This window comes from Nannobrachium achirus (genome assembly GCF_963921795.1).
Source record: "Nannobrachium achirus genome assembly, chromosome: 20".
Taxonomy (NCBI): domain Eukaryota; kingdom Metazoa; phylum Chordata; class Actinopteri; order Myctophiformes; family Myctophidae; genus Nannobrachium; species Nannobrachium achirus.
Window position 1 is genome coordinate 15,264,273 of NC_137827.1, and position 279,950 is coordinate 15,544,222.

Below are 279,950 nucleotides of genomic sequence, written 5' to 3' on the forward strand. Positions count from 1 at the left end.
CAATTAAGGAGTCTTACTGGTAAATATATTCTGTGTACAATATATTGCACACTAGCACAATTATGCCATGGGTGTCTGTTCACTTATTTTTTGCATGTGTAGCACCCACAGTTAGTACAGCCAAGACCCAGCGCACAACAGCCCTGCTAATCGGGCTCAGCCCTATTGGCTTGATTAGCCCCGTTTATAGTTTAGCCCAACAGAATAGCAAACATTACGTTATTAGTTTTCAGTACAAACATTTCTAAGTCAAAAGTCAAAAGAAGAGTTATTTCATATTATATTCATACTTTCTTCTTTTTTTTCTTCTTGATGATGATGCTATAATTCTGTATTTAGCCTGAGGTTCAAAGGCTCATCATGCTTACAAAGTATAGGCCTATTTTCCTGTGGGTAACTTTAATCATTGTGATGTGTGTGTGTGTGTGTGTGTGTGTGTGTGTGTGTGTGTGTGTGTGTGTGTGTGTGTGTGTGTGTGTGTGTGTGTGTGTGTGTGTGTGTGTGTGTGTCAGACAGTGTGAGAGGGACAGACACAGACAGAGAAACAGAAAACGAGAAAGGAGAATAGGCTGCAGAGAAGTTGACAAAGTTCTCACGTGAATGTTCCTATCGACTGTCTATTCAGGAAGCTGGTGGGTTTGGTTCACTGGTGTCTGCTCACGTATAAATCACCTCATTACAACGGTGTGTGTCAGGTGCAGCCGCAGCCAGTCTTTATGTGTAAGGCGAGGAAAATGCAAGATAGGCAACCCACGGCAGGGGGGGGGGGGGGGACTTGCAAAATGATGTGCGATTGAAAGACAAGACAGTTAGGGAGAGTTTACAGTTTACAGTTTAGGCATTTAGCAGACGCTTTTAATCCAAAGCGACTTACAATAAGCAGATAACATCACAATAATAAACAAGATAATATGTCAAAAACATCAACAATATAACAAATGCAAATGGATATCTATCTAGAAAAAAGCACAGTATAATCAAAGTTCTAAAAGCCTAGACAAAAAACTAATGCTAACTAGCTTCATGTATGGTCACTGACTTTTCTGTAGTGCTAAGGGTTTAGGTGGAGTCTGAAAAGGTGAGTCTTCAGTCCACGGCGAAAGCTAGCGAGTGAGTCCGTTGTTCTAAGTGCGACAGGGAGTTTATTCCACAACTTGGGGGCCAGGAGGGCAAACTGTCTCGGACGAGTGGATTTTTGCCCTGGAGTTTTTAGCGAGGGTTCTGTCAGCATCCCTGTGTTGGCTGATCTAAGTGAGCGGGTGGGGTTGTAGTGGTTGATCAGGTTTTGGAGGTATGGAGGAGCCATACCTTTGGCTGCTTTGAAGGTCAGCATCAGTGTTTTGTATTCAGTGCGGGCCGCAACCGGGAGCCAGTGGAGGCTGCGGAGAAGGGGAGAGACATGTGAGAACTTAGGCTGGTTGAAGACCAGTCGTGCCGCGGCATTTTGGATCAGTTGGAGAGGTTTAAGTGCACATGCCGGGAGACCAGTGAGGAGAGAGTTACAATAGTCAAGCTTTGATATGACAGATGTCTGAATGAGGAGCTGGGCTGCCTCCTGGGTGAGGAAGGGTCTGACCTTACGGATGTTATAGAGTGTGAACCTACAGGACCGGGTGACTGCTGCAATGTGTGCCTTGAATGATAGCTGGCTGTCCAGGACCACACCAAGGTTTCTAGCAGTAGGAACTGAAGTCACCAATGCATTATCTATGGAAATAGTGAGATCTTGCATGGGGCAAGACTTAGCTGGGAAGAAGAGTAGCTCCGTCTTGTCCGGGTTCAGCTTAAGGTGATGGGCTGACATCCACTGTGAGATGTCGGCCAGACATGCAGCAATGCGCTCTTCCACCTGGGTGGCAGAAGGGGGGAAGGACAAAAACAGTTGATTGAATAACCTCAAGAAGTAACCTGAAATAATTGCTACCGAAGGTCACAGTATACCATGAGAAATGTTGCAGCTTGAATGTCTCTGTCTGTGTCAGTGTGTGTGTCTGTCAGTCAGTCAGTCAGTCAGTACACATTTTTACAATCTATGGTTCTATGGGTTTGTGTATGCTTCTATGGGTTTGTCTCTGACATCATGCTCTGATGTCACTGATATCATTGGAACCATCCTTAAATTGAATGCCCATGAGATGGCACCAGAGCCCCAGCTAAGTGCCCAAATCCACCTCCATTGTGTTCTAAAGGGCCCTGTTGCGTCAATGCATGCGTCATGACGTCACTTGGTCACATGACCGTAGTCAGGATGTTGTTGTCTTCCACCCTGTATGGGCCAGTGTAGCATTTAGCTGTTGTTTGCCGATCATAATTTGGTCATTTTGCCACAGTTTTAGCCTAAAACAAATACATCAGAGATAAAGGGCTTTAAAGATGGGGAAATGCATTGGATTATTGCGACCGTAGGTCGCATTTACTATCAAAAGCTCCACGGGCTGTCTGTCAGTCAGTCAGTCAGTCAGTCAGTCAGTCAGTCACACTTTTGCCCTGCTCATATCTCCACAACCGTTGCCCCGATCCATGCCAAAATTTCCACACAAACTCCTTGCCTGCCAAACTACAACCTCCAAGGACCCCCGGAGTTCCAGGGACCCCCAGGTCCCTGGGGGACCCCCAGGTGTAAAAACATTACCACATACACGTCACACTTTCCCCCTACTCATATCTCGGCCACCGTTGGCCCGATCCATGCCAAAATGTCCACACAAACTCCTTGCCTGCCAAACTACAACCTCCAAGGACCCCCGGAGTTCCAGGGGGACCCCCAGGTCCTTGGGGGACCCCCAGGTGTAAAAAAAATACCAAATGTGCAAAAATGACCAAATGACCCCCCCCCCCACGGGGCTGCTCACGGGGAATTCCCGGGGACCACCCACTCCTGGTACTCCAGAACGGATGCAAAAGTGGTGGCGCCCCCAGTGGAGGACCCCCTCCACTGCAGCTCACATAAAATGCCCTAACTCGGCCTAGGAGCGTCCGGGAGAGCCGGGGCCGGTACCTATTCGTCCGCCAAGGCAACGCGGAGACCCCACCCCTCATTTCTCACATGGCCCTCTTCTAGCCAGACCTACGGTCGCTTATCTCCCGATTAGGGAGTCTTACTGGTATAGTGTGTGCCAGCGGCTACGTCATTGTAGTCCTTAGCGGCCATTTCTTGGGACAAAACACAGGTGTTTCAATTGTTTGATTGCATAGAACTAACGCTATAGTCTAATCAGAACACCTGTGTAAGGCTGTGTTGTCCCAAGAAATGGCCGCTCTTAGAACTACATTTGGCACACCCTATGGAGAAAAACGGCCGCGCGATGCTCTCAGAGTCCAATGGAAACAACCCGCGGTGATTGGGCAATATCCACGGGTCGGCCCGACCTTACGGTAAGATTTAATATTACTAGTAATATAATACTAGTAATAGGCAGTCTAGATATTTATTTATTTAATTAATTACACCTTTAACTTTAGATATTACAATAGGCTTTGCGATAAATAAATGGCCGTATCTGTGTCACCCTACACCTACTTTGATGAGGCTAATGAGATCAATCATAACAGGCAATAGAAATTACACAGGGCAACACAAGACAAAACACTAAGAACTAATACCAGTAAGACTCCCTAATCGGGAGATAAGCGACCACCAAGTCACATGTATACACCACTTTGCGTGATTTTGGGACAAAATCTGTACGAGCAGTGTCCAAAAAAGTATTTGAAAAAATCGGCCTGATGGTGGCGCTAAATGGGACAGATCCATGTTGATGACAGGACTCTAGACATATTGTGTACCGCTTTGCGTGATTTTAGGGCAAAATCTGTAGGAGCAGTGTCCAAAAATGTGTTTTGCAAGAATCGGCCTCATCATGGCGCTAGAAGAGGGCCATGTGAGAAATGAGGTTGGTTGAGGTTGTGGTTTGGCTGCCAAGGAGTGTGTGTGCAAAGTTTGGCATGAATAGGGGCAACGGTGGTGGAGATATGAGTAGGGAAAAAGTGTGACGTGTGACGTGACTGACAGACAGACAGACAGACTGACAGCCGGTGGACGTTTTGATAGTAACCCTAACCCCTGATAATGTCATAGTTATCCAAATAGTGTCTGTCTATAGTTTTTTTGTTTTTGTTTTTTTTTTTCAAAGAAGGCCTATCAAGTTCAAGCAACCAGTCAAGGTGACCTCATTCTCTGGCGCGTTCATTCTGTATTCTGTTTGTTGCAGAGAAACATCTCTCCACACAGCAGAATGTTATAAGATGGTTAGTGGCGCATTTGGAAAAATATTCACAGGACAGTTGTCCTGTCCAGTTGCATAGGCGATTATAGTGGGGAGTTCATTAAGCTGTTCTCTCTGATGTTATCGATGAACCAAGCATGTTGTTACATTTCTGCAATTACAATCCCATCCCATACAATTCAAATCAAGGGGAGCACCTTTTAAAAGTTATTTCATGCCAAAAGTGTCAGATCCAGGTAACCAACTTCACCACTATGAAAAAGGCAGACGCGAAGCAATGCCTCTTCTATCTCCCTGATATAGCATACTGCTTGATGCATTGTCCTTCCACCTGGACAGCAGAGCTGTGGGCATTGCTGTGTTGTTTCAAGAATCAAAAATCAAGGATGAGGGAGCTTGTTGTTGTGTGCTGTTTTTACTGTGTGTCATGACGTCGCAGACAGACAGACACCTTCACGCCTAATCACAAAAGGATCTCAATACACATTGACACTGACAAAAGACCAGAGCAGTTGGGGCAGAAGCATCTCTTATCTCCAGCACTGTTGCGGCACTGTTGCTGCCCCTATCATGCCAAACTTTGCACACACACTCCTTGGCTGGCAAACCACAATCTCCGCCCCTGATTTCTCACATGCCCCTCTTCTAGCGCCACCATGAGGTTGCTAACCTGACGGTCACTTATCTCCCGATTAAGGAGTATTACTGGTAAATATATTCTGTGTACAATATATTGCCCACTAGCACAATTATGCCATGGGTGTCTGTTCACTTATTTTTTGCATGTGTAGCACCCACAGTTAGTACAGCTAAGACCCAGCGCACAACAGCCCTGCCAATCAGGCTCAGCCCTATTGGCTTGATTAGCCCCGGGTTCAATCCCAACTTCTGCGGATCACTACACATGGATTTCAAAACAATTCAAAAATACTTTTGTTGTTTATAGTTTAGCCCACCAGTGTCCAAAAATGTGTTTTGCAAGAATCGGCCTCATGGTGGCGCTAGAAGAGGGCCATGTGAGAATTGATGAGTTGTGGTTTGGCAGGCAAGGAGTGTGTGTGCAAAATTTGGCATGGATTGGGGCAACGGTTGCGGAGATATGAGCAGGGCAAAAGTGTGACGTGTGACGTGTGACTGACAGACGGACTGACGGACTGACAGCCGGTGGAGGTTTGGATAGTATAGGAGTGCAAGTAACTGTCACTGTCACTTAAACAGAATAGCAAACATCACGTATTATTATTAGTTTTCAGTACAAACATTTCTAAGTCAAAAGAAGTCAAAAGAAGAGTTATTGCGACCGTAGGTCGCACTTACTATCACAGCCTGCACAAACTGTCTGTCTGTCTGTCTGTCTGTCCCTCTGTCTGTCACACCTCACACGTCACACTATTGCCCTGCTCATATCTCCGCAACCGTTGCCCCGATCCATGCCAAATTGTGCACACACGCTCCTTGCCTGCCAAACTACAACCTCCAAGGACCCCCGGAGCTCCAGGGACCCCCAGGTCCCTGGGGGACCCCCAGATGTAAAAAATGACCAAATGTGCAAAAATGACCAAATGACCACCCCAACGGGGCTGCTCACGGGGAATTCCCGGGGACCACCGACTCCTGGTGCTCCAGAACGGATGCCAAAGTGGTGGCGCCCCCACTGGAGGACCCCCTCCACTGCAGCTCACATAAAATGCCGTAACTCGGGCTAGGAGCGTCCGGGAGAGCCGGGGCCGGTACCTATTCGTCCGCCAAGGCAACGCGTAGACCCCACCCCTCATTTCTCACATGGCCCTCTTCTAGCGCCACCATGAGGCCGATTCTTGCAAAACACATTTTTGGACACTGCTCCTACAGATTTTGCCCTAAAATCACGCTCATCGGTACACAGTATGTCTACACATTGCCCACACAACTAGGAACCAATGGCAGTTACAGCCCTCTTTGTGTATACATGTGACCTACGGTCGCTTATCTCCCGATTAGGGAGTCTTACTGGTTTAATATTATATTCATACTTTCTTTTCTTTTTTTTCTTGATGATGCTATAATACGCTCATACTGTAGTTACAGTATTTGTCCTGCTATCATTTAGCCTGAGGTTCAAAGGCTCATTTTAAGTCCTACAGTATGCTTACAAATGATCCTGTGGGTAACTTTAATCATTGTGATGTCTTTGTGTGTGTGTGTGTGTGTGTGTGTGTGTGTGTGTGTGTGTGTGTGTGTGTGTGTGTGTGTGTGTGTGTGTGTGTGTGTGTGTGTGTGAGACAGTGTGAGAGAGACAGACACAGACAGAGAAACAGAAAACGACAAAGGAGAAGAGGCTGCTGAGAAGTTGACAAAGTTCTCATGTGAATGTTCCTATCGACTGTCTATTCAGGAAGCTGGTGGGTTTGGTTCGCTGGTGTCTGCTCACGTATAAATCACCTCATTACAACGGTGTGTGTGTGCGCGTGCGTGCGTGCGTGCGAGGAAAATGCGAGATAGGCAACCCGCACGGGGGAGGGGGGGACTTTCAAAATTACGTGCGATTGAAAGACAAGACAGTTAGGGAGAGTTGATTGAATAACCTCACGAATTAACCTGAAATAATAATAGGCAGTCTAGATATTTGTGGGCTCGCCAGTACCTGGCGAGCACACTTTAGATATTGTCATTATTTATCTATCAGGCAGGCAGGCAGTCATATCAAGTATCAAAAAACTTCGGTTCCTTTCTACTCCTACATACTTAGTGAGAAAATGAAAATAAAAACATCAATGTGTTCAGTTTACAGTGGCGAAGTGTGCTATTACTTTTTACAGCAATCGGCCAAATGGTGGCGCTGTAGGAAGCCTTCGAAAGTGCGAACTTTGAACAGGTATAGCTCATGCTGTGTTTGAGGTACAGGCATGAAACCTGTATACACGTATGCGTCTCCTCATGCCGAACAACTTTTAGCCTCTGACTTTTGACCTCTGACCTTTAGATCTCCCACAATTCGGAATTATATGAAAAACAGTAAAAATCTATCTCCTCCTGGGTTTTTTTCGATACGCGCACAAAACTTTTTTCACATGAACTTTGGACCAATACGGTCAAACTAATCTCGGCGGATTTCTTTTAAAGTGAAATATAATTTTTTAATAATTCAATAAATATTGCAGTTTTATAAAAATTATTCTTCGGCCTCTAAATCATACATGCAAAGTTACACGTTCATGGCATTTGGCAAAGATGTAGAGGGTTAGTCAAGGTATCACTGAAACCAATTTTATTCCAATCGGCCAAAGGGGGGCGCTATACGAAGCGTCTGAAAATTCAAACTTCAAACGGGCATAAGTCATGACTCGTTTCGTTTGAAGACATGCAACTTGTTACACGCGTGCTTTGACTCAAGCGGAAGACATCTGTGTCGTTGTTAAGTAAGCTCCGCCCTTCGATTTTCCGCCACTTTGAGCAGTTTGTAAAACGCGTAAACCCGCTTTTATTCTGGAATTTTCGCGTCACGTGCACAAAACTTTTTTTACGTGAACTTTGGACCGATATCTAAAGATCTGTCAGATCGGATTTCTTTAACATTGAAACATGCTTTTTTAAATAATTCAAACAATATTGCATTTTTATGCAAATTATTCTTCTGCCTCTAAAACATACAAGCAAAGTCACATTTTCATGACAAAATAGTGTAGAGGGTTAGTTCAAATATCACTGAAACCAATCTTACCCCAAATGGCCAAAGGGGGGCGCTATATAATTTTGAGCAGTTTGTAAAACGCTTAAACCCGTTTTTATTCTAGGATTTTTTTTGCAATTTGCATGAAACATTCTACACGCAATCTAAGGACCTTTATCTAACATGCCTATGAAGTGCACACAAAAAAATTATAAAATATTAATAATAAATATAGCTGCAAGCAGCGATAAAGTGTCCAAAGCCAAAAACACCTCAAATCATGAACACAGCCTGGGATGTGCGTGAAATCTTGCAAGCACATTCCCAATAGGTCAAGGAACAGATACCAACCTTCTCACATTGGCCTGTTATAGCGCCACCAGCGGGTCAACTTTTGCACAACACATTTTTGGAACAAAATGGACCAATCTTTGACGTCAGTAACGTCAAAGAGAGCACTGCCTGCGATCTTGACATTTTGTGCTTTTATAGCCATTGTTTTCCGGCTTGAAGCGAGCCCACAATTGTTTCGAAGGAACAATATTTTTCTAGTTATTGTTAAATTCAGTGTTTGTGTGACAGACCAATGGGGCATTTGGGAAATAACAAACTCTGTTCCGTATTGGTTCAATACGGAATGCAACATTTCATTCTCAAATACGGGACGAATCCGTATTTTACGGAACGGGTGGCAACCCTATAGGGGCTGGTTTACTGGGAACTTTAATCCAGGCCTATTTGTCAATATGGCTGAGGTGAAAAGGCTCTATTGAGATTATAATTATAAATGGCCTATCAGTTTGTAGCACATAGTGCTGCATTACAGTGGTGGCAAAAGTAGCCTACTCACCTTATTTTAGTTTTCATTTTTTTATGCCGCAATTTAGAAATGCTCTGTTTAAAGTGAAACGTCTGATAATAAAAGTACAGACATGTAAGCACTCATGCACACACTCTCTCTCTCTTTCTCTTTTTCTCTCACTCTCTCACACACACACACACACACACGCACGCACAAACGCATGCATGCATGCACGCACGCACGCACACACGCAGACACACACGCAGGGCACCTGAGGTTACATAACAGCCCATTCCCACACAGACAAACTGCCTATTAACAGCTGAAACAGAGCAATATTTAGCAACTTGTTTGGCTTTGCTCTTGTTGTCATGCCATGAGACTTTCAGGCACTCCGGGTCCGTTTGTGTACATAGCTGTATACATTTACTTAAGTAAACATTTTAGGTACTTTTCCAATTGTCAGTATAGCCTACTTTTACTTAAATACTCCACTACATCTCAGAGGCATGTTGTAGTTTTACTCCACTACAATTGTTTGAAAACTTGAGTTACTAGTTACTTTGTAGATTGGGATTATTATTACAAAACATACATTAACAATTTCAGCCCTATATATATACTCTACATTTCGACTATTTTCAAAATGTAAATTTTCTTGTGCATTTTATACATTTGAAATGTGTGAAATGGGACATTCTGCATAATGAGTATACTTTTGTACATTTTGATACAAATACTTTCAATAATCAATCTTGAATTTTTATTTGTAACAGAGTGTTTCTACATTGCAGAATTGTTACTTTCAATAGTAAAAAATGTAAGTAGGTCTACTTTTCCCCACCACTCCTTGTCCTTGTGACCTTTTGAACTAAACCAGAAGCAGGTGTTTCCTTGTTCAGATTGCCTCACTGATATGTTTCTCACCCCTACCGTTTGCATGCGAGAGCTGGCAATAACATTTCCTACCCGAGGTATTCCACTTCCTGCTGTGTTCATCTGATTGTTCTGTTTCAACGCTGTAGTGAGATGAGGAAGGATGAGGGTGTGTCATCGGAGCCCTCTGTTTGTCTGTTGTTGTTTTTAGCGATGGTCCTGGAATGGGCAATAGAATATTATTGAACTCAAGTCTCCATGGCATGAGTAATACATAGGAAAAGAAAATACATTTTGTGGGTGAACTACTCCTTTAAACTCAAGAGTGATATTGCCTTAGGTATTATGCTTTAAAGAATAATGCTTAGTTTTCACTGTTACAAGTTGCAACATTTAAAAATAGATTGAAATATTTTACATAAATACCAAACTTTTGTTCATATCGTGCAGCCCTACTAAATGGGTTATAATGTTGCCCTCCATCTTGCTATGGAGGGTATGGAACTGAGCTGCAGCTACTGCAACACAGACGACCTTTCCTGCTGATAAAGAACATTCCTACTGCTCGTACTTAAAACCTCTCCCAGTCTCATCCTGCCTTTGTTCAGCCCTGATACAGTATCTCCAGCTACAGTGAATAACAAACAGCACCCCAACCCACATGGCAATAACAATTACTGAATTACTGCATTGTAAAAGTAATGAGTTACTAGGGAATATAGCCTTTGTAATTCTTGCTTTTTGCTTCAATATTTATATATTACACACCTATATTTTAGTGTTGCTGTGCACAAGACAATTCTCAACGTTCATCATTGTAGTTATTGCCACTATATGATGAATGGTAGGTATACGATATAGAAAGCATGTCTTCAACAATATACCTTGATATTGGTCTGTTTAGTTCTACCTTATAGACTGGAGCAGATAGTGATAGAAAGCTTCACCTCGCATTTGTGTGGGATTATTCTGCGTGCATGTGCGTGCATGCATGCATAGGCCTATATGGCTACGATTGGCTTTCAAAGTTTGCAGGAGGGGCCTGTTCTGCACAAAATGCCACAAATCTCCATATTTACATCTGGGGCCAAATTCATACAATTATATTTTAATTACACCCATGCTACAAATTCCTACAAAACCTGTGATAGCATTTTGACGATACACAAGAAGTTGAAGAGTATAGGGTCTGATAATCATGTACCGTCCATGTTAAAATCATGTTTACTTTCCATTATGTCCAACCATTTTTCAAAGCAAGCAGTAATTTGAGAAAAAAAAAAAAAAAATTTGAAAAAAAAAATTTGAGAAAAATAAATTTTTGAGGAAAAAACATTTTGAGAAAAAAAATTTGAGAAAAAAAAATTTTTGAAAAAAAAATGTTTGAGAAAAAAAATTTGAGAAAAAAAATTTGAGAAAAAAAAAATTGAGAAAAAAAAAATTTGAGAAAAAAATTTTTTGAGAAAAAAAAATTGAGAAAAAAAAATTTGAGAAAAAAAAATTTTTGAGAAAAAAAAATTTGAGAAAAAAAAAATTGAGAAAAAAAATTTTGAGAAAAAAAAATTGAGGAAAAAAAATTGAGAAAAAAAAATCTTTGAGAAAAAAAAAATTTTGAGGAAAAAAAAAATGTATGACACCAGTCTGTACGACAAACGGTTCATGAATTATAGAGGCACTTCCTGTTTGGTGAAGGGCACTTCCTGTTATAGAGGGGGCGGGGCTTAATCAATTACAGCTCATCCCTATTGGTCGGAAAAAGACCAAAGTTGTGTGAGCATTTTACATTTTAAATGACGTTGCTAGGCAAAAGTATGGCAGAGTTATTTGGCGCCAAAGTTTCTGGGTTTTTTTCGGAGTCCCCCATTCAAAGTCAATGGAGTTTTTGGGCGTCGTTTTTTGCGAATTACGTCGCAATGGTAACGCGGATCAGAAAGAAAAGTAATAGCACACCATTCCCGGTCGAGCCGCACGTTTTGATGTATATATTGCGGCGGTGGCGTAAATTGTGCGGCAGTTATTACGTGCTGAAGTTTCCCCCATTCTAAGTCAATGGGGTTTTTGGGCGTCGTTTTTTGCGAATTACGTCGCAATGGTAACGCGGATCGGAAAGAAAAGTAATAGCACACCATTCCCGGCCGAGCCGCACGTTTTGATGTATATATTGCGGCGGTGGCGTAAATTGTGCGGCAGTTATTACGTGCCGAAATTTGTGGGATCATTATCATTAAGTATGGCGGATTACAATAAGTGTTCTGCTATTGCATAGCAGGCACACTTAATAATAGTATCTGGATTCACCACAGATCAATTATCGACAATATGTCAATTCTAGTTTACTCCAGAACTAACACAGTGTAATTTAAACTAACAGTAGCATATACTGCATTATGCTTGGCCTGGAAGCCAGACTGATAATACTTAAGAACAGAATAACTATAGAAAGCAAGGATCCACATTGTCCTCATCAACTGATTTATTTGGATCTATTGTGGATAAAACACGTAATCACTGGACATAAGGGATTAAAACAACATTTAACCTCATTTTCTGTGGCAGGAAAAGAGCTTATGGTATGTGCAAATTGTATGACTGACTGAATGAATGAATGAATGAACGAATGAATGAATGAATGAATTAATACTTTTATAAAGCAATGTCAAGCACAAGGTAGTACAATTACATTACAGGGTCTGAACATTAGAGACACCACGAGAAAGCCAGTGGGCTTGTTTCAATAGGGGCCCTAGGGTACTCCATTCATAGAAAACAATCAGTGACAGACAGATATACACTACTATGCTATGCTAAAACGTCATACAGGAAAAGTAATAGAAATATATACAGATCCATCTAAAATAATTAGATTTGTAATAAATATTGTGTAAAAAAGCATTGCAGATGCCAACATCCCCAATCATAACTGACTGCAGAAACTTCCCCATGGACTTCAAGCAACTCTGACTTCAAAAGGTTGACATTTCTCTATTATAAATTGCTGTTTTTAGTGGTCTTTTGTAATATTGTAATACTTTTGATATTCATGAGCTGTATGCCATAAAAATAAAATAATAATGAAAATTAAACTGTTAACAAAAAAAAGGTTTGTAATAATTCACTGAATGTGCAATGTATCTAGAATATATGAAAGTTTAAAAATATATATATAGCCTATGAATGTACTTTTACACAATATTCTATATATTTGTTTAGATTTGTTTACAGTTGCAGGTCGGGGGTAACTTTACAGTAATACTAGGGTAATTTTTGAATTGCAGCCACCAATCCACTCTTTTGGAGCGGATTTTAAAGAAAGTAGGAATTTACACTCTTCTATGGTTGTAGGAGGCCTGCAGCAGAACAATGCACTGGGTGAAAAGAGAGATTATCTGACATATACTGGTAGAGTATATGACCGTTCTTTTTTACAGGTATACTGGGATATACCCACATTATTGGATATATACTTTTTGAGAGATATTCTGGCATATTCCTCTGTATTCAGTGATAATAGGTGATGGGTTCTGGCCCTGTTACAGATGTTGTCCAAAAATCATGCAGATCGGTACACAGTATCTCTGTAGCCGTTAAATGGAACGGGTATTTCTTACATTGATGCTCCTACATATTAGCATGCAAGCACCAGTTAAAGTTACTTTCCATCCCTCATATACTGTGTGCACAGTGCACATCCCATAACCCACACACTGCACATCATTTCGGAGCTCATATCTTTGAACGGGTAAGGGCTAGTTTGTTTAAAGAAAGGGGAGGAGGGCAAACAGCCCCCCTCCCAAAAAGACACATTTTAGTTTGCCTTGTATATCCAGAGTATTTGCCTTATCTCACATTTTCAATTAATTACACTGTTGTAAGAAGTAGAAACTTGCAATCTCATGTACTACAATGACATTCAATGATGACTAATTAGAAACAGTTGCATGATACAATACGTCTTTATTTTTGAACATCATAAGAGATACAGTATAGTATTGTACAGTATTGTATAGTACAGGCGCCTATAAATGCCTTCGAAGCGTCCCTGTTGCGTTATTTAACCACTTGAGCCGTCAATACTTAATACATTTTACCATATACTCTGAACTTAGTCCGTTCTTTTTCCCCTCTACAACAAGCTCACAACGCATCGCGCTGCGAGGCGTTGTGAGCTTGTAGATCTGCTAGGTTTGGCTAAAGTTATCAGAATATGGACACTAGGGTTCAAATGGTTAATGTAAAGAAGGAGAAAACGTTCTATCCCACAAAGATTTGGAGGACCCCCTGTAGGCACTTCCTTTTCTGTCTTAAAGGGCCTACACCATGCTTTTAAAACTATATTTTTTGTATAAATATATGCTCAAAATTGAGTCTTAGACAGGTTTTAACCCTCAAAAAACACTCTGACCATTCTTTTTGTTTGTTCTAGCTCTACTATAATGAGGCTCTCCAGCTGCAATACCAAAACGGCCTCTGTTTGCTCAGGGGCGCATCTAGTGGGGTTTTTCCGGGAAAAAAAAAAGTTTTTTGAAAAAAAAAGTTTTTTGAAAAAAAAAGTTTTTGAAAAAAAAAAAGTTTTGAAAAAAAATTTTTTTGAAAAAAATTTATTTTTTTGAAAAAAAAATTTTTTTGACTCTGCATTGCATTTTTTTGAAAAAAAAAGACGTTTTGAAAAAAAAAAGTTTTGAAAAAAAATGTTTTTCTGAAAAAAAAATTTTTTTGACTGAAAAAAAAAACGGGAATCCGAGAGTGAAGTCACTCTCGTCAACTCTCAGAACAGCACTGTTCTGAGAACCCGTGGAAAGCTTTTCATCTCTGTCTGCCCAAAACCAGAGAAAGACACAACGGTCAGAAATAGGACTTTGTGAGGATAGAAAGTGCCAGTGGGACCCCAAAAAAAGGTTTTAAAATAGAAAAAGTGAAAATTCATGGTGTAGGTCCTTTAACCAATCACTTTCCTTGTAAGTGTGAAAATGTGACCAATCAGGTGTCTTGCTACCACCTTTGAATTTTAACTGCCTGGCAGTCTGGTGCTGCTTGGTGAAGAAGATAGACAGAGAGGAGAAGTTGTAGGCCCTAGTTAAATGAATGGATCATTTTAAAACTGTTTGGTAAGTTGGAACAAATATAATTCTATAATTCTATGCAATAGCTTAATCTCTTCTTTGTTTTCTGCCAAATTAGAGGGACAACAAATGTTGATTAGATTATATTACACATGTTGTTCTCACATCATATTGTCTGTATTTATCAGTGGCAAACTCTTTCAAACTGTGGACTGGAGGCCTTTTTAACCACTTTTATTTAATCAGTTAAACATTGCATTGCATGCATTGTTTGACCAGGGTCAATTTTTTTATTGTCCCCCTGCACCAAATCTCTTCAACAAAATAGCCAATCTACAAGCTCACAACACATAACAATTGTTGTAAGCCTCTGCTATTTTTGGCCAAATGTCAGCCCATAGTTTCACCAAATGTGTACCTTTATGACATACTGTATATGGGTGGGTGACGTGACGTAACGTTTTCGCTGTCCTCGGTGTCAAACATGTATAAATAAAAAATATATTTGTCAAAAACCTTCTGAATATTGTGCAGGACATTAAGCTTTATGTGAACTTACTCAAGATTAAAACATTTCATTCCTCATGTTTTCAGAATTTTCAACCAAACATGGCAAAACTCATATGGTGTGACTGTCCTGACCTTGTTTCTCAAAGTGGGAACTTGAATAAAACTAAGAAAAAGAATTGCTAAAAATCATTTGAAAATGAATTTAGGCTAAAAAAAAATGTCTATTTGTGAGCCTATATCTTTTCAAAGTCAAAGCATAATGTTTTCAGTCATTTCTGATCAAAAACATTTTGTCCCCCAAACCAAAATCATTTGGTGTGACACTAGTTTGGACAAATTAAACAGGCAATTATTTGGACACCTATTGGCTAGAGAGGTCCTTCTTCTGTAAGGCTATTCAGCACTCCCAGCACAACTGCAAGACAGGTGTCTGAGGTGAGTTATGATTTTAACATTTTCATGAAATGCCATCTTGTTGAAACTTTGACAAACTCACCACTTTGGATGTCTGTTGGTGTGACACCTTTTCATTAAAAAAAGCTTAAGTTATTTGAAGTTTTGGTCATATTTCCATGTAGAACTAGGTTGCTTTGTTATAGCTAGCATGCTGTTAGCATAGCATGCTAATGTATACATAGTAGCCTCAAGGTAAACCTAAATGCAGAAAACGTAATATGGTGTGACACTTAATCATAATGGTGTGACATGTCTGCTTGTCATGCCATATGACTTGATTGTCACACCATATGATTTATACTGTATTTAACTACAGATATAACAATAAATAACAAAGTTCCATGTTTCTTTTGTACATTTAAACATTTGTTTTAAACATTTTTACATAAAATGTAATTTAGCTTTGTTCAGTGATACTTCAAATTCATCAGACAGAGCAGAAACCCCTTCACAGAAACCTTAACATATTGTTTCAATCTAAACAATATTTTCTCTTTGTCTTAAACTATACATTCCATTTTCTTTTGTCAGCTGGAAAATGACAAGTGCTGAGAGAACAAGAAAGTACAGGGAGAAACTAAACAATGACCCAGCAAGGAGAGAGGAGCCAAAGGGGCGAGACTGCATTTTCTACGAAGAGCAGGAGGTTGTCTGTGGCATAGCAGAACCGCAACAAGGCAGCCGGTTTGCTACCCTCACCAAATACGACTGGCTGATGTACAATACAGTCTAAATGTATAATCTAATCTGATCTAATACTTTTGTACTTTCACTCACTGGACTGGACAGTGGACAGTGTTAAGGTAGGACCCGAGACAAAACTATATATATATATATATATATATATATATATATATATATATATATATATTTATATATATATACCCGGAGACAACCTCTCCGGGTATATATCCTCTCCAGGATATACTGTAAATATTTGAATTCTCCATCAAAAAACACATACAATAGACACCCAATTTGGGGTTTTTTCGCGGCCTTTTTTTTGTGGCCTCGTCCATGGACGCGTCCACGGCCGGCCGTCTGCGTCCACGGCCGCGGCCTCATCCGCGGCCTCGTCCACGACCTCGTCCACGGCCGCGTCCCCGGCCGTCTGCGTCCACGGCCGCGTCCACGGCCGCGTCCACGGCCGGGCCGGCCGGCCGTTTGCGTCCGCGGACGCGACCTCGCGTCCACGGCCGTTTTTTTCGCGTCCATGGACGTGGACGTGGCGGCCAGCGGCTGTCTCTGCCATTTTGAGCAGTTTGTAAAACACTTAAACCCACTTTTATTCTGGAATGTTCGCGTCACGTGCACAAAATCTTTTTTACGTGAACTTTGGACCAATATCTAAAGATCTGTCAGATCGTTTTTTTTTTAAATTGAAACATGCTTTTTTAATAAATTCAATGAATATTGCAGTTTTATGCAAATTATTCTTCTGCCTCTAAATCATACATGCAAAGTAACATGTTCATGGCATTTGGCAAAGATGTAGAGTGTTAGTCCAAATATCACTAAAACCAATCTTACTCCAATTGACAAAAGGGGGGCGCTATATCATTTTGAGCAGTTTGTGAAACGCTTAAACCCGTTAGGATTTTTTTAGCAATTTGCATGAAACATTCTACACACAATCTAAGGACCTTTATCTAATATGCCTATGAAGTGCACACACACACACACACACACACACACACACACACACACACACACACACACACACACACACACACACACACACAAAAAAAAAATATATATATATATATATATAGCTGCAAGCAGTGATAAAGTGGCCAAAGCCAAAAACACCTCAAATCATGAACACAGCCTGCAATGTGCGTGAAATCTTGCAAACACATTCCCAATAGGTCAAGGAACAGATACCACCCTTCTTACATTGGCCTGTTATAGCGCCACCAGCGGGTCAACTTTTGCACAACACATTTTTGGAACAAAATGGACCAATCTTTGACGCCAGTAACGTCAAAGAGAGCACTTCATGCGATCTTGACATTTTGTACTTTTATAGCCATTGTTTTCTGGCTTGAAGCGAGCCCACAATTGTTTCGAAGGAACAATATTTTTCTAGTTATTTATGTATTTATTGAGCGGTGGTCTCCAACGCTCCTATACGTGGCCGTGTGTGTGGGTCTCCGTCCGTCCGTCCGTCCGTCCGTGTAGCCTGAACTTCCTAAACTTCGGCACGCTACTAGTCCCACAGTTTTGCCACCACACACTCGCGCCATATGTCAAATCGACCGGCTTACTCGGGAATCGTGTGCTAGTAACTTGCTAAGAGAAAGGTTCAATAGTTTAATTGATATTAATTTATTAGTGAATTAATTTTCCCCATTGACTTATAATGGGAATCGCAAAAACTCACATTCAATTATTTGTCTCTCGCAAACCATAGGGGCTAGAGTTTCAAGACTTGGAGAGGAGGTTCATAATGATTTCAAGGATTAAATAAAAAATAATTGTGTTATTTGGCCGCATGGTGGCGCTATAACACCCCACTTTACGTTTTGGCCTGTAACTCTTGAACCGTAGGTCGGAAAATTAAAAATCTTTTTTCCCTGGATTCCTTGGGTCATGACGCATCTCCCCATATAGGCCACGCCCATTTGCGCCTTGATAGATTTTCCGCCATCTTGAATTTTCTCCAAACACACTTTTTGCTCCTTTTCCTACATATTTTCTTCAAATGTCACAAAAATCGGTACACATGATCTATGAGGTGGGTAAACCACCGCTCAGTTCACACGGGTGTGATTTTTATTTAACTACACTTTTTAGCAGAATAGAATGCTGGGGTGTAAGATGAAATTCCTAGAATAAAAGTTAATTTAAATCTTTCTAAAGGAAACAGATATTTTCTCAAGTTGTTAAGTTTGTTAGTTGAATATTCTGTCATTGTTCCTGTTCCATTAATTTGCATAAAGCATTTGTCTACTCCAATGTTGATATGAGTATTAATATCTGGTTACGGTAGATTTAGAACAGCTAAAAAAATTGTTTAATTTGCGATTAATCATGATTAACTATGGACTATGGCCCGCTGGCCTACCGTTCCAGGCACATACCACATAATGCTCAGTGTAGCCTAAAAACGTTGTAGCCTAACAACCCCTAAAGGTCACGTAAGATACTCAAGGCAGGCTTTAGTTTGGACCTTGAGTCCTTAAAATCAATAATAATTTAAAAAATATATCATTTTTTCAGGCAGGACCATTTTTCCATATTTGAAGGATGCAGAATCCGATGAAATGGGTCTTGTGTCTCTCCGACACTTCTGAGCGTCGACGATCGAGGGAAAAGGCACAACATTCTGTATAGTAATCTGCGGGGCCCACCCTTTACAGAGCTCATACAGCTCCAAAAAGAATCAGGTGTCATCAACTCCAAAAAGAACCAGGTGTCATCAGCAACAATCAGATATTACATTCCTTTTTTTCCATTTTTTCTTTTTAAATGACCCATTCACTGCCCACACAGAGTTCCTAACACTGAAGCTGGCCTACAAAGCAACCAAAGACATGGCACACCAGTCCAGCTAACACAGGGAAGCTGGCAGAACCTTCTCTAAAACACATAATGCTCCACACATCCCAGCCTTCTGACTACCAAACAATGGAATGAACTCCGTCTTTTAGCGTCTGATAAAAGCCTGAATTGTAAAGTTGACAGGTTTGTAAATTGTAAAGGTGAAAAGTTTGTGTCCCTGTATGTTAAAATCACATAACTTTAGATTTGCGGTTGTCCAGAACTGCCAATCCAAACAATAAAGTTGACAGGTTTGTAAAATGTAAAGGTGAGAAGTTTGTGTCCCTGTATGTTAAAATCACATAACTTTAGATATGCGGTCGTCCAGAACTGCCAATCCAACCAATATTCTCATATATGGGCATTCCAATACAAGCTGTGAGCTTGTAGACCAGTGGTTCACGCCACGGTGCGGGAGCGTGTCGCTGTTACTACACCTCATCTTTTCGACACGCGACTCTAACCCTTACCCGAACCTTAACCTCTGTGGAGTCGCTAACCCTCCGGTTGAAATGATGGGCATGGGGGAAAGCGAGATTTCCCCCACGGTGCACCCAATCTACTATGAATCCCTCCATTCGGCATTCGATGGGGAGAAATTCTACAATTTCTGTAACCCAGCTCACCCAGATTGCAGGAATTACTCCCAAAACCCTAACAATAATCATGTCCCATTATAAAGCATTCTATGATCATGCATAGGCCTACTGTATATGCAATGTGTAACGGTTTCCTCTTTAAGCTGTGTATAGGGGTGCCAGGTAGGTGGATACCTACCAGAGAGGACTCAGTCTTCTCCTTTTTGTGTGGCCAGGTGTTGATGAGAAAAAGTTACAAAGGACTCAAATAATCACCCTTTAAACTGATGGAACAGCTCTGTATTGAATTCAAAAACCAGGGTGGGTTGCAATAAACACATGCAAGAAAATAAACGTCATTCAAAATGCAAACCAAAATAATAGCAACCAAAATATAACATTCAAAGAGCTGGGGTTACCAAAGAGGTTAAATCAAAAGTCAGTTTGTATACAATGTACCTGTATATAGGCGCTCTCCTCTTCCATGAGTTCCATTAGATTTACTGTATATAGTTCCAGAGTCTAGATAGTGTTTGCCGCAGGTTACCTGAGTCCAAATCACAAGGTTTTTGAATGGCAAACCTCTCCAAACAATTGAAGGATCTAGTATTAATTCTCCTCCCTGGACTTCACTGCCGTGGAGGTGGAATATTTGCAGAGGGCCTTGTCTGTACGTTTTTATGTTACTGTGCTCCAACACGAGCCACTTGAAACTTAAATAACTACAAAATAAATAAGACGATTAGGACACATTGTTCTGCTGTCCTGGTGTCCTGCACTGCTGCTGCCAGCAACAAACTGAACTCTCCACACCCTCAAACATACCTGTACCATCAGACCTGAATGCCTGATTGGCAGGTGTCAATCCTCGTTGTCAATCATCGTTCACTATAGGTGATGGCCTGTTAATTAGTCAATAATTGTCAATTAGGGTCAATTATGACCGTCACACTCCTCCCCCCATGGAGAAAGACGACCATTAGTGAGGGAGGCTGGTCGTCACAAATGTAATATGCTTGCACTAAGGCACTTCCTGTTGACGCATCGAAATAAAACCTGCATATTCAGACTCATCATAATAAATAATAGAAATGGCCATTTTTGAGCTTGTAGATCTGCTGTTTCCACAACATGTACTGTATCTGTGGAACCAAGTCAAACTAAATGTAATGCCTTAACTTAAATTCCATGATTATTTTGGGGGGTCTCCAGTTCTAATATGATTTTTAAGGGTTGAAACGTTTGGGAAGCCTTATATTAGACATGCACATACAGTAAGACACATAGGACAGAACATATAAGACACACTAATGAGCCACACCTACACACTGCCTTTATGGCCTCTCTGGCATCCTCCCCCCCCTGACCTCCGCAGAACAGTCACCATAGAAGTTGAACGCACAAAGCAGGCCATCGTCACCCAGCATCTACTCCATAGATACTCTTCTATCTGGCGTGGCGTACCAGAAATACTGGATTTCACCCCAATATTACCTTTATATACTAGCTTTGATGAGTAAACTAGACCTTGAGGGGTCATTTTGACCTCAAATCATTGAAATAACACCAGAATCAGATTATACGACCCAGAAAACCCCTAAAAAGTGGTATCATTTATGATTCTTGTTGTTGTTTTTTGGGTGGCAGCCGTATTGGATTGCGCAATATGGCAGTACCATGGGGCGCCAATCTTGGCACCCATCTTAAAAGTATGGTATGGACAACATCTGGTACAGCTGGTATTCAGCCTTCAACCGCCAGCAGCGGGGGTGTTCTCCGCATCAGTCACAATGCATAAGTCTAGCCAGGAGATGTCTATGCAAGGCTGTAATCATATCATCACATAGCGATTTTTTTTTTATCATTTCAACAAATATTCACTTTGCATTCACTCCATTGTGTTCCAAAATGTTCCTATTTATCATGACAAAGCAAAAAATAAAATAAAAATAAATATCAATTTAAAACAACACTCTTTCCACTGAAATAAATGAAAGAATTAGGACTTTGTCCCACTTTATAACTCCGCCCCCGGTAATAATAATAATAATAATAATAAAACTTTATTTGTATAGCACCTTTCATGACATGAAATGCAGCTCAAAGTGCTTTACAGAGCATAAAATGAAGCACAAGTGCTTAACAGAGAAAAAGTAAAATTAAATAAAAAATACATAAAAAATAAATAAGTAAAATGATTACAATAAAGCAAGAAAAAATAAAAGCATAGAACATTGAAGAACAATTTCAGAGCAGTGCGGACGTCAATAGCAGCACAGGGATTACAAAATTCAGCTAAAAGCAAGAGTAAAGAAATAGGTCTTGAGCTGTGCTTTAAAGCTATATCCACCGAGGCTGCCTGTCTTAGGTGTAGCGGGAGTAGCAAAAGTGAAAGTTTTGTGAGTAGCAAAAGTGAAAGTTTTTTCTGGTTGGCCAGTCATGGACCAATCAGAAGGCTGACAAAGGGTGAACACTGCAATCTGGGAGTGTACATACAGAAGTTGATTGCCCTGACCAACTTGATAACTTGAAGAAAACTAAACAAACGTTTGAGACAACATTAGACATTGTGTCAAAAGGTTATGTGGGTGGGGGAGCTATTGGGACAATTTCTTTTGTTATCTAGTGTGTTTGCCTTATCATGGGACTGCAGTTCGAGTTAGAATTCAAATCCAAATGCAAAAGTTTCGAAGGATCAAGGTATAGTAAGTGAGTAAACTTCTATTTTCATTTGAGGCTATATATTGGGGCCTGGCATTGGGGCTTGGCATTGGTGTCATTGGCAATATGACGTGAGTGTTCTGTTTAATGTGACTGTATCATGTCGTGTTGTTTTGGTTATTTATTTGTTATCAGGTTTCATGCAGGGATGAATATAGCACTATGAACAGCACCTCAGTGACTACTGTATCATAACTTGCGTTTTCTTTATGGGGTTGATTGTAACTTAAACCCTGCAGGCTACCATACCAAATATTTTAATATTTAAGATCTGAGGCAGCTCTTTAAAAATGGCCTGCCTGACATCCAAGACGATCATTTGACTAAATAATTATAATTTCACTATAATAATGATTATTTATAATTTTATTTTCACCTGATGCAGAGATGTCAAGTGCCCTCACACCTCATTAACCTTGCAACTGCAAACAACTTAATTTGAGACCGGGAAGTTCTATTAATTAGCTACATTTCTAGTGTGAAATGGCACAATGGACCAAATTTCGACACCATTTTACTTGATGACTAGTTTGACATGTAGTAACGTCGTTAGTCTGGTAGTTATACGCTTCTTGTCGAGCAAGTATAGTGACGGTGGTGGGTAGACATAACTGTGTACGTAGCCTACTTTATCTTCTGTCTTCTATCTCTAACTTGCTTGTCACTCTAATTTAAGAATGGTACTACACATTGCATTGTCAAATGCAATAGAGCCAGGGTTAGGAGGTAACGATTACATGTAGTCATTATTCAGAGTAAAAGAAATGGTAACTAACATCTTACAGTGAGGCTACATTTTAAAATGTGTAATCCGCCCAAAAAATAAGAAAACAAATCTCATGGGGTTGTGCTAGAAAAACATTTGAGAACCCCTGATCTAAAAGAACAATCTTCATCATGGCAGAGACAAATAATCATTCAAGCTATTCAAAATGGACAAAACCATGATTTATTTTTAACATAATGTCGAAAATGTTAAAGACAAATGGACTTTGAGGAGAAAATAGAAAAAATATATTTTTTTTTATTGTATTTATACATACTATGTAGTATTTAGATACCTCTATATGCTCACATCGAAAAATCAACACTGCAGATAAAAGGTGTGATATGTTTTATTTTATTTTCCTGAGCAGAGTCAGGAAAGGTCTCAATCGTTCAGAAATATGTTCATGAGCTGCTCCACAGGCTTCCATTAACTCCAATGCATTCTACCACACTTCCGACTGCAGTTTGGCTCCCATGGTGCGACAAATCTGCCTGGTGGAATTGCGTGATAGCGTGATGATTGACCGCACCTTCTTTTTGTATTCCTTATTCCTTAGCCGTTTCATTCTGAGCCTGTGGTCACACAGTCAGCTGCGTTCCAGACAGGCGGCTGCATTATCACGCTGCCTATAGCTGCATTTCCTACCATACCCTGCTGTTCCTGTGAACTCTGAGCTGCTAATGGAAGTGTCAACATGGCGCCGGTCGTAAGGACATGTAGTTCTTTGACCAGTGCGATTTAGAAGTAATCAAGGTACACTACTCCACATAAAAAAAAAACAATATGAAAACATATGCACGTGCAATATAAAATATGAATTACATATTATCCAGCAATGTGAAAACATTAGTGCACCTTGAAAAATATGAAAACATCATTACAAATAGCATTGACCACATTAAGCCCTGCTATGCCTATTCTGAGGGGAATAAGACAAAAATAGCCGATCTAATTTACAACAACACAACTTGACGCGCTGCAACAAGTTGTGAGCTGTAGATCGTCTATTTTTGGTAAATAGATTTGGTGATTATAGAAAAAAAGCAGTCAAAGAAATGTGGGTTAGTCTTATCTGAGAATAGAGGGTTTAATAGGCTACATGTGAATATTACATCAATAATTATGAATGACAGATTCCTATGGTTATGACAATAAATGTCATAAATAACTGCTCTAGGGGTTCCTGGGAGCTGTCTGAAGTTTCCTCCTCCTTATAAGAGTGGGTTTTTCTTTACCATTGTCGCAAATTGCCTCCTACCATGAGGTACTGTATCTGCTCAGGTTCTCTCTCTCCTTTTACCCCTCTCTCTCCCTCCCCTCTGTGTAAAGTTTCTTGAGATAACTTGTTATGATTTGACACTCTAATAAAACTGAATTGAATTGAACACAGGTCATTCTGTCCCATTGGTTAGTGCGAGTTACTGCCGGGTGAGAGCACTGCAGTGCTGAACCATGAACCCAGGATTCAGCGCTTGTCCACACAACCTGGAAACGTCTCAATTACCCCCGGTCGGCGTTGCTAACATGGGAGTGAATGGGGTCACAGCGCTGGCAGCTGACTGTTTGACCACAACCGTAGGCGTGATTTAGCCATTTATTGGTCATGTGGACAAGCGCCGAATCCTGGGTTCATGGTTCAGCACTGCAGTACTCTCACTCGGCAGTAACTCGCACTAACCAATGTAATGGGACAGAACGTCACTCCACTGGGAGGGATTTTCACTAGTCATCCAGCTCTCCAAAAAAATAGGGAACGGTAACCGAAAACAATAAATAAATGTAAACATCCTTGTTGTTGAACTTGAATCGCCTGACTAATTTGCACATGTAGCCTACCAGGAAGACACCTAACAGCGAAAAAGCAATAAAAGGGATATGGTTCCCCTGACATCACAGTCAGAGCGTGAGAGTCAATCAACAAAAAAAGACAAGCGTTACCCATACGTACGTACGTACGTACAGATACGGTCAAGACGTGGCAGTTCTGACAGTAAACTGCGACCTACAGTTGCAATTAAACACTATTCTCACTCAGTAAGAACCGACCCAAATGTCTTTACCAAAGAATCTACAAGCTCACAACATGTGTGAGCGTGTAGATCAGCTATTTTGGCTTATCCCCCCCTCCCCCATAACAGGCATACCTGTAGTTAATGTGGTTATTTGTAATGATGTTTTTACATTTGTCAAGGTGCACTAATGTTTTCATATCGCTGGATAATGCAGAATTCATATTATAAATTGCACATGCATATGTTTTCATGCTGAGTAGTGTACATTCCTTGATCTGTCCTTTAGTTACTTCTGCAAATCGTGCAAGTCAAAGTCCTTACGACCGGCACCGTTTTTCTCTAGTAGGGGCATGTTTCACAGCAACAGACGGGGATGGTAGGAAATGCAGCTATACACAGCGTAATAATGCAGCTGCCTGTCTGGAACGCAGCTAACAGTGTGACCACAGCGTGTCTGGTTGCTCTGAGCCTTTAACAACTGAATCTCTGCAAGGTGATTACTTGCTTTGTTAAGTGATTTGAATCAGCCCTTTGGAGGAAGTGAAGCACACATTAACATAACCCCTTTTCCCCAGCTTGTGGATGGACCCGTGATCAAACGAGCATGACAGCACACTAAAAAGCGTCTTTCTACTGTAGGGCCGACCCAGAACTAGAACTTTCAAGAACCTGTGAAGTTCTGGGACCAAGTTCTGCTTTACTGTAGGGCCGACCCAGAACTTTCAAGAACCTGAGATAAAACAGGTCGTTTGAACAGCAGCACATTTGGGAATCTAACATCTAAAATAGCAGCTGTATGTAATAAATACTATTTCTAGATAAATAAATAAATATCAATAGTTCAAACAAGCTGCTATAGGCCTATAACTGTACTAAGCGTTTGGTCGGTACGCTGCCTTTGCTCTAGGGAGAAAAAAAACGCCTCTCTCTCTCTCACGCACGCGCGCGTGTGCACACACACACACAAACGAAGCAGGCATGTCCTGAGCACGTGCACGGCTCGGCTGCTGCCTCACCAATGGACGGGCGAATGTAGAAATGCTTATCTCCACTGTTTGAGTTTGTTCTCTGTCTATCGACGTACTTTTTCTTTATTTTTGCTTGGCACCGTGTCTGTCTTGCTTGTGCACTCGACGCCCATTTCAGAAAGACGACGGATGGGATTTGTTTGAAAATCCTTTCATTTAGAACGGATGCTTCTAGCTCCTTCTGGATATTTTCTTCTCCCGTCCAGACACAAATAAGTCTGTATCATCACATTCACTTGACCAATATGTCGTGGCTGTCGTGTCCATGGTGTTTCTGTGGTTCTGTCTGTCGGAATAGGATTTTAAAAATGACGCTGATGTGTTGTGAGAGATTTCTCCCCGTTCTCCTCGGTGCCGTCACCTCCACTCGACCAAACGAGAGGAGGAGCGCTGCTGGCCCCGCCCATAGGTACCCAGAACTCAAGTTTAGTTCTACCTCAGGAGCAGGACCTAAAAAAGGTTCCAGAAACCTCGTCTGAAACCGGACCGTGTGCTATGGAAACAAAACCAGAACCAAAAAAATAGGTTCAGGTTCCTGAAAGTTCTGGTTCCACCTTGCAGTGGAAAAGGGGCTACAATTATTGCGACCAAAGGTTGCAGTATACCATGAGAAATGTTGTAGCTTGTCCTTCCTTTCGTCCGTCCTTCCGTACAGGAACTGATGTCACGTGACATCACCTCATCAAAGATCAAACCCTGGATATTCATACTGTCACTGACATCACAGGTGATATCACAGTGACAGTCCATATATGGGTATCCCTTTTATGCCCATATATGAAGATCCCTGATGTCATTGATATATATCACTGGCCAGATGGCAAAGGCATGGCCCATATCTGTGTGGCTGGTTCAGATAGGGATTTCCATGTATGGGCATAAAATATATAGTATGTATATGGATACATATTATTATTAACTCATTAAAAGCCAAATGCGCGATGTCGCGCGAAAAGTACTCGAGTACTTATAGTGCCGAATGCGCGATGTCGCGCGAAAAGTAATATATTACTGTAACGGCGAGTATAAATACCGAGTATATGGCGGAAGCTCCGGAGGCGAAAATCGTCGCTGATTTGTCATCATCACGGCTCCACCAGCACAAAATAGTCATCCCATAACATTGAGGTGGACGGGGGATCTCATCTTAAATGTCCATTATCTCAAAACTACACTTTAGAAGCGAAGATGGAGGCAGATGCTCGCTTATATAACACATATATAAAAGCTCCAATGCAATCCAGCATGGCACCACGTAAACAACGATCGATTCCGGCGCACGACCCGATGACGTCAGACCGGAAGTGATCACGCTGTGCACTTCTGGCCTTCAAAATAAGAGAGTGCAAGTGGATGGAGCCTGCGTGAGGCACTCTGGACATCATTGCGACCGAAAGTCGCGGGCGCAAAATGAGTTAATAAAGGATAAATAAAAGAATGGTCATTCCCAGAAACAAAATCTGTTTATACCCATATATGGAGATTACTGATGTCATCAATCCCAGGCCAAAAACGTTAACATTAATATTAATGTATATGGATATATATTAATAAAGGATAAAATAAATAAAATGTCCATATACAGTATGGGCATTCCCAGATGATGCCCTGTTAGGTTACCCCCTTATGCCCATATATGGAGATCCCCAGGCATCAAACCCAGGCCCTAACTCGCCAAGGCCCTCCTTTGCATTTACTAAAACGTTTTATGCCCATATATGGAGATTCCTATATTATCAATATCAACAGTTCTACTGCCATATTTATTATTTATTTATTTGTGCTGGTGCCATCAAAAAGTAGCTAACCTTTGCGATGTTATAGAAAATTATCTATGGATTATTTCCAAACATAATCGTTTTCAATGGACACATATATCTGTACTGTAGCCAAATGGCAGGGAGAAGCCTTATGCAAGGTATGAATGTGAAATGGCCCTCCCCTCTTTCCGTCGTTCAGAGCGTAGAAATGCATTTTCTAGATCAGGTCCACAGAATACAGCCAGGAAGTGATTTGGGACTCCATTGATGTTTACGTGTAGTGGAAATTTGAGAGCAGCATTACGGGAGATGTTTTTTTTACTGTACACACCCGCGCGACCCCTCATCAGCTTACAGTGCTCAAACAAGGTAAAAGAACGAGCGTTCGTATTGTAGCGCCGCCGTCAGAATTGGGAAAAGCGTTAACAAAAATAGAGTTAACGATATTATTAAGGATATTATGTTATCAATATTAAGGACATATCTGGGAATGCCCATATATGGGCATGTTTTGACATAACATTGTTGACTATCATGCAGGGGTCTCCATATATGAGTAACTGGTCCCATAAACATCACTGGCTAGATGGCCAAGAATTGGCGCGAGGTCGCATGTCACCCTGAGGTGTCTTACTAGTGTAAATCAGCTATGCTGATAAGACAGTCTCAGCAGAGCAGAGCTGGTCCGTCCGTCCGTTTGTCTGTTTTACTGTCCCGATGGTCAATATCAATACACTGAAGACCTCAGCGGGTGCACTCATTCAGCCCCTCTATGACTACGGAGTCCACGTATGGTATTGTGACGCCCCTAAGGCCCTAAAAACAAGGCTCAAAACAGCCCAAAACAAACTAATTAGGGTCCTCCCTGCCTTCCTTTTCGGACCCACCGCTACTCACCAGTCAAGCGTGGGGTGGCTCAGAACAGATCATGTTCAACCCAGATTCAGCTCAAACAAAGGGTCAAATTCGTTCTCCTGCAATACCACTAAAATGTGGAACTCCCTACTGAAGGCCTTAAAGAAGTGCCAATCCCTGACATCCACCGCTCCCGGAAAAACCGCTTACAGGCGTCAGTTGCTAGAAACAATAAGCCTAGCATAACCGTACCCTCCCCCTGACCCTCCTATTGTAATTTTTTTTTTTTTGTTATTTTGTGCTTTTCTGATAAATATGTATGCGATAACGTCTTGCTGTGCGGTCATTGTCGATTAATATGGACAGGATGATAATCCCTGAGGCGCGCGCACACACACACACACACACACACACACACACACACACACACACACACACACACACACACACACACACACACACACACACACACACACACACACACACACACACACACACACACACACACACACACACACACACACACACACACACACACACACACACACACACACACACACACACACACACACACACACTTGTTTTTACTACATACTGAGGACTTTACATTGACTTCCATTCATTTTATGCAAGTCCTGTGGCCTTACCCTAACCCCTAACCCTAAACCCTGTTAAGAGCCAGAGGATGATGGGGGGCCGACATTAATCTCCTGTCACTGAAGCTAGTCAAGCAACTCTGACTGTGGGATTTGTGAGAACTGTCAAGAAATGCTGAAGGGTACTGGGTGTTGAAGGGCTATTGTAGATGACACATCTTTTCAACATTTGGAAGTCTGGGGCAGACCAAGGTGGTGATCCCCCTTTTCAAAAAGGGGGATCAGAGGGTGCCATTTATAGAGGCATCACAAAAGAGTTTTCTAAGGCAAATAGACTTGTCACTAGTCAGTCAAAGAAGTCTTACTGACTAGAGAGAACCTGAGCAGAAAGTAGTCTTACTGACAGTTTTGTTTAAAATGCTACTTAACTGTGTTATCTTTCTTATCTTTGCAGCTCTAAACGTTTGACATCTAGCAGGGATCAAGTAATAGTCTAAGAACCTCCATTACAGTTTTTTTAATTATTATTTATTTTCTTTTTTTTCCAGAAATGACTGTGACGACATATGGAATACATTTGCGAGTGCCTATGCAAACAAGGATGAATGTCATGTTCCAATGAGTGCCTATAATGATCTCTTCAAACTAGTACCCTTTGAACCTAGACCCGACAAAGTAAGTATATAGATAGGAGAGGTTGCTCATGGACCAGAGGGTTAAAGCAAAGACCATAGTCTCCCAGGGTAATCGGTAGAGTTGCCGGAATGAAGCTCGCAGGGAAACGGGGGGTGAGTTCGGAAATGCGCACCGGGTGGGGCAGTGGTGCGCTTTTTCAGTCTGAACTCTGAAGGTAAACTTTCTGAAAAGCAGCAGTTGCTAAGCTAACGTTGCTATTGATGTTTATAAACTATGGTAAATTATGGTGATAGTCTTAATCTCATGGTATCACAAATGTTAATGCAAGAAACAAACATGTACAGTAGGACAAACAATCACAGTATGCCTTCTTCAGTATCAACATGAATTAATATTCTATTATAATTTACCCTAGTTTATAAACATCAATAGCAACGTTAGGTTAGCAACTGCTGCTTTTCAAAAAGTTTACCTTCAGAGACTGAAAAAGCGCACCGTTGCCCCACTCGGTGTGCATTTCCGAACGCACCCCCCGTTTCCCGGCGAGTTTCATTCCGGCGACTCTACTGGTATTCTCTCTCATTTGGTGTTCAGGTTGTACACAGCTTGGGTGGGCACTCCAAAGACCACACATGGGCATGTTCATGGGTGGGATGACAGCAAGGTTTTAATTTTATTTTGTTGCTGCACCCTCCTGGTGAAATTCCTTCCAGTTTACTACGCTGTAAATGTACCTATACGAGCTACTGCCCGCTGCCATATACACACACAGGTGTGTGTGTGTGTGTGTGTGTGTGTGTGTGTGTGTGTGTGTGTGTGTGTGTGCACACATAGGCCATGTTTTTAAGCAAAATGATTTAAATCCTCTGCACTATAATGACAATGCAACAATATTCCCAGGACAATAGATTTTTTATGCTAAACTAGTGGTCAGTAGCGGTATTGCTTTTTTCTGAAGTTTTTCGCCCGGAGTCGTTGCGGACCACCGGAGCGGTGCCGCAAACCACCGCGACCGATACGAATCCGTGGAGGGGTAGAGCGTAATTTTCTGGCCAGGATTTGAGGATTAAGAGGTTAAGAATCCTTCACCATCGTAAACACTGTAGCTGAGGGAGGCTACTTCCTGAAGAGACGCGATGTGATTGGCCAACGTCACGGATGTTGGCATATGACGTAATTTTGCCTGGAAATCCCGCCCCTGTCACGGCTAAGTAGAAAACATAAAGAAAAGGCTTTTGGGGCTGAAATGAACGGAGTGGGGGTTCTAAAACTTTAGCGATGTAATAGTTAGGACAATTTTAAGATATGTTTTATAAAAAAAGTTACAAAGTATAACTTTAACACAGAATCAAGTTATATTAATAGTTACATTATTTTAACACAAACATTTCATAATAACGACATACCCAATCCTGGAAATAAATTGGTAACACTTTACTTGATGCTCTGCTAAGTAATGCTTAAGTAAGTTCACTGAACACATACGGTACTTTAAGGCAAGGGTAACATGTCATTAGGTCAAAAACCCTTTGGTCCGACCACCAAAACCTAACCTTAACCCTAACCTCAGTAAAACTATGCCTAAACCTAACCCTAACCCTAAACCTAACATCAGTAACGGTCACACGGGTGATTATCTAACATGCCGACGCCGGTGAGTGATTATCTAACCTATCTACGTTGTTCGACCCAACAGGAGTTCGACCTATGGGGCAGTCCCCTAAGGCAAGAATATATAAGATAAGGTAGCCTATGTTTGCCACAATAGAGGGTATGCGCATGCATAAAGTGAATGGCAAATCGAGTGGCAAAGTGAGTGGCAAAGTGAGTTTAACGTTGTTTAACATCGTTTAATGCAATCAGATAAGATTCTGTTGGGATGGATGTGGCTGTTAAGGCCAGAAAGTAGTTTTTTGCCACTAAGTAGGCGTTCCCGCATAACTTCTGGGTATATGATGATGTCACATGCATACCCTCTATATGAGGATCTCACACCATAACAATACAATTTAAGTATCATTCTTAGTGATAAATAAGAACCGCAGGTCGACACTAGAAATGGAGGGGGATCAAGATTTCTTCCATTTTGTCCGTATATGTCGCCGGCTTGCAGACAAAAGTCAACCCGTCGTATTAAAAGTGTCCATTTTGTACGTTAGTAGTAGTTAGTAGTAGTAGTGAAAAAAAAAAAAAAGTTTCCTCTGCCTCCTCCTTCAAAAAGAGTAGGTGGAAAGATTTCGTTCAACTTCTGTAAATATCAACCATACCTCTATAATACAAACACGGAAAGCTCTGTGGCGTGAACGACCGGCCGTCAACATGAAAACAATGGGATTTGAGAACTAGGTTACATTCCCTATTTCTGTCATCAGATGAATAACTAACCCTTGCAACATTTAGAACATTATGCCTATAAACACACAACTTTATACATGTGATGTTTTGTAGCACCTCTTTGCTGTCCCAAGTGACACAGTGGTGGAAAAAGGTTAAGTTAAGTTAAGTCAAAATGTACTAAAAAGTACAAGAAAAGTGCCAGCAACAAAATGTACTTAATGTACCAAAAAGCATATCTACAAGTTCACAATGCATATAGCCTATGTATAAAATAGGGCTAAGTGGTTAATGTATGTTCTATAATATAATAGAAATCCTGAGCCAGATGTTATCCCTTACATCATTTATATCTACAAAGTGACTAGCCTAGCCTATAACTCATAAAGGTATCAAATATTTATTTTGTAAATTTATTTAGTGAATGCAAAGTCCTTAAGCCAAGCAGATGCCGCCTGGTCTGCTGTATGATGGATGATTAATCCACCTTCCAGTCTTTGGAGAGGGCAAACCTGAAACGATTGAGTGTAGACCACTGTCTCCTTGGGAACCTGTTGGTTGGGGTCCGACACCAGATATTTGTTTGGAACCTCTTTGGTCTCCCATTCCTTTTCCCAAGCTGATTGGGTGGTTAAGTCAGCTGGTGGGGGATTCTTCCAAATTGGTCCCCAAAATTGGTTCATTCAGTGTTTAACTCATATAACATTGAATGATAAGACAGGATACTGCCATAGTGGATACAGAGGTACATAGCCGGACATAGGCTTGTAATGGACTGAAACTCTGCCTTACTATCCATGTCAACATAAATACTTTACGTCCCCTCACCCAAAATGTACACAAAATCAAATGTACGGAAGTATAAAGTTTAACAAGCCTTTAGGTAGGATAACCAATCCCTTCAATATTTGGGTTCTAAAGGCCCTCCAATTCTATCCATGAACCAGTCTGTGTGTATCACAGAGACATATCCTGACCTTGTAGAGAAAACTTTAGGAAAACTGCTCAGGAATGTGCATTCCATGTCCAAGTGTGTGTTCAACATTCAACTGTTTTTGGCTTAGATGATATTCTGGAGCAAAACTGGTGATATTGCCCATAAATTCACCAGGAAGAGTGACTTCTACATTACTCTAGAAGACACTCCACTGGGCTATATCCTAAGTGGTCTGAAGGGTTGGTGTGGATGGGAAGGCCATAATGGTAAGCCTTTTGAGAGACTGCACTTTATAATAAATACACTATAAAGCATTAGTAAATACTTTACTCATCATGAATTTATCATTAGTAAAGCATTATTCTTACATTAAATAGTTTCAACTATACACTATTAAGCATTAGCTAAGCATTAGTAAAATACTAAATTCATCATGAATTCATCATTAGTAGTATTATTCATTCATTACTAAGCATTAGTAAACATAGTTTAAGTGTTTCAACTGTACATTATTCATATTAATTAGTTAAGCATTAGTAAATACTTAATTCATCCTGAATTCATGATTTGTATAGCATTAAAAAACATTAACCATTAGTAAACCATTATAAACGTTTTATTGTCATTGATAACCTTACTCTAGAAGACACTCTACTGGGCTATACCCTAAGTGGTCTGAAGAGTTGGTGTGGATGGGAAGGCCATAATGGTAAGCCTTTTGAGAGACTGCACTTTATAATAAATACACTATAAAGCATTAGTAAATACTTTACTCATCATGAATTTATCATTAGTTAAGCATTATTCTTACATTAAATAGTTTCAACTATACACTATTAAGCATTAGCTAAGCATTAGTAAAATACTAAATTCATCATGAATTCATCATTAGTAGTATTATTCATTCATTACTAAGCATTAGTAAACATAGTTTAAGTGTTTCAACTGTACATTATTCATATTAATTAGTTAAGCATTAGTAAATACTTAATTCATCCTGAATTCATGATTTGTATAGCATTAAAAAACATTAACCATTAGTAAACCATTATAAACGTTTTATTGTCATAACCTTACTCTAGAAGACACTCTACTGGGCTATACCCTAAGTGGTCTGAAGAGTTGGTGTGGATGGGAAGGCCATAAAGGTAAGCCTTTTGAGAGACTGCACTTTATAATAAATACACTATAAAGCATTAGTAAATACTTTACTCATCATGAATTTATCATTAGTAAAGCATTATTCTTACATTAAATAGTTTCAAGCATTAGCTATTCACATTAGTAAACATAGTTTAAGTGTTTCAACTGTACATTATTCATATTAATTAGTTAAGCATTAGTAAATACTTAATTCATCCTGAATTCATGATTTGTATAGCATTAAAAAACATTAACCATTAGTAAACCATTATAAACGTTTTATTGTCATTGATAACCTTACTCTAGAAGACACTCTACTGGGCTATATCCTAAGTGGTCTGAAGAGTTGGTGTGGATGGGAAGGCCATAATGGTAAGCCTTTTGAGAGACTGCACTTTATAATAAATACACTATAAAGCATTAGTAAATACTTTACTCATCATGAATTTATCATTAGTAAAGCATTATTCTTACATTAAATAGTTTCAAGCATGAGCTATTCATTACTAAGCATTAGTAAACATAGTTTAAGTGTTTCAACAGTACATTATTCATATTAATTAGTTAAGCATTAGTAAATACTTAATTCATCCTGAATTCATGATTTGTATAGCATTAAAAAACATTAACCATTAGTAAACCATTATAAACGTTTTATTGTCATTGATAACCTTACTCTAGAAGACACTCTACTGGGCTATACCCTAAGTGGTCTGAAGAGTTGGTGTGGATGGGAAGGCCATAATGGTAAGCCTTTTGAGAGACTGCACTTTATAATAAATACACTATAAAGCATTAGTAAATACTTTACTCATCATGAATTTATCATTAGTAAAGCATTATTCTTACATTAAATAGTTTCAACTATACACTATTAAGCATTAGCTAAGCATTAGTAAAATACTAAATTCATCATGAATTCATCATTAGTAGTATTATTCATTCATTACTAAGCATTAGTAAACATAGTTTAAGTGTTTCAACTGTACATTATTCATATTAATTAGTTAGGCATTAGTAAATACTTAATTCATCCTGAATTCATGATTTGTATAGCATTAAAAAACATTAACCATTAGTAAACCATTATAAACGTTTTATTGTCATTGATAACCTTACTCTAGAAGACACTCTACTGGGCTATACCCTAAGTCGTCTGAAGAGTTGGTGTGGATGGGAAGGCCATAATGGTAAGCCTTTTGAGAGACTGCACTTTATAATAAATACACTATAAAGCATTAGTAAATACTTTACTCATCATGAATTTATCATTAGTAAAGCATTATTCTTACATTAAATAGTTTCAACAATACACTATTAAGCATTAGCTAAGCATTAGTAAAATACTAAATTCATCATGAATTCATCATTAGTAGTATTATTCATTCATTACTAAGCATTAGTAAACATAGTTTAAGTGTTTCAACTGTACATTATTCATATTAATTAGTTAAGCATTAGTAAATACTTAATTCATCCTGAATTCATGATTTGTATAGCATTAAAAAACATTAACCATTAGTATACCATTATAAACGTTTTATTGTCATTGATAACCTTACTCTAGAAGACACTCTACTGGGCTATACCCTAAGTCGTCTGAAGAGTTGGTGTGGATGGGAAGGCCATAATGGTAAGCCTTTTGAGAGACTGCACTTTATAATAAATACACTATAAAGCATTAGTAAATACTTTACTCATCATGAATCTATCATTAGTAAAGCATTATTCTTACATTAAATAGTTTCAACAATACACTATTAAGCATTAGCTAAGCATTAGTAAAATACTAAATTCATCATGAATTCATCATTAGTAGTATTATTCATTCATTACTAAGCATTAGTAAACATAGTTTAAGTGTTTCAACTGTACATTATTCATATTAATTAGTTAAGCATTAGTAAATACTTAATTCATCCTGAATTCATGATTTGTATAGCATTAAAAAACATTAATCATTAGTAAACCATTATAAAAGTTTTTTTGTCATTGATAACCTATACTCTTTAATGATTGTATTCTCAATTTGTGAATGATATAGATTAAACTTTTATAAATAAGCATTACATCAATTTACAAACCAGTGATGTATTTATAGTTGTTAAAGGTTCATAAGATCATTTAGAAAGTCTAAGTAAACACCAGGTATATACAAAACATTTGTATGTATATATTTATGTCTACATTTGTTCATGGTTAGTGTGTTATTACATGTTCTATAAACACTTATTCATACTCATTAATGATTCATTAAAGTAGTTACTACTCGATAGTTAAGTATTTTCCTTAAGACAATTTATTGCTGTGTTCATGACTTTAACTACACTACATTAGAAAGACAAATATTGCACTTTTGACTCCATTACATTTCTATGAAAGCTGTAAAATATCAAGTAACTTTTGATGTATCCAAATGTTTTGTAACTCTTAATTTGTCCACAAAGGGAAATGTCCTTATAGCCAGGACCTGTACATAAATGTGGATGCCAGAGATGGAAAGAAGAAATAAAAAGCAGTTGGCACTTGCAGGGGGATTTGAATTCAAATCCAAATTTAGGCTAAATGATTAACAGCTCATAGTTAGAGCCATTCACTAGTAGTTGAGTAATATTATTCTGAAGTTGTAACTGTTAATTTGCAAACATTTACTCATGAAAAAGGCAACACCCCCATAATAATAATAATAAAAGCTGCTTTTACACCATTATTGTGCTTTTACACTATTACGCTATTACACTATTGCAACTATTACACTATTACACCTATTATACTATTACACTATAGCTCTATTACACCTATTACACATAATATACTATTACACTTATTGCGCTATTACACTATAATCAGAAGAGGTGGCGGGGCTAAGTTACACCAATGAAGGACAAGGACGCTCAACCAAGTCCAATGACACCACCAAGTTTTGTACGACAAACGGTTGATGAGTTATTGCCAAAAAGAGGAACAATCAAGTATCGACCAATCAGAAGAGGGGGCACTTCCTGTTTGAAGAAGGAAGTTTGACGCTTCGCTACAGTCACGCCGTTTTACAAAAACTCACAATGTTGATAACTTTTCATCATTAAGTTGTCTTGTGTATGCTGAGTGAATTTGAGCTTGAGGCGATAATCCCCCTAGGAGGAGTTTGTTAAAGTACGACCTGTGAAAATGGCAGGAAATGAGCCAAAACGCCACGAAGAAATCAAAATGGCTGACTTCCTGTTTGGTTTCGGACATGGCGCAAAGAGCCTTTTTTGTAAGTCCAGACATGGTACAGGTGTGTACTAATGTACATGTAGGTGAAATTATAGTGGGGCTGCGCCGTTGAAATTTTGTAGGGGGCGTCATTGAGCCATAAGGTCATGCCCCTTTTTGCGATTTTTTTAATACATAGTTTTTCACTTCTTGTGATGTGTGTGCGACGTTGCGCAACTTTTGGAGTACGTTTGGCACCTCAAAAACGTGATTCATTGCGGAGAAGAAGAATAATAATTTGTGATTACAATAGGGCTTTGCACTACTGTGCAATGCTCGGGCTCGAAGTTCACAGTAAATGTGGGATAGATGCAACTTCATAATATTGTTCAAAAAATGTTTTTAATTAATCATTTTGTATTGACAAAATGCATATTGTAACCTTTTACAAAGTCCTGAACTAGTTATCATAATGTGTTACCTCATGATCTCATCACATCCCTCTGATACCTTATACCCAGGAGGCAGAGGTTTTACAGAGATGAAACGTTGTAAAAGGTTGTGCACCAGAAATTATATCTAGGACCTTCACTGATCACAACCTGGGAGGACAACCTAGTCAACTAGCTACTGGAAAGCTACAGGAGGCGAAAATTGTGAATGGCCACCAATTGAAAGTATTCTGTTGTATGACAAACCAAACTGAGTTAAACTTTGAAAGGAGTGTTGAAAGGTTAAATGAACATGTTGCTATTATTTTTTACACACCAATGTCTCTGTTTTTATGAGAATTCTCATATTGACAATGAAAAAACAACTATTGGCGGCAAAACATGTATTTCACTTTATTTACAACAAATTGGCATTGTCCATCAGCATAGTGTCCTAGTAGCTATATTTTGAGGAAGTTTTAGGCTTTTAGTCATTCTGAGTCACTGCTGCTGTCAAATGTGGCAGTGTGTATCCTGCTGCATTTCGTTGCCAGCCCCTGGCAACAGCACCCTATGTAGCATGGGACGGCCATCTTTGCACATGAACGGTTCTTCTGCAGGTTTTGACACATCCACATATCATCTTGTCCACTGACACAGGCCAGGCTGGCTGTGTAGATGGAAGTGGAACTACATTTCCATTATCCATAGACCAACCAAATTCTGTAAATCAGGGAATTTGTGGTTTGGCAATATGTGCACCCTTGTCAATGAGTGTTGCCAGAGCAGCCCTTTTCAGGTGCAGGAGAAATGCATTATCTGTTGGAGGTAGCTTTAGCTACCTCCAACAGCTTTAAGAGCGTTGATCTGTTGTTCAGGAACTTGTATGCTCTCAGTTTACCTAGATCTGAACCCTCAAAGTGATCAGATGTGGATGTGTACACAGCTTTTGTGAGGTCTCTTGCCTGATTGAGGAGATCATCTGTTATGGCATCGTCAGGGTTCTCACCAATACAAACTCTTCAAGTGCAGGTATATCCAGACTCATGCTGCTCTTGAACCATGCCTTCTTTCCAGTGAAATATGGATAACTATTGATATCTCTACCACTCAGACTGTGGACGAAGAGCATGGAACAACCCTGTGAAAGTCCCAATGCCAAAATGGTAGATTTCATTTATAAGCAGGTATGCATTCTGGGCTGTTCTCACCCACAGCTCTGGGAGGTCGCCGAGGTATGTTGCGCCATAGTATAGGCACAAGGTAGGGTGACCATATTTTCAGCCACTCAAACCGGGACGCAAAACACTGTTGCCTAAAACCGGGATCTAAAAGCAATGCGCACGTTACAGCGCACACGCGTGCCCATTCTCTAACGATCGTGCACGCGCACACACACACCGAAGGGTTGCAAACAGGCAGTGAGTGATTGACAAACAGGCTCAGTGTTGAATTCAGACACGCAATGAATGTGTTACTTTTTTCTGATTGGTTAGGTGAGCATGTTTTCATGAAAAGAACATGATAAATGTCTATGCAACCACTGAAAACAGCTACTATTATTTTAATTATGGCGAAAACCGGGACAATTTTCTAGTGAATGTTGAAAACCGGGACATATTAGTGTTTTAGAGATATTTGTCGGGACACTGGGACACGTAGCTTGAAAACGGGACTGTCCCGGGTAAAACGGGACGTCTGGTCACCCTAGCACAAGGTAATGATGTCGGTGTCATTCACATGTATGAGAACTCTGTCAACTCCTTCATTCTTGACACGGTAGAGGGTGTGGAGTATTATCCTAGTGTCAGCCTCTTGCTGTGTGGATTCCAGATAGAGATGGTTGGGCCAAGAACAGGCTCCTGAGTCCTGGTTCATTCTCACATCATTTCTCACAGAGGAAGCTCAGAAGGTTTGCTTTGTTAGCTGACACTGCAAAGAACTCCTTTGGATCAGGAGCTGTGTAGACTTCATATACTCCGGCTGATTTTGATGGGCTGTATCTCTGTTCCTGTTCAACTGACTTAAGGCTGGATCCACTGTACCCGTCACAACAGCAACAGGTGTTTGTCTCAGCAATGGTTCTCAGCAATGGTTCCAAGGGTTAGGGTTAGGGTTAGGGTTACCCACCTTTGTGAAAAGACAATTGTTGTATCACGCACATAGCATCAATGACTGCTGTCTTTTTGTCATCTTGAGGTACTGACATCTTCCTGGAAGAGGGATGGGGGAAAGTCACTGCGCTCATGGTTGCCTATGAAGTCAACAATGTTGAGTTCTCCACCACTGGCGATGATCTGTGTCATGTGCAGAAGGGCAGTAACTTCATTGCTCTTACCAGGTGCAGAAGATTTTCCCCTGGACTTCTTTGCTTCATGTTGTGTGTATGGAAGGTGTTAAGCTTCACAATATGTGTCTTCTTCTGATCACTGGACAGTGACTCAGAAGGTGCCTTCAGACCAATTACTTTCCCAGGACAAACTGACTCTATGGGAGCTGACTCTATGGGAGCAAACCCAGGACAAACTGACTCCATTCCGGTTAAGAGCAGACATACAAGCTCACGTCGCGTCGCAGATGCAACCGTTGTGAGCTTGTAGATCATTCTCGGCTGCGACACCGGAAACTGCTGCACAACATCTGCGCAATGCATGACGGGACGTGGGAAAGTTTTGGATAGGAGCCAACCCAGGAAAACCTGAAACTATGGGTGTTGTGCGTGAATTACCGCAGATATTTAATCAGAGAGAGAAAGCTGTCATCTGATTGTGTCTCTTTTTCGCAATGGGGTTGCATGTTTGAACCCACCCTGTAGCTTTCCAGTAGCTAGTTGACCAGGTTGTCCACCCAGGTTGTGATCCTTGAAGGTCCTAGATGTCAGTTCTGGTGCACAACCGTTTACAATGCTCCATCTCTGATTTTCCAAAAACTTTGAGTTTGCCCCCAGGGTATTATGTGAATTTTATTTAAATTTGATATACTGTCCACGTGTGTGTATGCATGGCATATGTGTGTCTGTGTGTTTTCTCAGCAACATTCTCAGGAAAAGCAACATGTCCAGACCAGCATCCCAAAGACTGTCCAAACACCCCTGAAAGGTCATTCTGGGACAGAGCCTCTGCCGGAGTAAGTATCTAACCTAGACACAGTGACTCCCAAAGGCTATAATTCATTATGTAATTAATTATGTTCTTAGAATGTAGTCTGCCATTTTAAGAAAATTCACAAAAAGCTAGTGCATAATCATAATCTGTTCTGACGTTCCTTTTCCCCTGGCTCTTTAAACTTCATAGGGAGAGAGAGCCTGGCCACCATAACCCCATAACCTGTAGGACCCACAGTCTAAATGAATGAATTATTATTTACCTGTATTTGTTGTTATATTATTATAAGGGTATTAATAAGGGTAATAATAATAATACTAACAAGTAGTAGTAGTAGTAGTAGTACTACTACTATTATACAAGATGTCCACCAAATTACAGTGCCACAATTCTTTGGTAGGCCTTCCACTTATATGAATACAGGAAGAAACTCCTTTTTTTCCCTTCCTTTTTTTTTACTGCAAAGACAGTATAGCAAAGGGTTATGAACGGAAAGGCAAAACAGCTTCTCTTTGAGAATGCCTCTCTCTCAATCGAAAGCCTGTCCATGGTATATCCGCAACCTCCAGAATGTTCGGTGAATTGCGACTTTCCGACGTGCACATTTCCAAACTCTAATTCGGTATAATGCTTTTCAGAAGTCGTGAGTGACGTCACTTTGTAGTCGAACCGGACCATTCCGCCGAAAAGTTCGGTTTCTGAGAAAGTATGGACAGGCCTTAAATGTCCACGCCACTCGATGGGCACTGTGAAGCCTTATTGAGGGAGATTTGTGATGATGTTTCCAAGTCAGGGTTTATTCATCTATACTGTACAGTGTGTGAATCTCTTACATCATCTACTACTGTATGTCTAGTTTGCAGAGGCTGCCTCTGGTATTGTCACTGTAATGCTCAATGGGGAGATAGATGCACCATTTGATCCAGAAAGGTGAGTAATACTAAATGTCAGTTATACACTGAACACGTTTTGAGCGGTGCTCCTGGAACAGGAGGAGCTATAGCTCCAACATCTGCCTTTGTCCTGTCAAAAACCGATGGGAAAAAACTGTTGTCTGGGGCCTAAGTAAACTGAAGCGTGGCCTACATCTGGCCTAGATATGTCCTACATCTTGGCACAAACAGCTCAAAGTTTGCTGTGAGCTTGTAGTGCGTCTATTTTCACAATATTTATGTGGAACTGAGTCAAATGTAATGCCTCAATTCCTGTAGTTCCAAGTGCTTGTCAGGATGGGGGGTCCCCAGTTCAAATACGATTATTTTGGGGGGTGAATAGTTTGGTTACCCTTGATCTAGACAGTGAGATTTTATTGATTGATTGATACTTTATTAGTAAAAGGTTTAAACAGCAACACATGCTACAGTTAGACATTAAATCATTCATGAACACAGAGTTCGACATTGGTTACATTTTGCCCGCATATTCACACTACTAGGCAGAGGAAGAAATGCCACTTGATTTTTTTTTTTCAAATCTGCCTCATGGTGGTGCTATAACAAGCTGATTTGTTGCGACCGTCAGGTTGCAGTTACTATCAAAACCTCCACCGTCTGTCCGTCTGTCAGTCCGTCCGTCAGTCAATCTGTCTGTCTGTCACGTCACACTTTCCCCCTACTCATATCTCCGCCACCGTTGCCCAGATCATTGCCAAACTTTGCACACACATTCCTTGGCTGCTAAACCACAACCTCCACCCCTCATGTCTCACATGGCCACGCAAAATCACGCAAACTGGTAGACAGTATTTCTACAGTCATGTCATCAAAATGAATCTGTCCCATCTAGCGCCACCATCTGGCCGATTTTTGAACACCACATTTTTGCCCTAAAATCACGCAAAGTGGTACACAGTATCTCTAAAGTCATGTCATCAACATGGATCTGTCCCATTTCCCCTCCTGATTGGCCACCATTGCCTTCTAAAATTCGTACTGGTGTTTTTACCTATAACTCCACCGATCCGTGTAAAACATTGTATGTGCACAACCTAGGGTCCAAGGAAAAACCTTTGCCCTGCATTTTTCACATCTGCCTGCAGGACACCGACTTATGTAAAACCTTTTTTATATTACTCCTTCAGACTTTGTCCAACAATCATGCAAAACAGTACACAGCATCTCTATAGGGTCCGTGTCAATATGGCGACAGGCCAGTATGCCGACAAACTAAACCTAACCTTAACCTCAGTAAACTATGCCTAACCCTAACCTCAGTAACCGTGACGCGGGTGATTATCTAACCTGCCGACACAGGCGATTATCTAATCTGCCGACGCGGGTGATTATCTAACCTGCCGACGCTACTCGGAACAACTGAACGGTGGAACAATGAGTGGACCCCATCTCTATAGTCATGAGATCAAGACGGATCTGTCCGATATTTCATTTTCCATCCTAATTGGCTATCATTGGCTTCCAAAAAGGAAGTCTGTTTTGAACAAAATGCTTCAAAACTTGAACGCGCCACCAGGAGGCCACAATGACCTACCTGATCTGACGGAGATCTGTGCTTGGAAGCACACTGCTTCTAGTTCCAGTCTTTGTATACTGCATTGTGGTGACCCAAACTCAAAAGAAAAATCCACATGTAGGCCTAATTATCAATTAAAGCATCATTGGAACACTCATCATGGTGTTATTTCTTTACAGTACTCTTGGCAGAGTTGAAGTCCCGAGGTTTACAAAACAGATCACCAGGCTCGATATTCTCTTGGTCTTTGAGAATAGCCCTGTGTAAGATATGCATATCATACAGCATCTTTCCTATACAGCATTTAAAATGTTATATATTATGTTGGTTCTCATTCATCAATTGTAATTGTTCCTGTATAATGTGTAATTCAGTGTTATATAGTGATTATTACAAAAATGGTAAAACATGAAAAATACATTAATGCTCTGTGTAATCTGTCAATTACATTTTGTTTCTTAAAACATTCTTCCAGGAGTCGGACAAAGTGTGGGAGTCTAACCTCGCTCTATGATTGCTTGAAACCGGGAATTAAACACACCTGTAGGGTGGTAAGCAGGTACGTAAATTTCTTTGGACGATTGTTTTTATTTTTGGAGCTGTGTGGAACACAAGCTCCCTATACGTGGCCGTGTGTGTGGGTCTCCGTCCGTCCGTGTCTGTATGTAGCCTAAACTTCGGCACGCTACTAGTCCCGCACCATTTACGCCACCCCCGCAATATATACATCAAAACGTGCGGCTCGGCCGGGAATGGTGTGCTAGTAACTTTCTTTCCGATCCGCCTTACCATGCCGACGTAATATGCAAAAAACGACGCTTAATTGTCCCCATTGACTTATAATGGGACAATGCAAGAAATCACTTTCAAGTATGTTTCTCTCGTAAACCATAGGAGCTACAGTTTCAAACCTCGGAGAGGAGATTCATAATGATTTTAAGAATGAATCGAAAAATAATTACATCACTCGGCCTCATGGTGGCGCTATAACGGCCCACTTTACGTTTTGCCCCGTAACTCTTGAACCGTAGATCGGAAAAATAAAATTATTTTTTCCCTGGATTCCTTGGGTCAAGACGCATCTCCCCATATAGGCCACGCCCATTTGCGCCAGGATAGATTTTCCGCCATCTTGAATTTTCTCCAAAACACACTTTTTGCTCCTTTTCCTACATATTTTCTTCAAATGTCACAAAAATCGGTACACATGATCCTGGGTGACCAGAGAGGTGCTGTTGAGTCTAGCCTGCCCTAAGCATCAACTGCAATACACACACACACACACAGCTCCACTTCGAACAGAGGTTCGATTTTTTTTTTTATGAGCCTTGAAAAATAGGTTTGCTGCAAAAGTGGGAGTGCAAGGACAACCGGTTGTTGCCAATAGCAGTCAGTGGAGGTAATGAAATGATTGGACTTTGAGCCTTCATTGTGTCATTCTGTCTGTTCCTTTAGGGCAAACATTGATGCCTGTATCAAAGACAACAGTGGGCCCTGTCCCTGGTAAACAGGACGGTCAGGATAACCACCCATCATGAGAAGATAATCACATGTGTGTGTGTATATAGGCCTCTATAACATACAATACATACAATAATGGTTTTGCTTGTGATGTGATCAAATGGCTGTGATTATCTTTATAATAGAGTTTGCATCCATAAATGGTACTGACTCCGGAAAAGCTAGTCTATGGTGTTCCCCAGAGCTCTATACTTGGCCCTCTTTTATTTTTGATATATATAAATGATTTTGCTTGGCTATCTCCTACATTATTCTCAATCTTATTTGCTGATGACACAAATCTCATTGTCACATGAGAATTTGTCATCATTGATTAGGGAAGCAAATGATGGTTTATTGTGTCTCGTATTGGTTCCAGACTAATACATTGTCGTTAAATCTAGAAAAATCGAATTAAATTTTATTTTGTAATAAAGGTAAGCAAAACTCTTCATCAATAGCACAGAAATCAATCAAGTAACTTCGACAAAGTTTTTAGGGATTATAGTTGATGATAAACTCAACTGGAAAAAACACATTGATCATGTTTGTAAAAAAGTAATGAAGTCAGTAGGTATAACCAGTAAGACTCCCTAATCGGGAGATAAGCGACCGTCAGGTCGCAGCGTGATTTTAGGGCAAAATGTGTAGGAGCAGTGTCCAAAAATGTGGTTCAAAAAATCGGCCTGGTGGTGGCGCTATATGGGACATCCATTTTGATGAGATGAGTGTAGACACACCGATTTGCGTGATTTTAGGGCAAAATCTGTAGGAGCAGTGTCCAAAAATGTGTTTGAAAAAATCGGCCTGATGGTGGCCAGTAGGTATAATAAGGAAGGTATGATCATTGAAGTTGTTTTTTAATTCTTTATTATAGTTAGATTTTTCCGTATATATCTTACTGTAATATGATATGGGCTAGTACTCATTCTTCACATCTTCAAAAACTTACTTCAGAAAAGATTTGTTAGACTGGCAACGTTCTCTGATCGATTGGAACCATCTGCTCCTCTCTTCAAGAAACTAAACATTCTGTAGGTGTAAGGTTCATTCTTTACATATATGTATATTTGTGTATGAATGTATTTATGATCAACACAATCTACCAAATGGGTTTAATAGTTTATTTTCATTCAATTCTGATATTCATTCATATGTCACACGACAATCAAAGGACCTTCATCGGGTTAGGGTTAACCCTTATTGTCGTACTTTCCTCGAGGCAGTTTGCAATAAGATATAGAGGTGCTAATTTATGGAATGCCGCCGATCCAAGGATAAAAGAATCTTCATTGCCAGTCTTTAAAGCCAACTACAAAAAAATGCTTATAGCTAAAAAGTAGTAGATATGTATTTGATTATGTGTACAGGTCTGTAGGTAGTGGGTAGTATATATGCATGTACTTTATTGTATGTCAACTATATTTAAGCATTTTTATTGAACGTATTATTGTATAATGTTTTATTTTTATTTTTTTATAATATGTATACTTATGTGATTTTATAAATTACACTGAGGGCCTTAGAATTGGCTTAGAAATGTTCTTTTGCCCGAGATGCATCAAAGTCAAACTATGTTTTTAACTCTTATCACTCTGTACCCCAATTTTAAGATACTTTTTTTTTTGTATGTTACAACTACTTTTGAATCATTGGTGCGGACTGTGCTTTAGGCCCCAAAAGATAGAGCCACTGCAATAGAAAGAAGCATTTTGTACAGCACTATTAAAACAATTGTTTATATAAATGAATAAAATGTTATCACAATCTCATGTGTATTGTTTGTTTTAAAGGGGAAGAGGTTTACAAAATATACTGAATGCGTTTTAATAGCCTTGCAATTTTAACTAATGGTGAAGAATTAAGGCACACACACACACACACACACACACACACACACACACACACACACACACACACACACACACACATACACATACACATACACATACACACACACACACACACACACACACACACACACACACACACAGTAGTAACTAGTCTTTAGTGTGTAAATTAGTTTATGCAACAGTCAAATGAACCCTCAAACCCTTAGATGAAGCTGGGTAATATCAAAATATAAACCTTTATCTGACATCACTGGATCTGATATACCCAGTGATACTTTCACTTCAGTACACAACACAACCACCCATGGACAGGACAACATCTGCTCACTCTAAAACCCCCCAATGAACCTATCTATAACTTTTCATTTAGCAAATGTCTGTCCGTCCTTCGGTTTTTTACAACAAGAGTTCATATTTTAGATTGTAATTAGAGAAAAGAAAAAGTGAATGTTAAAATGTTTTCATTTGCTTCGTTCTATTGTTTTATCGCGTTTACCGTGCTAAAATGTGGGGCATGCATACGAATGGGGGCATGCGTACAAGTGGCTAAATATGTCTTTTTAGACACAATAAGCCAGCAGTTTCTTTATTGCTATTTACAGTAGCACTTCTAGCCCCCATAAGTCACATCCAACCATAAAAGGTTGTGTTGTATCTTGGGGATGGGCTTATTCTGTGTAAAATGACATATTTAGCCACTTGTATGCATGCCCCAACCACTGAAATAAGAATCTCTAAAACAATAGAAAGAAGTAAATGAAATAATTTTAACACTCATCTTTTATATATTCTTTAATTACAATCTAAAATATGAACCCTTGTTGTAAAAAACTAAAGTCGTCCTTTAACAATGCAATTTCATTTGATTCTACAAAGCATGGCTCAGGTCATAGTTAAATGAATACGTCAAGAAGTCAAACACATTAACTCCTTTTTTTATAAAGTGTTGTTTATAATCACTTTCCTTCAAACACATAGCTTAACCCTTTAATTGCGACTCAGATTTAAATTAACATTGAGGTTACTGATAGTGTGATAAGTGATACGTTTACGGGAGACGTGAAGGGAAATATGATTATTTTGGCTTTCCATTGTTACAGTCTGCAGACAGCTATATGGTGTAGGCCTACCAGCTTTATGATGTATTTTGAGCTAGAACACCTCACTTTGTCCCTCAGAGGGAGCAGAACGGCACTAGTGTAACCTGCGACATGTCAGCGCTACAAAAAGCAGGCCATGCTCCCAGAGGAAAATAGTACGATTTATTATTATAATTTATATTTTTATACCGAAAGGGTTCCCATATTTGCATGTAGCTATCGCAGCATCACAGACAGGAGTATCACTTCCCACAAAAGCCAAAAGGTCAAAATAGAATAGTTCTCTCAATCGACTGGTCCTGATGCTCAACAGACTAGCACAGTAGCACTAGCAATCGATGGATTCCTTTTACCCATAAAGGTGCATTTTTAAGTATTTTAACACAAAGGCTACACACGAACACATACTGTACATGGGTCATTCCTACTATTTAGTGCCATTTCAGCCTAGAAACCTTATTATTTCTTTAAGTATTTCTTACAGGATTTTAACATTTCTTTCTGAAAGAGGGCATGTTCAGATGTCCATCTTAATTATTTCCTAAAACTAGTAAGACGTGATGTACTGTGTGTACGGAGATATGCTGTGAGAGCCCAAACATGCTTACTCAGTTATTGTCTCCACCAGCCGAAGGCATGGGGGAGAGTATGTTTTCCCCTCCGTCCGTCCGTGTGTCCGTCCGCCCGTGTGTCCGTCCGTCCGTGCGTCCGTCCGTGCGTCCTCGCAGTTTGTGTGCAGCTAATCTCAGTCGCCGTTGGCCCGGTCACTGCCAAAGTGAGCACACACATTCCCTGGATGCCAATCTAGAACCTCTGCCCTAAATTTTTCAAATGGGCTTTTTCTAGCGCCACCTAGTGGCCGATGTTCGCAAGACACATTTCTGTGCACTACTCTTACAGATTTTGTCCAAAAATCCTACAAATCGGTAGGCAGTATCTCGACAGTCATGTGATCGACACGGATCTGTCCGATTTTTCATATTCCATCCTGATTGGCTAAGATTGGCTTCCAAAGTTTGTAGGATTGAGCCGTTTGGAACAAAATGCCTCAAATCCCAAACGCAAAGTGCAATTATCATGAAATCGCGCACAAATGTTCCCACTAGGTCGAAGAAGAAATGCCACTTTGAAATCAGCCTCATGGTGGCGCTATAACAGGCCGATTTGTGGTTTTACCTATAACTCCATCGATCAGTTTCAAACTTTGTAAGCGCATTCCCTAGAGGCTAAGGATAAACCTTTGCCCTGCATTTTTCACATCAGCCTTTTATAGCGCCACCTTTGGGCCGACTTATGTAAAACACATTTTTGGATATTACTCCTTGAGATTTTATCCAAAGATCACGCAAATCGGTACACAGTATCTCTATAGTCATGTGATCAAGTCCGATCCGTCTGTATTTCATATTCCATCCTGATTGGCTAATATTGGCTTCCAAAGCTTGCAGGATTGCTCCGTTTTTGAACAAAATGCCTGAAATCATCAACGCAGCTTGCGATTACCGTGAAATTTGCCACACATATTCCCACTAGGTCAAGGAACAAATGCTACCTTTTTCACATTGGCCTGTTATAGCGCCACCAGCAGGTAGACTTTAGCAAAACTCATTTTTGGAACACAATGCTTCAAATCATGCATGCAGCATCAGATTGCCATGAAAGATCTAAGGTGAAGAACATATGCCACCCTTTTTACATTGGCCTATTATACAGTAGCACCACCAGGACGCACTGCCTGGTGGAGACCTGTGCTCGGAAGAGCACTGCTTCTAGATCGTTATGTGAAAGTCCTATGACGTCTATGACATTTTACATCATACATTATACATACAATCCCTTTTATGCCCATACATAGAGATACCTGTCTGTAGAACCAGCCACACAGATATGGGCTGTCTTGGCCATATATGGATTCTGTAAGTGTGGTATGTGGCCGATGTGGCCTCCATATTATGGGCATTTTCCCATATGAATTCCTGTTAGATATGGGATTCTGTTGGTGTGGTTCCCCTGACATCACAGTGAAGTCAGAGTGTGATGTCAGAGCGGCAAACCCATCAGCGTGACATCTTGTCCGTATGAGATACAGACAAAATGACCAAATGCATCACACATAAATGGGACAAATTGTCAATCAATCAATCATAACAGGGAGGACATTTTATGCTAAAGATGGCAATTACTCCTCATGTTATGAAAATATGGAAACCATATACCACAAGTATCACTGTTTAATTTTCCTTCAATGTTTTAGGTTGCATTACTGTTGTGGTAAAGCATAACATGTCCACCCTGTAAAGGAAACTATAAAGGAAATTGATACTTTTTCACAATTCTGAAAATATGGTTGATGAATGTATAAAAAAGTGTTCCCAAAATCTTACTCAGTGTTCCCAATGTGCTACTACAAATGTATATGCTACTTTCTGAAGTCATGTGCCTGAATATTCAGGGGACATTTACAGGTGGATTTTGCATCAGCGTTACAGGGGGGGACAGTCAACTGAGGGATTCATTTCAAGATTTGAAACAAAGAAATACATTATTCACAATGAATGACATTTGGTGAGAAACATTAGAATTACTATACAATCATGATGTAAATGTTTTATTTTGTTTGAATTGTATTACTTATATTTGTAACTGAAGCTGAGTAAATATGATCATTGGGGACATCATGGCATTTAGCTTACTTCAACTCAAACCAAAGTGATTATTTCATATTTAATTCACCCTGAGTACATACTGTATAATCTTTCTCTATGGTGGAGAACCATTAACAGTCTAAGATAAGCTTTTCGTATCTTCGGTCGGTCCATAGTTACACTGCAATCGGGGAGTGTGCACACAGAAGGTGACTGCCCCATCCAACTTGATCTAAAAAACAAATATCACTTTTGATATTGAAAGAAAAATTACCATGAGGCGGGCGCAATAGGTGTGTCCGGGATAGCTGTTGGGACCTTGGGAGAAAAGAATATTCTATCACTTCTATTCTCATTTGGCAATATGTGAGTGTTCTGTTTAATGTGACTGTATCATTGTTGTGTTGTTTTGGTTATGAATGAATATAGCACTATGGGATGAATTGAACATAGCACTATGAACACCACCTCAGACTGTATCACAACTTATGTTTACCTTAGGGGTTCATTCTAACTTAAACCCCTGTAGGAAGGAAGGAAGGAAGGAAGGAAGGAAGGAAGGAAGGAAGGACGGACGGACGGACGGACGCACGCACACAGGGTCACATTGGCCATGCTTCGTGTGGAGCTTAATGAAATTACCTCATAAATACTGTAGCACCGCTCACTTCACACTAGGTGTAATTTTTAGGTTAGCATTATGCGAACACAATTTGCCCATATTCGCAGGCCCGTGGCCAGCCTAATCAGCACTTTATGCCAGTTCTCTCGAATGCACCTCTCTCCAAGGTCCTCACTGGCAGGTGAGTCAGTAGGATACAACAACAGTGACTGACAACACAGAAAAGTGTGTGAGGAGGAATTATTACATTCACCCATACACACGCACACACTTACTGCTTATTCTACACTAACTCTGGGGGAGCCCGGGATCGAACTGGGAACCCTTCGGGAACCCTCCGTGTTCTTTGCACTATCTGTTTTTAAGTTCTACTGCTGTCTAGAGAGACACTGGTCTTAATTCTCTGTGGCCCACCTCCTGTGATTGGACTGCCTTTTCTGTTTGATCTGAGATACCACCCTTATTTAAGTGGCACAGATCAGCAAGGCATTCACACTCACGGCCGTGGACACCACTGAGGAAGGAGCCTATTGTTTCAGTGACAACACACTGGCTTGAAAAAGGTTTGCTAAAAGGACTCCGATATATTCTGCAACCAGCACTTTTATCTCCTATAGCGCACTGATCGGACTCCTAAATGATCGGACTCCTAAATCATACATTTGGACCTGAACTCCAGACATATCCAACAAAGGAGCTGCCCCACAGGGAGTATCACTCTTATTAATATTATTATTACTATTATTATTGTTACCCTTATTATTCTTAAACTAATTATTATATAAAATTTATACTTGTAAAATGTGTTTTCCTACCATCCCAGCACTGTCCACCTCGCTTCGCACAAGACACTACATCCCTCGGTTCTGTAATGCCAATAACCTCATCTACCCACCGCGCTTACCTAGTCATCAGATTAAGATCAACGGTGGCGTCTGGAACTGCCGCTCCGCAACAAAGGAACGCATGCCTGAATTTATTTCAGCCCAGGCCACGCTAAAATGCCTTCAGTTTCTTGCTCTGACTGAAACCTGGATAGCCCCAGAAAACACGGCGACTCCTGCTGCCCTTTCGGTGGCTCATAAATTTACACACAGTCCCCGCCTAACGGGCTGTACGGGGGGTGGCACCGGTATTCTAATGGCTCCCAAATGGGATGCCCGTGTGTTAAACCTCACTCACCTTGCTCTGTCCACATTTGAATGTCATGCTATTTCAATAACACAACCTGTACCTCTCACCATCATTGTACTTTATCGCCCCCCAGGGACCCTCGGGGATTTTCTGGAAGAACTGGACTCTCTGATCAGCTCATTTCCTGAGGACGGAACACCGCTGATCCTACTGGGTGATTTCAACCTACCAACTGCAGAGAAGCGTCTTCCCGTTACATCCCTATTGTCGTCATTTGACCTGTCCCTTACCCCTTCCCCTCCCACCCATAAGGCAGGGAATGTATTGGACCTTGTGTTCTCCCGAGCCTGCTCCCCATCTAACCTTACTGTTACCCCTATGAAATACTCAGATCACTGCTTCATAACCTTCTCCCTCTCCCTCTCTATCCGCAGATCTAAACAGACCCACCCTCGGACTGTCACCACACGACGCAACCTGAAGACCCTGGATCCCTCAACTCTCTCCTCCTCCATCCTCTCCTCCCTCCCAACCCCAGATGCCATTCCCTCTCTCCCTCCTGACACTCTAACATCTTCCTTTCTCTCCTCTGTCTCCTCAGCGTTCGATCGGCACTGCCCTCTCTCGACCAGGCCAGCACGCTCAAATCCACCGGCTCCGTGGCTATCTGAAACCCTCAGAACTGAGCGAACACCTCTCAGGGCGGCAGAGAGGAAGTGGCACAAGTCGAAGCAACCAGAGGACCTAGCTCACTTCCATGGACTCCTGTCAGGTTTCTCAGTCGCACTCTCCACTGCAAAATCATCATTCTACCACACAAAGATTCAATCATGTACCTCAAACCCTAGGAAACTGTTTAGCACCTTCTCAACTCTCCTCAAACCCCCTCCTCCCCCCCCTCCGTCATCCCTCTCAGCGGATGATTTTGTCACCTACTTTGAAAAGAAGGTTGATGATATCAGTAGTTCATTCTCCCATCTCCCCCAGAATACAGGTTCTAACACACGGAATTGTATCCCTAACATAACATGTCTGTCCTCCTTCTCCCCTCTCTCTGCAGATGACGTCATAAAACTAGTGACTTCCTCTAGACCTACCACCTGTGCCCTGGATCCAATCCCTTCTCCACTCTTCCAGACGATCGCACCTGACCTACTCCCCTTCATAACCGCCATCATCAACAGTTCTGTAACCTCAGGCTGTGTCCCAGCTGCCTTCAAGGCAGCCAGAGTATCACCACTCCTCAAAAAACCAACTCTTGACCCCTCGGACGTCAAGAACTACAGACCGGTATCCCTCCTCTCATTTCTTTCAAAAACCCTTGAACGTGTGGTCTCTAACCAGCTTTCTCTCCATCTCTCACAGAACAACCTGCTGGATCCCAACCAGTCAGGTTTTAAACCGGCCCATTCTACAGAAACGGCACTCCTAGCAGTCACAGAAGCACTCCATGCTGCCCAGGCTGCCTCCCACTCTGCAGTCCTGATTCTTCTGGATCTATCAGCAGCATTCGACACAGTGAATCACCAGCTGCTCCTGGACACCCTTGCTGACCTAGGCATCACCGGGACGGCACTAAAGTGGTTCGCCTCCTACCTGTCGGACCGGACCTACCAGGTCTCATGGAAAGGTTTGCTTTCATCCCCCCGAACCCTCCACACGGGAGTCCCCCAGGGATCCGTACTTGGCCCTCTGCTTTTCTCCCTGTACACCAAATCCCTTGGTGCTGTAATATCTGCTCACAATCTATCCTATCACTGCTACGCTGATGACACTCAACTGTTTTTGTCCTTCCCCCCTTCTGCCACCCAGGTGGAAGAACGCATTGCTGCATGTCTGGCCGACATCTCACAGTGGATGTCAGCCCACCACCTTAAGCTGAACCCGGACAAGACGGAGCTACTCTTCTTCCCAGCTAAGTCTTGCCCCATGCAAGATCTCACTATTTCCATAGATAATGCATTGGTGACTTCAGTTCCTACTGCTAGAAACCTTGGTGTGGTCCTGGACAGCCAGCTATCATTCAAGGCACACATTGCATCAGTCACCCGGTCCTGTAGGTTCACACTCTATAACATCCGTAAGGTCAGACCCTTCCTCACCCAGGAGGCAGCCCAGCTCCTCATTCAGACATCTGTCATATCAAAGCTTGACTATTGTAACTCTCTCCTCACTGGTCTCCCGGCATGTGCACTTAAACCTCTCCAACTGATCCAAAATGCCGCGGCACGACTGGTCTTCAACCAGCCTAAGTTCTCACATGTCTCTCCCCTTCTCCGCAGCCTCCACTGGCTCCCGGTTGCGGCCCGCACTGAATACAAAACACTGATGCTGACCTTCAAAGCAGCCAAAGGTATGGCTCCTCCATACCTCCAAAACCTGATCAACCCCTACACCCCCACCCGCTCACTTAGTTCAGCCAACACAGGGATGCTGACAGAACCCTCGCTAAAAACTCCAGGGCAAAAATCCACTCGTCCGAGACAGTTTGCCCTCCTGGCCCCCAAGTTGTGGAATAAACTCCCTGTCGCACTTAGAACAACGGACTCACTCGCTAGCTTTCGCCGTGGACTGAAGACTCACCTTTTCAGACTCCACCTAAACCCATAGCACTACAGAAAAGTCAGTGACCATACATGAAGCTAGTTAGCATTAGTTTTTTGTCTTTAGGTTTTTAGAACTTTGATTATACTGTGTTTTTTCTAGATAAATATCCATTTGCATTTGTTATATTGTTGATGTTCTGACATATTATCTTGTTTATTATTGTGATGTTATCTGCTTATTGTAAGTCGCTTTGGATTAAAAGCGTCTGCTAAATGCCTAAACTGTAAACTGTAAACTTATGGCGGTTTCTCCCCTGAGCCACTGCAACCCCATAAAAGGGGGTAAAAAGGAATACTCTACTCTAAATAACACACACACACACACACACACACACACACACACACACACACACACACACACACACACACACACACACACACACACACACACACACACACACACACAGACCTGTGACAAGCAGGTCGCTCAATCTGTAATCTATGATTACAAACAGAAGCATATTAATGGGGGATTTTGACTAATCACTAAACATGATATAAAATACAATATCCTACTATTTGGCATTATTGAAGGGTTTTGATTGATTGATTGAAGGCTTTATTAGAAGTTTGCATAGGAAAATGTACAGATTCATGACGGTACAGTTCACTGGTACAAGGTCTACTAAAAGGAGATCCATGAAAAGACTAAGCTTATTTCAACAGGAAACCATTTAAGTATCTCATATAACATTGAATGACAGACAAATAGAACACAGTACTATGCAGTAGATATGTAAAGAAAAAGGGGAAAAAAAAGAAAAGAAAACAGTAAATCTAAACAAACAGTAAGTATATACAAGGAATATACAGTAAATCTAAACAGACAGTGAGTATGTACAAGGAATATACAAGTATACAAGTATATACAAGGAAGGGGCAGGGAGGGTAGGGTTGGGCTAGGTTTTTTACCAGTTGCGAACGGCTGCTGCCTGTAAGTGGTTTTTCAGGGCAATTTTAAAGGATGCTAGTGATCCACACTCCTTTATGGCCTTCGGTAAGGCACGTTGAACGTGATCTGTGGCACTGCCTCTGGTGTTGTAATTATGGACATCCTTAACGTTTATAAAGTATTTTGACAGGTACTTGGGTATCATAGCGGTGTAGTGTATCTTGTACACCAGGCCCATTGCAAGTTGCTGTACTCTGTCATCTACTCTGAGCCACCCCACTCTTAACTGGTGAGTAGCGGTGAGGTGAGTCTGATAGGGAAGGTTAAGCAGGACCCTAATTAGTTTATTTTGGGCTGTTTGGAGTTTAGTTTTAAGGGCTTGTGGGGCGTCACGATACCATACGTGGACTCCGTAGTCAAAGAGGGGCTGGATTATTGCACCAGCTATGGTCTTCAGTGTGTTGAAGTTGACCATTGGGGCGATCCTCTGTAGGAAACGAGTTCGTTGGTTGATTTTTTGTATTACTTTTGAAGTCATCTTTTCGCTGGAAAGATTAGCTTCAAGGATACATCCTAAGTAAGAGATTTCGTTTTTTCGTGTTATGACCTTGTCACCCACTTTGATTGTGAAGTCATCTACCTTTTTGAGGTTATGATTTGATCCAAAGAGGATGGACTCGGTTTTTCCCAGGTGAATTGATAATTTGTTGTCGTTAAGCCATGTGCAGATCTTACTCAGTTCAGAGTTAAGTTTCTTTTCAACCTGCAAGTGGTCCTTGCCCGAGACTAGGAGAGCCGAGTCATCCGCGAACAGGAACAGGTTGCAGTCGCAAGCAGATGCCATGTCGTTCACGTATATTAGGAACAACAGAGGTCCCAGTATGCTACCTTGAGGAACACCACAGCTTACTGGGAGGGGGGGGACAGGGTTCCGTTAATCTCCACCACCTGTTCCCTCCCCACCAGGTAAGATTGCATCCAGCTCACTGCTGCGCTGTCAAGACCGATGGCTTTTAGTTTCTCAATCAGAATAGCATGATCCACGGTGTCAAATGCCTTCTGGAGGTCCATCATGACCATGCCACTATATTTGCCCTGATCCGCTTCGCGTTTGATTTGGTCAGTCAAATAGAGAAGGCATGTGTCAGTGGAATGGGATTTTCTGAATCCAGATTGGAACTCGTAAATCAGATTATTATCATCGAGATATCTTGCAATCTGTTTGTAGACTATTTTCTCCATGACTTTGGATATGGAGCTAAGAATGGAAACGGGGCGGTAGTTTCCAGGGTCTAGTTTGCTACCTTTTTTGTGCAGGGGGGTTACTTTTGCTAGTTTGAAGTCCTGGGGGACATGACCCTGTTCGATGGAAAGGTTAATTATGTGGGTAATGATTGGAGCAATGGTGGCGGCTGAATCTCTGAGAAATCTAGCTGGGATTTTATCAAGGCCAGTGGCCTTGTGCTGAGGTAGGGCGCTCAATTTTTTAAACACTTCATCAGTTGTCACTGTGGAAAGTTTAAAGCTGTCTTTTTTGACGCCCAGTTTTTTGTAGAATTTTTTAACAAATTCTTCACCATACCGCCCAGATGGGGCGACCAGTCTTTCGACCAGTGAACGGGCTGTGGTGGTAAAGGTTTTGTTAAGATGGGTAGCCACTTCACCTTTGTCAGAAATGAGAGCGGCGTCCGTTTTGATGTTTATGTTGTGGCATATGGTTTTTGATTTTAAGCCTAATTGGTTGTTAAGCAACTTCCATAGGTCTCGTGGTTTGTTTTTGTATTCATCGATTTTGTCGTCGATGTAGTTTTTTTTGGCGGATCTAACTAGGGCGGTTGTCTGGTTTCTAAGTGTCTTGCATTGAGCAGTAAGATGTTCAACGTGGATTTTGAGGCCAGGGTTGAATTTTTTACTGAGCTTTTTGCAGCACTTTCGTTTTTCATCGTATTTTTTGTCTCTGAGTTTAGCTGATTCTGCAATATCTGAGTTATACCATGGCTCTTGGCGGGCTTTAACCCTGGTGGTATTCAAGGGGGCCACGTCGTCTAGAGCATTGGTCAATTTGGTTTTAAAACCACACCATGCTTCTTCGACATCTGTACACTGCAGCTCTGGGGAAAAGTCTACACCCGCTAGTTTGAGATTAAAAGCCTCACTGGAGTAGTTCTTCAGGCTTCTAGCAACGACAGTTCTGTGGCCACTAGCCTTGGGTTTGTGTATTTTTCGGGTAGAGTAGATCATATAATGATCACTAAGACCGCATACAATAGCCCCGCTAGCGGTGACTTTGGACTTGTCAGTGGTTACGACGAGATCTATGAGGGTTTGAGAGTGCTCTGTCACCCTGGTGGGTACTGTGACAAGCTGAGTGAGGCTGTACTGATTGCATAACACATCAAAGGACTTGAACATGGGTGCTTCTTTACGCAAAACATCCACATTCCAGTCGCCCAAAATGTGATACTCAGTACCGTCCACCTTTGCTAAGCTCTCATCAAACAGCTCAAAGAAATCATTCTGATCAGGTGGTCTATAGACAGCGCATATTAGTATGTTTTTTGCATGTTCAAAGATTACCTCAATCCATACAGTTTCAAGTGAACTGTGGTGTAAGTCTGGACGGGGGATAAAATTGACATCATTATGTACATACATGCAAACTCCGCCTCCATACCTGTTTCTATCATTCCTGATTACAGTATAGTTGGCAATTTCAATGCTAGCATCCGTAAACGAGTCATCAAGTTTAGTTTCAGAGAAGGATAAAATATTTGCCTTACCGTCATGAAACATTCCCTTAATTTGCTCCAGTTTTTTGGGATTCAAGCTATTGATGTTTAAGTGGACTAGATGAAGTCCTGGTTTTGCAAAAACAACAGAGTGCATGTTCTCTGTAGTGATCGAGCCATCGTCGGAGCTGGGGGGCTCTTTGTCTACGACCGAGACAGGAAAGTTTGTCGTGGGGGGGAGGTGGTCATCATAGTCCGGTTGTAGTTGAGACTGAAGTGGGGGAGCGGTGGGGGTGGGGGTGGTGGGGAGGTCAGGTTCCTTTGTTGACTGAGAGCTCAAACAGGAGGAGATCCATGACTTTTCGACGGCACGGGGGGTCGGTGTCGCGACGCAGACAGCTTCAAAGCCAAGATATGCCGCCAGCCACGACTGATCACGATCCCTGGGGGGTGGCGGGACCAGCGGGGGGGCATCCGGCTCGACGGTCATCTCCGGCGATCCAGCGGCCGCTAGCTGGGCACCAACATCCTCGGTGACGGGGGGGGGGGGGGCGGGACATCCAGGTCAACGTCGGCGCTGTTGTTATCGGGCGGCGGCTCGGAAACCACGGCCGCGAGCTGGTTGTTATCGGGCGGAGGCTCGACAACCACGGCCGCGAGCTGGTCACGAGTAGCCTCGATGTTGGAGCTTTGCTGTAGAGAGCCGGGTGGGCAGCCACAGCACTCGTCACCAGTAGAACCTGTATCGATGTTTCCTCCGCTGGGGTTCTTTGTCTCCGAAAGCAGCTGTAGTTCTCTCGTGAGACGGGCGGCAGCTTGCCGAGTGACCACCGGACCTGGATTAACTTCAATATCACCAGAAAGAAGCAGGATAAAGTAAATGATGGACCGTCTGTCCATTCTGCCAATCTGGGGCTTGTTCTTAGTCAGCAGCAGCGTCCCAAGGACAGTCAGTTTACCGAAGCCGAGATGTTTTGGCTCCGACCCGACGTGGAGGAAAAAAAACACTGCGTGATTCCTCTCCATCCCGCACATAATTCTCCGTATATACAATTATGAGCGTTCCGTGGAGAAATAATAATCGACTTGTGGGGAGTTTATATATTGGAGTTTTGGCAACAGTTTGTAAAAGTGAGTAACACTGGCACACAACTATAAATCAGAAGACCAGGGGTCCTCTGCAAAATGTGTTAATATAGCATCAAAATCAGTTTAACTAGCCTACTTGAAGTGCATTTTATATTTTGGCTATACAAAAATAGTCGATCTACAAGCTCACAATGTATCCAAATGCGGTGTGTTGTAAGCTTGTAAATCTGCAAATTTATAAATAATTTGTATGAAATATTAAAGTTACCTTGCATAGTTTGTTGTTGTTGCAATCTTTTTTGTCAAGCGCAGATTCATCCTGCTCACTTTTGCCAACCAATGTTTTCTTCTCTCACAGTCTGTTGGGAAGCCATGTATCTCACCCCCTTCTCTAACCGGCTGGTGCATCCTCATGCCTCACAAGAAACCATGTTGTGGTCTACAAGGAAAGAAGGAGCAGAGCCCAACATTGACTTAATGACTTTATATCGACTGAAACCTCAATGGTCAATACGTCCATTGCTTCTTTATTTACAGATTGAGAAAAGAAACTGTCACTGAATGTGACAATCGATAAAATAAATGTGCTTGTTTTATACCACTATTATGTGCCTCTGTATGCAATAGCGCCATTGAATTGTGTTTAGAGTTAATTATCTCATATTTTTTATTAACAAGGTTAATAAAGCATGCTTCATTGCATTATAATATATGCAGACATTAACCTGTATGCTTTATGTCAGTGGTTCCCAGACCTTTTTTCAGGGGAAAGATGAAAATCTCACACACACACACACACACACACACACACACACACACACACACACACACACACACACACACACACACACACACACACACACACACACACACACACACACACAGTTAGTGTTAGTCCAATCACAAGGAAATATAACTATAAAATATAATATAATATGTCAAATGGTTAAAAACTACTAAGAATATACTACTAAGAATTAAGAAAGGAAGACTAGGGGAGAAAGAGAGGGTTAGTAGGGTGAGGCTTCAAACTAGGTCACTACAAACACTTAGTTTTACAAAACACACTTACACACTGGGTGAGTTAGGTGCACACTATGAACACACAGCAACAGAATGCAGTGGATAGAAACAAGCCCTCCGCATAGTTCTCCCCCCACAGTCACCTCCAGCTCAATCTGAGTAAATAAGAGACAACCAATTAATATATGGCTGATGGATTATCAATGAAAGCAAAATACAACACAAAAGAAATAACTATAGAAAAGGGGAAAATGCAACAAATGAGTAGAGCTATTCCTCAGCAGTCAAGGTTGTGTGTACAGGAGGTATAGGGGACCTGATGGATGGCAGTACACATTATACTGGGATAGGAACACAGAGGGTGCACTGGCTGACTGGCTGAAGTAAAGCCTCAGGTTAAGCAAGATTTGGGCCTAGTACCACCTGGACTACAAACTGACCTTTAAATATCACCAGTGAGGAATGACAAGGAGGAAGGCCCCGTGCTCAGGCAAGCCAAGTGCCTCCACTGAGAGACAAGAAGTAACACCCGCATGAGCACCAGGCTTTATAGGGGAGGGCCGGGTAATGAGTGACTACTTACACCTGTGTACATTTGGCGTGGACACGTCTCCCTGTTACATTATGTGGCATGTGCTTGCATTGAGAAAGGTTAAATTTGATTTAGTTTAACCACTAGAGCAGGGGTGTCGAACTCATTTTGGGGTGAGGGCCGCATTGGATGAAAGGCGACTTGATAAGGGCCGAACCAGTCGCGGATCGGATGGCATGCACACTCGCGCACATGTTCGCTCTGTTTTTCTTCCTGTCGTCTCAGCCACTGCTGTAGCTAGCAGTATAGCAGTACATCATTTTACAAATTGTGTTCATTATTAAGTAAAATAGCTACTTTCATTATTGGTATTACAGTTGCAGTTAGGTACGAGAGATGCTATTTGTTTAAAGGAGTATTTCATCCCCAAAATGACTTTTTTTTTCTTTGATTACTCACGCCATGGAGACTTGAGTTCAATAATATATTTGTATTTTATTTGTTGCATTACTAAGACAAAAATGCCATCCGGAATCAATAGGCATGCATTTATTGTAATCAAATTTCTGTTTTAGGAATGAGTCTCCATTGGCTCCATGGCATTTTGGGGGTGAACTACTCCTTTAAGAAGTGCCAATAAGAATAAACCATTTGATAATAGAATAATTCAATTCCTGATAGTCTCTGCTATAATTTGTAAATGGCTAAAAAAATATATTATTGATGCAGGACAATAATTATTTTTATTGTATTTTATAATAAAAAGAATAAAAGTAATGAACAATAATGGCATATTCAGAAAATATCTGAATAATAAAACCTTTACATTTTATTATTACTATATTTTTTAAATAAGTTATTTTCTTAACATTAATTTCCATGTCTAATATGTGTAATCTTTGAGTACAGTTCGAATATTGTAGGTATGTTCAGGTATTATTCATAGCCAGACCTCCCACCCCATTCCTAGCAATGCGGTCATCTTCAAAGAGAGAGAGAGAGCTGGTCACTTAACATTCCAATCAATCAACTCAATCACAGCCAGGTGAGAGAAACCTAGCCTGCAGTGAGAAGGCATTAGTTAGGTTAATTCTTAAAACAATCATAACTCTTGACAGGAATGGGCTAGAGACTTACTTGTTTTCCCTAAATGCTCAGAAATGTATGCTCTACAAGCCTGGGCCGGATTGAATCATCTCGCGGGCCGGATCTGTATGTTTGACATCCCTGCACTAGAGGGTAACCACAACTAGGCTAACACCACCTGAAGCTACACCTATATAGTAGGCAGATCTAGAAAGTACCGAGACTTGATGTGTGTGTGAGCAGCCTGTTGCTGCTACAGTACCAGTTAAAATAAGGGGTGCATCCCCCCCATTCCGACATGCTGCCATTCAGACATCCATCCCCCCATTCAGACACTAACCCTATAACCCTAACATCTATGGAAGTGTCGCCTCTCAGACAATTAGAAGTCAATGTCTGAATGGCAGCATGGCAGAATGGAGAGCGGCCCCCTAGATAAGAATACAGTTATGATAAAAGCCCCGTTTTGGGACAGGAGCTATAGCTCCTTCATCTGGCTTTGTCTGGTCAGAGACCAATGGGAAAACGCATTCAAAAATGTAAATGCTTAAGTAAATTGGAGTGCAGCTTTCAATTTCTGACCTACATCCTGGCACAAACAGCTCCAAGTTTGTTGTCCTTCTGAAAACCCAGGGGAATAACATGTTCAGAATTGTCCGCCACAGAGTTTGTTTTATGCCAGAGTCCCATTGGCTTTGGACGTGATTGTGATTGGCTAGTGGGACGCTTAATGAAATTAACTCATATAGGCCTAAATAGCACTCCTCCCTTCACACAGGTGTCTCAAAAAATGTGGACAAGTTTTAAGTGCCAAAAGATGTGGAATGTGGATGTGGCAGTAATATTAGTGGTAAGAAAAAATTCATTTAGGAATTCACTGGGGAAAACATTAAAATCTCAAAAACTATAAAAATTGGTAACGAAAAAATACAAGCTCCTCCTCACTCCTACTGACATTTTTTGCCACTCAATAGGCATTCAAGCATAACTTCCGGGTATGAGGATGTCACGCACATACCCTCTATTAATTTAATTCACACTAGGTGTGATTTTGTCATTGATTTAAAGAAACATTACAGTTACATGTAACGTATATGGGCATTACCAAATATGGACATTCCCAGATATACGCTTAAAATGTATGACATCGGGACAGGGATCTCCATATATGGGCATAAAACGGACAAGGACGTAATTAACTTGCAAGTGTGACACACCTCATGCGAGCTCAGCAGAAGGATATGAGCTGACCTGTTCTGACATCACAATGATGTTGAAAATGAATTTTGTCCTTGTCTGACATCATACAATCCCTTTTATATATGGAGATCCCTGATGTCATCAATATTAAAGGAATATTACACTTAAAAAAAATTGATTCAATATTTGGATATTTGATATTAATCTTATCAGACACTCCCCATTCGAACTCCATTTGAATCATGATGGATTCTGTTGACTCATACTACCCTCCTGTTCTTATATGTGAGCTGGCCATGTTTTACTCAGCCTGATGGCCTCAAAAGTCTAATATCTCCGGTCTGGTGGTTAAGATGTTGGACTTCCATACGAGAGAACGGAGTTCGAATCCCGGGCGTTACATTGGTGCTTCCATGATATTGTAAAACAAGCCAAAACAAACAGCAAAGGATACATTTCACATCAAAGGGTAAACTACATCACCTGCTAACAATGAGAACAGCATCCAATAAAGGTTAACATTAAACTAAACAGTGGGCTTTCTTACAGTTATGTTGTCTCTAGATTTGGTAAAACAATCCAAGATGGAAGAGTCAGTCCCTTTGTCAGTATGTCCGTCACGTCACACCGTTGCCCCTATCCATGCCAAACTTTGCACACACTCCTTGGCTGGCAAACCACAACTTACTCTTACTGGTAAAAGAATGAATGCTGTGCCAAGTTGAATGGGGCTGAAGAAAGAATGTGTGCCAAATCAAGCTTAGGCAATCAACTGGCTTATTTGGGCCGCGGCCAAAGCCTTTTCTGGCGGTTCAGGACAACCGCTTAGCTGCCCGACTGCACCGTGCACTGCACTCCCACTGGACGTCTGCAACATGTGTGGCGAATTTGAAGTCGGTCGGTCGGTTCTCGAGATACATGGATTACAGACATACGTACAGACAGAGATTCCATGCATGTATTGTAAGTACAGACAGAGATTCCATGCATGTATTGTAAGAAGATGATTACTACAATAATTGTTAGATGAAGACCTAGTGGAGGTTAGGATATGACAAGTCACATAAACCTCCCATTAAATGCACAGTCAATTAAAAAACACCAGACTAGAAACGTTTGCAAGAAAACAAAATGTTTTATTCCTTGTAAACCTCACAGAGAGCGAGAGCGCAGCAGAGGTCAGACCTGGGGGGAGACAGCAGTGACTGTGGCCATAGAAAACTGAAAGAAACCCAAAAGAAAACACTTTTCTATACTTTCAACATCAGCTGACCAAGACCAACTGACTAAAACTGTAATTGTCACAACATTTTCAAGAGCCAATGACATAGCGATCTGCGCAAAGGAAAAAGAAAGGAAAAAAAGAAAAGCTTCTCCATATACAGTAGGTGAAAACCACACGCACAAAAACAAAATGACCATTTCAAGATGACGGCAAAACCGCACCAGACTCGAGCTTTTTTTTCCCCTGCAGGAAAAAATTACAATAATACCAGAAAGAGGCGTAACGGAAAGATTGACTGCTTTGAACACCCATTTCCAGGAACAGATGCAAAATACTGCAACATTCACAAAATAATTTACTATATAGTCCCTTACTTTCAGCTAAGTAAATAGTCTGCTACAAACAGGTGACCCGATTTCTCTACTTGCTTCATACATACTTCAATTAAAGCTACAATCCATAACTTTGTTTAGTGAATACAACTTTTTTTTGTGTGTTTTTGACCAATCTGTATGGTACAGGTACAGTATAGAGCACTGAAGTATGACGTCATGTAGACACATCCTACCTGGGACCCGTTTCTTTTTTACTCCATTCTGAATTCCCATAGACTTTTCATATCGCGTCATATAAGAACTGTGTTCCAAAAATAAACAAATGATCTCGTATAAAATATGAATGACTATCGTAAACTATACAGAGCTAGCTCCCTGACAAAATCGCAGAGACAGTTTGTTTTATTTTTGGACCACGATTCTCATACGAGACAATAAAAAAAATAAAAAAAAAGACCCAGTGTTTCTCCATAGAGAAATTACTTCGGGGACCCAGGGGATGAACCAGTGACGTCAGGACTTCGCTACTCTAAAGCCCTTTGCACACAGGACAGTTGCGTTTTTTTGGTTTGCTGCATGAATAAAACGCATTGGATTTGGTGTGCAATGCTGTGCGGAATCGGTGCTGCGGATCCCAAAAGGAGTCATAAAAGGAGTGACCGCATGCGACAAGACGCACAAATCGAACTGGGTTCGATCGAGAATAAAACGCACGGCCGCAGCCACTCATCACACGGCCAATTCGGATCCGGTGTGCATGAGGTCGTAGAGAATCATTGTTTTCTTTTTAAAAAGTGAAATTGTCCGTTTTATCCGTACGGATGAACGCGCCTGTGTGCAAAGGGCTTAAGTCAATACAATATAAGTCAACTGCAGCCACTATCTGGACACCCTGGACTACAGTTATGCACAAAGACCTTTTGAGCCATTAGATCCTGTGGTCGGGTAGGACACCTACCGGTTGACAAGAGGTGATGCATGCAATATATTCTGTGCCACCCTGAACAGGCTGTATTAGCTTCAGCAGAAGACATTTCAGTCCCAGGTTCGAATTCAGGGTGGGACATGACAGTTATGGATTGCAGCTTTAAGTGATGGTCATCTGACAAGCACGTCCAATGTATCTGCTGTACATTCTTGGAGAGCACATATTACTATATAAAAAAAAGAACCATTCTATTCTTGGCACATGGACTGAAGTTGAATCTTCGTAACATAAATAAATAATTGAGTGGAACAATATTTCGGTCGTTTTTGGCATTTCCAAAGCCTCGTTTCTTGTATACATTGCAAACTCAAAAGTCCAACGTTACAGTTTTTTTCCCTTTCAACGCAGCATGTATTGTTTGTTTTTGTTTGTTTTTTTACAGTGCAATTTTGAGTGGGAATTTAAGAACAAAACATGGAGCCAGTAGCTGAACAAAGAGGGTTGAGAAATGTAGGGATGGGACAATAATCGTTATTATCGTTTATCGTGAAAAAAAAAAACACAATAATCGTAACGTGGAAATTTATCGTGAAATTGTCCTCCATCACGCGCTGGTATCAATTCACATTTTATTTGCCGAGCTGCATATCCGGTACCATTTAAACCCTCTAGAATTGTTAAAACGGACCTGTAATTAACGTACTTGATAATCTCTTTGCAAAAAAAAAAAGCCGATCTACAAGCTCACAACGCGTTGCGTTGCGAACTTGTAAATCTGCTATTTTTCGGCAAACGTTCGGGCCTAGGATAAAGGATGTTGGGGATATTTTGATTATCGTGATAATATCACAAATCGCTATTTTTTTGGGTCACAATAATCGTGACATGAAATGTTCATAACGTCCCATCCCTAGTACTGGCACACACACTGGCAGTCAGTATGACAAGCTGGAAAGGATGCTACTGTCTCTTACTAGAGCAAGTGGTTCTCAAACCTTTTCATGTAAAGGACCCCAAAATTAAATATAGGTGTTTTTCACTAATTTTGGAAAATAATCGATGAAAGAAAAAAGGTTTAAAGCGGTTAAACTGATTTCGATGCTATATTAGCTAATTTAGCTGGGGGGAACCCACTCAAAGATCTCCACTTTGAGAACCACTGGACTAGGGGACAACTTTGCCCAATTTTTAAAACCTGAATCCTATCATTCTATTGTGGGGAGGTCATGTGAGAATCTGGTTCAGTAGCCAGCAAAAGAAAAAAAAAGAATTCAACTTCAGGGATTGTCAAAGTGATTTTCATTAGCTTGTTGGCTGAATCCTGATTTCTTGCTCTTGACCGCCCGGAGCTTTGTTTTCCCCCTTGTTGCTGACAACTACATTCTTGGAAATGCTGCTGCATGAATCAACAATGTGGTAAATAATAATTATCGAGTGCCCTTTAGCTGTTTTTGGGGAGTATTGGCCACGCACATCCTCGCAATTTATTCACTAGGTCAATATTTCTCAAAGTGGATTCCAGGGACTCTGTGGGTTCCTTTAGAGGGGTCTAAATTGACCCATACAAGTCTGTAACTCTGACAGCGTACAAATGGAATTTGTACACTGTTAAGTGGAGACCTTGAAATATGAACGTTTGAGAAACACTGCACTAGGTAGTGGAGATGCTCTTAAAGCATTCTTACATCCTCCTCAGATTAGAACAATAGGATTCAGGTTTAAAAAACAGCTCTTTAACCTCAGCCGGTCAATGTCACAGGTGGTAAGAATAAAGCTGCCCCTGAGCACTGAACTGGGTTCAGAGGCAATTAGCTGGGATAATGTCACACCGACATTAGATAAAGTTCTCAATGGTTGCTGGCTGCCAAATTGTTCCTTTCCAGCTTGGCCAAATGCTTGACATTCAGTAGAGAAGGGCTGAGATCAGACTGGGTCATATGGTCTCGTTTAATCCTCTAATTAAAGTCCTGCCTCAAGGCACAGTGATCATGACAATGAGTGAAAAGTATGCAGAACTTTGAGAAGGCATATTATTAGACACTAATTTGTCTTAGTGACATCTTTGCACAACTTTTAAACTTTTTTTTTGGACATCATTGAGGGAAGCACAGACAGGGAAACCAAATCACTTTGTCTTAATGCTGATGAACTTGCAGAGCCGACTGGATTTGCTCACTCAAAACTCTGGGCTAATGTAACTTAAAACCACTGCTCTATTTACATCTCAGGCCTTTTTCCAGATGACAGTGTTAACTTTGCAAAACTGAACAATGAAGAGATGCCAAGAAAATCACTTTCCAAAAAGGCAGAACAAACCATTGACTGCAAAAGAACAGCTGAGAGCAGGATGCAATTTGGTCTCTGATTTTGGACTATTAAAAAAATAAACTTGGACAAATCAGGACGAGAGTCTGTGCCAGCTTTGCACTACATTCTTCTGATTGTACACAGGTTAACATCCTACCTTGAGGAGGTGTTGATCGGGGGAGGGATGGGAATATATCTGTCAGATCTTCTGCCGGAGAAATACGAGGGACGCATTCTGTTTCAATCAGAACTCTTGCGTTCCAACTTGATGAGGAGAAATCAAACCTTAAGAAAGTAAACTAGCCAATCGTCCCAGAGGCCAACGAGAGCAGGTGGTTTAAGTGCTGGTGGTGGTGGGTGGGGTGGGGCTGAGCTGTAACGCTCTTTAGATGAAGATAAAGGCCCGATTCTGTGAGGTTTCACTAGACACTTACAAGAAGAGAAAAAAAATAAAATAAAAAATAAAACGGAAGGGAGGGGGCGAGGGTCCCAAGTTGACGCAATGTCCCTTGAAAAGTCTTTTTACTTTTTTTGTCTTTTGTTTTAACTACAACAAATACAGTCACACGATAACAACATCCTTCTGACCTGGTGAAGAGGGGAGGGGGGCGAAGTGGAGACCAAACACCACCACCACCACCACAACAGCCGGCCGACATGCCGAGCAGATCTTGGAGGTGGTGGGTTGGTTGGTTGCGTGGGTCGGAGGGCGGTCTGCGGAAAAGAAAGACCGTTTGATGGGAGGGTGGATGGATGGAGGGGGAGTCGTAGGGAGCCGGTGTCGGGTCACTTTTTGAGGGGCTGGTAGACGGAGGCGTTGGGGTCCAGGCCAGAGGGACTGGTGTCCATGAACTTGGAGGAGTAATGGGGCGTCACAGGGCTCATGCTGCTGGTGTCGGCCGTGTAGGAGATGCTGGGCATGACGGCCATCACCTCGGCTATCTTCTGCTTCAGGTCTTTTATCTCCTGGTCCTTCTGCAGGATTTGACCTGCGGAGCGAGACGAGACATGGGACAACACAGGTGAGTCGGTGTCAGTTGTGTCAACTTGTGCGAGGGTATTGTATTACTCAAGTCCTCTAGAAACATCAGGTAAATATTGGTAAAAAGGCAAAAATAGCAGATCTACAACCTCAAAGAGTTGCCTGTGTAAGCTTGTAGATTGCCAATTTTCACACAAAAACTTACCATCAAGTATACAGTATTAGGGCTTTAGTGGTTAGTGAAAGTAATTGATTTAGCAATAAATAATAGATACTGTAAATAAAATCAGAGAAATCGGGAGAAAGTGGACTAAGAAAGGGAATTCTCTCTCCCCGCCTCCCTCTTTTTTTTTACCAAATGGGTCCCCAGACTGCCACTGACCTAGTCAACCCCCATTTGAGGATGAGGATTTTGATGTGATGCTCCTATCATTAGATAGCAACATAACACCATATGGATTTCTCCTGCTCTTAGTGACATACAGAATATGTTACAGAGTAGGACTATTTTGTATAGACTCTTGTATTTCGTTTTGTTACTCTATGGCACCCCCTTGTGGGAATTTGTTTTTGAATAACTGTTTATTTCTGTATGCATAGTGTTGGGATGAGTTATATTTCTTTCTCTTGCCTTGCTCCTATACTGTAGAGGCCGGCTCACATGCTTAACCACACATACCTTGTCTCCTCTTTGCATGTGAACTTATGGCACCTATGTTAGAGTTATAACTACCAGAGGATGACCTGAGCGGTTGCATTTTGGTGCTCGTTTCCTAACATGGTCACTTTGAAGAGGTTTCTAAGTTGCTGAATTATAAATGTAGAATGTAGCGAGAAAAGAAAATCCGATTTTTCATTATCATTTATGTCTTTGGCCAGTTGAGCTCCTTTGTCTACCTTTAGGAAGTTAATCCAAATATTAGTACACAGCATAACGGTTGATACCAATATGAATATTGGTATCAACTGTCGATTGCTATATAATGACTTTCATAACTCTTATTAAAACTGGACATAAGATTGAGCAATTGAAAATGTTTCTCCACTCGTGTGAGGCTGCTTAGTTAGCTTGCAGATATTGTCGCTGATGATAATGACATCACAAAATCGGGACACCAGAAAGTGGGTCTACTGACAACATGTCATGATGTGACACGTTGTGAACTTCAGCTATTTTAAGCAATACAGTGACTTTAACCGGTTAACTTCCATATGTCGTTCACACACCACTCGTCACGCGACAGTCATTTACACGTCACATGACACTAATAGAATATGGAATGGAATTGTGTGAAATTGATGACGTTTAATAGGACATTAAGCAGCGATCAACCACAGAAAAGAGCTCTTGCGATAATTTTCTGAATGCTGAGTCACTGGAGAAGATTAAGCGTTAGAAGCAGAGAACTCAGGGGGAAGCACAGAACTCGTTCTTTTCAGAGCCATTAATCCAGCTGTGTGACGTACATTCACTCCTTACTTAGGGGATGAGGAGTCTGGGCTTACATCGGGTCATAAGATAAGTAAGATGGAACAGTAGCTAATGTCTGCGGTGGAAGACAAGAGACAAGTACATCTCATCACTAAGGCACGGCCCAAGAGTCCAGGCCACACCAATTATGCAACACTTTACAACAGGCAACTACTTGGCTTGCAACAACTTGTTGCAGCCATTATCCCCAATGGCAGTTGCAAGGAGTTGCATTTGTGTGAGGAGTTAAGACTAGTTGCATTGGTGCGGTTACGGTATGGCGTTTAACTACACTAACACACCAGCATCCCTACTACTCTGGGCGCACCATAATGTAGGTTAACATTTGGCAAAAATAGATACTAAGGGTACACACCTGTGCTTTTCAATGGGAAAGGAAAGTATTTTTGCAGAAATCTGCGAATGGCAAGAAGCCACTCCATTCCCATTGAAAAGCATTGCAGAATCTGCCCTCACAGGTAGAATTAAACGGTACACTTAGGCTATTTCTGATGAAGTGTAGAGGGGGAAAAAAGGATCGGACCAAGTATATACCCCTGGGGGAACCTCAGTCAATGAACTATATAGGGTTTAATTGGTTAATGTCATAGTTTTGTGTGTACTGTGTACGTATGATTATCAACTTGTATGAATATTATAATTGTACTGCCATAGCTGTAAAACAGCACAAGTAATGATATACGACAGAAGCTTCTTTTAAATGCTTTGGAATTGCTTAGTGACAGAATATAGTCACTGCAGAAATGCTGAGTGGACCGTTTTCAAAAGGCCTTTACATGCCACAAAGCGTGACGACTAAACAATGCGAAAAGCAACAGCAAGTATTTCGCATGAAAACCATTCATAATAATTGATGCCTCATACAGGTTGATACTTGTTTCAAATAAAAACTGCGTCACTTTATACCCCCGTAATATTCAACTTCAGTGTGGATGCACTCATGAAACAAACTAAATATAATTCCTGGCGAAATAATTGCAGGGAGAAAACACCCATCGGTGAATAAGGAACCTTACGGCCAGTAGGGTCAGCCAGCCTATAGTGTGTGCCAGCGGTGACGCAATTGTAGTCCTTAGCGGCCATTTCTTGGGTCAAAACACAGGTGTTTCAATTGTTTGATTGCATAGAACTAATGCTCTAGTCTAATCAGAACACCTGTGTAAGGCTGTGTTGACCCAAGAAATGGCCGCTCTTAGAACTACATTTGGCACACCCTATTAGCATATCGTCGTTGTCGGGTGGAAACCTTGTATGTCCAAAACCGTTTGTTTTGTATTTATCATTTTTAAAATGATTTATCATTTTTAAAATGATTTAAACTAGTGAAAACAGCCGATCTACAAGCACACAACGCCTCGCGGTGCGAGGCGTTGTGTGCTTGTAGATCAGCTGTTTTCACTACTTTTGTGCGATGGCCTTGTATGATGAAGCAGTGCTTTACTTTGCGAAGAAATTTACAAATTTGAAACTTGGAGATTTTTGGGGGAGGTTTCTGCCCGACAGTGACGAGCGATATGATTCTCAGATCTGTAATGAAGGCCGGGTGCCGTTTTGTAACAGAAAGGTGCCTGGCTGATTACCTAAGCAGCAGTGTTATCAGCCATCCTGCTTGCACCACATGCGGTTACTTCAACATATTGACAAAGAGCCTTCTGCTGTAGCACAAATTACCCCTAAAGCCTGTATCAGAGTCGGGTCCGCGGTGGAAGGCTATCCACCGCGGTGTAGTGCCTTGTAGTCTTTTTGAGTCATAAAACTACAACGTTAACGCTCAAAAAGACTACACGGCACTACACCGCGGCGGACCCGACTCTGATACGGGCTTAAAAGGCCAGTCCACACCAACGCAACTCCTTGCAACATGCAACTACTTGGTTGCAAACATTATCCCCAATGGCAGTTGCATTGGTTTGGACTGGCCTTAGAACAGTTTTGTTTCAAGGAATTAAGAGTATGACTAGTTGCATTGGTGCCGTCTGGCCTGGTTCTGTTGATTCCAATTAAAACTATGGAAGATGTTTTGGTAGCGTTTTTATTTTTTATTTGAGTAGATGTCCCAATCCACTCTGTAAGATCGGAATCTTTACAGTTTAATTACAGACATGTACCTTTCCAGAATGAGCAAGCAAAAACAAGTTTCGGATGATTTAGCGATTTAAAAAGAAAAATGCAGTCCAACAACCATTTGAGTGCGTTTCAAGAGGCGTCAAGCATCTTTCCTAAAATGCACTGGTTTTGGTACCTTTTATATATTTATAAGTGTGCACTGTGCAACTATTTAGGAAAATGTAAAGATTAGATCGGGACTCGGTGGGGAGCACAATCCCTCTACTAATTGCAATTGTATTTGTAGGAAGCAGAGGAAGTAAAACATGAATAAACCATAAAATGTTAATGATTCCTTGCACCACACCCAAGGGACCATTGTTTCCTTGAGATTTCACCAAACCAAGAATCCTAACTAGGTCATGTTCTATGCTTCCTTCTGTCAGGAGACATTCCCAAGCTGCGATATTTCCTAAAAATGCTTAGCTAACCAGGAAGCTTCCTTGCGAGTCATTGTGTGCACTTGTTTTAAGCGTTGGTGCGTAGCATGAAACGGGTGGACGCTCACCTTGTGCGATCTCCAGCTGCCTCTTGGCGTCGCCCAGCGCCGAGAAGAGGTCCAGTTTGATCCTGGTCTCTGCACTCAGGCTGTTCTCCAGGTGCTGGGTTTTATCCTGCATGGCCGACAGCGCTGACATCAGCACCTCTGTGTCCTTCTCGTTCTCTTTATATTTATGGAGCTCCTGACAGACGGACAGACAGACAGACAGTTCAGTCAGTTATCCAGGTAGATCACAGATGTCCAGCAGGGCAGCCTGGCTGTCATCTATGCATGACAGGTAGATTGGTAGAAAGCGGTCTCTTGGAGGACATTAAAAGGTATTCCTAAGTTATTTAGACAAGATTGTGTGCACATCTCAAGCCTATATTCAGGCCAGGTGCTGGACATCAAGGTATCAGATAATGGAAGGAGAAGAACGCCCGCACACTGTTTGTATGCTCCAAAAAACTTACTTTTATTATAGGCAACTGCAACGTTTCGACTTTACGTCTTCATCAGGCAAAAAAAATCCTAAGTTATTTACAATTCCTTCCCTCTGGCATTCATATTCACCATTTTTCGGTACAACAGGTACTACTTGTTACTCAAGTCAGAGTAGGTAACGAATTTCGTGAGTCTAATATCTTTGAATGTTTAAATTGCCATTTGAATGTCGTTTTAACATTTTCCTTCATAGATGTTCTGAGTAACGCGTCTAATGATGTCTCACTTCCTGACAGACTGTTGCGAAAACAAATGCTTTTATCATGTGACGCATGATCAACAATACAAGTTTTGAGTGCATGCGTATTAGCAAGTTAATATGAATGTTGTTACCCTTAAAAATAAGGTAACTCCCAGTACAGCCTGGTCTTAACTCATTTTGTGCTCCAGAAATTAACGGATTAAAATGTCCAGCGTGCCACTCGCAGCCTTCATCCGCGACCGTTCTCTTATTTTGAAGGCCAGAAGGCCATTGCCTAAACACTTCCGACGTTTGACATCATGACGTCATACAACGGAAGCGGTCGTCACACCATGTGCTTTCTAAAATGGCCGATCTATCCCTTGGTTATTATGTTATGTAGCGAGAATCTACTGCCATCCTCCCCTTTAAAAGTGTCGTTTGGAGATAATGGACATTAACACATGGGCTGCTAAGGTTTATAACATGTATAGCTGTTGCTGCTGCCACCATTGACTTACGCTTTGTTTTGACGTGCCTCGCAAGCTTCGTGCGTGTGCACGTGCGTGTCCAGAGAAGATTGAGGAGGATAATCCATTTGTTTACAAACACTCGCGAAACTAAAATCCAAAAATCGCGGTAAAATCGTGGTAAAGTGTCGCCGTGAAAACAATCAGCTCTCTGCTTCCATGGGGCAGTTTTCATGTCATTCTGAGATAAAGCCGTTCTTATGTTTCAAAGTAGAATGTAAAGCATGATAAGTCCTTCCGTGATGTCTTCCCCAGAGGGGCTGCCTGCATTGAGTGGGTGACGTAATGCACTAGGGTCATTCAAAGGGCAGCTCCAGTCTCAAAAAGTTAACTGTTTGTTGCCACGTCTGTGAACGATATAACTTCCTGTGGCAGGGGGACACCTAGTGGCCATAACTCGTCCCTGAACGAGTTTGGCTCCCCAGGTGTTAAAGATGAGATTCCCCGTCTGCCTCCATGTTATGGGATTACTATTTTGTGCACGTGGATCCGTGATGATGATGAATCGGCGAGGGCGATCGTGCCAGGACCTTCCGCGCAGCTACAGAGTAGGAGAACCGGCGTTACAGTAATATAGTACTTTTCGCGAGTATACTCGGGATCGGCACTCTAAATACTCGAGTATTTTTCACAAGTATTCTCGGGATTGGCTACAAATGAGTTAAGGACACAAATTACAGTAACATGCATTTCTCAAACAGTGAAAATGACTTCACCTGCACTTTCATTTCCAGTTCTCGGATCTGGTCTTCTTTGAGCTTGATGTCCATTGTGAGTTTCTTGCACTCCGTCTCCAACTCAGTGATCCTCCTCCTTAGCGTGTCTGTGCATTCCCCTCTGAGGACAACCAAACAAGACACATTCTTAAGCTTAATTTATACTCCATCGTGGAAGTGGGTTTCGTGCCAAACATAACAGATCTACAAGCCAACTACGGAGCGTAAATTAGGCTTAACGGTGTGGCATCCCGGGGGACTTTAAAAGGCTTTGAGACCGTTTGTTAAATTAATTAGCAGTTATCTGGCTGAGTGGCTTGAATCCCCCTACTTACCGTATATTAGTCTACACTAAATTGAACACATTTCTTCAGTTATACTCTAGTGGGAGTATTATGGCCTTGAGAACTTCTGGAGACCCAAGCCTGTACAGTGAGTGAATTAATTGCGTTTTCTCAGCCAGCATTACAAAGTGTCAAATTGTCTACAGCATTTGTTCTCGAATTTAGGGTGTCCTCAGAGTTACCACAGGGGGTCCTCCAAATCTTTGTGATAAGAACTTTATTTTTTCTACACTAACAACTTGAAATCTAGTATCTCTATTCTGTGTGGAACATTAGCCAAAAAATAGCCGATCTACAAGCTCACAACACCTCGCGCTGCGAGGCGTTGTGAGCTTATAGATCTGCTATTCTTGGCAAAGATGTTTGGTGTGAAAAGAAAAGCAGACCAAGTATTGATGGTTCAAGTCGTTCAATGTCTACAAATACACTTTAAACCAACAAAGTCTAAGCTGTCTCAGAAATCTATGAAAATGTTTAATCTGCAATACAATACGTAGTGGGGGTCCCTGATTTTTCTCTCTCAGCTAAGGGGTCCTTGGCCTGAAAACGTTGGAAGACCCCTGTCTTATAGACGTAACAGACCTGTAAGGGTCCGTTTGGGAAGCCCTCCCCAGGAACCCTGAGGACCCTAATTAACGTACTTTCATGTGTGTGTGTAGCGTACCTGGATGCTGCTGCCAGGGCTACAGCCCTGGCTGCTGTGGCCTCCTCCAGCTTCTTGCGTTTTTTCTCGTCTGCGAGCTGCTTCTCGGCGGTGGCGCGCGCGTCCTGCTCGGCCTTCAGCCTCTTCTCCAGTTGGCCCACCGCCTGTTTGTCCTTCTGCTTAGCCTGCACTGCATTATGGAGCCTGTACACACACACACACACACACACACACACACACACACACACACACACACACACACACACACACACACACACACACACACACACACACACACACACACACACACGCTTGTTAGCTAGTAGACAATGACACGAGCAAGGAGGATTTGTCACAATTGTCTGTCTGTCTGTATTGCATAACTTCAAACTAAATGAAATCTTACTGTGAAAGCAACACAAGCACCAAGAGATTCTCAAATTTGCAATGAACTAAGCCATATACTGTATGTTTTGGTCCAGAGTCCAGTAGTGTTTTGGTCTAAGGCTCTGGTCAACACACAGCTAGGACAATTACGGTAACAATTGTGATTTATTTAGCTAATTAACACATTGGCTGCCCGCAATGAATGCAAGGGTTAATTTGCTGGTGCCCATGGCAACCCGCCATTTTGCCTACCTTCGAGGTCCTGGCGGAAAAAGTTATCCGAGTAAATGTAATCCAAGCATGTCCTGTTTATTTCGTGAAAATCTTTTCTTTCAGTCAGGACTGTTTTTTATCAATCCTAAGCCACAGCGTTTGTGTGACGGCCGGTAGAAGAGGCCGCCGTTTTGAACGTGAAAGAAAAAAAAGAAAAGATACGGAGAAAACTGCATTTTTGTGCAGCAGCTTAACAGGGCAGTGAACGAGGCAGACAGCACTTCCTGGTCACGTGATTTCGCGCTGCATTTTGGGAAATGGCGTTTGTTTCATCACCGCGGTAGCCAAGTACAGTAGCTACAGTACAGTATAGTTTACTGTACAACGCGTCGAACGCATCGATGGGCACACGTAAACATCAAAGAGATTGGCGCGTTGACACCACGTGGGCATCTGATGAGTTAATGCCCCAAAACAACAACAAAAAATTAGACTTTTCCATTTTTGACAAAGATATTTGGTGCATGTGATGCATTGAGCTAGTAGCTCTGCTACGTCTGAAAATAGTCGCCTATAACGACATGCCAAAAATAGGGAGCTTGAAATTCGTGAAAAAGAACATTGGGACACATCGGCTGCATAACTGCCACCAGAGATGATGGTTTGGCCGATACCGATATATGGCTTGGGTCTGGCTTGCAGCAAGAGACACCACGAGCGACTCACTTGTTTTGTAGAAGCTCGTTCTCCTGGCGCAGCTGTCCCAGCTCGGAGCGGATGGAGCGCTCTGCGCTGCCCAGCGAGCCGATCTGACTGCGAAGATCCTGCTCCACCTGCCGGCTGGCCTGCAGGTCCGCCTTCAGCTTCTTAACGTCCTGCTCCAGCCTGGCGGGAAGGGAACAGAGGGTCAGTGGTGTAAAGCAGTGGTACTAACTTCTCAAACTGTGGGTTATTTTGGGGGGTCCCCGGATGTTTAAGCTATATGTTAACATTGTTTTCTCACTCAACAGTTAACAGACCAACATACAGTATAAGTGCACCTCTGGTCAAACATTGGTCAAATTGTTAAATATTATCAATTGTGAAAATAGCTGATCTACATGCTCACAACGCCTCGGAACGCGAGGCGTTGTGAGCATGTAGATCGGCTATTTTCACAATGGAATAGATCGAGTCAAACTAAATGTAATGCCAACTCCTATGATTCCAAGTGCTCATCAAAGTTGGGGTCACCAGTTCAAATATGATTATTTTGGGGATTGAGAAGCACTGGTGTAGAGTAACCAAGTACATTTACCTAACACCTGTAGGGCCCTATTATGATCCAGGTCTTATGCCTTATCTTCTTTGCCTTTTTTTACCATTTTGTTTTTGTTTTTTAAATATTTCAAAAAGCTGATCTGCAAGTTCACAACGTGCAGATGTAGATCAGCATTTGAAGTATTTAAAAATGTTTTTCAAAATAGTGAAAAAAAAGTAAAGAAGTTAAGGCATAAGGCATAAGACCTGGATCATAATAGGGCCCGTAGTGTCTAACACGTTCCCTGATGTGTTGTTAACTGGTTACCATGGTAACCAATAGCCCCCGCGCAACCGCGGCCGGAAGTGAAAGAGTAAAAAGAGTTTCTCTTCATGCCTCACAAAATACTATATCAGGCGACATCCGGCACCCATTGAATTGTATTCATCCTGGGCTGGCTGCAGAAAAACGCATACAGTATATCTCAGGTTCTTTTTCCCATATTGTGCGTTTGGTCAAAAGCAAAACTGCCTGTTTTCTATGGACCATAACTTACACACATATTTTTTCTTCTCCGCGTGAAAGAAGAGAAGTTCATCGGCCGTATTTGGATTGTGATGCTAATACTTTCATACTTTTACTCAGTACATTTTGAATTCTAGACTTTTACTTGTAACAGAGTATTTCTATATGTCAGTATTGATACTTTTACTTGCTTAAAACATGTGAGTACGTGTTTAACCACTGCCTATGATGCACGTACAGAACAGTGGTTCTCAAACACTTTCATGTCAAGGACTCCCAAAATGTATATGCATTTGGCTGCCGTCCCCCATTTTAAAGGATTTTGTGCCATTGTCAACATTATTCCAAATTCATCCAAGCCCAAGTATGAAATGGTTAACTGTTCATCAAACCACTGGTTTAGAATATCAGTCAAACACGGCTTAAAGAGACCATACGGGTGGACTGGTATGTTAGGACCGTCAAATATGACTGACAGAATACCAACCATCTTCCAAAAATACCATTCCAGCACAGTACGAAAATCAACTTGGTGGGTAATCTAACTTTTCATCTAAGTTGCATCCTATTTGCATTTTAATGCATTTTCTAACATATTGATAAATTGAAACATAGTTCACTTATAACCAGCACCACGCAACATTGCCTCATGTTAGTAACATTTAATGACAATGGAGAAACTTTTAACAACTGGAAAATAAAAGATAAAATAAATAAATTAAGTTATTAGTGGTAAAATGGTCTAGGTTTATGTATAATGCATGACACACATTGCAAATAGACATTGAAATGAGAGAACAAATAAATAAAGAGCATGCAGCATAACCCGTTAAAGTGACATGAGGAAACGTCTGTTGCGATTACGAGACAACAAATTAACACTTACACTTCTGTACTTCCCTCGGATTGATTCATGCTCTGGCTGGCATGGTGCCACCAGTTATACATGATTTATAAATGGTTCGCACATTCAAACGTGTCACACATTGTGAGCTTGCTGATCTGCTGTTTTTGTTGTGCGACTACCAGCGTATGAATCAGGAATTAGACTCAGTCAAACCCATCCTGCAACTACAGGAAGTCAGGGCGTGTTGACACACGTCTGTATTAAGCCCAAATTGGGTAAACAAGTTTAGTCAGCTTTGCTTGAGCGTTAAAACGGAACTCAAATCCTGCACACAAACCAAACTCAGACCTGGGCTGGGCTTCATCACAGGTCACAAGTTTAGTTTCTTTTTACGATTTGTTTGGGGAATTTTTATGCTTTATGTCTGTTGATTTTTGTCAGTCTTCGGCTTTTTTGTGTCTTATCCACAAATGTATCTATAAAATATTCAATGAAACTAACTGGCTGAGCAAACAGGCACCCGTTTTACGAGTCACATTTAATCCCACTAGAGCAGTGGTTCTCAAACGTGTGGTCCCCAAATTATTAGCTTAATGTAGTTTTTTTCTCACTCAATGGTAAACAAACCAACACACAGTATAAGTGCATACAGGGTAACTGCACATTTATAAAGTGTCAATTTAAGGACTTTCAAGACAAGAGGTGAACATTGTGAAAATAGCCGATCTACAACGTCTCGCAACGTGAGGCGTTGTGAGCATGTAGATCGGCTATTTTCACAATATTTATCTGTGGAACGGAGTTACATTAAATGTAATACCTACAATTCCAAGACGTGCTTGTCAGGGTGGAGGTCCCCCAGTTCAAATATGTTTATTTCGGGGGTCACAGCCTAAAAAGGTTTGAGAACCTCTGCACTAGAGGTTGTGCATCGTTTCAACACCAAATACTCCTTGTTCATTTGAGAAAAGAAGAGAAATGTCTGGTGAAACATCTCATGGAGAATAAAAGTCACTTCAAAGAATGGCCCTTTTGACACACAAAAACTTGTTTAAACATGACAAAAAGCCTTGTACGGTAAGTTATAAGCACCAGCGTGCTGAAAACATCACGGTCAGCCTATTAGATTCAGTCCCATCATCCGCTTGATCAAATTGATGTTGATACTAGTTCCTTTTTCACACAGCCATTTAACAGCCACAACAAAACGGCTCTTTTGTGGCAGTTACTACAGACCAAGATCAATGTGTGAACAGAAAGTGGTCTAGGAAGTAAAGAGTAACCTTCTAAAGAGAAACACTTAAGAGAATATTGGTTTAAATTGGCTGCATGTAAAAAAACATTTGAACACTTAATGTGTATCAAATGTTATCACTAACTGCAGTGGGCTCGAATTTTACCGCGTCTGTTAGGTTTTCTGTAGTGACCCTGATATATGCAACATAATGTGCAACAGTGTCACTTGCCAAAACCTGTACGTTAACATATACATTATGCTCAAGTCCATCCACACTATACAGCACAGCTGCATGCATCAAGCATTAGTTCCAAGTACAAGAATCCAGGCACAATCTTAATAATAAATTGTGCCATTAAAGTATAAAACCCACAGCCCAATTAAATGACAATTATGACGTGGGTTTATGGGCCATCTGCAAGTCAACATGCACTGCATGGTTTTTGTTTAGACTAGGAATTTATACTTGGTCGCACGCCACGGCCAGTGTTGCTCGCCTAACATAGCCGATCTACAAGCTCACAATGCCTGCGCAGAGCGACGGTCAGCTATTTTTGGTGCTTGACATGGAACACAACCGAGTAGGAACCAGGCATTAGGCACGTCGGGTGGCCTCCACACATATCTGGGAAGAACAACATTTCACGCAGCTATCGTGCTCCATCCAAGTAGGCCAACTGACACTTGAGAATAGCTTGAGAATATGATCAGCATGACAACCAAGCTTGAAGCTCTGTCTGTCTTGACATGTTTTGTGTGTGAAGTTTTATGAACTTTTAGGGCGACAAAAGCCTGGAGAGTGTGGATGCCTGTCAGTGGAACTCTTCGGTTTCTCTTGGGGGGGCGGGGGCGGGGGGGGGTTGGGTGTGTTGTGCGTACAACTCTTCGTTAGCATGCGCTGCGTTTCAACGCATAACTATCGTTGCTAGGAGACGGGTGAAGCCCTTGTCAACATCCCATCAGCTGGTTACACTACTGCTAGCTAAAGAATTGCGTTGAGAGCTGCTAAGAAAATAGAATAATAAAACAAATCACACCTGTGAGAGGTGCTGAATCTGATGATAGACCTACATGACATTAGTTATGGCCCCATGGGAAAACCCTTGGTAAACTTATGTCAAACTTACGTCATCCAATGGGAAAACCCTTTGGAAAGCACATGGTCATACACAAAAAGTCACGCATCGGAGCAGTTAGCAGTGCTCACTGCTCCAATGGTCTGATGAAGAGCCGTGAGGCTCGAAACGCCATGTCCATGGTGTAAAGGAACTTAATAAATCGTACTTTTCTTTATCGAGTCCCCCAGCAACACATAATCTTTTCAGATGAGGGTCCGTGGCCAAATACATCAGTCTAGGGGTCCCTGACATGAAAACATTTGAGAAGCACTGGTTTACAGAACGAATCAGTCTATAGTAGGTGTTCGGTGGTTCTGATCGTGGCGTGCCGACTCACCGTTGTTCGCACGTGTGTGTTTGAGAGTGAGTGGGTGAGTGAGTGTTCAACGTAGCTCTCACCGTACGAGCGCCTCTGGCTTGCTCAGCTGGTTGTTGGGGATGCAGTTATCCGTGGGGTCCCTGCTGTGGGCGGAGCCCCCCGACGTCCCCTTCCCCGCCGCCACCTTCTGCTTCTTCTCGTTCTTCCCCGACGACGACGACGAGGCCGAGGAGGGCGTCGCCTGCGACGCGGCCAAGGACGGCACGCTGCCGTTGGTGGCGCTGTGGCCGCGGGGCGACGAGTTGAGCGTGGCGGCTGCGGCTACCGCGTTGTTGCCGCCGCCGCTAGCGTTCTTGTAGTTTTTGGACGAGGAGGAGGACGACGTCGACGACGACGAGCAGGAGGAGTTGTTGTCGTCCTTCAGCAGCAGGTTCTCCATGCTGCCCAGCTGCTCTGAGGTCAGTCTCTTGCTGTTCACATGGTTTTCCATGTACTCCATTTCCTGGAGTTTAGAGTCCCCCGCCGACGGCAGGATGCTGCTGCTGCTGTTGTTGTGTTGCTTCTTGGTGTCGCCTCCGCCGCGGCTCTCTTTCCCTTTTTCTCTGTATTCTAGCTCCGGCAGCGAGGCGGCCGATGCTTTTTTATTATTAGCCAGAGAGCCGTTCTGTGAGGCCGGCGGTGGCGGCGCGTCCACCTCGGATATCCCTTTGGCTGCTGCTGCTGCTGCTGAAAGAGATAAACACATATTTATATACGCATACTGTAGGCTGGAGTGCAATAGATAATTGAACTAATAGATTCAATCGATTATAAATCAATTTTGCTTGGTATGGAGAAATGCTGTGAGAGCCCAAACATGTTTACTCAGTTATTCGTTATGTGAAAGTCCTATGACGTCTATGATATCTGACATCATGGTATGAGGCCGATGTGGCCTCCATATATGGGCATTCCCATATGAAGCCTGTTAGGCTTAATATTGATGACATCAGGGTTCTCCATGTATGAGCATAAAAGGGATTCTGTTAGTGTGGTTTCCCTGACATCACAGTGAAGTCAGAGCGTGATGTCAGAGCGGCAACTGCCGACCCACAGCTTGAGAACCACTGGCCTAGTGTATGTCATTATACAGTGTGTATACAGAACGAATCATCTATTGGACTGCCGAATCTGATACAACTAGAAGAACTCGTAGTCGGGCACACCCCCATAGAATGCAGTTACAAAACACACCACACCCTCAGCAACTATGGCATACAGTAAAGTAGTGTGGTATAGTATGTATATGCTGGCAACCGTCAATAGCGTAACATACCACATTATGTGGGTCACATATTTCCTAAGCTGGGTGTGTCACTGTACATGTGTGTGTGTGTGTACGTGCACGTCCTGTGGGTCTCTCACCTTCCTCTGCCTCTCTCTCCTGTCTCTGCAGCATCTGTTGCTCTGGAGGCAGGGCCTGTTGCAGCAGCTGCATGTAGAACTCGTTCTCCTTCTGAACCTCCTTCTGTTTCCGGAGGCGCATCTTATAGCTGACATAACTCTTGAAGCCAAAGCCCAGCGTGACCACTGGATAGCCGATGCTGGAGGGTGGGTGGGGATAAATATGCATAATGCGATTACAAAATGCCTACGAATTCACAGAGGTTACTGAAAAACGCTGACATTAATCTTAAAATAATAATTACTCAGTACACTCAGCTACAGGTTAGGCATGGAGTTTTCAACATCCGATTCTAAGTGTCAGACATCCCCAGGTGTATTTAAATGGACTATATTGCCCAAATGTAATACATGTAACTACCAAGAATTATGATGCAGGAAGCTACATTAAGTGAACATCACTCAGTGTAAAAAATCTTGATTATCATACAAATGCAGGCAACATTTAATGGCACTAATTTTGAGTCCTGTTTATCTTCCTCCGTGCTTGAAAGGCCTATCTATCTATGCCAGCCAATTTGCAGAGAGAGAGAGAGAAAGAGAGAAGGATCCACCAAGGTCTCTTCCCCATGAACAGACAATTGCTACTTTCAATTGACAATGTAAGTAATAGTTTGCTATGCTGCACCGAGTTGTACCACATCCAAGTTTAAGATTACACAGGCATGATGTTGCAGATGAATGAGTGCCAAAGGCCTACTGTAGGGGAGTGGTAATAACTTCAATTACTATCACTGTGGGGAAATTTGCCCTCTGCATTTGTCCCGTCCTAACAACTTAGTGAAGCCAGGCAACCAATCCAAGTTGTAATGGAACATGCCAGTACCTTGGTTAAAGGCAATGACAGGAGTAGAGTATGTAACATGTCTAGGGGTTCCGCCGTGGTGCATGCAGCTTTGTCGAGAGTCTATTTAACCTAAAAGAAAATCGAGCTCACGTTATGTCAATCACGTTTGCACACTGCCGCCCGTTATTTCTTCTGTATACAGTATTTTTTTTTTCCCAGACAAGGGTAGTTTTCGAGTCCCTGGCTTCTCTCTCTCTCAGCGAGGGGTCCTTGGCCTGAAAAACGCAGATTTCGGGGGGAAAAACGGTCCAATGTGCAACCACCTTAAAAGTAAGAATTGTTCCTCGTTTCACCGGTTGTATGATGGATTTAGGCAAACACTGCAACCTTTGTTGCGTGCATCTGTGGGTAACTTCATGTTGATCATCCTGAAAGGCTGTTCCTTTCATATCAATCTTCAGTTGCCTGTATACTGTAAGCATGCCTTTAGGGCAGAGGGCAGCCAGTGTTTTGAATTGGTACCACTGTCACCATCTGAAGGAGAGAGACGTGTTAGCTCACCAGTGTGCGGCGAAAGGGCGACACAAATCCACATGGAAGTTCTTCAGGTCTTTGAATCTGATGGCTGCCTCTATGTACACAAACAGTATCCATAGAGACACCGTGGGTAGACACACCCCTCTCTCTGTGGACACAGCAGGAAGACACAGCAATTAGAATACAACACAACACACCACAAAGACAAAACACACACAAGTTACTTATACCACTGTTCTTTTTACCCTGCCCACATGCATGTGTGGCAGGGAATTGCAAACGGACCCGTCAGTGTGTTATGTCTGTAAAGTTAACTAAATATTAAAACAAAAAGAACAGATGATCAGATTTTCATGAAACTTGGTGGGAGTGACTGCGGTTTTCCCTATGACCCTGAGCGCAACGGTGGGGGCGCGGGGGGCTGCAAGGGTGATAGCGATGGAGGCGTGGCGTCTCAGGCGACCATGAGCCACGTGAGATACCGCAGAGCGAGCGAGTCGCCGTGTCGAGCGTTGTGAAGGTCACATGAGCCAACCTAGCGCAGTTATGGACAGAATCGTAAATCTTCCGTGAACACAGCGAAGCACTCCCTACCTCCTTGCCCACCACCGTTGCGCTTAGGTTCATTGGGAAAACCGCGGCCTGCCCTAGACCACATCTAACCACGTGCTAATTAAAAATAACATTTCATGATTTATAATAATTCCACATTGCAGCTTTATTTGAATAATAAAACAAATATATAATAATAATCAATTTAATAAATAAATAACAGCCCCAGATCCAAAACATAAGCTACATTTTAAGCTGTGATAAGCATGATGTACTTGCAAAGAAAGGTTGACTGACGATGACGCCCGGACTCTAGCGCTCAATGACTCAGTATCTCTCTCGCACACAAACAAAATGTGAGTCCCAATCTCTAAATGTCCCACGCCCTAAAAACTATCACCTGGCGTCTCCCAGACTAGACCACCACCAACACCACCACCAGACAAATGAGACAGAGACAGAGAACACAGACCCTGTCCATTGTCGCAATAATCTCACCCACATTCACCAGCAGGCTGTGGAATAACACGTAAGAGATATTAATACTCTTATGACATGCCATGGATGTGAAGGCTTCCAGGCGTCAGGGAGATACTGGGATCTCCTCAGTGCCACTGGGAACTCAATCTGACTCCTGGCCTTTGGTCAACTGGGGCCTACCGCTAAATTATCCTGACACCTGATCCATCCACACGCACGCACTAATGTACTGACAGCCACATGGAATTCTGAGAAGTAAGTTTGCTCTTTGTAAATAGCATGACACAATGAACGCGGGCATTGCGCAATACTTCCAGCACCTGCTCGGACCCAGTAAGAGTGCTGCCTTTTATAAGTGGGGGTGCCACTCAACCTTATCAATCAAAGCAAACAAGGAATCACTTTCTCCCACTCACTTCTACTAATGTGCTTGCTGTGCATGAGATGAAATGTTCAGTCATACTCCCCAACGCCTGCCCGACACCTGCGTGTCGATAATCCTCCTCACCAGGAGTGTTGCGGTGATGATGTAAATAGAAATCATCTATTTACATCATCATCGATGGGGGATGTGTTGACGTAAAATAAACTGTGGGTGTCACGAGAATCAATCAAAATCTTTAATAGAATCTATCGATCAAAATGAACGAAAGCTTTATTGTGAGCACATAAGAAATCAAATTGCTATCAAGACCTTGAATGTGCCATTCATTGTGGTAGTGCATTGTGACCTTAACTGGTCATGAAAGGCAAAAAATTGGTATTCAGGGCAGGCTATCTGATTAGCTAATATGATTGATGACGTCACAGAGCGCCTTTACTGTACTGTATATCGTATTGTCCGTCTCGCCTCACTCGCAGCCTTCTGGCACTGAACCAGGAAATGACGACCGTATACGAAAATGTATTTTATTCGTAATTCTGGGTATATAAAATACATATTACACCTCAAATATCTTAGTTATGGCAATATTGTTCATGTCAAGTAGTTTGTTTATGCTCATTTATTGAAATAAATGTATCGCATTTATCACCCTGGTTCTCCATGAAGTTATAGCCGTGCACAGAGCGCCTCAGAGCCGGCTTGAGCAATGAGCATGGAGCAGGGGAGGGGAGTCAGCAAGGCAGCTCACAACGGGGACAGAGTCATCCACCTTGAGAGAAGCATTTTGAAGGCGAGATCCATGCTTCAACACCGCAGAGCGGCGCTGTGCGATAAATCAGTATTTCTCAAACAATCTCAAGGTCTCCCAGACTCCCCTTAACTCTGACAGTGGTTCCATTTGTAAACTGTCAGAGTTACAGACTTCTATGAGTCAATTTATACCCCCGTAAAGGAACCCAGAGAGTCCCTGGAATCCTGCTGCGATAAATCATCATAGCGATTTTGATAATTAATTACAATGAATAGCATTAAAAGAAAACTAGTTCACATGAAAAATGTTGACATCAACCAAGATATCTGAACAGAGAAATATATTTTATATGCACAGATTTACATTTTTTTATATTTTAATATTTACTTTTACTTCCTCATTTCCTGGTCTATTTGATGCCAGTGGGAGAGGCGATCTATCCCGTCCCACCCTGACTGTTTTTAATGGAAAAGTGATGTACAGCACATAACCACTTTAAAGTCAAAAGAGAAATTCAGAGAATCGTGACACCCCTGGTCACCACCACACCTCCTATCACCTAGATTCATTGATTGCCCGTGTGTGAGACCAGGCGCACCAGCGGTCAAATAGGGCGTGGATGAAAGCAAGCGCGCAGGGAAGCGTGACTCAGGTCTTACCTGTGTGCCAGACATACTGCACCCACACGTAGGTACTGGCAGCAAAGAACAGCCATTGCACAGGGATGAAGAGCAGGCATATGATGTCAGAGGTGAACGCCACACACACAAAGAACACCGAGAAAGCCTGTAGGGGAAGAGGTAATGTACATTAAATGTTGGTTGTGAAAAACAAACATGGATACAAAAACACATTCAGCTAAACAAGCTGCTGGCTGTGTATCCCACTTACCATTTCATTTTCCTATGCTGATTAATCACAAGTTCAGCGCAACAAAGTCAACAGCAGACATCAAAGCCGATCAGTGATTTACTAGTCTGCTCTAGAGAATTAAAAGCTGGGAAGGCTGGGATAAACAGAATGTAAAACACTCAGATACTACACTGCTTGAAACATAATAAACCCTCATAGTTTTGATTAAAAGCAGTCCAATTCCCTTAATCTTTTTTAGCAGGCAACATCAATTTATTCATAGAAAACCGCCTACTGTACTGACTATTACTTAGATGGAGCATTTGGCAATGATTCCAACGCAGATACAGCAGTATGGATGGCAGAGCATGTTCAAGGAGGATATGTACAGTATGTATGCATTTATGTGTGTGTGGGTGTGGGTGTGGGTGTGTGTGTGTGTGTGTGTGTGTGTGTGTGTGTGTGTGTGTGTGTGTGTGTGTGTGTACATATGTGTATGTATTGATTAGAGGTAGAGCAACCTCTAACCAATCCAACACCAACAATAATGCGTATGCCAAATAATAATTCGATAAAGCAATTCCCAAATCATTATGGCATTTCAGATAACTATGGAGCTCAGGTAACTATAAAGCAAAAAGGTTACACATAGCAAACAAAAAGCTGCCCAGGAAATGCGTTCTTAAAGTAAAGTAGAGTTCACACACTGGATCATGCTCCCATAGTTATATTATCACCAAGGTGAGGTTTCCAGGATCTTATCTCATCTCAACTCATCCTCAGATGAGGAAGAGTTAGGATGAGATGGGAAGACACTTGAAAAATCACCTTATTAATATACTGAATGAACTATGGGGGCCCGTTCCAGTCTCTCTCTACTTTTCTACATCAGTACCTTGGATTTTATCTTTTGGAAGTGCATGCTTTTGCCACCAGACACTCACCAGGCCTTGGTATCTGAAAGAGTCGTACACACTCCGGATGAAGAGCCAGAACGGCCAGAGATACTCAAACCTGAACTCCAGCACAAAGTCTGCCAGCAGCACCAGTGCCCAGACAACCAGGAACTTCAGGTAAAGGAAGGTACTGGACAGATGGCAGAAATGAGAACACACGTCACACGTCAGAACACAAAACAAAATATTTTAGAACACAAATTATTCGTGAACCACTTGCAACCTGGTGTCCCTCTTTTGAGAATGCCATAGGTTAGTGTTTCTCAAACTTTTATTATTATCATTTCAAGGTCTCCCCTTAACTCTGACAGTGTACAAATGGTACAAATGTGTACAATGTCAAAGTGGTTTTAGAAAGTACTGCTATTAGTTTGAACCGGACAACATGACAATTTATTTCACCCAATTAACCTCTGAACCACCATGAGCGGATAATTAAATCAGTCAATGTAGATAATTGAAAGTGTGAGCATGAGGATGTATGTGCAGCCTAGAACTGCTGTTAGGAGATTAAATGTGTACAGTATGCACCTTAATAAGCTGCTTAGGCTAGAGGACGCAACTGGACACTGGTACTGTACATTGAGGGTGTATTTTAGAATAGAGGATGCCAAAGCTGGCATCTTAAATGAAAGTGACATATGATATACCACACTGGGCTAAGCAACAATAACAATTTGCATTCTGCTTGTGACATGATTGCAAAGCGAAACAGCAAAGTGAAAATATGGTGATGTCTTGATAATCGGGGGGAGGTTTCTATGCATTGCTTGTGACACTGACTGCACATAAACCAGCGGTTGTTGTTTCCTAAACTTTCCATTAAAGCAGGTGGTTTGAGTGCATTCACGATGTCTCACGTCTGAAATCCAGCCGGTTACAGTGCTTTTGAAACAGAGTTTGCTTTAGAGTTGACAACATTTTAGTCATCATTCCAAACTAAACCAGCAATGTCTCAGTCAAGAGGCATTTGTGATTGTTGGCACGGTCAAGTAGATACTCCAAGTGAAAGTCACTTGGAGTATCTAGTATTTTAGTCAGATGCCACGTGTGTTAGGAGGTAGCCGTTTTGCATTTGCAGTAGCTGGTATGTAGGAAGTCAAATGCAGGTGACAGCCAGCCGTCTGACTTCCTACATACCTGCTACCCCAAATGCAAAACAGCAGCAGCACAGTTGACCATCATTTAAGCGAGTAACTTTGGCTCTTGCAGCATGCTGAGTGTTTAGCATTAACTTATGTTGCAGTGTTGTTGTTGTTGGCTGAGAAAGTGACAGTGTTTTTAAGCTGGTAATGTGCAGAACTAGCTAGCATATTGCTCACAAAAGGACCAATTGTTAATGTGACAAGCACAATGACAGTTGAACGAGTCAGTTGTGTCTATGATATCATAACCCATTCAAGTATCTATAAAACTATCAGGGCAAGAGAGAGAGAAAAGTACATGATGTGATTCAGATTGAACACTTGGCCAGGCTGTCATGAGGCCTATAGCTAACGCTTTGACAGTACAGAGCTAACATTACCTGCTAAAGATGCGTCAGTCTGACGAAAAGAAACTACATTAAGCCCGGAAATGCATAGATTCTGCTTTCAAGACACAAGTCACGCATAATCTCTCAATTACATGCATTTCCATCTACACAATCCTAGCAATAACAACGTCGGGTCGTTGTTTGTACTTGTCATTTTGTCTTTAAAAACCCATCTATACAATGTAATAGCCAAATATTAGTCAACGCTGGTCTTATTTTGAAGCCCAGTTTAACGGAAGACCCGATGTTTATATTTACGTTAACCTGACGCAGGAAGGATACCTGCTAATCAGCACAACACAGAGCTAAATGGGAGCTATATTAACGTCAGTAAACCGCTGGTGCTTTATTAAAAGGCTACGCTAACGGGCTATACTGGCACTTCTTCCATCCAGCCAGGTGACACCGGCTGTAGGTTTGTGTGAGTGTCTGTCTTTGTGGCTCCCTGAGCCCGGACCCGAGGCGGCCATCAGTGTCCCCGCGGCCGCTCCAGGGACACTGAGGCCGCCCCAGAGAGCTCTCCGCTCGGGCTCCGTACCTGCCGTAGATGCCCTCGGTGATTCGGTTCCGTTTTAACGGCCGTCGGAGTTTGCTGCAGTCCGCATTGCGCCGCTTCATCCTCCTCCCCTTCGCGTTGGCCTTTGAATACCCACTGTAATCTTATCCAGTTTCCCTGCTTAGCTGTGTCCCCGGAACAAAAGACCCAAGAATGATAATAATAAATGGAAGCCAGCGGCCGTTTCTGTGATAAATGTCGCTGTTATTGTTATGGGTTTTTTTCTCGTCCCCCCGCCGCCGCAAACAAAGAAATAAATAAAGGGGGACTCTCGCTCTCTCAGTGTGTGTGTGTGTGTGTGTGTGTGTGCAGGGTCCTCCTCTTTTTGTGTCGGCGCAGCCTCAGTGAGGAGCGGAGAAGCGGCGCAGCAGAGCGCGCTGTCGTCGCTGCTGTTGTCGACGCACGTCATGCTCCGATTTTGTGCTCCGTGTCAGTGATGGAAAAAGTACTCACATCATGACACCAAGAAAGACAGTAAAAGTATTCGAGGGCACGGTCACACCAAAGTATGGCTGCCATAGTGAAACTTGTTGAAACCGTCAGGTCGCAGTTACTATCAAAACCTCGACCAGCTGTCCGTCAGTCTGTCTGTCACTCGTCACACTTTTGCCCTGCTCATATCTCCGCAACCGTTGCCCCGATCCATGCCAAATTTTGCATACACACTCCTTGCCTGCCAAACCACAACCTCCACCCAATTCTCACATGACCCTCTTCTAGCGCCACCATGAGGCCGATTCTTGCAAAACACATTTATGGACACAGATCCTACAATTTTTGCCCTAAAATCACGCAAATCGGTACACAGTATGTCTACACTCATGTCATCAACATGGATCTGTCCCATATAGCGCCACCATCAGGCCGATTTTTTCAAACACATTTTTGGACACTGCTCCTACAGATTTTGCCCTAAAATCACACAAATCGGTACACAGTATGTCTACACTCATCTCATCAACATGGATCTGTCCCATAGAGCGCCACCATCAGGCCGATTTTTTTAAACACCCCATTTTGGACACTGCTCCTACACATTTTGCCCTAAAATCACGCTGCGACCTGACAGTCGCTTATCTCCCGATTAGGGAGTCTTACTGGTAATAGACTAGTCACTCGTCACACTTTTGCCCTGCTCATATCTCCGCAACCGTTGCCCCGATCCATGCCAAATTTTGCATACACACTCCTTGCCTGCCAAACCACAACCTCCACCCAATTCTCACATGACCCTCTTCTAGCGCCACCATGAGGCCGATTCTTGCAAAACACATTTATGGACACAGATCCTACAATTTTTGCCCTAAAATCACGCAAATCGGTACACAGTATGTCTACACTCATGTCATCAACATGGATCTGTCCCATATAGCGCCACCATCAGGCCGATTTTTTCAAACACATTTTTGGACACTGCTCCTACAGATTTTGCCCTAAAATCACACAAATCGGTACACAGTATGTCTACACTCATCTCATCAACATGGATCTGTCCCATAGAGCGCCACCATCAGGCCGATTTTTTTAAACACCCCATTTTGGACACTGCTCCTACACATTTTGCCCTAAAATCACGCTGCGACCTGACAGTCGCTTATCTCCCGATTAGGGAGTCTTACTGGTAATAGACTAAGCAAGCCCATACTTTGTAAGTACTTCCCCTTTTCCACTGTAAATATCTTCCCTTTCTTTTTGGAGCTGTGTGGAACACAAGCTCCCTATACGTGGCCGTGTGTGTGGCCGTCCGTCCGTCCGTGTCTGTCTGTATGTAGCCTTAAAGTTTGGCACGCTACTCCTCCCACAGTTTTTGCACCACACACTCGCGCCATATGTCAAATCGACCGGCTTACTCGGGAATCGTGTGCTAGTAACTTGCTAAGAGAAAGGTTCTATAGTTTAATTGATATTAATTTATTAGTGAATTAATTTTCCCCATTGACTTATAATGGGAATTGCAAAAACTCACATTCAAGTATTTTTCTCTCGTAAACCATAGGAGCTACAGTTTCAAACCTCGGAGAGGAGATTCATAATGATTTTAAGAATGAATCCAAAAATAATTACATCACTCGGCCTCATGGTGGCGCTATAACGGCCCACTTTGCGTTTTGCCCCGTAACTCTTGAACCGTAGATCGGAAAATTAAAATTCTTTTTTCCCTGGATTCCTTGGGTCAAGACGCATCTCCCCACATAGGCCACGCCCATTTGCGCCAGGATAGATTTTCCGCCATCTTGAATTTTCTCCAAAACACACTTTTTGCACCTTTTCCTACATATTTTCTTCAAATGTCACAAAAATCGGTACACATGATCCTGGGTGACCAGAGAGGTGCTACACACACACACACACACACACACACACACACACACACACACACACACACACACACACACACACACACACACACACACAGCTCCACTTCGAACAGAGGTTAGATTTTTCTTTTCTTTTCCATTTTTTTCTTCTTTTTTAATGCCTTTTCCCCTTTTATTATGATAGCCTATGCAAAGTACTGTGTGCTATCCTCTTTCAATGTTATATGAGATACATAGGCCTAAAGTGGTTCCTGTGTAAATAAGCTGAAAAGCTTAATAGGCTCTCCTTTTAGTTGACTTGTTACCAGTGTACTGTCATGAAATTGACTGAACTGTACTTTTTACTATGCATGAACCTTCTAATAAATTCTTCAATCAATTTAGAAATACTCTGTTAGGGCACGGTGATGGTCACAACAAAGTATGGTTGCCAATATAGTGACAGTCAGTTACCATATACTTTGTTGTGACCGTGCCCTTACAAGTCAAAGTCCAGAATTCAAAATGTAGCTTACTGTTTGGAGTAAAAGTAGCCTACAAAAGGCTTCAAAATGTAGGTCTACTTAAAAGGTTGTCAGGCAAATTCACCTAAAACATGTTCGCCTAAACCCATTTGGGCATGGTAAGCCTGCCTTGCCCAAGATCTATAAAAAGGAGGATATAGATCTAAATTTTCAGTAAGAATATTCAAGCAAAATTCTATACCTTTTGACATTTGCGATTAATATATTCTATTCAAATGGCCAAAGCCAACATGGAAAGTGAGATATACGATTATAAACTACAACTACTACAACCAATATGCCTAATAATAATAATAATAATAATAATTAATTAATTGATTGAATTTTACTACGGCCATTCTTATCCAAAAAAAGTGTCCAATTGATCAGTTAAAGTTACACCTCTGGGACAAAAAATAAAAGTATAAAATTATAGATCTTTTTTCCAAAGAGTTCTGTTATGAAAACGTATTTCTGGCAGCCACAGACAGGATCAGATAAGAGCAGGCCTTGCAGTGGGTTGCGCCCCCCTTTTGAAGGGACTTCAGTGTGAGAACTGCGTAGAAAACTACATTTATGTTATGGCTCCTCAGTATGCACCAAGTCAGCGTTCACGTCTGGCTCCCCTCCTCTTGTTTTTGCAGACAGGATTCATTGTGATATACGCCTTTTACGCTGAGCTCGAACACATTGACCAGAAAGATGAGACTTTCAGCGACCTTTACCCAGGTGAGAAGTTTCGAGGAGAGGGAAGGAAATAGCTAAGAAATTGTATATATATTTTATTATTGATTATATTTTTCCACTATAAAACAAAAACACATGGCACCCAGGTTACATACACATTGCACCCAGGACCTCAGTGGAAATAAGCTCTAGAGTTAATGGAAATAAGCTCTCAATATGTTTTTGCGTTCTATCCTTTTGACAGATAATATTCAAATATAGGGCCTATGCGTTTTTTGTCAATAAAAACATCAATTAATGAATCAATCAAAAAACATACTCTGATGCATCTATAGTGAGATCCTCAGAGTCAGTCCATCAGTCAATATGAATTTAACATTCTGATTTAAATGGGGTCTTTAAAATATTTTAGTGAAAATGCAGACGTTGGTGTGGAATGGGGAGGGGCTGCAATTACTGTTTGCAGATGATAAGCTCATGGTCGGTTTACTTGGACACTGAGAGGAGAGTCAGCAATAGCCCCCAGTTGAGATGGATAAGGCTTTCCAAGCCTCTTTTCTAATTCTATTGCAGGCTGAGCCAACATTTAAGAAATACAACTATTCCAAATTAGCATTATTATCTTTTTTATTTTATTTTAAAAGTGAATTTTGTAACCCATTTTTGTCCCCGGTGCCAATTGTCTAATGTAATCCTGGGCGCTACACTCCCTCTGCCAACCTGGGGAGTGCAACTGACTGACCTCATGCTTCCTTCTATGCATGAGGAGTCCATGCTGCTTTTTTTCACCAGACAGGGGGGAGTTTCCCCGGCTGGACGTAGCGCGTGGAGTGGAGAGAACACATTATTCCAACCAGTTCCTTTCCCCTCCATGAGGCGCCCCGGCTGGCCAGGGGGAGGAGGTATAAAGATCAGGATTACTGCATGTTTTTTGTGAGGGTACCTACCTTATAGCAGACACGGGGAGAACATGCAAACTCCACACAGAAAGGCCCTTTCGCCAACCCCACTATAGGGTATGGGCACTGATGACGCAGAGGAGAGAACACACCACCAAATGAGCATTATTAACTACCTGTTGTGTGTGTTTGTGACTCCCAGTGTTCCAGGATGTGAACGTGGCGGTGATGTTTGGTTTTGGATTCCTCTGCACCTTTCTGGTGAGGTATGGCTTCAGCAGCTCTGGGTTCAGCCTCCTTGTGGCGGTCATAGCCACTCAGTGGGCAGTCATCCTCAATGGACTTCAATCCTGGTCGTCCCTCAGAGGAAAGTTCACGGTCGGTCTGAGAAGGTACTGTAGGATATGGTCTAAAAACCAAGCATAAAAAATGTATAAAATATTCAAAATAGACATACCTTACCTTAGTCTTAGATCCCCCTGTGCTCACATTAATGTCACAAACTGTGAAAAAAAAATGTCTGAATAATTACAGTCATGTGAAGTGATCATATTTACAAGCTCATAATATCACTGTGTTTCTCCATAGCTTGGTTGTTGCAGAGATATGTGCTGCTTCCGCCCTCATTTCGATGGGCACGGTGCTTGGTAAGACAAACGCTGTCCAGCTTGTCGTTGTTGCATTGCTGGAGGTGTCAGGGTTCATCCTCAATGGATGGCTCCTCCAGACCTTCCTGAAGGTAATATAAGAGTTTCCTGTTCTTGTTTCAGCCTTCTTCATTGTGCTTCTGCTTCATGGTGTGGTGTGCATACTATAGCATTATTACTAGGGCTGGGACATCTGGCTGATGATGATGTTTTGTAACTGTAGCTCCGGCATCTGAACAGCATGATGATGCTTCACGTCTTCGGGTCCTTCTTTGGACTGACCCTGACACGGGCCCTGTACCGCAAAGAGTCACAGCATCCACACGAGAAGGAGAAGTTTGACCAGAAAACAGGATTGTTCTCCATGCTGGGTGTGTAGCAGACCGGGGATGCTTTTTTTGGGAGGTGGGGGTAAAAAAGTTACAAGAACATTGCCAACAGGTGAGCTCGGATTTCATTAAAATTAATCTCATCTGCTGCCTCCACTCTCCAGGGACACTGTTTCTGTGGATGTTCTGGCCCAGTTTTAACTCTGCGTTTGTGGACCAGGATCGCCCTGGAAGGAAGCTGGCAGCGGTCTGCAGCACCTACCTGGCCCTGGCTGTCAGCGCACTGACAGCAGCCGCTGTGTCTGTGCTCACAAGCCCCAGAGGCCGACTCAGCCCGGTATGATATTAGTGTGGTTGCTACTTGCTATAGGCAACACATTATTGTATGTTTTGTTCTATTCCAAATGGCCGAAGCCAACATGGAAAAGGCATCAGTCACAAGTGGTTATAAGTGGGTTGAGCGGATACTCCTACTACTACTAGTAGTAATAAGCACTAGAAGTTATTTAAAAAGACAATGGATTTATCAAGCCATGAACTGTACAGGCAGGTCAGGTCATTCCAGAGTAGAGGAGGATACCTGGCAACAAAGAAACGGTCAACAGGTGTCACCCTTTGTCTTCAGTTCAGCCTCCACTCAGGAACAGCCAGCATGTTTCCTCAGGCTGTGCACTGGCTCATAAGGGGTTCATAACTCAGACATTTCATTGGGGCCAGGCCATTCAAGTGCCATAAAAGTATTCAGTAAATATCTTGAATTATACTGTTTTAGTGCAAATACGAATTAATACTAAAACAGGCAGACAACAGGTTTAGAGAAGTTAAAATAGGAATAATATTTTCTCTTCTGTTTCAGTCATTGGTGTCATTACGTTGCATTTACGGTTGACTGTGAGGCTTCAAATTCTGGTTAATATTTTTGATAAAGCTCCAAATGCTACTGGAACTCTTTAGAAAAGGTTTGAGGGAGGTGGCGCAGTCGGTAGCACTGTCGCCTCACAGCTAGAAGGTCCTGGGTTAGATTCCCGCTAGGGATGCTGTGGGCATGTTCTTTCCTCTGCGTCATCAGTGCCCATACCCTAGCTGGGGTTGGCAAAAGGGCCTTTCTGTGTGGAGTTTGCATGATCTCCCCATGTCTCCTAGGGCAGGGGTTCCCAAACTTTTTTGGCTCAGGGCACCCCTATAAATATCTTTTTCATCCGAGGCACCCCTACATTATATTATAATATTACCTACATGACATTCATAATTTTCACTCCCAGTATATTCATGAGATGAGATAATTACCATTTTGGTTAAAACTTTTGGTTAAAAAATAACTCTGTACTTCAAGTTTAAAATTATATTATTCAAATAAATTCCAAATATTATCAAATGATCTCGCGGCACCCCTGGACTGCCGTCGCGGCACCCCAGGGTGCCACGTCACCCACTTTGAAAACCCCTGTCCTAGGGTAGGTACCCTCACAAAAAACATGCAGTAATCCTGGTCTATCCACGATTTTCCTACACCCCATAGTGCATTGCGCAGACGTTTGCACCGATCTTCCGCCGCCGATTTACAAGCTCACAACGGGTTGCATCTGCGACGCGACGTGAGCTTGTATCCCAGCTGGCACACGACGTCAGTACAACGTTGGGACAACGTTGTACTCCAACGTTGGATGACCATTGGATTTTGGTTGTAAATGAAAGTTTGTCTGACGTCCTAACCTAACGTTGGTTAGACGTCAGAACCTGATGTTGCTTTGACGTCGTAACCTGATGTTGGTTTGACATCTTAAACTAACGTCGATTCAACGTTAATCTCTGATGTTACATAGACGTTGATTAAAGGTTAGACTCCCAACGTTGGATACCAGTTGTATTTTGGTTGTAAATGAAAGTTTGTCTGACGTCCTAACCTAACGTTGGTTAGACGTCAGAACCTGATGTTGCTTTGACGTCGTAACATGATGTTGGTTTGACATCTTAAACTAACGTCGATTTAACGTTAATCTCTGATGTTACATAGACGTTGATTAAAGGTTAGACTCCCAATGTTGGATACCAGTTGTATTTTGGTTGTAAATGAAAGTTTGTCTGACGTCCTAACCTAACGTTGGTTAGACGTCAGAACCTGATGTTGCTTTGACGTCGTAACCTGATGTTGGTTTGACATCTTAAACTAACGCCGATTTAACGTTAATCTCTGATGTTACATAGACGTTGATTAAAGGTTAGACTCCCATCGTTGGATACCAGTTGTATTTTCGTTGTAAATGAAAGTTTGTCTGACGTCATAACCTAACGTTGGTTAGACATCGTAACCTGATGTTGGTTTGACATCTTAAACTAACGTCGATTTAACGTTAATCTCTGATGTTATATAGACATTGATTAAAGGTTAGACTCCCAACGTTGGATACCAGTTGTATTTTCGTTGTGAATGAAAGTTTGTCTGACATCATGACCTAACGTTGGTTAGACGTCATAACCTGATGTTGGTTTGACATCTTAAACTAATGTTGATTTAATGTTAATCTCTGATGTTACGAAAACGTTGATTAAAGGTTAGACTCCCAACGTTGGATGTTGAAAAAGAAAGTTTGTCTGACGTCATAACCTAACGTTGGTTAGACGACATAACCCGATGTTGGTTTGATGTCATAACCTGATGTTGGTTTGACATCTTAAATTAGTTTGATTACGTTGATTTAATGTCAATCACTGATGTTACTTAGACGTTGATTAAAGGTTAGACTTCCAACGTTGGATACCGGTTGTATTTTGGTTGAAAATCAAAGTTTGATTGACGTCATAACATAACATTTGTTTGATGTCAATCTCTAATGTTATGTAGACGTTGATTAAAGGTTAGACTCCCAATGTTGGGTTTTTAAGTTTGATTGACGTCATGACCCAACATTGGTTTGATGTCAATCTCTGATGTCATGTAGACATTGATTAAAGGTTAGACTCCCAATGTATTTTTGTTGAAAAGTAAATCGGATTGACGTCATAAGGCAAACATTGATTTGATGTAAGCATCTGATGTTATCTTGACATTGAATTTTGGTTGGTCTCCTAACGTTGGATAAAAGTTATTTTAGTTGAATAAAATTGGACTGACATAATCCAACGTCAGCTTGATGTTAATCTCAGATGTTATGTAGACGATTACTGGTTCAACTCCAAATTTGGATACAAGTTCTAATTTGGTTAAATGAACATAACCCAACGTTGGCAAGACGTCATCCTCCAATGTTGGTTAGACATGTAAGCAAGAGGTGCATTGCTGTCAAAACCCAACATTAGGTTGACATCAATGACCAAAGTTGGAAATGCAAAACATCAGAGGGCGTGAAAACCAACGCTAACATCACATCAACTTCCAGACATATGACAGTATGACACCAAATTGTGTCAAGTACTGAATAGTGAATAGAGGGTAGCTCACACAGCAGTCACTAGGTCTGATTAAGCTTGATCCAGAAAAGAACATAACAGTTCACCTTTTTTTTACCTTAACACTGGACAAATAAAGAAATACATGAAATAATAGCACAGCCTACCTCAGAGAGAACTTCCAGACAGTTTCCTTTTTACTTGCATATGTCCCACAACAACAACAAAATTATTAATAAAATATATTCCGGTGTGTTCACAACAAAAATATAATAATTAAAAAATATAATCCAGTGAGTTCACAACAACAACAAAAATTATTTAAAAAAATATATTCCGGTGAGTTCACAACTACAAAAAATAATTTAAAAAATGTATTCCGGTGAGTTGCCAGATTAAACTGTAGGTCCAAACAGAACTACCAAGATCCCCCAGAATTCACAGTGTCAGTTCAATCAGTTCTGAGTGCATGCGTTTGTGTCCCCCGCTGCCTCCTCTTGCCTGCATGTCCAGTGAGCTACCAGGTTTTAGGTCCAACCAGAACTAATTCAAGTTATATCAGTCCATAGTGTCCCTCTTGAAATGGACAGTTCCCCTGTGTCTCCCGCCTCTGCTGCTTTAGGTTGTCCTCTGCTTCTGGGTTGAACGTCATGACGGCATCTGTAGAAAAAGAGAATACAAAATATGTAACATGCTGTCATAACCTTACACCACCACATTGTCATGTTTTGCAAATTAAATTATTTACAGGTGTGTCTACAAGGTCACAATGCATACAAAAACTTGAAAACTTCACATCATGTTCACCCTCATAACCTTAAAATAACAAGAGTTCAGTTGGTTAAGCAGGACCTCACCCAGAAGAATTAAATTGTAAGACACTGAAAACCACAGAACACCCAAACCTTATACTGTGTTATGCTGTGCATTACTTCTTACTTACTTAAAAAGCTTGGTCACAGAGGTGCTTCTTCTCTCCATCCTCTCAACGACTGGACCCAAGCAGACACATCACGCCAGCTAAGAGAGAGAGAAGAAAGAAGGAAATAGGTTAGACCAGGGTTTCCTAAAGTGGGTGCTGTTGCACCCTAGGGTGCCTTGATGCCAGTCCAGGGGTGTCTCAGAATAATCTGATCATCAATATCACTACATCAATATCAGTTCACTAAGTAAAACTGACCTGATTTGTGAGGAGTTATTTTTCCATCTACGGCCAACTCTCTTCTGCAAAAATAGCAGATCTACAAGCTCACAACATGTCACGACGCGCTGTGAGCTTGTAGATCGGCTATTTTTGGTGAACCTTCCTCCCAGAATAGGGATGCTGGGGTTCAAGTGGTTAAACATAAAGTATAAAGTTATTTTCAGTCAGTTCTAATGGAAACTGATATTTCTCCAATGGTGTAAGATTCAAAATATTTACAGTGTACTTCAAGGGTGCTGTGGATTAAAATATTATTTACAGGGGCGAGGTGACCCGAGTCAAAAATGTTTGAAACCCCCTGGGTTAGACACCAAATCAAAGACACTTGCCATTGTATCAAAGGGAAGGACATGTTTTGCCCAATTACATTATTTACAGATTGGTGTGTGCCAATTGTCTGTCCTTGGTCAACATGAAGTTACCTTGTATTGCTCTAAAATACATCAGTCTTCTCCAAAGCCACCTTCCTTTTCCCCCTTCATGTGGTTACCGAAGAGCCTGAAGAAAAACATATTACATTTTTGTGAACAATATAGTAGGGTAAGGTTCTTTTGTAAACATGGCATATAATCTCTTGATCCCTTGTTGATCAGGTGGCCCAGGGTGGTCCGCTTTTTTAAACCCTCTACACCAAATCTGCTCAGCAACAGCAGGTCTATAAGCTACATTCATGCAAAATTGTATTTATTTATTTTCACATAATTTTCACATATCATGACATTGTCATAAGAGGGGGTTCCAGTGGTTAAGCTGCGAAAAAATGAAAACATGCAGACAGGCCATCGCCTAGAATAATTAAACAAATAATTATGCAGACACTGAAAACCACATCACACAAGGGTTAATTCATATTGTATGTTGAAACATGCAGAGAGGGAAGCAAGCACATCTCCAAAGATTTACAGGTGCCGAACCAAGGAATATATAATATACACACCATGGAAGGAGGAGGTTCACACACTGTTCCAGAGCTCCAGTAAATAGTTTATTAGGATAGAATAATAACTATTTACCGGAGCTCTGGAACAGTGTGCGAACCTCCTCTTCTTCCATGTTGAAACATGCACTTTATACTGTGACTCATATAAAGCCTACCAAGGTCTTAAAAGCTTGGTCATCACAGAGATGTTGCTCCTCTCTCCATCCTCTATCCTGTCAACCACTGGCACCAGGTCCGAAAGGACTATCAGACACGTCACGCCACCTGAGAGAGAAAGAGAGGTTAGACACCCAATCAAAGCGTTATAATTTTCCATCGCACAACAGTTTGTAGATTGGCTATTTAGTACAAAACAATGATCAGACTACCTGGTTGTTATCTCCCAAGAGTAGAAACCACCATGTCTATCCCAAAGGAAAGGCGGGACAAGCACAGCAGACACCTGAGAGAGAGAGAGAGGGAGAAGTGAAAACAGACTAGTGACTAGTTCATACATGTTTGCTTCCACATAAGACAGGACTGGACACTGCGTCACAAGAACAAGCAGCCACCCAACGTACGGCACCTGAGACACAGAGAGAAAGGAAATAAAATCAGCACAAAAAGAAAGGAAACTTGACTTCGGTCCATTATCTCCCCTTTAATAATACCAATTTGTATTGTTTTATATCATTTTTATCATTGATTCGTCACCTTTACAACAAAGTACAGCTTGTAAGCATCGGGCATTCGAGGCATGAGCTACACAACCTAACGTGTGGGTAGCGCCGATCAAGGTTTTGCCAAAATGGCTTGCAATATTGTTCTGCTGGCATTTACTCTCATTGTGGGCTTCCCTGACACTGAGCTTAAAATTAACAAAGTGTAAAAATGGTCAACATGTGTTGTTTTTTCTTTTCCTTATTACTGTGGGAGAGTGCAATCATTCAATCATTAAAGGGGAGATATAATGGACCGAAGTCACAAAAATAGCTGATCTACAAGCACACACAATGTGAGGCTGTAAAATGGCTTCTCAGTTCAAATAAATCATTATTAATTAAGTAAATTACCTGGTTGGCTTAGCTCCCAGGATCACCTCATACCACCACAGAGACACCTCATGTTACAGAGAGAGAGTGAAAAAGGAAATGAATAGGTTAGATTTTATCATACTCCATCAAACAACAATGTTGCATTAGACACAAAATTATCTACAAGAACACATTGCATAATATGAGCATGTACAGTATATTATTTAGTACTTGACTAGTTCCTGCAGTGATTGGCTGCAGTAGATTGGCATTCAGACGTGTTTGTAACACCTGTGAAGTGCAGCTTTGGCAGTACAGGGTAAGAAGAGAAGGAGAAGTCTCATGCAAAAGTCATGCTGTATTCTATATTGGATCTTGGATATTATACCACAGGATGATACCTTTTATTTTCCTATTGTGGATTACTACTGGATTTCCTGGATTAAAAAGGACTTTGCTAAAGGGTGGTAAGAGGAGACTTAACCTACCATATTGCATAGACTGGTTTTCTTTTCGACGTTGGAATTTTCTGTTGACAGAAGAAAAACAAAAGTTGAAAGACTACAAAATACATTACAAATGAGCCATGTACCACACACACACACACACACACACACACACACACACACACACACACACACACACACACACACACACACACACACACACACACACACACACACTCCTGTTAATCACTTCTAGCTCCCACTCCCACTTTGAGAACCATGGCACAAAATCAGTGTTTGTCAATTATGCATTTAAGCCATGGACCACCATTTAGTGAGATTTAGCCTCTCAGTCTCATACCTAATAATTTAGGAATACAGATCATGTGTAAAAAATAATTTAGCTTGTACATTTGGTTTGATTTTACAGTAATTAAAAGATCTATAGGGGTCCATTTGGTTATCAACTCCCCATCATTTAGCTGGGGACCTACTGGAAGGCTGGAACCAACCTAACATTACTAAACAAACACTATATAAATAGCAATGATTACTGTCACAATAACACTATTTAACTGCTGAATAAATAATGGACCTTGGAAACATTATATAATGGAAACTTTTTTACAGGAATGAGGGTTCCTGTCACATATTAAAAGGGGTCTGCAGCCAAATAGTCATTTTGGATTTTGGGGTCCTTGACATGAAAAGGGCTGAAAACACTGGAGTATGAATTGTAAATAGTGAAGTTGTAAAAAGTACTGGAAGCAAAAGCAATCAATTAAAATAGCTTTACATACCTGTGTCATCTCCCTGCTCCAAAACTCCTTCTCTGTGTGCAAAAAGTCTCCATAATGTAGATTTAATCCCACAAATAGACTGGCAGCAACCTATCTTCCTGTTCAACAATCAACAGTGATTTTATTTAGTTTAGTTTTATCTTAAATCACTTTTAGACAAGCAGCTCTCAATGCTTGCTGTTGGTGACAAATGTAACTGCTGTGGGCTGTTTGGATTCAAAGTGGGGGTGTGCTCTCAGCAGAGCCAGTGGTAGCTGGCCACATCACAGTCACATGACACACAGCCAATCAGGCATTTGCAATTGCATTGTGGGCAGTGTAGTTGATTTTCAAACTGCTTTCCATAAACACACATATATTGTGTTCCTCTCTGTAACTACAAAGATGGCTCCCTTCATCTTTCATATGTTTCCTCCAAACTATAATATCCCAAAAGATAGGCATTAAAATGTGTTTTAATCAGATTTAATTACAGATGATAATTTGCTTGTATAACCAATGTCTGCCCAACATTATTTTACTAACGTCCACATAACGTTGAAGTCTAACATCATCAGACGTTGATATTTGGTTGGTTTTAGGTTGTGTTGGTAACTAACCAATAACCAACGTCTGTTCAACGTATTATCCCAACGTCAGGTTGACGTCAGGATGATGTTTTTATTGTATTATACTCATTTCAAGCAGGATAGTTTTATATTAAGCTTCTGAAGCATTGAGGAATACAGTATGGTAGTGGATCTCAAACATTTCAAAGAAGAAACATTTCCATTAGAGAAGATTTTGATGAGTCAAGCAGTGATTCTCAACTATTTTAATTGCAAGAACCCCAGTTTGACATGCATTAGTCTAAGTACGGACCTCCATTTTATGGCATTTCTATCTGAGACCCCAATTTATTGTAAAATCAATGTTAATGGGTCCATTTTGGTTCCATTTGTACACTATGAGTTACCCATAAGGGTCCATTTCATTCCTAACTATCATTTAGCAGGGGACCCCCTGGAACTCCCTCAAGGACCCCACTTCGAGAACAAATGCAGTTAATATCAGGTTGCCATTCCATATATCTTTACTGTTTTTAAACCATTAAGACATAAGGTCGATACCTTCTAAAGCCTGACCTAAGTTTTCAGAAAAAAACGCCTGAGGGATAAAACAGGGGTTCCCGTCCATAATGGGTTGTGTATGTTGGGCTGATTTGTACACTTTGTTCTATGTCACATCTATAATGTTTTACATTGATAAACTTCATAGTTAATAGTATGCGGTATTAAACTGTGGATACCCCAGGCTGGCTTGCGGTGGACATTTTTGTCTGAATGATATTTTTGCCATGGAGTGGACAATAATGTTACCAGTAGCACACAAAGAGCCAGTCTCAAATGTCTACTAGCACAGTGGTTCTCAAAGCAGGTTGAGAGGGACCTCAAAGTTCCTTGAATGCGGTCCAAATCGAACATTACAGGTCTGTAACTCTGAGAGTGTATGGAACCAAATGGACCCATAAACACTCTCAGAGTTATGGGTCCTTAAAAATAATAATAATACAAATAAATTGAGAACCACTGTACTAGTGGAATATAGTGTCATACATATCCTGAAGAAACCCTGGAGACTAGGACAGAAATTTAGTCTCATGATCAAAATTACAACATTGTTATTTAAAAACAAAATCTAAAATCTACCATGGTCAAAGGCAAGTCTCGCCACATGTGTCAATGTACAGACATTGATGATCCCTGTGCCAGGAGATATTATGGGATATGTTGTTTTTATCTTTAAATGGGTATACCCCATTTGATGGTGTCCCATAGATGTTCAACAATGACCTATTACAGCTGAGGTCAAGACCTTTCCATTAACAGTTAGCCATTTCTAGCCTATGTAAGCCCTTCTGTGGCTGAATGATATGCCTTTAATCATGGACTCTAGGCAAGATTCAAAGGTCATTGTCACAGCATTCTGCTGTGTACTGTTAGATAAGCATCATGGTGTGCCTATCTGTCTGTCTGTCTTTCTCTCTTTATCGCCCGAGTTTAGGCCACAATGCATTTTGTTATACCCCCACTGAAGAAATATAGGCCTACTTGTCCTCTAAGTTCCTGTCATTTCAGATTAGATACACTAGCTCTTATTTAGGATTCAAAACATTGAAATTGAAATGGTCTTGGACTTTAAGGACAACCCACATTCATTTATAATCGGCACTGTTGCGGCCTATCTTTAGTTTTTTGTTGAGCCAATGTAATGGTACGCTGGACCAATGAAGTGGCTAGTGTCCTCAGGGGTTGCTTATCAAGGAACTTTGACATTCTTGCTAGATACCTTGTTCACTATGTCCATGCCAATAAACTCCCCCGTTATACTGGTCTTGTTCACATCCAAGATTAACTGAATGCTCATGCTTACCTGTAACTACCATTACATTCAAGAGAGACACTGATAGTCCAATGAATGCTATGATCCAAATTAATTTAATTTCATAAACATTCAGATGTCCCTAACTGTAATGACACCTTACTGTCCCTTAAACTGCATACTTTATGTGGTCTTTAACCAGAGATGTTCTGTTTTTATCCCCAGCAAAGCATAATCCTTTGCAATGCATACAGCATTGTAAGTTAAGCAGTCAACCTGACGTTGGGATAATACGTTGAACAGACGTTGGTTATTGGTCAGTTACCAACAAAACCTAAAACCAACCAAATATCAACGTCTGATGATGTTAGACTTCAACGTTGTGTGGACGTTGTCATAATACCGTTGGGCAGACACTGAGGTTTGGTCGAATATCCGACAACAGCATGTCAGTGATTCAACATCAGCCTGATGTTGGGAAAACACGTTGAACACACGTTGGTTATTTGTTAGTTACCAACACAACCTAAAACCAACCAAATATCTATGTCTCATGATGTTATACTGCAGCGTTGTGTGGACGTTGTCATGATAACGTTGGGCAGACATTGAGGTTTGGTCAAAAATCCGACAAGAGCATGTCAGTGTTCGACGTCAATATGACGTTGGGATTATACGTTGAACAGACGTTGGTTATTGGTTAGTTACCAACACAACCTAAAACCAACCAAATATCTATGTCTAATGATGTTAGACTGCAGCGTTGTGTGGACGTTGTCATGATAACGTTGGGCAGACATTGAGGTTTGGTCAAAAATCCGACAAGAGCATGTCAGAATTCGACATCAACCTGACGTTGGGATTATACGTTGAACAGACATTGGTTATTGGTTAGTTACCAACACAACCTAAAACCAACCAAATATCAACGTCCGATGATGTTAGACTTCAACGTTATGTGGACGTTAGTAAAACAACGTTGGGCAGACATTGAGGTTTGGTCTAATACCGACAACAGCATCTGAGTATTCAACGTCAACCTGAAGTTGGGATAATACGTCGAACAGACGTTGGTTATTGGTCAGTTACCAACACAACCTAAAACCAACCAAATATCAACGTCTGATGATGTTAGACTGCAACGTTGTGTGGACGTTGTCATGATAATGTTGGGCAGACATTGACGTTTGGTCAAATATCAGACAAGAGCATGTCAGAATTCAACATCAATATGACGTTGGGATAATACGTTGAACAGACATTGGTTATTGGTTAGTTACCAACGCAACCTAAAACCAACCAAATATCAGCGTCTGATGATGTTAGACTGCAACGTTATGTGGACGATAGTAAAATAACGTTGGGCAGACATTGAGGTTTGGTCAAAAATCCGACAAGGGCATGTCAGTGTTCGACGTCAACATGATGTTGGGATAATAGGTTGAACAGACGTTGGTTATTGGTTAGTTACCAACGCAACCTAAAACCAACCAAATGTCAACGTCTGATGATGTTAGACTGCAACGTTGTGTGGACGTTAGTAAAATAACGTTGGGCAGACATTGAGGTTTGGTCAAAAATCCGACAACAGCATGTCAGTATTCGACGTCAACCTGACGTTGGGATAATACGTTGAACAGATGTTGGTTATTGGTTAGTTACCAACACAACCTAAAACCAACCAAATATCTACGTCTAATGATGTTAGACTGCAACGTTGTGTGGACATTGTCATAATAACATTGGGCAGACATTGATGTTTGGTCAAAAATCCGACAACAGCATGTCAGTATTCGACGTCAAGATGACGCTGGAATAATAAGTCGAACAGACGTTGGTTATTGGTCAGTTACCAACACAACCTAAAACCAACCAAATATCAACGTCTGATGATGTTAGACTTCAACGTTATGTGGACGTTAGTAAAATAACGTTGGGCAGACATTGAGGTTTGGTCTAATACCGACAACAGAATCTGAGTATTCAACGTCAACCTGACGTTGGGATAATACGTCGAACAGACGTTGGTTATTGGTCAGTTACCAACACAACCTAAAACCAACCAAATATCAACGTCTGATGATGTTAGACTGCAACGTTGTGTGGACGTTGTCATAATAACATTGGGCAGACATTGACGTTTGGTCAAATATCAGACAAGAGCATGTCAGAATTCAACATCAATATGACGTTGGGATAATACGTTGAACAGACATTGGTTATTGGTTAGTTACCAACGCAACCTAAAACCAACCAAATATCAGCGTCTGATGATGTTAGACTGCAACGTTATGTGGACGTTAGTAAAATAACGTTGGGCAGACATTGAGGTTTGGTCAAAAATCCGACAAGGGCATGTCAGTGTTCGACGTCAACATGATGTTGGGATAATAGGTTGAACAGACGTTGGTTATTGGTTAGTTACCAACGCAACCTAAAACCAACCAAATGTCAACGTCTGATGATGTTAGACTGCAACGTTGTGTGGACGTTAGTAAAATAACGTTGGGCAGACATTGAGGTTTGGTCAAAAATCCGACAACAGCATGTCAGTATTCGACGTCAACCTGACGTTGGGATAATACGTTGAACAGATGTTGGTTATTGGTTAGTTACCAACACAACCTAAAACCAACCAAATATCTACGTCTAATGATGTTAGACTGCAACGTTGTGTGGACGTTGTCATAATAACATTGGGCAGACATTGATGTTTGGTCAAAAATCCGACAACAGCATGTCAGTATTCGACGTCAAGATGACGCTGGAATAATAAGTCGAACAGACGTTGTTTATTGGTCAGTTACCAACACAACCTAAAACCAACCAAATATCAACGTCTGATGATGTTAGACTTCAACGTTATGTGGACGTTAGTAAAATAACGTTGGGCAGACATTGAGGTTTGGTCTAATACCGACAACAGCATCTGAGTATTCAACGTCAACCTGACGTTGGGATAATACGTCGAACAGACGTTGGTTATTGGTCAGTTACCAACACAACCTAAAACCAACCAAATATCAACGTCTGATGATGTTAGACTGCAACGTTGTGTGGACGTTGTCATAATAACATTGGGCAGACATTGACGTTTGGTCAAATATCAGACAAGAGCATGTCAGTATTCGACGTCAAGATGACGCTGGGATAATAAGTCGAACAGACGTTGGTTATTGGTCAGTTACCAACACAACCTAAAACCAACCAAATGTCAACGTCTAATGACGTTAGACTGCAATGTTGTGTAGACGTTATTATAATAACGTTGGACAGACACTGAGGTTCAGTCAAATATCCGACAACAGCATGTCAGTGATTCAACATCAGCCTGATGTTGGGAAAACACGTTGAACACACGTTGGTTATTCGTTAGTTACCAACACAACCTAAAACCAACCAAATATCTATGTCTAATGATGTTAGACTTCAACGTTATGTGGACGTTAGTAAAATAACGTTGGGCAGACATTGAGGTTTGGTCAAAAATCCGACAAGGGCATGTCAGTGTTCGACGTCAACATGATGTTGGGATAATAGGTTGAACAGACGTTGGTTATTGGTTAGTTACCAACGCAACCTAAAACCAACCAAATGTCAACGTCTGATGATGTTAGACTGCAACGTTGTGTGGACGTTAGTAAAATAACGTTGGGCAGACATTGAGGTTTGGTCAAAAATCCGACAACAGCATGTCAGTATTCGACGTCAACCTGACGTTGGGATAATACATTGAACAGATGTTGGTTATTGGTTAGTTACCAACACAACCTAAAACCAACCAAATATCAACGTCTGATGATGTTAGACTTCAACGTTATGTGGACGTTAGTAAAATAACGTTGGGCAGACATTGAGGTTTGGTCAAAAATCCGACAACAGCATGTCAGTATTCGACGTCAACCTGACGTTGGGTTAATAGGTTAAACAGACATTGGTTATTGGTTAGTTACCAACAAAACCTAAAACCAACCAAATGTCAACGTCTGATGATGTTAGACTGCAACGTTGTGTGGACGTTAGTAAAATAACGTTGGGCAGACATTGAGGTTTGTTCAAAAATCCGACAACAGCATGTCAGTATTCGACGTCAACCTGACGTTGGGATAATACGTTGAACAGACGTTGGTTATTGGTTAGTTACCAACACAACCTAAAACCAACCAAATATCAACGTCTGATGATGTTAGACTGCAACGTTGTGTGGACGTTGTCATAATAACGTTGGGCAGACATTGAGGTTTGGTCAAAAATCCGACAACAGGATGTCAGTATTCGACGTCAGGATGACGTTGGGATAATACGTTGAACAGACGTTGGTTATTGGTCAGTTACCAACACAACCTAAAACCAACCAAATATCAACGTCAATTGACGTCAAATTAATACGTTGATACAACGTTGGAAGTTGACGTTGGTCCAACGTTGGATTTTGGTTAGCTGACGTCGCGACCTAAATCCAACCAAAAATCAACGTCAACGGACGTCGTGTGCCAGCTGGGTATGTCTGCTGTTAAACCCGGAAGTTTGGTCCTGATAGTCTCCAGTAAACCCCCGGGGAAAATTGTTCTGTAATACTGTCTCCCCCTGGCCAGCCGGGGCACCTAATGGGGAAACTCCCCCCTGTCAGGTGAAAAGATGTGGCTTGGACTCCTCATGCATAGAAGGAAGCATGAGGTCAGTCCGTTGCTCTCCCAAGGTTGGCAGAGGAAGTGTAGCGCCCAGGACTACATTAGACAATTGACACTGGGTGAAAAAAATGGCTTACAAAAATTTAGAAGAAAAAAAAGAAAAGGTTTGAGGGAGGACTAAATTGTTCACGTCTCTATTCCCCCATCAGGGCCACTTACAGAGGTGCACGCTTGCCGGTGGTGTTGCTATAGGGGTTTCCATGTCTGTGGTTCATCTACCGTGGGTCGCCATGGCAATTGGGTTTACTGCTGCTGTGATATCAACCCTGGGACTCCGTTACTTAAAGGTTTGGATCAGCATGATGAACACATTCCCCTGAAGCAAATTTATCCACTAAACCTGGCATCCCTATTTTGGGCACATTTATACAAAAAAAAAGTTTGTCATCATAAAAAGGGGGGGAGATAGCAGATCTACATACAAGCACACAAGAGATTTTAAATCTATTTTGGTCAAAAATACGAGTTGACAGCTCCTTACCACCTCCTGTGTCTCATAGCTCCACATGCTGCTTGGATTCGAATGCCATGACACCTGTGGTGTCTTGAGTATACACGGACTGCCTGGACTCCTAGGGTGGCTTGCACATCTCATCCTGCAGCTAGCTGATTCTGGAGATGTGACAATGTAGGGTAATATTTATTTACTGTATACTAAACACACACACACACACACACACACACACACACACACACACACACACACACACACACTCTCTCTCTCTCTCTATGGTCTGACATAATGCATGTCCTTCTCTCAGGGCAATCCGGTTTGCTGTGTTTCATATTTGCACTCTCCTCATCACCTTAAGTCTAAGTATGACCCTGGGAATCCTAACAGGTGAGCATTTCTTTTCTTTTCACCTTTGTCATTCTCTAATAAAAAATACGGCATGCAGGAAGTATATTAAATTGAATATTCTATTCATGGAATGTTGTCACTAAAATCGAATTCACCATGGCAGCGTGGTTACTGGTTACTAATTGCGTCTGTTTCAATATTGTGAACTACTGTTTCCCATCAGCCACTCCATTTGTGTGTTTCAAGGGCTCCTACTTAAATGGAACTTCTGGAGACCACCACAAGACAAGAAATGTTTTGATGATCAGGCTTTCTGGGAGGTAAACAGTGCTGTGTTCTACCTGTAATGCACATATACGGCGTCTGCTGTCGGAAAAAGGCATTATGCACTGGCGTATGCCCTGGCCACACGAATCATAGATTATAGTATGCCCTCAAAAAAAGTCTAGAACACACCACTGGAGGTAAATAATAAAGACCATTGAAGTGGACTGATCATCTGATGATAGATTTGACACATCAGCTGTTGAAAATCACTGTCAGCTGTTGAAAATCACTGGTCTTTTAAATCACTTATAAAACTTTAAGTACATCAGTGTTGATTCCTATTTATATTTAATGCAAATAACATATACATACTGCTTTCAACACAATATTAGTTCTCCTCATAGTAGTAGTAATAGTAATAAACTGTTATTAGTTTAACTAGGAATTACTACTCCAACAAAGTAGCAAAACTGATATTGATGACATGAAAATCAATGCTTTCGTGTTTTGCAGTTTCCCCATCTTGCTGTGCGGAAGTAAAGAAGCTGGTGGCAGAAGGCTTGGTTAAAGTCTTGTATTGGAAGCAAGCATTGTATGGAATTGCATATGCATATAATTGTAACTTCTCATGAATAGTCATTATTTTGTTATGGTTGAGGACGTATGGTTGTAATAAACTGTAAGTGTGCGAATGCCCTATACTTGGTTGCATGATGCAGATCTAAAAGCTTGAAGAGGGTTGCGTCCTGTTGTGAGATTGTAGATCTGCTATTTTTACCTATTTTTTTTTGCCAACATTTTGAAATATGTGGAGAAAAAGTAAATAAAATATGTTTTATTTAACGCCATGGTTAATAATGTTGCCATGACTGTTGATGTGTGTGATAGGCCCATGTAGTAACATTGCAGATGCATACATGGAGGATACGCACAAATAATGTAGTACAACTGTCAAACATTCCTTTTATGATCTCTGTTCAGCATTACATTTTATCAACAATACATCTTTATGACTGCAAGGTTGAAGATCCCACACTGTTATCTCAGAGAGAGAAGTAAAAACAGCCTCATCCCATGTTGTTACATTCAGTAAATATATAATTTTCATTTCATACAGTATTATTAATGACACATTGCTCTCACTGAAAGCTTGTACTGTTACAACTGTACCTCAACAACTTAGACTATCCCCATTCAAGCGCAGTTTCAATTGACAGAGTAACATTACGCAGTAAGTACGGCCAAAAGAAGGGTGAACAGATGTATGCCAGAGTTATGTGTTGAACTTTCTTCTGCACTCTGTGTAGAATCGCGTCTATTCAGGAACATAGAGTGATCCCTGCTGGTCTAAGCTAGTATGCAGACATATTCCCCGCAAGAAAGACTCCCAAGAAAAACACACAATTAAAGATGTAAACCATTCTAACCAGATACAGATACACTTATTTGGAGTGGTTAACTCTGGACAGAAGGATGGATACGGAAAGCTGTGTCATATTTGGAATTCGTAAAGGTTCATTAAAAAAAGGAAACGTGGCTTATAGGAGTCAATAATGGTAATTGTGCTTCGAATGTTCTGAATTTAGCCTTTGTACAGCAAGATATATAAATTAAATTTACATATGAGTTAATCTGAAAGCTAAAAAAAAAAGTATTTATATAAAATAAACACTAAAGCATATTGTCTTGTACAATATAGAAAGCTGAGAGTATAACAATGGACACACAAACACACACAAAGTCCATTACTGCCACAGGTCCTCTGTCCTTCCAAACTTGAACACCAGACCCCTAAAGGAGAAATGTGTATATAATGAATACATGTTTTAATTACACCAACGACTTGTTCAGATATGTCAAGATGTGGGTGGCAAATATGAACCCTTTGAGATCCATCAACTTACCCGAAGAAAATGAAAGCATTTTGGAAGAAAATAGCGATGCCAGGGTACACGACAGGTTTTTCTGTAAGAGATGTAGACAGGGATCTGTACATGACTTTGTATTGCACTTTTTCATTCTGTAAAATCTCTAACCACATGAAACCTAGCGTCAATAGTCTGGGGTGAAAATAGCAGATCTACAAGCTAAAAGTAATGATGTAGAGAACTGAACACATGAATTGACTATGTGCAGTAAGTAGTAGTAATAATGTTTAGTTGCCGTCCTAAAATAGACAGGCAGGACTTACGAGGCACTACGAAGCCTCCAAACAGGATCCACATGGAGGCGATGAGGGAGCCAAAAGCCAGCATGAAGCCGATGAACAGCCAAATACGAGCACCTGCACACATACAGACAACTGAGTGAACACGGTGCTTCACTGCACAATGCACATGTATGAATATTACAACAGTATAATAAGCAGCAAACTGCCTGAAGTTATATTTAAAGTTAAAGTTTTATTATTGATGCATTGTCTCTCATAGATTACATGTATTACCTATATTTGTGTATGAGCTTGACAACAAAGTTGACTGTGTAGATACATACCTGTCTGTCCCATGCAACCTTCGCTGTAGCTGTCTCCTCTTACTTGGCCATTCGATACCGCATTTATCCTAGACAGATCCACAAGAAAACAATTACACAAAACCATAAAAGTCTCACAAGCTATGTGGCACAGTAGTCATTATTACATCGACTGATCTTATTACATGTTACAACAGTAACAGATCTACAAGCCAGGGCTGCCGGATTGATAAACGATGTGGAGAGACATTATGGGGTGCGTGGGCCACACAATAACATCACAATGTTCTCCGTCAAGTCCATGGTTACATTACACTCTTCCTTTTGAGTTTAATTAACTAAGCACTATAATATGTTGTTACTTGACAGTTATAAGTTGCTCTGATGAAGACCAAGAATGTCTAGATGGAACATTGCATTTGCTTATAAAATAGAGCTTGAGAGAGATGCTACTTTAGTAGTGCCAGGTTAAAAAGAGATTTTGCAACTGTAGCGTTATAAAAGATACCTTGGCTTGATGTATTTGCTCTTGAACACCTGAAGCAATTCTCTCTAATCTAAACAACCGTAACGTCGTCACTTTGCAATGGTGTATGTGTAAATAGCCTAAACATGGGCGAGATCGCTGTGTAGTTGTTATTTTACACCCAAAATGTAAAATGTCAATAAGCTTTTACACATTCCGAGTTTCTTTAAATCCCCAGACACACTGCCATGAAGCCAATCATTTTGCTTAAAAAACAACACTTGCTTCGGCTCATTTATTTTTCAACTACTCCTCTCCGGTATCTCTGTATGCTTAGCAGCGACATGACGGAGTTGGTGCAAGAGTCTCTATGCAAAACGGGTAGTTGTCTTCAATTGTTCTGTAGCCTACATGCCAATCAGCAGTTGATGGGTTTCACCTGGTGTTGTTTTTGCGGCGTTCAGTGAGTGTGAAAGGGTCATTTACATACACAAGTCGGGCACAGAGACAGCACTCAGAGCAGCCAATACCCAAATGTGTAGGCTAGGAATCCAGACTGAATTGTGGGCTGGGGACACATTTTAACCCCCCCCAACCCATGCTACAAGCTCGCTTGTCATTATGACACATTTTGAACATTTTTGCCAGTAATGACTTGCCCAAAATTGGGACGGCAGGGTTAAAGATGTTAATAGTGTTGGCCTGGGCCACAGGGTAGTGGTCCAGGCACCTAGGCTGGTAATCCAGCCCTTGCAGCGCCGCAGGATCGAGTCCCGATCCTGACGACCTTTGCTGCGTGTCACCCCCCCCATCTCTCTCCCCGTTTCCTGTCAGCCTACTGTACCCCTATCAATAAAGGCAGAGAAAGCAACAAAAAATATGTTAATGCTGTTAAGTACTCACATGAGAAAGGCCACTGTAGCGATGACTCCACATGTGTGATAAGCATGATGGAACTGCGTCTCATCTGGGTACTTCACCGCTGCATCAATGATGATCCACCACCCAGTGAAGAACTGAAATGACATGCGTTCATTATACATAAACGTTCACATGGTGAATCAATGTTAATCGTTACACCAGATACTCCTAATTTACATAAGGTCAAAACGTCTATTGTTTATTAAGTACCACACCCAGGGAGTGGGACCACACCCAGTTCATTTATCACCTGAATACTAGATTGACTCAGTAGCTATTCATTACCTGAAAACCAGCAATCAGTGGAGACCCAAACGACTATTGTATTGCTAAACGCTTACTGATGTTCCTCTGGAAATGTGACGTGACAACAGTTGTGACATGACATAGAAGATCAGCTATTTTAAGTCTTTTGAAATGTTTTTCAAAATAGTAACAAAAAAAAGGCAAAGAACTTGGATAAGGGGTAAGGCATGGACGAAAATATAGCTTGTCTGTCCATTGTATTGATTATTATGATGATTGCAAACAATTGTAACCATTTGTCACCCATGCATTGTACAGGGATATACAATGACTACGTTTACATGCACAGTTTTATTCCATTTATATTCGAAATCAGAATAGAAATGTCTCTGAATGGCCATTCCGGTACGACCAGAATAAAATTTCATTCGGGTTTGGAGGGGTGGTATATGCCGTTTTTTGAACCAGGATACATTTACCATGTAAAGTTTACATGACGCTTCATTCCAAATTGGAATACATGAATTATTCTGCGCATCTCCGTACTGGAGAGTGAGAGTACTGGAGTGTAATAATGTCGGGCGCTTTAAAGAAAACACATGTTACACAACCCAAACATAACTGGTCGGAGGATGAGACTATAGCCTCGGGCTGTCAGGATTCTGTTTCGAATCGCTAACCGAAAATGATGTTCGATTCAGTGAATCAAAATCACAACCCGAATCGTGATTCACTTCTGTGTATGCACACGTCCAATTGCACGTCCGAACCACAAGGCTTTATGTTTTTATGTGCATCCAGTGCTTCCAGGGGAGATAAAAAAGAGTGACAGATACACACACTGAGCACAGACCGCAGACAGGAGTTGACTCACAGAAAGAGAGTACTGTTAACTCTTCTTAAAGAAGAAGTTTATATTGTTTGTTAAACCTTTTGTTATTCTCATTCTCATTTGTTATTATTCAAATAAAAATGACTTACTGAGAAACAAGTGTTTTTCTTTATAAATCAAGACAATAGCCTAAATTAACAGTCATATAGCTCTCAGTGCTGAAAAAAAGGAGGTAAAAAAAAAAAAAAAAAAAAATAGTAGATCCTATATTGTATCGAAAATCGAATCGGTCGAAGCGTGACCTTAAAATCGAAAGTTGAATCGAATCGTGGATTAGGCATATTTTGACAGCCCTAATAGCCCCATACAGAACCTCGCCCTCCACTGGTGATCTGTTGTTTGCTCTCAGAGCGAACAGATCGCCAGCAAGGTTCTATATGGTTCTAGGTTTACCCGTGGTTACTGTGGTTACCGTGTTAACCACCCGGCTTGTTTACCATGGTAACCATGGTAACCATGGCCCAAAGCACTTTGCGCATGGCCAAAGTTATAATCCGAATGAATACTTTGGTCATGTAAAGGAATGAGGATTGAGGAATACTTTAATTCAGGTTCCATGTAAACGGTTGGGTTACTTGGGTATGCATCTTTATTCGGGATGAGTTCATTCTGAATGAATAGATGCTGTGCATGTAATCGTAGCCAGTGAGTCATAGTAGGGTCAAATGATAAATCACAAGTTCACAACATACCAGAACCCCAGCTGCTATAGATGCGATGGTGTTTCTTCTCTCGCCCCAGTCCACATTGCACTCACAATCTCCACAGCGTATTCCGTCCAGGAATCCTGACATGACTGATAAAAGAGGAGACAGAGACAGAGTTCGGTTAACTTATAAAGTGCAACCAGTGGTATAAAGTACATTTACTTAAGTACAATTTTGAGGTATCTGTACTTTACTTTTATTTTATTTTATTTTTTTAAATAGCCGATCTACAAGCTCACAATGTGTCACAATGTGACACATTGTGAGCTTGTAGAGGTAATATTTTTATACATTTGAAAACTTGAAATGGGACATTCTGCACAATGTTACTTTTACTTACATTTTGATGCCAATACTTTCGTGCTTATACTCAAGTACATTTTGAATTCTTACTTATCCAATACTTGTAGTATTTCTACATTTCAGTATTGATACTTCTACTTAAGTTAAGACACATACAGATAGTATGAAAAAATATGATACTAACATTGTATCTTTGGTCATAGATACTGCATGCAATTCTCCTATTGGGGTCCACCCTATGTTCCCTAGGTTCTGTTCCCCACAGGTTAAAATGCACCAGGTTAGCATTCACCAGCGTTAGTTTTACTGAGGTTAGGGTTAGGGTTAAGGTTAGTGTTAGTGTTAGGTTTAGGCATAGTTTTACCGAGGTTAGGGTTAGGGTTAAGGTTAGGTTTAGGTGGTAAATGGGGAACATCGAACCTGGGGAACATAGGTACGGTCCTCTCCTATTAACAATGACCAAAACATTTTATCAAACAAGTTCTATTACATGAGACAGCCAAGTAAAAACCTGTTTCAACTTAGGTACCTTATATCCTTATGTGTAAATGTGGTGCAATAATGACGCCGATGAAACACTCTCTGGCTCATACACAAACCAACAACAATCGTGTAAAATCACATTTTAGAGTAAATAACACTTCTGTCTACGTTTCATTTTATAACAAAGTATTTAAAGTATTCATCTTACAAGTGTCACAACAAAAGATAGCGTCACGCTCTATAAAATAACGCTTTAACGCCGGAGCCTTTTGTTCAGGGCTTTGGCATTAACAAGCGTTTCCTTGGAGCTTCCGACGTTATATGTTGCGTATGACATAAAACTCATGGTGTAACTCAAAAGACAACTTCGGTAACGCACAAAAATAGCCATCTCGACATTATTACAGTAATGACATGTCATAGTCTAGGTTAAAATTACCTTTTCTTTATGGTTTTTTGATGTAGACCCCCTGGACGCTCTACTTTGCTTCCGAGAGAGAGCTCTGTTGGTCACACACATGCGCAGTCCATACACACCCAGTTCATGTTGGGAGGCCTGTTGCAACGATATTAGTGGCCTATCGATTTCAGTAACTCCAAATAGTGTCCACAGCGAGAGTTAGGATTCTTTGTTGCCATTGTCGTTACTCGTTAGTTTACAGTGCTAAACTAAACTCCGAATATATGTGAAGCCTGACGTGACATTTAATGCAGCTAAGGCTAAGCTATGTGTGACGGTCAGGACTGAACGTCATCTGGCGTCAAATAAATCTACGAGTCATCAATTCCCGTGTAACATATTTTGTGGTCGAACGTTGTATGCATAGTCAGTATAGGTGGATATTCTCGAGTCGTACCAGCTTTACTTGTTGACATTTTTAGAACTTATAGTGACAAATATGACTCTAAAATCATCCACTCCTTATTTTGTTTTACATTGCATGTTTTGATATTTATAACATGTATAACCAAAGTCAACCTCCAAGTTTATAACCGTTTATAACCAGGTTGTACATGAAAATGAGTCACATGGAAGATATTGATCAACATTTTATTGTATTTTGTACATGATCCAGCCATTTGGTATAGGCTTAACATATTTTCCAGCCCAGAGCTCATGTGCGAGTCACATGGTAGCCTACTTGATGCTGGAATGCTTACAATCACTCTGTAGGCTATAGCTCTGTTACAAAGAAAGATTATAAAACATGAACATAGGCTACATTCAATTGGATACATGGGTAAATATACCCTAATGCCTTGATTATTGAAATGTATCAATTGGTGGTTGTTTAATATTTAGTGGAATGGTTTACAACAATCATTGCAAAACAGAAAGACACAAGTTAGTGGTCATCAAACACATTAAGCAAGTATAGCAACTGACTAAATACATTCTGCTTCACATTTGTGATATAAAAAGCATTTACAGATTTGTACAGCTCCAGTGGTTCAATGCTCTAGCTTGTTTCAAAAAGCTTTATATACCCTGTATATATAACATGTAAACACAATGTGACATAGTTCTGTTTACACAATGCTTTAACCCCTCCAACTATATACATTGCCCATTTCAACTGTTTTTATCATATTTTGACACCTGCTTTGGCAATGTAGACGTATGTTTTCTCATGCCAATAAAGCTCATTTGAATTGTTACGTGTCTGGGGGAACAGGACATATCTGCCAGAACAAATCAATGCATTCCTCAATGTTTATTGTAATGAATTATAGGATCTATTGCCCTAGCAAAACAATATATTGCCTCAACATTTCACTGCACATACAGGTAATTAGCCAGGAAAAATACCCATCATACACATATAAGAGCATGTCAAAAAATAAAATCTTTGAATCTTGAATCTCAATTTTGTAGCAAAACCAGATTACAATCAATTTAACCACATGTCATGAACCATAGCTTGCCTATTCTGGGGATGAATACCAACCGTTACCGTCGGGCAGAAACCTATCCTATTCTAACTTTTAGTGTTTACGGGTGTTCCGTAAATTAACACCCTACTTTATCATCACACAAAATCATCAAAAGTAGCACATCCACAAGCGTTTTTCGATCTGCTATACTTTTGCTGCTATTGAATTTCAATGCTGAAAAGTAACAGTTTTGGACATAATATGAGGTTTCTACCCAACAGAGTCAATTATGTAAAATCGGCCTCAGGTTTCAAGTGGTTAAAAGACTTCAAGCAACTGCAGGGCCACACGGATGGAGATACCGATGACTCCTAAGTATCCAATGTACCCGTAGGCACCGTTCATCCTCTTGGATGGATCTGGGAAGGAAAAAACGAAATAAGAATAAGTTCCAACAAAACCCAATATCAAGCTGTTTGATATACAGCCATACTGTAGTCATTCACAAAAATGACTTACTCTTGTTCAATAATTTGTTTTGTAAAAAAAGAATGTCAGTTCTATTTCATGAAAGGAATAACAACGTCTGGATATAAATGAACTGCTACCATCATAAACACCTGTTTGTTGGTGTGTATCAAAACAACGTTCTGGTCCCAGTTAAGACCCGCTTGTGATTGGCTGAACCGGAGGTAGGGATCGCTCTGTTGTGTTCACTTGGGCAGCGCGGAGGAGCCGAAAGTGTGTGTGTGTGTGTGTGTGTGTGTGTGTGTGTGTGTGTACGAGTGAGCATTGTTTATTGACATATCTCTTGTATGGTTTATTGCTGTATTTACAAATCATTGTTTATTGATGTGCCCGTTTAACTTTTTCACTGTTTGCTGCTGTAACACCCTGAATTTTCCCATGGGAGATTAATAAAGTCATATTTCGTATATTCCATGAAAAAGGTGATAAAGCCTTACATCACTAATACAACTCCTGATGTTTGAGTAAAATGACGTTACTGTACCTCCTGTATAGTAGCCCCAGGCATACGAGAACCTACTGGTCACCCAGATGGCCCCCAGTACAGCTGCTGTTAACTGAGATGATCAAAACACAAGAGTTAAATATATATAAAAAAAAAAGCATAAAACATTACGTGAAAAAAATTTGTGGTGGTACTTCTGTGGCCTACTAGCAGTGTGTAAAAGAAATGTAGCACTGATTAGTCCAGTGGTTTTCACGATTAGCTCTTGACAGACACACTGACCCTCTTATAGAGGGCATTCCATGTCTTGGAATGCCCATATGTGACTGAGGCTGGAGAAAAGGTCCAGCAATTACCAAAATAGTTTTGGTTTTGGATTTTTCGTGTTTATCCTTTTTTTCCACATTATCTATACTGGTCTTGTGCCTGGGGGGTATGCACACTCACAGTATATGAGGGATTGAATGTAGGTGTCTCAGAAGTAATGTTGGAGAACCCAGACCAGTGCCCATTGGGCAGAACAGTCACCATTGACGTCCAGTTGTGCAATACCTGTTGTATCAGTCTATGATGTCAGTACTATGACGTCAGAGTTTGATGTCAGCATACAGACAGACAGCCATGGTGGCGACACTGCTTATTATCAGTGATGTCAGCATGCTCATCTCCAAATTTGGGCATTTTTTCAACAAGCGGCTGTTACCATGGAGGATGTCAGCATGCTGATCTCCAAATTTGGGCATTGGTTCAGCATGCAGCTGTTCACTGTGTAGTATCAGTGATGTCAGCATGCAGACAGATGGACAGCGGACAGACATTCGCTAGATTAATAGTTAGATGTGTATGTTTGAGAAACTTTCATTGAACTAGATATCGTTTTTAGAATCATTAAATAGCTATAATTAGTTCGTAAAAAGAGCTGCGTTTTTGTGTTTCCATACACCCTTCTGGAGGGTGGAGACACACATTAACATGTCAAAGCCAACATTTACATCTACAGTTTCCATTGGCTAGTGTGGCTATTGTTCTCAGGTTTCAGCTCACCACCAATAGGTTAGGGGTGGGCGGGTGAAGGGTGGCATTAACAATCCATTGTTCACAGCCCTTATACCTGACTGCCAGTAGTGTGACACACTTTGAGAGCCTTTTACTCAGTCAGAAACTTGGTTCGAGGTTTAACAACATTCAAATAAGCATATCTTCTTCAAATATTTGCAGATTTCAATGAATGACATGTCAAAAAAGACCAATTCCCCCTTGTGCCCGAAAGCACTGTACTTGGTTGGTCACATATGGACATACTGTGTCAGTCCCATGTGGTCTATGATGCCAGACATGTATGATGTCAGTCATCTCCATATTTGGAAAAAAAAAATATATATATATTTTAATTAAAGTCAATGGGGAAAATTAATTCACAAATAAATGTATATAAATTAAACTATACAACGTATCTCTTAGAATTGCCCATTCTGTTTTGCGTTGTGGGCAGTGCCGATTTTCTGAGGTGTAGTTTGTTTGACTTACATAGGAGTGGTTAAGCAACTAGCAATGGCTTTTTTCTTTTCTTTTGGCTTTTTCTTGTTTTCATAGACCTGGTTCCTTGTTTTTCCTCTTGAAATCTGCCAACACTGGCTGGACAACATAGCAGCCCTGTACTTCCTGTACTTCTGACACTTTGACGAATAGCTCTTCTCATGGCTTTATCTCCTCACGAGATGAAGATAAAACTGGTAGCGAGGTTACCATTTACTGTGGTCTTATACGTAAGTGGCTCTGGATACGTAGCCTGGTAGACCACATTGGATACCAGCATCTGCTAAATTCTTAAATTGGTTGAAAAGCTGCCATGTCATTGTGACACTCCTTTCTAAGCTTGACCCTTCACCTGTTGTTATCTGTTAAGTATGTATGCCAAAGATCATGGCTTACCTCCTCCACAGTATCAAATGTGGAACAAACTTTACTATTTTAAATGACTGCATAGAAATGAAGATGTACACACAGCAAAATCCTGAATGAGTCTTTAATTATTTAACCATGTTTTTTTAAGTGTAACTCTCAGATATCGATTTGTACACTCTTTAAATGAACACTAGAAAGAACATCACTTCAGTTTAGCCTACATCACCATAGTAGCCTACATATACTAACATACCGGATAGGCAAGAGCTGCAATGGTTTGAAAGACCAGCCACTGTGGGTAGACCTCCAAGGTGTTCTGGTGTGCTCTCTGGATGCAGTTGAACACCTGGTCCTTGTCACTGTACATAGTAGGATACTGCAAAGATAACAGACACATTGATTGATTGATTGATTGATTGAATCATTTATTAGAAGTTTGCTTAGGAAAAAGTACAGTTTCATGACAGTACAAATCACTGGTACAATGTCAACTAAAAGGAGATCCTAGTAAGCAAAAAAAGAAAGAAAGTAAAAAAGAAGGATTTCAAATTAAAACCTAAGAAAGCCTATGGCATATTTGTTTGCATTGGGGTCCTTTGAACTTAATTCACGGCAGCCAGAAGCCATAAATAAAGCACATTTATGACTGCAATTAAACAGCACAATTATCTAACTTTACTTTAATATTAAACTGATGGCATAGTATACCTTGACATCGTACTTCTTTCTGGCAGCCCCGACCTTAATTCCAAGGTAGCATAACATGATCCAACTGTACAGATACGTCAAGATTACATATCCGAAGCTGGCGGGCAAAACTGTTAGAACATCCATCACAATTCGATGTGGAAGCAGCAGTGCAAACAGAAGAAATGTCAATTTTAGAGCAGCAGTGCAACAAAACCAGAGCCCTAGAATCTCTCTCAATTCACTCTGAACAAAACTATTGAATAATAAACAGGGCAGGGGTTATACATACGATCTCGCGATAAAGGTCTATGTCTTCGACCAAGTTCTTAAAGGGCAATACCACCCAACTCAATGATCTTATGGAACAATCCAGTCTAAAATATAAAAATATAGTCAAATATAAATATAAAAAGCAGAACTCTAATCTTGTAACATTACACCGACAAAATGAGAACAGTTTATACGAACTTAATATCCAAATTACTCTGCACAGTTCTAAAACAGTATTTTTATCATTAAATTAAATAAACTGATCTACCCCAGAAAAATATGTGCCATTAATTTAACCTCCAAATATAACACCATGTGGTATTGTATAATAAATGTTATCTGTAAATTGCATGTATTTTCCTGATATATATACCAGAAAAAAAACGTGCTATTAATTTAACCTCCAAATATTTGAATCAGGGTATATAATGTAAATGTATAATGTAAATCGCATGTATTTTCCTGACAACTGTCATATAAAAACTACATTTCTAAGTACTACTACGACTACAACAACGAATACAGTAACACAACTCTGCTCAGCGGAAAGCCTGGTGATGCGAGGTTACGCTAGCAGTCAGGCAATGCCAAGTGCCAGCAAGTGGCATGCGCAAATGTTACGCCAGAGTGAGCCTCGTGAACAGCCTGGTTGTTTTTTAAACCAGTGGAATTTTCCACAGTGACGAAGAAGCAACGTCCGCCTTGAGGTGACTTCATTTTCATTCACACGACGACCACAGACCGGAGAACAACGGAGAATCGACGCTCGCACTTTGAAGTACTTTTCGCTTTAAACCTTTGCTTTAAACCTACCCGTTCGGTTTAACCTTCTTTCGATTACAATTGTTCTGATATACGTTCCTCTTTTCAGAAGAATTCGAATATCGCTTTAAATATCCATCTGAATCAACGTTGGTTTTTACACTGGTAAGTAACCACCACGTTATTACGTTTGTGTAATAGACTACAGTTATATGAATCAGGCGGTGGTTAATGCAGGCGTTAAAGGATAATCTGTATCTGGTTCATTTGTATTTATCATTTTAAGTGCTGTTTTCTGGGAAATAATGCTGTGTTCTATGAATTCTATTCATCGAACATTTTGAACTGAGGCCTACTTCCTCGTTCAGCCAGCCGACCTCGCTCTGGAAAATTCCAGTCTGAACCAGTCCGTTGCTGTAGTTACGCAATGTTGCGTAATTACAACATTCCGAATGGGGGCCTCTACTACATGTATTTGAAACCATTACTTACGAGTTACTTACTGCAGTGCAGATATAAATAATAATATTATAAAACATACATTAACCACTTAAGCCCTATTTTATACCACGGACATTTGAAAATAGCCGATTATGCGACGCGTTGTGAGCTTGTATATCTTCAAACATTGTGTAGGCCTACCTTACTGTCAACAGTCATACGTTCATACTTTTACTCAAGTACATTTTGAATTCTAGGTTTTACTTGTAAAAGAGTAGGTATTGCTTTATTGAAGTATTGATACTTTTACCTTTTACTTTTGTAATAAATGTGAGCATTTTTCCACCACTGATACTACAGAGGAATACGACCAAATCAAATATAACGGTTTATTTCCCCCCTAAATAAATCGATATTTCTATAGAAGAATACGACAAAATAATTTTTTTTAAAAACATAAATACTTTGATATTATGGAGATTACCTTTTTTTTTTTTTGCTGCTATTTGAGCGACTGCAAAAGATTGCAGCTATTTGTTAAAAAAAACATTATACCCTGTATGTGCAACTTTTTACACTATGCTGTACCCCTTCCAACTGCATATACGGTCCCCATTTTCAACAGTTTTTATTTTTATTTTATTATTATATTTCGGCATCTGCTTTGACAATGTAAACATGTCTTTTCTCATGCAAATACAGCTCAAATACATTTGAATTGCATTTAACTCAGCTTTATGATGTAATGGTAAAGTTGAATTGTAATGTGATTTTCTTTCCCCCTCCCCCATAGTTGACCAAGATGACGACTGACATGGCCCATGCTCGTCTGGCCGATGGCATCAAGGTGATCTTTGACCAGGACTCTCGGTCCAGCTTCCAGGACTCCAGCCTGGCCTGCCGCTCTCGCTCCAGAAGCAGCGGCCGCTCCTCGGGCTCCGGAGGGAGACACCGCTCCCGCAAGGCCGCCGCCTACAGGAGATACCACAGGTCCGGCTCGTCCTCGTCGTCTTCCTCGAGCAGCAGCAAATCTCGCGCCGATCGTCCCAGGTCCCGCTCTCACCCGCGCTGCCACAGGCCGGCCGACCGGTGCCGCTGCGACGACCACTACAGGTCCAGCCGACGACATGGAGGGCACCGCCGCTCTCCGCCACGTCACTACAGGGCCCGCTCTCGCTCGTACAGCCCCTCAAAGGACCAGTCCACGCGCAAGTCCGGCAGCCAGAAGAGACACCACAGGAGGGCTGCGGGACGCTCCAGTGCCAAGACTTCCCCATCTCCTTCCAGAAACGTCCGCTCCAGATCCAGGTCTTCAGGCCGCTCCGTCAGCTTGAGTATAGATGGTAAGAACTGATGGGATTATTTATTCACACTGTCTGTAGTCGGTTGACTTGGCTTATCAGTTATTATCATGTGGATTAAGAGCGTCTGCTAAATGCCTAAATTGTAATCGAATCAGGATTGAGAGAATTAAAAGCCCAGTAGGAGGAATGTGGTGACTGTGATTTCCACTTATATTTTTTTATGTTTTTATCTTTCTTCAGCAAAGCGAGAACTCCTCAGAACTGCGGCAGCCAACGCTGTAAATATCCTAGGGGTGGAGAAGGTGGAGCTCCCCGAGAGCGTCAAACCCATCCTGGAGGATCAGGACTCCCGCTCGTCCACACCAGAACCTGAGGAACGGGTGAGACCAGAGCCTGTCCATGAAAGGACTCAGTCACAGGTGGGTGTCATTAGAGTCATGGAACATTAACACACCACACAGCTACACCATGTTGTCTTCTAATCATAAAATGCCCTTATTTTTTTAAGGACTCACTGGAAGTAAGTACATTTTAGTTTACTTACTAACCATCAGATTATTTTGAAGTTATTTCAGAAAGAACATAGTTTTTCCATACATAATTTTATGAGGGAAATATTTCCATTAAAAATGGGTCTATATATTTTAGTATAAGCGTTACCAACAAGGTGTTTTTCTAACTTTTTATTCATTTTTTAGTATTAAAAGAAACCTTGTAATTGATTTGTTTACACAACCATAACACTTGTTAGCACTTAATGAAAGGTACATTAACATACATTTTCAATATATCCGAAGTCGGACTTTCTAGAAACTGAAGCACAACACAATCTAGGATCACATACTCCTGCTGTCTGTAACTGTCTTGTTGCTATCAGCCTCTTGATAAGGTCTTACGTTCTGTGTGCATTTTATTTGCTTGTACTGTGTGAACCCTTGGAACCCCTGAGGGAACACATGCTCTTTTTTTGTATCTATATCTTGTCTTCTTAGATCGCTCATCGGCACCTGGGATTAGAGGAGAATAAGAGTGCAGTCATGTGACTTGGGTGAAGCCATTGTTTGCGTGAAAGGTCAATTTGATGAATCATGTCAATGTTCACAATGCCTTTTAGTTTTCATGAGGTAGAAGATTGCTTTTCAAACACACACACACACACACACACAAACGTTTATCAACATTCTCACTCAGTTTTAATTTCACACCACATTTCTTGTTTCAATGCTAATTTGTCATATAATTAGAAGTAGGCCACATTTTTGTTAGCAATTCTTATATTCTGTATCATATTGGTAACACACCTCACATGGTCACTTGACATACATAGGCATAATTGAGCATACTTTGACAAATAGGAAAATGTTTGTGTACTTGCCGTTGAAATGGGTCGTTGTTATTTAGCAGAATCATCCACTCGCTGAAGGATCGCAGGCGTGTGGACTGCATTATAGTGACTGAGAGCTAAAACAGATGAAGAAGTCCCTCTCTCCGTCCGTATGCCAAAGATAAGTTGGTACACAAGGCGTGTGCTGCTGAAAACCTGCGTCAACACTCAGAGAAGAGATCATTTTTATTTTCATACTTCTGGTTGTTCCAAAGTTGTACCCCTGCTCTCATGTTATGTGTGAGCTTAGACTTTGGCAGCCTTCATATAATGGGTGGGGGATTGTATGCATGAGAGCTGCAGTTTGTGGAAGCTAACACTTGTAGAGAACAATGGGTTGACATAGACCTACCTTTCTCATTAGTCAATTCAAAGGAGCTTTATTGGCATGAGAAAACATATGTTTACATTAGTCTATGCTTCACAAACTGCTAAAGCTCCAGTCTTTAGTTTTCTGCTGCCCTCTAACTGTCCTGGTTTGTCTTTTTGAAACAGAGCAGTGACGAGTCTGACGAGGACGATGCCAGCCCTAGAATGTCCCCAAAACGGAGGATCATCTCTTTCAGCATTCATGTGAGTACCATTGCTGTTCTTCAGAATGTTGGCTGACGACCACATTTCTAATAAATGCTCGATTCTCATACGTTTTCTCCCTCTCTTGTTTCCTCAGAACTCGGTGGCTAAGCCGACCGTAGCTCCAAATTGTCCAAAGGTAACGTCCAGAATGGACATCGTCGGAAGCAGGAAGCCTTACGGCCACTGGGTTCAAGTCAGATCGACAGGCAAAATCTCCCTGTCAAGATAGTATGGCTAGATGATAAAATGTTCTGCAGTTCAATAGCGCCTTTATCCAAAGCGCTTTACAATGTGCGTTACGTTCACAGATTCGCACACACTCAATGACACACCGCCGGCAGGCTGCTGCTCATCGGGACCAAACCTGCACATCTGGAGCAGTTAGGGGTTCAGTTAAGTTAGGGTTTCTGTGAAGGGGTCGAAACGACACTTCAACTCAAAGCCAGGAGGAGCCGGATAACGAACGCCCAGGCAGCCTCCTACCTCCTGAACCACTGCCAAGATTACATGGACAATAAATATTGTAATATAGCTTGTATATATACAGTATATACCAGATTCAGGAGGATTATCTGAATAAGATTTCATGGTAGGTGTTTTCTTTCAGATGTAAAAAAGACTTAAGTGAGAAGACTTGAAGGTTTTGCTCAGGTGGGATGTTTTTTATTTCCCCTCTTTGTGTCGTCTTGTGCCTGAGATTTCAATAAAAGTTATTTATATGAAGCATGTTTCTGTCCAATTTGTAACGTGCTGAATTAACATAATGCAATGTCATAAATTCCAACATTGTATTTATTACACTGTAATGTCTAGTGCAGGGAAGGGTTTTCAAACTTTTTTGACTCGGGGCACTCCTGTAAATAACTTTTTCATCCACGGCCCTGAATTACACTGTTAATTTTTAGGATTTTACATCCTATTGGAGAAATATCCATTTCCATCAGAACTGAGTGAAAATAATGTTTTACTTGACGTTTAACCACTTGAACCCCAGCATGCTTATTCTGGGGGGAAGGTTCACCAAAAATAGCCGATCTACAAGCTCACAAAGAGTCACAACGTGAGAGGTGTCGTAGATGGAAAAAGAACTCATCAAGTACAGTGCAAATCAGGTCTGTTTTACTAAGCATAGTGAAGTGATATTGATGGACTGGCATCACGGCACCCCAGGGTGCCCCGTCACCCAACCCTGGTCTAGTGGATATTGTGTTGTACTGCAATGCAGTTAACTCGGACCACATTTCAAATCTGTTTTCCTAAGCATATTGCATATTTACATATTATGAAAATGTACATATTTTGAAAAAATGATTTTCACACTGATTCTATAATTGATGTTGGCATAACTATACACTAGATTTAGTAATTGGAAAGATTGTAAGACTAAGACAAACCCTCTTTACAAGTACCACGTCAAAACAATTGAATTCGAAAACCTGAACTTTCACAGGTTAACTAGGCCTACACTATAAATTAATGTGCTGATATCAGCCATTATGTTAATGGAACACAGCAAATGGAATTGAGGATCTAAACTAACTAACCATACAAACGGCTTCAACAAATTAGAGTTCATATACTTAATACATGTAAACCACAGTGGATAATACATTCAAGTTATGATAATGAACTGCCTTCTCCACAGTGACCACATGGTGTCATCATTTCATCAAAGTTCGTAGGTTTTATCTTGCAAGAGCTATTGCAACATTACAGGCAGTGAAATTCTCGTGCATTGCAACAGGTTCGAGAATGGGTTGGCATAGCACACCATTGAAAATTACGAGTATCAGTATGCAACTGTAAAGCTCAGTCTCTGGCTGCAATAATGACAGTATAGTAGTGTATACTGAGGATGCTCATGTGGTGTGCTTATGCCAGGTTATGTATCTGTGAATGCATCATAGATCTATTTGTTTGGGGCCAAAAGAAGAGGCTAATAAAGCAATGGTTGCAAACGCTTATTTAAAATTTAACACGTGTCTCATCGATTTAACCTGACTTTCGCCAGATGGTGGCAGCATTGGGATGACAAAAAAATAATCTGCTAAAAAAATTCAAGAGTTGGAATCGATATGCATAAAATAACTGAATGTAAGGTTAAATGTGAACACTAGGAGGTGGCAGTTGGCAGCCATCCCCTGATGACCCAAAAGACGCCCCATGGGCGCACACTAGATAGATAGAGAGAGAGAGAGAGAGAGAGATTGTGCATAATATAGCCTAATAATAATAAAACAACATTGCTTGTGACAGCAGGGGGTCGCTAGAAGCGCCGTCATTGTCTCGGCGTTGTTCTGACTGAGGAAACAGAAATATACAGACTTCCTTCTTGTGTTGCCTGAAGATCTTATAGTTTTCACCATGCGTCGTTTAGAAGGTGTATACCAGGCGCTCGGCTGAAGTAGAATGAAAGAGCGTCTATTTATAGGCTCCTTATCATCAAACAAACAGAAGGTTGCAGCAAGGCAGCAGCACCAGGTTACTGCATGGAGTGGAGAGGAAGGAAGGGCTATAATAATTTCTCAAGATCTTTTATTTTCGGTTTTAACAAGTCTGAGTGAGGAAGCAACAGTGTGGTCTCCAGTTCTATGTCAGCTTTCTTTCACACACACCAGAGAAGAGTTGCGGAAGACGCAGCAAAAGGCACTCAGGTCTTCAGAGTTCAGACTTTTACATTCCTAGAACTAAATGGAGTTTTCCGAGCACATCAAGACGGCCAACGTTGAAGATGTGGTCCTGCGCCTGCCCTTCCAGCCGCCCGCCAAAGGCACGCTGTGCATCACCGGCCACCACCTCCTGTTCTCTGACAGGGAGACGGACTGCTGCAAGAGACAAGTTCTGCTGCTGCTCAGGAACATCGATGCCATCGAGAAAAGGTGAGTGGTAGCCTTGGATCAAGAAGACCACCGTGTATTTGATCGAGTCTGACTTTTACTTACTTGATATGCAAATCCAATGTCAAAATCGATCAAATAGGCTACATCAGATGCTGCCCTACAAAGCCAAAGTGTAGTAGCCTACGTTTTTGGACACAGGACACACCGACTTATTGGTGTATTCCAAAGCTTTAATGGTATGGGGGATAAACATCAATGACCTCTCAAGAACAGATATCACAGTTATATGCCTATTCCCTATATGTATCTCATTTGGCTGACCAAATTTGACTGATTTTTCAGTCAAAATGGGTTCCTAATCTGTGCATTCCGACTCTGGTTTTGGCAGTATGGTAGACTTGAACTCTAGGTGAGTTCCAGAGTGGTTAAAAAAAGGGGGGGGGGAATCTCCATGGGGTGGGTATAGAAAAAAAAAGTCATTTGTCATTTTGGGGGTGAACTATTCCTTTAATGGGCATTACAATATAGTTATAGGCCTACTAGCGCTTTGTGGTTGGAGATGATCTCCCTACTTTTTCATTTAGAAATGTAGACAAAATGTGTCAGGTAGGACACAACATACATGTTGATCTACAAGTAGCACTGCCTGAAGCTGCCCTGGCCAAGTGGGTATCTTGGATGATGAGTGGTAGAAATTGGTGTTCGAATCTCAGGTAAGCCATACAAGGTATTTTCGATGAATTGAGTACAAAGGACTTGGGTTTAAAATCTTTCTTTTTTCTTCTTGGACTAATCCACTAATTCGACAATCAACTAATTGACAGCTAATCAAAACGAAAGGCGACTGAGTGACTTTGCCATGGGTGGCACTTGACTGTGTAATTAATGTCTAATGATCTCTCTAATCTTTCTAAGCAGCGTGGAAAACCTTTTGGACTATTCCGGACTATTCCTCTCTAAAGCAGGCCAGAGTGAAAGGTTGGGCATAATTTAAGTTGCTGTGTGGATAAACTGGTGTGTTGCTTCTTGTCTTGTCCCCACAGCACTGGAGCACAGGGACATTCTAATAGTAGGCTACTACTGTCTGCACAATCTGTGTATCTTCAAAATATATATAATACTTAGGGTTGGGATCCGGAAGCGGAGGAATCGAAGGAACCGGATCCGACATCGAGAAACTGGAATTGGAATCACATGTTGGAACTGTTTCCGGCACCAGTTTTATCACACTGTCAGAGCTGGAATGTGGACTTCACGTCTGCTATATCATTACAGTACCAGTGAACGATTAGGTTCCATTTCTACACTCTCAGAGTTACCTTTTTTAAGGGTCCATTTGGAACCACCTGAAGTTACCCAGAGGGTCCTTGTACCCCACTTTAAGAACCAGTGAGGTATACTGTATATACTTGTAGGAATATATAGGAATGGTTCAACGGAACCGCTAAGGAATCTGACCTTTAAGAGGGAATTGTTAAGGAACCGACATCGATGAAATCCCAAAGGATCCCAACCCTAATATGTCTGTGGCTCAGAAGGTAGAGCAGGTCACTATAAATGCTGCATTGCATTACAGTTTCTTTCTGCTCTCTTAATCACTTCATCTTTGCTTCATGCAGCTACATCCCTTTAAATTATAAGGACCAATGTACTCAAGAAAAAAACATGAATAGCGTCTGCCCTCGTGAACCTTTCAAAGTAGCGTATCTGATAGGCATTATTCACTGGCGTATGCCCTGGCCACACGAATAGCCGCGGATCATAGATTATAGTATGCCCTCAAAAAAAGTCTAGAAGACACCACTAAAGATGTCCGTTAGAGCAGTGGTTCTCAGAAGTAGGGTCCAACCAGGGATTAGGAACCACAGGGTTCCTTGAGGAGGGGGTTCCCCATGCGTAAAGGCCCATTCCCACTGGGCCAGATAACAGATATCTGGAGATATTTCTCCAGATATTTTTCCATTCAAAGTGGATGGTAAAAATATATACCACAGATATTTTTTTATCTGTATCTACCATCCACTTTGCATGGAGAAATATCTGGAGAAATATCTCCAGATATCTGTTATCTGGCCCAGTGGGAATGGGCCTTAACACTGATAAGAGTTCCATTTGAATACTGTCAGAGTTACCCAAGATTAATTGTGGGGGAGTCCCCAGTTGATTAGTGCAACATTGTTTCCCCACTCAACAGTAAACAAACCAACACACTTAAGTGTATCTGCTCATTTCTTAAGTCACAATTTAATTACTTTTAAATGGTAAATGGTGCATTTATATAGCGCTTTAATCCAAGGCGCTTTACATAGATTGTGCATTACATTCACCCATTCACGCACACATTCATACACCGGTGGCGGAGGAAACCATGCAAGGCACCAACCTACTCACCGGGAGCAACTAGGGGTTCACAGTCTTGCTCAAGGACATTAACTCGGGGGGAGCCCGGATTCAAACTGGGAACCCTTCTGGAACCCTTCGTGCTCTAATAACGGTTTCTCTACCCCTGAGCTATGCCGCCCTCCTACTTTTAATACCCTTTAATACCAAATCGTCCAATATTAGGTAAGAAAGAGGCAAACATTGTGAAAATAGACGATCTACAAGCTTGTCGTTTTAGCTAATATTTATCTGTTAGACCACGAGTCTAACTAAGTGTAATGCCTACAATTCCATGTGCTTATCAGGATGGTGGGGGTCCCCCCAGTTCAGATATGCTTATTTTGGGGGGTCGTGGCCTGTAAAGTTTGGGAACCCTCGCATTATACTGTTACTGTTATGGATTTACGGTCTAGTCGACTCTGCTGCTTGTTTTTCCTGCTGCACTAAACATGGAGTGTTCCTAATGGCTTTAATACAATTTATAATGGTGTGTGTGTGTGTGTGTGTGTGTGTGTGTGTGTGTGTGTGCGCGTGTCACATGCAGGATATCTGGGTGCAGGATATCTGGGTCCTCGGGGACCATTACTCTGAAGTGTAAGGACCTGAGTGTCATCCAGTTGGACATTCCCGGCATGGAGCAGTGTCTCAACATTGCTCACTCCATTGAGGTGAGGCAAGACAAGTTCACATTGTATCGCACATTACATTCACAAAGGCAATTCTTCTCTCTCTCTCTCTCTCTCTCTCTCTCTCTCTCTCTCTCTCTCTCTCTCTCTGTCAATTTGATTCAATTCAATTCAATTCAATTCAAAGGGCTTTATTGGCATGAGAAAACATACATTTACATTGCCAAAGCAGAAGTGTACACAGTACAATACAATCAATCAATATAATACAATCAAAATACAATATGTACAATTTAAAGGGGTGGAACAGTTTTCATGTATGGAGATTACTCGATGCAGAGCAAGGATGTATACACCATGATCGGTAGTCTTTTAGGTGGTTGTGTTCCATTTGACATCCTTCTCCTATCACAGCAGCTCACAAATCTTGCTGCTGTGTTTGCTTTGCACATTGTCGTACTTCACACTCTCTCTCTCTCTCTCTCTGTCTGTCTCCATTTCCCTGTAGGCCCTGTCCTCTCTAGAATGTGTATCAGAGATGTATCCCTTCTTCTACAGACCTAAAGACCGCAGCTTACAGGACCAGTGGGGTCTCTCCACCCCTGAGAAGCACTTCGCTGAAACAAAAGCGCTCGTAAGGAGCTTATGTGCACACACACGCATGCATGCACGGCACGCACGCACACACACACACACACACACACACACACACACACACACACACACACACACACACACACAGTGCGAGCGCACACAGGCGAAGCTCAGTTGCACTCTGTTTTTCCTCTCAAACAGGGACAATGGTGCATGACAATGACTCTTAACAGTCACATGACAGGAAGGTACTGGTCGGGTCACAATTCAGGGGGTCACGAAACAGCACATCCTCTGTTGCACGGAGAGCAGCGCTATCACCCCCATGTGATTTCAGTTATTCTTCACAATGACTGCATCGTGCAGATTATATAATGGAAGTGTTAAAAAACCTCCCTAGAAAACATCCTCTAGAACATAATGGCTGTGATTGCGACCGTAGGTCGCACTTACTACAGAAAGCTCCACCAGGTGTCCGTGCGTCAGTCAGTCCGTCAGTCCGTCCGTCACACGTCAGACGTCACACTTTTGCCCTGCTCATATCTCCGCAAACGTTGCCCCGATCCATGCCAGATTTTGCACACACACTCCTTACCTGCCAAACTACAACCTCCAAGGACCCCCGGAGTTCCAGGGGGACCCCCAGGTCCCTGGGGGACCCCCAGGTGTAAAAAAAATACCAAATGTGCAAAAATGACCAAATGACCACCCCCACGGGGCTGCTCACGGGGAATTCCCGGGGACCACCCACTCCTGCTACTCCAGAACGGATGCAAAAGTGGTGGCGCCCCCAGTGGAGGACCCCCTCCACTGCAGCTCACATAAAATGCCCTAACTCGGCCTAGGAGCGTCCGGGAGAGCCGGGGCCGGTACCTATTCGTCCGCCAAGGCAACGCGGAGACCCCACCCCTCATTTCTCACATGGCCCTCTTCTAGCGAGACCTACGGTCGCTTATCTCCCGATTAGGGAGTCTTACTGGTGGCATGTAGTGGAACCCCCACACGGATAAGAACAGTGCATGTCCCAGCAGGCCCCACAGAACCAGTCCAGTGATTGTACTGTATAGCAACTGTATGTCTCACCAGCTTTCGGTTCAATTGAATTTTTTCCAGCTCAGGACAATTGAATACAAATACATGTCTGTGTTATCAGTGCATCTAGAACAAGGCATGATGTCAAAAGAAAACAAGTCCAAGGCACAGGTTTGTGAAGTCCATTTGGCATAATAAAGCGTCCAAGGTGCCAAAAAAAAGGGATAGGGAGAAGCATGTTTATCGAGCCCTGCCCCTGGCTCAAGTTAGATTGTCAGTGTTTTCAACAAGAGAGCTATACAGAGCATGAGTCTTTAAACCAGTGGTTCTCAAAATCGGGCCCAGGGACCCCCAGGCGGTCCTTGAGGGTATTGCAGGGGGTCCCCAAGCTTCATTTCACTGTTATTTCACAGCTAGAGAGACTGTATATTATCAATGGCTACTGTGGTCATAAGTTTGTTTCACTCGTTCCACTGTTATCTCCAGAGTTGTACAATTCTGTACCAAATTTCATCTAACAACAAAAGATTATTGGGTTCCCTGGAACAAAGCATTTGCAAAAGGGTGTCTGCGGCCTTATACTTTGATAACAACTTCTGAAAGAGCTCCTGTTCTATGAAAGAGCTCTTGTTCTTAGTTTGAAAAGGAGTATCTCTGGCTGGTTCCAGATAAAACATTCTTCTTCACTTTTGAATGAACTAAATGATTGTGCAACATTCAAGGATTCAAAATGATTGTATATTGTAAGCATTTTTATACACACGCAGTTCTATCGGTATGCCATTATACCACACTGACAGACACACATCTTTATCTTTTATGACAATATCGTTATAATTGTATATAAGGTGATTTGTCAGTTGTCACAAAATCCAGTTCTTCAATTCGCCATTGATTATATTCTTGCCCGCTTTATAATTGCTTACAAAATAATTGCCTGAGGAGTAAGTGAACGCCAATAACTCATCGCCATAAGAGGTACAATCTTTTCTGCCTCTGCTATATATAGATATGGAGCGTGTAAATCCAGAAAAAACTTTGCTTTGACCTGTTGTAATATTTTCCTTTCATTGAATCTATTGTCTATCCGGTTATACCAACGATAATCAGATAAATGTATGCATAATGTTGTAATAGTATATTTGATTAATTGATTTTTCTTTATTAAAGTGTCATGCTTCCAAGGAAGCCCAGCCCATATGGACTTACAGGACACTTTTACATTTCATTTGACAAATTCACCAACATAACAATTCACACAAACAATGATTAAACAAATAACCAACTTTAACACAGAAGTACCTGTTGCACTGAACTGAAACTTGGTGTCCCTGTCTTGCCGTGTGTTTTTCAGTTTAACTTCGTTTTTCTTGTCGTTTTGTATTTTGTTTTGTTTTACTTGAGCCTGATGAGTGTGGAGGGAGGGAGGTGATCTCTGTACCGTTACAGTATGTGGTTGTTTGTATACATGTATATCTGACAGACTTCATTGCTGTGATTAACATTCTCATGTTCATCTCATGTCCTTTGTGGGCAGCATGAGCGCTGGAGAGTGAGTGACGTGAACAGGGACTACTCTGTGTGCGCCTCCTACCCTCCTGCTGTCATCGTCCCCAAAAGCATCGACGACGATGCCCTGGTGATGTCGGCCAAGTTCAGACACGGAGGACGCTTCCCTGTACTCTGTTACTACCACAGGAAGAATGGCATGGTGAGGTTTATAAAATAATATGCCTCTCTATATTTATATCCAAAACCGTTACTTTTCAAGAAATGGAAAAAAGAACCTGTATTCGAATGGATCCAATGTAGTTATTATTTAGTCACAAGCTCTTTGTTAATACTTCTGAAGAATAAAATAGGGAATTCATTTATTTAAAAAAAATCACACCTAATGTGGAGTGCTATTTATGAGTTCATTTCATTAAGCGTCCCACGAAGCTTGACCAATGTGACTTTGGGCGTACAACAAACTTTGAGCACTTTGTGCCAAGATGTAGGCCAGATGTAGGCCACACTTCAGAGCCCGGACAAAGCCAGAAGTTGGAGCTTAACTTTAACTCCTTCCAGGAGCACCGCTCAAAAACATACAAAAAGAAAGTTTAGACAGCAGGGAGGTGGCAATTAGAGATATTACCATGTTCATACAATGTAATCACTTCCTATCACACACACACACACACACACACACACACACACACACACACACACACACACACACACACAAACTATGTGACCTGATGAATGAATGATCCTAACATCATTCAGGTAGTCATGCGCAGCAGTCAGCCGCTGACAGGAGCCAATCGGAAGCGATGCAGGGAGGACGAGCTCCTCCTCCAGGCTGTGATTGACGGCTCAGATAAAGGTTACATCATCGACACTCGCTCCCGCCAACAGTCCCAACAGGCCAGAGTGACAGGGGGAGGGTTTGAGTCCAAAGCCAACTACAGCCGCTGGAAGAGACTACACAGACAGATGGAAAGGTGTGTGTGTGTGTGTGTGTGTGTGTGTGTGTGTGTGTGTGTGTGTGTGTGTGTGTGTGTGTGTGTGAATATGTCAGTGGTCCTCAAAGTGGGGTCAGCGAGGTTCCAAATGGAATGGACCTTTACAGGTGTGTATCGCAGAGTGTGTACAGATCTGTCTCAGAGTCATCATGGGGGTCCTTGAAATTGAAAACGTTTGAGAACCACTGGAAGATGTTATGGTAGTCAGGGACGTGCAGAGAATGTTAGAGAGGCAGGGGCTGACATTTCTAAAAGTGCCTTTTGGTAGAAATATTGAAAATAGCGCGTCTATTGTCGGTGCTTGATACCACACTGAACCAAGCATAATCAAGTGAATACTGGAGCTGTGTCGTAACGGCATGGATTTCTACACAGAGAGGGCAATTATTTCAACATAAGATGCTGCATTCAAGTTAAGGAGAGTTTGGTGTCCTGACATCTCCTGACAATGTCAGGATCACATTTGGGTGACATCAGGTGATGATTAAAATGTGCTGATGGCACTGTCTTCACTAGGGCAAATGTGAGTGAAAATCTGAGTGACATTTTTATTACAATGTTGAGAAGTCAAGACCAAAATAACTTGTGTACTCGTAGTGTACATGAGAGAGTAACAAATACAAAATCCTGAATCGTGAATGTATGTGTTTAGTTACCCCCGGCTCCACCGGGCGCATCGAGCGTCACGTCAACGTCAACGCCAACGCTGGGAACGCTCCCGTTTTAATCAATTGAAGGGTGCTCCACTGCCGACGTCAACGTCAGATGCTCAAATTCGCCCTGGTTCATTTTTTGACGCAGTCCGACGCCGGCACGACGCCGTCCTTTTGGTGTAGCCCTAGCCTTAGGAACATTCACGTCAAATTAGATTTAACCATTTATTGCATAAATAGAATACAGTTAATCTTGGTGTTAAAGGGCTCTGTGTTCAGAGATGTTCCCTGGATTTTGTGCATGCTTTTTGAGCATGCTAAGCAAGCAAATGTTACGAAGCTTCGGAAACCAAGCATAGGTAGAGAAAGCAAGCCGTATTTAAAGGAACCTACCCTACCGAGTGAGAGCTTTTATTGGAGTATGGCAATGTGACATAATGACCAGCAGATATGAGAATGAGGAATGGGAACAGAACTGACTTACAGCTGACTACAGCTGGGCGGGGCGACTCCCGTGTCCTGCATAAACTAACGCTGAAACTTCAATTGTCTGTTGTGTTGTGTTTGTGCGCGCAGAGGCAAAGCACTTCAAGAGAGTCTGATAAAGCTGGTGGAGGCGTGCACAGACCAGTCTCACAACATGGACCGATGGCTCAGTAAGCTGGAGAACGCCAAGTGGTTGTCTCACGTCCAGACGGCCCTGTCCACCGCCGGACTGCTGGCCGAGTGCGTCGAGAGGTAGGTACTTACACTGTGAAGTCCTGAGTAGATAGAGAGATAGATAGACAGACAGACAGAGAGACTGACTAGTTGACTGACTGACTGACTGACTGACTGACTGACTGACTGACTGACTGACTGACTGACTGACTGACTGACTGACTGGCTGGCTTGCTGACTGGCTTCCTGACTGGCTTGCTGACAGGCATACCGACCTTTGATCCTGCGGGGAAATTAATTCCGTAATCAGTCAGTAATAGAATGTTTACAGTCGCTATCAACATGGATGTGTGTTTGTTGTGGTTTTCTTTGTGCAGGGACGGTCATTCGGTGCTGGTTCATGGCTCTGAAGGGACAGACGCCAGTCTCCTCATCAGCACTCTGGCCCAGCTCATCATGGACCCCTGCTGTCGGACACTGGAAGGCTTCCTGGCTCTGCTGGAGAGGGAATGGGTACAGGTGTGTGTGTTTGTGTGTGTGTTTGTGTAGTCCCTTTTAACTTTTTAACTGCCTCGCCCGAGTTGCCCGAGTTATTCCCGATGTCCGCACTTGCCACTGCCCGAGTTGCCCGATGTTGGCAGCCATTTTGAAGAAAAAAAAACTTTTTTTTTTCAAAAAAGCTTTTTTTTTTCAAAAAAAATTGGACCTCCTTCTAACTACTAGGCATGATCGCGATCGCGAAATTGCATGTTTAACCCCCATACCAACCCCATCTTTCAAACATGGCAGCCATGTTTGTTTACAAATGAAAAAAAAAAACATAATGGCTGCTATCTCATGAATGCCTGAACGGATTTCCAGGCGGATCTTTTTGATCTAGGCATGGGCGTGCATGATCCGTGCACTATGAATTACATGGAAGTCTATGGAGACTGGTGGCAGTGGAACTTCAAAGAGATTTAAGGTGGCAACCATTGTTTTAAGGTAACGGCGGAAATTCAGACTTGAATCGACGCGTCAATGAGAAACTGGACATGCTCAGTTTTGATGAGTCGTCCTTGCCCCATCTAGACTTCTAGAGTGAGTATTGGTGAGAGAAAAGCCGGGAGAAGTGAAACAATCGACCAGGTCTATGAAAACAAGCCCAAAAGAAGCGACCATTTTCACCAATTGAGCTCTATTATTAGCTAGTTTCAGAAATAATCTTGAAAGCAAGGCCAAATAAGCAACTACACTTCAGAAACAAGCCCAAACGAAAGCAACCCCCAACTATGAATGTTTACAAGGGACTTTATGGGAAAACAAGACCAAAGTCGCTTATAATAAGCAGACCTGGCAACCCTTGCAGGCTATTGTTGCCGGCTACCGAGGTGTCATCTGAATGCAATGTTCCGTCGCCCGACTTTTAAAATGCCACGTTTGCCAACTAATGCCAGCAGATTACAACAGACTAGCAGTTTGAAGCTATTGGAAGTGGTCTGTTTGCTGGAGAGAGGCCTTTACACAGAGATCGTCCAATAGTGCCATCATTAATGCAGTCTTTGTCTTTTGAAACAAACCTTGTTTGGTTCACCAAAAATGTGTTTAGTTCACACTTTGTGTGTGTTTTCTACTCAGCGGAATCAGAGGTGTGATGTGTTACACAACACAATATACCAACACAAAAAGGACTGACAATGTACTGGAGCAGACTGCAGTCACAGAAGCTCCATATTACTGAAGCTTTTTACTTCACAGAGCAACATGTTTATTTTTATTTTTATTAAATAGACGATCTACAAGCTTGTAGATGTGCTATTTTCCTTATTTAGTACGATAATTATACAAATGTTTTACTTTTTTGAAATGTTTAAAATTCATTCTTCTTCTTTTTAAAGCAATGTCCGCTATATTCACAAAATGGGAACGTCAGGTTGAAATTCATTCACACGTCATAAAGACTCACAAAAACTGTGCTCTCTCTCTCTCTCTCTCTCTCTCTCTCTCTCCCCCCCTAGGCAGGGCATCCCTTCCAGCAGAGGTGTGCCCACTCTGCCCACTCCCATGCCCGTCTCCAGCAGGAGGCGCCGGTCTTTGTGCTGCTGCTGGACTGTGTGTGGCAGCTGTGGAGCCAGTTCCCTCTGGCCCTGGGCTTCACTGAGGCCCTGCTGCTCAGACTGGCCACAGAGGCCTACGCATCCGACTACGGCACTTTCCTCTGTAACAGCGACCAGGAGAGGTCAGTTATGTACAATTGAAAGGCATTACCAAGTTGCACCCCTATTGTAGTCATGTCATTATAGGCAAAAATGTAAAACATTTTCTAATTGTAATTTTTTTCCCCCGACAAAATTAAGGAAAATGTACAATTGTTTTTATATTTATAAAAATATATAACAATTATATAAGATTTTATATTTTTTTGAACATTTAAAAAATGTCAAATATTACTACACATCTATAAGCTCACAACGTGTCACATTGCGACACGTTGTGAGCTTGTAGATTTTAAGCATTTAGAAGAAGCTCTCACAAGTGAGCAAGTAGTTAGAGTAGTTAGAGTGCTAACAAAACAAACATATACTACTAAGTAGTAGTAGTAGGGATGGGTATGGTTAGGATTTTTATGAGTCTGGTTCCTGGTTCCGGTTCCGGTTCTGCTTATCGGTTCTGGTTCCTAGCGGTTCCCTATTTCTGTTCCAAAATGGTTAAAAATAAGAGGTCAAATACTTATTTAACAAAAGTAACTTCATTCTTTTAAGACATTTAATGAATACACAGCGCAAAACAAACACCACACCAGACTCTTTCAGATGATTGCCACGCTGTCTTATATATGTCATGTCATTTAAGACATTTTAGGCAACCTGTTTTAACGCTAATTTACTTTTCCATTTCATCTGGCTCTCTTTTATAGCGAAGCCCACAATTTAGAGCTTAATTTCCCACGGTCCATATTTTGACAGCATGCCTGCTGCTCACTTTATCTAAACACGCTGTGTTGTGTGCGTGCAGTGCAGCAAGCATGAATGCTGAAACACCACTAGACGTAAGTTAGACACTGGTCTTGCCAGATAGTCGACTATGCCTTTGAAGATTGAAGCCTTTGTTTGAACGGTTATTAGTGTATTTAGGAATTGATATACAGGACCGATATTACAGTACATTATTTTTATGGGTACCGGGTACCCGCCATTTCCTACTTGGAAGCGACTTTCAGTACCCATCCCTAATAAGTAGGTAGGATAGCGAGTAGACAGTTTAGTAAACAACATACCTAGCATCTAAAAATGTACATTTAACATTTTTGGCATTTAGCAAACGCTAAGTAACAAGTGAAGTGAGTATATGGCATGAACCCTCAACAGATTACAGGTTAAATAGTCACATAAAGTGCAAAGAGATGAATGTAGTGTTTCAGAGCAACTAGGATACCAGGTAAACATCAATCCTGGCATCTGTCTAAACAGCTACATCTACCTACAAACATCGACCTACTACATCTAGACACTTCTATCTAAATAGTCAACAAGGGACGATGCAAAGATAATGAGATGTGCTGTGGGATGACATGGAGTCTGAATAGGTGGTGGAAACTGGGAAGCGAGTCGGCAGTCCTGACAGAGCTGGGTGGGGGGTGGTGGGGGTCGGGCAGGGGTCATTTCACAGCTTGGGAGCCTGAAGGGAATCTAGGTCGCTTGGAGCATTGGCCATGGTGTTATTGGGAAGGTTAGTCATCCTGTGTTGCTGATCTAAGTGTGCGAGAAGGGGTGTAGAGAGGCGAGGAGTGGAATTGGAGCGGGTTGTTGCCAAAGTTCATGTCACTGCGCGATGCAGAAAAGAGGCGAAGGGAGACCTCTTGTGTCAAGCGCATCTCCGCAGACAGCACAGTAGTAGTGTAAATACAAAATGAAACACTTCTTTGGTATTTTATAGAAATGTCGCTACACTAAAAACTCTATTTTTGCTACACTCAATAAAAAATGTAACACTTCTTATGCAAATACAAACACTCGAAACTGGTAAAACATAATAAAGCCAATCCTTAACAAATACCATTTATTTAGCATTGTGTTTTACGACTGTTTTTGTTTTCTTCTTTTTCTTCTTTTTCTGCATAGTACTGTGTTTTATTTGTCTGTCATTCTGCAAAACAAGCACAAAAGCTTTTTTGAGGTATCCTTTTAGTTGACCATGTACCAGTGAAGTGTACTGTCATGAATAGGGTGACCATATTTTCAGCCACTCAAACCTGGACGCAAAACACTGTTGCCTAAAACTGGGACCCTAAAAGCAATGCGCACGTTACCGCGCACGCGCGTGCCCATTCTCTTAACGTTCGTGCACGCGCACACACGCACCGCAGGGTTGCAAACAGGCAGTGAGTGATTGACAAACAGGCTCAGTGTTGAATTCAGACACGCAATGAATTTGGTCCTTTTTTCTGATTGGTTAGGTGAGCATGTTTTCATGAAAAGAACATGATAAATGTCTATGCAACCACTGAAAACAGCTACTATTATTTTAATTCTGGCGAAAACCGGGACAATTTTGTAGTGAATGTTGAAAACCGGGACATATTAGTGTTTTAGAGATATTTGTCGGGACTCCGGGACACGTAGCTTGGAAACGGGACTGTCCCGGGTAAAACGGGACGTCTGGTCACCCTAGTCATGAAACTGTACCTTTAACCATGCAAACAAAAGCTCCCAAGCCGCGAGGGGCGTGAACTTTGGCAACAACCCGCTCCGATTCCACTCCTCGCGTGTAGAAGTAAACAATGTCCGGAAGTTAGGTGGGGGGTTGGGCCATACATTTGGTTGCCTTATAGTTCATCACCAGTATTTTGAATTACAAGCCTACATTTTAGAAGGTTGAGAGCCACAGTCTAAAAGTTGTATACATTGTCTCCCTCTCCTGGTGGAGAGACATAATTGCAATTATATTCAAACCACAATAAAAAGGACACTTGAACATTTCAAAAGGTTGAGGTCCATTCTGGGTCCTCGGAAGGTATTTGAGCGAGCATACAGGGAGACCACTATGGAGGAAGTTGCAATATTAAAGCCACTTAATTCATTCACACATACAAAATCATTTCTGTAGAAACTCCATCTTCCTCTGTTAGTTTCTCACACTGATCTCGATTTTCTTCTCCCTCTCCATTCCTCATTGGTATTCTCTGTCTCTCTTTCCCTCATACTTAGGTGTGCTGCAGGGGTAAAGGAGAAAACACATTGCTTGTTCCAGGCCCTGCTGAGGCCCGGGGAGAGAGAGCTTTACTCCAACCCGCTGTATGAGCGCATGGAGCTGGCCATCTGGCCTTCTGTGCACCCCCAGTCTCTGCAGCTCTGGGAAGGTGAGTCCCACCAAACACCTTATTCTTTGTTAGCCGCTGAAAAATATATTCTCAACATTTTCTTTAGGATGCTTTACTGAACTATAAACAGAAAATATAGCAGAGACGATACCTACAATTACAATACCCTGAGGAAGACCAGCGTTGAAATGAGCTGCATGCCGTTTTAGCGATCGTCCATGTACTACCGTATGTATATGTTATGGTAGATGTATAAACACAGGAAATGTGGGGAAACTCCAAAGATCTGTCATTCCTCTGGGAGATGTGGTAAACAGCCTGCTATCCTTTTGTCGTTTTCACTTTGGCCAACAATAGGAAAATCAAACCTCTTGTTAAACAGGCGTCTATTGTTCCAAATCTTGTTTAAATCACTTTTCTTTCAAATATTAGATTTTATTAGATTAGGATGAAAGAGATCCCGTAGCTATGCACTTTAAACAGGCAGTCCACAGCATCACTTATTTTAGGTATATTGGCATTGAAAAGGTGGAAAAGCCCCCTTGGCATCTGTCAAGGGGGCAACCAAGAACGCCGCCTGTTACAAAGAGAAATGTTTTTATCTCAACACAATGGCCCCTCATGGTCTAAACAAGAAGTTTAACCATAAACCTTTCCTGTATTTTAATATTGCATTGTAATTGTGTTTTTTTACATTTAGATATCTGACTGTGTTTTTTCTACTCTGATCTTTATTATAGTTATATATGACTTTAACAGGTATGTGGCACTGACACTTTATGTCAGTGGGTATATGGGTTTATTTCCTGATGGCCATCTTGGCTTACAACTTTTCAGTAAATCACTTTTTTCCCCAAACATTTTGAGGGAGGAGAAATCTGATCATGATGGGAATCTGGTCATGTTGCGACGAGGGAGTGTTCATTTGGTAATGAACCAAATGGTCCAAAGGGAAGCACGCACATCCCAACAAAAATCTCTTCGGGTGCTGAACAATGATACGCACATTGGAGGAAGGGAAGGGAACACTGTAGCTCCCAGTAGAAAGTCTCTGAGACCTGATGACGACCCACAGCGGTCAAAACGTTGTCTGAAACTTTAATAAGCGTTCAACTGGGAGCCACAGTGTGCAAACTTCCCTTCCTTTCCTTCAGTGTTCGCTAGGTGTCACACAATGTACTGCATACGTGCAATTTCGGAACAAGTGCTAACATATTCCATCCATGATGGCTTGCCAACTGTCAGACACTCTTTGGCGTGCCTGTGTTCAAGTGATGTAAAAAGGCATGGCATGCACGTAAAACGATTATTTACTCAGTTGAGACTGAGAGTGATACAAAACGAGCACTTCCCTTCCTCCAGCCCAGCCAATCTAGCACTCAACCACCTCAGAGAATTCTGTTGGAACACACTCTTCTTGAGGTCCACCACCGTAATGATTTCCTATATTTCTGAGCAGAACGGGAAATGTTGAAATCTTTGTAAATTACTATGATATAATACTCTGTTTATAGTCCAGTAAAGCGCCCCAAAAGTCTTGGGTGGGAGAATGAGATTCCTTTGCTTCTAGTTTTGTATGCCTCTATTGTTTATTTACAATTTAGCAGACACTCTTAATCCAGAGCGATTTACAATAAGCACAAGGTAATGTGTAGTGATCTAGGATCACTGGTAAACCAAGAATCATCAGTCTAAACATTATAACGAGAAATATTGTTTCTTATTATGCTGTCAGGTTTTTTCCTGAGGTGGACACAACACGCTCGCCAACTGGAAGAGACCCAACAGGAGATTAGGAACATGGTCATTGAGTGGAGCAAGTTAACAGCAAGCTGATGGGACCATATAAACAATACAACGGACCCATAAGAACAAACATCACATTGTGTGATATAACACAGACTGTTGAGGACGCAACACCTGCTGCCTGCATGGAGACTGACAATAGAGGCTTCCATAAAGGCCATGGCCTTTTTTTTGTGGTGGAACCGAGCGCTACCAATGTGCAAAGCTTCCAAACTTGTTTCTTGATAAGTTTACTGTGTATTTGTCCTGCTGTCTTTTTTATGACTACATAAAATGTATGTTTAAAGACATGTGTTGGTGTTGTTTCTTCTATATCTTTATTTTAATTTCATTTTTACAACATGTCAGTTTGTCTATATCCTAATGTGATTATTATAGTATTTTAAGAGCTTTGGATGTCCACCCCCCCCCCCCCCCCCCCCCCAAATGTGTGTAAACAGCTAGTTTGTTTTCCATCATATTAGTATCAGTACAGTAGTAGCTTATACAAGGCCAGAACTAGCACAGCTCTCAGACCTGTTATGGTCTTGTTAAGCTCAGCTAAATACAATTCACACAATACAAATCCCCATGGGCAGCAAGTCAGCATGTTTGCACATTATATGGAGCTTTGGAATCTGGGAAGTGTAGTCCTGGTTTCAGTCCAGACTGAGACAAGTGTTGGCACACACACAGGCCAAGAACCACAACCCCCAGCATGCCTTTCTACAGCTGCGTATTTGCCCAATGGCCTTTCGGTGCGCCCAAACGACGACCAATCGCAAGGCAATCTCCTAATTCTAACCGTTAAATGCGATGAAATGCCGTTTTATCCGCTCGATTTCATTAACTTTAGCGGGCCGGTATTGCATTTGTCAAGTGACACGCATTCGCCTCGGTCCAACAAGTGGTGATGACCGTTTCAGCTGTTTAACACATTCTAATAGATTTGTGTCAATACACAGGTAATATTTTTCTCTATTTACAACTTTCGAAACTTTGTAAAGTAGCCAAATAATATCTAGGCTACAGCTGGTGTTATTTTAATGGGAAGTGGAGCACCTGTTAACAATAGACAAATATAAGTTGGGGTTTGTTATTATCATTAACTGAGAAAGCAATCAAAACATCTAAAAGGCAGGGATTATGTCAATTATGTTCAGATTCGCTTTTCAGGGGCGGCTGCTCACCATGCCGTCGACTATGCGGGTGTGTGTGAGTGCTCTGCTGGCTCCGTTGTGCCGTGGCTGTGGCAGCAGGGTGCGGGCTTTCAGCGGCTCATCCAAGCACAGCAGCAGGTGGGACAGTCCGGGTTGTCCGGCCGGTCCCCCCAGGGACCACTCCCAACCCCGCGTCCTCATAACAGGTAGCCTATAATGCAGTGGTTCTCAAATTGTGAAGTGGCAATTTAAGGACTTTTAAGACCATTTAAATACCTAAAAAAAAGATCATTAGGCATACTGCATCAAAATAACCAACAAACTATAGGCTACTATTACAAACTGGTAAAAGTTGACTGAATTGTTAAATAATGTAAGGAGGCACACATTGTGAATTGTACAAGCTCACAACTTGTAGGCTATTTTGTGTGGAACGAACCGAGTCAACTCCTACATTCCAAGCGCTTGTCAGGGTGAGTTCCTCCTTGTCAGGGTGGGGTCCCAATTTAAAATATGTTTTTTTTTTTTTTTTTGTCACAGCCTGAAAAGGTTGAGAACCACTGGCCTAATGTAGTATTGTAGCCTCTTAGCAGAAACCCGTTTGCCATGAATTTGTAAGTGGCATGAGCCACAACACATGGATAGTTCCACATGGCGTTTTTTTTATTTAATTTTTCTCTTGGGGTTGTTTTCATTGGTGGCAGGAATCCCATTCTCACCCCTAACAATAGGCTGCGCTCAGACAGAGCTGATGCCATAAAGGATGCAGGCAACTGACTCATGGGTGAATAATAGCATGCAGTCACGTTTTGTCTGTGACTAAAGCTGCGGTTAAAAAAAAGGTTACTGTCCAGTTGAAATATAGCTAGTTTATGTGGATAGTTTAACACAGTGGTTCTCAACCTTTTCAGGCCGCGACACCCTAAATAATCATATTTTAACATGGGGATCCAGAGTTGAGGCATTACATTTTGTATAACATGGTTCTAATTTCGGCATCTAATATTTGACAACTAGGCCAATGTTTAATTTGTCATTTTAGAGGTATTAAAAAGTCCTTTTGTCACGTTAGAAATGTGCAGATACCCTCTATACACTTAAACATTATGTTGGTTTGTTTACTGCTGAGTGAGAAAACAATGTTGCACATTAAGTTAATCATCTGGGGATCCCCCAAAATAATTTGGGGACCCCCCTAGGGGTTGAGAACCACTGGCTTAACATTTAGGTCTATGCTATGTGTTTTTACCTATATAGACAACATAAATACTGTATATATTATTATTTACAAAATAATTTAACATACACACTTATTTTTCTGGATAAAGGTGGCCTTGGACAGTTAGGTGTGGGACTTGCACAGATGCTGAGGTGAGATATTTTCAATTTCCTAAAACATTCTACAATCAGTGGTGTGTTCTAGACTTTTTTTGAGGGCATACTATAATCTATGATCCATGGCTATCCGTGTGCCCAGGGCATACGCCAGTGCATAATGCCTATCAAATACGCTACTTTGAAAGGTTCACGAGGGCAGACCAGACGCTATTCATATTTTAGGCGCCGTATACGTGCGTTACAGGTAGAACACAGCTCTGTCTACAATGCTTTTGATTACTTGATTATTTTTTTAATTCTCAAATCTCAATTCTTTAGGGAACAGTTTGGAAAAGAAAATGTAATCCTGTCCGATATCAAGAAGCCTCCACCCAATGTGTACAGCAGTGGTATGAGAAAATCAATTTGACATTGAACTGATTTCCGTTCTTTGTTTGTTTGTTTATTTGTTTGGTTGTTTTTTATATGAAGTGTTCTGGGGTATTCAATACGCAGTTTGCAATCTGAAAATTAAACTTGGTACCCTCCTTTTTTCTCTCTACACCAAATCTCTTTGCATAGCATTATCTACAAACCCACAAACACATTGTGAGCTTGTAGATCTGCTATCATTTGCCAAATGTTACCCTTATTTTTGCCCAAAGATTGTTTGCCTATTATGACATGGCCAGAATAAAGATGCTATTGTTTGAGTGGGTAAAAACACATACATACAGTATACGCTAATGTCTCTTTTCCCACAGGTCCATTTGTGTATGCTGACGTTCTAGATTACAAACATCTCAGAGAGCTGGTAGTGAATAATCAAATTACCTGGCTGGTCCACTACAGTGCCCTTCTCAGCGCTGTAGGGGAGGCCAACGTGGCACTGGCTCGCAAGATCAACATCACAGGTCCTCTCGAATATTGCACCCATACAGCATGTATTGGCCTTTTTTATGGAACATTCTATTATAAATCTCGCTATAAATGTCTCGCTCTCCCGTCAGGGCTTCACAATGTGCTGGACTTGGCGCTGGAGAACTGCCTGCGTATCTTTGTCCCAAGCACCATTGGAGCCTTCGGACCCTCGTCTCCCCGTGACCCCGCTCCTGACCTCTGTGTCCAGAGGCCTCGCACCATCTATGGGGTCTCCAAAGTGCACGGTGAACTAATGGGGGAGGTGAGGCTATGTCTGCTTCACGTGCATACATGCAAATACAGAGTCGCTTAAATGCTCGCAGTTGTGAGCTCTTCTGATTCTCAAGCTCCTGCGCGTTGTGTGCACTCACGTCTGATTCTTTACCTGTTAGTATCTCCATCATAAATATGGCCTGGATTTCCGCTGCCTTCGCTACCCAGGAGTTATCTCAGCCAACTCACAACCTGGGGGTGGAACAACAGGTATTACCTCACTCTAAAGTTGGTATATTATTTCATAAAATAAGTAGTGATATATATGTTGTGTTTGTTCAGTAACAGGGGTCTCCCTCTCTCTCCTAGGTCTTTAGTAAATATAAAATACATCTTCAGGTTGGGATATCAAGTTCATCCAATCAGGATAGAGAACTCATTCAGGATATACAAGATAAACAAGTGAAATTGGAAATAAAACAGAATTGGAACTGGAACACTATACAATTAAAGCTGATAAATTTGTTCTCCTTCCTGTTTGGATGAAATTGGTGACCTGCCTGAAACTGTAGGCTAATTTCTCGTTCTTAATGAAAGAGCTGGACACCCTGTTACTGCAGACACAGTGATGTGTACTACCACAATATATAGCGTTAAAACGTTTAATAAATATGAACTTTAAAAAAAATAATAATAATAATAATATCACTTACAGCACATTTAAAATAATCATGCAAAGCTTACAAGTCCTCCAGAGATGAAGAACTAAATACTTCCCGTCTCCCTTTTCTCAGACTATGCGGTTCAGATCTTCCACGATGCCCTCAGCACAGGTCACCACGAGTGCTACCTGCGTCCAGACACCCGGCTTCCTATGATGCATATCTCCGACTGCCATCGTGCCACAGTGGAGTTCATGATGGCTCCAGAGTGCCAGCTGTCCCTGCGTACCTACAACATCGCCGCCATGAGCTTCACACCAGAAGAGGTGGCAGAAGAAATCCGGAAGCATTTGCCTCACCTCAAAGTCACCTACAATCCTGACTCGGTTCGCCAGACCATTGGTATGTCTTGAATGCATGTGTGTGTGTGTGTGGTTGTGACGCTGTTTAAAGTTTTTATTTGTCAAATACTCAATGATATAAAGTTAAATGGAGCTGGTAATTGCTGGTAATAACCGCTACATTATCTTTGTCAAAAATAGCTGATCTACAAGCTCACAAACCTACTCAACATGAGAATAGATCTGCTATATTTGCTGGATGTTTGCCCCAGAATAGGAATGCTTGGGTTTAAGTAGTTAAATGCTTGGACTTCCCTCAAAAAATTAAATAATAAATATAATATAAAATGTAGAAAGTCATGCATGCAATCTAGATAAAATAAGCACAACTTTATGAAAAGGACCACATAATTATTATTAACACACATAATTATTATACATACTGCACAGCTTCGGTCATACAGTATATCATACATAAACGATATTACTAAAACATTTTGCCATGAATTACTTAATTGCATTAATTCTTTTGCCCTACATTTAGCTTAACAAAACTGTGTGGCTAATAAGTCATGGACATTTACATTTTCTTTTCTCCAGGGACTATTTTAAGCTGGACTTCTAAAATCAATCCACGCATTAAAATGTTTTAGATTGCAAACTTGCCTGGGACTACAGTTATGCACAGAGCCTTTTATATACTGTAGTAAAGTGCATTAAAGTGTGTCTTTATTATAAGTTGAAAATAGGCAAAACGCTCCATGATGTTTTTGTTCATCCGTTATTTAATATTTTATCTCTCTATTATCTCTCTATTAAGCCATTGTTTCATAAGTTTGACACTGTGGAAGTTTCCTAAAACCTCGCCTGGTATTTTGCAGCGGACAGTTGGCCAGTGAGATTTGATGACTCCAATGCCAGGAGAGACTGGTACTGGGCACCAAAGTACAGCCTTGAAGAACTGGTCACCGACATGCTCAAATCCATCCGAGACAAGCCGCCCAATGAAAGACTGCCAGTCAGCTAACAAAGACCACTTCACAGAGACCAATCAATCATCTAGCAGGGATTCTCAACCTTTTTGATTTCAAGAACCCCAGGTTCATGTGCATTAAGCCACAGAGCCCAATTTGATACGTTTTATCTCTGGGCTCCCAATCTACACAGTAAAATCTCTGAATTAATTTAACTTGGAAAGGGTATAAATGGGACCGAATGGACCTGTAAGAGTACTTTTCATTCCATTTGTGCACTTCCGGACCCCTAAGGATCCATTTGGTTGCTAACTTACAATCATTTAACTGGGGACCCACTGGAACCACCTCAAGGGCCCGCTGAGAACCACTGATCTAGCATACACATCTACTTCAGCTTGCTTTTACACATAGTACAGGATGGATCTTCCTTTGGCCAATCAGTGAACCAAAGACTGTTTCTCAATTACACAATGTCAGCCAAGAGCATATTGTCACGTAGCCAGCCGGTCAGAGATATCTGCCTGGTGACATCTAAATTCAGTGAATGGGCCAAAAAAATTCAGGAAATCATTCGATTTTGTTTTAAATAACAGCTTCACAGAACCAATGCAAAGACTTTAGCGCAGTCCTTCATATGGGATGGCATCAGGATTGATTTTCAAAGCAGTAGGCGTAGGCTTGTCACTGCAGTTTATCTGCAGTGTTTAAGCCCATTCAATGGATTTAGATCCACAAAGGCATCAGTAGATGGAGATCACTGATGGCTACACAAGACTAGCCAGAGCCTCCCAACATACAGTGGGACACTGAAAGGCTGCCTGCTAAGTAAGATTCATGAACACACTGTCAAACATTCTCTTTTCTTGTTTCTATCACTATTTTCTGTTGCTTTAATTGTTATTACATTTCTCTTTAAAGTAATTCGACAAATGGGGCCGTTACCTCAAAGGATATAGAGCAATGATTTCACTTTTATACCTTTCTCTATGAAATATTTTGTTAAAGGTGTCATCACGTAATGTTAAGTAATACATCTGTCAGAAAAGTCAAAAGTATGGAGTAATCATACTGTACATCAGTCCTGTCCTACACATGCTTCAATTCAATGTTGAAGTTACTTCTGGCGTCGCAAAGGTGAAACGATCGCTCACCACTGCATGGACCCATGGGTTCAGTTCCCAGCAGTGGGTGTCTCCGGTTTGGCCGACAATAGCGTGAAACACATTTCTCAGTGAACATCCTCTGTGGAGGCACATGAAAGTCAACACCCAGCTCAGGTCAGATTTGGAGGTTGGCAGCAACAGGAATGGCAGTACACATGGGGGGAACTGGCCATGGCTCTCAAGCCTGACTATGTTTTCCACGATCTTTGAACACTACTGAGAGTCTGTATTTCCGCCCGGTAAGAATTGAGAACAGGAAGCTGTCACCTGCTCATCAGAACAGAAGGGTATCACGACTTGTTAATAAATACAATTGAGTGAGCCAACACAATACCTCGACAAAACCAATAACCCATCTGCTAAACTTTGTCTAAGAAATGAATGTCTCGCCCCGAAATTAAAAGAAGGATTTCACTTACATTCTTTACCCTCAGTTAGTGTGAAGTGTTCATTACCATTATACAGTATGGCTATATTCACACAATATTCAAGCTCTAATGCTTCTGATCATAATTTTTTGTGATGTTAAATGTGTTTCAAAGGAGGTCATTTAGTGCTCAGTGCCTTAACGAAATGAACGTATTCTCTCCGAAACTTGGATATTATTAAACGCTTGCAGGGAATATATTTCATAATATTTTGAGATGTCTATTAATGTCAGTTTCAGTTCACAGGCAACTTTGCCGATTTTTAACATGAGCAAAGGATGACTTTATTTCTTTATCAGTTGTGTGATTTTGGTTACAAAAGTAGCTACCAATGAAAGTGAAGCCTTATTTTTAATTGCAGATTAATTTGAAACATGTTCGTAAAAAGACATTGCAGTGTACTTTGAAATAAATATCACCCTTGCCCAATACTGTGTCATTATTTTTACTTACTGCTTGCTAGGTTTATTTAAAAAAATGTTTTAGAGGATAAGCCTTTTGAGATGCTGAATTGTCTTGTTTTCAATATGGGGCCCTCAAGCACTACACTTAAACAATGATAATGAATGAAACAATCCAACAACACAGGACAATCAACATAGTAACATAGGGCATGGCCCGCCATCATCCTAGACCACACTACACGAGTTACCAGTATCTAAAACAAATTAAATTGAAATAAGAAAACAATAAGAATAAACAAACATGTCACAATAAATCAATATCAAATCAATCAATACATATTCATTGCATCATAAGCTATGTCAATGTAATATGGCACTTAACCACTTTCAACCTAGTGATCCCTATTCAAGCAAACATTCTTGCAACTGGCAACTATGACTTTACTGCTTGCTTTAATATTTACACAAATATGATAGAGCAGAAGAAAAAAATGTGTTCCTCTCTCATAGTTCTACTTTACAAACATTGTTTCCTGAAGTCCTCTTCCTTACTCTCCATTTCTTTGCCCAAAGCATCACTTTGTTTCTACATTCATTCCTGATGGAGATCAACTGGGCATAGAAGTTCCTATTCTTGCATATCTTACCCTTTTCAGCCATGTCTGCCCTGGCACAGTTCAGTTGGTAGTTGAGTTCTCTCTATGATGCTGCCTAGGTCCTGGTGGGTATCATTGAGCACATTCCGGTTCTTTGCTTTCTCTCTGAATGAAGGGGCACTTTAAGTGTGGCGCTCTCTTGTTTTATCCATTCCTTCTGTTCCACTGCCTGGAACTTGTTCCTATATGTGGGCTTGCTGTTTTGTTGTTTTGTGTGGGTTGGGTTCGCTATAGTAGCGAGCATTCTCAATATTCTTTTCTCTTTCTGTTGGTGGTCATGGCTGTCAATTCCCACCTGATGGTGTGTGGGAGTCCAGACTGCTCCAGACCGTATTGAATAACTGCCAGCTTGCATAACGTCTTCATGCTAGGACTTAAGTCTAAGATGTACAGGTCATCAGGTGTGTATACTCCAAAGATGATGATATGATCTCCCACAGTGCAACAGCACATCCTAGACATCCAACATGGGCCTTTGCCCTTGGGCTCAATCTTCTTCCAGGAGAAGGTCTCTGGATTGAATTTCCACAGATCGTTCAAGTCAAGGTTTTTGGCACCAAATACGTACAGCTCTCCATCATAAGCGAAGGCAGGATTATCCCCTCGTACCTCTGGAAAAAGCAGTGCAGAAGGCATGCTCAGCCAGCAGTCGGTCTCTGTGTCAAACACTCTGACGTTGTTGTAGTTCTCATAGTTGTTATTGTAGCCCCCAAACACAAACATCTTTGTGCCGATGATGGTGGAAAAGTGACGTTCTGAAGCAGGCGCAGGAGTGCCTCTAGTGTCAATTAGCGACCAGACCATTGCGCTGGTGTCCAACTTATGAACAGCATTCGTGCGTCCGGTCAGCTGGCTGTATCCACCGTAGATATACATGACCTTCCGCAGAACACAGGCCGAGTGGTTATACCTCGACCCCGGAGGAGTTCCGTAAACCCTGGGCTTGAACCAAGCGTGGGTGTCAATATCAAAGGCATAGAGCCCATTGCAGTACCTCCCCGTGTTAGTAAAGCCCCCCCAGATGTAGACGATATGTTCTATGGGCACGGCAGTGTGGCTGTAGAGCATGGAGGGAACCTCGAGGGGATGTTCTCTTCCAGGCGTCACTCGGGGCACTGAAACCCATCGCAAAGACACTGTGTTGAAGACATGCACGCCCATGTGATCCCTGTTGTACGCACAGTAGCCGCCAAAGGAGTACACCTTATGTCCCACCGCCACTGCGGCATGAAAGTTCTTCTTTGGCACTCCTTTCAAATTCAATGTCCAGCGCAGCATTTCACAACGACTACTGTTGTACCCATTAACACCCGAGGCCGATTCTATACAAAATTCCTTCTAAAATCAGTAGTTATCACGCTTTCAAGATTTTTCAAAAATGTTAGAAAATAGCAGATGTACAAGCTTGCAGCACGACACGAAGTGACGCACTGTGAGCTTGTATATCTGCTATTTTTGAGTAGCCAACGCAAAAATCTAAAACGACACAGATGCTTCTCAGGTTTTAATGATTGTTAATGGTAAGACACTATTGTGTTTTTACCATTTATATTGGTAGGAGCACAAACATCACGTGAAGCTTGGCCAATCCCTGAAGGCAGCCAGGGTTAGGTTGGCCAATCAGGGTAGCCAAATTGGCGATATACACACAGAACCCATGAACTATAATTGATTCAATTTGATTCAATTCAAAGGAGCTTTATTGGCATAAAAAAAACATGTGTTTCATCGGTTTACATTGCCAAAGCAAGTGTCAAAATATAATAAAAACTGTTGAAAATGGGGAAAGAAGGCCTATATTTTTTGTATTCTGCAGCTATGACATGGAATAGTTTGCAGACAGTCACAAAATTGATTGGATCTATTCTAGTTTTAAGTCCTCTCTGAAGAGTTATTTAAATACTACATGGAACTGCATTTCTAAATTGTATGTACTTTATCGTTTTTTATTTTTCCACTGTATTTATGGGACAACAATGGAAATAAGCCTCTGGGATTTCTTGTTACATCCTTTTGACTCAAATGTGCTTCTTTGTTTTGTACATATGCTTGTTGTCAGTAAATCAATCAATCAATCAATCAATCAATCAATCAATCAATATGAATACAGTTTGGGGTACAGTACAGCATTGTGTAAACAGATATGTCACATTGCATTGATATATACATGTTATATTATAAAGTAGCAGCATTTTTTCTGTTTTTTATTTTGAAATAATAATAATTAAAACCTAAAATGTAGGAGACAAACGTTTAAGGTAGCCATAAAAATGTATCCGTCACGACCACGACCCACACTTTAGAAAACAGTGTTCTTCTAACGCAGTGGTTCTCAAAGTGGATTTCAGGGACTCTTTAGGTTCCTTTATGTACAAATGGAACCAAATTCCATTTGTACACTGTCAGAGTTAAGGGGAGAACCTTGAAAAATGTCAAAGTTTGAGAAACACTGATCTAACGGTACGGAGAAAGAGACGAGTATCATAATCTCGCGTAGCGGACCGGTAGGGCGGCGGTAGGCTATTATGGAATCCGTAGGAGACGGTGGGGAAAGGAGCGCTTGTTTTCCGTTCACCAGCGTCGGACTCGGCAGGTTATCTACTCACCAGCGTCAGGGTTACTGAGGTTAGGGTTAGGGTCAGGTTAGGGTTTGGGTTAGGTTTAGGCAATAGGCATAGAGGTTAACATTCACCAGCGTCGGCAGGTTAGCCTATCACCAGGTTAATATTTACCCGCGCGGTCCAAGTGCACACAGCCGAGCGCTCCCGACCTCCGCTCCAGCCAATCACAAGCCGCGCCTTCTAATTTATTCAACCCCGTCGCCTACGGATTCCACTATCGCCGGCAGCAGTAGCCATACCCACGCGAGAGATCCACTCCATGTTAGCCGGAGCCTCGAGTCACTGAACTGAACTACCATACCAAGTCAACCACACATACACACACAAGTCTGTCTTCAATATCATCCGTAATATTCATCTTCTACCACAATGGACGCGGGATTCTTCCGCGTAAGCACTTTAATTTGTTTGTAAATTACATAATGTGTCACCCGTTGCATTTGAGACGTGTCGGTTGTAAAATTTAGCAGCAGCACGCAGACCTTGTGTGGTTTAATACGCGACGCCATTGATTCGAGTGTAATCTGTGCATGCAAAGATGCCAGGGAACGTGCTGTTCCAGTTGATTAGTTATGCGGTGCGAGCGCACGGTGGATATTGGCTAACGTTTGGATAAGTTCGGGTATTTATTTAATGATTGGGGATGTTTGGTAAGAATCGGGATGGAAGTGCCGTTAACATACCAGGAAATAGACCGGGGCCCGTTTAGCTAACTTGTAGCATTAAGCTAATAAACATGGCGGCCGTGTGCTGAGTTACCCCCACTTTAGCCATGTTCAGAAAATGTTTCAAAAATCTGCAACCAACCTCCATACGACGCGTTGTGAGCGTGTAGATTGTGTTTTCAAGACGTTGTGAACATTGTTGATCTGTTAATAAAAAGTGGTAAATGGCTCATGTTGTACACCTCGCCCTGGCTACTTGCTAGCAGGCAGCAGTGGTGTAAAGTAACTAAGTACATTTACTTAAGTACAATTTTGAGTTATTTGTACTTTAATGGATGTTTCTATATTTTTCCTTCTACTCCACTACATCTCAGGCGAATATTGTACTTCTTTAACTCCACTAGAATGATTTGGAAACTTTATTTACTGGTTACTTTACAGATATAAATGATGTGTGGCTCGAGTCCAAAGAAGGCCTGATATTGGGTTCACGCGTTAATGTGTGGATTCACGACCATGTATCCCTCTTACAAAAAAAGGAAAACTTTTAAACTACCGAAAATGTGGCATGACGTATGTTAGTTGTTTTTGTATTTATTTAATTAGCTGAAAAGTTACAGGTTGAGTTAATCAGTTTGTTGGTTCTCATACATGTTCATATCAAGGACCCCCAACTTTATGTATTAGGCTGCAGACCCCAATGTGTCTCCCTATGAATTGAGTACAAAAGGGCCCCAATGTATTGTATACAAGCCATTGTGCATTCTTTAGGTTTACATTCTATTACTATTAGTAGACCGTGTATCTGAACTGTACTGTCCTGTGCTTTAACTATGCATTGCAAACGGCTATCTGCCAGGGACCCCTTTAAGACTGGGACATTTAGTACATACTTTTATATCTGTCTAATCCATATGGGTGGAGAGAGAGTGAAGCCCTACTATGACCCATCTTCATGGTTCAGGATTTTGTTTTCTCGTATTTATGTTAATACAAACTGGAATGTGGGGAACAGCCTTGTAGGCTCTGTAAACATTGATTGAACAGAGATTTGGGGGTATTGAGTGCAGATACTACTCAGGTCAGCTCACCTCCTGCCTGGGACTGGGGGTCATTGGTTGGTTACTATGTCTTGATCTAAAGTCTCGGTTTGCTGGCCTAACATATTCCAGAAGATATCAATAGTTAACAAGAGGCGATGATGAGCTAATGAATCATCACCTAAACGGCTAAGCTAAGACTTAATCTAGTTTGATGTTGTATTGGGGGGAATCTTCAGTAGAGCAATCCTGTGATTACACTCATCATAGGCCCTAATATGAAGTGTCCTAGTGTACTAATTGTATGTCAAAGTAATAATGCAAAGGTCTGTTGTTGTTTTAATTTAAAGGGTACCAGTGCGGAACAAGACAACCGCTTCAGCAACAAACACAAGAAGTTACTGAAGCAGCTGAAATTTGCAGAATGTCTGGACAAGAAGGTACAGTTCTGCTACTATGTTTAACCACCAGGCAAATGCAGATAGATCTGGTTCTGAGTGATTATCCTTTCCATCAAATGCTTGTACTAATAGTCAACAATTGTGTAGTTGTTGTGTTCTATAAAAAAAATCTAGTTGGTAGGTCTGTAGATGCATTCAACAGTATCTATTAGAATGTGAAGTTCTTGTGAAAAGCATGAACACAATTTTGACAACCCTTAGGGCTGTCACAATTATTACATAATCGTTTAATCATGATTATTTGACATTATCGCGATTATTTTGTCATAATCATCATAATCGTGAATGTTGAAAATATCAGAAATAGTGGAAATAGCAGATCTACAAGCTCACAACGCGTCGCATCGCGGCGCTTTGTGAGCTTGTAGATCGGCTATTTCCACTATCAAAGTAATTTTTTAAGTAGTAAGTTGTCAAATATGTCAGTAATTTCTTTGTATATTTAGGTTATGTGTCATATCTACCATGTACAACTTCAAAGCCTAAAAGCCAAACAGAAATTTTATTATCAACGACAAAAACACAATTAAATCGTTAATCGCCAATTATTTGAGTGACAATTAATCGTCATGGAAAATGTCATATCGTGACAGCCCTAACAACCCTACGTTTGAAGTTGTGTAATTTGAGTTAACCTTTGCTTTTTTGTGGACCTTTTCTGTAGGTGGACATGACCAAAGTGAACCTGGAGGTCATCAAACCTTGGATCACTCAGCGAGTGACAGAGATCCTGGGGTTCGAGGATGACGTCGTCATAGAGTTCGTATTTAACCAGCTGGAGGAGAAGGTAATGTCATTGACAAAATAACTGGTTTTGTTTTCACAAAACAAAGTATTATTGCAGGGTATTGCCTAAAGAGTAAGAGGGACATGAAAGGCTGTAAGAAAATAAATGACACTTTAGTTAAGTTAGATTTCTAAATTAAATGAGGGGGGTGGGGGGGAAGTGAAAACAGCAGTATAAGCGTAAAACGGATTTATAATGACATAACCTTGTTGTTGCTGTGATGTGACAAAGTGCCTTTGTTCAGCAGTCTTCTAATGATGATGTGATTTATGATTTAAAAGGCCTGAACCAATATGGATGTTATACCTTGCATCAGAAGTATAGCACCAACACCTAATTAGCTCTCTCCTGAGCCCAAAGTCACTGAGCCCAACTCTCCCTTCATGATGCAGTGTGTGGTTTGAGGTGAGTTATGTGGAGGGATTAATAACATCATGACAGTGATAGACATTTGAAACAATGCCATATCATTTTCTTAATAGAAATTTGCATTGCAACTTTACTTCTAAAATCCCCTCAGCCCTAACTGGAATTGCAGGGGAAACAGATAGTAGCATTATAGTATAGCCAGATGTTAAGTTAATGCATATACCGCTTGACCTGTCAGTGGCAGTTGTGCTTTGGATTTCAACAAAAGCCAGCTTTTTTTATTGAAGCTTTCATGTTAAGCCCCTATATACTGTACATTTATGTTCTGTATGCTCTGTGAGGACTGCAGTATGCATGTGTCATGTTGTACAGTCCTTGTCAGAGATCTAGTAAGATAAACGTGCATTTAGAGCAGTCTTGTTGTCCTATTGCAATGTTTGATTCCCCACTTTAACCACTTCAACCCTGTATTTGGTTGACCGGGGGCCCTATACTAGGTAGGCTAAAAGTTCCTTTGCAGAACATAACCGATCTACAATCTCACATTGCGCTGCAGTGTATTGTGAGCTTGTAGGTCTGCTATTCTCGCCAGATGTTCACCCAATAGGGATGCAAGGGTTCATGTGGTTAAAGTTTCACATAACTTGGGGTTTCACACAGTTAGGAATAATTGCCGTTATCCATGCTGTATTAGGATAATTGAAAACTATAAATGGAAGAATTGCTCAGAATTGAATGAGAAGCCTTTGTTTTTTCATCCATGGTATATTTGTTTGGAAATCTTGGTGTATACTGTATAACCTGTGATCTTCATTCAGCTAGAGGAGATGAAGGCCAAGCATATTAAAGTAAAGAAACATTTGATTCAGTTATGCTTGCTATATTGTTTCGGGCTAATGGGGAGGGAGTTAAAGGCTAAGATTAAAGGGCACTGTAGCATATTGGTAAAAGTATAATACTTAATTGGTATCTCAGAATCATTCTTTGTGACAGTTGTTGAAAATAAACCCCCTTTTCTTTGTACTGTGCACTCATTATTGCTTGTTCGTCTCTTACAATTTAGATAAATGATATAACATTAAGCTCAAGGTGGTTGAGTCTCAAGCAGTAGGGAGGCGGAAGCAAGCCAAGGGGAGCTCCCTGCCCGCTGGTCCCACGCTGATCTCACTGAAGACCCCCGGGGACTGTACTTGCTGTGTTGGGTTTTAACGCACTCTGTACTGTGGCTTCATGTTTTATGTCCTGAGGAGTAGACTCACTGTGGTGGAGAGGCTTGAGAGCAAGTTGACAGAAAGTGACACAGGACTATAAATCCTGATATAGCTTTGTTTATTTTTATATATTCGTACATACATCGTCATACGACTGTCACTTGCAGTAAATACGCATTGGCTGTTGACATTGGCAAGTGACATTGTCGTACGACAAAGTATACATTAATTAATAAGTATCTAAGTTGGGGGGGGGGGGGGGGTACAATTTGTATAGAATAATAAGGGGGGGTATCACTTACATTGTATGGGAGGCACAACAGCAGTATTGCATGCAGTGGGATCATTTTTATTTATTAAAGACATGGCTACCCTCCTGCTAACTGCCATTCTCAGTTTCAGGAGAGTGTGTAGGATTATACAGAACACTCATTTGATATTTTTATGATTCGGTCCTTAATTTGGACCCAGGGTATTTAAAATGCCATTGAGTTTTTACCTTCTCAACTTTTGAGTATGGCTAATATATGGCTTAGAAGGGAAGTTTAGTGGGGTCTATGGGGTAGGCAGTCCACTTAATGGGATGCTGCCCACTCGATTGCCTTTCCGTTCCACATTTCAATGGCCATATGGTCTTTGCTTTTCCCCCTTCGTGTGTGTGTTGCAGCATCCGGATAGCAAGATGATGCAGATCAACCTCACCGGATTCCTCAATGGGAAGAACGCTCGGGAGTTTATGAGGGACCTGTGGCCCCTACTGCTCAGTGCCCAAGACAACATCGCCGGCATCCCTTCTGCTTTCCTGGAGCAGAAGAAAGAAGAGATCAAGCAGAGACAGGTGAGGATCGCCATGCTCTTCAGGGTTTCCTGCAGCACTTTACAGGCCAGGCGCCCCGCCCGGCCTGAAAACCCCCCCGCCCCCCCAAGGGTATTAAAAAAAAAAAAAAAAAAAAAAAAATTTTTTTTTTTTTTTTTTTTTCAAAAAAATTTTTTTTTTCCTCAAAAAAACTTTTGGGACCTCCAACAATGTACTAGGCATGATCGCAATCGCGAAATTGCATGTTTAACCCCCATACCAACCCTATCTTTCAAACATGGCAGCCATGTTTGTTTACATTTGAAGAAAACATAAGGGCTGGTATCTCCTGAATGCAGGAAATACTCAAGTAAAGTGCAAATACCTGAAAATCTCCTTTGTACAGTATAAGTACAGTACTTAAGTAAATCTACTTAGTTACTTTACACCAATGTTTCTTTTTTTTTACTGTGCTGTAGACTTCTATTTATATGGCACGAGTGCTGGTTGATTAACCTGGGGGAAAAAAACAAGTTACACTGTCCTGTGAAAAACGTAGTTATTCAATGTTGAATAAATGTGAATGATAGCATGTAGTTGTGTTTTCCGTCATCATGGGCACATTCAAGTGTTTTTTATAGGGCAAAAATAAGAATTAATATAAAAAATTAAGTGAATTAATTACTCGAATTAATTAATTAATTATCAAAAAATTTCGAGCGCGTGCGCCATGAAATCCCCCCCTGGTCAAGACTTTTTCCTGCAGGAAACCCTGCTCTTATGACAAATACACAGCCAGCAGCGTACAGTTGTATTCCACTTGTGCATTCCGAGAAAGCATCGATGTTCCATGTGTTGTTTATGGCGATGAGCGACCGCCGCTGGGTTGAGTCAGCAGAATGCATTGCAGCAAAGTTGAGAAAAGTTTAACTAAAGTGGCCGCAAAGTGTGCTGTGGTCTCAAATTGGCATGGACTAGGCGTGCAAATGAAAGTGACATGGGTGTTTCAAATGCTTTGTACACAACCATTTAGCAGCAACTATTTTCACAGCATCAAATACAATTGTGGTCATAAAATCTAAATGGCAGAAAAAGTTAAAGGAGCTATAGTCAACTTTTTCATTGTAGGGCCGACACTTTGTTTACATCCTAGTCTATAGACTAGAATGTAAACAAAGTGTCGGTCTGACAATGGCCAAAATGATTATTTTATCATTATTTTACGCTTTTTGTGGTCATTTTTGTATAAAATATTTTCGAAACATTATTTTTATTTTCGCATCCGTTTTTCAAGAAAAAGTTTACTATAGCTCCTTTAATTGTAATGTATATATAACATTGGTCTTTATGTTAACCTTACCTTTGGCAGATTGAACAGGAGAAGCTTGCTTCACTGAAGAAGATTGATCTAAAGAAGGACGAAAGTAGAGAGAGGGCTCAGTCCAAGAGCCCCAGGAGGTGAGGATTGGTTTCACACAAAGGATGCTATAATATTTATATCATACAAAACACCATAATTCTATATCTGGGTCTTGCGTCATTCCTGCTTAGGCGTAAGTCCCGGACACCGTCGCCACGTCGACGGTCGCCAGTGAAGCGAGACCGGAAGCACAGTCCCTCGCGCTCCCCCCAGCGACCCAAACCCAGCCCCAGTCCCCGATCCAGCTCACCCCCACCTGCGTTGATGCAGCTCCCCCCAAAGCCAGAGGAGCCGCAGCCTCAGCCTGAACCTCAGCCTGACACATCTTCAGAAATCATCGTACCTGAGCCGGTCGTCCAAGAAGCCTCCTCCACCAGGTTGGCACAAATTACCTCCTCTGGCACTCTTAACCACCTGAACCCTAGTGTCCGTATTCTGCGGGAAAACATTTGCCGAAAGTAGCAGATCTTTAAGCTCACAACACATTATGCTGTGAGCTCGTAGATGTGCTTTTTTTGTCAGCTGGTTTTTAGATGGAATTCATCATGATGATTCAGGTTAAATATCAGAAAGTGGCTGTTTAGTTTAAGTGTTACTTCAATATGTTGTTTTATGTATAACCGGGTGCTCCTTGTGGTCTCCAGCAGTGATGTGGTTGTGGAGGTGGTGAAGGCAGACTCTGTGACGGAGGTCAAAGAGCCCTCTGTAGAAAAGCCTGTTATTAAGAAGGAAGAGCGACCCAAGTCCCGCGAGAAGGACGGCAAGCGGGATCGGCCTCGCCATCGCTCCCGTTCACGATCCCACTCCCGCACCCGCAGAAGACGCTCTCGTTCCAGGTATGGCTGTCCTTTTCCTGGGATTTGTGTGTGTGTGTGTGTGTGTGTGTGTGTGTGTGTGTGTGTGTGTGTGTGTGTGTGTGTGTGTGTGTGTGTGTGTGTGTGTGTGTGTGTGTGTGTGTGTGTGTGTGTGTGTGTGTGTGTGTGTGTGTGTGTGTGTGTGTGTGTGTGTTCTAGATAAAAGAACAAGGGTGATGCGCAGTTTGCGCACATCCTTTCCAAGTGCTGGTGTTGGGCTCAGGTCGACATAGGATTAACAAGAATAGTCAAGTGTTTTAAACCTAATAAACACTGTGGAGCATCAGCTGTTGTGCGGACTGGTAGCCGGTATTCGCCTATTGTCTTATAGGTGAAAGTACTTTTCAAAAACAGCAGATCTGACACGTGACCTTAATTTAGTTTGTTTTTCTGAATATTTTTTTTTTGGCTATCAAAAGTTATTTGACTTTTCTTTTTTCTTTTTTTTTTAAAGCTATACTGTGTAAGATGCCCAACTAGTGGTCATTAGCCCTATAGCAAACCGCGGTCGCGTCCGCGTCTTTCGGCCGTTTTTCGTACCTTCAGACCCCCGCGTCTGCCTCCACCTCGCTGAGATCTATCTTTTGAGGGGTCCCTTGTTCCTGTGCGTTCAGTAATTCCAGAGATAGGACTCCTTCACCCTGCCTGGTAGGCGAAATTACCTAGAGAAGGGATGGTACAAACGGGCGACAACAAATATGGCTGCCATAGCGACCCCACTTCAAGATGCGCTGTGATTGGCCGGCAGTTGTATAACCCTCGCTGTGATTGGCCGGTAGTGTGATGACGCAATTTTGGCGCGAGATCCGGTCCCCGGCAAGGATCGCAGTTTACATATATAGAGAAGGCTTTACAGGCTGAAATTCACGGAGTGGGTGTTCTAAAACTTTAGCGATTTAACAGTTAGGACAATTTTAAGATTTGTTTTATAAAAAAAGTTACATGGTACAACTTTAAGTTAAATGTTCACAAGTAGAAACTTGAAAAATGTGCAATTTCAGACAAAACGTTGGTAACCTGTGGTTTAGGTCAGTCTCCTAATTTTGTGGCCTAATCATTTCCTGTCTCCCGCATCCAGATCTTACTCCCCGCGCAGAAGACCAAGCCCCAGGAGGAGAATGTCCCCTCGCCGTAGGAGCCCTCCAAGGCGTGGCCCTCCAGGCTCTAGACACAGACACAGACGCTCCCCTGTTCGCAGGTGGGTGTGTTCACGGTTCACATGGGTGAACTCAACTGTCCACAGCCCACCACTGAGTCAAGAAATCTTATTAGTGAAGGACCGTTTATATGAAGAGGTCCTTGCAAGAGTCTTGTTTGTCAGGTTATGTCTTTGGTTACTTAAATGCTCTTTGTGACCTCCAGGAGGCGCTCTCGCTCTGCCTCGTCCACGGGCAGCAGCTCATCCAGCTCACCCAAGAAGGCCGTGAAGAGAACATCAGTGACGCCACCCAGGAAACCGGCACGTCAGCCCGACAGGTCTGTCAGCCCGGTGGGGAAGGGCAGGCGCTCAGTCAGCCCACGGGCCAGGAAGGCGCGTGGCTCTGCCTCCCCATCCAGGCCATCTGGTACGTGGGCCCCTTTATTTTCCACTGTCCACTTAAACCCCATCTACTTTTTGGCCCACAACAAAACCATCTACAAGCTCACGACACATCTCTATTTTACAGATATGCTGTTTTTGCCAGATGTTCACCCCATCTATACCAAATCCTTTCGCTTAAAATAGATCTACAAGCTTGCATGTCGTGAGAGCTTGTAGATCAGGGCTACTCAACTTTAGATGGCTCAGGGGCCACTCAGCAAAATGCCAAAAGTCCAAAGGGGCCGCAAGCTAAAAATGACTGATGTTGTATTTTGAACGTTTACAATGATTTTGTAACACACTTCATGACAAGTCTAATAATTAAGGAAACACACAGAAAACAGCCACATTTCCATCTATATATATTAAAGCCAGGCCAAACCTCATTGAACCAAAAGATTGTCATAAATGGAATGATGAAATTATCAAATTTTATCAAATTAGGCTTTATTTACAAAATGTGAAGTGAAAATGAACAGATCTGGTTCAATCTTTTTGTAACCGCCCCTTAAATAACACTGAGAAGGACAGACTAATATCCACAACAGTGTCTGGGTATGCAATGCTTGTGAACTTTGGCAATGTAAAGGTATGTTTTCTCATGCCAATGAAGCTCCTTTGAATTGAATTGAACAGATAGTAACAGTCAAAGTGCAACAATTCAAATCAATGACTCAAATAATATCCTAGAAATTAAACTAAGTCTTTCTTCTTGTAACAAATAAAATAAATTATAAAATAAAATACAAATCTTGTTTTTCAAACAAGACAAAAAGTCTCTTAGGGGTTTTGGTAAAATTACATAATTTGACTTGAAGCTGTAGCCATGACCTGACAGGCTGTTATTGATCCAGACCTGTAAATAGACGTTTATACTTATTATTCAATCACTCAAACCCCAGTATCCCTATTCTTGGGGGACAAGGACATTCACCAGAAATAGCCGATCTACAAGCTCACCACAAGATGTGTTGCTTGTAGATCGGCTATTTTTGGTGAAGAGAGTTGTTATATGGAAAAATAACTCAAGCTCAGTTCAACTCTGCCTCAGTTGCACTGTACTTATAAAACAGTTTGATGCTTTGAGCTTTGTAAAACACAACATCTCGTTGGAGGAGATTTGTGGTAGAATAGTTCCCTGGCTGATGCTATCTGTTGGAATGCGGTGCTGACTTTTTTTTCAATGACGGCGGAGCCGCAGAGACGAGGGCTACGCGTAACGTGCCTACGGGCAGTCCCCTCTTCATTAGCCTGAAACATGACAGTCGCGACCGTTCATATCGCACGACTGCCATGCGCCCAGCCTTCAGTAGCCCGACTGCGGTTGTCTGCTGCAAAATCTCCGCAAATTTGTCTGTCTGACTGTCTCGTTGTACCAGCTCTAGTGGAGTTGCATCTCGCACTGCTGTCAGTGCTGCGCTATGGCTGCGCTCTGTGTGTTGACTGCATTCGCTTCCTGACTACGGAGTGCACTGAGGCTCAAACATCACCGCCTTTGACAGGCTTAGAAAATTAAATAATTTTTTATTTGTATGATCATGACGGGCCGCACAGACATGCGGAAAGGGCCGCATGCGGCCCGCGGGTTGAGTAGCGCTGTTGTAGATCGTCTATTTCTGCCAATGTTCGCTGCAGAATAGGGATGCTATAGTTTATGTGGTTAGAAACTCATTACTTGTTTTTTGGTTTTTTAAATATTTTTTATCCCACGGTTTTTGCAACCCATTTTTCTCACCGGTGACTACCTAGCCTGTAGTCTTGGTTTCCGCTCTCCCCCTGCCGCGTAACGTGCCTACGGGCAGTCCCCTCTTCATTAGCCTGAAACATGACAGTCGCGACCGTTCATATCGCACGACTGCCATGCGCCCAGCCTTCAGTAGCCCGACTGCGGTTGTCTGCTGCAAAATCTCCGCAAATTTGTCTGTCTGACTGTCTCGTTGTACCAGCTCTAGTGGAGTTGCATCTCGCACTGCTGTCAGTGCTGCGCTATGGCTGCGCTCTGTGTGTTGACTGCATTCGCTTCCTGACTACGGAGTGCACTGAGGCTCAAACATCACCGCCTTTGACAGGCTTAGAAAATTTAAAAAAAATGTATTTGTATGATCATGACGGGCCGCACAGACATGCGGAAAGGGCCGCATGCGGCCCGCGGGCCGCGGGTTGAGTAGCGTTGTTGTAGATCGTCTATTTCTGCCAATGTTCGCTGCAGAATAGGGATGCTATAGTTTATGTGGTTAGAAACTCATTACTTGTTTTTTGTTTTTTTTTAATATTTTTTATCCCACGGTTTTTGCAACCCATTTTTCTCACCGGTGACTACCTAGCCTGTAGTCTTGGTTTCCGCTCTCCCCCTGCCGTGCCAGGGGACATTGGGGAGCACCCGGCTGGCTAGGGGGAGGTAGTATAGAAACCAGGACTACTGCATGTTTTTTTGTGAGGGCCTATGCCCAAGGAGACACGGGGAGAACATGCAAACTCACCACAGAGAGGCCCTATCGCCAACCTCATTACTTCTTGACCTCATTGGTAAACGCTGTACTTTACCTCATGATGGGCTCTCAGCATCACACTCATCCCTAGAGGTGGTCGATTGGCCTTAACATAGACCATGGCAGACAGAGAGACTCAAAGGCTGTTGGTTCAGTTCCTGGGATAGACAGGTAGGAATGAGTGTTTGAGACATGGATATAAGAAGCTAGATACCTAGCATGGATATAAAAAGCTAGATACGTGGAAGCGATGCTGAATCTGCTCGATGCTATGCTCCAGAGCCGAAGGAGGCGTCCAGATATGAACTGGTCTCAAAGTGTGCCCTTAAGCAAGGCACTGAATACCATAAATGCTCCAGACACTGCACTATGATGTAATGCATGTGGGATAGGAGTCTGTGTATGTGTATCTAGATTAGTTTCAATTACCTTGTCAGTTGAAATGAATGGAGTCGTCGGATCTCAGTGCCTGTCTTGCATTACACCATCAGCTGCTTCCAGTGAAAATAGTCGTCTCGGGGCGCCCGCTGGCCTACTGGTCCAGGCGCATACCACTTAGGCATTGCCACATAGGCATGGATGCCTGGCGGCGTCGCCGGTTCGATTCCTGATCCGGACGACCTTTGCCGCGTGTCATTCCCCATCTCTCCCCCCTTTTCCTGCCAGTCTACTGTCCTGTCCAATAAAGACATAAAAGTCCCAAAACAAATCTTAAAAAGAAAAAAGAAAGAAAAGAAAAGTCGTCTCAGTGGTAGGCAACAGGCAGCCCGTGGGCCACATCCTTATATCCATGGTGAGAGTTAATGACAGGCAGGTGTTTCACATGCTTTTAAAACTGTAGAATGAGCATTTGTCTCAGGAAATAAATGAACTAAATGTCCTTTTTAAGTGCAACATTCAAGGATATGGCCGGCACAAAATGATGACACAAGCATGGCTGTCTTCTAAAGTCTTAGGCCAGAGGCCAAACGTACATGCTGATCCCTGATGTACAGTACATCATGCTGGGAACAATCTAGCTTGGTTAAATTTAGGTTAAAAAATCTAGAGATTTAGTACAAGTGAGCAGATTTAGTACAAGTGAGCTGTGGTGTCATGTCCACAACTCTGTGACCTGACAATTAGGACATTCATTATCTCAGTTCCCCTGATATTTTAATTGCCAGACTGAAAATGTGCACATTCTAGAACAGCAGCGCTGACATAGTAGTCTCTCAAGAACAGACTAATGATGGCTGGCCAGATTGCTGACATAGAAACATAGGTTTTTCAAAAAATCTTAGAAGGATTCAAAAGACACTTATAGAATCGGTTAAAAATTCTAATTTTCACGACTTAAAAAAAATTGCAGATCTACAAGCTCTCAGCGCGGCACTCGGTGCCGCGCTGTGAGCTTGTATATCTGCTATTTTTCAATAGTTAAAGCATAAAATAATGATACACAATAATGTGTACCTGTTCTAAATGGGTTAAAAGAAGACTGATTTTGTTTTCAGTACAAAAACTTGATTGGTATTCTTCTGTATCTAAAAATGATTGGATCTAGCGCTAGCCTATGTAGAAACACAGTGGCCCTCATTTATCAACTTGGTGCAGATAACATTTTTGGTGTCATTGATAAATGAGGGCCAGTGTTCCTTGGCTCAAAGATGTATATGGACGTCAGATTAAACTTGTATACGAGACGTGTGTTATTTCTGTTATCATTTTAAAGGTTGCGTTGACTCTTTTCTTCTTTCAGGCCCAATGCAGAAACAAAGAGGGAGGAACGATTCGCCAACTGTTCAAGTAAAACCCAGGCTATCTGATGCGTCTGAGTCAGGTGAGCATCAGGCTGTGTGTGCTTCGAGAACAGTTGACATGGATTAAAGTTCTCAGTGGTCACGACTGATTTCAGTCTTTTGGATTCCATAGGAGTCAGCATGTCTTCTATGGAAGCATGCTATGCACCGAAAATAGGCCATCTACAAGCTTACAGTTACATGTCTGGCCTAACAAAGGTTTTTTCAGTCGTGAGATCTTATTTTGTTTTTTTCCATGAGTTAACAATGAATCTCTTCAGGATGTTTGACACACACACACACACACACACACACACACACACACACACACACACTTTTTGTACTACTGAAACTTGGCCAGTCCTCCACGATGCAATAAGTTGTTACACAAAAATTATACAACTTAATGTTTCAGAAACAATTGACGCGTCAGAGACAGACAGCAAGTGAGCTGATCTGCTTTCTTTTGCTTCAGTTTGTGTAGTAGTTATCGTTAATTTCAGTGCCGGCTGAGTAAGAAGAAACAAGATACAATAATCAAATGTTCAAGATCAAAACTAGTTGGCCTGTTTTCTTTGTAACCTTTTGTATATGTAAATTTGATAGTGTAGTGTATTTCCATGTGGTTTGGTTTCCTGTGCACTGACCGGAGACTGGTACTTTACATTTCAGAGGAGGATAAAAATGAGAAAGAGGGCGAGGCAACAGCAGATTCTGTGCAGCAGCGACGCACCTACCGCAAAACGAACCGTCAGTCATCTTCAGGTTAGAAACATTTTGATCTGTGTAGTCTATTCTAGTCTCTCCTCTAGTTTCTCTTCTATCCTCTCTCTCCCTCTCTCTATCCCATATCTCTTATGTCTCCATCTCCCTCTTTCTCTGCCTCCCATGTCAATGATAATTGATAATAATCGATAATTAATTCATTTTACTTTAAAAATGCAATTCATTACTTTTCAAAACCAAAGTTAAAAAGTTCTGTACAGACTGAGCAATGTTGAAAAAAGAGAACAGAGCGAAATCAGAAAATGACTTTAAAACAAGAACGGTTAAGAAAAACACTTAGCATAGAGGTAGGTTTTCAAAAGTGACTTTAAACATGTGCCTCTCCTGCCTCTTGAGTCCTAGTTGTCTGTGTCATCTTGAACCCATCATCTCCCTGACCTTTGACACCTTGATGTTAGTGTGTTTCTGTGCTGTAAGTATCCACTTGGCAGCGGAATGACCTCTGATCTGGTTTCAGATACAGGCTCTTCCTCCTCATCGGAAGACGAGGCACCGAAGAGGCCTGCAGGAGGGCCAGGAGGAGCCAGGAACGGCGACGTTCGAAGGAGGCGGAGCCACTCTGCCTCACCACGGAGGCGACACCGAGACGCCTCTCCACGGTCAGAAACGCGTGTGCACACACACACACACACACACACACACACACACACACACACACACGCAGCATGCCTCTCTTAAAACCGCTTGGCTGAACATAAGTCAAAGACAAACACATCTAATAATGCGTTGTGTCTTGTGTGTTTGCTCCCCCTCTGTCTCTCTCTGCAGGAAGAGACGCTCTCCCTCACCGGGAGGACGCCGCCGCCGTTCCCCCTCCCCCCCACGCCGCCGTAGGTCCCCCTCTCCAGCTAGACGCAGGTACGGACCGGTTCATGTTAGCTTTAACTATTAAAAATAGCAGATCTACAAGCTCACAGCGCGGCACCGAGTGCTGCGAGTTTGTAGATATCATCTGCCATTTTTGAAAAATCTTGAACATTTGAATTTTGACCCGATTTCAACCCTGATTCTATAAGTGTCTTCTAAATCCTTCAATGTTTTTTTTTGGGGGGGGGGGGAAACACATGTTTCTATGTCAAGGACCCGCTAGCATTTGGCCGCCGACCCCCGTCTCAAAATATTTTGTATCAGGGAGCCCCCCCAGAAGCAAAATGTTCACTTTATTTGAGATTTGCACACATTTTCATGATTTTTCAAAAATAGCAGATCTACAAGCTCGCAGCGCGGCACTCAATGCTGTGAGCTTGTATATCTGCTATTTTTCAATAGTTAAAGCATTCAATAATTCTAGGCTTAACTGGATTAACCTCCAGACGAGTGCTGTCATTTCAACGTTGTCCATCCATATATTTCAGTTCTGAGTCAGAGTGTCCTTGTGTCCTCCTCCCCAGGTCTCCGTCGCCACCTGCCCGTAGACGCTCTCCGTCCCCCAGGCGGTATTCTCCCCCCATCCAGCGTCGCTACAGCCCCTCCCCTCTGCCTCCTCAGAAGAGGAAGCTGTCCAGCTCGCCCACCAAGCAGCGCGGCGGCTCTCCGCCGGCCAAGCGACGTCCCTCTAGGTCCCCCAAGCGGAGCAGAGGTTCTCCCCCTCCGAAGAGACGCACGCCTCCCTCTTCGGCCTCTCCTCCCCGGCACAGGAGGAGCCCCATGTTGCCTTCTAACCGGCCGGGCAGGGACACGCGATCCCCCATGGCGGCCGCCAACCGCCTCTCCCCGTCCCCCGCCAACCGTGGTGGTCGCAACGCCCGGGGCTCCGTCAGTCCCAAAGGTCGCTTTGAGAACAGCGGTTCCTCTCCATCCAACCAGAGGAGACAGCAGTCTCCTTCCCACGGGAGCAGACCCATACGCAGGGTTTCCCGGACACCTGAGCCACGCAAGCAGAGGTAGGTGGTAGGGCTGAATATTTACACTGGGCTTCTAAAAGGAATTAGTTCCATTTTTTCCATTCCTTTTTTTATCAACAACTCATTCTTTTAAAAAAATGACATGTTTATCAACTCTTCCTTCTCTTCCCCAGAGTATCTCCGAGCCCCCAGCCTATGAGGAGAGCATTGTCCAGGTCCAGGTCTGTTTCCCCTGCACCTCCAGCTGCACAGAAACGCTCTGCCTCCGCCTCGCCTGCTCGCTCAGCCAGCGGTTCTCCACCCCCGGCCAAGAAGGCCAGCAGTGGCTCCAGAAGCCCAAGCAAGGTATTGTGTTCATGTTTGGAACTTACTTAAAGCCCCCTTCCACCCAGTTTTACTTTGTGCCCACGAATTGTTTTTTGTATTGTCCCTATCAAATAAACATATTAACACATCGGGTGCCCAGGATTTATTCAAGATTTAATCGGCAGTTGCCATGGAATCCCACCATTTAACCTCTTTCTGCAGCTCCATGGAAAAAGTAATCAGTAAATCTAATCCGAGTATGTCCAGATATTTTCTTTCACTCAGGACAGAAAAATTACAATCGCGGACATCAGTGCTTTTGTAACGGCCGGTAGAGAAGGTCGCGTTTTAAACATGAACGTGATTTAAAAGTTAGATTAGAAGATAAATGCACCATTCACTTACGCTTTATTTTGAAGACCCCCGGAAGCCACGTGCGTGTGCATGTTGTGTAATCTGACGATTCTAGGAAGGAGATCAGTTTGTTTATAAACGGTCGCGAAACTAAAATCCCAACCGGGGCCGACCATCACGGCATAGTGTAGCCGTGAAAAAGAGCGTCTCTCTGCCTTTTCTGTGTTATTTGCACCTTATTCAGAGATACAAACGTTTTTATGTTACAGAATAGAATAGGAGTCAATGGAGAAGTGTTACCATGGTAACCCTTAACTCGTCTGTGGACGAGTTCGGCTTAGGGAGGCACCTATTGTGTTAATAATATTTGAATACATTCAAAGTTTCTAAGACCAATATTCAAATGTAATTTCTGAGGAAAGTTAAAAGCCCTGTAGTGTTGGAAGTTTTAGGTTACTCTTCACCTTCAACTATGAAATCATTCAAACCCAAAACGGTGAGCTAGCCACTAGTAGCCAGTCACAGCAAGGCCATCTCTTCGGATGACGAGATGCGCAGGGATACATTTTCGCACTCCAAATGCACTTATTTGTCAAAAATGATCTACAGTGGCACTGGATTGGATGTGTTGCGCTACAGCATACATGGGCAACTGGCGGCCCGGGGGCCACATGCGGCCCCCACCTTCACTTAATGCGGCCCACAGGTTAATACCGGAATACTGATATGTTATTGATTTCAGCTGTTACAATTCCAAACATGACCTGCTTGAATTCCGTCAGCTTAATGACTAGTATGTATTTTTTTATGTACAATGTATTTGTATTTAAGTTTAAAAGTTAACATGAGTAGATAACTAAATGCGTTTGAAATTAAATCAATGTTACATTTCAGGATTCCAATTTAAAAAAATAACGAAAACTTATTCAGGATTCCAATTCAAAAGAAGCAAAAATAGCCGATCTACAAGCTCTGCGATGCGTTTTGAGCTTGTAGATCTGCTATTTTTGCTTCTTTTGTATGAGATACTAGAATGACAAAGTAGGACGCAACAATATGCAATGTGGCCCTCTGGAGTGATGATGGAAATATAGTGGCCCACACCATCAAAGTTGCCCACCCCTGCGCTACAGGTTGACTCTGGAAAATATGAAACAGCTGAGAAATGCTACAAATACTGGAGGGGGATTTGGGCATTGTGGGACGCAACAACCAGTTATCCCTGTCTTGTTGGCCCAGTTTGTGTGGGATTTTCTTGTTCTTGTTCGTTGCTTGCAGCACAGCTAATAATGCTATTATGACATAAAATATCTGCCATTACAGAATTCAGATGCTGAGGCCGGAGGAAAGAAGAAGAAGAAAAAGAAGGAAAAGAAACACAAGAAAGATAAGAAACACAAGAAACACAAGAAGCATAAGAAGGAGAAGGCCGGTAGCGTGGGACCCGGGGACGCTCCAGAGAACCAGGGAGCGAACGAGGACGCAGAGTCGAAAAAGGTGCAGCCTATTCCATCGATGACCTAACCGCACATGCTCATCCTTGCATTTCCAACACATACCATAGTCTTAAAGAGGTGGAGCCATAGTTTTGTACTTTTTCTGTTTTTCATGTGTCTAGGAGGTTGAAAGTACATCATTGGACCCCCTGGTGTGTTTTTTATGAGCAATTATGTATTCTCTTGGTATTTGTTTGTTTTCTCTTGGAGGCTGCCACCTTGTGGTCAAAAGTGTCAGTTAAAAAACACAGATACTTTTACATCATAGAATCAACTCCTCCCCTAATTACCATTCACCCAACACTGTGGGGTGTGGCTAACTTCAGCTGGGTCTCCACCCACCATGACATCCATGCATACTTAATGAACTGGGGGTGTGGCCACACAAAAACCCAATTTTAACGCTTTCTGTATACTTTTTTGGAAAAACTCTTCCTAGTATAATAATACCTGATAATCATGTTTTAGAGGGGGGGGGGGGGAATCATGGCACCACCTCTTTAAAGATTTGTTTTTATCCTTTATTTCAGTATAATATGAAAATCAATTTACAAGAGTTGAAGGCTGCTTGATATTAGTCTTGCATTGCCATATGAGATCTTTGCTTACTAAGATGTCTGGTGATATCTATTCAATATCTTTGCTAAAATTGGATAAAAACAATGACGATATTCCAGAAATAACCAGATCCAATGCAAAATCTTAAGGGCGGGAAATTAGAATCGTTTTGGGACTGTGATATGATCCAAGCAGTAGGCCTAGGTTTGTTTTGGTCATTCAATGTAGCGGTTCGTTTAACAGCTACATTGAATTCAGTCAGGCTATGTGAGACTAGCTTGAAAAGGGTAATTCAACATGGTGAACTTTATATCACCCTTTCTTTTCTTTCTTTTTTTTCTTTTTTCAAAGATCCTTTATCACATCTACATGTTATTTTGTTTTCATCCAGTAAGAAACGGTAGGCAAACAAAAGTGACAAAAGTATGTTGTGAATTTGGTAGCATTACAAAGACTAACTTCTGATTATGGAAGTAGTTTCTCTGGTCAGTAAGATGGTACTACAGTGCACCATTCCTACTTGGACCAAGAGATGGTTTGGGCTTAGCACCTCGGCCTAAAGGCTCTGTCATGGGATAGAGTAGACATTCCAACTGCTTAGGTAACATTTTTTTTTGTTTTTCTGTGGATAATATAAATTAGAAGGTTGAGAACATTGGACTACCTATCGAATTAATCCTAAATCTTGTCCCCAATGAAGAATATTTTGGTATATAGAATGTGAAAAAATATTGTCAACTGCTTTTTCCAAATAAAATGAAAAACATCTCAAGCAAGTTTTAAGTCTGCAAGTTGATATTCATATAAAATAATGAAAATTGATGGCATCCTGGAAGGTAGCTTTTAGATTTCTATTCATAGAACAAAGTATATAGAGGGCTTAGGTATAAACCATGTAAACGCAATATACTTTGTTGGCCGGTGTCCCTCAATTATTCCCCCTCAACACAATCTTGTGGTGACATTTTACAAGCTCAACATTGCAATGCGTGAGCTTGCGCTTCTGTAATTTTCTACTAATGTTGGCCTGTTCTGACATGCCCAGAGGGGATAGGGATGCCACTGGGGTTCATATCATGTGGTTTGTCATACAGCTTTCTATTTTGTGTATCCCGATCCCGCTGGCCACACCGAATCATGTCTAATTTAAGCCCCCTTTCTTTAAGGAATCAGACAGTGAAGTAGATGACAGCCTCGATGACTTGGAGAAACACCTACGAGAGAAAGCACTGCGATCCATGAGGAAGGCACAGCTGTCCCCGTCACAGATGTCATGAAAAACCAGGGGGGGAGGAGGGAGGGGGTGATGTCACGTGACAACCTTCCTTCACTCCTGTTCCACAATCTTCCTTTCTCTCCTTTTAAGTTTGTCGTCGACATGGTTCAGCTTTAGAATGTACAAAGTGTTTGGTTCCTTGTTCTTTTTATTTCTTTGTAAGGGTTTGGTACTATGTCCCGATGGGTGGGTTTTATCAAGAGCTTGATTTGTGTTTTGTTTTCTTTCTTTTTTTTTGCCCAATGTGTAATATTACACTGTATCATGTAAAATGTAAAGAAGCTTGTGTTGTCCCTGCATATGAGATAATTTGAGGAAGGCGAAACAGTTTCAACGTCAAGATTTGTGTTTTCGGGCGAGACTTCACATCTTCTAACACAAGTTGCAGTAGATTTCATGGGAGATTGATAGCATGTACAGTGATTGTCTGATGTGCATGAACCACTGTCCTAACCGGAGCGTAGACAGGAGCTTAACATACAGTAGCATCCTGTTACCATTGTACTTTATCAGTGGATACAGTACGGTTCTTCGTTTCTGTGTGTGCTGTTAAAGGAAAAAAAGGTAACCGGATGTCTTGATCCATATTGTATCGTAATAGAGGTGTTTGGCGCTGTTTAACCTTGCTGTTATTTCTGGCTGTGAAGCAGTCTTTTTGTTTTTGAACTAAAATAATTTGACCTAATCCTGAGAACACAAATTTCTTTTCTTTTCTCCAAATGGGTTGATATGCAATTTTACGTCAAGAAAACGCTGTTGTATTAAGCCAATCGTTTGTCGGAGTGCTATTTGAATCGTATTTAATACTCCTGGCTCTTGTCATCCTTTCAAGATTAAAAGATTTTTTTTTATAGGATCTGTGATTTTTCTTTCATGAATAGGGTTTACCGGTATAGTTTTTTTTTAGCTGATATAAAGCTCCACAAGGTTTCGAGTTGAGATTTAACCTGAAACGGAATTACATTGAGACTGAACCAAAGGGGAATATAAGAAAATAAGGTGTATAAATAAGTTAAGATCTGTGTCCATGTCATGAGTGTTATAACAACACACGCGAAGGACCCCCAAATTGATAAAGTATTTACACTACACACCTCCATTTTAAAAGATTTTTGCCAGATCTGGTACATAGTTCTATAACTTGTAAGTGGTGAAAACTAATATCTAGCCATTCTTATACATTCTCTTATTGGGTAGGCCAACATTTTTTACCAGGAAATTAAACTGTTGGTTTTGCTGGGGACCCTATACGGTCGTAAGACCTTCCTTGGGCATTGACCGAATGAAAAACAGCACAAGTAGCCTGCAGTCAAAACACTTTCTTTAAAAGGATAACACCAAAACAGTCCTTGTGGACTTGTTTCCATTGGGGTACTTGGTATTGTAATGAAACCCCTGGGGCTTCCCGGACCGAGAACCACTGAATTAAGCCAGATTCTCTTCTAGTTCCAGCATGGCATGCTGCACAGCCCCGGGTTTAATCTACACCAGTGGTTCTCAAAGTGGGTTCCTTTAGGGCAGTCGTTCTCAACCTTTTCAGGCCGCAACCCCCAACATTTGAACTGGAGACTCCCCACCCTGCATAAGTTGGCATTACATTTAGTTCATTCTCTCGAGACAAGAGTCATAATGGCTACGCCATCAAAGGAAGAGGTACAGACCGAGTGGGCGTTCCCCTTTCTTTGACGATGGCTTGCCAGATTGCATTTAGTTTGACTCGATCTATTTCATTGTGAAAATAGCCGAGTTGTGAGCATGTAGATCTGCTATTTTCACAATTGCTGCCTATAATATTTGACAATTTGACCAATGTTTGACCAGAGGTACTGAAAAGGTCTTTAAAGTAATTAAATTGTCACTTTAGAAATGTACATAGGCCTACATTTATACTGTATGTTGGTCTGTTTGCTGTCGAGTAGGAAAACAATGTTAATATTTAGCTAAACATCTGAGGACCCCCCAAAATAATTTGGGAACCCCTCTGGGGGTCCAGACCCACAAGTTGAGAACCATCGCTTTAGGGGGGGGGTCTACATTGACCCATACAAGTCTGTAACTGACAGTGGGGAACCAAATGCACCCTGCACACTGTCAGAGTTAAGGGGAGACTTTCACATTTCAAAGTTTGAGAACCGCTGATGATCATACACTCCATCAAAAGACAACGGTGCTGTTTTGTCGGCATGCGCGACACCGTCATACTCCAGCCTCTAGCTCCAGGCATCCTCCACCGTATGCTTTTCCAGCTCTCCTCCTCAAACCCTGCCCACATTTTAGTGTTTGCTCTGCGGATGACATCACAGCCTTAAATATTCCCGTTGCTTCTTCCCCCCCTTTGCTCCTCTCATCTCCTAAAGCTTTGGTTGAACAATGATTCTGTAGCTTATTGTGGAACAACCCTCAAGCCGATTGTATTTCTGATCTGAGGTACACAGAGTATTTGCAGCCTGCTTTCGATTGTTTAGTTTTCCTTCTCCGTTTTCATCTTGTGTGGGAATCGCGGGGCGAGTTTGCAGCTGGTTCGTTCCTGGAAAAGAAAACGGTGGAGAGAGAGAGAGAGAGAGACAAGGACCATACCAAGTCGGGCGTGGTAGCAAAAAGAGAAAGAAAAGACTGATTCTGCTGGCAAAAACTTTAAAGAAAGTAGCCTAACATCCAGAATGTCTCTGTCGGTGCCACAGAACGGAATACAGGCGGACAACGAACCCGTTATCGAGCTTTTTGTGAAGGTAAGAAGTCGCACGGACAACTTTTGATTTTCAGTTTACAGGATTTTTATTTTATTTTATTATTATTTTTTATTCGATCAAATGGAGGCGAATGTGTCGTTGGCATCTCAAACAGGAGGAGACAAACAACAATATATCATAGGCTACACACGAGGTCGTTTATATGGTTGCTTTTATGTAATAGTTGACTTTACTTTTAATTACATTTGCGGTCCTTGTAGCCTATAATTCACCTTACATGAACCGAATTACTTTTTCATAATTAGATTTCCTTGAGATGTGTAACCTTCAGGAGGACTGATGGCCATGTGGACCCTCTGCAGTGTCACTATCAGGGCGGATGCACTTCTCCCTCGTCGTAATAATTGCCATAATAAATAACGGTTTCGGTTTTTACAATTGTTTGTGGTTACAGCGTTGCCAATGGCAACCGGTAATATTTGATGTATTTGATCTGTCTGTGGTTATGATAATCATCATCATGCCAGTGGTGAATCAAATAACGGCTCGTCCAGTCCAGTCCACGCATAGGCTACTGTCTATAACGTGGACCGACCCACGCTGGAGGTCCGCCCTGATGGGAAGGTCCAATGATTCAACAGAAAGGCAAATCGTGGATCGTTTTAGTGTTCGGCCTTTATTTAGATCACCTCGTTGACTCGTGTTTTATTGTTCGATCACCTTGTTGACTCATGTTTGTGTGTTGATCACCTTGTTGACATAGCATAGCAGCCTACCACAGTGTCAGATAGCTGCCTGGATATTGTATTTTAACATCACAGGGAAGTGTGATGATGAGACACATGTTACTTTGTCCTTTTCTGAGTTATTCATTCTTAATTGTGTATAAGGCGGCACTTGTAGATATTAATTTTTTTAGATCTCTGGTAGTCACCAACCTCCCCAAAAATCCTTGTGTGTGTGGTTTTATCATGATAAACCTGAGGTGATGATGATGATGATGATGATGACACAATTGACACAAGGAGATCTTATTGCTGTGGTCCAGTGATCATGTGAGAGCATCTTAACATAACCCAGGTGATGCTGTCCTGTCCTGCCACAGAACAGAACTCATGGGAGTGATGAGGATGTTTTTCTCTCTGCAGCCTGTTGCTGCTTTGCAGGGCGGGAAAATGGTAGAAGAAAGAACACAGGGAGAGGAGGGTGGGACCCCACTAGAAGAGGGGGGGTGGGAGGGGGTTTATGGTGGCCTGAATTCAATTAAATGTTGGCAGAGGGGGCGGGGGGCATTGGTTCTGCAGCCAACCTTTTGAGCTTCAGTGGAGTTGTAGATCAGCTTACAATGGGGATCGGGACCATAATTATTACATGGCTGTACCCCAAAAAGTGTGTCAAAATTTGCTTGTATTAGGACGATTAACAAATAATTTACAGCCAGATGAATCATGGCATTTTTGTCCCATTTGGTCATGTGCTTATTCTCACACCTTGTCGGCTGGGACCATAAAAGACTAGTGCAAACCTTGAGTTTTATCACAGCGTCTTTGAAAATATGCGTGGTGAGGCCTGGCCTTTTATCCTTGTTATTGTTTGCGACACTTTAGAGAATTCCTGTCATTCCATTCGTTGGCCATTGAGACACTTTTATTTTTATTGCTCCTATTTGGCTCTTGAGCGGTCAGACCCTGCTGTGTCTCTTGTGTGTGAAACTTTGATAAGAAGACTGGCCAGTTTGGCCCCTGACCAGCTGACTGTCCTGATTGAGGCACAACAGATGGTACGGGGTGAGGGTAGCCTCCTCTTCAATGGCCTCTTCTTCACACCACCCCTGGTGCCTGTATGGCAGGGGTCTTCAACGTTTTCAGGCCAAGGGCCCCTTAGTTGAGAGAGAGATGAAGCAGCGACCCCCACAACCTGTTCATAGATTCCATATAGTTTCATTGTTTGACAGCACAATCATCAGTGCATTTTGGATTCATGTCAATTTGTGTTTTCAGATATTTAACCACTTGAGCCGTCAATACTTAATTAACTTGAGCTTTCACGCTGTACTTTAGTCTGCTCTTTTCCCCCTTTACACCAAACCGCTTTCCCTAAAATAGCCGATCTACAAGCTCACAACGCCTCGCAGCGTAGTAAGCTAGGTCCCGGACCCCCTGCTGAAGACCCTTGCTGTAAGGATCATCACACATGTGGTCAACGTCATTGTCCCTGCTGCCCCCTCCCTTCGCCCCCAGCATGGCAGCATCATGTGTGCTCAGCCCGAGCGGCGCTGCTTGCCCTGTGTACAGAGCTTCTATTGTGCACCAAATGTACGTCTGTCTAAAGCTGCTATCTCCCCTGCGCCGCTTGGTGCCGTGCAGAAGCGGCTGACACGACTGCATCCATTATTGATGTCCCAGGTTGTCTGTCATTGTTCCCACTGTGCCGCGTTAAACACCGTTACAGGAGACAATGGCAGGCACGCAGGTTGCCATAGGCACTCTGCTGTGTAACCGCGGCCTCTGGGAAACAGCTGATAACAACACGCCGTGTGCCCTGCCTCACAACATACTGTACATGATTTGTCAGGGCCATGCTATGTATTGAAGCTGCCTTCAATGTGTCTCAACACACCTGAGTTTTGTCTCTCTGTATTATTTGAAAGGTGAAGGTTGACTAGTAAAGTAGCTGATGTTCGCAGACTACTATGGAGGCATTGGGTTGTCTGACAGCTTTAAAACCACCCACCTTGTTTACACTAACCTGCTGAGCTGTCACATCTCTATGGAAACACAGTTTGATTGTCCTCATCCTTGAGATTGTGGAGGTTAAGCTTGTTGTTGTCAGGTTTTATTGCTCCAAGTTCCAACCCTTGCCCCCCCTCCCTGCAAATCAGCTGGTTAGATATTGTCCCTACTCGCTTATTTTTTCTTTATTTTTATATGTTTTACATAATGTGGTACTTTTACATATGTAATAAATAAATAATGGTACATGTTGTCTTGACAGCAGAGATACACAGTCATGTATGCTATGGGTATGGCTGAACAATATTGACAAAGAATAATAATTGTAAGAACAAAACTGGGTTTTCAAAGAAGTACTGCAGCGCTTAGCTCCAGAATGGTGTGACTTGATTCATTGACCAATTTATTATCCAAAGCACTAACATAACTTGTTTGGAAGTCCATTTTGGACCCCACTCTCTCTCAATTAATTCCAGCCTCTGCGATTTGGAAATTGCAGTAGGCCTATTTCTTTTTTTTATGTTTTATGTTTTTATGTTTTGTAATGCATTTTGATTATTTAGTCACCTCAAGCATTGAGGCAAATGTGGTTCTTCCTCACCTCCTAAGTTAGCCATGGGAGAGGAGAAAGTGTAAGAGTATGTGATCTTGTAGAATGATTGACATTATGTCACCTGATCACTTTTCATTGTGACCCCCGGCCCTCTCTGTGCTCAGCTGTAGACACAGGGCGTCTAGGTTTACTCATTATTGGATTTATTATCACACCAATTCTCCTTCCTCTAGTTTACATGAGCTAAACGAGGTCCACCCACATTCTCTACAGTACCGTTATTGATTCCGGCCTTAACTAACTTGATAAACTCAGTTTTTGCTTGCTTATTGAATCAAAAACCATTGAGTGTCTTTCCTGAAAGCTGTTAAGATTCCAACAAGGCATTTCCTCTCACTTCAGAGCCCCTAACGGATGTAGATTACTCCGATTAGCCGCTGTTGGATGTGTGTTGGATAACTAAACAAGTCTTATTTAGACGCCGTCCTTCAGAAGTTGTACTTAACCACACAAATCCGAGCGTCCCTATTCTGGGGGAAAGATTTGGTGTAGCAGCAAAGGAGGGGGCCGAGTATAGACCCCTGGGGGACACCGGTCAGTGAATAGGGGGTAAGGTTTAAGTAAGTTGTTAACATACCATCCTTCATTTTCCTTTTCTCTTGATACAATCAGGACTCATGCAGTCTTATTTCCAGTCCAGTTTGTCACAGCTTGACCCTGATTAATTCAGTCACAGCAGACAGAATAAAAGTCCCCAGCGGTGACCATGGCACTGCACAGGATGTAGATGAGATGAGAGCTTTTTTAAAATCTCTGGTTCACATCTCTTGGCTCAAACAAAGGGTCAAATTCGTTCCCTACTGAAGGCCTTAAAGGAGTAAATCCCTATCTTCCTTTAAAACCGCTACTTGAAACTGGGAACAGAAAACTTAGCCTACCTAACCATACCTCCCCCTGACCTCTCTATTGTAAATACCATTTATTTTTGCATGTTATGTTTTACAACAGTTTTTCTTATATTTTCTGCACAGTACTGTTTTAGTTGTCTGTCATTCAATGTTATATGAGTTAAAAAGGACCCCAAGTCCAAACTACAAAGTTATTTATTTCCCCTTTTTTTAGGTGTCGTACTTTTAGTTGACCTTGTACCAGTGAACATAAAACTACCTTTTCCTATGCAAAATTCAAATAAGGTTTTCAATCAATCAATCAATCTCCAGCCTGACAGCAGGCCAAGGTCATCTCACTGGCTTTCGAGGCCTCCTCCACCTCCAGGGCCAGTAGACATGTTGTTGGGTAACTGTTGAGCCAGAGACCCTGGAGGGATTGGAGGGGAGCCTGTCTGTGTTTGTGCCCGTCTCCTGACACAATCTAATGGTTACTATGGAGATGGATCCCAGTAACATACCAGCAAGCAGGCTCGCTTTGCTGCATTGACCCAGAGGACATCGACCTGAGTCACTAGACGTCTTTCTCTCCCTCTGAAAGGAAGGAAGGAAGAAAGTGTCCAGTTAGAATCTGGGGCATGTCTGGTCTGGACGATCGTTTCTGCTCTAAGAGCTTAGAAAGTGAGGCTTGTGGTCACGTCATATGATGATGTGATGTGCTCCATGTGAGGTGAGGTCAGTGTGTTACTTTTGTTTATGGTAACACAATGATCCATTGGCTGTAATTACAGTTCATGGACTATAGTATTTAACTGAAATTGCATGTCATTTGGTATTTAATAACTTTCATTTAATAAAGAAGTCACACTTACATTTTAATTTGTTGGCTTTTATAGTTTATCTGAGATTAATGTTTTGGGGAATTTCTTGCTTCGTTATTAGATAATATCAAGTATAGACAAAAAGGAAGAAGGTCAGAGAGAATGCAAGACATGACAGGAGTGGGATTTGAACTCGGGTCGTGCTGGCATCTCATGTGTTCTGTGTGTGTACTAACTGGCAGAGCCACCAGGCAACCCAGAGGTTAACTGAAGCCAAGCTATTGTTTGGTGCAGACATGGCATCTAGCCCAAGTATTAACTTATTTCCTGAAAACGAGCGGGACCTTTCTCCGACTGCATGTCAGACTGAATTTGCCTCTTGTTTGCATATTTCTTTTTGAATAAGGTTTTACTTTTCCCCTTGGGTGAAAATCTACTGTAAGCAACTGAGAGCTGCCTGTCCTTCAATCAATACAGCAGTTTATTTTTCACTAGCACTGCTGCAGTCAGCATTGTGCGTTAGGCTGGGAACAAAGATTAATGACTTGCTAAGATGGTACGATTATGTTGCTGTGCTCTGTGGACCCTTTGCAACACATAGCCTCTTGCTACCTACATCCATTATAACAGACTGTTTGGACTGGGCCTCTTGGCAAGACCCCAACTAATCTGACAATGTAGCAGCCTACCAAACCGATTTAGGGATTTAAAGCTGTAATCCGTGACTTATAAAACATTATTTTACAAGAAAAGCGATCACATGCCGGTGATGTCGCTGGTGGTCGCTTTAACTGGCAGATCATGTGAAACATTTGGGGCACATCAAAATGGGCCCCTCCTGCAAACTTATCTTAGCCAATTAGGATGGAATATGAAAAATCTGACAGATCCATCTTGATCACATGACTATGAAGGTGGATGGACGGACAGACGGACGGACAGACGGACGGATGGACGGATGGAATGACGGGGACAATAACAGTCTTGTTTTAGCACTTACAGTATTTTCTGGACTATAAGGCGCACCTGACTATAAGGCGCACTGTCAATGAATGGTCTATTTTCAAACTGTTTTCATATATAAGGCGCACCTGACTATAAGGCGCACATAATAGACGCTACCGTTGCGTTATGCATCCAACATATGGAGCTGTGCTAAAGGGAATGTCAATGTCAATGAATGATCCATATATAAGGCGCACTGGACTATAAGGCGCACTGTAGTTTTTTGAGAAAATTAAAGGCTTTTAAGTGCGCCTTATAGTCCGGAAAATACTGTACTTGGGATTCAAATCCCAGATAGGACATGAAAGTTATTGATCACAGATTTAATCACTTTAAAACAGACCTCCCTATTTTCACTGTCATTATACGTAGGTGAAAATGTAAAAAAAATGATCTACAAGCTCACAATAAGTCGTGCCTATTGCTAGTATATAGTAGGGCTTAAAGTTTTAGAAGGCTCATTTCATATTCTTTTTAAAGATTTGTTTTTGGGCTTTTATGCCTTTATTGATAGGACAGTAGACTGACAGGAAATGGGGGGAGAGATGGGAAGTAGCACAGGGCAAAGGTCGTCCGGATCGGGAATCGAACCGGCGACCCTGCCAGGCATCCATGCCTATGTGGTAATGCCTAAGTGGTACGCGCCTGGACCAGTAGGCTAGCGGGCGCCCCAGCTCATTTCATATTCATTTCCACACACGTAATTGCTTTAACTTGTCTTGTATTAAAAGCACCATGTTATGCATACGTGGCAACGGTATGCTGTCTTGAGGAAAAGGCCTGATGGATGGGTCTCTTTAAGGGGAGTTGTCCTGTTAAAAGCTGGCCCACGGGGAAGCCCAGGGTTAATGAGCTATTTCTCCTATGCATGCCATGCAGGAACAGGAAATGAGTCTTAAGCACTTTGAGCGCTAGCAGCATCCCTATTCTGGGTGGAACACATCAACTGGAAATAGCAGATCTAAAAGCTAACAGCTTAACGTGGCGTGTTGTGATGTGAACTTCTAGATCTGCTGTTTTTGGGGCGAAGAGATTTGGTGTACAATGCCAAGTCGGGTCCAGTTTACAGAGTCTAGAGGGTTTAAAAGGTTAATGCAGGAAAACACGGATTGAGCTTGGATGGACACGTGCGTTGTGTTCTGGGGCTGACATGGAGAAGATTGCATGTTCGGGGAGTTGCGTGTTTTTACTTAGTAACTAATAGGAGCATAATGGAGATTATACTCCTATTGGTTACAAAGTAACTAATAGCAGAGAAAACAAGCCTTTGAGCTTCTACTGTAGCTCTCTGTTACATCACCTCCACCATGACGAGACCTGCAGCCCCAGAAATGTGTGTAACTCAATCAGTCACAACACGATCCTCTCTGCTTATGTTTCACGTGCCGCTGCGTTCTTCATACAGGTACTGTAGTAAAATGAGCTACGCGAGCTGCGGGGAGACGGCTAGCGTAAGTGTGGATAACCCATACTGGACTGTCTGCACATAGGGGATAGGGTGGCAGGAACTGCCTGACTCATCGCTCTGTCAGTGATTGCACACATTCAACCTGAAGTGACCCATATATCTGTCATAGGCTTTTAAAAACTACAATGATCCATTGAAATATCAACTAGAAAGGGGTGCTCTGTGGAGTGCAGAAGTCCGCCAAGTCTGGTGGCCTATCCAGAGCTGTATAATGTGACATTGGCTGGGATGATGTGTCAATCCCAGCCAAAAGGTATGGCTCCTCCATACCCCTACAACCCTACCCGTTCACTCAGATCAGCCAACACAGGGATGCTGACAGAACCCTCGCTTAAAACCCCAGGACAAAAATCCACTCGTCCTAGACAATTTGCCCTCCTGGCCCCCAAACTGTGGAATAAACTCCCTGTCCGCCGTGGACTGAAGGGGACCGTACCTATGTTCCCCAGGTTCTATGTTCCCCAGGTTCTATGTTCCCCATTTACCCCCCCAAAAAAGGTTCTATGTTCCCCGCTTAACCAAAAAAGGTCCTATGTTCCCCAGGTTCTATGTTCCCCACTTACCCCCTCAAAAAAAGGTTCTATGTTCCCCACTCATCCAAAAATGCAGGAAACATTCATTTCTAATTATTAATAACAACTCAAAACACCCAATAATGGGGAGAAATTACGGATACTAGTGGGACAGGGGGCACTAGGGACATCTGGACACCATACTTTTGTTATGACTGGGCATTTGGACGAGTGGGCACATAGATGAGTGGGCACTTAGGGGCAACTGGGCACCTAAATTAGGATTGTCCACATGTTCTTAGTGCCCAGATGTCCCACCATTTCCTGCATTTGAGTTGGGAACATATACCTTTTTTTTGGTGGGGAAGATACAGTAGATCCTTTTTTTGGTTGAGAGGGGAACATAGAACCTTTTTGTGGGGAGTGTGGGTGGGGAACATAGAACCTGGGGAACATAGAACCTTTTTGGGGGAGATGTGGGGAACATAGAACCTGGGGAACATAGAACCTGGGGAACATAGGGTGGACCCCGACTGGGGACTCACCTCTTCAGACTCCACCTAAACCCGTAGCACTACTTTAACACTCCCCTTCCTTCGATGACCACACATGAAGCTAGATAGCATTTCTACGTTTTAGAAAAGTATTTTTTACTGCTTAGGTGCATGGTCTACCTATCAAAAAGCATGCATGTTGTTGCACAAACAGTTTGGAGGCAGCTGATAGGTCCAGTAAATTGTGCATTTATCTAGCATTTTATCCAAGACGCTTTAAAATGTGCTTTACATTCACACACATCCATACACCGACAGCGGAGGAAACAAAACTATGCAAGGCATCAACCTGCTCATCGGGAGAAATTGGGAGTTCAGTGTCTTGCTCAGACAAGAACACTTCAACACTAACTCTGGGGGAGCCCGGGATCGAACTGGGAACCTTCCGGGTTCCCAAGCGGCCGCTCTACCTCCTGAGCCACTGCCTCCGCCCCCAGTGGTTTAGCTGCAAACACACACACACACACACACACACACACACACACACACACACACACACACACACACACACACACACACACACACACACACACACACACACACTCACTCACAGAGACACAGACAGGAGTAAAAAAATAACCTGCTTCCCCGGCCTTTGGCCTGGCGGAGATAATTTATTGATAATTTGTGTTAATACGTACAGATATTATTACATGAAAAGTTTGTTTTTATCTGCTGGGTGATAAGCAGCTTCTAATTGATTGTTTAGGTTCAGGTCATTTGAAATGAGCCTTGACTATCCTATTGTACTTTAATTACCTGTACTGTCAATTTATATTATTCAGCAATGAAAATAATCATTAGTTGCATGCAGCTCTTGTTGCAACCAGTGAACTCAGCCAACCCACCACTGACTTTAGACTACGACGCCGCAACGGGGAGGTCCTTGTAATGTCACTCTCAGCCTTTTAAAGCTGAGAGAACGGTCAAAACAAATGTGTTTGTGCACGAGCTGTTGCTCAAGTGTTTGGCACCATTTCCTTCCAGTTAGTTAGCTGCAGAAGGCTCATTTGTATGTAGCAGGGCAGTCAGCCCACCATCCCAGTCCCGTCCCCCGTCCCCCCCAGACCAGAGTAGCTTTTGAAGGGAAGCCTGCTGCAGGTCAAGGGGGCACAGCTCTGGCATGTGTCCAGTCCAACCAAATTGTCAGCTCACAATGAGCGATGGGACACGTGTTTGTTTGTGTGGCTGTGGGGCAGGTTTTGCTGCCATGTGGACCTGCCAAAAGGACTCATCATCATGACAACGGTCGGTCACTGTTGCTCACAGCTGTTGACAACATCTGAGTCCTCCTTTGGACAAAGTTCAATTTCTGTTTGATTCAACTTCTTCATTGTTCTGTTAGAGACTTTGATTTGTGCTGGGAGGCTTTAAAGAGACTTTCTTTTGTCAGATGACCGCTTTCCACAGGGCAATGAAAAGTATGTTCTGTACTTCTATTCTTCAGAATGGTCTCGGTAAGGATGTGAACAAAAGAAGGAGACAAAATTGTGTGTGTGTGCACCGTGCACGCTCGCACATGATAAAAGGCTGAATGCACATGTCTGCCTTTAGTCACCCACCAGCCTGAGGTCTGTGTGATGGTTGTGTTGTGTTGGTGCTGCTGTTGGTTGAAACATCAGACTGACTCACTGTAGCAGGTTGGTTCAGCAACGTCCGTTTCTTTTTTCCACAACACTGGATCTCCGTCACTTATCATCTCCAAACCTTCTCCCCACACAAACCTTCTGTGTTTTATCTCGGGCCATTGTGTTTTTCTCCATGGCAGCCATTCTCTAACTTAGCAGTATTATGTCATGGCTGTAGTATGTTTATCCAGTAGCGCTCCATGCTGAAGCAGAGCGCTCCAGCACAGTGGAGGCTTGTGTCTGCCTGGAAGCCATGAGGTTTCCACTGCGCGACGTCAGCCTGAGTCACGGCCACACCAGGGATGTGATGCGTTTCTGCCATTCCGGGCTGGGTCTGACTCCTGACTCCTCAACATTTTTGTCTCTGACGGTGGTCAGACTGAAAGACCCCACCCATCCCACTCACCATCCCAACCCCCTACCACCTCTCACCTAAATTCTTATATGTACAAGTAAAAATCACACTTGAACTGAGCGGTGGAGGCGGCGCGCGCGTGTGTGTGTGTGCGTGCGTGCGTGCGTGCGTGTGTGCGTGTGTGTGTGTGAGTGTGCCTGGCCTGGCCTGAACAACAGCGCCCCTCCCTTAACATGTGTGGTCAGAAAAGGTACTGCAGGCTACAGACAGACAGACAAACAGACAGACAGACAGACACGCATACACACACGGCCACGTATAGGAGACGGTGTAACCACCGCTCAAAAAACAACAACACACAAAATGATGATAAATGACAAGTTAAGATGACTTGGAACTTAAAACTTTGCATGGTTAAGATATCACGTGCCTTTGTATTTTGTTTGTAAATCAATCTATGTAGTGTGGAGGATCTCTTTCATACAGTGTTAAAATGAAAATAATCCAATCCAATGGCTTCATCAGAACAACCCACAGTAAACTTCGGAAAATGTCAGTAATGTCGTTTATAACTGGAGTCACTGTCAGTGGATTGAACTTGCCAGACCACCGATGTGGTCCTTTTAATGTTTACTACCCAGCAGTCAAAAAATGTTCCTTTCATAATGATATGGAACAAAACAAGAATTATTTTTTTAAGCCTTAAATGGCACATATTAGTAGGCCTGTCACAATTATTACATAATAATCGTCTAATCGCGACGCATTGTGAGCTTGTAGATCGGCTATTTCCACCATCAATGTTCTTTTTTAAGTGTAAAGTTGTGTCAGACATTTCTTTTTTATATTTAGGTTGTGTCATATGTGTCATATCTGTCATGTGCAACTTAAAAGCCTACAAGCCAAACAGAAATGTAATTGTCAACAACAAAAACACAATTAAATCGTTAATCGCAATTATTTGAGTGACAATCGTCATGTAAAATGTCATTATCGTGACAGCCCTACATATTAGAAATATTTGCATGATCACGAAAGCGTTTATTTGAATTTGTTAAAAAAAAGAAGCCCATTGAATCCAGTCTAGCACTAGCTGACTTCCCAGAGGAAGCAGCCAGCCTTGGGTATCTAACCCACGGTCTTGGCCCCACACCCAGCCTTGCCCTCCCTGTCTGCACGCTGCTTGTCCAGCAAACAGAGAGAGAGGCGTGTTAGTTAACATGACGACTCCATGGCCACCTCCTCCCGGACGACATTCCTTCAGTGTCCCCGAGCGAGAGGAAGAACCGTTAGCTCGCTGCTAGAGCCTTATTCGGTCAAAGTGTGGCCTGAACTTTCAGAGCAGCCCACCCAATTGAGAATGTGCAGCGTGTGGGGTGGGGTGGGGGGCTCAAGCCTTGTCATGGTACTAAAATTAGTTCATGAACAGAGGCTTGGAGAACTGTGGCCTGCCTAAACAATATCTTATTATATCTTAGCTAGCTAGCTAGACACTGTAACTTTGATCTCCTGCATTGTGTGGGAGTCAAAGGGTGGTGGTTTCAGTTATTATGAGAGCTACTGTAGGGATGCAAGTGTGTCTTGAAACATCAGTACACAGTTCCGAAATAAGAGGTACAACACAGTGGGTTGGGGAGCGGCAGACGTTTTATTTGCCTGCTCATAAAACGTTACAGGGCCCGGGCCAGGTCCAACGATTGCACCTTTGTGCCTTATTAAAATCCACACATGGATCCGACTCTGCTGCGAGAACACTGAGGTGTCATCGCCTAGACTCATTAGCCAAGACCGAGTGCAATCAGCGCTGGCTGGCGTGCACTGGACTAGTCGATACACCAGCGCGCGAGCGCACACACACACACACACACACACACACACACACACACACACACACACACACACACACACACACACACACACACACACACACACACACATAGGGCTGTCACGATTATGACACTTTACATGACGACTAATTGTCACTCAAATAATTGCGATTAACGATTTAATTGTGTTTTTGTCGTTGACAATTACATTTCTGTTTGGCTTGTAGGCTTTGAAGTTGCACATGGTAGATAATATGACACTAACCTATACAAAGAAATTACTGACATATTTGACAACTTTATTCTTAAAAAAGAACATTGATAGTGGAAATAGCCGATCTACAAGCTCACAAGCTCACCACTTTTTTTTTTTCTTAATATTAAATATATGAACATTTTTCAACATGGAAACGATTTTGACGATAATCGCGATTATGTCAAATAATCACGATTAGACGATTATGTCATAATTATGACAGCCCTGCACACACACACACACACTCTCTCTCTCTCTCTCCCTCTGAATGTAAGCCAAGTTAGAGTGGAAGTGATATGAGGCATGACGGTCCATGACCTCACCACCAGTGGAGTGTGTGTGTTCATGCTCAGGAGATGAGTGGACCACTAGCTGTCTGAGGTTCCATTGTTCGCTGGTGGTGGGGGCCGTGGGGCCGTCCTGTCCTGGACAGTGAGCCCCTGATAACCTCCCTTGACTTTGGGGGGTGACTCACACTCTCCACCGCTCGCAGCTGTGTGTGTTTATTGATTCATGTTCCGGAGACTAGTCAGTGTATCAGCAGTCAGCTGTTGGTGAACGTTTTCCCATAAGGGTGAGACGTCGCAGCCGTTCTGTGGATAGATGATGCAACACTCTGCAAGCTCTTAGGACTGTAGTTTTCACAGCACAGCCGCTAACGGCTAACCGTTCCTACTGGCCTACTGGCGTTGTAACTGCAACACGACCACTAAATCACCGTTCATGTATTTATGGGAGAACATATTCATAAACGTCCACTTCAACTGATTTCCCAACCTTATAAGGTGCTGCTGTCCCAAAATAAATGTCTTACCTCACTTTGGGTGTTTTATTGGGGTGGGTTGGTGTTTTTTTTTTTTTTTTTTTTTTTTCAAGCAGTGACGCGATCCAAACTGTCCTCCACAAACAAAAAGAGCTCTGTGTTGTGAATGTACAGTGTGTTCCGCTGAAGGAGGCAGCTCCCTCTCAGTGCTGCGTAGCAGTGGAATATAATGACACTTGACTCACGAGGCCTTAGAGGTTTTTATAAGAGCACACAGTGTTGGAGGTCAGGTTTGCCAGCCGCCATTTAAAATACAGAATTGCCCCAATGAAAACATACATTTTATTTTGTTCTGTGGTAAATGTGAATCTTATTTTGAAATGAGAAATGTCATTTCATTTAGTGAGAGCCTGACAGGAGACCTAAAAGACCCTCCAAAAACATAGAATTATACAATGTATGTAATGTATAGAACTCCTATATTGTAACACCATAATTTCTTATTTTTATTCGTTTTAAAGACGATTCTTGGCACGCACGCGCACACACACACACACACACACACACACACACACACACACACACACACACACACACACACACACACACACACACACACACACACACACACACACACACACACACTGAGAGAGCAGATGTACTGTATTTAAGTAAAATGTTGTAGTAGTAGAAGTAACAATACATTTACTTTACTCCACTTACACCTCAAAGGCAAATATTTTACTATATTATTTGAAAACTTTACTTACTAGCCTACTTTTACTTTTGGTACCTTAACTATATTCTGATGCCAAATTGCCAATACTTTTGAACTTCTTAGTAAACATTTGAATACTGAACGTGCAACAGAGTCTAGAGACTATTTCTACAGTAGTGCATGGTGCTTTAACCTAAGTAAAGAATCTGAGTACTTCTTCCATCTCTGGTAGTCCAGGAGAGTTTTATAATATATGTTACTAGATAGATGGTGTACCAAAACATGGCTCCCCCACCCGCGTCATCATCACTTAAACTAAACAAAGCGCTCCTCTGCAGGAGGAACGGGACATTTCTGGAATAGTTTCTCCTCCCTCCTCCTCCCCAGCCCTCTCCCCCTCTCTGCGGAGGGGCTCTAGCGAGGGGCCCGGGATGGGATGGGATGGGGGGGCGAGGGGGGTGGGAGGCTGTGGGTCAGATTGCTTCTGCAGCTTGTTAATAACACTCTGCACTGGGCTAGCCAGGTTTTATCATCTGCTTTCTTTCTTTCTTTCTTTCTCTCTTCCTTCCAGCCGTCTCACTCCACATTTCTCTTCCTCCTCCTCACACCTCAGGGATCTATTTTTAGAATTCTATATGTCGACTCATCAGTCATGCCTGCTTCTCCAACCTGCCTATCATCCCATCCCATCTTTCTCTCTCTCTCTCTCTCTCTCTCTCTCTCTCTCTCTATCTATCTCTCAGGCACGTGCACACATAGCCATCATAGCCCTTTTACCCGTCTGTAAAACCTGCCCTCTCCAGACCATGAATGCAGTTTTCACGATGGTGAAAGAAATTAAAATGCCCAATTTCCATACCATACCTGAAGGCAGTGTTCAAGATAATCGCCTTGTCCAAACTCTCCTGAACTTGAATGCAGCATCTTATGTTGAAACAATTGCCCCCTCTGCATGTGTACTGTAGAAATCCATGCCGTACGCCACGTCTCCAGTATTCACTATATGCTTAGTTCAGTGTGGTATCAGGTACCGAAAATAGCCGACCTCCAAGCTCACAACGCGTCGCGAGCTTGGAGGTCTTCTATTTTCAATATTTTCACAAAAAGGCCCTCTTAGAAATGTCAGCCCCTGCCTCTAACATTCTCTGCAACTTCCCCCCACGGTGTCTCTGGGAGTATCAAGCAGGAGCACTGCTCTCTCTCTCTCTCTCTCTCTCTGCAGTACAGTATATTCTCTACTATCAGACAAGCTGCGGTCTGGTCTGCTCTGCTGCAGCGCAGCGTAGGAGCGCTGCCCTGTGCTCTGAGGACACAAGAAACAAACAAAGTCAGAGAGAGGGAGAGAATCTTTATCAGCTGTACGGCAGTGCTTTCTTTCTTTCCCTCCTATCACTTGGTGTTTGACCACTTTCAACCTGGCTGGCGTGCCTATTTTTGGGCATGCCGTTGTGGGCAGAAATTCTCCAACAATTCAGAAACATTTAAAATAGCAGATATACATGTCAGCTACTTTTGCTATTCGACGCACGGCGAAGAATATATTCTAGTTCTTAGGTGGTTCGTCTTTTAAATTCAGTATAGTCGCACATATAGTTCCTGTCACTGACAACCTCTACTTGTTGGTCTGAGGAGGACGTACACACCGCTCATATACATGACGTCATCAGCTGCTGCTTTTCAAGTAAGGGCTTTCAGCGGAACACGCTATCCCTCCCAGTTCCGCTCCCTGCTGAACCAAGCGTACCCGACCCACCTGTAGGAGTCGCTAGTAAGGTGACAGAGATCGCTCTCTCCACCCGGCTTCCCACTCGCAAACACAGCCAACTGTGTGTGTTCATTGTTGTCTCCGGCTAAGCTGGATGCAACGTGGAAGAATCGAACACCAAGTCTCCAAACTGCGGAGTACTGTCAGACCTGACCAGATCCTCACAGATTTGTGGACCACCGGTGGTCCTTGAGGGGTTTCCATGTGGTTCCCAGCTAAATGATGGAGAGTTGGTAACCAAATGGACCCTTATTAATCTGTAACTCTTGAGTGTAAAATGTTACTCTCAAGAGTAGAATTTTTGTTAAACATATCACATATGCAATAGGGATGTGCCGAATAGAAAATTCTTGGCCGAAACCGAATACCGAATAATGGAAACACTCGGCCGAAAACCGAATACCGAATAGCCGAATATTATTAATATATATTATGCGCATAATGTATTTTTATTGCCATTTTTGTATCATTGCTGTCATTACAGTACATTTGCTGTAAAGCTACCTTATTATGGCAAACGTGATTATGTCAAAACCATTATTATATAGGCCAATTTAGTCACAGACTCCCTTCTCAAAATATTGTGTGCCAGCCAGGGACCCACATGTTATTCCAGATTTCTATTTCTTATATTTATTTTACAATTTGGCTAATGTTTGAACTTAGAACTAGGATTTCTAAATACACTAGGCTACAGACACCCATTTAATTATATTTATATCACTGGGACCCCAATTTATATTAAATGTTAAAATACTAGAGTACGAATGGAACAGGTCCATTTGGTTCCATTTATTCACTGAGTTACAGACCCATTAAGTTTCCAAAAGATTCCATTTTACTTTGTTTATTAGCAATATAAAACGTTTTTATATTCAGCAAAATGTCAGTAATGGTATTGTCTGCCTCTCATTATTGTCAAGGAAGAAAGTACTGTATGTCGCTGCCTTGCTTAAGTTTCATCATGGCAAAAAATGTGAGCTGTGTGTGTGTGTGTGTGTGTGTGTGTGTGTGTGTGTGTGTGTGTGTGTGTGTGTGTGTGTGTGTGTGTGTGTGTGTGTGTGTGTGTGTGTGTGTGTGTGTGTGTGTGTGTGTGTGTGTGTGTGTGTGTGTGTGTGTGTGTGTGTGTGTGCGTGCGCGCGCGTGCGTTGCTCACCCAGGTGTGTGCGTGCGCGTGTTGCACCCGTGTGTGTGAGAGTGTGAGCCATACTTGCTCACTCAGGCCAACACTGCTATTGCAGTTGATGCTCAGGGCAGACTAGACTCAACAGCACCTCTCTGGTCACACACGGTACTCAGGCTACATACACCAGAGGCTACATACAGACAGACAGACAGACACACACACACGGATACACACACGGCCACGCTATGGAGACGGTGTGACCACCGCTCAAAAAGCACCCTAAGACACACACCAAAAGTTTCACACACATGCAGGGGACGGAGGGGGAGCCACAGTTGCACAGAAATCACTTTCACTTTCCAGCTTTCAATCAATGCACAAGGATTTAAGGACATTATTAGATTGCGTAGTCAATTATGAAGGGATTTCTAAAATTAAAACGTCTCCATATTGCTTGGGAAGTCTACTTTGCAGAAAATCGCTATTCGCTAATCGCTAATGTTTTTCTTTTACCGCGATGCGGTAAATTATTTTAACATGGACTATGGAGGCGCGTCCGAGGAACAGCAGCCCTCCGTTCCCTTTGTTTACAAGTGTCAACAATCTAGATTCTAGCTAACGCTGTTGGCCACACCAACAGAACTACTGTGGCATGCTGATGCTGCTTTTTGAGAGATTATACTGGACCCCTGTTCTTCACGCTATTCGGTGCTATACTATTCGGTTTTAAAAACAATACGTCCGAAAACCGAAAATGCATTTTTAGCCATTTTCGGACGAAAATTTTCGGTGCTGAATATTCGGCCTCATCCCTAATATGCATTACTTAATTTAAAAGAAGTCTACACAATTAGAGAATGTAGTAGCCTGATTTCAGTCTCAGCTGGCGCTTGAGTCTGACATTGTGCCCCGTCTGAACTATTTCTGGTGGGAGGGACTTTTGTGCGAGTGTGCGCGACGCACAGTGATTGCGATGCACTTTCATGGCGCGCGCGTGCGCGCGCGTGTGTGTGTCTTATGTGTGTCTGTCTGTGCCAGTGACTGCTTCCACACAGAACTGTGACCAGAAACATGTAATCAACATTAACAGCTTGGTGAAATCTGCATGCGCACGTGCGTGTGTGTGTGTGTGTGTGTGTGTGTGTGCGCGCGTGCCTGCCTGCCTGGTGTGTGAACTTCCTGAAATGTAATCGTTTCAACTCCAGACCAGAGAAACAGTCCGCTGTGAGTGTGGGCGGGGTCTATGGGCTGGAACCAGTCTGAATGTAGAGGAATTGTTATTTGCCTGTTCTCTCCTAATGCATCAATACAGCATGGAATTGTGGACAAAACCTTATCCAAAGATATCAAAAAGCTTTGAGCCTGAGGGGCTAATCTCATCAGATCGTGGTCCGTGGCTCAAATGCAGAATAATTCATGGACCTTGACATGGAAAAAGTTTGAAAACCACTGTTGTAAACATCCTTTAGGAGAGAGATTGTCTTGTGTCGGTTGTGTTGCTGCCGGCGTCTGTCTTATCCTCGGCCTCGGACCTTTGAGTTGGTAATCCTCTCATTGTGTGCTCCACTCCATGTCATGTGTGTCTGGCTATTGCCATGGTGACCGCCAACGTACCACAGTGCCGGTCCATAATAATAACCCACCTGAATTGATTGATCTGTAGGTGTAGCGCCGTGGGGAGAGAAATGGAGTAATCAGCCCATTGATGTTATTTTTGTCTTTTAATTTAGACATAAACGCATTGCTTGCTCAGTGCGAGCCGCAAACCTGCTGTGGCCCCAAAGATTTGCCGGGCAAACATTTCTTTTTAGCAGAGGAATCGAATAAGGCGAGGTGAAAAAAGGGGCATATTCATCTGTTGCACAAAGGCGGTGATCTAATCCCAAAGCCTCTCAGTTATTGAATTGTGAGAAAAGCAGCAGACACATCCAGCCGAGCCATCCCACCCACGGAGGATGGCATCAACTGGGGCTGAAGGCCACCATTCAGCCCATTGAGGCGCGATAGCTGCTTTCCCACTGCATAGAACCGACTCGACTAACTACTGTATTGCCGGACTTGTCGCTATGTTTGGACTCTATTGGACTTCACTGTTGGCAACGTCCAACCGTCTGTGTAGGAGAGTGGTAAACGATGCTATAAAGCTAAATTGCTGTCTGTACAGATTACTACAGAATCTCTATTTCACCTGTACTGTCCTACAAAAACAGTTAACATTTTAGGTTAGAAACACTTTTGGTGAGAAATGGGCCATGCAGTTCTCATCACATTTACAACATAACATTTGAACATTTGTTAACAGTATTCAGTACTGAGGGAGTGTGGTCAGAGATTGATTGATTGATTGATTGAATACTTAGAAGTTTTCATAGGAAAAGCACAGCACAGTACAAGGTCTACTAATAGGATTTAAACCCAAGAAAGCACTATGGCTTGTTTATATTGGGGTCCTGAGTGAATAATCACTAGTATTGTTACTCATTACATCATGACAATCGGTTGTCAGCACTCACTAGTGTTTTTTTTTTTTTTTTCTTTTTCACATCACCGTTGGGTATCGCCTCAGCTCGCTTGTTACCTTGATGGAGGTGATACAGTACCAAAAAAGCACCGCCTAATGGAAAACCAAAAGTGACAGGTTTCCATGCAGTGGAAAAGCATTAAATGTCAGTGACACACATGATGTTCTGGTAGAATAGACTAGGCGAACTGATAGATCTGGATTGAACTCTTCATCAACACTGGGGTTATGTCAGGATGTCTTAAACCTGCTGCTAACTTGGCACAAGTTCATCCCCAGCACAGCACATTAAACATTTTAACACAATGATCAACATGCATAACTTTTACATTAGAATGTTTTGTTTACACAAGAACACGTTTTCCTATTAATCACGTTGGAACCTGGCTGCCCTATTTAATTTTAGGTGTACATTTTCTAAATATTTCAAAAATGTAAAAGAATAGGGAAAATAGCTAGTCTTTGTAAGCTTAAAAAAAAAACGTATATAGCTTTAGAGGATAGAGAAGGGGTTGAGGGCATTCCATGCCACGTCAAGAAGATAAATGCGATGAATAGAGCCTGAAGGATGTGTTACATTGAAAGAGGCAGACAAAAGGGAAAGCAACTCTATCTTTCATACGGAGGTTTGGCTGCAGTAAATGGACTGAATGAAGAGATGCATTCCATTCCTCCATGCCTGTCCTGTGAATACCTGAATACCCAACATTCCTTATTCCATATAACCACAGCTGTGGCCTGCAGTAACTTCCCTGTTGAGAAATTCAACACATTACGACTGGGGACGGAATGGGAACAACCCATTTAGACTGGGAAAGCATCTGTGTAGCGTTGGCTATTCAAAAATAGTAGATATATATATATACAAGCAAGCTTTTGAATATTTTTTACCCGATTCTATAAATGTCTTCTATAAACCCTTCTTCTAAATCAGTGGTTCTCAAACTTTTTCGTGACGAGGACCCCCAAAATTACATGTATTTGGCTGCGGACCCCCATCTCAAAATATGTTGTTCCAGGGACCACCCAGAAGCAAATATTTGACTGACAAATGTTGGCACGATTTTTAAAAAATAGCAGATCTACGAGGCCTAACTGGTTAAAGGATATATTAAATGTTAATTTTTTTACAGCAAACATTTGAAATGAATCGGTTCATACTTTGCGAATGCTTGTGGTTTCAAGTCTTGAAGAGTGAAAGCTGCCAAATGAACATAGTCAGGGTTATATTTTAGTAACCACACACCATGAATGACCTGGAGAGATCTGGACTGTGTTTTTGTGCGATTGCAATCGCATGACTCATGCCGAAATGGCCCTGACGCAGTTTAATGGAAATGAAATTGCTTTCTTGGAGGCGACGCGGCCCTATGTCAGTCATCGCCATAGATTTCATTAAGATACTGCACTGGGGTCCGTTAATCAAATCAAATGGTTGTTCTTCCTTCTGATGACAAATACAAACCATATTTGCCCTCTTATGTCGTATTCATGTAGACTCTTGTGCACACACGCACTCACATACACGCTTCGTGACTTAAAGGCCAAAGCTGTGAAGTGTTCATTAACCACTTAAAGCAGGGGTGTCCAAACTTTTTTCAAAGGGGGCCACATTGGAAAATGTTAAAACACCCAAGGGCCGACTCTATATCCTGACAATGTATTTTCGGTCGGGCCATAACAAAATCACATATACTGCATGCATCACTTTTTTTTTGTTAAAGATTTGTTTTTGGGCTTTTTGCCTTTATTGGATAGGACAGTAGACTGACAGATAATGGGGGAGAGACAGGGAGTGACATGCGGCAAAGGACGCCCGGTTCGGGAATCGAACCGGCGACGCCGACAGGCATTGATGCCGAAATGGCAATGCCTATATGGTATGCGCCTGGTCCACTAGGCCACCAGGCGCCCCACATGCATCACATTTAAACGATTTTATTTAACTATCATCATCAATATTTAATATCAATAGTCTTTTGTCATGCAGGTGTCTGCTCTGAACAAAACATAAATAACTCTGGCTTATTTCACATTACCAAATGTAACCAGATGTGCAAGGTAAAAATACAATAACATAACCTTTATTTGACCCCTTCAGAATGAGACAACAGGGAGCAAGGACTCCTGACAAATTATAGTATACTTTGGGAAAATATTCTTGTTTGACTGTGCTGGTGGGCCATTTATAATACAATTTAGGAATGAAGGGCCGCATTACATTTGTCACCGGGCCGCATTTGGCCCCGGGGCCGCACTTTGGACAGCCCTGACTTAAAGGAATATTTCTCCCCCAAAATGCCGTCTTTTCTGTCGATTACTCCCCCATCTACTCCCCCATCCCATGGAGACTTGAGTTCAATAATGTCTTTTTGTTTTTGTCCCATTTCTAAGCTAATAATTTGATTTATAATAAATGTACTCCCATTGGGGAGTTTTACCCCATTGGGTGAAATTGGGTAAATGTATTATAATCAAATTATCGGCTTAGGAATGGGACAAAAACAAACAAATATTATTTAACCCCGTGGGGGGTCGACATGCGGTGAGTCATCGATAGAAAAAAAGTCATTTTGGGGGTGAACTACTCCTTTAAGACCTACCTACTTGTCGTACGACAAATGGAGAAAATGGCAGCAGAGGCTCACTTTGCTACTTTTGCAGTTTGTTTTTATAATTACACTTTTGTTTTCCTTTTCTTTGAAATTGCTCAAAATGTTTGCCTATATAATGGCGTGTGAAAAATCTGTATGAAAGTGGTTCTAGCAGCTGGCTGTTAGGCGGTAGCAGGGCATTTGCAGGACAGAGAGATAGAGTTCAATCTGGTACCAGACAGGGAGATCTCTGAGAGTTGGTGTGTTTGCCAAGGAAAGTTTTAGCAATACCCTTCTCTAGACCCCCCCCCCCCCCCCCTTAGTGTGTGTGTGCGTGCGTGCGTGCGTGCGTGCGTGTGTGCTTAAACATGGAGAGAGAGCGCAGGCCGCCACTTGGGACATTTGCGCTGTCATTTCTTTATGCTGTGTTTACTGTAGTTGGAATATTGTGTGAGAGTTATGTTCCAAATGTTAACCACTAAAAAGAGGGCCTGTCGTCACCCCACAAGTGTGCTATAATTTTATAAATCAACCATGTGAACCATTTTTCTGGAGAAATGTGATCTTCGTGGTTAACAAAGATCTTTAGAGATACGATTACCATTAGGAAAAGATTCAGCCGTGGGAGTGGGATCACGGTTAGGTTAGGAGTTGGGCTTGTAGGGTTAGTTTGAAGCTTCGGGTTAAGTTTAGGGCTACACACTAGCCATATCTAAAACATTGCTATACTCACAAGTATAGTTGCAACCGTCAGGTCGCAGTTACTATGAAAACCTCCACCGGCTGTCCGTCAGTCAGTCTGTCCCTCCGTCCGTCCGTCTGTCTGTCCGTCACGCCACGTCACACTTTTGGCCCTACTCTTATCTCCGGCACTGTTGCCCCTCTCCATGCCAAACGTTGCACAGTGACACACACTCCTTGGCTGGCAAACCACAACCTCCGCCCCTGATTTCTCACATGCCCCTGTTCTAGCGCCACCATGAGGCTGCTTTTTGCAGACTCTTATCTCCGGCACCGTTGTCCCTATCCATGCCAAACTTTGCACACACACTCCTTGGCTGGCAAACCACAACCTCCGCCCCTGATGTCTCTCATGCCCCTCATCTAGCGCCACCATGAGGTTGCTTTTATTGCCACTTACAGGCCAATTTGTGTATGCAAGCGACGGTCGCTTATCTCCCGATTAGGGAGTCTTAGTGGTATAGTGTGTGTGTATGTGTGTGTGTGTGTGTGTGTGTGTGTGTGTGTGTGTGTGTGTGAGCCTTGCAAATTGGGGAACAAGAAGATGTCCTGTCCTTAATCACAGTGGACGGTTCCTCTTACACTGAGACATTAGTGGAGTAGGATTAATGGAGGCAGCAGGGGAAGTGTGCTGAAGCATTTGAGACAAGGGGCTCAGTTCTCTCTCTCTATGCTTCTTACTGTATTGTGTGTGTGTGTGTGTGTGTGTGTGTGTGTGTGTGTGTGTGTGTGTGTGTGTGTGTGTGTGTGTGTGTGTGTGCGTGTGCGTGTGTGTGTGCGCGTGCGTGCGTGTACTTGTATGCGTGCGCGCGCGCGTGCGTGCGTGCGTGCGTGTACTTGTATTACGATACTTGCAAGGGTCCAAATGTCCCCACTTGTAGAGTAGAATTTGAGACATTGGGTGAACCAAATTCTCACATGAGAAATTGTTGGTTAAAAACATTTAATTTAGAGCTAGGCTAGGAAACGATTCAGGTCAGGACTGGGCATTTAGAGCAGTGTTTCTCAACCACTGTGCCTGGGGACCTTTGGTGTGCCCCTGAGAAGGGTCAAGTGTGCCCCTTGAAACTGCTTGAAAGCCAGTATTGTATTTATCATTTTAAAAATGATTTAAACTAGTGAAAATAGACGATCTACAAGCGCACAACGCCTCACGGTGCGAGGCATTGTGTGCTTGTAGATCGGCTGTTTTCACTACTGTTGTGCGACAGCCTTGTATGATGAAGCAGGGCTTTACTTTGTGAAGAAACGTACAAATGTGAAACTTGGAGATACAAGGTTTCTTCCCGACAGTGACGATATTTACACCCCCGTATTATGTTGGTGTGCCCATGGGTTCTTGGGACATGAAAAGTGTGCCCATGCAGAAAAAAGGTTGAGAAACACTGATTTAGAGGATGGCTTTAGAGGGGTCGGCGTGAGAGATTTCCTATTTTATGCTTAGTTGTGTCACACACCAAATAAATGACCCATCTACGACGCAACACATTGCACTGCAGCATGTTGTGAGTTTGTAGATCTGGTACTTTTCAGCTGTGCAGTGGTGTAAAGTAACTAAGCACTTTTGCTTAAGTACAAGTTGAGGTATTTGTACTTTACTTGAGTATTTCCGAGTGTCAATACGTCTACTCCACTACATTTTGAATCAAAATATTGTACTTTTACTCCACTACATTTAATTGGAAACTTTAGTTATTAGTTTCTTTGCAGATATAAATTACAATATTACAAAACATACATTAACCACTTTAGCCCTATTTTATACCTAGGCTATTTGAAAATAGCCAATCTACAAGCTTGTAGATTGGCTATTTTCAAACATTTTTGTACTTTTACTTTTGGTACTTTAAGTACATTTTGATGCCAACACTTTCATACTTATACTCAAGTACATTTTGAATTCCGGGCTTTTACTGGTAACAGAGTAATTCTATATTACAGTATTGATACTTTTACTTAAGTAAAATGTGTGAGTACCTTTTACACCACTGCAGCTGTGTGTGTGTGTGTGTGTGTGTGAGAGAGTGAGAGTGAAAGCATCAGTGTCTTCATGGCCTCTCTCTGGGTGAGTGCAGTGCAGTGGACCAGCCCTGAGGCCGTAAGGTGGTTGCAGAGGAGATGTGATCTGTATCGGTGCATGGGGATTCGGGACCGCTTCCATTTAAGGCTAAAAACCGTGACCCGATTGGGATCAGTGTGCACCAGGCTCGTTGAGAGGTCTTTATTTTACATCCAGCTCTTTGTGTGCCATAGCTCTTGGATCCTAATCTGTTTAGTTTTCATTGTGGACCGTTGTAGTCATTCCACAAGACGGAAAGAGATGGCACCTGTCTACTATCTTCTGTGTAGTCGTTCACGCTGCTATATTCTAGATCAGGGGTCTTCAACAGGGGGTCCGGGACCCCAAGGGGGTCCTCAGAGTTACTACAGGGGGGCCGCCAAATCTTTGTGCGATATAATGTAATTTTTTTTATTTTTTTTATTATGTTTGGTGTAGAGGTGGAAACAGAGCAGACTACAGTACAGAATGAAGTTTATCAAGTATTGACGGTTCAAGTGGTTAAATATCTGAAAACACAAATTAACATGAATCCAAATTACACTGATGATTGTGCTGTCAGGTTTATAAAACCATATGGAATCTATGAACAGGTTGTGGGGGTCCATGCTTCATCTCTCTCTCTCTCTACTAAGGCGGGGTCCTTGGCCTGAAAACGATGAAGAACCCTGTTCTAGATATCTCATCTTGTCTCTCTCTCTTTGTCTCTGTCAGGCGGGGAGCGATGGTGAGAGTATTGGAAACTGTCCATTCTCCCAGAGGCTCTTCATGATCCTGTGGTTGAAGGGGGTTGTGTTCAACGTCACCACAGTGGATCTTAAGAGGTGAGTCAGCAGGAACCCTTCATGCAGGGGCGTCAATTGGGTATGGCAGGGGTATGCAGCTGCCATACCCTGGGTCCAGGGGGGAGAATAAAAGTTACTTTTAAATATAAATCCATGAATGTCTCTTTGTCTATCTGTGCTGGTTATCATGTTGTTAAATTACAGTAAAATAACTACAAATGCAACATTTTACAAAATGGTCACTTTAACAATGTATTATAATTATATTCTCCACACTTGTATTCTCCCCATCTTGACAAAATGGTATATTCCCAGGTTCCGCAGGTCAGCTGCACAGGTGCAATTCATTATTGTTAATTGTGGCACGTTTACTAACATGCTAAGTTTAGCTGCACTTGAAAAACCATTCCAGGCTGCCATATCCAGCCAGAGAAACCGTAGAAACCTGTGTAAAAAAACTGACAAAAGTTTTTTTTTTTTTTTTTTCAGACATTGTGAAAATAGCCGATCTACGCTGCGAGGCGTTGTGAGCATGTAGATCTGCTATTTTCACATTAGACCGTGTTATACAAAATGTAATGCCTCTTATCCATGAGGACTCCCATCTTTGCCAATACCGAGCTTTTGCCGAACTGACGCCACTGCCTTCATGGGGGGGGGGGGGGGGGGGGTCTCTCTTAGCCCCTCCCTCCTCTTCTTACTCCTCCTCAGGCACGTCGACACAAAAGCCCCTTTTCGACTGCAGCTTTAGCACCACACGACACTACACTACACCACACCGCACCACACAACACAACATAAAATAATCTACATTTTCCTTTACACAAAAGTAACCTCTATCGGTAAGAAACAAATTGACCCTTTTAACTGTGATTATAATTCAATATAAATATGTATTACAACTGTCCTAATTATAATACACTATAATGGATTATAACTGTGACTATGGTACACTATAAACTATTATATTATGTATTACTATGATAATTATAATACACTATAATAGATTATAATAGTGGTTATAACACAATAGAATCTATTATCATGTATTACAACTATATCCTGGTCGACTAAATGAGAAGTGAATCATTATGAAGTGTTTGGCCTTGTTTTAGTACAATTTTTAGTACCACTTTCACACCACTCTACCCACGTCCTAATCTGAGTTCCCAGAAGTTCTTTTTTTCGCCACTAGGGGGGCGAGAACAACTTCTGGCCGGAAGTCAGCCCAGCTCAGAATATGAGTAGCAGGAAGTTGCACAAGTATGCGTAATTAGAGGCAAAGATGGAGGAGGTTACCAAAAGCCCAGCTATCAAGGGAAATCCTCCAAGACTACCCAGGTCCTTGTAGTGGAAAACCTGGCACAAGTGGGCGGTGTGGAGTGGTGTGGTGTTGGGCCATGTCAGTGGAAAAAGGGCTATAGACATTAAAGGGGGGGCCTGAGCCCCTGCCCTTTTATCCGCCTGTAAAAAGTGGCCTCTCCAGACCATAAAAAAATCTGTTTTTACTTTGGCGAAAGAAATTTAAATGCCCCCCCCCCCCCCCCCCTTCTGTGCTATACCTGAAGGCGGCATTCAAACTCTCCTGAACTTGAATGCAGCATCTTATGTTGAAAGAATTGCCCTCTCGGTTTTAGAAATCCATGCCGTTACGCCACATCTCCAATATTGACTTCATTATGCTCAGTTCAGTGTGGTATCAAGCAGCGAAAAATGGCCGACCTCCAAGCTCACAACGCGCATTGTGAGCTTGGAGGTCGGCTATTTTTCACTGCTTTCACCAAAAGGCCCTTTTTCAGAAATGTCAGCCTCTGCCTCTTCAACATTCTCTCCACGTCCCTGCGAGTCCTCCTCTTCCTCCCGTCCTCTCTCTATACCGTTTCCCTCCTCTTCTCTTCTCGTTGCCTCCCGGCGGCGGGAGGAACCTTCCCGGGGCGTTTTCCAACGGAGACCTTCCGCTGGCGACGCGGCGGCGTGCGCCTTTGATCCGGCCTCGCCTACGGCACGTTCGGCCGCCTCCCCGACTGCTTATTTGCTTTTCCCATGACCCTTTCCCTTTCCCAAGCCGTAGAAAAACCAGAGGAAAAATAAACACGGGCGCAGGGACTCCGGGGAAGGCTATTTAAGGTTGTTCTTCCCCAGCTCCACTTCCTGCCTCAGATTTTGGGGGGTAACATGTTATTTTTCACCGCCGAGGTCACCACGAATCAAAGGCAGGATTAAAAAAAAAGGCGGGGGATCGTCTGCAATCTTCAACTTCCCAGTATTTTCTCCTCCCAGATGAGAAGGTTCTTAACCCATTTAGTATAGACCGGGTACGCATATCTGTGTCACCACTTCAACCGTTATCTCATGCTTTAACTATTAAAAAATAGCAGATATACAAGCTCACCGCGCGACACCGAGTGCCGCGCTGTGCGCTTGTAGATCTGCTATTTTTGAAAAATCTTGAGAAACGTGTGCAAATCTTTGAAAATCTATTTTTTAAAGCAGACATTTGTAAAGCAAATCCTTCTTCTTTCTCTTGGTCCCTGGAACTACCGGTAATCAGATGGGCGTCCGTGGTCAAATACATATAATTCTAGGGGGTCCTTGACATGAAAAAGTTTCAGAACCACTGACCGAGAAACATAGGTTTTTCGGAAAACTGTTAGGATCTAGAAGACTTTTTTTTCACGTCTAAATGGTTTTAAGCTGTAGCAGGCTACCAGCAGCTCTCTAACCCATTGCTCGTTCTGTCTCAGTCTGAGTGAATGAGTCATGTAAATGCTTCCTGATTATTTTTCCACGTCTCGGGCCAGGCCCGGCGAACGGCTGATTATTTTCAGACATGTAACAGGTTGGACTCTGTGTTTCCATGGGTGTTTTTTATTCTAGGTTTTATTTAAATGTTTGACTCAGAGCCTGTGACTCCGGATCTGTATTTTAGACGTGCAGGTCTGTTGCCGCGTAAGAAAGAGCTGTTGCCGCGTGGCTCGTGGCGTCGTCCATTGAATTCATCATCTACGACGGCACCAACTGCTGGCTGGAGAAACGCATCATTGACCCATTCAGGCCTAGAATTATTGAACGCTTTAACCAGTGAAAAATAGCAGATATACAAGCTCACAGCCGCGCTGCGAGCTTGTAGATCTGCTATTTTTGGAAAAAGTCGTGAAAATGTGTGCAAATCTTTGAATATATGTATTTTCAAACGAACGTTTGTAACTCAAATTTCGCTTCTGCGTGGTCCCTGGAACTAAATATTTTGAGATGCGGATCCGTGGCCAAATAAATATAATTTTTGGGGTCCTTCACGTGAAAAAGTAGAGCCACTGACACAGTAGTCTCTCAAGAACAGACTAACTGAGGTGAAAAGGACCTTTTCTTTGACGATGGCTGGCCAGATTGCTGACATAGAAACATAGTTTTTTTTTTCAAAAACCTTAGAAGGATTCAAAAGACACTTATAGAATCGGGTCAAAATTCAAATTTTCGCGACTTTTCAAAAATAGCAGATCTACAAGCTTGCAGCGCGGCACTCGGTGCCGTGCTGTGAGCTTGTATATCTGCTATTTTTTAATATTTAAAGCATAAAATATTGCGTCATAATGTGTTCAGGCCAAATGGGTTAAAGGCATCTTCAGAACAGGTTGGAGGGCCTAAAACACAGGGTCCGGGGTCCTCAGAGTTACTACAGGAGGTCCGCCAAATCTTTGCGTGATGGGGAACATTAGCCGAAAATATCAGATCTACAAGTTGTGAGCTTGTAGATCTGCTATTGTCGGGGAGTTGTTGCTGGGAAAAAGAGAGGGGGTGTTTCTGAATGGGGATGTTTGTAAGTGGGGGTGTTTCTGAATGGAGGTCCGTCCCCAGCGCGGCCAATGGTACCAAAAGTCGCTTTAGAAAACAAATCTAAATAAACAAGCAGTTAGAACTCCATCACAGCTTTTCTGTAGACATCCTGTACGTCCTGTATATGACGTTGTGTATATAAAAATTATATTTCCACACAAATCTGCTTGTTACAAAAACATTGTTCATGTGAATATGTTTGTTTATGCTTATATTGAAATGGCGAAAACGCGTCTCTCTCTCTCCCCTCCTCGGAGCCCTCTAGACTGGGCACTGTGGGCAGTAGGAACTGGGAAGAGACAGGCAGCCTCCTCCTTGACGCTATGTCACCGATGAGACCTTGCGAGGCAGGAAAGGCTGCGCACCCTCGTCTGTAGTAAAAAATATATATATATGATATTGTTACTCACCAAAACAAAGACGGCGTTAGGATGTTGGAAGTCTACTTTCCTTAGTGGCAAGACTCTGAGCCCCCACCTCACGTCTAAAATACACTTTTTGGCCAGAGAAGAAACTATTTCACTGGAGGTTTTAGTTGCTCCAGACCGCCCTCTACAGATCTTGTCAATAGAAATGTCCATTGACCAGATTTTGCCTTCTGGTGAAATATTCTCTTCTCCCACTAAAAGGTGTATTTTAGACGTGAGGTGGGGGGCTCAGAGTGTTGCCACAAAGGAAAGTAGGCTTTCAACTCCCTAAATCCTTCTTTGTTTTGGTGAGTAGCAAAACTGTATCTTTTATTTTTACTACAGAAGAGTGGGCGCACCGACTGTAATGCGAGCGCAAGAGCTCATCAGTGACATAGCGTTAGGGAGAACTCCTAACGCTATAGACCAGAACTATCCTTTATTATGCCCTGTGGGAGAACAATTACATGAATAACTCTATTCGAGTTTAAAGCATTAAGACCCTTTTTAACTCTCAATGGTTCCTTTCTGAAAAATGAGGTTAATGTAAAGAGATTCACATGTTCGAACCTTGTTGTTTTGAATGGTTGTGGACGGAGCTGGTGCCGTCTAGGCACCAGACTACAACATGACGTCAGACTTAACAATCCAATAACTACCAGGTAACACTTCTACTTAAAGGTCGGGGTCTATAATGTGCAGTGGTAAATTTCCACCTTAGCCCATAGCAATTACCATAGAACCTGTCCTAGCCTCGATGATCATACAGGCTCATGTACAGACTTGGCATCCTATAGTGCAGGGGTCTTCAACGTTTTCAGGCCAAGGACCCCTTAGTTGAGAGAGATGAAGAAGGGACCCCCACAACCTGTTCATACTGTAGATTCCATATAGTTTCATCGTTTGACAGCACAATCATCAGTGTATTTTGGATTCATGTCAATGTGTGTTTTCAGATATTTAACCACTTGAACCGTCAATACTTAATACATTTCACTCCACTCTGTACTCTGTACTCTTTCTGCGAGGCGTTGTGAGCTTGTAGATCGGCTATTTTTGGCTAAAGTTCTCAGAATATGGACGCTAGGGTTCAAGTAAAAAAAAATACTCTATGACTCAAAGATTTGGAGGACCCCCTGTAGTAACTCTGAGGACCCCCTAGGGGTCCCAGACCCCCTGTTGAAGACCCTTAATGCCATAGTGTGTATAGCTTCAGTGTACACATTATCTTTTTTCTTATTTGTTCTTTTTTTTAATAGAATATTATTTTCTTAAGATTTATTCTGCTGTTAGACTGTGATTTTAGATTACTATTTCTATGCATCTGATGTATAGCTTCAGTGTACAGATTATCTTTTTCCTTTTTCTTTTTTTTTTCTTCTTTTAGTAGATTATTTTTTATTATGATTTATTCTGCTGTTAGACTGTGTTTTTAGATGACTATTTCTATGCATTTGATGTATGACCTTGTACTGTCCTTTGCTTATTGTAAATCGCTCTGGATTAAGAGGGTCTGCTAAATGCCTAGTACATTGTCAATTGTAATGCACTATAATGCACTTATAATTCTTCATGGCTCTTGTTACCAACTATTGAATGAGCACCTGTTTGTTCACACACGGTTTTCTATATTGTGTGCGTCCGTGCTCTCGCTGAGGGTATCTAATCTAAAACACAGGCTGCCCTGGTCCCGCTGCAAAAGGCATTGGAGGATATCCGCCCACTTAGCAGTGTCTGTTTTCCTCTCTCTCTCCACTCCTCAAACAAGCCTTTGTTCCGCCGGTGCGACCGCACCGCTCGTTGCTCTGGCTGGCATTTTTTTGTTCCAAGGAGACCATTGATAACGCGCTTCACATTTTCCACGCCGCATATAGTAGCATACGTGTGACCGACCTTGACTGTGCTGTGCACAAGCCGTTCTGCACAAGAAGCAGTTTGTTTGTCCCTTTTTATGACTCTATATATTTCTTTTTACTGCGTGCAGCATGTGAATATGAATGTGAGAAACGTTGTCTCGTCTTTATTGGCCATGCAAAGAGTTACTGCCTGCATGGAGTGGAAATGGTTTCTGTGTTCTTTCCCTAAACAAAACAAAAAAAAGTGCCGTTCTCTCTCGGCCTCCAAGGCAGTATAATGTTGCTGTGATAAAAGCCTGATAATCTCCAGGGAATTCTCTTACACTGCTGTTGATTAATGTCTGGTGCAGGACACCAGGGCCTACCAAGGTCCAAATGGACCCTTAAGGGTCTGGAACTCTGACATGGTGCCGTACAAATGGAACTTTGTTTTGTGATCTTTTGCCCCAATCTAAACCAGTGGTTCTCAACCTGTGGGTCGGACCCCCCAAAAATTATTTTGGGGGGTCCCCAGATGAATAACTTAATGTGCAACATTGTTTTCTCGCTCAACAGTAAACAAACCAACATAAGGTTTAAGTGTATAGAGGGTTTATGCACATTTCTAAAGTGACAATTTAAGGACTTTTTAATACCTCTAAAATGACAAATTAAACATTGGCCAAATTGTCAAATATTAGAGGCAGACATAGTGAATAGCAGATCTACATTCTACATGCTGACAACGCGAGGCGTTGTGAGCATGTAGATCTGCTATTTTCACAGTGTTCGTCAGGGTGAGGGGGTCCCCAGTTAAAATGTGATTATTTTGGGTGTCACAGCATGAATAGGTTGAGAACCACTGATCTAAACTGTAAAGGTCTCAGGGTTAAGGGTCCACTTCTACCCCCTGGTGGTCTCCAGAGCCAACATTAAGAACCAGTGTCTTGGTGGAGAACACCAAACCAAACCCCCTCCTCCTCTTAGCGAGGGTGCCACTTCCTTTTTTGCTTGCCCAAGAATTGAAATGGTTTCCTGTTGTGTTGCCGCCCCTGGGACAGCTTGTCCAAAACCCTGATAAGGTGTGTGTGTGTGTGTGTGTGTGTGTGTGTGTGTGTGTGTGTGTGTGTGTGTGTGTGTGTGTGTGTGTGTGTGTGTGTGTGTGTGTGTGTGTGTGTGTGTGTGTGTGTGTGTGTGTGTGTGTGTGTGTGTGTGTGTGTGTGTGTGTGTGTGTGTGTGTGTGTGCGTGTGTGCGGTCATGGTGCACGGTTACATGGGCTCCATGTGGGATCAGTGAGGGTGTTCTAGTTTACTGCAGGGGTTCCGAAACCTTTGCTTGCCATGGACACCCAAATAGCCATAGCCTCTGGCTGCAGCCCCCTGTTAATTAACCCATTATTTTACAAATGTCTTCTAAACATCTTTCTTTCTGAAACACGTATGTTACTATATACAGTAGGGATGGTCCGATCAGGTTTTTTGGAACCGAGCACCGATCACAAAAGTTTGATCACCCGATCCCGATCAATCACCGATCCGATCAAGTTATTATTTATATTTTCTAAATGTTAATGTTTTAACTTTATTTCATTCATTCACTCATGAACTCATTTATATATTTGCCTTATAGTTATTTACCAGCATTACTATGTATTTATTATCATAGCAGTAACTAATTATTCCTTCAGCACTGTGGAAATCAATACCCCAAAATGGCCTCAAGTGGGCATACTGAACGGCTGGTTGATCAGATGCACCGATCGGATCGGATCGGTGAATTTACCTTTTGATCTAAACCACCGATTATCGCCGATCATGCTTTGATCGGCCCGATCCGATCCATTGCCGATTGATCGGTAACATCTCTAATATACAGTAGTTGTTGTCGGGCAGAGAAACCATATTTTAACTTTTTTTCCCCTAATGCCTTACTTGATCACACTACAGCGTCACAGAAATGTGTTTTTTGAGCTTGTAGATCGGCTACTTACTTACTGCTGTGACATAGTGTAGTGTAAATGCAAGGGGATGGTTTGCTTTATGTTGATTTATGACAGAGCTGTTTAGTTTGAGGTTTTTGTTGGTATTACTGGGGCTGTGTTGTGTTCACACCAGTCATTCAACACATGCTCATTACTGTGTGCGTGTGTACGTACGTGCGTACGTACGTACATCATATCTGACCTCTCGAGATATCTAGAACACAGCGTGCTAGCGCTGAGAACTGCACAGAGATAGGAATGTGCACAAACATACATGCAGTTTGTGTCTGTGTTGGGGTGAGTGAAATGGTCTAGATTCTAGAACGGTCGAGTATGGTGCAGCTGCAGCAGGCTATTGTAATCATCTGTATTGACCCAGGAAAGTTAGTCTACGTTGCCTTTTTAATGTTTGTAAATGTGCTTTTTATAAAGATGTCACTCGATCCCCAGAATGACATGGATGGATTGACATCTCCTACCACAGTCCACAGCAAACAATCACTAAAGAGCTTTCTATGATTGTATGCAACTTATTGAAACCTTGAAGCAAATCGAAAGCTCCAGTCCAGTGTGTTGAGGTCTTTTGTATATATATTTGTGTCCATTTTAGAGCCAGACCAATACATATCGGCCAGTCTGATATGGTTGTTTGTTTCAGGCCATTATTTGACATGTCGTCACAGGCAAATGTTTTCAAAGTTTCTCCAAAATAGCCGGTCTACAAGCTCGTAATAAGTCGCGATAAAATAAAGTTTAGTTTGAGTTTATTTTTTTACCTAAGAAAAACACATTTGTGGTTATTTGTTTGTTTAATCAAATCTTCAAACTGATTAGAAAGTTTTACACTTTTGGACAAAGTATTGATCAAAAAAACATTGGTAATCTGTGGTATAGGGCAGGATTGGCATCGGACCCAAACATATGATCTGGCATGGGTCTGGCTCCAGTCCTTTCAGAAACACCAACCTCCGTTTGGGGACTGACTGAGGCACAAGAGTCAATGCAATCAACAAACATGCATCTGAAATAAATTGCGTTGTAGTTGTTGCCCATTCAGTCTCAACATGATGTGCAACGTTCTCTCCATGTGCTCTGATCCTAGGAAACCTGCAGACCTCCAGAACCTGGCCCCGGGCACACACCCACCCTTCATCACCTTCAACGGCGAGGTCAAGACCGACGTCAACAAGATCGAGGAGTTCCTCGAGGACATCCTCAGCCCACCCAAGTGAGTGCGGACCACTGTGAACAAACACGCCATCCTCACGAGCAAGGTGTGCTTTGTTAGAACTTTGTTCAGACCAGTTGGGTAACTTACTGTGTGTGTGTTTGTGTGTGTGTGTGTGTGTGTGTGTGTGTGTGTGTGTGTGTGTGTGTGTGTGGTAGGTTTGCTAAGCTCAGCGCCAGGCATCCAGAGTCAAACACAGCTGGTATGGACATCTTCGCTAAGTTTTCAGCCTTCATCAAGAACTCAAAACCAGATACCAATGAAGGTGAGTTGATACTCCTTCTAACACCTCTCTCTCCTCTCTCTCTCTCTCACTCTTTTGCTTTGGGAGTGTGGTCTCACACAGGAACACAGAGCTTTTTGTTCTTCTGTCCCCGTGACTTAATCTGTCACCCTGGTCTCCTCAGACCATTTCACCTGGACTGAATCTTGTCAATAAAGCATCTCATTTAGATGGATTGTCCTTTATTGATAGGACAGTAGACTGACAGGAAATGGGGAGAGAGATGGGTTGTGACACGCTGTCAGGCTGGCATTGCAGCCTAGGGTGCCCGGACCACCACACGGGCGGCCCGGGCCATTTGGATGGATTCATAGTAAAATATGAAGTCACCCTTAAACTGGGCAAGAATCCAATCAGTCTCCATAATCTCCCTTATTTGTTTAATCAACCCCAAAGAAAGGCTGCAGTAGATTAAACGGACATAAAAACTGTTTTATATCATAGGAAAATGATTTCATAGAATACGGCTGTGAATGGAATACACTCTCAGCGATTGTATGTATCAGTCCAAATATTATCCAAAGATATGAGGAACTGTACTGTATCATATATTAAATATTAAGCATGGTTTTCATGGAAAACCTGAGGTATGGTATGACACTTGCCTTGTGATATCTTGTGGTGTCTTAGTTTTTGGATGGCTGCTCTTCTGTCTCCACCCTGGGGAAATATTGACCCACTGTGTTTGGTTGCTGAATGCCAGCAGGGCTATGTCAATAGAGTTTTATGCCTGAATCTCATGCCTAGATGATAAAGATACTACTTGGTTAATAATAGACCTAGGTATTCTGCTGTAGCCTATTGTAAAATGTGGCACATAAGCTTTTATGTACTGTTGCCTTTCTCAATGAAATGCTGCCCTCTGGTGGGTGATCACTAATATGTAATATGACCACTGCAGCTGTGCAGTGGTTAGAAAGAGGCCTAAAGAAAAGCCTCAATGGGGCGTGCCGACCAGTGCGTCAACCTCTGGCTCTATCAATGAATGCAAGGAATCTCTGTATCTGTTTATCTTTCCTTCGCATTTCTTGAGAGCCACTCAAGGGCAATCCACTTCACACTTGGCAGGTGTATTGCTGTGGAATGAGGACACAAGGAAGTACAGTGTGAAGTTTATTAAAAGCTCTTCTCTACAATGCTGCAAGCAGCTGCCGTTTCCGGGTTCCAAGCAATCCAATCAACCCATTCCGAAAGGGCAGACATTCTGAACATTCTAAAAATATTATCTTTTTACAGAACAAATACTGACGGTACACTTGCTTATGATCATGTAAATAGAATGGGCATCAAAACAAATCTCTTCACAGGCTCACAGAAAGATGAGCTGTTTTGCACTTGTTCTTAAGCAGTTGTGTGTGTGTGTGTGTGTGTGTGTGTGTGTGTGTGTGTGTGTGTGTGTGTGTGTGTGTGTGTGTGTGTGTGTGTGTGTGTGTGTGTGTGTGTGTGTGTGTGTGTGTGTGTGTGTGTGTGTGTGTGTGTGTGTGCGCGCGCGTGCCTGTGTAGTTCTGGACCGTGGGCTCCTGAAGACACTACAGAAGCTGGATGAGTACCTGCGCTCGCCGCTCCCCGACGAGATCGACCACAACAGCATGGACGACGTGAAGGTGTCCAGTCGCAGGTTCCTGGACGGAGACGACATGACCCTGGCTGACTGCAACCTGCTGCCCAAGCTGCATATAGTCAAGGTGAGAGGCTTGGATTTCACTGTTTGAAGCTCCAAAAACCTACTTTATAACTGCCGCAACGTTTCGACATTTCATGTCTTCATCAGACAATGTTTTATCTTCTGGAGTTGCAATGTCATCCAATCAGGAGAGACATCGATCCCATTTAATTCTTCAGCTTTCATTTTATAGTGTACCAAATCCAATTTCATCAGCTTATTGAAATAGCATATTTATACCTGTGATTTATCATTTTTGGATAAGATAATTTTAAGCCTCTGGTACGATAATTTAAAATCTGGCATCCATCTGGCAACACTGTAGATGGCTAGCTTCCTGCAGAGCCACTGCGTAAAAACAAAGAACGTGAAATGTTCTTGTAGTTATTGTAAAAAGTGTTTTTACTACTTATACCAAAAGGCAGTTATCCCCAAGTAGTTGCATTGGTGCGGTTGACCTTAAAACCAAGTTGCGACTAGTTGCATTGGTGCGGTTTGGCCTTAATTCCCATCACTAACCCGTTTCTCCAGGTCGTGGCCAAGAAGTACAGAGGCTTCGACATCCCCAAGGAGATGACGGCGGTGTGGAAGTACTTGAACAACGCCTACACTCGCGAGGAGTTCACCAACACCTGCCCCAGCGACAAGGAGATCGAGTTCGCCTACGCAGACGTAGCCAAGAGGCTGATCAAATAAGCTCCTGCTCGTACCACGCTACTCCTCCGTCTCCGCCCCCCTCCCCCACACCTCCCATCCTCGATGCCCTGCCCGCTGCTCAAGGATTGGTCCGTTCATTCACGAGAAATAAAACAAAAACTATGGATTCCTCTCCTTCGCCTCCTCATCTAGAGCGAACCGCAGTGCATGAACCTGTTTTCTGTTTGTTCGTTTCTCCGCGTTTTTTCTTTTCCTTCTTTTTTTTCTTTTTCAAGGTCTGTAGTTGAGACGGAAAACGTCTCCGATGTTCTATGTTCAGTGGTTAACCACTTAATCCCCGTTATTTTATACTTCGTCATACGGCGGCGTCGCACGGAAATGGCCGATCTACAATCTCACAACGCGACGTGGTGTGAGATCGTAGGTCGTCTATTTTCGCTCCTTTTTTTATTTGTTCACCTCTATAATGACATGCCCGAAATAGGGACGCCAGATTGAATGTGGTTAGTCTTCTTTCTTTTTTTTCCCGTCTTGCACGTCTGCTAAAGGTGAGCTGGTGAGGCCGTGAAGGAACAGGACAGTCAGACACTACCGAAGCCTGCATGTGTATCTGGGCTTATCAGTGTTGGGATCACCAGTCGACTTGCTCCCCCGAGCACGAAGTGACCTTTAAGTTGACCTTCAGTCCACCGGTGAATGGTCATACACCGTTGTTTATTTTCTGTTGTCTCTAAAGAATATAGATTTTAGCTCTTTCTTGGCTTGCTATGGAAATGAACACTGAGGGAGGACGGTTATTATGTTTTCTCTCTCTCTCTTGTCTGTCTTGTCTTGTCTGTCTGTCTTTGGCTAACGAAGCAGCGTAAAAAACAGTGTTGAAAAGCTTCAGTGTTGTTATTTCTCTTGGTTGGTGTGTATTTGAAAGGTTTGTCAGTTAGATGCTGAGGCCCGAACCAGGACCGGTTGACATATCACGCGAAAGATGCATTTATTCTACTACTGTAGCGTTGCTCCAATAAATCAGAATAACTGTAACTACAGGTAACGTGCTACCTGGTATCCATGCTCTTATTTCTCCTTATACGAGCAAGAGTGTTCTAGTTCAGTGGATCTCAACCTGTGGGTCGGAACCCCCAGGGGGGTCCCCACATAATTTTGGGGGGGGGTCCCAAGATGACAGTGAAACGACCATTTTAAGGACTTACATTTTTAACGCGTCAAAAAGAAAGAGACCATTACTGCATCAAAAGTAATTTAAGGAGGAGGAACCAAATTTGAAAATGGCCGATCTAAATATTTATCTGTGGAACCAAAATTGAAATGCCTCGACTCCTACATTCCAAGTGCTTGTCAGGGTGGGGGGGGATCCCCAGTTCAAATATGATTATTTTGGGGCGGTCACGGTTGAGAACCACTGTTCTACTTTAGCACCGTAGGGCTGTGTAGAAATTAAACTGTACCAGCTGCATACATGTATGTATTTTCTTTTTTTTTTACTCAGGAAAAAGGGAACCTGAGATTTATGAAATCTTCAACCGCATGTAGCTTACAGAACCATTTGTGGTTGTAGATATGTAAAAAAAAGAATCCTTTTTTAATCACTACATTGCCTCAGAATATGTCTGCGTAGACACCCAACACACTGAGTAGCAAGCCTCTATTTACCAGAAATGCAAGCTGACTCTTTTCTTTCTCTGAAGGGAAGTGTTCACTTGCGTGGGGCTAGAAGTAGCAGCAGTTTGGATTACACATCGCTGACCAAAAAAGGGCACATTATTCTGGTCTCACTGTGGATAGGATGACTCCCTGCTATGTAAACTAGTGTAGTCATTAAAAAAAAAGAAGAAAAAAAAAAGCTCTCGTCCGCAGCAGACGGAAGGAAGGACTCTAATGTGCGGTCAGACACCAGGAAAGGTGACACTAAAGATATTTATGAGGAAAATGAATAGAGGAGAGTATCTACGGATTCTGGTCTTCGGTATGAAGCTTGAGCTGAGCGAGTGAATGTATGATATTATACAGTAGCTCTTAACGGTGCCGATAAAAAGAAACCCACCCCACCTAACCGCCATGTTTTTCAGACGTTTGTTTTGAAACAAATTTGATTAAAAAGGAATTGTAAATATTTGTTGTGATTGCTCAATGTGTACATTTTATACATTCAACTCGTGGAACTAGGCCTATTTCTTGCCTGCTTGGATAATCTCTTCTGGCCTTAAAACATTTTCTCTTTCTTGATGTTATTTTTTTTGCAACTTTTTTTTCTTCTCCCCAGAAATCACTGCATTGAAACGAGTGTCATTGAAAGAAAGACAGCTGAATTATGTCATGGCTTTTTTTTCTTTCATTTTTTACGAGTCTTGACAGAATAAAATTAAACTCTTCTCTTATTGGCCATCTGGCTTGTGTATTTCTGCTTTTGTTGCACATCTATCTTGTCTTATGATGAACGAGGAAGCAATGGAACAAAAATAAGACCTGTTTGTTTGCAGTGTGCCCGTCCGCCCCCCCTTCTCTCGCTCTCTCTCTGTCTCTCACAGTTTTCACCACCAAGGAATGTATCGAGTGGGTGCCCACCCACTCTGCCAACTCCTCCTCCCCCTGAAGACGCCCACACAGCAGTCGGTTTTTTTTTTTGTTATCAATTATTTTTATTTTCCATAACATGAAATTAGAGACATACATATGAATAGAACAAGAAAAAGTAAAACATTAATCAAAAGAAAAATGCAATTAACAGACAAACACAAACAATAGCAAAACAAGAAAAGGAAAAGAAAACCCACCCACCCCCTTTCCCCGGACCAACACGGAATGTACAATAGTGCATGCCTGTGCTAGGCTGTTACCACTATATAGTGATTTCTTGAATCATAGCCTTAAGCTTATCTGCAATGTCCGACCACATATTAATGTTTTCTTCTTTTGCTCCGTGTAACCTTGCTATCGACTGCTCTAAATATACTATATCTAGAAAGGTTAAGGCCCACTGGCGAAACGTTAACGTATGAGGAGGTTTCCACCGCGTAGCTACCATCTTCTTCGCCGCCGTTAATCCAGCAAAGAAGATGCGCTTGCGTATATTGTTTAGTTGCAACTGTGAGACGTCATTTAATAAAAATAAAGAAGGAGAAGATATGATATTAATACTAAAAATAGTTGAAAGTTTTGAGGCAACCATATTCCAGAATGACGACACATTTGGGCATTCCCAAACCATGTGAAGGAAGGTACCAATACTATTTGAGGCGCAGAGAGTGCAGTTGGGATTATTCAAAATCCTCATAGTACATAGTCTGCGGGGAGTTAAATAAGTCCGATGAACAAAATTTAAATGAATTTGTTGATGGTCTGGATTTCTAGAAGATAGCCTAATGTTAGACCACACTGTGTCCCAACAAAAGTCAGGGTCCAAATTTGGTACATCATTCCTCCAAACAGTATCAACAGATAGGGGCCCATAACTACAGTCTAATAAAAAACCATAGAGGGTGGAAACCAAACCTCTTGTTCTGTTACCATCACAGATAAACTCATGGAAGGGGTGCAATCTAAGGGGAGCTTGCCATGGGACCCCATAGGTCCTCATGGACGTTCTCAGTTGGAAGTAGAAAAAAAGGGTATTTCCAGGCAGATTGAAGATGTCACACAAATCTCGAAAAGGTCGTAAACCATTTCTATCAAATAAGTCCCCTAATGTACGAATCCCCTTAGCCCTCCACCTTGGAAAGCGAATGGGGCGATCCTCGATTAAAAGTCTTTGATTATTGAACACTGGGGAAAATAAGTTCCATTTACAATCAATCTTACACATCTTTTCAGCTGCTCTCCATACTGCCACTAAATGAGAAATGATAGGTCCAAAGCGAACTTTGCATTGATGTGTAGTTATGTTTGAATAGATAAGATCTCTCAATTCAACAGGCTGCACTAAACTCTCCTCAAGCTCTCTCCAAGAAACCTTATTTGCTGGGTTAAACCAATTTAAAAGGGGGCGGAGCGTGAAGGCCCAATAATAAAATTTAAAGTTGGGCAATGAAAGGCCGCCATCATCTCTAGCACGTTGTAATAGAGAAAGTTTAAGACGAGGGCGTTTCCCTTTCCACACAAACTTAGATATCGAAGAGTGAAGCTTATTCCAGTATTGCGGCGGTGGTGGCAAAGGGAGCATAGAGCTTACAAAGTTAACCCTAGGAAGAACAGCAGTCGGTTTTGACCATGTTTTGCAGCCCTGCTCCCGGTCCTCCCAATGTTCTTCGCAGAACAAACAAGTCTACTCTGCAGATCTGATCGTAGTAGCCAACGTTTCGCAACAGGCAAAGGAGAGAAAAAAAGGTGTCGGGGGCGTAGAGTTTTGGACACTGTCCAAATCATTAAAATATCATGTTTCAGTCACAAACATTCTCCTCTCTTTCCCCTGAAGAACATTGTCACATGGTCTCTACACTCGTAGCTCCACGGCAAAATAAATCCACCCAGACTTAAACAGGTGTGTGTGTGTGTGTGTGTGTGTGTGTGTGTGTTTGTGGTGCTGAAACAACAAAGCTGGATATCAGACCACACACTCATTACCTGCAGGGTAATGGTAATTATGTAATGAGGTCAAATTAAAAAGCAGGGAGGTTGTTGTTATGTATGGCTGACATGTTGACTACAGTTACAGTATGTGTAGACCACTTAAGACAGCAGAAGGCAAGGCCAACAGAGGGAGCCAACATGTCACCATGAATTCTATTCCTTCCATAGAACCTGGCATACCCATTTTGAGCATGTCACTCAAATGGCATATACAGTTATTTCCCATTTGGAGTTTGGATTATTAGGACAACCAACGATAAGTAATGTTTGATGAGAAGACACGTCCATATATGGGCATTGCTAAATATGGGCTTATAAATATTTATATGACATCAGGGATCTCCATATCGACAACTTTCCAACATCCCATCTTGCATTGCGCAGAAGGCAAGCAGCATTTCCGGCGTCGCAGCCGAGTGTGATCTACAAGCTCACAACGGTTGCAATGCATCTGCGACGCGACGTGAGCTTGTATGTCTGCTGTTAAGTCTTGCTACAGTAAAGTCTTGCGGAAACAGGCGGATATGATTGCCAAAACAGGCAGCCTTGTCAATGTGATGTCACAACAATGTGATGTCACAACAGGTCAGCTATAGACGACATTGACCCACCCACCCTCGGACGGACAGGATGTGCCGGTTTTCATAGTTAACTGCGACCTACGGTCGCAATTAAAGCTTGGATCCCTTGGATCGCTTTACGCGCTATCACGTCATGACGTCAGACGCGCGCATTGCATGCGTGCAGTTCTCTATGGTGCAGTTCAACAACAACAACAATGGCGGTGTAGGTTACAGCGGAACCAGACGAGAAGGAGATTGCATTTGCAACAGCAACCAGAGCAATGACAGAACCAGACATTTACATTACTGTGGACGAGAGGGAGCTTGCAACTGCAATCAGTGCAATGACAGAACCAGACAACATTACCTCTATGGACGAGAGGGAGCTTGCAGAGAGGCTGATTGTTCACGTGGAGAAGAACCCGCCGTTGTATGACAAGAACCACAAACTCGACAAAGACCAGAGAAAGAACATCTGGGATCAGATTGGTCTCAGCCTCGGAATCAGTGGTAGGTGACTGTCTTGTTATTTTTCGGGGACTCACATTGTGCACGCTTGCTGGAGCCTGGAAGGCTACCCAGTCACCCAGTCTATGTGCCTGTGTGTCCATGCTGTTCAGTTAAATAATTAAAATACACGTTCAATCGCTTTTCTCGTCTCTGTGTGTGCATGTACTTGTGCTTGAATGATTTCTCTGATTGGAAACGCCACTACGGAGGCTAGTACTATGAAGCTCAACACGAATTCATACATATATGACTTACATAAACATGTATGTTTAGGGCAGACGGCAGAGTGGCAGACCAAGGAACTCCTTGACAGAGATGAAGCAGGTCCCCCACTACATATTGTATAGATGAGAGATGAAGCAGGGACCCCTACCCACTACATATTGTATAGCTGAGAGAGAGAGCAGAGAGAGATGAAGCAGGGACCCTCACCCTACATATTTATACAGTTTCATTGGTTTCAACCATAGTTTCACAGACTTGAGTACTCAATCATCGAGGACTCATTTAAAACACCTTCAATACTTAGTCAAATTGACCTTTTTTTTACTTGGTTTGCTCCCCTTTCCTTCTACAGTAGCCTACACCATATGTTAGCCAGAAATAGCTGATCTACAAGATCTGCTATTTTCTGGTAATGTTCCCCTCAGAAAAGGGATACTAGGTTTCAATTGTTTTATGTAAAAAAATGAGTTGAAGACCCCTGGTTTAGGTTATTTTACTAAAGTGTGTGTGTGTGTGTGTGTGTGTGTGTGTGTGTGTGTGTGAGAGAGAGAGAGACAGTGTTGTAGTTGTGGGCATGTAAAATAAATCGTAAAATATTATTTGTAAATCATGAATTCTGCGTGTGAATTGTTGAATTGATTGTTGTATTGAGTTTTGCAACGGTGAGATATACTCACAATTATCTTCAAATCCACAAATAGAAACAATGCAGATCCTATTTGTGGATCTACAGATGCTATTTGTGGATCTACAAATAGTGATCAAATGCAGATTCAACAATTCACATGCAGAATTAATGATTCACATATAATATTTTACAATAATGGCATGCACACACAAGTAGGCTACAATATATATATTTTTTAAAGAAAAACATATTTACAAATGTCACAAATAAAAAGATTGCAAATACATTTGTAAATCATGGAAACACATTAGTAAATTATGTAATAGTTGTGCATTATGGTGTTGGATTATAGCTATTAATTAATAGCTATATTGTAGGTCATCTTTTGCTGTAAATAAGCCCTCTGTGTTTTGCTTTGTTAATAATTTAATTGTAAACTTTTCTAGGTGAATCTGCGGAAAAGAAATGGGTTTACATCAAAGATGCTTACAGACTAAGCAGAAAGAGGAGAGCCACCATTGAGACTGCTGATGCTGCTAAGCAAGTCAAGCCTTATAAATACGCCAAACTACTGGAGTTCCTAACCCCACACTTCCAACATAGGAAGTGAGTATGTGATAAATAATAATGTAACTTATAATATAAGAAAACATGTCAGTGACATGTCACTGACCATGATACTGATGTGATACTGACATGTTACTGACAATGATACTGACCATGATACTGACTTGATAATGATCATGATACTGACTATAATAATGATATGATACTGACTTGTTAATGACCATGATACTTACTGACCATAATATACTGACATGTTACTGACCATTATACTGACTACTTACTTTGTGGTTAAAAAATAATAATCACGCAAATCGTTACACAGTATCTCTATAGTCATGGGATCAAGACGGATCTGGATTTTATATTTCATCCTAATTGGCTAACATTTGAAAGTTTGAAGGATTGGTCCATTTTGAACAAAATGCCTCAAATCATGAACGCAGGGTGCAATTTCTGTGAAATTTTGCACGCACATTCCCTGAGGAAAAAAATGTAATGCCTGTTATAGTGCCACCAGCAGGTCAACTTTTGCAACACACATTTTGCAAATCATGAATGCTGCATCAGATTACAGTGATAGGCCGAATTATGGCGCCACCAGGAGGCTACAATAACATACCTGACCTGTGCTCAAAGAGCACTGCTTCTAGTTACATTATGAGATTTTATTACATTTAGTTTATTACATTATGAGCCAATTATTACATTATGAGCCGTTAATACATTATGAGTTGCTACAACGGCTCATAATTTAATACTCTAAATGTAATAAAAGCTCATAATGTAATAAAATAGTGATCACATAACAATTTGAGCCGTTTTTACATTATAAACTGTTATTACATTATGAGTGGCTACACAAGTTTCTTAATGTAACACATAATTACATTATGCAAAAATCGGTTATGGGCTCATGATTTTATTACATTATGAGATGTTATTACATTATGAGTTGCTACAAATAAGTGTAATATACAGATTATATTAATAGAGAGAACGTTTGTTCAATAGTTTTCTCACGCGCAAGTCGCAACTGCAAAATATTACAAACCACATGACTAAACAAAATTATCTTTATAGAACAATCATCAACCTGCCTATGCCAGAAGAGGACGGACAGACAGAAGAGGTCCAGACCGTGACGACGTCACAGTCACAAATTCAATACAAGATTGCTGCCTCTGGCCCATCAACCCTTGACACTGCCATAATGGATTACTTGGAGAGTCACAAACAGCCAGAGGACGACCTGGATTCTTTTTTTAAGTCGGTAGCTACCTCTATGCGGGGGATGCCTGCGCAAACCAGGTCTTCCCTGAAATTCAAAATCGCCCAGTTGGTCCACAAGGCCGAACAGAGCATGTATGACGAACCGAGGTCCAGTCTACACAGACCGTGCCGACTTCGCAATCCCAAAAAAGGACGCACGCTGACACACAAACGTCCACACCCACCTCCAAGTCAAAAAAGACGGCTGCCCCTGCCCCATCAACCCTTGACACTGCCATAATGGACTACTTGGAGAGTCGAAAACAACCAGAGGATGACCTGGATTTGGTCCACAAGGCCGAACAGAGCATGTATGGCGAACCAACCGTCCACTTCTCACGCAACTTTCCTGGACAGTGACGTGAAGTACACTCTTCTGTGGTCGTGTACTCCATGTTTCTCTCTCTCTCCCCCTCCCCTCTCTCTTTCTCTTCCCCCCCTCCCTCTCTCCCCCCAAGTTAAAAGCTGCAGGTACCTGGCTTCTTTTTCTTTATTTTTATTATTATTATTATGTTCAAGGCCTTTTGTGCCAGTGCAAGTTTTATACCATTGAGTTAATAGAGCCTGCCTGCTTTGTGTCAGATCCTGTGTCTAGGTGAGACCTGACCTTCACACAAACAATGTGTGCCATTAAAAGCATCTTTTCTGTCCAAGAAATGGTCTTCAGTATGAACAGCCAGCACCAATTGCATTTAGGCTATTTTATTTTTTACAACACCCATTTATACAGCTGGATAAATATTTACACTCGTCAAGCACTCACTCTAAAGTAGGCTACACGGTGATACGCCAAGTGGGGTTTGAACCCACAACATGCTCAAGAAGACATTCTTTACGTATGGACTACTGTATGTGCACCTGATATTCAGTACAGACACAGCGTGCCTTGTATTTCATTCAATCTATTGACAGACACATATTCTACAGCGTGCACATGCTCAGAAACGATAGACGTATTTGATACGAATATATACTGTATATGTGTGTGTATATGTACTGTATGTGTGTAGGCCTATACATTATGCATAATAAACCATTCTCTCAGAGTTGTTAAACTTGTAAGCTACAATATGATAATGCCACTGTTTGTTTTTAGTGGGTATCTACTTAACTTTTTATATGATGTATGGCACTCATACGCGTTATCAGCCTCATACCATGACATGGATGACAGTTTTAAATTAAAGGGAAGGATACATGTATATTATAATATAGTGTTAGGATATCAAAAAAACTGTTTTGAGGAATGAGAGAGTGACAAAGGTAAAAAACAGAGGCTGGTATTCCCCTTAAATACAGCCAAACCAGCAGCAACCCACCCTGGATGCATGTATAGACTACAAGCAAACTTCTGGGCTGGCAAGGCGGGCATTCTCTGGGTGTGATGTTGTTCTTGGAAGGCGGTGGACTCGAGACATTCCTCTGTGACTGCAGTACTGTAAATCTCACAGCCTCCCTAATGCTTTCCATGCACTTTATCTGCGCTTTACATCTTCAGCGGCGTTGGCTTTTATTCAGGAAATATGTTGGCATCCAACGCGTCCTTTAAGAAAACATGGAGGATGGAATAGGCTATACGTTGATGAAGGTGTGCTTTTCTTGCCAGCCTGTATGAAAAGTCATACAGTCTGTCGTTCTTCTATCATGTCTATTTTGGCTGCAACAGAGGACTCTTGTCTCCTCTCATACAGCATGCAGGTTTTCAGAAATAGGCGGCACCCCAGGGGCCGCTTGTTAGGGGGCCCCAGAAAATGTCTGGAGAAAATGTATTAATATTACCAGAGTTTTTTTTTTTTTTATCCCCTCTTTAACAGTGGGACTGTGTCGGTTGCTCACTCTGTCTGTCCATCCTCATCTGTCGGAACACTTCGTGGTGCCAAACAACATAGCTATCTGGCCCAAATTGCCATGAAACTTAGTGTATTATTAACCACTTTCAACCTGGCTCACATGGTGAAATATTTTTGAAAAGCAGATCTACAATCTCAACTTGTGAGCTTGTAGATTGGCTGGTGGGTAGGCCTACAGGTGCAGTATATGTAGTCTAATATTCATTTGTTAAAATGAGCTAAATTCTGTTATCAGTGTTTGTGTTTGTTTGATTCAGAAACAGAGGTCTCCCCCTCTAGCTTTTTACAAAAACAGAAATACATTTTTAGGCCAGGATACCACTTTTATCCAATAAGGAGAGATAACTCAGACAAGATAGGCCTTGGCTACACTACATGATAAGTGAAATTGGAATGACACAACATCTTGGAAGTTGGAACACTAAAATGTTAGCTGACAAATTGGTAACGTACTGATTGCCTGAAATGGACAACTCAGGTATTTTTTGTTTATTAAGATTTCCTGAGAAAATATGGAGTTCCGTATTAGACCAGGCCTACTGAGCAACTAATTAGGCTACATTAGAAATAGAATATTGAAAAGAGAGGGGAAAAAGCAAACAAACAATTTACAAAAGGATTTGCTCAATATTTGATGTGGATAGGCCTACTCCTTATTTTGAAGATGTGACGTCATGGACGCTCTAAGAGGATGACAGCAGAAAGGGCGGCAGACGCAAACTCCATGACACTCACTCACACCAGATTCTGTGCAGTTGATTTTAGTGAAATGTTTCGGTCGGAAGCATGTTTGTTGAAGTTTATCGCTTTTTATTTGGAACTGTGAGACCGTTTGAAGTGAACACCATAGCACAGTGTCACCGTTTAAAAGACAGAGAAGAACGTAATATTAAATTAAGCAGACAGATATCTAGGCACTATATAGCTATTACCGAGTGGCAAATGTTTTTTTAGGCTAAGCCTGGATGAACGCTCGATAGAACGTAGGCTGTAGGCTCTATGCAGTATGCACAGCAGCCATTTTGGTAAGAAACTGGGCCTCTTCCTTAATTCCTTCACGTGTAGCAGCACAGTGGTTGTCAAACGTTATGATTCCAAGGACCACCATTACTCATTATTGAGTTACAGACCCACAAAAAGGGGCCATTTGGAACCCCCGAGTGAGCCAACATGCACAATATCATTACCCTGGCTCTGTTTGACCAGAATGGAATTATATCAGAATCATTGGTAACACCTGTGAAGGAAGTAGCCCAAAGAAGGGGCCCAATTTCTATCTAATGTGACTATATCATTTAGTTGTCCGTAGTACGACGGTGAGGTGTCACTTGGCTAACATAACTGATCCACAACAAGCAAGAGTGGCCCATGAACAGTGTCGGAAGGACAAGAGTGGACCGAACACCGAAGACTGCTAAAGGTAGGCACTGCACTGCCACAGCACTGACAGTAGGGGGCACTGGTCTGTTCTGTCCTGTCATAAAGGCAAGTGGTTTTCAAAGTGGTGGCTGGGGGACCGCAAGGGGTCATGGAGGCACTCAATGAGGCCCTTGGCTGAGTTCCAGGGGTCCTCGGCCAAGAAGTCAGTGTAGCCTTGGCTTGTTAGCTCAGCTGTAATTCAATTCCGTTTAAATTAGCCTATAGCCTACTACAACACAAAACAAATGTATGGGGGACTATTATAACAATGTTTCAATAGAACTGTGAACCTGTTTACTCTAATAGGGTAGATTAAGTATGAGTTGTTTTGCTTGGATGTCACTTTGGGGGTCTTTGACATGAGGACATTTGAAAATCCCCCCTACAGTATAGGCTACCGTTGTTTATAGTGTATTTCTGACTATTGCTGTTGGCTGTTCTATTGGTGCCCAAAGGCTGGGTGGTAATGAATCATATTCATCAGTGTGATAGTTTTTTGGCTCTTGGCTGATAATATGAATCCACAAATGTATGTCGGTTGTGTTGTGGCTGCTAAAAGCTTCTGAGTTGTTACAGACAGGGTGGCTTATTCATTCTTGTGTGTGTGTGTGTGTGTGTGTGTGTGTGTGTGTGTGTGTGTGTGTGTGTGTGTGTGTGTGTGTGTGTGTGTGTGTGTGTGTGCGTCTCAATTCAATTCAAAGGGCAAAAACATATATATTAACATTGTCAAAGCAAAAGTTTGATTGATTGATTGAAGACTTTATTAGAAGTTTGCATAGGAAAAGGTACAGTTTCATGACTGTACAGTTCACTGGTACAAGGTCTACTAAAAGGAGATCCTAGAAAAGACTAAGCTTATTTCCACAGGAAACCATTTAAGTATCTCATATAACATTGAGCAATACAATCAAAACAAAATAATGTATGTACCGCTCCTATTTCTCTCTCTCTCTCTCTCTCTCTCTCTCTCTCTCTCTCTCTCTCTCTCTCCCAGAATTGAAGGCTAATTCTAATAGCATTTCCTAATGTTCTTAAAAATGTGGCTGCTGTTGTTGACTGTAATCTTTCTTACATCATTTCTATGGTGCTGTATAGAAATGTGGCCCTAGACTTAGACACACTGAATGTGGCAGTTTTTATATTTATTTTTGTGTGTGTGAGTGTGAGTGTGTGCGTGTGCGTGTGCGTGTGTGTGTGTGTGTGTGTGTGTGTGTGTGTGTGTGTGGGTGGAGGGGCTTCATTGTAGTGTGTGTGTGTGTCCCCAGGGCCCATGGCTTTCAGAACCTGACCCTGTCTACACCCTAATGGACCTAATTTCAATACATCAGTGAGTAAAGAGTGATGCGGGGCGACACAGTGGATTACATTTCTCAAACCTCAGGGTATTCTCGCATATTCAAAGTGTTTTTCCACATATTTCAAAATACTTTCAAAAACAGTGAACATCAAGCGTAGTAGTGACAAATTGACAAAACAATGCAAGAAAACAAAAAGGAAATGACCCAGGCCAGGCCAGACAGAGCCACAGCAACAGTGATGTATTGGAGATGGCTCTTGTACCAAGATGAAAGTCATTAATGCCTCACATGTCAAAAAAACAAAGTAATCTAGGCCTACATTGCATTGAGTTCCAAGTGAAGTTGACCATTCATTCTCTAATTCTGTCTTTCTTCTGTTCATGACGATGCTTTTGGAGGACACATTATAATTTAGATGTTATTATTCACTGAGCTTCCGTCTGCCACAACGACAAAATGGTGGAGCCAAGTGACTGTTTCAACGGCGTTGCGTGCCCCCCGAAAACAGCCGACCTACGAGCTCGCAACGCAGTTGCGTCGCAACACATTGTGAGCTTGTAGATCGGCTATTTTCGGGCAGCACGGCACGCAGGCATCATCAGACGCTTCCATCATCCCTACTATTACACCACCAGCTAACAACCCAACATGTCCCCTCTGATCCCCCCCCCCCCCACACACACACACACACTCACACACACACACACACACACACACTCTCACCCAGCGCCCGCAGTCAACCAGCTCAGGGTGGGTTTGTGTGTTCACATTGTTTATTTTAGCCCTCATTAAGATGTGGTTGGGAGGGTGGCTTTTTTTCTCTCCGGGGCTCGGTGGCCAGTTTGGTGGTGAGTGGGGGGGTTGTGGTGGACCCCTTGGGCTGCCCAGGGAGCCATGTCTCTCACCCCCACAGCCCCATCATCATCCACCACCACCACCAACACCACCCACCAACCAACCCCTCTCTCTCTCTCCGCTGCCTCACCCACCTCTTTTGCCCTCACCCCATCTGGCCTCCCTCCGTGCTGCTCCGTCACACCCTGTGGCAACCCGTGTGGTGACTGCGGCTGTCGGCTGGTGGGGTATAGGGGGGGGCACACAAACCAAGTGGGAGAGGTGTCGTTGAAGATAAGGCCCACTAGAGGGCGCTTGGCTACAGTAATCAAAGGGGGTGGAAGTATAAAGCTCTCCATCCAAAGCTGACACTGTTCTCCTGCCTCATTCATTGTTCCCCTCTTCTCTACATGCTCAGCACTTTTTTCACTGGAAGCATGAGAAGAGAGAGGTGGTGCACGCGCACGCACTCGCGGGTGGGCGTGTGTGTGTGTGTGTGTGTGATGTGAGCACAAAATGCACGTGTCTGTGTTTTTATGAATGTTTGTGGAAAAGTGAGAGGAGAGAGTTTTTTGTTTCAAAATGTGAAAACCAGTAAACATGCGAGGGATCATGATTGATTGTTTTCTTTCTCCAAATATTATGCCGCCTCAAACTGGTGGTGTGTGTATTCCTTGTCTCTGTCTGTGCACGAGTAGCCGACAACAGCAGCCTATTAAGTCTGTGACAAAAAGAAATAAACGATTAGATAAAAGATTGCTCTGTTACACACACACACACACACATACAGACAGACACAGACTTCAAACCCAACACGCAAGAAGATTTACCTTGCAATTTATGTGTTACGTTAGTGTGTCAAAGCCCAGAGGGGATATCTGTCTGGTATGTGGAGAATTATTGCACTCTCTGTGTGTGTGTGTGTGTGTGTGTGTGTGTGTGTGTGTGTGTGTGTGTGTGTGTGTGTGTGTGTGTGTGTGTGTGTGTGTGTGTGTGTGTGTGTGTGTGTGTGTGTGTGTGTGTGTGTGTGTGTGTGTGTGTGTGTGTGTGTGTGTGTGTGTGTGTGTGTGTGTACGCGCACACGCGCAAGTTTGTGCGGGTGTGCTGGCTGTGCAGACCTATAAGGCTGTGTGTGTGTGTTTTTAGAATAACCAAAACAAATCTTTATTGTACCCTTTTAAAAAGAATCAGGAAATGTCTGTTGGACATGCTGTCTGATAATCGAAGGTGTTCAAGTGTGTGCGTGTGTGCCTGCGCACGCATGCGTGTGTCTGAGCGTCTGTGCACATGTCTCTGTGTGTCTTTGTACTAAAGTGAACTAGCAGGTTCCCTTTCAGAGCTGTGGCACATCGAAGCGGGAGGGAAGAGGTCTTTGAAGTTGTAGGTCTGCCATCCATCTCCAGCTCGCTGGCTTTCTTTTCATGCCAGCTACTGCAGAGGCCAGGCCCATTAGAGAGAAATGCTCTGCCCCGCCCTCCACACTGCTGCCTCCCCTCCACGGTGCAAAACGACGACCAACCGCACTCTCATGCACGCCCACGCGCGGACGCTCCAGTAAAGTCATTTAGTGTTTTTGACTCTGAACATGATAGCATTCTGTCCGCGTCCGCCTCGCTGCAACAGAGCATCAATTGTTTTGCTGACAAATGCCACTGACACACAATGGGGGCATCCCAGTTTAACATCGCAGACACAACCGGCAGCGGCGCGGACGAGTTGCGAATAATAAATGTCGGGAGCACAATGGGAGGACGGTTTGAGTGGAAAAGCCTAGAGCGAACGAGGCAATTCACCTGCAGTCCGCCTTCAGAGGAGACCTGTGATCTCTCTGCCCACACTGCAGGTGTCTGCTGGTCCTCCGCCCCCAGTTGTCTCTGCTCTCTGATCTAAACCACGGCGTCTCCTTTACTTGCCAGCAGCCATAGTGGGTAGACTGTCACATTTGGAATCAACACTGGCAAAGAAAGGCAAGGCTAAGATGAGGAGGAAGGCGACGGGGAGAGTATAGCCTTATTGATCGCCCCTTAGCTGCTCCTCTGTGGAGAACGTGCTGCACACAGCCTGTGATGTCTCAGGGAGGGCCTCTGGCCTAATGGCTTTTAGAACCTCCATTAGGTGGTTGAAGGGAGCATGGTTTAAGTAAGTAACAAGAGGGCCTGTCAGGATGCTTTAAGCATTAATAAGACGGACAGTGTTACTGCTCCAGCCTGTCATATCACAAAGAAGCACAAAGGTTGGTTGAGAGTTCAAAGCCGCAGGGGCTGCAGTCGGTCGTGTCCCTTAATTGGTGCGGGCCGGTCCTGGAAAACTGCTCATCTTATCGACTTCACACTTGATACTGCACTTCCTTGGCTCCTCGGCAATCCACCCGCCAAGTGTGAAGTCGAGCGGATTAACTGTTCCCCAGATATATACGAAGGAGAGTCGCACAGAGTTTCCTGGAGTTTAGAGATGGATATATACCACTGTAGACTAAAGGTTCTAATGGCACAGTGGGTCAAACTGTTAAACTTTTCTTTATTCTTTAGAATGTGTTGCTTTGAGCTAAGAGGCCTGTGGTCTTTAAACGGCGACCTGAACAATGGTGGACTTCACACTCAATATTCGGGGCAGAGGGGCTGAACCGGGACCGGGGTCTGTAAGTGGATCGTGGATCATGTTATATGGCACCAGAACTCCCAGTAGAACCACAGGCCTGGCCAGGCATGAAAGGCAAGAGTGGGGTTGGGTTTTTTGGGGAGCCGTTGTCGGGTTTTTTTGTTGTCGGGGCTGCTGTCTGGTTCTGCTTCCCGGGCCATCTTGTTTTGATAAAAGTTGTTTATTAGGAGCGAGATGGCTCTCGGGTTGTGGAGAGGCAGCGCTGTGGCCTACACTGTTTTAAATCACCGTGATTATCGGGTAGGTCTGGCTTTACACTGGCATGGGTTGATGTGTGGAGCAAGGCTGTGCACGTTTAATGCACGCACGCACACACACACACACACACACACACACACACACACACACACACACACACACACACACACACACACACACACACACACACACACACACACACACACACACACACACACACATATACACACACACACACACACACACACATATATGTACAGTTATTGTGTGTGTGTGTGTGTGTGTGTGTGTGTGTGTGTGTGTGTGTGTGTGTGTGTGTGTGTGTGTGTGTGTGTGTGTGTGTGTGTGTGCGCGCGCATGTACACAGTATTATATACACACGTATATAAATGATATATTCATACATATATGCTTGATCCACATAGAAAAACCTTTTCTCACACACAAACACACACAGTTACTTAAAGTGTGTGTGGTGCAATTTACCTGAATAGCTTTCAAAGTGCGCGCACACACACACACACACACACACACACACACACACACACACACACACACACACACACACACACACACACACACACACACACACACACACACACACATACACACCTGTGTTTCATACACAAGCAGGCCCAAATCACATTAGCCTGATTCTCAGCAGCAGCAACAGGAGGGGTGAGTATAGGTTTCCTCTGACCGGTCTCTCCTCTACTGGGTGTGCTGTGTATACTGGGAGGTGTGGTGAGGTGTGGTGTGTTGAGCTTCCTACTGGTCTGCCACTGCAGCCCTGCAGTCCCTCAAACTCCTGGGCCTTAATGCGTTCTGTGACCACACTTTTCCACAGAGGCGACCGTCGCTTGCCGGGAAAAGTGGTGCGTTACGTGTGTTTGTGTGTGTTCACGTGTGCGTGCAATTTTCGTGCCATTTTTGGAAGCGTCCCTGGCTTCTCTCCGCACCAACGCTCCAGGGAGGCGTCGGGGCTTATACACGGGTGCGGAAGCCTTCTGGGTCTAGTTCTCGTGCGGCTGAACCGCATGCCCGCCCCCGTGCCGAGAGAGCCTGCTTTGGTTGGACATGTGTCTGTGACTTTCCAGGCACCATAAAGAGGAGAGACTCCCCCGCCTCTCTCGCTCTCTCGCCTTCCCATATTAAACAACCCCGTTGGCTCTGGCTGACACCGTAGCGGGTCCGTTTCGGGGCTGCCGCTGGTTACAGTAAAAATCAACACCTCCTCTACCCCAGACTGCGACTTTTCAGCGTGTGGATCCAGTTTCCCCACGCGCTCTTGGCTCGCTCAGTCAACGAGAGGTGTGTGTGTGTGTGTGTGTGTGTTTCTTTCCAAGCTCCCACTAGCCTTTGAGGCCCTTCAGCTGCAGCCTGTGAGGAAGCCGATCAAGGCGGCGGCGTGGAAGTCTATAGAGGCCTCTCCCTGGACGCGTCGGGGAAGGTTTAGATGTTCCTCCTCCGTGTAGGAAACGTGGCGTTGTCATCTCACACTCGTGCGGTCGCTCGTAGATCAGCCCGAGCTTTTTGATGTTGCACTCTTAAGTGATCGGATTGCGGGCGGGTCATCGGATTTCACCAGACAAGCAAGTGCGGTGCTCCGCCGACGTTGCGGAGCTGTCTCAGTTTTGACATAATGCAGTAATAGAGCGTGTGTCATTATGTTTTGATACCTGCGAGGCGTTCTCACACCCTGAGCCTTTCATCTTTGTTCTCTCTTCACACTGATACATTTTGCTGGCAGTGATTTGCTTTGGATTTCAATTTCGCCATCAAGTCCCACCGGAGGCATATATCAGAGTTACCCTTTACCATCCACCACCGCCCCCTTTCTTTTCTCTCTTTCTTCCCCTGTCCCTCTCCCCCTCTCGATCTCTCCTTCTCCCTCACCCTCTCCCTCTCTGTCTCTTCTAGGGATGGGACGATATGAACATTTGCGATTTATATTGAGACAAAATAAATCGCAATTTACGATATTATCGCGATAATCAAAATCCATTATCCTAGGGCTGAACATTTGCCCAAAAAATAGCAGATCTACTAGCTCACAACGCATTGCAAGATCGGCTTGTAGATTGGCTATCTTTTGATAGACATTTGATAGAGAGTGAAAAAAAGACTATCAAGTACATATATTACCTTTTACCAAAGGGTTTAAGTGGTACCGGATATGCAGCTCGGCAAACAAAAGGTGAATTGATCCCAGTTCATGACGGAGGACGATATCACGATAAATTAAATCTCCACGATTCGATTATCGCGAGTGTTTTTTATCATGATAAACGATAATATCGCTTATCGTCCCATCTCTAGTCTCTTCTATCTCTCCCTTTCTGTCTCTCTCCTCTCTCCCCCCTCCCGCCCTCTCTCCACTCTCTCCATTCCTCTCTCTTCCCTTCTTCTCTCTGTCTCTCTTTGTGTGTGTGTGTGTGTGTGTGTGTCTCATTCTCTTAACCCCATCATTACTCCACAGGTAGTTTTCTGCCCACGCTGTTTGTCTGCGTCTCAGACAAACAGCGGTGGGATGACTGGGATCAAGGCACGCTGCCGGCCCAGAGCGGAGGCCTGGCTGCTCTCTGGTCGGCCGACCCAGAGGGAAACAATGGCGGGCAGGGACAATGGGCTGGCTCCGGATCAGTGGGGGCCACTGCTGCACTGCACTGCTCGGGCCCTTGCCTAGACGCTACGTCTTATTTCCTGTTTGATTACTCATGCCTGCCCTGATGTTTTTTTGCTGAGCTGCTGCCTCACGCTCCCTTTTTGTCTGCTTGAAAGACATCACAAAGAAAAGGCTTTTGTGCACGCAGACTGGTTTTGATTTGAGAGCCGGAATGCCTTTGTGATAATGTCGCAAGATACGTTGGCAGGGGTCCGTGATGGATGGATACATTGTGGATGTGTGCTTAAGTGAAAGAGGAGAGAGACAGATCATGTGTGAGAGTGTGTGTGTGTGTGTCCACTTTGAAAGCCATTCAGGTAAATTGTGCCACACACGTTTTAAGTAACTATGTGTGTTTGTGTGTGTGCGTGTGCATGTGAGAGAAGGTTTTTTTTTTCTATGTGGATTTATGTCAGTTTCCAGGGAGGATGGGTTTCCAGGGTCTGCCCGTAAACTGCCCATAAACAGAGGAATAGAAACGCTGGCATGGAGGCCCTAGACTGCCTCGCCACCCGAGCGTGGCGAACGCCTGCTGTGGGCTGTGTCCCCCTTCGCCTGCCCCCCACAACCCTACGCCCAAACACACACACACACGCACGCACGCACACATACACACACACACACACACACACACACACACACACACACACACACACACACACACACACACACACACACACACACACACACTCCTGCCACCAGGCCGGAGGTAGGAAATCTAACCAATTACGGTCGTATTTAAAGAAAATTGGAGCAGGGCCGGAAAAGTGGGGGCCTTCCACGAAAACCACAAAGAGTAAAACTGCAGGGCTGCTCCTCAGTGAACCAAGAACCAACTGTGGATCAGAGTATGTATAGTGGAGTGTCACTTTAGGGGACAGCCATCCAGGCACAGGACACTGTCTGTTCACCATCCCCTCACCAAGGATCTGCAATTAATCTGTTGTTAGTATTCATTCAAATGAATACTTGTTAAAGGGAAATGCGCAGACATTATATTAAACTATACGTCAAATATAGGGCTGATGTGTGAAAATAAGAAAAAAGTAGAATCTGAGAAATCAATTTTCTTTGGATCATGTGATCGGTAACGAAAGAAGCTGTGGTCTTTGGCCCTCCCTCCAGCAGGCTTCTAGGCTGCACAGGAGGTGGGGAGCGTTTTCTTATTCCCACAAGATAGTGTGTAAATGGCTATCATTATAAATGCGACCGTAGGGTTAGTCTGAAAACCTGCAGATCGTGTGCGTCTGTGTGTCACGCCTCATTTCACGCTCCATACAGTATATGGCCAAGATCAAATTCAGCCCATATCTGGGAATGTCCATATATGGACATATTGTGTCAGTCTCATGATAACCAGTGTGGTTGTCGCGACGCGAAGTCACACTTGCAAATTAATTCCATCCTTGTCCCTTTTAATGCCCATATAGGAAGATTCCTGATGTCATCAATGTTAAGCACATATCTGGGAATTCACATATATTGTGTCAGTCTCTGTTGTTTCGGCGCACTTCTCGCCCTTAGAGCGTCTTGCTGGTGTTGAATGGGTGGTATTCCCCTTTCACGTCAGATCGGTGCAGTTACATTTTACATATCATCACTTTCGGGCAGAAACCTTGTATCTACAAGTTTCAAATCTGTATGTTTTTTTTTCTTCGTAAATTAAAGCCCTACTTCATCATACGAAGTGTCGCACAAAAGTAGTGAAAATAGCAGATGCAGATCTACAATCGCGATGAGAGGCATTGTGTGCTTGTAGATCGGCAATTTTCACTATTTTGAATTGAATGCCCTTTTCAAGATGGCCGCCAAGTACCGCTTGGAAATCCGTTCAGGCATTCATGAGATACAAGCCTTCAAAGTCAGACAAAACAGCCATTTTTGACATTTTGAAAGATGTGTTTGTTATGGGGCTAAACATGCAATTTCGCAATTGCGATCATGCCTAATACATTTGAGGCATTTTTATAATTTCTTTTATAATTTTTTTTTTTTTTAATTGGCTTCCAACTCGGGAAACTCGGGCTGTGGCAGCCTGGGACTACTGTAATAACTCGGGAAACTCGGGCCTTGGCAGTCAATGAGTTGTTTTTAAAATAACAGAAAAAAGGAAGGTTTTGTACATACAAGGTTTCCACGCGACAACGACGATTATGTTCCCTAACGCGCCGCCGCCTACTAAACAAGATGAATTTGTCTTGGAGGCCCGGCCGTGTTCTTGTGCTCTTGTGTGCTTTTGCCCGCTGTGAGTTCCTGACCAATAGAAACATGATGCCATGAGCTTGGAACTCATGGATGTTCCTGGACCACAGTGTTGATTTTGACGACTAAAACTATGACGAAAAATGTTTGTCGACTGCGTTTTTTTCACTGACAAAAACGAAATAAAAACTAAGCTGTGATGACTAAAACTAAGACTAAATATTATTGACAATTTCGTCAACAAAATAAAAACTAGACTAAAACGTTAGAGAGGGACTAGTGCTGAAGAGAGTCATTTTATGTTTGGTTGCTCTCAGGTGTTGCATGCTGAAAATAGCAGATCTACAAGCTCACAACACGTCGCGCTGCGACGCGTTGTGAGCTTGTAGATTGGCTATTTTCAGCATGCAAATCAAGTGTAAAATCGGTCATTACGATGCCATCAAGGCCTGCCAAAATACTTTTTAGTTGACTAAATCAACTGTAGATTTAGTCGCCATAAAATCTTATGATATTTAGTCGACAAAAATTTTACTAAAACTAAAACTTTTCAGGTGACTAAATTATGACTAAAACTAAATTACATTTTATTCAAAACACTATGACTAAATCTAAATCAAAATTGGCTGTCAAAAACAACACTGCTGGACCAGCAAAGACTCCCCGATCGTCCCCCGTGGCCCAAATAGTCCTGGTCTCATTCTGCTGCTGAAGGCCCGCAGACGAACAGCACGGGGACGCTCTCAAAGCACCAACACCTGGAGGCTTCATGCTGTGTCTGTGCATGCGTGCGTGCACAGGCACATGCATCTTTTGGTGCTTTTCCACTCCATGGTAGCGTCTCAACTCGATTCTCCTATAGCCTTTTTTGGCCTTTCATCTAACAAAATTTGTATCTAGTACTAGGGCTGTCACGATTATGACATTTTACATGACGATTCAAATAATCAAATAATTCAATAATTTTGATTCAAATAATTGCGATTAACGATTTAATTGTGTTTTTGTCGTTGACAATTATATTTCTGTTTGGCTTTTGGTTCTGAAGTTGCACCTGGCAGATATGACACATAACTTAAATATACAAAGAAATGACTGACGCATTTGACAACGTTATACTTAAAAAAAAGAACATTGATAGTGGAAATAGCCAATCTACAAGCTTGTAGATCTGCTATTTCCACTATTTTTGAAATATTTTGAATGTAAACGATTATGACGATTATGACAAAATAATTGCGATTATGTCAAATAATTGCGACTAGACGATTACCGCAGGGGTTGACACCAAGGTCTCAGAGGCACCTGTCCGTCGGGCAAGTACAGGTCATGTTCTACTTGCCCAAAGGTCATGCCCACTTGCCCGAAAAGTAAATTGTCCATTATAAAATGATAGGTAAAATTTGAATTACCGTTCAAATTTAACACTTATTTCTTTACTTTCTGGGGCTGTGCAATAAAAAATGTCATACCTCCAAATCCAAATCCTATAGCTATGATTGAAAATGTCTATGGTTTCACACTTATATCTCGTGACAGATATCTCGTGTTGTCTTTATAAATGGTTGTCTCAAATGAGCACTTGCCCGGTCGGGCAACCTGAAAGCAAACTTCACCTGCCCCAAAGTTTTATTTACCTGCCGGGGGCAGGTGGGCAAGCCTTAGTGTCAATGCCTGATTACCGTATGCAATAATTGTGACAGGCCTGATGTGTTATTTGGTATGACATCCGTAGAGGTTCCCAGCCAGCTGAGGCGATGCCAAAAGGAGAGTGAAAACCCTGCTCACCCCTGTACTGCGTGGAAGCTCCCGAATACTGTCAACAAACGTTTTAGATGTAAATGTGAAATGAATCAATATTGAAAAACTGCATGGCCTATTTTTCAATGCCAGCGTTCTCAATAAAAATTTAATCAGAATCTGTTTTTGTTGGATTGTACAGGTTAAATAGAGATAGTTTCCAGACAGCAATTAGTGTTAGTGTTAGTTTAACTTTCACATTGTTTAGCACTGTCTTACACAGTGGGTTGGATGTTGCCATAGACATAATATACATAGACATCGCATTGTCATAACACCTCTGCAAAGAATATGACTGATGTGCATACAAGTACCTTTGAGTGGCAAAGTGAGTATAACGTTGTTTAATGCAATCAGATAGGACCTTTCTGTTTGGATGTCAAGGGGCTGTCAAGGCCAGAAAGTAGTTTTTCGCCCACTCAGTAGGCGTTCCTGCATAACATCCGGGTACGATAATGATGTCACGCGCATATCCTCATATTGGGTTAAGACATGGTGTGGTGTGAAAACCCATTTACAAACAATATTTGACCAAGTATCCTGTATCATAACATAATGAATTATATGTCTGGCATTAGTAACTTAGTTAGGGTCATTGTCATTTCGGATAGACATACATACATGTCACTTCAATAGACATACTGTACATACAGTAGCAGGCGTGGCTTGCACCGACCAATGTGGTGGCCGTGGTTGACTCATCACTCTAATGAACAGCAGCGGCAAACACAGTATCTTTGTGTATATCAATGGGACACCACCACTATAGTATAGTTACATCCAGGGAGTCCAATATCCTCAGTCGAAAGTACAGAGTTGAGTCGAGCCAGTTCCATCTTACAGTGGGAAAATCTGCATTATTGCCCGTGGCCGTAGCCTGGGAACCAGCCTGCTATATACAGTATGTGCATTTGTTTCTCAGTCTGGCCAGGCTTCTATCTCGAGGGGGGGCAGGACATGTATGGAAAACGTGTTGAAACACTCACGGCTTCCGATTGGTCTATACCAGGGGTCTTCAACAGGGGGTCCGGGACCCCTAACAGATCTATATGCTCGAACTTGTAGATAGGCTATTTTCAGCAAAGAGGTTTGGTGTAGAGGGGACTAAGTACAGAGTAAAATGTCAAGTTTATTAAGTATTGACGGTTCAAGTGGTTAAATATCTGAAAACATAAATTTGGCTGGCTGATGACGTGGCTACCCTAACCCTACTCTGAGTCATTGGAACAACATCCATTCAGCAACGACGTCGCCCACGTAACAGGTGACGTTGGGAAATACAAGTCAGATGGAGGGGCTTGCCAGGACTGAGAAGCTAAAAGTGACAAAACAAATCCACGTAGCGTAGCAGCAGCCTGGTCCCCAGGCTACCGTGGACGACGCGCGTGATCTCCTGGCCCAGTATAAGAGAGCGTGTCATAGTCACAGGACAATCTTCACAGCCAAAAAAAAGCTTATCTAGGATCAGTGCTCTGCCCGATTTATACTTAGCTGCGTACTGGTGTCACAGGCACCGACAACAGCCGATCTACGCGCCGGCCGACAACGCCGTTCTCTGTGATGCGTTGCGTGGGCTTGTAGATTGGCTATTGTCGCGCGCGACACCGGCATGCAACTAAGTATATATCAGGCATAATTGCCACCCCCCTGGTCTGAGACATGTTCTCAGTTTTACCTCTCTCCCTCAGTCTCTCTCTCTCTCTGATCCTCCTCCTCACTGTCATCTCAGGAAAATCCCCTCATTACCAGGCCCTGAATGTAAATGCTCCATTTTTTCCATCCCCCCACAAGACGCCTTTGTTCCCCGGCCCATTTTAGCTGTTTTATCTCAGCACTTAAAAGCAATTATTCCTCGATATGAATGAATGTTCCCCAACAGACACAGTCAGTCACTCAAAGGACTTGTTTCTCTTCTCTTCGTCTTCCTCTTTGCCTCATGGGCAAAAACAAAGGGAGGCAGAAATCAAGGTGTCTGGTGTCTATAGGCTGCCACACATACTGCGCACATATACTGTATGCACTCTCTCTTTCTCTCTCTCTCTCTATCTCTCTTTCTGTCACACTCACACGCGCGCGCGTATATAGATACTGATATGCATTTGTCCTCACAGGTGATTACATTGACTGCAAGGATTACATACTGTACACACACACACACACACACACACACACACACACACACACACACACACACACACACACACACACACACACACACACACAGAGTCACTGACACAAATCCCAAAAGCATGGGCACACTCACACTTACACAAGGCCACACATAATCACTTACACACACAGAAACACACACACACACACGCACGCAGTCCCTGACACATATCCCAAACACAAGGAATTCACACGCACGCGCACACCAGGGTTTCCGCTAGGCATTTTTGGGGCCGGCCACCTTGGCCGGCAGGATTATATTTTACCGGCCAATCAATTAATTTATCGGCCATATTATAATGAACGTCACATACGTGTTTGCAGATGAGATACTGTAGACTATGTGCGTGTGCATGGTGCACCCAACTGATAATTACACCATTTTATGTTTGCGCTGGGCTTCCTTCCTCTTTATCACAGATGCAATTGCAATATGTTCCAACAAAATAATATCTTATTATCTACTTATGTAGAGGTATCGCTTGCCAAAAAAAGAAGTGAATAGGTTAAAGTGGGTGCGCAACTCAAGCGAACCGTTTGCGCGCCCTGCACAGTGGCCTACACATTAATAAGTTAATAGTAGGCTATATGATTTTGGCTTCACGTCTCATTAAACCTTTTACACACAACATTTGTTTTATTTTGTTAATGTTATGTTATGATGGCGCAAGGAAGGTTGACTTGCCTCTGTTGCTTTGACCACGATGGCATCACATCCATGCGATCAGAAAGTCATGTGCGTGCTTGTATAATATCCATGATTCCACGGAGTTCGGGTCCCTTTTTTATTATCGTCTACTGGGGTCCAGCTTGGCCAGATTACCTCGGAAGAACCCCAGTTCTGTTCTGATTATAACACTAAAACCACGCTGTATTGCGCTGATTGTTATACAAGGTGCTGGAACTGTCAGCTGTGAAACGTAATGTGTGCTTCTCCGGCCGTGTGCGTGTCTAAAATAGCAGACATACAAGCTCAAAGCGCGGCGCGTTTCGCCTTGTTGTGAGCTTGAAGCTCTGATATTTCCAATGCTCGTAACCATCGTACGACGAAGACTGATCCAATGCCCACAGCGCAGTAGAGATGGGATTTATGGCTATTTAAAGTGAGCCGGATCTCTGGGATCCGTTCCTTTCAAAGAGCCGTTCAAAAGACTCATTCTTGATTGATTGGTTGATTATAATTACAAATAACTTCAACCCTATAGGCCTATACATTTATTTCGGACATATATAGGTACATATCTGCCATTTGAAAATAGCTGATCTACAAGCTCACAATGCTATCGTTCATTTCAAAGAGCCGTTCAAAAGACTCGATTCGTTCACGAACGTCCCACCTCTACAGCGCAGCATGAAGCAGCAGCAGTGGCGGTGATCTCCGCTGTCGTCAGACAGACTCACACAGAACATGATACAAATTTAAAATTATGGTAGGTTTTAATGGTTGTAGCTTTACTACTTTAGACAAATAATGATGTGTAGGCTATAATAAGATTAAATGATAAAGCCTAAGAGGCATTTTCCCAGCCGGCCACGGTGGCCGGTGGACTTTATAATTACCGGCCAATTAAACATTTAACCGGCCAATGGCCGGTAAATACCGGCTAACGGAATCTCTGGCGCACACACCAAAATGATTGTAAGGCGATCTCCCATTAAGCGTGAAAACAAACCAGTGAGTGGGCGGAGTCCCCTTGAGGAAGTTGTGGCTGGGCTCGGTGGAACCATGGGAACGGGTTGGAACGGGCCCTGCAGGGCCTCAGCCAGACACGGGGGTGTGGAGCGCACTGAGCACACTGCCACACACGCTGCTCAGCCCAGAAACACACAGCACCACGACGTCAGGGGGGAGCCTCATACTGGGTGTAGAGCAGGGGTTTTCAAAGTGGGTGACGGGGCACCCTGGGGTGCCGCGAGGGCAGTCCAGGGGTGCCGCGAGATCATTTGATAATATCTGGAATTTATTTGGACACTTGAAGAAATATTTAGTATCATTTTAAACTTGAAGTACAAAGTTATTTTCAGTCAGTTCTAACCAAAATGACTATTATCTCAACGTTTTCCTCGCAACATAATCACTAAAATATCGTCACTGTCGGGCAGAAACCTCTGTCGCACAAAACTAGTGAAAACAGCCGATCTACAAGCACACAACGCCTCGCATCTTAGTACATTTTATAGATGATAAATAGAAAACAAAGGGTTTTGGACATACAAGGTTTCCACCCGACAATAGTCTCGCGTAGCCAGACAACTATTCCACAATCTCCGAATGCTATATAGAGTCTGGAAGAGCAGCTCCCGAACGGCGAGTATCGGAAGTAGCCGCTGCTGCACTGAACTGTAGTCCCATTGGAAACATAACAGAAACACAATAGCTCAGACAAAGTCATTCGAGCAGCCTATTCTTGTTATGGGTGTATAGTTTAAGAAAACGTTTGAAAACATCATGTAGATGACACCAATAACACCAGAGAAAGACGAAATAAAGCCCCCAGAAATGTTGAAAGGAGACATAACGCTTCCAGTAGGACATGTTATTGCTACTGCAAGGGAGCGGTTGCGTCACATCCGCTTTATCTCGCACTCACCGTTTCTATTTCCGTCTGCCAGACTGTATGCTGGGAGCATTTGACCAAATCGCGGAGGCAACAGTCTGGCCACGCGAGACTAACCCGACAACGACGATATTCTATACATTTAAGGTGCTGGGAGTGCCTCGGATTAAAGAAATATTTATAAGGTGCCCTGAGACAAAAAAGTTTGAAAACCCCTGGTGTAGAGATGGGGGGCGATAATCGTTATTGTTGTTTATCGTGATAAAAAAACACTCACAATAATCGTATCGTGGAGGTTTAAATTTGTCGTGAAATGATCCTCCGCCATGCACTGGGATCAATTCAACTTGTATTTGCTGCCATTTAAACCCTCTATTAGGGATGGAAATCGGAATCAATATCAAAAATCGGCAGGTATGATAAAAAAAAACAGCCGAATCGGTCACTGACATAAATACAGGTTTCATGCCAATTGTGTCTATGGTACTGCACAGCATGATGCTCTGGTCCTGTGACTAAAGTAAACATTAGCAAGTAGCAGTCTACTTAGTGGCAGCCTACAGAATACAGATGGTGCTGATTACCTTTGAAATGTAAGGATATATTCCATAATCCGGTGTCAATGTCGTCTCCAAAAAGAAGGGGGAAAAAAAGCATGCGTCACCTGCTTTCCTCCTGCCTATTCCAGACGGTCATATTAGACTGGATATTGTCTGTGATTTTGGATATTGTACTATTGTGATTGATTTGGCATTAGTGTTCTTCTAGCTTATTGGTACTCAAATTGAAGTATGTCTTGTAGGCCTACTTGGCCTGAAAAAAAGGATATTGGAGTAACCCTATTTTCTAGTTCTTAGCTAAAGAAATTGGTATCGGAAAAATCGGTTTTGGCAGGTCAGACCTTCATAAAACCGGGGGATCGGTATCGGCCAAGAATTTTGCAATCGGTCCATCTCTACCCTCTATAATTGGTCAAACGGACCTGGAAATAACATACTTGATACAGTCTTTTTGTTCACTTTCTACCAAACTCACAACGACGTTGCGACGTGTTGTGAGCTTGTAGAATCTGCGATTATTTTGGCAAATGTTCCTCCCCAGGATAATGGACGATGTTTTGATTATCACAATATTGTAAATCGCAATTTATTTTTTTTAACTATTCTTGCAACCTTTTGTGTGACACTGTACTATGGTGTAGTAGAGGATTGATCTATTGAAAATAAATGTAAAAGTTAAAATATGGAGATAATAATATTGTTGTCCCCGAAGGGATATTTGCTTTCACAATTCTGTTCGAAAACAACAACAAAAACAACATGTAATACATGAGGTCCCCACTGTACACAGAAAACCATCCTATCGTCGGCTGCATGGCTGAGGGGACAAAACTCCTGCTAAAACTAACCTTTTCCCACTTCAGGGTTCTGTAGCTTGGCCCAGATGACATAAGGTCGAAGTAGCGATACAGAGTGTGTCAGTGTAATTTGTTTTTGAAAGTGCTAAGCGTGCGATGGCCTTGTTGTTCATATCAGCGTGTGTGGGTGTGGGAAGTTCGATGGATAGTATAGTGAAAAAACATGCGGAGAACAATACAACAGATAAGAGTTTCTTTCTGACAGCAACAATGTCCACTTTACTCTGAATACTGGACGATAGCACCTGCTCACCATTCTATCACTTGCAGAGCCTATACCACTTTTCTATTTAAACTAGTAAGACGCCTCAGGGCGACAAGCTAAAGGGTGAGGTCACGCCATGTCTGGAGATATGCTGTGAGACCCCAAACATGCTTACTCAGTTATTCGTTAGGCCTATGTGAAAATCCTATATGACGTCTATCACATCTGACATCATAGATACAATCCCTTTTATGCCCATACTTGGAGAGCCACACAGATATGGGCTGTCTTCCTCCATATATGGGCATTCCCATATGAAGTCCTGTACATCAGGGATCTCCATATATGGGTATAAAAGGGATTCTGTTAGTGATTCCCATGACATCACAGCATACAATCCCTTTTATGCCCATACATGGAGATCCCTGTCAGAACCAACCAGTGATGTCACCTGTTTATGCCCATATATGGAGATCCCTGCTCTGAGTATCTGACATCACTGTGATGTCACAGTGATGTGTCAGGGCAACCACAGTGTCAGGCGTTATCCCTGCTCTGAGTATCTGACATCATTATGATGTCACCTGTGATGTCACAGTGAAGTGTCAGGTGTTACCCATCCGGACGGATACGGTCAAGCTGTGACGGTTCTGATAGTAAACTGCGACCTACAGTCGCAAAACATAATATAGCTGATGTACCAGCGCTGCTTTGTGATTGGCTATTTTCGCAATACTTACAGGACATTTGATATGATGAAGTATGAAACCTTTGCACACATTATGACGTGTTTGTGAGCCTTTAGATCTGCTATTTTAGGCCGAATATTCGCCCCCCAGAATAGGGACGCTATGTGGTTTAAGTGGTAAAATGTATTTTTGAGGTATGGTTGCAGTTTGATGATCAAAGTGCGACAATAGAGAAAGCATTAGGAAGAAAGCGCGGGGGGGGGGGACCTAATTGTTCCGGCGAGTCAGACGATGACAGATGATACATGCGTTTTTACGACGTGGCCCTCGTGTTTTGTGACACCAACACACGAGAGGAGGCGCGAGAAAGATGTTTGTGACATTGTTTCAGCCGGGCTGATATTTGAGGAGTTTATGGGTGGCAGAGAGAGAGAGAGAGAGAGCAAGAGAGAGAGAGAGAGAGAGAGAGAGAGGGCTGTAGATCAGCTGCGATGTGTTTTTTTCCTTTGTGTTACTGATTTCACTGTAAACCACATGAACCATCGCTGGTTGAGGGTTATGAGTCATTAAGTCTGTGGCGTGCCCCACAATGACATGTACATTCAGACGAGGACGGAGATGTGCAGCGATAAAACAATTAGTTAAACAATGAAGTATATCTGACTGCTGGCTGCAGAGACGAGCGGCAGGAGGAGGACACGGACCCTGTAATGAGCCTTCGTGTTCCCATGCGACCCAGAACAGACTTAAGCAATCATGCTTCGTCTCGCTCGCTGCTCGCGCAAGCAAGCAAGCATGGGACGAAAAAAAAGTCTTTAAGAGATAGAAGGGAAGATAGAAAGTGCGCATGTGAACTGCCAAGTTAGCGTGTTCCCTGCCCTGAACAGGAAGTGAACAGAGACCCCGTCCACAGGGATACCCCCCCCCCCCCCACACACACACACACACACACACACACACATACATATACTGTAGGACCCCACCGTGAAGACTCCCCCCAAAAGAGTCAGCCTGCCTGGCACTGGGCTCCAGGCGTGCGATTGTGTGTGTGTGTGTGTGTGTGCGTGTGCGTACGTGCGTGCATGCATGCATGAGAGTGTGCGTGTGTGGGTGTGTGTGTTAATTTCCTGTTTAATAGAGGAAACAGTGTTCACATGCACTGTACTGTGTAGAGGCTCTGTGTGTGAGAGAGAGAGAAGTCCAGCCATGTGTATTGATTCTCATGATTCAGTTTATGGGAAACAGGGACATGCAGAGAATGTTATAGAGGCAGGGGCTGACATTTCCTTTTGGTGAAAGTATCGAAAATAGGAGACCTCCAAGCTCACTGCGCGTTGTGAGCTTGGAGGTCGGCTAATTTCGGTGCTTGCATACCACACTGAACCAAGCATCATCAAGTCAATACTGGAGACGTGGCTGGAGACAGCATGGATTTCTACAAAGAGAGGGTAATAAGATGCTGCATTCAAGTTCAGGAGAGTTTGGACAAGGCAATTCTCTTGAATCCTAGCTTCAGGTATGGCATGGATGGAAAGAAGGCATTTGCATTTCTTTCACCATAGTAAAAACTGCATTCATGGTCGGGAGAGGGCACTTTTTACAGACGGCTAAAAGGGCAGGGGCTCAAGCCCCCTTTGATGTCTATGTGTGCACGTGCCTAATGGGAAACAACTGTCATTGTTTCTGGGAAAAAAACAATATGAACTTTTTCTTTTTCACTGCATCTTCCCCCACCCCCCGATGTCGATGTCCCGGTTCGCTGGCGAAGCTCAAACGCACAACGCAGCAGCATGAAATCCAGCCCCGAATCGAAAGTCTCAAACTCATGCCGTCGTACGATTCCCCTCCGCCCAGGAACGCCGGGACCGTTCCAAAAACGCATTCGACGGTACTGCGACGCGATCGGGGAATGCAGTGTTCCGCGCTCTATCAAACATTCTTCTGTCTTTTCGCTATCAAGCAATCAAATTAAAGGCAGATCGGGGCCAGGCGCGGAGTATAGCTGCGGCTGTTATGTAATGAAGAGGAATACCAGAAATGTCCCCTTGCTCCATCAAGACATCTGAATGAAAGCTGGCTGTTGTGGTATTTGTCAGAATACCCCATAACCATGGTCTGAGCCACAGGTCCACCACCGTGCAGAGGTCTGCTGGCTTTCTATAAAGGCCTGTCTCTGGTTTTGACTCATTTACATGTCTTGGTTTCCTACGAGCGGGGGTGGGTGGGGGGAGAAGGACTCTCGCTATAAAGTTCAGCAAGATTGATTCCAGCTTGGTCCCGTTTAAGATCAGCAGTATCAAAATAAGTCTCCGTGTGACCACTGTTTCGGTAATCAATTGCACTTGCACCGAATATTTAGTTGCACACTGCATAAAACAAAGCCCAAGCTTTCTTGTCCTCTTTGGCTCGGTCTCGGCGTACCGTGGATGTTTTCCTGTCTGCGTTTTTGAGCGGCTGCACGACAAGTCGTATGCTCTCACACACACACCATGCTGACCTTAGCTTCACTGTGCCGGCGCTCTGGATGGGATGTGAGAGCGGCGACAGGCCTTTCCTCACACGTACACATAGGAACAAGAGCCTGGTGTTCGTGGAGAGAGGCGCTCTGCTGTGGGAACCATATAGGAGCAACACTTAGATTATAGTCTCTGTTAGGGATGGGACGCTAAGCGATATTATCGTTTATCGTGATAAAATAACACTCACGATAACGATAATCGTATCGTGGAGATTTAATTTATCGTGATATTGTCCTCCGTCATGAACTGGGAACAATTCACCTTTTATTTGCCGAGCTGCATATCCGGTACCACTTAAACCCTCTATGATTGGTAAAAGGTACTCATAATACACGTACTTGATACAGTCTTTTTTTCACTCTCTATCAAATGTCTTTGCCAAAAAATAGCCGATCTACAAGCTCGTCACGTTGTGACGTGTTGTTTTTTGGGCAAATGTTCCGCCCCACGATAATGGATTTGATTATTGTGATAATATCGTAAATCGCGATTTCTTTTGTCACAATAATTGTGATATGAAATGTTCATATCATCCCATTCCTAAAACAGATTAGTCTCTGTAGATTTACACTGGATGAGAAAACTACCTTCAACTGGAGGAGCTGTGGCCTGCGGGTTCCCAAATATAGTTTCTACCCCTATTCATTTCACACATACTGTACAAATGAAAAATGGTCCAAAATCCATATGCTGCACTCCACTTATGGCACTTATGGTTCTATCATTTCTATCATCTCTTCCATGTCTATAGTAAGTCTGTCCTATCTTTACCCCTTCATTATCTCTGTGTGACGGAAGGCCAGAAATGGAGATTATGTTTTTGCTCGTCTGTACAGTATGTCTGTCTGGAGCACTCAAACTTTTTGTTTTGTGCTGCCAGTAGACCAAGGAAGACACTTGGCGTAAAAAAGATGAAGATCTAATCGCTGCTATACCGCTTTAGACCATTCCTTGGATCATGATTGACACCCCATGCCACGACCATTTCCGCCTTTTGTTCAGAACTTGTACAAATTGCTTATCTCTGGAGTACGAGTGATACATGTGCCGATTTATTTTTTATATTCTTTACCAATTGGCAGATTTGCTTAAGGAGCCTATCTTACAAAAGGAAAAAAAAAACATAGTGAAGGGCCTCTACCAAGCGTAGAGCCTGGTACGTGATTTCGCTCTTAGACCCATATAGTCCATGGGCCATACGAGATGTCGGTATCGGAAAGGTGGCAAAGGTTATCATGCATTTTTGAAAAGCTCTATATCTGTAGATTATATTTTGGTATGATAACCCTTTCTGAGACACAGCTAAATTGGTGTTATCAGCCGCTAGAGTTGGTGTCCCATTAACTTTACATTAATTAAAGTGTGAAAAGTGATGACTCATCACTTTTCATCACTAAACCATAGTCTTGTGGGGCCGTTTTTTAGCCCAAGGAATGTTTTTTATGCAAAACAAATGCTTGCAATGGATTCAGAATCATGAAAAACCCCTAGTTTGACCCCTCATATGTTACTTAAAGCAGATTAATTCTTTGCATTTTTTCCTGTAACCCTAACCCTGATAACACCAATTTAGCTGTGTCTCAGAAAGGTTTATCATACCAAAATATAATCTACAGATATAGAGCTTTTCATACCGACATCTCGTATGGTCCATAGACTAATAGGGATCCTGATGGTTGCAACCCATGACTTACACGGCCCTGGGTAGGCCACCTGACCTGGCAGAGATATGTGCTCCACGGAGCGGCCTTTTCTAGTCTTTCTATCTTTTCTTCCCCTCCATGCCTCTCAGCAGCAGCAGCAGCAGTCGTCATCAGTGTGAGAAGAATGGTTGCATCACAGCTCTGGTGGTTTTGTGAGACCCCTTTGGCCCCTGTTGTTTCTCGGTCAATCTGTGGGAACCCTGATTTTGGACGACAGCCTCCGTTCCCACCGCCGGTCCGGTTAGAAAATAGAACTTCTTGGACGGTTGTGTACCAGCAGGGCTGCCCAAAACCAAAACCGGTTCTAGCCCACTCTCACTTCTCACGGGGTCCCGAGTGAGAGAGAGAGAGGGAGGTCAGTGTCTCCGGAATAGAGGCCCTAATGGGTTTCGTATGCAGCAGGTACCGCAGGGCCACAGCGCGCACAGCAGCAACGGCGGGATATTGTGTTCATGAGAAATGAGAGGGCTTTTAACGAGCCCTTGTTCTTTCCAAAACACACCCACCCCCACCACCCTCACCACCCCCCCTCAGCCCTGAGTATGTCTTCCCAGTCCACATTTATAAATAGTCGTTTTCTTTGTGGACAAAGAAAAAAAACAGAGTCAGCTGATGAGGTGAACATGAGATTGTGAATGAGGGAAGAGAAGCAATATAGAGACCAAGTTCTGGTTTGAGCAAAGGGAGAAGATATGGTTACTGTTGGTGATTATGACATAATTCACTTTGATCTGCTACCTGAGTTTCTTTTTTCTTCTTTAGTCTTATATGTCCATGCCGGTCAATCGTTTCTATTTCTTTGAATATATTCTGCGGCATTGAATGTTTCAACCATTCGTCTTCGTACATTAATTCATCATGCCTTTTTAGCTACAATCATAACCAGACAAACGCGCTCATCTCTGTGTGTGTGTGTGTGTGTGTGTGTGTGTGTGTGTGTGTGTGCACGCACGTGCCTTTCCTCTCTTCCCGGAGAGTTACAACTTTAGGAAGAGGGGAAGAAGATGGAAAACCAGAGTGGCTCGTCGGGTTTTCTTGTACGTCTAACGACGAAAAAGAACACGGGCCCAGATGGGAGGAGCTCCTCTGTTCCCCACATGTTGAACTCCGGAGAGTCAATCTCACGGAGTGTGTGAAGACAGCTGGAAAATTCCCCAGAGCCGGGCCTAATTGAAAGCTTATCATCTTCCCTTTGTGCTTCCCTGGGCTCTGGGGGATCGACGCGGAGGGCGTCTCTGTGATGAGACCTACAGGAAATAGTCGGGAATGTTTTTTAAGACGGCGCAGATCTGTCATACACTGGCACACTGGAGCACCGCTCAGACTGTGTGTGTGGGTGAGGATAGTGTGAGATCTGTCAGCAAGGGATTGTCTGTGAGTGGGTGTGTATGTGTGTGTGTGTGTGTGTGTGTGCGCGTGCGCACGTCTCACTGTGTTTCTGTGTGTGGCTGCCTATCGTGTGTGTGTGTGTGTGTGAGCGCCCGTGTGTGTGTGTGTAAATGCTTTGAGTGTGCAGAGTTAATTGAATACAGTGTGTATCAAGGCTGTGTGTGAGCGTCTCGGGTCCTTTGTAGTCCTGCCAAAACTGCCCCCATAGAAGGCCTGACAGAGAGACACACACACACACACACACACACACACACACACACACACACACACACACGCACGCACGCAGCTTAAGCCATGCAGAGGAAAAGAAAGGAGAGAATAGAAGACGGGAAGAAAAGGAGAGGAGGGGGGAGAAGAATAGGAAAGAGAAGAGGACAGTACTATGAAGTAGATAAAAGAATATAATAAAAAAGCTTTAGAGGAGAGAAAGAGGGAGAGAAACGGGGGCGATTAGGAGTGAAAGGCCTTCTCATGGTATCTCAATCAACAGGTGGCATTAGTTTGAGAAGTGAGGGATTGTGGGCATTGTGTTTCAGGTTAACCGCACGAAGTCATCCGAGCTCCAGACCACCCTACAAGGTACCATCTCAAGTGTTTTAATCCTTGTGGCGAGGCCTCAAACCGGGGCCAAGTACTGTTAGATGCCATCAGCACTCAATGAATTAACGAGCTCACATATAGCCAGAGAGAGAAAAAAACTAAAAGGAAGAAAGTCGTTGGCATTCCATGTGTTTTTTTTTCCCTTTTCTTTTTTTCTCTATTGTTTTTAACGAGTGACAACTTGCCGCCGTTGCGCTGGCGCAGCGGCTGCTTGCCTGCCAGAGAGCCGTGTTGGATTCCTGGGCCATGCTTTATTTACGCCCTGGGTACCGAGGCGCTGACAGCCGTGGCGTCCGCAAAGAAACCTTCCTGAGAAGTGTGGGTAATTTGCCAGTGTGAGGCGTACTAATGGAGAGCAGGGGATAATTATTAGACGGAGGTTTGTGAGATCAGCGTTGGGAGTCGGGGGGGGGGGGGCGTGGTATCCGTGGTATTTACGGGCCAGACGCCGGGAGCAGTCTTGGACGGGAAAACGGTAGTTGTTTGGGTTCCAAAAAGGAACTGGAATTATTAAATTGGGTTCATTAACTTTTTTTTTCCTTTTTTTTTTTTGGGAAGCCTCTCTGCCCCAATAACTCACACCACTCATTTGTCAGCTGAGGTGATGTTGTTTGGTTTTCTGTGAGATGAGTTATAGCACCAGCCTCCGTGTGTGACACTTTCACTCTCAACACCTTCCAACCCTGCACCATAAAAGTTTTCACAATCCCCGACTTTTGAGTATTACGTTTCAAAATTAAGAGAACTATTATACTATAGAATTGTTTTTATGGTGAAGTAATATTGTTTGAAGAACGTGGTGGGGAATATTAAACATAACTCATAAGACCATTTCCTGTGTGTGTGTGTGTGTGTGTGTGTGTGTGTGTGTGTGCGTGTGAACGTGGGCATGTGTGTGTGTGTGTGTGTGTGTGTGCGACTGTGTATGATTTTTTGCAAGAGAGCAGGTGGAGCTTCTGAGCTATGTAGCAAAACTGTTTCCTGCTTTCTCACGGTTTCTTTGTACAGCAGGTTTCATTAAAAAAGAAAAGAAATAAACACTAGTTGTGAGGAAAGAAAGTGGAACAGGTCTTTTTTTAATTAAAATGATTAAAAACTACATTATCCGCACACTTTACAAGCACTTAATACCGAGTCTTTAAGGATAGTACATACATAGATGAAGTTCTTAAATTAACATATCAGTTTCAGACGTACATGCTTTGAGCATAAAGGGGAAAAAAAAGAGTGAAATGAATTAACATGATGGTAGCCTAGATATCAAGATGAAGACGAGGTTCTTTTAAAAAGAAACATCAGAGAAAACAACAATATCATTGTGCTCTTTCATCCAATACGCAATAAAAAAGAATTCGGCTGAACACTTTTGGCCTCCCAGTCTCTCTCTGAAACCTTCCAAGAGTCTATTTTAGATACAACCATCTCTTGCACAAAGAGCGATATACTGGAGACCGATCAAAAGAATCAGTCTTGTACTTACAAATCTTTTCCTGTTGTCGATACCCAAACCGTAATAAAGGCAGGTGTGAAGATCTTTGCACGACTGCGTCCAGGTACGACGCAGCGTGTGGTTTATCTAGCTGCATGATTGTTGCCCGTAATAAAAAGCAAGGCTCTCAAACCCCCGGAGGGGTTCCAAAGGAAATGAGCTGAGTTAACATGCAAAGCCTTTTCCTCCAGCTCAAAGGGAAGATAGGAATGAGTTTCATTGTGACTGATTGTCAAAGAGGGAAATAAGGCAGAGAGAGAGCCTACATATGGGCTCTACAAAACACTTTGCATAACTTTTTTTTTCTTTTCCTTTTTTTTTCCTGAGCTAAAAATGCTAGCATTCTTTGGATCATTACTCTTCTTATTACATTTAACTCTTGTGTGGCGTCTGCACGGGGGGAAAAAAATCCCCAGTGTTCATTTATACATTTGTGACACGGAGTGTAGGAAATAATGGAACCATTTTTGGCTACATGTTGCACACTCTCTGGGTTTAAATAACACGCAGAATTCCCACAGTGTGGATTCCTCCATCTCTCAGAAGAAGTAGCCCTACATGCTCTCCTCCTTCTCCTGCCAGCCACCACTGGACCATAAAACCTGATACGTGGCCTGATAGAGTGGCTCGGCGCGGCTCTCGCAGTACAAAGATGGTCTTTGGCTGCAGACGTATCAATCGCTGGCCAAAACCATGAGCCCCCCCCCCCCCCCCCCTAGGCACTAATGATCAGTAAATTACAAAACAGAAAAAGAGAAATCGGGGACCATAAAGGCTTCAAAGAAGCCACGGCTTACGCAGAACAAAGGAGCCTGTGCAGAACAAGGGCCTGTTTTTTTTTTTGCATGGTTGCCCTTGGTGCTAGTAAGATGACACCACCCTGACCCTACCTCCTCCTCCTCCTCCTCCTCCTCCCTCTATCATCCCTTCATCCACCAATTCTCTTCCTCCTCCGGGGATGGAGGGATCATGTGTGTGACAACATGGGAAAGGCCCTTGGGACAGCGGGAATGTGCACACTCACACCTGTGGTGCAGGAATGTGTGTGTGTGTGTGTGTGTGTGTGTGTGTGTGTGTGTGTGTGTGTGTGTGTGTGTGTGTGTGTGTGTGTGTGTGTGTGTGTGTGTGTGTGTGTGTGTGTGTGTGTGTGTGTGTGTGTGTGTGTGTGTGTGTGTGTGTGTGTGTGTGTGTGTGTGTGTGTGTGTGTGTGTGTGTGTGTGTATTCAGGGCCGGTTCCTGGCATAAGCAACATAAGCGGCCGCTTAGGGCCACAACCAATAAGGGGGCCACATCACAGGAAGAAGATATTTTTTTAAACATATTGTTACATTATGTCATGTATCCCCTATCCAAAAACTAGCGTTATTATTTTAATATGCACTCCCCTTCCTCCTTCCTCATAATCCAAAACTTCACTCTAGGCCTGGCTGCCTGTACTTGATTCATGAGCAAGTCAATATGCCCCAAAAAGAACATTTCGATATGGTGCTACAGATTATTTTAGGTGGCCCCTCACTAACGGATGCGCGCGTAAAATAATCTAGCATAGGGCCACTTGAGTCCTAGAACCGGCACTGTGTGTATTGTGTGTGTGTGTGACTGTTTGAGGTTGCGAGGAGTTTGTGTGTTGCTGTGTTTATGATTGCATGCATGATGTGAAGGGACCCTTCGGTTGTATATGTGCAGGAATATTTGATGTTTTGTTCTGCCCTTTGATTACGCAGGTGAGAAATTAATTTGTAACATAGTGCAAAATAAAAAAATAAAAATAGAACTATGGCTTATGGTGCACAAAAAGACAACTTGGATATCGTGGGCAGGGATCCTAAATACACAATCTCTTTGGCAGAATTGATGTTGGGTGTGGTTCATAAGGAATACAGGTTTTTAGTGCATCAAAGCTACATTGGAAAACAAAATAATTACATTAAGTTTTGTTTTTATAATTTAGGAGCAATATATTACACAAATTCCAATTTTATACTTAAACAACAAATAACAAAAAAAAAAAAAAGGTTTATAAAAAGGTAAAGATAAATGCTTAAGGATTTGGGGTACATGTGTACATTTCCTCAGAATTTGGCTCAAATAAATATAAAAAGTAAACCATGTCATCCAGTAAAAAAAAAAATACTACACTAGAACTATATTCAGAAACGTGATCAAATAAGAAATTTAAGAAATAAAATAGTTACACCACAGGGCAAAAAAGAAAATAAAGAAATCCTGTGGAAATTGTAATCAAGAAACACCCCTCTGCTTTGTGTCTGATGCTCCTCAAAATGACTGAATATTACTTCAAACTCGTCACTGTCGGGCAGAAACCTTGTATCTCCCAAGTTTCAAATGTGTTTTTTGCAAATTAAAGCCCTGCTTCATCATACAAGACCGTCGCAGAAACCTAGTGAAAATAGCAGATCTACAAGCACACGACGCGCCGTGGTGCGTGGCGTTGTGTGGTTGTAGATCAGCCATTTTGACTTATTTTAAATCTTTTATTTGTATAATGATGGATAAAAAAACGGTTTTGGACATACAAGGTTTCCACCCGACAACAGCGAAATGAAGGACCCTGCAGAAGAGGAACAGTTTCTTGAGTCCTGACCGATGAAACATGTCACTCCAACACAGCACGGCCGTTTTGTCCATAGCGTACCGACAGACTGAAGGCTTGCAGAGTGTCCGTTCGGATAATATAATAAATTAGTTTATCAAGGTAATGCATAAGTACTGTGAGAACACAAAACAGCCCTGAATGCATTTGATGATCTTTGGTTGTTGATCTTTTTCACCACAAAAGATTGAATAGCTCGTGTTGTGTCTTATATAAAATAAAATAAAAAGTCCACAAATACAAGTCATGAAGAAGACCCAACGCTACAGCAGTGCAGCCACGACCAGGGGAGGGTTTTGGAGCCACTAGAGCAAACGCACGAAAATCCAGTCCGTGTTCCCCTCCTCATTTTCAACAATGCGCTTTAAAATGTACGTGTGCTGCGTTGCGTCGATCAGCTCATCAGCCGGGACGGGGTGATCACTTATATATACAGCCGTTCTTCTATTTGTCCAAGCATCTTTGGTTGAGTAGCTGTTTTGTACCAGACAATCGATCAATGATATATTACTATGGCTTCTCTGGTTTTACCCCCCCTGCTTCTATTTACATTTACAAGTTATGAATGTCATCTCAATTCGTATGGCCTCTCCTGGAAATGTGCTTTTCAAAGAGCGGCACATTTCCTCGCACAGTGCGGGAGTCCTCTCAGAATGGACAAAACAACACATGGAAGTCTGGCTGACAGTTGGTAAAATGCAGAAAGTCTTTTAAAGCGAATGCTTGAGAAATAAAGACAAACATGCAGCATTATTTTTTTCTTCTTTTTGTTTAGTCTGTGGTGTTCAGCTTCTTTTTTTTTCTTTTTGGTTTTGTTTGTTCATCATCTTTACATTTTCCTTAACTGTTACTTTCGGCACCATCGATCTCTCTCTCTCTCTCTCGTTACCTACAGTATCTCCTTCCTTCTATCTTTCCTACTTTCTCCTTCACTCTTCTCTCTCTCTACATCTCTCTAGCTGCCTGTCAGTCAGTAGGGCCTCCAGACGGACTCATCCATGCGTCCGGAGGCGCTCATGGCCGTGGGGGAGTTGCTGTGGCTGCCGTCGGCCTCCACGCCCTCGCTCTGGCTGTTCAGCCCGGCGTTCATCAGGCTGTTGCCGCCGCCGGCGCCCCCCGCGGCCCCCGAGCAGGACAGGAGGCGGGTGGGGGAGCGCTCGCCGCCGGCGCCCCCCGGCGCCACCATGGAGAACTGGTAGGAGCCGGAGCCCGTGCCGTAGTACAGATAGGAGTTGGACTGGAAGTGACTGTTCTGGGTCTGGTTGCCCGGGTACGGCGGCGGCAGGTAGGTGTGGTACCGGGACGAGGCCGACATGCTGAGGCCGCCGATCCCCGAGCCGGAGCTGTTGGAGTAGGTGAACGCCCCCGGGTAGTGCATGCGAGGGTCCGAGAAGCGAGGGTCCGTCAGCGGCGACAGGGACGGGAACGGAGTCCTCTGGGGGAAGATGTCTGAAGTCGCTGCAGAGGAGAGAACACAAACACACACGGAGCATGTTAAATAACAGCACGAGACGGCAAACATCCTGGCATTAATGAGAACGGCTGCTATGAATATGAAACAGGGGGGGTCAGTTTTCTCATTTCCTCCCAGAAAAAAGGGGGCCACGTCCCCAAAATGGCGTCCCCCCCCCCCCCAAATCCCAGTCTCCAGAGCTCAAGTTTCTCGCGATATCCTTGGCCATGGAAATGTTTGCTCAAAGTAATGAACTGAGACATTTTTTTGCTTAATAACAGTCATCAACCACTGACAGCACATCATCCCACAGCTCCGTGCACAAGACTGAAGTTATGAAAGCGGCCCCCTCCTCGCCGTCGCAGCCTCCACAGCCGCTCCTTCAAAAAGGAGGCTGTTAATGCACTGCATTCTGTCCTCTTCTCAGAGGGATGAAACGAGGGATGAAAGGACACCATTGTCGGAGCAGAGGGGCGCTTTGTACAAACACCGACAGCTTGTTGTGCTGTTGTGCAACCCACCATAAATCACACAAAGGAGGCAAGCAGACAAACCATCCTGGACAGAGGAAGACAGAGGGAGGGAGGGTGGGCGGGACGGACAGAGGGAGGGAGGGGAAAAGAAAGGAATAAAAGGAAAAGAAAGAGTGTGTGTGTGTGTGTGTATATGTGCAGATGTGGCGCTGCAGCGTATCGATGTCTCAGGCCTGTCAGTGTTAACTGCCGGACCTTTCTGGAGGTGTAATCCCACAGGTAAAGCAAACTCCAGCTGCCGCTCCGCATGTTTCAATGCACACGCTTCCTAATTCATTCACCTGGCTGGCGAGACGGAAATAGAAATGTGGCTCGAGGTGTTTGACTCAGCACTTTCCTTCCTTGGGATTCGGGCCAGCTATAGTGTCACTGACTTATTTTCCTTAAGCGAAAAGCACCCATTATGGCCTCGTTCACTCAGCCGAGACGGCCTGCTGCATGCTGTTGGCTGACACATGAGGGGGACCTGCTGCCACCTGCTGTAGCATTGCAGTTTGAATCCCGGTGGCAGGGACAGTTGGGGACGACATTTAGTTTATATGTCATGAGCTCCTGGGCTAAAGTTAGTGCACAGCAAAACCCTCTGTGCTGATTTAACTCTCTTGGATAGTGTAAAAATGGAATTTACAAACACGCTCAGAGTTAAATTAGCATTGGGGATTTTACAGTATGATGCGTTGTGATTTTGTAGATCGGCTTTTTCCAGTAGTATATAGGACTTAGGAATTGGCTGGGTACAGCCTATGGTATATGCCTATTTTATTTTTTGATTAGTGAGATATTATCATGTGTTGTTCTCCGTTATTAGAGTACATTGACGGCAATCCGTCACCACAAATTGCTTGATTTGACTATGCAGTTCAGTGCATATTAGCAACAGTAGCACTGGGGGTCAATCGACCCCTCATATATTAGTAATAGTAAATAATTAATTACTTATAATAATTCATTACAAATACTGAAATTCACAGCTGTTCATCGAACTGACTGTCCTCTCTAGCAACAGGACAGAGACTAATTACAAAGTTAGAAGAACTAAGTTCCTTGCTTCTACTGATGTGTAAAATAATCTGTAAGATTTATCAGTAAGCGTGCTTCTTCTTTCCATTCTTTCATTCACTGTCTATTTCCAGCAACAATGCATCGTGACATTCGTTAGAATGCCAAATGCATCAACAACGCTTTGTTGGTGTCAGGCTGAGCACTCCTTCGGCCTTGTATCCGTTGTGAAATTCTCCTGGTTCTTGGAGTGAAACATGTCAAGGTGGCCTCCAACCAAGCCGAGACGCTCTGAGATTTTAGATATTACACATTATTGTGTATTATTATTTTATGCTTTAACTATTAAAAAATAGCAGATATACAAGCTCACAGCGCGGCACCGAGTGCCGCGCTGCGAGCTTGTAGATCTGCTATTTTTGAAAAATCTTGAAAATTTGAATTTTGACCTGATTCTATAAGTGTCTTTTGAATCCTTCTAAGATTTTTTGAAAAACCTATGTTTCTATGTCAGCAATCTGGCCAGCCATCGTCAAAGAAAAGGTCCTTTTCACATAACTGGAGCTCAGTCTGTTCTTGAGAGACTACCATGTCAGTGGCTCTCAAACTTTTTCATGTGAAGGACCCCCAAAATGATATGAATTTGGCCACGGACCCCCATCTCAAAATATTTAGTTCCAGGGACCACCCAGAAGCAAAATTTTAGTTACAAATGTTCGCTTAAAAAATACATATATTCAAAGATTTGCAAATATTTTCAAGACTTTTTCAAAAATAGCAGATATATTCTCTTCTGGCTTACGGTGGTTCGAAAATGGGCCAATGGTCATCACGGAGAACGCATGAAGAATATATAATGATGAAAATGTAACCTTCATGCATTGTTTTGTTTTTTTCTCTTTTTATTTTGTCTCGTCTTTGGCTCGGTTGTGTGTTTTTTTCCTTTTTGTTCTGTTTAATGTATATGTCTGATGTATGTTTCTGGGGTGGGGGGGAGAAGGGTGTGTGTTTGTTTTGTGTGGTATACTCATCTACAAAGCATAACCAATATTGTATAGATTCATTTGTATGCCTGTATGTCCTTAAAAAACCTGTATAAAACCAATAAACAGATAAAGAGAAAAAATAGCAGATATACAAGCTCACAGGGCGGCACCGTAGTTAAAGCGTTAAATAATGTTAGGCCTAAATTTGACTTATGATAGCTTATATCAAAATACAGTTCTACGTTGATGCCTGCACCTGCCACTTGTAAACATACGCACGCGCGCACGCACACCTGAATCTGTGCCATGTTTGTTTGTCTCTGTAGGTGGCTTTGATGGGCCTACTACTAACATCCGCATGACTGTGAAAGTGTAAAATGTAGATTTGGATGTCAGAGAAAAGAGAACTAGTGTTTGTGAAACAGCGAGCGCTTGCACGCCACAGCCCTGAGGGGAGAGGATGTCAAACTTGCGTGCCACACTCTTGTTGAAATGTCTTTTCCCTACGTCTGGAGAACTGGGTCCATTTTCAGCTACGAAAAGAAAATGTTCCTTTGCAATTTCCATTGCCTCTGCTATGATTTCTTTTCTTTTTTTCCCCCCCTCCAACACATTTCTGCAGTCCCATTTTCTCTTCTTTTTGGGGATGAGGGGGTTTGGTGGTAGTGGAGAAGGGGGTAAGGGGGGGGGGGCTGTTTCTTTTTCCAGCTTCCACCAGGCACCGGAGCCGGGCTCCATATCTGATTTCACGCAAGGAAAATCCAAGCCCTCAGCTGCTGTTGATTCGGGAGAAGTGAAGTCGGCCCGCTAATTCCTACCGGACTCCCAAAAAGTCTCTCTCTCTCTCTCTCTCTCTCTCTCTCTCTCTCTGTGTCTGTCTGTCTGTCTGTCTTAGCTAAATATAGGGTTCAGGGTGGAGCTGAGGAGGGGATCAGTGGCGTTTGGGAGTTGATGTCTCTGGCGGCTGCGACCCGCCCCACACATGATCTGCATTTAATTGGGAGTCGGTGGAAACGTGTTGGCTAAACTGCGGTGTGTGTGTGGGGGGGGGACAGACTGCTGTGTTCCGTCAGGGGAAACTGGACTGGACACTTATCACAACACCTTAATGGGGCTCGTGCAATGTCACCAGCTTGGACCCCAGCCAAGGCTAGTGCCACCACACCCCCTCCACATAGTAGCCTCTCTCTGTGGCACAGTGGCTCCCTCTAGAGGGGAGGCTCTCAAAAAACACTGCACCCTCCCCGAGACACACACACACACACACACACACACACACACACACACAGAAGCAAGAGCTTCTGGCACACACACACACACACACACACACACACACACACACACACACACACACACACACACACACACACACACACACACACACAGAAGCAAGAGCTTCTGGCAGGGTTTGATTTACTGGTGTGGGGTGGGGGAGATCCATGCCTCTGTTTTTGATATCATTTTTTTTTAATGTTCTATCCCTGCTTCTGGTCAGTGTTGAATACATGCATTTCCTTATGTCTGTCTGAAAAGTTTAATATTTACGTTGGACGAAATCTCTATTTTCACAATGAATATAAATAAATAGCGAAAATACCAGCTCAGAACACGTTGCATTTGCGACGTGTCTTGTGCATGTAGAACGGCTATTTCAATACACAACATTGTACATACTGTAGGGCTTAAGACGCAGTTAAGAATAAGCCCCCCCACCCCCTCCCCTCTCTGTTGTTTTACAAAACGAACCCTGGTTTCTTGCGACTGCGTTTCCTCCTCTTCAACCCGCGTCGCATATATCTTACCCCACCCTCCCTCCCCCACTCCCAGTGTAAGTACAGGCCTCAGTGTTGTGGCTGTGGTAAAAGTGGTGTATCTTTGGCAGAGGCAGAGAGGGTTCCTTCCTAACGGGGTCTATAGTAGCTGCCTTACAACCCTCTCTGCCGCGGCCCAGCCCCACACACAGGGGCGTCACAAGGGGTAGGAAAGTGGGACTGAGTTACTAGGGCCCAAGGTGGTGGAGGGGCCTTAATTATTTTATACTTTAGCTATTGAAATATAGCAGATATACAAGCTCACAGCGCGGCACCGAGTGCCGCGCTGCGAGCTTGTAGATCTGCTATTTTTGAAAAGTCGTGAAAATGTGTGCAAATCTTTGAATATATGTATTTTTTAAGCGAACATTTGTAACTCAAATTTTGCTTCTGGGGGGTCTCTGGAACTAAATATTTTGAGATGGGGGTCCGTGGCCAAATACATACCATTTTGGGGGTTTTAGAACCACTGCCATCGAAACATAGATTCCTTGTACCCAGGGCCCAGAATTTGGTGCGACACCCCAGCCCCACACATGATCCCCATTACGCTCAGCTGAAACGTGTTGAGTAAATTGCAGGGACAGAGAGGAGAGAGAGAGAGAGAGAGAGGGAAGGGATGGACCCCAGAGGGCTGGCTGGCACAGCCTGTCGTCCGTGTGATGTTCTCACTCCGTGAAGCAAGGTTTTATAGAGAACACAGTGTTCCATGTGCACCCTTTGCTCGCTGTCTTTGCCACACAGCAGCGCCAACAAGCGGCTGTTTAATTCTGTTACGCCAAGGGGGCGGGAGGGGGGAGAAGTTAACTTCCACGTCCCTGAGAAGTCCACTAGTCCACAGTCAAGCGTGTAACCCCGACCTGACAGGAGGTTTGCCTCATTTGGTTATGGGATGAAACTGATTTTGCGTTGTTAACACAAGGGGTGAGTTTGAGGCTGTCCACCTAGTGTGTGTGTGTGTGTGTGTGTGGTGGCTGCTGGCAATGGGGAGATGCAAATCCAGGGCGCTCACCTGTGAAGTGTTTACTCAGGGCTCGATGCAAACCGTGACGGCCAGCGCTCAGGGAATGGTGTCTCAGGCAAATGATTCGGGGGAGAGAAATAAAAGAGGCGAGCACAGAGAACCTGTGGATCGCCTAGCAACACTCCGCGACAGATTTACCATACCGTCCCCGCGTCCCCCACCCCCTCGTATTTCTAGAAGAAAGACGAGATAGTGCAACTAGTAGTTGTGGCTTTTAAAACGCACACATGAACCCTAGCGAGTAGCGACCTTATATTCTTGGGGGCGAACATTCGCCGAATGAATGTGGCATAGAGGGGGGGGGAAAGGAGGGGACCAAGTACAGACCCCTGGAGGACCCCGGACTGGTTGATCGACTATGAGGTTTATTGAGCGGTTAACTTTATGAGCACGCTGGTGTCTGTGTATAAATTATATATATCTGTGTATTTGTTTGAAAGGTACATGTCGTATCGTCGTTGTCGGGTGGAAACCTTGTATGTCCAAAAGCGTTCGTTTTGTATTTATCATTTAAAAAATGAACTAGTCTAGTGAAAACAGCCAATCTACAAGCACACAACGCCTCGCACTGTTTTCACTAGTTTTGTGCGACGGCCTTGTATGATGAAGCAAGGCTTCACTTAGCGAAAAAAAAACGTACAAATTTGAAACTTGGAGATACGAGGTTTCTCCCCGACAGTGATGATATAGTCCTTGTGGATAACCATGGAGAAACAATGAAACGCGATGCCGCTGGGGGGAAAAGCCAAAGAACAGGAGACCCAAATGAACACAAATGATCCACAGGTGTTTGTTTATGTAAGCACTCCGTGAGTGTGGGGACTCTGCATCATGTCCCATGCAAATGATAATCACCTATATGTACCGCGGCCGCGTGGCCAGCAACCCACCAGAGTCTCCTCCCGCGTGTCGGGCAGCGACCAGGGTATCATGTGATCACACAGGACTTTGCATGCGCGGCCCCGACTCCCAGCATGCAGTTTGAGCACGGCAATAGGGGACGTTGTTGTGATTACAGAAAGTCATGGGGATTTACCTAATGCGTCAACGAGCGAGATGTGATTGATCGGGGTTTTGAATTTGTTAACTAAATTCTTCCTGCAAGTTGCTATAGTGAAGATGTGGTCTGACCCTGCAGAACACGACGTGTGTGTTTTTGCTTGCCCAGGTGGTTTGTGTGCTGTGATCTTCGTACGCTGCAAGCGTCAAAATATGATCTATGATGGGGGTCTTCTTCAACAGGGAGTCTGTGACCCCTCCCAGTTACTACAAGTGATAGGATCATTTATTTTGCATTTTAACAACTTAATGGTCTTAATGGATGATATTTATAATGCTAAAACAAATCATATGGCTCTATATTGGCTCTTCTCTTCTGTTGTTGCACAAATGTTAAATGGTTGGTTTAGGCTACATTTTGTCATGAAGACATTAGATGCCGAGCTTGTAGATGTCTTCGCATTTGGGCTGTCCGTCCGTGGGGGCATGGCGGGGCATGGCGGGGGCCTGTTCCGCCAGTGAATGTTGAAGACCCGTGCGCTACAAGCATCATTATATCATCACTGTCGGGCACAAACTCCCTATCTCCCAAGATTCAAATGTATACGTTTTTTCATAAAGTATAGCCCTGCTTCATCATGCAAGACTGTCGCACAAGACCAGTGAAAATAGCCGATCTACAAGCGCACCATGCCTCGCAGGTCAGCTATTTTCACTATTTTTAGATCGTTTTTAAAATGATACATTTGGACATACAAGGTTTCCACCCGACAACGATGCTATGATCTATGACACACATTGGTCTCTCTGTGTCATTCTGCGCTGTTCTGGCGGGGTGGGATGGAATTTCCTGTGTAGGTCTTAAGATCTCAAACATGTGCCTTTACAACCGGCCTCTGTCAATCACAGCTTTTCACACCATAGTGAATATCGTGCTCTGCAGTGAATCTGTTACTCTTGCACAAGCAGTTGCTGTATGTAAATATGCCAATCCATACATTCTTTCCGAGTATTTGTGTTTGTGTAGCGTGTGTGTGTGTGTGTGTGTGTGTCTATGTGTGTGTGTGTGCGCGCGACTGCGCGTGTGTGTGTGCGCGTGCGTGTGTGTCTCCCGACATGAGATATCTGTCTAAACACCTGAACATGGCCAGAGCGCTCTCTCTGTCTTGTGGTCTGTAGAATGTAAAATGTAACAAAGAGCACTGTTTACCTATGATGTGTTGTTTTCACTGTTGCTACACTTAAAAATATCAAGTGTGAAGCCATAGTCATATTCATAGCTATGTATAGGTATTTGACATCGAAATTGATTTTTTTTTATCGCACAGCCCAGAAAGTAAAACATATAAGTGTTAAATTGAACGGTAATTACAATTTTACCTATCATGGACGATTTACCTTTCAGGCGAGTGGGCATGACCTTTGGGCAAGTAGAACATGACCTGTACTTGCCCGACGCGCAAGTGGCTAGCCTCTGAGACCTTAGTGTCAACCCCTGTATAGCCCAGGGGTGTAGTTGTCCCGATTTAAAATGTATCAAACATGGAACTGAAAGTTCCTATGATTGGCTGCTAGTTGCGCTGTTCTGACACCAGAAGCAACATGTTCTCCATAGGATTCCATTCTATTCCCCCCAACTTTTACATTTGATGTTCTTAACTTAAACATTGTCATAAATACTTTATGGTTCCTGTCGCTAGTTTAAAGCCTCGTTTCAATCACCATGATATGCGTTTCTTGAAAATATGGTCCAAGTTATGTTATATTTGATGTTATAGCAGGTATGCTGTAGGAGGGGCTTGTGATTATGGGCTTGTGATGATTCTTCTTTGTGTGCTTTATTTTTCGGCAAGACAATGTCCCATGTATCCCTGTGGTTGCACGTGACCGTTGGCAGCCAATAGCATTTGAGATGGTATCATTTCTACCAATGAACGTTGATTTCTACAATGATAGTGTCACCCATACAACGGCCAAAAAAGCTTCATTTGTGCAGCATAGAAACCAGAAACCAGTGGCTTTCCACTGTCCATGGTATATGGTATAGCCTATATACTATGTATGTATTTATGTAATGTGTATGGTGGGTGTGGGTGTGTGTGTCCTCAGCACAGTGTGAGCCGATGACTCAGCAGGTCTTGGTGTGGTGAGGTGGATTCTGGGAAGGGGACGTGTCGTGTACACAACTGAAGGAGGGCTGTTTGGGCCGCTTGAAAGTGCCAAGTCACCAAGACAAGAGTGAAAGAAGGAGCGTGGGTGGCGGTGGGGAGGGGAGGGGGCGTATAAGAATGTACCGAGACGCAGCAGCAGAGCCCCGAGGTCCAAGTGAACACGCTAAGAAATAAAAAAAACTAAAAAAAAAAACATCCCAATGGGTGGCACATGCACCACCGTGCCCCCCTCACCAGTTGCCAAGCTAGGTTTTTTTGCCACATTGAAGAGATGACAGATTGACTGCTAAATGAGAAGAAACACACTGGAAAATGTCTCGTTTGTCCCGAGATGCTCTTGAAGACGTTCGGGTTTGGATGGAGAGTGAATTGACTTTGGCCGGTATTCTGTACACAGTCCAACGCTCTTCAATCACCTCCTCTGTGTTTCTCCAGGCTGTGTTTTTCTCACACTTGTAATTAAGGCCGTTAACGTGCTGCTAGCCACACCCACACTTTCTTGCTTTGCCCACTCGTTCACTTACTGGGGAAGCAACGGGCAGAGTGGGAAGAGTTAAGTCCCGACAACAAGGCCAGCTAACTGGAAGCTCTTTTTTTCTTCTTCTTCTCATCAACGTGTGCTCACGCACAAGCGGGCGCACGCATGCACGCACACACACAACCTTCCTCAAATTCACATAAACTTTGGGGTCAACCGAGGACAACATCATGTTTGTGTTTAGTGTTGTTTTGAGGAAAGGTGAAGCTATCAGGGAAGCACAGAGAGCATAGTAAACACTGAGACCTGCATGCAGACAGAGAGGCGCATGCTCGTAGTCACTGTGTAGTGGTGGGTACTATTGATACCACTTTAGTTGTGGGTACGGAGATATTGTACTTTATTGCAGAGCATATATTGAGCTTTGAGCTTCATGCAATAGTTTTAGTTAACCAGTAGTGGTCTTACCCAACCATATACTGTACACTATCATTCAGAGTACTTCAAATGCTTACTTAAAAAAAGTTATGGATTGGAGCTTTAACCACTTAAAGGAGAATTCCGGTCTAAATGGCTTGCTTACCTCGAAATCTGATTCCTATTGGATTCAATGCGATTCTGAGGTCTCGTGAGACGAGATTTCGAACGTGAGTAACGTTTTACGGAAGAATCTCAACAATGGCGTAAGCCTGGAGTATAATGTTAACTTGTTGCTACATCTATGGTGTGTGTATGAAGGGCAGATATGAGCCAAAAAAATATATATATTTGATTGATTTTAAAACAATGGAAATAAGCGGATTTGTCCACTGCTCCCGTTGTGGGCTGTGGTGGGGTCGGCCAAAATGGACAATATTACGGTTTAAAAAAAGAATAACATCTCGACCTGTTTTTTGGGAGACTAACAACAAAATAAGGTAAGAAACATAGACTGTAAAAAAAATATGGACGAAGCGAAGCCATTGCTTTCTATGCTGCGAAAATGACGTTTTTTTGTTCCTTGTATGGGTGTCGCCATCATTGTTTGAAAGATACTCCAGGAATCACAAGGAATGCTATTGGCTGCCAACGGTCACGTGGAACCGCAGGGATACATGGGAGAATGTGGTCGGAGCCTCCTGAAATAAAGCACACGAAGAAGAACACAGCCGGCTGGTATCAGCTTAGTTGGCCACGCCCCCCGCAACTTTATCATCAAGTTTAACATAAATGGGACCATATTTGCTCAAAACGCATATCATGGTGATTGAAAGGGAGTTTTTCGCTAGCGACAGGAACCATAAAGTATTTATGACAACGTTTATTAAGGTTAGAAAATCAAAGGGGAAAACGAATGGGGTCCAATGTAGACAAATTATTTTTGGTACCTGGCGGGGGGAAAACAGCGCAACTAGCGGCCAAACATAGGAAGTTTTAGTTCCGTATTGGATTCGTTTTAAATCGGCGGAACTATGCCCCTGGTAAGAAAGCCATCTAGACCGGAATTCTCCTTTAAACCCCAGCATCCGTATTGTGAAGAAAGCGCGTTGTGTTGCACCGTGATGTGAGCTTGTAGATCTGCTATTTTCAGAGGCACTACGGGCAACCATTACAGGGTTTCAGTGGTTAAATCCCAACCGCTCCAGTGGAGCAGCGCTATAAGCCTGTGGTTGTACCATGGGCAGCTCCCAGGCGTGAATGTGTGTCTGTATATTATGAAGCAAGCAGGGCGTTGCTGGAACACAGCTAAACCTACCCTAAAATAAATAAACAAAAATGAATAGAAATGGAGGTTGCATTCTTTCTTACCTGACCATGGTCTCAGGTCTTCCTCCACCTTACAAGTCTTCAGAGATGAGGTCTCCATGGGCTCTGGCCACAGGCCTCCTAGCAAAACACATCGTATAGGACTGGATTAACTTCTGGCTTCTATACTCGGCAGTGTTGATTTCGTCAACTAAAACTATGACGAAAAATGTTTGTCGACTGTGTTATTTTCACTGACGAAAACTAAATGAAAACTAAACAAATACTAAGCTGTGGTGACTAAAACTAAGACTAAATATATTGACAATTTCGTCAACAAAATAAAAACTAGACTAAAACGTTAGGGAGGGACTAGTGGAGAAGAGAGTCATTTTATGTTTGGTTGCTCTCAAGTGTTGCGTGCTGAAAATAGCCGACGCGTTGTGAGCTTGTAGATCTGCTATTTTCAGCACACAACCAAGTGTAAAATCAGTCATTACGATGCCATCAAGGCCTGCCAAAATACATTTTAGTCGACTAAATCAACTGTAGATTTAGTCGCCTAAAATCTTATGATATTTAGTCGACTAAAATTAGACTAAAACTAAAACTTTTCAGGTGACTAAATTATAACTAAAACTAAATGACATTTTATTCAAAAGACTATGACTAAAACTAAATCAAAATTTGCTGTCAAAAACAACACTGATACTCGGTACTGGAAAGGGATGGGATGATATGAATATTTCATATCACGATTATTGTGACCAAAGGAATCACAATGTATCGTGTATTATCACGATGATCAAAATATCCCCAACATCCATTAACCTGGGGGGCGGAACATTGGCAAAGAGATTTGGTACAAGTATGTCGGGAGTGGCTTATTGTCGGTATCAGCCGGTAACACGCGGGAGTCTGTCCCCGTTACAATGCGCTAGACCCCTGGGAGATGGACTGCTGAGGTGGAGCGCCACACCTACCATCAGCTCCTAGTACTTGCCGCACGACTTGCCAAGCCGTGCTACTCATACGCTGAGTTGGCGGTGCCCGGAATCGAACCCATGACCTTGCGGTACAAAGGCGAGAGCTCTACCGACTGAGCTACCCGGGCACTAGAGATTTGGTAGAGGGTGGAAAAAAAAGACAATTATCAAGTACGTATGTTATAAGGACATTATAGAGGGTTTAAATGGTACTGGATATGCAGCTCGGCAAATAAAAGGTGAATTGATCCCAGTGCATGACGGAGGACGAATCTCCACGATACGATTATCGTGAGTGTTTTTTATCACGATAAACGATAATATCGCTTATCGTCCCATCCCTAATTATATTCAGGTACTGGGTACAACTACATGTAAGTCGGTGGGGGAGGGGGGGATATCGCCAGGGGCAGGGTAGGAATGCAAAATTTCAATATTATATTATTATTATTGTGAGGCTCGTAGCGTGTGTCAGGTGTGTGTGTGTGTGTGTGTGTGTGTGTGTGTGTGTGTGTGTGTGTGTGTGTGTGTGTGTGTGTGTGTGTGTGTGTGTGTGTGTGTGTGTGTGTGTGTGTGTGTGTGTGTGTGTGTGTGTGTGTGTGTGTGTGTGTGTGTGTGTGTGTGTTACGAAGAAGTGGGGAGTCTACAGTATATACCGTCGAAATGTAAAAAAGCGCGTTCCTGGAATGTGACGCACACGTCAAAGATGTCTGGACATCTGGAGGGTCTGGAGAAGTGTCATCCTGTGACAGGTCTGTGCCTCCGCTGGCCCGTAGTGAGCAATAGGAAGAGGGAGAGGTGGGGGGGGGGGGGGGGGGGGGGGGGTTCTTCTCACCAGTGTGAGATGGGGCTTGGGAAAGCATGCTTGATAGGCCCATGGGAGATATTTTTGGGGGTCTTTTGGCAGGGGCTGGGGGGCAGCCGGGGTCTTTGGTGACCCATCCAACAGGCAGGGGCGGCACAAGGGGGGAGGAAAGTGGGACTAAGTTACTAGGGCCCAAGGTGGAGGGGGCCTTCGTTATTTTAGCTATTGAAAAATAGCAGATATACAAGCTCACAGCGCGGCACCGAGTGCAGCGCTGCGAGCTTGTAGATCTGCTATTTCTTTGAAAAATTGTGAAAATGTGTGCAAATCTTTGAATAAATGCATTTTTTTTAAGCGAACGTTTGTAACTCAAATGTTGCTTCTGGGGGGGTCCCTGGAACTAAATATTTTGAGATGGGGGTACGTGGCCAAATACATATCATTTTGGGCGTCCTTCACAACATGAAAAATGGTTTGAGCACCACTGACATAGAAACATCGTTTTTTTTTAAACCTTAGGATTTTAACTATTCAAAGACTTGCGCAAAATGTTCACGATTTTTCAAAAATAGCAGATCTACAAGCTTGTATATCTTCTATTTTTCCAATAGTTAAAGCACCCATCAGGGCCCAGGATTTGCGGCGACACCCCTGGGTGTCCCTCTCTGCTGCTGCTGCTGGCCCGGTGCGTGGGACCCAGGTTCGCACTCGCAGGCCACACCGCAGGAGGCCTGGCGATTTGACATGCAAATAGTGGCCTGTTTGCTCTCGGTCTGAGACGCTGCAGTTTGTTACAAGCCAACCTGCACGAACCACCGCGGTGTGCAAGCCTCAAACACAACGTGTGGTTTTGGAGCTTTTTAGCCTTGTGTGTGCGTACAGTACACGCAGAGCGTGCACGAGAGAGAGAGAGAGAGAGAGAGAGAGAGAGAGAGAGCTTCATTTTCAAAATGCTGTTTCTGCCTCCCGAGTGCTGTGTTCCATGTTATATAGACCAGGGGTCTTCAGCAGGGGGTCCGGGACCCCTAGGGGGTCCTCAGAGTTACTACAGGGGGTCCTCGAAATCTTTGAGTGATAGAAACTTTTTTTTCTCCTTTTTTACCATTTGAACCCCAGCGTCCATATTCTGAGAACTTTAGCCAAAAATAGCCGATCTACAAGAGCTTGTAGATCTGCTATTTTCGGCAAAGCGCTTTGGTGTAAAGGGTAAAAAGAGCAGACTAAGTACAGAGTGAAAGGTCAAGTTTATCAAGTATTGACGGTTCAAGCGGTTAAATATCTGAAAACACAAATTGACATGAATCCAAAATAAACTGATGATCGTGCTGTCAAACGATGAAACTATATGGAATCTATGAACCGGTTGTGGGGGTCCCTGTTTCATCTCTCTCTCAACTAAGGGGTCCTTGGCCTGAAAACGTTGAAGACCCCTGCCATAGAGCCAAGAGGGAGAAGACAGAAAAAAACCTGGATGTTATGCAACCACTGCGGGGGCAATTATACTGTTATTCTGTTCTCATGTTAGGCTTAATATCTTAATGGGTGGGGGGTGGTGGTGGTGGTGGGGGGCACGTCGCAGCCGTGTTGTGCGGTGTGCGGTATCATACGGCACTGTACTGTACCGTAAACCTCCTGAAAAAGCCCCCCCTGGACCGGCCGTTATGGTGACCTAGAATGAGGCTGTTATAGGGGGGATTGGGGGGGTGGGGGTCTCGAGGCCGTCCACCCGCAGCCGCACGGAGCTCCACTTCCCTTGGAGCTCCTCCACTTCCTCCGCACAGACCCAAATCAGCACTCAGCCACTGAGAGGGTCCGGCACCGCCGCGGTCCTCACAATGGCAAATTCTTACGCATAAATGGCCTTATTCAGAGAGAGAGAGAGAGCGGGGCTCGCGAGCAGCTGGTGCGATTCGCTCAAGAAAATAAACATTTCCTTCAAATATTTTGATTGGCCGGCAGACAACGTCAATAGCAGGGGCACAGATTACCCCTGTTAATAAGAGGTGCTGCCCTGCCTGGGCGGAGCCACAGATTAGGGGAAAAGGCTGTAGGAGGAAGAGCTGCGGCGCTGCGTCACTAATAAGCGGCTTTGTGGTTGTCGGCCGAGGCGGGTCGTTTTGGTGGAGGACACAAATCAACACGTATTGCTGCTTTTTTTCTTTCTTTTTTTTTTGAAGCGCGTGCAGAGATGAAAGGGTGGGCGGGTGATGTTTTAAGCCATTTAGAGCTGGAGTTGTGTTATACTTTAGCTATTGAAAAATAGCAGATAAACAAGCTCACAGCGCGGCACCGAGTGCAGCGCTGTGAGCTTGTAGATCTGCTATTTTTGAAAAGTATTGACTTTTTTGTCGTTGCAAATCTTTGAACGTATTTTTTTCAAAGCAAACTTTTGTAACGCAAATCTCTGCTTCCGGGGGTCCCTGGAACAACATATTTTGAGATGGGGGTCCGTGCACAGCCAAATACATGTGATTTTGAGGGTTCCTTGACATGACAAAGTTTGAGAGCCACTGATTTAGAAGAAGGATTTACAGAATCGGGTCAAAAATATTCAAATACTTGCACAAATGTCCATGTTTTTTCAAAAATAACAGATCTACAAGCTACAAGCTTTTTTTCACTAATTTAAGCATAAAGTAATGGTAAAAGTAATAATGCGTTTCCGGTCTAAGCGGGTTAACCAAAATGGCGTCCGTCCGTCCGTCCCGTACGTCCGTCCGTCCTCGTGACTCCGCGGATTCAGCAGCGCCTCTGAGACGTCGTGTATAACGCTAGCTGCCATAATGAAGCGTGTCATTGAGACACAGTGAATGCCGGGCCTTGTGCTGGCTTCCTGTTTCGCTTAGGCCTTAGGCGTCGCAACGGAGAGACGGAGAGAGAGAGAGAGAGACAGAGAGAGAGAATGTGAGGGAGAGAGAGGAGAGAAAGACGCCAGAGAGAGAGAGAGAGAGAGTGAAAAAGGGAGAGCGTGTTTAGTGAGGGAAAGAACACGGCCTTGGCTCAGATATGTGGGACATTTGATATGTCTTTTGAACCCTCACTTATAACATGAGCAAAAACAAACACATGGGCTGAAAAATCCTATGTACTCTTTTTGAGAGCCCTTGCCTCTCCCCCCCTCCCCCCTCCTCCCTTCCTCTCTCTCTCCCCCAGACTCAATAGAGACTGTTCATGGCACACATGTAGTTTCTGTAATTGCTGAAATGTAAAACTCGGCCCCGACTCTGATGTGAAATTATAACTTACACAAACAGTCAGGGTCTGGTGAAAAGGGAGAAGGAAGAAAAAAAAATCTCACTTCTTTTTCTTTCTTTTTCGACGAGGAGGTGGCTTCAAAAGATTTTTTTTTTCGACTTTTTTTTTATTTTTATTAAAGAACAAAAACATTTTCAGTTTGAATTATTCATCTCATAGGTCACAAAAGGAGAATAACCACAAGTGAAGCTTTTCAGGCACCATAACAAATAAACTCCATGGCGGGCCATTGACATATTATGTAAATACGTGCTCTGAAAAAGGAAAACAGAATGTATTTTTTTTAAACTGCTCCAGTCCAGAACCAATGCTACGTTCTAGCTCTGGTTGCGTTGGCCTCGGAGCGAACCCGCCTTGCGTCCTGCTCTGGGGTTCTGGCAACACATCAGCATGAAACCAATTGGTTGTGACAGCCGTGTTACGCGGTGCGTTCTCTCCGAGTCCACGCTGCTGCTGCTGCTAAGCTACCTGACGGCGTTTGATTCCCCCGCCCCTTCCTCTCGCTTCTAATTGGCCGATCGCGGTGTCATTCATTCTGCGGATGTGTGAATTGGGCCCAAGCGGCCCAAGCGGCCGCATGCGGCGGGATAGCAGTCAGAGCGCTATAGCCCTGACTTTGGGGGGCCGGGCCGCTTGTTTATGTGGAGTAAACAGTGTGGTCACTGTGGACAGGGAGGGGAGGGAGGCGCCTTGTTGGGCCGGTCCTCCATCAAATAGGACTTTCACAGCTTAAAGTCCAGTCCAGAGGCTAAACCACAGGCTGAACTTTTCTGTAAGAGAGCGGCTACTGCAGAATGTGTGTCAGTGGTATCGGGGAGAGACGCGAGGTCCAAACAGCTGAGACGTTAAGAGGAGACAATCCGATGTACAGTATCGGTTTGGACGATATATTTACTTATTCGGTATTGACAATTTATGTCGCTGATTTTCTTTTTACAACTTTCAACCTGGCGTCCCTATTTTGGGCACGTCATTATCGTCCATTTGATTGAATTTGCACCTTTTGATCAAACGTTGTGTAAAACATCAGCAAACTGGTGGTGTACGACGCCGCAAATCTGGCATCGCTCGGCCTCTAATTAAAAGATTATATTGTCTTTTCGGAGGCGTTCTGCTGCCTGTTTTGGAAACACTATACACGAAAACACTGGCTGAAGAAGCTATAGTCCAAAATATGAAATCTGTGAGTACACGTTGGATGTGGGAAAAGTACCGCTATCTCTGTGCTGTAATGTAGCGTTTTGTATTGCTCTATTATACGCAAAATGATGTATCATCATCTACGAAAGGTTCAACCGAACCTGTATCGCTAAGAGGGATTTGCACTAATGGCACACAGTGTGGGTGTACCATTTCACCACATCACGTTACACACGCACACGCACACACCTCGAGACACAGACAGACACACACACATATGTTTTTACCTTGGGCCCTCATCAAAGCGCTGAACACTTGACTAAATGGCGGAACGTTATGCTAGTGTCTGATATTCATCTTCGGCGGCGGAGAACACACACAGGTGTTGGAACAAATAGCATGTTAAATGATACCACCTCAAAAAGTGCCAGGGTTTTCTTTCTGGGTGATTAAATTGATGCTATATTTCTTCTTTTTTTCTCTCTTTTTTTTTTTTCTCCCCCCCCCCTCCCCCCCCCCCCCCCCTCCTCCCTTCCTCCCCCTCCTCTCTGTTAAAACACATTTAAGTTAAAGGAGACGCTTTCGTCTGGGCCGTCTGTTAGAGGCTGTGCCAGGGGCTTGTTGAGTTTTGTCTGCTTTTAAAAATGTGTTGAAGGAACGTTGGAATCTTCAAAGTATCATTTCTTTCCCCTCTTTTCTTTTTCGTTCCTCGCACCTTGCTGAAATCAAATTTGGTCTCGTGTCCTCGCTTTTCATACGGCTGGAACGGACCGTGTATATACACTACAAATGAAATTACATGAAATATCACGGTTAAACACTTTCAACCTGGTGTCCCGGTTTTCGACATGTCAATATAAAGCCAACATTTTCAAAATGCATAGTTTCCTACAGCCACAATTCCAAAAACAGATAAAATAGCAGATCTCCAAGCTCACAATGTGAGCTTATAGCTGACAAAGTTTGCGCTTCTTACAATGCAGTCTAGAAAAGGGCTTTAAACTGCAATCCGTCAATCTGAACTTCATGCAGTACCTCTTGTCAACCAGTAGTAGTCGACAACCACAGGTAGCAGGTGGACCGACTACTTAATTTGTTGTATTAACACACTCTACCATACAGATTGGTCCAAAATGTTTTAATCACTAAAAGTTATGGATTTCAGCTTCAGGTGATCAAACAGTGATAAAACTACATTCTCTAGTCTAAACCTATGGGGGGAAAAACTAGGCCTACATAAATTACACTTATACCTCGCCTACACTTCCGCCTCTTGAGGTTTTCAGAAAACCTGTAGAACACTTTTGTTCTCAATTGTCTGATTGTCAGTTTTGTTTGACTGACTCTAGTAGGAACCGCACAGGGCTAACCACACACAAACACTTGTAACGTGCACACGACACGTGCACACCACACAATCAGACACACATGCACGCGCGCGCACACACACACGCACACACACTCCCCGTGCCCCTTTGCTGAGGATTACTCCACATGTCTACCAGGCTCACCTGTGGCCACGGTTGAACAAAAACAAGTGGTGAATATGGCATCTGCCAGCATGCAGGAATCCTGTCACTGCTTGCACTGTAATGAGCTCTTAATTACCCTGTCTGTCTGGGGCACCGGCTTGCAACACTGGCACGTAACTTTTCGGAGAGCGTGTGTGCGTGTGCGTGTGTGTGTGTGTGTTTGTATTTGTTGCACGCCTATCAGGGACATGCTGGGCCCCTGATTCAGCCCGGGAAAAATAGTTGGAGAGGGCCTCATTGCACGCTATAGAGAGAGATCTCTCACTCTATAGCGCTGCTGCTACTTTGCCATTTCAGATCATGACAAGTGACAAGCCAGTGGGCCAATTACATGAGTTATATTTCGTCGTTGTCGGGTGGAAACCTTGTATGTCCAAAACCGTTTGTTTTGTATTTATCATTTTAAAAATGATTTAAACCAGTGAAAACAGCCGATCTACAAGCACACAACGCCTCGCACCGCGAGGCGTTGTGTGCTTGTAGATCTGCTGTTTTCACTACTTTTGTGCGACGGCCTTGTATGATGAAGCAGGGCTTTGCTTTGCGAAAAAAATTACAAATTTGAAACTTGGAGATACGAGGTTTCTGTTCGGGAGTTGTCCCGCTTTTCCCAATGGCCAGCACGTCCCTGACGCCTATGGTGTAATCGTCTGTGTGCGTGCGTGTGTGTGTGTGTGTGTGTGTGTGTGTGTGCCTGCCTATGTGTGTGTTCTGA

The 279,950-nt window shown here is 42.7% G+C and overlaps 13 protein-coding genes and 1 long non-coding RNA gene across 31 annotated transcripts in view; 8 read left to right on the plus strand and 6 right to left on the minus strand.

The window, feature by feature from the left end:
• The first annotated feature begins 22,274 nt into the window (after positions 1-22,274).
• LOC308306440 (ADP-ribosyl cyclase/cyclic ADP-ribose hydrolase-like) lies at positions 22,275-46,907 on the plus strand. Of its 9 annotated transcripts, none has more exons than XM_080751436.1 (13): positions 22,275-22,409; positions 29,990-30,116; positions 33,476-33,614; positions 34,431-34,496; positions 34,798-34,863; positions 35,173-35,238; positions 35,616-35,681; positions 36,059-36,124; positions 41,149-41,243; positions 42,078-42,151; positions 43,870-43,953; positions 44,166-44,249; positions 45,146-46,907. In XM_080751436.1, exons 1-13 carry the CDS (start codon positions 22,342-22,344, stop codon positions 45,195-45,197), a joined length of 1,053 nt encoding a protein of 350 aa, XP_080607562.1. In that variant the 5' UTR covers positions 22,275-22,341; the 3' UTR covers positions 45,198-46,907. The 9 variants fall into 9 exon arrangements, with proteins under 9 accessions (XP_080607562.1, XP_080607564.1, XP_080607566.1 ...); XM_080751437.1 differs by having other exon boundaries at positions 22,290-22,400; XM_080751441.1 differs by having other exon boundaries at positions 22,309-22,405.
• Positions 46,908-69,249: 22,342 nt separating this feature from the next.
• Positions 69,250-91,413, minus strand: maco1b (macoilin 1b). Its single transcript, XM_080750776.1, has 11 exons — positions 91,177-91,413; positions 89,093-89,234; positions 87,956-88,082; positions 85,153-85,276; positions 83,766-83,944; positions 82,442-83,087; positions 77,802-77,960; positions 76,497-76,679; positions 75,489-75,609; positions 73,585-73,759; positions 69,250-69,485 (listed from the first exon to the last, which is right to left on the minus strand). The coding sequence occupies exons 1-11, from the start codon at positions 91,254-91,256 to the stop codon at positions 69,283-69,285; spliced, it is 2,139 nt and encodes a 712-aa protein (XP_080606902.1). The 5' UTR covers positions 91,257-91,413; the 3' UTR covers positions 69,250-69,282.
• A 3,183-nt stretch (positions 91,414-94,596) lies between these two features.
• rhd (Rh blood group, D antigen) lies at positions 94,597-113,028 on the plus strand (the record flags this gene model as incomplete). Its single annotated transcript, XM_080750434.1, has 10 exons — positions 94,597-94,744; positions 95,804-95,993; positions 96,190-96,340; positions 96,472-96,619; positions 96,742-96,914; positions 111,569-111,706; positions 111,920-112,047; positions 112,181-112,260; positions 112,468-112,541; positions 113,002-113,028. The coding sequence occupies 10 exons, from the start codon at positions 94,597-94,599 to the stop codon at positions 113,026-113,028; spliced, it is 1,257 nt and encodes a 418-aa protein (XP_080606560.1).
• On the minus strand, positions 100,140-104,568 carry LOC308305615. The gene is made up of 8 exons (XR_013963121.1): positions 104,368-104,568; positions 103,610-103,650; positions 103,161-103,207; positions 102,477-102,550; positions 102,264-102,372; positions 101,591-101,666; positions 100,908-100,984; positions 100,140-100,624 (listed from the first exon to the last, which is right to left on the minus strand). It is a non-coding gene; the product is annotated as an uncharacterized lncRNA (long non-coding RNA).
• Positions 113,029-113,455: 427 nt separating the features above from the next.
• tmem50a (transmembrane protein 50A) lies at positions 113,456-119,489 on the minus strand. Its single transcript, XM_080750387.1, has 7 exons — positions 119,418-119,489; positions 118,178-118,281; positions 116,330-116,442; positions 114,982-115,049; positions 114,680-114,772; positions 114,393-114,453; positions 113,456-114,279 (listed from the first exon to the last, which is right to left on the minus strand). Exons 2-7 carry the CDS (start codon positions 118,277-118,279, stop codon positions 114,234-114,236), a joined length of 483 nt encoding a protein of 160 aa, XP_080606513.1. The 5' UTR covers positions 118,280-118,281; positions 119,418-119,489; the 3' UTR covers positions 113,456-114,233.
• A 524-nt stretch (positions 119,490-120,013) lies between these two features.
• On the minus strand, positions 120,014-124,669 carry mgst3b (microsomal glutathione S-transferase 3b). The gene is made up of 4 exons (XM_080750476.1): positions 124,440-124,669; positions 123,985-124,107; positions 121,866-121,938; positions 120,014-121,272 (listed from the first exon to the last, which is right to left on the minus strand). Exons 1-4 carry the CDS (start codon positions 124,563-124,565, stop codon positions 121,172-121,174), a joined length of 423 nt encoding a protein of 140 aa, XP_080606602.1. The 5' UTR covers positions 124,566-124,669; the 3' UTR covers positions 120,014-121,171.
• Positions 124,670-125,422: 753 nt separating this feature from the next.
• rsrp1 (arginine/serine-rich protein 1) lies at positions 125,423-129,864 on the plus strand. Of its 3 annotated transcripts, XM_080751379.1 has the most exons (6): positions 125,423-125,469; positions 125,563-125,618; positions 126,688-127,237; positions 127,439-127,617; positions 129,078-129,155; positions 129,253-129,864. In XM_080751379.1, the coding sequence occupies exons 3-6, from the start codon at positions 126,697-126,699 to the stop codon at positions 129,385-129,387; spliced, it is 933 nt and encodes a 310-aa protein (XP_080607505.1). In that variant the 5' UTR covers positions 125,423-125,469; positions 125,563-125,618; positions 126,688-126,696; the 3' UTR covers positions 129,388-129,864. The 3 variants fall into 3 exon arrangements, with proteins under 3 accessions (XP_080607505.1, XP_080607507.1, XP_080607506.1); XM_080751381.1 differs by lacking the exon at positions 129,253-129,864 and adding an exon at positions 128,191-128,270 and having other exon boundaries at positions 125,426-125,618; positions 128,603-129,108; XM_080751380.1 differs by lacking the exon at positions 129,253-129,864 and having other exon boundaries at positions 125,426-125,618; positions 128,191-129,108.
• Positions 129,865-131,849: 1,985 nt separating this feature from the next.
• On the plus strand, positions 131,850-147,795 carry LOC308305633 (myotubularin-related protein 9; the record flags this gene model as incomplete). The annotated part of the gene is made up of 11 exons (XM_080750460.1): positions 131,850-132,037; positions 132,917-132,976; positions 134,940-135,048; positions 135,515-135,640; positions 138,170-138,343; positions 138,901-139,118; positions 140,369-140,530; positions 140,830-140,971; positions 142,450-142,670; positions 145,639-145,790; positions 147,487-147,795. 11 exons carry the CDS (start codon positions 131,850-131,852, stop codon positions 147,585-147,587), a joined length of 1,653 nt encoding a protein of 550 aa, XP_080606586.1. The 3' UTR covers positions 147,588-147,795.
• Positions 147,796-148,727: 932 nt separating this feature from the next.
• On the plus strand, positions 148,728-153,177 carry tdh2 (L-threonine dehydrogenase 2; the record flags this gene model as incomplete). Its single annotated transcript, XM_080750843.1, has 8 exons — positions 148,728-148,902; positions 150,025-150,067; positions 150,353-150,423; positions 150,778-150,957; positions 151,024-151,196; positions 151,327-151,417; positions 151,942-152,211; positions 153,032-153,177. The coding sequence occupies 8 exons, from the start codon at positions 148,728-148,730 to the stop codon at positions 153,175-153,177; spliced, it is 1,149 nt and encodes a 382-aa protein (XP_080606969.1).
• Positions 153,178-156,024: 2,847 nt separating this feature from the next.
• On the minus strand, positions 156,025-157,056 carry LOC308305945 (kelch domain-containing protein 3-like; the record flags this gene model as incomplete). The annotated part of the gene is made up of 1 exon (XM_080750844.1): positions 156,025-157,056. One exon carries the CDS (start codon positions 157,054-157,056, stop codon positions 156,025-156,027), a length of 1,032 nt encoding a protein of 343 aa, XP_080606970.1.
• Positions 157,057-158,659: 1,603 nt separating this feature from the next.
• srrm1 (serine/arginine repetitive matrix 1) lies at positions 158,660-179,330 on the plus strand. 6 transcript variants are annotated; one of them, XM_080751428.1, is made up of 17 exons: positions 158,660-158,789; positions 160,455-160,544; positions 161,230-161,352; positions 163,600-163,770; positions 165,098-165,186; positions 165,280-165,525; positions 165,793-165,984; positions 167,081-167,200; positions 167,365-167,567; positions 171,815-171,895; positions 172,527-172,619; positions 173,098-173,239; positions 173,409-173,498; positions 174,032-174,523; positions 174,658-174,829; positions 176,468-176,641; positions 178,365-179,330. In XM_080751428.1, exons 1-17 carry the CDS (start codon positions 158,769-158,771, stop codon positions 178,473-178,475), a joined length of 2,610 nt encoding a protein of 869 aa, XP_080607554.1. In that variant the 5' UTR covers positions 158,660-158,768; the 3' UTR covers positions 178,476-179,330. The 6 variants fall into 6 exon arrangements, with proteins under 6 accessions (XP_080607554.1, XP_080607557.1, XP_080607556.1 ...); XM_080751431.1 differs by having other exon boundaries at positions 178,372-179,330; XM_080751430.1 differs by having other exon boundaries at positions 173,104-173,239.
• A 1,503-nt stretch (positions 179,331-180,833) lies between these two features.
• clic4 (chloride intracellular channel 4) lies at positions 180,834-219,950 on the plus strand. The gene is made up of 6 exons (XM_080750111.1): positions 180,834-181,203; positions 206,763-206,872; positions 215,994-216,119; positions 216,278-216,384; positions 217,906-218,087; positions 218,597-219,950. Exons 1-6 carry the CDS (start codon positions 181,135-181,137, stop codon positions 218,759-218,761), a joined length of 759 nt encoding a protein of 252 aa, XP_080606237.1. The 5' UTR covers positions 180,834-181,134; the 3' UTR covers positions 218,762-219,950.
• A 3,071-nt stretch (positions 219,951-223,021) lies between these two features.
• LOC308305777 (uncharacterized protein) lies at positions 223,022-228,095 on the plus strand. Its single transcript, XM_080750647.1, has 3 exons — positions 223,022-224,373; positions 225,673-225,832; positions 226,874-228,095. Exons 1-3 carry the CDS (start codon positions 224,145-224,147, stop codon positions 227,301-227,303), a joined length of 819 nt encoding a protein of 272 aa, XP_080606773.1. The 5' UTR covers positions 223,022-224,144; the 3' UTR covers positions 227,304-228,095.
• A 32,213-nt stretch (positions 228,096-260,308) lies between these two features.
• runx3 (RUNX family transcription factor 3) overlaps positions 260,309-279,950 on the minus strand; it is a gene marked incomplete at both ends in the record, with an annotated part of 84,538 nt that continues 64,896 nt past the window's right edge. For 2 of the 3 annotated variants that reach the window (XM_080751329.1, XM_080751331.1), the window contains 2 exons: positions 260,309-260,796; positions 271,581-271,658. In XM_080751329.1, coding sequence (XP_080607455.1) covers positions 260,309-260,796; positions 271,581-271,658 — 566 coding nt within the window. The remainder of the gene's footprint in view (positions 260,797-271,580; positions 271,659-279,950) is intronic. The other variant, XM_080751330.1, reaches the window with a different exon arrangement.

Excerpts from the sequence above, each read along its gene's own strand:
- rsrp1 (XM_080751379.1), top strand. The coding sequence starts at position 126,697 with ATGACGACTGACATGGCCCATGCTCGTCTGGCCGATGGCATCAAGGTG. Across the intron at positions 127,238-127,438 it reads CGTCAGCTTGAGTATAGATG|CAAAGCGAGAACTCCTCAGA; the intron begins GTAAGAACTGAT and ends ATCTTTCTTCAG. Across the intron at positions 127,618-129,077 it reads ATGAAAGGACTCAGTCACAG|AGCAGTGACGAGTCTGACGA; the intron begins GTGGGTGTCATT and ends TTTTTGAAACAG.
- srrm1 (XM_080751428.1), top strand. The coding sequence starts at position 158,769 with ATGGACGCGGGATTCTTCCGC. Across the intron at positions 165,985-167,080 it reads AGAAGACGCTCTCGTTCCAG|ATCTTACTCCCCGCGCAGAA; the intron begins GTATGGCTGTCC and ends TCCCGCATCCAG. Across the intron at positions 171,896-172,526 it reads ATCTGATGCGTCTGAGTCAG|AGGAGGATAAAAATGAGAAA; the intron begins GTGAGCATCAGG and ends TTTACATTTCAG.
- LOC308306440 (XM_080751436.1), top strand. The coding sequence starts at position 22,342 with ATGGGACTGCAGTTCGAGTTAGAATTCAAATCCAAATGCAAAAGTTTC. Across the intron at positions 34,497-34,797 it reads TGGATGGGAAGGCCATAAAG|AAGACACTCTACTGGGCTAT; the intron begins GTAAGCCTTTTG and ends ACCTTACTCTAG. Across the intron at positions 35,682-36,058 it reads TGGATGGGAAGGCCATAATG|AAGACACTCTACTGGGCTAT; the intron begins GTAAGCCTTTTG and ends ACCTTACTCTAG.
- mgst3b (XM_080750476.1), bottom strand. The coding sequence starts at position 124,565 with ATGGATGTTCTAACAGTTTTGCCCGCCAGCTTCGGATATGTAATCTTG. Across the intron at positions 121,939-123,984 it reads TTGCAGCTCTTGCCTATCCG|TTAACAGCAGCTGTACTGGG; the intron begins GTATGTTAGTAT and ends TGATCATCTCAG. Across the intron at positions 121,273-121,865 it reads CTGGGGCTACTATACAGGAG|ATCCATCCAAGAGGATGAAC; the intron begins GTACAGTAACGT and ends TTTCCTTCCCAG.
- clic4 (XM_080750111.1), top strand. The coding sequence starts at position 181,135 with ATGTCTCTGTCGGTGCCACAGAACGGAATACAGGCGGACAACGAACCC. Across the intron at positions 206,873-215,993 it reads ACCACAGTGGATCTTAAGAG|GAAACCTGCAGACCTCCAGA; the intron begins GTGAGTCAGCAG and ends CTCTGATCCTAG. Across the intron at positions 216,385-217,905 it reads AAAACCAGATACCAATGAAG|TTCTGGACCGTGGGCTCCTG; the intron begins GTGAGTTGATAC and ends GTGCCTGTGTAG.
- LOC308305777 (XM_080750647.1), top strand. The coding sequence starts at position 224,145 with ATGACAGAACCAGACATTTACATTACTGTGGACGAGAGGGAGCTTGCA. Across the intron at positions 224,374-225,672 it reads TCTCAGCCTCGGAATCAGTG|GTGAATCTGCGGAAAAGAAA; the intron begins GTAGGTGACTGT and ends AAACTTTTCTAG. Across the intron at positions 225,833-226,873 it reads CCACACTTCCAACATAGGAA|AACAATCATCAACCTGCCTA; the intron begins GTGAGTATGTGA and ends TTATCTTTATAG.
- maco1b (XM_080750776.1), bottom strand. The coding sequence starts at position 91,256 with ATGAAGCGGCGCAATGCGGACTGCAGCAAACTCCGACGGCCGTTAAAA. Across the intron at positions 83,088-83,765 it reads GGAGAGAGAGGCAGAGGAAG|CAGCAGCAGCAGCAGCCAAA; the intron begins GTGAGAGACCCA and ends TATCTCTTTCAG. Across the intron at positions 75,610-76,496 it reads GCCCTGGCAGCAGCATCCAG|AGGGGAATGCACAGACACGC; the intron begins GTACGCTACACA and ends GGTTGTCCTCAG.
- tmem50a (XM_080750387.1), bottom strand. The coding sequence starts at position 118,279 with ATGTCAGGATTCCTGGACGGAATACGCTGTGGAGATTGTGAGTGCAAT. Across the intron at positions 116,443-118,177 it reads CTATAGCAGCTGGGGTTCTG|TTCTTCACTGGGTGGTGGAT; the intron begins GTATGTTGTGAA and ends ATGTCATTTCAG. Across the intron at positions 114,280-114,392 it reads AATGCTTTCATTTTCTTCGG|GGGTCTGGTGTTCAAGTTTG; the intron begins GTAAGTTGATGG and ends TTTCTCCTTTAG.